This window comes from Mus caroli, unplaced genomic scaffold (assembly GCF_978045245.1).
Source record: "Mus caroli unplaced genomic scaffold, Mus_caroli_1 scaffold_6, whole genome shotgun sequence".
In the NCBI taxonomy this organism is placed as follows: domain Eukaryota; kingdom Metazoa; phylum Chordata; class Mammalia; order Rodentia; family Muridae; genus Mus; species Mus caroli.
Window position 1 is genome coordinate 143,140,157 of NW_028227261.1, and position 288,358 is coordinate 143,428,514.

Here is a 288,358-nt window from a genome sequence, read left to right on the forward strand (position 1 = left end):
GCCAGGGCTACACAGAGAAACTCTGTCGAAAGAAAGAAGGAAAGAAAGAAAGAAAGAAAGAGAGAGAGAGAGAGAGAGAGAGAGAGAGTCTTTCTCCCTTAAGTTGCTTTCATCAGAGTATTTTTATCACAGCAACAGGAAAAGAAACCAAGACAGAAATTGGTACCAAAGAGTGTAGCCACTCTTATGATGTACCTACAGGGTTCTCAGGCGTGAAACTGTCTCATTGCTAACTTATAGGATGGTTTAGAACTCTAAGTTGGGAAAGCCCTTAAATGTTGGCAACAGAACTTACAGAGCCATTCTGGGGGGTGGGAGAGGGCTTAGGAGACAGGAATGCAAAGATAAATTAGGGCATGAGAACCCAGCTCAAGTACTTCATAGGGAAACAAGGAACCTGGCATGAACTGGGCTAACGCTCATTCTTGTGATATTTGACCAAGAATATGGCTTCATGTTGCTGGTATCTAGAATGAAGTTTAATTTAAAGATAAGGGACCAATCTGTTTGGCAGAGGATATTTCAGGACAGGAGAGCATCAGGCTGATACTGTTGTCTGTAATGGTGGGAGATCGAGACCACTGAGGAGAAATTCCCTCTGTAACCAGACAAGAAAGGGGTCCTGAGAGGGAAACCTCACCTTTGGAGGCCCTATCTTATGAAGATCCAAATTAATTTAGAGGAAGAAAGTCTGGGCTGAAAGTGTTTGAAGGGCCAGCTGTTTGCTGGTGGAGGCGTGGCTGGTGGGGTCAGGCTTCAGCCACAGCTGGCCATTAAGCTCTGCAGTAGAATCCATATGGTACTGGCTTCAAAAGCGTGTGAGACATAAGACAAGTGCATCAGAGCTTTGCTCCTTGAATTTAGACAGAAATTAAGCTCACACAAGAGATAGGTGGGCTAGAGTCTCTACAAAGAGGTCTTGAGAGGCCACTGTTTGAGGCTGTGAAGATTAAGTCTAAGCTGCAGTAAAATTCCAGGATACTGGAGAGGCCAGGACCATAGCACATCTACCAAAGAGAGTCTCGGGCACCGAGGGGGGCAGCTAGCTAGGAGAGAATCTGTATGTGTCACAGATGTCAGAGCTGGAGGGGTGGCCCCAGCCAGCTGCATCACCAGACCTGAATGCTGGATACACAACTTGCTGTTTTCCCTTCTGGATTTTGGTTTTGCTTTGGTATAGCTGGCTTGCTGCATGTTGTTGTTGTTGTTGTTGTTGTTGTTGTTGTTGTTGTTGTTGTGCTTTGGATCTTTCATTTCAGAACAGGAATTTTTATTCCCTGCTGTTATGTTGGAAATGTGTAACTTGATTTTTAACTTTTTTAAAAAGCTCAGGTAAGAGACTTTTAAAGTGTTGGACTTGTTAAAGACTTTGGATACTTTAAATAAAGTTAAACAGAATGCTTTTCTGTACTATAATGTAGTCATAAGCCTACACAAAAGAGTGGAAGGTTACGACTTGCTCTATGTTTGAGTATCAACCTGATAAAGGGCAGAGTTGCCGTGGGTAGTATTAATTGTCAGCCTGACAGAAACTAGAGTCACCTGACAGATGGACCTCTAAGCATGCCTGTGAGAGGTAATCTTGAAAGTGTTAATTGATGTGGGAAGATCCATCTTTCCTGTGGGTGGGAGTCTTCCCTGGGCAGGGGACCCTGGACAGTATAAACTGTTGAGCCCCAGCCAACCTTTTCCTATTGTGTATACAGCCCAGATGCTTCAAGCTCCCACTGCCTTGCCATGTTGCTTTCTCTACCATGATGGCCTGTACCTTGAACTGTGAGATGAAATAAACTTTCTTCCTTAAATTGCTTTTTGTGAGAGCATTTTTTATAACATTAGGAAAAAAAGCTAAGCACTTACCAAAAAGGAAATCAGTCCATTGACATTTGGGCTGGAATTGCTACAGTCTTGGTCATTTTCTAAGGTCCACTTGGTCCTCGGGGTGGTGCCCTAAGGAGAAGCTGGAACTCTAGGAGGTGGAGCTTTGCGGAGGTCTTTAAGTCATTAAGAGCAAACCCTGGAAAGTAATAACAGAACTGACCCCTTCTTCCTCTCTCCCCGCATCCCTGAGGTGAGCACATTAACTCTACTTCACACAGGCTGAAAGCAACTGGGACAACTTGACTGTGAAGTAGGGCCTCCCGACCTGTGAACCAAAACATACCTTTTCTTCTTATAAGCCAACTATCTCCTACTATTTTCTTATAGTTACAGAAAACTCACTAGTAAGGGAGTCCAAGCTATGATAACAAGCCAAGGAAAATCAAGCAAGAAGCATGAGCTGATGTCCCTTTAGACTGAACTCTGGGTAGTCCATATTACAGTCTAACATCTTTGGAAGCCTCTTCAGAAGATGTGCTGCAGTAGCTGGAGGAGATAGAAGGCTGTAAGGGCCAACCTTGTCTTTAGAAAGCATGGCAATGATATGGATTTTTGAGATAAGCCAAGATGACTATGCTGGACATCTGGGGGGCTAAGTCAGCAACAGATGACTGACACCAAATGTAGGGTTATGGGTTCCGTGTCTCCTTGGCTTCTTGGGGAAGCAGGGCATGGGAGTTGACCACTCTTACCCCATGCCATTGCTGGGCAGTAATGAAGCCCCAGGACACTGCTCCAGGGGTGGGGAAGCACAGTGATAGTCAGAGCTGGCTCAGCGGTCCCTGGACCTGCAAGGAGGCCGGGCAGTCTGGTTCTTAGGCTCTTGGACACCCAGGCACCACTGGAAGCTGCAGAAGAGCTGAGAATGGAGTGGGGGCCCTATGGGCTGGATCTAACCCAGGGCTGAAGGGAAAAGGTGAGCTCTGGCTGGTTCCACAGGAGGAGTCCTTGGCTTGACACTGCAGGCTTGGCTTGAGCTTGATGGCAGCCATGGCTGGGAATGCAAAGAGGCCTTCTGCAGGAGATTAGATGGCAGCTCTGCAGGCAAAGGCCATCTCCATGGCTCCCCACAGCAGATCCTGATGCAAAGAGACACTCTGTAGTTTTAAGACATTTATTGTCATGGTGGAAAGTGGATGTGTAAAACCATACCCCACTTTTGAGGGTGGGCCTGAGATTAAACACCTTTTGCAAGGAGGAGTGCCTGGGAAGAAAAGCTTATTAGCTAAGCCCTCCAGGGCTCTAGGTACCTCATTAAAATGGAGATCTCTGTCTTGAGCCTACGTGACTGCAGGTCACACCCTCTACATGTGGAAGGGCTTGGGGCATTGCCCTTATGTAACTGATGGCCACAAATCTATGGGGGGTTGTGACTAGTGACAGGGGCTTAGTGTCCAGGAGCAGGCAAAGAGCCTACTGTCCCTTCAGGGTCTCTGGAGCTTTGAGCCTTAACTCAACTGAAGACCAAGTTAACTTTTACGGTCCCACAACCAAATGTCCTGGGAACACAAAGACAAATGGTGATGTCATCTGTTACATAACTAGTCCTGGCAAAGTCCCTTTTTTGTATGATCTTCATACAAATATGGCCTTGAGGTCAGAGGCAAGTACCTTTACTTTTTGTCTTTGTCAGCCAGCCTGTGTAGGCTTCTGGGTGTTTACCTGAAGCCTATGTGCCAGTTTGTGTGGTGTACCTATACCTGCATGTATGTGACTCATGTACTGGGATGTGCCACATTTATCTGTCAAGTGCCCTAGGTATGTTGTATCTCTCTTTGACTGTCTGTCTATGACTCCTCACTTCCCCTTCCATCTCCCAGGCTCCTGTGACTCTCCCCCTTTCTTGGCTTTAGCGTTCAGAGTATCCCAGAACACAACCTACCTTTAACACTTATGTAATAGGCAGAAATCTTTTAAACAAGCCTCCTCTACTTTCTTGGATTTGGGGAGTGTCCCTATAGAAATAAAAAACACAAATGGGGAGAGAGGGAAGGGTAGAATGGCAGAGAAAGACTGAAGTTTGTTTGCATCAAAGGAACAAAGAACTCTTGGACCAAAAAGATCATCCTTCCATATGGAAATAATAGAAGATATCCACAACAGACTGCAGTGTGAGGGATAGGATGCTCAAACAGGCGATGGCTACTGCATCCCGTGTACTGTGGGGTAGAGGTAGTACCCCAAGAGTACCTTTTAGTTTGATATATACACAGGCGTGTTGCAGTACAATGCTCCCCTCTATGTCCCACCCAGAAATGCCAATTAAACTAAGATCCTTTTGCAGCATTCTCATGATGTTGAAAGCATGACTTCTTTTTGACCGCTATCCTTTGCTCAGATTCATGGGTTCTTGTGTTTAAAGGCTTGGTCCCCAGCTGGTAACACTGTTCTGGAAGGTCATGGCATCTTCAGACATGGAGTCTAGGTGGTGGACATAGGCCACTAGGGCCAGGCCATAGAAATTATAGCCTGGTCTTGCTTACTGAGCCACTAAGATGAGAGCAAGCCATATTGCTTGATCCAGCAGCTCCAGCTACTATTCCTTTCTTGCCAGATCAGACCTATAGCCCTCTAGTTTGTGAACCAAGACAAGCCCTTCCTATCACAACAAAGCAAAAAATAAGTAACACACCTTGTTTGCATTCTGGTGAGCTTTAGGAAAGCTCTTTGTGCCTGGGGTGACTTCAAACCTGCTGTCTTCTGAGTCTATTAAGACAGTACACAAGGAAAAGAAAAACGTGTAAAGTCAAAGACAGACTCCAACCAGAAGTGTATGCAGTGAGTTATTTAGCTTCTCAGTCCCCTCCATTTGAAAAGAAGATGATTTCCAAACTACTATGGTATATATACAACGTAGTCTTGACCAAGAGGCACTGAGTCACCCAAACAAGCTCGTGGTAAGGATGATGGTGATGATGGTAACAGTGGTGGTGGCTTTATGCTTTTATGGAACTGGGTCTCACTGTGTAGCCAAACTCACCATGTTGGCTGTGTTGGTTTAAACATGAACAGCCCCCACTGGCTCACACATTTGAATGCTTGGCCATTAGAGAGTGCTGCTCCTTGACAGGAGTAGAAGGTGTGGCCTTGTTTCAGAAGGTGTGGCCTTTTTGGAGAAAGTGTATTACTGGGGGTGGGCTTTGAGGACCAAATTCTCAAGTCCTCTGTCCCAGTGTCTCTTCCTGCTACCTTCAAATTTGGGGATAGAACTCTCAGCTCCTCTAGCACCATGTCTGAGTGTGTGCTGCTATTCTTCCTGCCATGATGAAAACGGATTAAATCTTTGAAGTTGTAAGCCAGTCCCAATTAAATGTTTTTCTTTATAAGAGTTGTCATGGTCTTGGTGTCTTTTCACAGCAATAGAACATTATTAACTAAGACATCAACCAAGTTGTCCTTTAACTTGCAGTGATCCCCTGCCTCTGCCTTCTGAGTGCTAGAATTATAGGCATGTACTGCCAAACCCTGAAGGCTTTTTAAAAGACTTAATAATCTATTCTAGACCTAACTTCCATAAAGACATCACATTTCACATGTGTCATGTAAACCTTCTTGTACCTAGATGCAAAGCTTCTCAAAATCAAGTATTATATTTTTAATCACATAAAAGGCCATATGCCCATAAAAAGGAACATACTGACAAATGAAAGGGAATCTCTAAAACATCTTGCTAAGTGGAAGAACTCAGACTCAAATGCTGTTAATTATGTAATTATATTTATCTGCAAAGTCTAGAAAATAGAACTCTATAGATAATGTTTGCTTGCCATAATTTCTCATCTGAGGAGCAAGCATGAGATTTCCTCCTGGAGTGATAGGAATAAGATATGTAGGGGCTGGAGAGATGGTGCAACTGTTAAGAGCACTGGCTGCTCCTTCAAAAGACCCGGGTTTGATTCCTGGCACCTATGTGGCAGCTCACAACAATCTGTAATTTCTGTTCCAGAGAGTCCGATGCCCTCTTCTGGCACTCTCAGGCATTGCATGCATGTGGTATACAGCCATATGTGGAGAAAAAAATACCCACATACATAAAATAAACATTTTTTAGCCTTTAAATGTAAATGAGATTGTGGTGATAATACACAGCTGATATTCATAAGCACTGAATTGCATGATTAAAGATGGGGTGAACTATGGTATTTGGGTTGTGTCCAAATGAAACTTTTAAAAAATTCTATGTGTTTTTCATGGCCTCTAATAAATATAACAATCCTAGTGTAGGGATGGGAGAAATGTGCTGTAAAAGAATTTCAAGCAGTTAGTTCTTGCTCTTACCCAATCCCTCCCTCCTCAGGCCCTCTGATCCCATTCTATCAGCCACCCCTGGGAGTCCCTGGGAATTCAGACTCCGGGGCTCCACTGGGAACTGTGATTTGAATTTAAAGTTGGTGAACACATCCCCGTTTAAGAAACACTATTCTAGGTCACTCTATATGAGGTCTGTGCCCTCTCAAAGCCTTTGTCCTTGCCATGCCTTGACCTTCTGTGAATCCAACATTTGATAGGAATCTTTTGTCAGAGAACACTCTTGTTTTCCTGAAATCAGGTAATTGGAAAAAAAACCAAATAGCCTCTCCTCAAATTAAAAACCTATCTTATCTGTTATAAACAATACTAATTACTGTTGCCTGTCTGCTTCAGTGGAGTAACCAGATGTTTATGCACGGCTGCATCCAAGAAGGACGGCCCTCACCTCCATTTCTGGATGGACACTGGAGAAGCTGGTGCCCATTGCCTGTGCTGTGAGGCCTCCCCACAGTCTGTCGTGTTGGGAGGAATACTGATATTCCTCTCAATAATCACATTTAGCATAACTATCAGATGGTTGGCAGTGTGCGCTGGAAAACAACCTAGAGGTGAGCAAGGCTCTGTATTTTGATGCAACAAATGAATAATTCATCAGGAACCTGGCTTCTAAATGGCCTGGTTCTGGTGTGAAGGACTAGCAGAAATGTGTTTTAGAAACTGATTTGGGGAGAAAAGCTAAAGGCTGTCACATCCACCAAAAGATGCTGGCTCTGAACACCACCCTCAGATATATGTATAACAAGACTTTCCTTTGAAGTTTTTACTCTGAAATGTGGGAGACATCATTCCTCTTAAGTCAGAGATTTGACAGTCCCCAAGTAATAAATTGTTTGGAAAATAATATGTTCCTTTAGCGTGACCTTATCTTATTAGACAAGTATTTATTTGTTTTTGTTTATTAATAGAGTATCATTCTATAGTCATGTCTATAGTCCTATTATGTAGACCAAGCTGGCCTGGAATCTGTTGTGATCTTCCTACCTCTGCTTCTCGACTGTTGGAATTACAGGAGAGTACCACCATGCCAAATGTATGGAGAGGTGGAGGGTAGAACACAGAGCTGTATGCATGCAAGGCAAGCATAATACCAACTAAGCTATATCCCCAGCCACTAGGTAAGGCATTTTAAAAGTCCTCTCCTAGTTCATTATTCACAGTAGCCATCCAACATAAGTCTGCCATTCTTTGGTCCCATGAATACCTTTTTTTGATCTAGCTGCTTCTTTGTTTCATTTTCCCACTCATCAACAGTAGTTCCAAAAGAGGATTGGGAAAAGAGGAAAGGGCAGTAAAATTAGGTTGGTTATCTCTGCCCCTTTCCAGTCCAGAGACTTGATGGACAATGACAGGAAAATTTTGAACCAACCTTTAAAACAGAAGCTTTGACAGGGCATGGTGGCGCACACCTTTAATCCCAGCACTTGGGAGGCAGAGGCAGGCGAATTTCTGAGTTTGAGGCCAGCCTGGTCTACAGAGTGAGTTCCAGGACAGCCAGGGATACACAGAGAAACCCTGTCTCGAAAAACCAAAACAAAAAAAAACCCCAGAAGTTTTGGGGTTGGAGAGATGGCAAAGATGGCTCAGGGGACCCAAGTTCCATTCCCAGCACCCAGGTGGCTCACAACTACCTGTAACTACAGCTCCAAGGAACCTAAGACCCTCTTCTGACCTCCACTGGTATACATACACAAATGATATACATTCTCATCCTCTCTCTCTCTCTCTCTCTCTCTCTCTCTCACACACACACACACAGTGTTTTTAAAAGTCTGGAAATTAATACAAATGACATTCACTTTCTCTTTCCAAGCATGAAGGAGTTCTAAACTCTGAGGGAAAAGTGGGAAATGTTTTATGTGTGTTACTTTCTTGTGGAGGCATGGGAAGAAAGAAAGAATAGATTCCTGAGCTTTGGGACTCTCTAGCCAAAGATCTTGCATCTTTAGGGGTGGGGTCTGAGACAAGCTGGCCAGAGCTGACAGTCTCCCAACACCAGAGGAGGCAGTCCTACAATAGCCCAAAAGCAGCCCACTCTACCTTTGTTGCAGTGATAAAATACCAAAAGAAACTTGGAAAGGAAAGGGCTTATTTGATTTACACTTTTAGGTAGTGATCAATAATCCATCACCAAGGAAGGTTGGCACAGAAACTCAAGCAAGAGCTTGAGCATAGGAAATGGAGGAATGGTGCCTACTGGTTTGCTGTCCATGGCTCAAAACTGCTTTCTTATATGTCCCAGGAGCTCCTGCCTAGAAATGGCACCACCCAAAGAGCCATTCTGGGCTCTCCCACATCAATTATTAATCAGTAAAATGCCCCACAGACTTGCCTACAGACCAGCCTGATGGAAGCAGTTCTTTAATTGAGGCTCTCTGTTCCCAGGTGGCTCTAGTTTGTGTCAAGTTGACAATAACAGACCAAGGAAAGTCTTAAGGGTCTTATGATGTCTCTACACAACATAGAAAGATCATATGGCTCTTATGGCCTGGTTTTACTGCCAAAGCGATCAAGAAACACACTCCCGCACTCCGATGTGGGTGACTGCAAGTTCTTGTAGCATTCTCTGGTTACTGAATCCCAGTAGAGCCCTTTCGGGAACTCTGCTTAGTTACCATGTAAGCGTCAGTACAGTTAACCATGCCAGTCCTGTTAGGCTCGATCTCAGAGATCTCGACAAGTCTCAAAAGAGAAGAAAAACAACCATCTTTAAAAACAAAACCAAAAAATCCAAACTATAGCAACCGTGGGTGAAGAAAACTATCTCAGTGGTAGTGCACTTGCCTCTCATGCTCGAAGCCCTAGGTTCAACCCAAGCATTGAAAAAAAGATGGGGGCGAAGGCTAAGACCATGGCTCAGCAGATAAAGTGCTGTCCATGCAAACATGAAGAAGAGAGTTTGGATGCCCAGCACTCACATAAAAGCTAGCAGGTATGGCAGTCCACTGCTAACCCCGTTGTTTGGGACATAGAGACTCAATGCCAGGGGCAAGCTGGCTTAAGAAGACTAGCCAAATTGGCAAGCTCTGTTTGCATCAAGAGATCCTGCCTCAGTAAACAGAATAATTGAGGAAGACACTGGGCATCAATCTCTGTCCTCCACATGCACAGGCATGAACAAATACACACACACACACACACATGCATACCACACACGTATCCATGAAATGATTAAGTATACAGCATCAAAATATTATCTTCCTGTATGAAAGATGAGATAGCTCATGAGATGGCTCAGTGATTAAGAGCACTGGCTGCTCTTCCTGAGGTTCTGAGTTCAACTCTCAACACCCACATGTCAGCCCACAACCATCTATAACTATAGTCCCATGGGATCTTATGCCCTTTTGTGTTGTGCTGACATACAGGTAGACAAAAAGCCATATATGTAAAATAAATAAATAAATCTCTAAAAAAATATGAAAACAATTTATATTTTTCAAAAAATAAAAGAAAGATGATCTGGCAATCCATGGATACTGAACATTATAGCTCTATCAGCTGCAATGCATAAGTCTGAGGAAAGTCGGCAGCTCCATAATTTCCTCCCACACTGTCATTCCTCCAGGGTTAAGGGGTCTTGACGACAGTGTGTAGCAGCAGACACTGCAAAGACAGTGTTCTCTATTCTCCACACCGACTGGACCTGCGCATGTGTGCCTGCCCTACAAGTGTCATTCACCCTGTCCTTTAGCTCCTTCCCTGGGAAGTCAAAAGTTAGAGACTTGGCTCAGAGATAGAGGTCAGGCTGCAGCTGGTCAGGACCAGACACACATGGAACCAACTTCCTAAGCAGCATGGACCCGGGGTGCAGGGCTGCGAAAGCATAGGACAGAGAGCACTACTTGGCAATTGATGGAGCCACTTGGCAGGTTATGAGTCTCCTCTGAGCAAACAAGAAGAGAACTAAAGCATTTGAGGGAATTTGTGTTTGGGGAATGGGCAATAAAGTAAATATCAGTAAGACAGAGTAAGAAAAGCAACTTTCCTAGAGTGAATAGAAGCTGATGATAACCGGGGGCTGGGGGAGACAGGTCAACTTGCATTTGGCACCATAAAAAGGAGTTATCATGTTTCAAGGTTAAAGAAAAATCTCTTATGTTGATGTAGAGATTTGCTTTGGAAACTGAAGGGTAGTTTACTGCTGTGATAAGAGAAAAACAAAAGACCGGACCACCTAACAAAAACCCCAGTGCCAAACACAAGAAGCCCTCTTTTGAGATGTAGCCAGAATCATTGGCTTAAAGACTCCCATCTTATTGCTGTTGCCATTGGCTACACTACAGAGGTGGAAGGTAAGTTTCTATTGGTGAAGACATCATGTACTTCAGAAACAGACCCCAAGGGACCCTGAGCCCCTTGGAGTACCCCTGCAGTACGTAGTCTAGTAAAGGAGACAGAGATAAACCAGCCATGAACTATGGAAGAATACATTGAGGGTACTCAAAACAGTTGAAAATGCCTCCCAGAAGATGCCCCCATGTGCTAACCCTTAGAGCCTGTAAACACAGCCTTCTATGGCAAAGAGGAGGGAGGGAATAGGAGGGCAGTCTTTATAGATGTGAGTAAGGCTCTCAAGATGGAAGATTACCCTGGAGTGGAAGTGGATCTCAAATACAATTACATGTCCTTATAAAAGGCAGAGGGAACACTGGCACCGAGGGAAGGCAGGGTAATGTGACCACAGAGGCAAAGCACAGAATAAGGTAACCACATCCAGAGGCAATGGGGCAGGGAATCCTGGCAGCTGCTGAAATCTGGAAGAAGGATCCGAGTTCCTCAGTCATTTCTGGAGGGATTATGGTCCTTGATTCACACAGCCCAGAGCCGATTTCCAGTACCTCTCCTCTACAGCTGTGATAAAGTAGACCTCTAATCCAGAGTTTGCATGGTTTGCCAGCTAGGAGAAATGAGCAGACACTCTAGAACGCTCCTGGGAAAGTGTCTGCTCAGGAATCTTGGGTCAAGCTTAGGAACTGATCCTGGCTGATTTAAGCAGAAAGATCCCCTGGAATTGATACTGACTGGGGATGGGAGGGCTCCTGTGGTGGGCCAGTGGCCTGAGCCTGGATGGGGGAGTAAGCTTAGCCACGAGGAGGGTTCGAAAAACCTCAGCTGTTAATGTCAGGGGAAAGCCTGCTAAGAGGCTACTGCCCATGTCATGAGAAAGAATTGTCCCGTAGCCATCCCTCTTTCCTTCATGTCACTTGTGACCCGTGCAACTCCTGAAAGTATAATCTGGTCAGACAGAAAGCCTCTCCTCTCTGTCTTCCTCAGTTTAGAAAAAGGAGGGAAGTTCCAAAGGGACAGCGGGAATTCTTCCTAACTTTAGGAAGGTTCAACAACCAAAACCAATAACAATTGCAACAAAAATACATAGCAGGAGACAGCCAACCCTGGTATGATTGGCTTTTGGGGAAAGGGGCTGTGAAAGACAAGCCAGCCTGAGCATTCATAGAACTGAACTGTGGCATGTAGGTACACATGCACGTGCAGGTCATATTCACATGTTCTCTGAGCTGGCTGCCATCCCCCTCCTCCCATTTTCACATCTCATTATTGCAGTCTTGAGCAGGAAATGTAAACCAAATCCAGGGGCCCTTGCGAAGGGGAAAGAAAAATGCAGGCTTGACACAGGAACACCACATATGGCTATTCCACACCTGTGTCCTTGGAACTTAAGTCAGCATCCCCAGAACATCCCGGAACTAAGAGCAAACACTGCCATCGCTAAAACTAATTGTGTATTGGGTTGCCTAGCAACTCTGTGCTGTTTATGTGACTAACTCCTGCCCTGGACACATGTGAGTATACCTTTAGCTCTCTGGAGAATGTAACTGAGTCATGATTCTACTTTTATGAAATCAGGAAGAGTAAAAGCATTATTTACATATGGGCTTGTCTATGGACCCTGAAATGAAGCAGAGTCCTAGAAGCTGCAGGTAGGGTGACTCAGAAGACTAAAGGATGGAATGTTTCAGAACAGGCTGGAGATGAAGTTCACTGATGTCAGCCTTCCAGTGAGGTCTGCTGAGTCTCTCAGCCTGGTAACCGTGGGGGTCCGAGAGGAACCACAGTCAGTCACTTTCTGCCCTATGTCATTGTTCTTAAACTGAGTGTTGTTCCTGGGAACAACATAAAGCCAGTACCCTATGGGTAAGATTAAAAGAAAATTTACCAAACATTTAAAACAATGGACTCTGTCATCTTCTCCAGCATACTGTTCGTCAGTCTTGGTCTGTCTCTCCATTGCCTAGATGCCTTCTTGGTCCATCAGAAGACAACCAGGGAAAGATGTCAAATGATAGCCCTGTCCTTAAGCAGTTCTGTGACATACTTGCAAACTCAGAAACTAACAGTACTTTACAGGGCTGCTTGGTAAACCTTAATAAAATATACATCTGGCACACAAGCACAGTCCTCCAAGCTGTTTCCATGGCTCAGCAGGGAGAGGCCTTTGCTTTCAAGCTTTCTGACCTGAGTATTGTCCCAGGACCCACACTGTAGAAAGAGAAAGCTGATTCCCACAGGCTGTCCTCTGACTTCCACATGCATGCTGTGATACACACACACCTCATACACCACAAATGAATGTTAAAAAAAAAAAAAAACTTAGAAATATCTCTCACCCCTGTTGACCTTGTCTGAGATATTTCACCTGTTCATCTCTTTGTTCTTCAGCGCAAGTGTGTTCATAATGCTTATGTGATAGTGTTGGTTGTCAGTTTGTCAGGACAGAGTCCCATGGGTGGGAGAATCTTGAGAGAATCAGTTGAACAGAAAGACCAGCCCTCTATGGCTTCCCTCTATTCCCTAACTGGGAAAGACAAAACCCGGGATAGCATAGCAGCCTGCATAGGCTCATTGCTCTCTCCTCCTGACTGCAGACAAAATGTGGCCAACTGCTCCAAGCTTCTGACAAGTCCCCCACCACAAAGGACCCTCGCTGGGAACTGAGTTAAAATAAAGCTTTTGTCTCTGAAGTTACCTTGTGTGTATCACATCAGCATGAAAGGAAAGCAAGCAGTTGCTCTTAACCACCATCTTGCAGAATTCTCAAGAATATTAAAGAAGACAATACATTTATACCTGGTATGGGAGGCACATCAATAAACATTCAGTAACTGGGCAAACACTCTTCTGTTTCTACCCCTGGTTTGCTCTCATGCGGATTAAGCTAATATTTAGAAAGTGGATATTATATGATAATCTCTCAAAAGAAAGGCAAATTTCTCTGAGTTACTAAAGTTATGGTTTTTTAGGTTATTTTATTTTATTTTATTTTATTTTATTTTATGTGTGAATGTCTTCATGCATGTGGGGGTTCTGTCTGGTACCCAGAGAGGCCAGAAGAGGACATCAGTAGCTATTTAAACCTCTATATTTAAACTAGATGTCTATTTAAACCATTATATAATGAACTTGTTCAGAGTTTGAAGGGTGGCATTCTTGTATTCCAAAAAATCACAAATTTAAATATGAGGAGTATTAAAAATTCAGATTCAGTTAATAAAGTAGTAAAGCATATACCATAAATAAATTCTATATATATGGGGCATATGACAGAATATTTTAATGAGTTATACCTCATACATTTAAAAAGTAATTGACTTAGATTATGTTAAAATTTGTCCTTATTGGACAGTGATAATGCTTTAATCCCAGCACTTCGAAGGCAGAGGCAGGTGGATCTCGGTGAGTTCGAGGTCAGCCTGGTCTACAGAGTGAGTTCCAGGAGAGCCAAGACTACAGAGAAACCCTGTCAGGAAAAACAAACAAAAAAAATGCCCTCATTATTGAATTTTAACTTTTTACTTTGAATATAGAGCTATCCATATAAAGATCATCCTGCTGGCTAATGTTTTAGACCTGGTGCTTTTTCTTAAAGATTTATTTTTATTTCATGTGTCTATGAATGTCTGCATGTGAGTATGTGGGTATGTACACCACATACATGCTTGGTGCAGAGGAGGCCAGGAGAGGGTGCCATGCTGTGGGACTGACATAGATGGTTAATAGCTGCACTGTGCAGGTGATGGGGAACAAACGAGCATCCTCAGTGAGAACAGAGTCTCGGTCATGGTCACTGCTGCTGTATGAAACACCAGGACCAAAGCAACTTGGGGAAGGAAAGTGTTAGTTCAGCTTAAGCTTCCACATCATCATCAGAGGAAGTCAGGACAGGAGCTCCAGCAGAGCGGAAACCTGATGCAGACACCATGAAGTACTGCTTTACTACCTTGCTCCGTGGTTTGCTCAGCCTGCTTCCTTACAAAAGAACCCTGGACAATTGGTCCAGAAATGGCACCACCCATAATGTGCTGGGCCCTCCCGAGTAAATTACTAATTAATAAAATGCCCTGCAGGTTGATGTACATCCTGACATTATGGAGGCATTTTTTTAATTGGGGTTCTTTTCTCTCAGATGACTTTAGCTTCTGTCAAGTTGACATAAAACCAGCCAGTGGAACCAATCCCATGTCAACTTAACCCACAAACATGTTGGTATTCTTTTCTCTTTTTTTTCTATTTTTTTTTTGGGGGGGTAGGATGGGGATGTTTTGAAGTAGGGTTTCTTGGATGTCCTGAAACGATCTGTAGATCAGGCTGGCTTCAACGTCTGCCTGCCACTGCTTCCCAAATGCTGGAATTAAAGGCGTACACCCTTACTGCTAGGCTTAACACATGAACACATCCCTTCTCAATTAGAACCTTTCCTTTCTCATTTATCCTGAAGATGGTATATTAATATTCATTATATGAAACATAATAACTTTTAAAATCCCAGTCTATACAAATTCAAACATATTAAAACTCCAGTCTCAGTCAGAGAGAGCCCATTCCAGAGAGCTGTCACGCAGCTGTTGGTACCTGTTTTGAGGAAATACAGAAGGCAAGCTTACAGCCTCAGTGGTGAAAGGTTTTCATGTCAGAGCCTGAGTGAGAATTCTTGCAGTCATTGATACCCTCCCTTCTTCTCCAGATAGAAGAGACCAAAAAAGTGTAAGCCAAGATCTGTTCATCTGATTGATAAAGTTACTAATAAGCCAAAATATCTGTTGTTGTCAATGACAGTGTGACAGACCAGTTCTGTCTACAAGATACAAGATACCCTTTCTGATTGCCAAGGTTAAGGGCAAAGGGAACAGAATCCAGACAGCTATGGTCAACATGATTGATGTTACAAAGGCACTCAATTGGCTTCTAATGTATCCCACTAGGTATTTTGGTTGTAAGCTGGGAGCACAGACCTAGTTTGATGTTAAAATGACTGTTAACATTGTGGATGGGTCTCATGAGGTGAATAAGCAGCAAGACATGTTGGATGGATTTAAAAAGTCATTAAAAGACTCTTCTCTCCTGAGTGTGAGAGTTCTGAAGCCGATCTACATGTCTTTCCAAAGAAGCAAGCAATAGGTAATTCTTGTAAAGCCTGTGGGTACTGAGGCATGCTTATACACATCATAAACTCGGTACATTCAATCTCAGAAACCCACCTGAGAATAATGTCAGTGGTACAGGGAAGAAAGGAAAGGAAAGGATGAGAACACTGGCTCCACAGCCAGCAATGAGACACCACCACCTCCACCACCAAGTAAAATTAGTCAACAATAGAAGCTGTGGAGGAGGAGGAAGAGGAGGAGGAGGACAGTTGCATGGGAGGGGAGGGGGCGATACAACTGAGGTGCAGAGTGGATAAATCCAGTGACCATGCAAAATGTCTGACACTCAGCAAGGATTTGGCAAGAACTGTAGGAGGGCATGAAAACATCCTGTTGGATAAGAAGACAGCGTTATTGATCCATCTGATAAATTGTCAATGAAGCTGAAAAACTGGATGTAAAACCATGGGTCCTCTTGTTTTGACCAAAGTTCTCTTTAATGAGAAGATGTGAGAGCAAAGCAAGAAATACAGGCGCCATTTCCCAAGATTTTGTCATAACAACAAAAAAGGCTCAGGGGCACCTTCTTCATGGAAAGGAAAGGATGACGGAGATGCATCAAGTTTAGCTGATCTGTCATAGGTGCAGTGCATGGTGCCAAGCCTCGACATCTCAGCATGACTCCTTCAGACCTGGGCCTTCAACTGCTACTGAGGTTCTCACCAATGGCCTCTTCTGGCCTCTCACATGGCCAGTCTCAGATGTTCTCTATGACCCCTTCATGCCTTCATAACCGCACCACTTACACTGGGTGACCCTTAAACTGCCAAGTCTGGCTGCTAGCATGAGGTACAACCTTGGCCACCTCTGGAACACAGCTCTGTGTGCTGACTCAGGAAACACTTCCCAGAAGATGTCACCTTCTTTTTTTTTTATTTTTTTAATTGGGTATTTATTTCATTTACATTTCCAATGCTATCCCAAAAGTCCCCCACACGCTCCCCCACCCACCCACTCCCACTTCTTGGCCCTGTCGTTCCCCTGTACTGAGGCATATAAAGTTTGCACAACTAATGGGCCTCTCTTTCCACTGATGGCCAACTAGGCCATTTTCTGATTCATATGCAGCTAGAGACACGAGCTCCAGGGGGGTACTGGTTAGTTCATATTGTTGTTCCATCTATAGGGTTGCAGAGCCCTTTAGCTCCTTGGGTACTTTCTCTAGCTCCTCCATTGGGGGCCCTGTGGTCCATCCAATAGCTGACTGTGAGCATCCACTTCTGTGTTTGCTAGGCCCCGGCATAGTCTCACAAGAGACAGATATATCTGGGTCCTTTCAGCAAAATCTTGCTATGTATGCAATGGTGTCAGCGTTTGGAAGCTGATTATGGGGTGGATCCCCGGATATGGCAGTCTCTAGATGGTCCATCCTTTTGTCACAGCTCCAAACTTTGTCTCTGTAACTCCTTCCATGGGTGTTTTGTTCCCAATTCTAAGAAGGGGCAAAGTGTCCACACTTTGGTCTTCATTCTTCTTGAGTTTCATGCATTTAGCAAATTGTATCTTATATCTTGGGTATCCTAAGTTTCTGGGCTAATATCCACTTATCAGTGAGTACATATTGTGTGAGTTCCTTTGTGATTGGGTTACCTCACTCAGGATGATGCCCTCCAGGTCCATCCATTTACCTAGGAATTTCATAAATTCATTCCTTTTAATAGCTGAGTAGTACTCCATTGTGTAAATGTACCACATTTTCTCTATCCATTCCTCTGTTGAGGGGCATCTGGGTTCTTTCCAGCTTCTGGCTATTATAAATAAGGCTTCTATGAACATAGTGGAGCATGTGTCTTTCTTACTAGTTGGAACATCTTCTGGATATATGCCCAGGAGAGGTATTGCTGGATCTTCCGGTAGTACTATGTCCAATTTTCTGAGGAACTGCCAGACTGACTTCCAGAGTGGTTGTACAAGCTTGCAATCCAGATGTCACCTTCTTAATCACCTTCTTAATCATCTTCAGCTCAGCTAACCAGCACCAAGGGTCCCAGCAAAGCAAAGGTTTCATGTGAGTAGCTCTGATGTCTTGCTGGCTAATCATGACAGATTCTTCAGCCTCAATTACCCAAAACCACAGAACCTTAATTCAGAATAACAAATGGCACCAATAGAATCATTACACCTCCCCTGAAACATCAAAAGCTGGGTCTCAGCCTTCCTGTCTTCCAAGCTCCTACAGAACAGCTCGCCAAGCTTTGAACAGTCAATGGATTTTCTAGCCCAAAGTTTCAAAGTCCTTCCACACTCCTCCCCAAAACAACATGATCAGCAATACTCCACTATCCTGATACCAACTTGTCTTAGTTAGGGCTTCTATTGCTGTGATGAAACACCATGACCAAAGCAACTTGGGGAAGAAAAGGTTTATTCAGCTTATGCTTCCATAGCACAGTTCATCATCAAAGGACGTCAGGACAGGAACTCACACATGGCCAAACCTGGAGAGAGTGGCTGATGCAGACAGAGGCCATGGAGAGGTGCTGTTTACTGACTTGCTCCTTAAAGCTTCCTCAGTCTGCTTTGTTAGAGAACCCAGAACTTAGGATACCCAAGATATAAGATACAATTTGCTAAACGCATGAAACTCAAGAAGAATGAAGACCAAAGTGTGGACACTGTGCACCTTCTTAGAATTGGGAACAAAACACCCAGGGAAGGAGTTACAGAGACAAAGTTCGTAGCTGTGATGAAAGGATGGACCATTTAGAGACTGCCGTATCCAGGGATCCATCCCATAATCAGCTTCTAAATGCTGACACCATTGCATACACTAGCAAGATTTTGCTGAAAGGACCCAAATATAGCTGTCTCTTGTGAGACGATGCCGGGGCCTAGCAAACACAGGAGTGGATGTTCACAGTCAGCTATTGGATGTATCACAGGGCTCCCAATGGAGAAGCTAGAGAAAGTACCCAAGGAGCTAAAGGGATCTGCAACCCTATTGTTGGAACAACATGATGTACTAACCAGAACCCCGGAGCTCTTGTCTCTAGCTGCATATGTATCGAAAGATGGCCTAGTCGGCCATCAATGGAAAGAGAGGCCCATTGGACTTGCAAACTTTACATGCCCCAATATAGGGGAATGCCAGGGCCAAAAGAATGGGAATGGGTGGGTAGGGAAGTGGGGGGCGCTATGGGGGACTTTTGGGATAGCATTGGAAATGTAATTGAGGAAAATATGTAATAAAAATATTAAAAATAAAAAAATAAAATTAAAAAAAAAAAAGAGAACCCAGAACCACCAGCCCAAGAATAAAAACACCCACAAAGGACTGGGCCCTCCCCCCATAATTATTAATTAAAAATTATTAAATTTTTATTTTAAATTGTTTTTTTTTTATTATTATTTTTATTACATATTTTCCTCAATTACATTTCCAATACTATCCCAAAAGTCCCCCATAGCGCCCCCCACTTCCCTACCCACCCATTCCCATTCTTTTGGCCCTGGCATTCCCCTATATTGGGGCATATAAAGTTTGCAAGTCCAATGGGCCTCTCTTTCCATTGATGGCTGACTAGGCCATCTTTCGATACATATGCAGCTAGAGACAAGAGCTCCAGGGTTCTGGTTAGTACATCATGTTGTTCCAACAATAGGGTTGCAGATCCCTTTAGCTCCTTGGGTACTTTCTCTAGCTTCTCCATTGGGAGCCCTGTGATACATCCAATAGCTGACTGTGAACATCCACTCCTGTGTTTGCTAGGCCCCGGCATCGTCTCACAAGAGACAGCTATATTTGGGTCCTTTCAGCAAGATCTTACTAGTGTATGCAATGGTGTCAGCGTTTAGAAGCTGATTATGGGACGGATCCCTGGATACAGCAGTCTCTAAATGGTCCATCCTTTCATCACAGCTACGAACTTTGTCTCTGTAACTCCTTCCCTGGGTGTTTTGTTCCCAATTCTAAGAAGGTGCACAATGTCCACACTTTGGTCTTCATTCTTCTTGAGTTTCATGCGTTTATCAAATTGTATCTTATATCTTGGGTATCCTAAGTTTTGGGCTAATATCCACTTATCAATGAATACATATTGTGTGAGATCTTTTGTGATTGTGTTACTTCACTCAAGATGATGCCCTCCAGGTCCATCCATTTGGCTAGGAATTTCATAAATTCATTCTTTTTAATAGCTGAGTAGTACTCCATTGTGTAAATGTACCATAATTTCTGTATCCATTCCTCTGTTGAGGGACATCTGGGTTCTTTCCAGCTTCTGGCTATTATAAATAGGGCTGCTATGAACATAGTGGAGCATGTGTCCTTTTTACCGGTTGGGACATCTTCTGGATATATGCCCAGGAGAGGTATTGCTGGATCCTCCGGTAGTACTATGTCCAATTTTCTGAGGAACCGCCAGACTGATTTCCAGAGTGGTTGTACAAGCTTGCAATCCCACCAACAATGGAGGAGTGTTCCACTATCTCCACATCCTCGCCAGCATCTGCTGTCACCTGAATTTTTGATCTTAGCCATTCTGACTGGTGTGAGGTGGAATCTCAGGGTTGTTTTGATTTGCATTTCCCTGATGATTAAGGATGTTGAACATTTTTTCAGGTGCTTCTCTGCCATTCGGTATTCCTCAGGTGAGAATTCTTTGTTCAGTTCTGAGCCCCATTTTTTAATGGGGTTATTTGACTTTCTGGAGTCCACCTTCTTGAGTTCTTTATATATATTGGATATTAGTCCCTTATCTGATTTAGGATAGGTGAAGATCCTTTCCCAATCTGTTGGTGGTTTTTTTGTCTTATTGATGGTGTCTTTAGCCTTGCAGAAGCTTTGTAGTTTCATGAGGTCCCACTTGTCAATTCTCGATCTTACAGCACAAGCCATTACTGTTCGATTCAGGAATTTTTCCCCTGTGCCCATATCTTCAAGGCTTTTCCCCACTTTCTCCTCTATAAGTTTCAGTGTCTCTGGTTTTATGTGAAGTTCCTTGATCCACTTAGACTTGACCTTAGTACAAGGAGATAGGAATGGATCGATTCGCATTCTTCTACATGTTAACAACCAGTTGTGCCAGCACCATTTGTTGAAAATGCTGTCTTTCTTCCACTGGATGTTTTTAGCTCCCTTGTCGAAGATCAAGTGACCATAGGTGTGTGGATTCATTTCTGGGTCTTCAATTCTATTCCATTGGTCTATTTGTCTGTCACTATACCAGTACCATGCAGTTTTTATCACAATTGCTCTGTAGTAGAGCTTTAGGTCCGGCATGGTGATTCCACCAGAGGTTCTTTTCTCCTTGAGGAGAGTTTTTGCTATCCTAGGTTTTTTGTTATTCCAGATGAATTTGCAGATTGCACTTTCTAATTCGTTGAAGAATTGATTTGGAATTTTGATGGGGATTGCATTGAATCTGTAGATTGCTTTTGGCAAGATAGCCATTTTTACAATGTTGATCCTGCCAATCCATGAGCATGGGAGATCTTTCCATCTTCTGAGATCTTCTATAATTTCTTTCTTCAGAGACTTGAAGTTTTTATTATACAGATCTTTCACTTCCTTAGTTAGAGTCACGCCAAGATATTTTATATTATTTGTGACTATTGAGAAGGGTGTTGTTTCCCTAATTTCTTTCTCAGCCTGTTTATTCTTTGTGTAGAGAAAGGCCATTGATTTGTTTGAGTTAATTTTATATCCAGCTACTTCACCGAAGCTGTTTATCAGGCTTAGGAGTTCTCTGGTGGAATTTTTAGGGTCACTTAGATATACTATCATATCATCTGCAAAAAGTGATATTTTGACTTCATCTTTTCCAATTTGTATCCCTTTGATCTCCTTTTGTTGTCGAATTGCTCTGGCTAGGACTTCAAGTACAATGTTGAATAGGTATGGAGAAAGTGGACAGCCTTGTCTAGTCCCTGATTTTAGAGGGATTGCTTCAAGCTTCTCACCATTTACTTTGATGTTGGCTACTGGTTTGCTGTAGATTGCTTTTATCATGTTTAGGTATGGGCCTTGAATTCCTGATCTTTCCAAGACTTTTATCATGAATGGGTGTTGGATCTTGTCAAATGCTTTTTCCGCATCTAAGGAGATGACCATGTGGTTTTTGTCTTTGAGTTTGTTTATATACTGGATTACGTTGATGGATTTCCGTATATTGAACCATCCCTGCATCCCTGGGATGAAACCTACTTGGTCAGGATGGATGATTGTTTTGATGTGTTCTTGGATTCGGTTAGCAAGAACTTTATTGAGGATTTTTGCATCAATATTCATAAGGGATATTGGTCTGAAGTTTTCTATCTTTGTTGGGTCTTTTTGTGGTTTAGGTATCAGAGTAATTGTGGCTTCATAGAATGAGTTGGGTAGAGTACCTTCTGTTTCTATTTTGTGGAATAGTTTGTGAAGAACTGGGATTAGATCTTCTTTGAAGGTCTGATAGAACTCTGCACTAAACCCATCTGGTCCTGGGCTTTTTTTAGTTGGGAGACTATTAATGACTGCTTCTATTTCTTTGGGGGATATAGGGCTGTTTAGATCATTAACCTGATCTTGATTCAGCTTTGGTACCTGGTATCTGTCTAGGAACTTCTCCATTTCATCCAGGTTCTCCAGTTTTGTTGAGTATAGCCTTTGGTAGAAGGATCTGATGGTGTTTTGGATGTCTTCAGGATCTGTTGTTATGTCTCCTTTTTCATTTCTGATTTTGTTAATTAGGGTGCTTTCCCTGTGCCCTCTAGTGAGTCTGGCTAAGGGTTTATCTATCTTGTTGATTTTCTCAAAGAACCAGCTCCTTGATTGGTTGATTCTTTGAATAGATTTTCTTGTTTCCACTTGGTTGATTTCACCCCTGAGTTTGATTATTTCCTGCCGTCTACTCCTCTTGGGTGAATTTGCTTCCTTTTGTTCTAGTGCTTTTAGGTGTGTTGTCAAGCTGCTAATGTGTGCTCTCTCTAGTTTCCTTTTGGAGGCACTCAGAGCTATGAGTTTTCCTCTTAAAAATGCCTTCATTGCGTCCCATAAGTTTGGGTACGTTGTGGCTTCATTTTCATTGAACTCTAAAAAGTCCTTAATTTCTTTCTTTATTCCTTCCTTGACCAAGGTATCATTGAGAAGAGTGTTGTTCAGTTTCCACGTGAAGGTTGGCTTTCTATTATTTATTTTGTTATTGAAGATCAGCCTTAGTCCATGGTGATCTGATAGGATGCATGGGACAATTTCAATATTTTTATATCTGTTGAGGCCTGTTTTGTGACCAATTATGTGGTCAATTTTGGAGAAGGTACCATGAGGTGCTGAGAAGAAGGTATATCCTTTTGTTTTAGGATAGAATGTTCTGTAGATATCTGCCAGATCCATTTGATTCATAATTTCTGTTAGTTTCACTGTGTCCCTGTTTAGTTTCTGTTTCCATGATCTGTCCATTGGTGAAAGTGGTGTGTTGAAGTCTCCCACTATTATTGTATGAGGTGCAATGTGTGCTTTGAGCTTTACTAAAGTTTCTTTAATGAATGTGGCTGCCTTTGTATTTGGAGCATAGATATTCAGGATTGATAGTTCCTCTTGGAGGATTTTACCTTTGATGAGTATGAAGTGTCCCTCCCTGTCTTTTTTAATGACTTTGGGTTGGAAGTCAATCTTATCAGATATTAGAATGGCTACTCCAGCTTGTTTCTTCATGCCATTTGCTTGGAAAATTGTTTTCCAGCCTTTCATTCTGAGGTAGTGTCTATCCTTTTCTCTGAGATGAGTTTCCTGTAAGCAGCAAAATGTTGGGTCTTGTTTGTGTAGCCAGTTTGTTAGTCTATGTCTTTTTATCGGGGAGTTGAGTCCATTGATATTAAGAGATATTAAGGAAAAGTAATTGTTGTTTCCTGTTATTTTTGATGTTAAAGTTGGCATTTTGTTCTTGTGGCTGTCTGCTTTTAGGTTTGTTGAGGGATTACCTTCTTGTTGTTTCTAGGGCGTGGTTCCTGTCCTTGTATTGGTTTTTTTCTGTTATTATCCTTTGAAGGGCTGGATTCGTGGAGAGATAATGTGTGAATTTGGTTTTGTCGTGGAATACTTTGGTTTCTCCATCTATGTTAATTGAGAGTTTGGCTGGGTATAGTAGCCTGGGCTGGAATTTGTGTTCTTTTAGTGTCTGTATAACATCCGTCCAGGATCTTCTGGCTTTCATAGTCTCTGGTGAAAAGTCTGGTGTAATTCTGATAGGCTTGCCTTTATATGTTACTTGGCCTTTTTCTCTTACTGCTTTTAGTATTCTATCTTTATTTAGAGCATTTGTTGCTCTGATTATTATGTGTCGGGAGGTATTTCTTTTCTGGTCCAGTCTATTTGGAGTTCTGTAGGCTTCTTGTATGTTCATGGGCATCTCTTTCTTTAGATTTGGGAAGTTTTCTTCTATAATTTTGTTGAAGATGTTTGCTGGTCCTTTGAGTTGAAAATCTTCATTCTCATCCACTCCTATTATCCGTAGGTTTGGTCTTCTCATTATGTCCTGTATTTCTTGGATGTTTTGAGTTAGGATCTTTTTGCATTTTACATTTTCCTTGATTGTTGTGCCGATGTTCTCTATGGAATCTTCTGCACCTGAGATTCTCTCTTCCATCTCTTGTATTCTGTTGCTGATGCTCGTATCTATGGTTCCAGATTTCTTTCCTAGGGTTTCTATCTCCAGTGTTGCCTCATTTTGGGTTTTCTTTATTGTGTCTACTTCCCTTTTTAGGTCTAGTATGGTTTTGTTCATTTCCATCATCTGTTTGGATGTGTTTTCCTGTTTTTCTGTAAGGACTTCTACCTGTTTGATTATGTTATCATGTTTTTCTTTAAGGATTTGTAACTCTTTAGCAGTGTTCTCCTGCAATTCTTTAAGGGATTTTTGTGCTTCCTCTTTATTGTCTTCTGCCTTTTTATCAGTGTTCTCCTGCATTTCTTTAAGTGTGTTATTAAAGTCCTTCTTGAAGTCCTCTATCATCATCAGGAGATATGCTTTTAAATCCGTGTCTAGCTTTTCCGGTGTGTTGGGGTGCCCTGGACTGGGCGAAGTGGGGGTGCTGGGTTCTGATGATGGTGAGTGGTCTTGGTTCCTGTTAGTAAGATTATTACGTTTACCTTTCGCCATCTGGTAATCTCTGGGGTTAGTTGTTATCGTTGTCACTATTTAAAGATTGGAGCAGAAGCTGTGTTCCACTCACCAGCAGTCTCTAAATCCTGCGGCGGGGGTCGTGGGTAGCTGACGGTACCCCGGTGCTGGTCCAGCCGGAAGAGGCCTGTGGTCCTACTCAGGCCGTTTTTCTGCTTCCCTAACTAATGCAGTCTCTGGTCCCGCGTGCAATTGGATTGGAGCAGAAGCTGTGTTCCACTCTCCAGAAGTCTTAAGATCCTGTGGTGGGTGTTGTGGGTACCTGTGGTCCTACTCAGGCCGGTTTCTGCTTCCCTAACTAATGCAGTCTCAGGTCCCGCGCAATTGGATTGGAGCAGAAGCTGTGCTCCACTCACCAGAAGTCTTAAGATCCTGTGGCGGGTGTTGTGGGTAGCTGGCGAGTGTCAGCTGACCCTGCGCCCCAGCTGCCCAGGTGCTTTTCTGACCGGAAGAGGGTTGTGGCCCTATGTAGGCCGGATTTCTCTCTCCCCAACCAGAGCAGTCTCAGGTCCCGCGTGATTGGACTGGAGCAGAAGCTGTGTTCCACTCACCAGCAGTCCCAAAATCCTGCGGCGGGGGTCTTGGGTAGCTGGCGGGTGTCAGGCCACCCTGCGCTCCCGCTACCCTGGCGCTGATCCGGCCAGGTGAGGCCTGTAGCCCTACTCAGGCCGGTTACTGCTTCCCTAACTAATGCAGTCTCAGGTCCCGCGCAATTGGATTGGAGCAGAAGCTGTGTTCCACTCACCAGCAGTCCCAAAATCCTGCGGCGGGGGTCGTGGGTAGCTGGCGGGTGTCAGGCAACCCTGCGCTCCCGCTACCCTGGCGCTGATCCGGCCGGGTGAGGCCTGTGGCCCTACTCAGGCCGGTTTCTGCTTCCCTAACTAATGCAGTCTCAGCTATTTTAAATTGTTAAATTAAAATTTCTTAATTAATAAATTATTAATTTTTAAAAAACACCCTACAAGCTTGCCTACAGCCAGATCTTGTGGGAAGCACTTTCTCAATCAAGCCTCCCTCCTTTCTGATGACTAAGCTGACAAGCAGCAAGTGGCCTTTATTGATTTGCCATCTCTTCCCCCACCCCAAACCTTACTGTTATTGCCTTTATTAGAAGATAAAGGAATGAAAAATGAGAGTGGCAAAGAGTGAAATGTGGAGAAAATACAAAGATTCAAACTTTTAAAATCTCCAAAAAATAATCCTCCAGGATTCCTTCTAGCCTTTCTGTGACTAGAGCCACAGGCATGATGTCTATACATCACCCACTGCTGCTGAACACAGCAAAACAATCACACAAACACTTGCTCCACAATGAATGGACAGAAACCAGTTTGTCCACTATGGTGATGAAAAGTTCACCTGGGTCTGGCTGGGTACCTGAAGCATCTTTCTTTTCATGGTTGATCTTTACTGACCTTCTACTCCTGCTCATCCTGGGCCATCGTCCTGGAGACTGTAATGATTATCCTGTTGGACTCTACTTGCTCAAACTGTAGAGAGGTGTTAAAGCATGGCAGGTGGCCTCAGGGCTACCCCAGGCTTGTTAGTCAGTAAGACATCAATTCCAACGGCCTAAACCTAAACTATTAGTTACACAAGACCCTCTTCTGAGTAGAATATATATTGGTAAATAGCTTCAGGCTGGGAGTGTGCTTCAATGGTAGCACTTGCCTGGAATATTCAAACAGTAGGTGCAACCTCCAGCATTCCAAATGCTTTAAAGTTTCCCCTGCTTCTCTTGGAGCTTTTCATTCAGCACTTCTAGCCATGGTAAAGCAGTAGCTATGGATCACAAAGCCCCCTCTCCAGTGGTGAACGCTTTTCCCAACACTCAAACTAGGAGCTCATCACAGCTGGGTCTAGACACACACATCATCTCAGAAGCATGCCCTTCTGTTAGCTGAGTAACCTGTTCTAGTAAAACAAGCTACTAATGGGTCAGCCTCAGTCTTAACAGTTTGGGCAAGTCGTGACTAATTAAATAGCTTCTTAGACTTGTGACCCAAGGGGTCAGTGCCAAGATTTAAAAAAAAAAATCCTTTCCCATCACTTGGGAGGTAGAGGCAGGAGATTCGGGAATTCAAAGTCAACCTCAGCTACATAGTGAGTTTGAGGCTAGCCTGAGCTACATATGACTGACTCAAAAACAGTGAAGGCATGATGGTGCATGCCTTTAATCCCAGCACTCTGGAGGCAGAAGCAGTTGATTTCTGCCTCTGTGATTTCAAAGCCAGCCGGGTCTACATAGTGAGTTCGTGGTCAGCCAGGACTATGCAGTGAGACCCCATCTCAAAGCAACTCTCCATGCTCTCGAGATTGATATTGATCCAGAAAATACCAGAAGGCTGACTCACTCCCCAAGTGGCCATTCTTACCAGGAGGAATTCACCCTCCAAATGAGCCCATGGAGACTGTCTTAGTTAGGGTTTTACTGCTGTGCACAGACCCCATGACCAAGGCAATTCTTAAAAGGACAACATTTAACTGGGGTTGGCTTATAGGTTCAGAGGTTCAGTCCATTATCATCAAGGTGGGAGTGTGGCAGCATCCAGGCAGGCATGGTGCAGGAGGAGTTGAGAGTTCGAAGGTATCAAACCTATCCCATTTTATCTTGGAACAACTGGCCTCTATCAAAAAAAAAAAAAAAAAAAAAAGAAAAGAAAAGCCTGAGAACTTGGCCTGAAGCTGAACCCAATCTACACCCAAGTACCAGTACCAGGAAGAACCCTACCAGTTGTCCTTGGTCATAGTTACTCCCTAGCTACTTCCTAGCAACAGTTAATCGGGCCATTCATGATTATATATGGTCTTGCTTCAGAGCATCCACCTATCGGCTTACAATAGACATTCAGTTAGATGCTTGCCAGGCTAGACCGACCCCCCCTTTACTTCCATTTCCTATAAAATCTTGTCCCTTTGAGAGTTCTGGGCTGCTTCACCAAACTGTCTAGTAGAGCCAGCAGTAAGTAAGCCCAAACTCCAGTTTATAATAAAGAGACCCTAATGTGTTTACATCAAAAACAGCTCCTTGATGGTCTTCTAGGGTTTACGAATGCTTCCTGGCACAACAGTTCTACATCTTGTTCTGAAGGCAACAGAAGAAGACTGGCTTCCAGGCAGCTAGGGTGAGGGTGTTAAAGCCCACACCCACAGTGGCACACTGCTTCCAACAAGGCCACACCTACTCCAACAAGGCCACACCTCTAAATAGTGCCACTGCCTCCTGGCTCAAGAATATTCAAACTACCACAGAGATGAAAATACTGGGGACCCCTGGTCCATGGTTCAGATAATAAGAAGGCCTGGATGATCCTCCAGATGGTCTTCTACACCCTGATCACCCAGCTAGTGGAGGGCTATGGGAAGTGGGGGAACCACTCTGCTATCAGTCCCCTGAGGTACTCATGAGCAGCCCAGCAGCCTTCTCCAAACCTGCATCTTAGTAACAAGAAAACTAGACAGCCCTGCACCATCACTCATCCCCCTTGAGGGCCAGTCCCTGCCCTTAGGAGCCGGGCAGCAGAGAAAGAAGGTCAGAGGAAGGAAGTGCTAAGAGGGAGACATGAGGGGCTTAGGGGAGCTATCTCAGAGAGGAGCAGAGCTTTTCATAACAGGGAGACTTGAAGATTAATTTAAGGAGCACTGATTGGAACTGGCCCAACTAGAGACCCATCCCATGGTCAAGCACCAATCCCTAATACTATTGATGATACTCTGTTATGATTGCAGACAGGGGCATGTTGTCCTCTGAGAGGCTCCACCCAACAGCTGACTCAGATGCAGACACCCACAGCCAAACAGTGGATAGAGCTTGGGACTCTTTTGGAAGAGTAGGAAGAAGGATTTGGGGCCCTGAAGGGGATAAGAACTCCACAGGAAGACCAACAGAGTCAACTTAACTGGATTCTTGAGGTTCCCAGAGTCTGAACCACCAACCAAAGAACATATACAGGCTGGACCTAGGCCTCCCTGCTCATATGTAGCAGATGTACAGCTTGGTCTTCACACAGGTTCCAAACTACTGGAATGGGGTCTATCCCAAAAGCTGTTGCCTGTATGTGGATATGTTCTTCTAGCTGGGCTGCCTTGTCTGGCCTCAGTGGGAGAGGATGTGCCTAGACTCACAAAGACTTGAAGTGCCAGGGTAAGGGGATACCGGGGGCGGGGGGGAACCACCTGCTCAGAGGAGACAAGGAGGAGGAATAGGGAAGGATTGTAGGAGGGGATGACCATAAATAAATAAATAGATAAATAAATAAATTTTAAAAAGAAACCCTGATTGGAGGATGTAAATACAGGTAGGAAGGCATATAGCATTTCTAAGCAGCTGGCTCTTCAACTACTCTGGAGCCATGATGATTCTTCAAAGGCAGTGTGCTAAGGCCTCAGCCTTATCCTATGTCCTCACTGGATATGAGACTAAAACTTCAGGAAGTCAAACATGGTCTTGTCTGCCCGGTAGCTTGGGTCAAAGAGCATGTCGCTGGTGGCAGTGATTCCCCAATCCCATCAAATCAAAACAAGCATCTCATGTTGGAAAGAGAGAAGGCCTGTGGTGTCCTAGCAAATCATGGGAAACAAGCCTCACTCCCTCTGTTCCCAAGACTTGGTGCTGATACACCAGGCTACCTCCTCTCACAGCAGAACTCTCAGCAGCACCACAGCCTCACAACCTCTCATCCATGGTATGTGAAGAGACTCCTTTAATTAAATGCACAAGGCTGGGGTGTAGCTCTGTGATATGTGTTTGCCTTGCATGGGCAAACTGAATTCAATCTTCAGCACCAAAAGTAAGTAAAAATAAACAAACAAGTGTACTAGGCTTTCTCATCCAAAGATTGACTTTCACATTCAAATCCCATGACCAAGATCCCTCAACAACAGCCATGTGTTATTCTCAGTGAGGTGCTTCTATTAGCTAACCCAATGCTGCTTGGCTTGGCCCTAATTCAATAAAGGTTATTCAACTCTTGCGGTATAGTTGTCTCATATGAGGCTATGCCAGTGCCTGGCAAATACAGAAGTGGATGTTAAGTGGATCTATAAGATGGAACACAGGGCCCCCAATGGAGAAGCTAGAGAAAGCACCCAAGGAGCTGAAGGGATCTGTAACCCTATAGGTGGAACAACAATATGAACTAACCAGTACCCCCAGAGCTCGTTTCTCTAGCTGAATATGTAGCAGAAGATGGCCTAGTCGGCCATCACTGGGAAGAGAGGCCCCTTGGTGTTGCAAACTTTATATGCCTCAGTACAGGGGAATGCCAGGGCCAAGAAGTGGGAGTGGGTGGGTAGGGGAGCAGGGCGGGGGGAGAGTATAGGGAACTTTTGGGATAGCATTTGAAATTGAAATGTATATAAAGAAAGTATCTAATAAAAAAGAAAATATAATTCACAAACACAGAATTAAAATTTAAAAAGTTTAAAAAATAAAACATAAAAAAGGAGGGAGGCAACAAGATGGCTCAGTGGGTAAATATGCCTGCTACTGACAACCTGAGCTCAGTCTCCAGGACCCCTACAATGGAAGAACCAACTCCTGAAATTTGTCCTCTAGCATACATACATACATACATATATACATACATACATACATACATACATACATACATACATACATACATAAATGCAAAAAAAAAATAAGACTGCTTCTGCATTTGCTCTTGGGAACCCCGAAGCCATTATCTAAGAAACAAGGCTATGTGCGGGCACTGCATGCAAAAGGTGACCCAAAACGTATATGGAGAAAGGGAACCTGTCCCCTGGCTGACCTCAGTTCCATGTCATCTACTGACCACCAACTGACCATCAAGACCAGGAGAACCGCCCTGTGAGTTCAGCTGTTACTACAACCCTTCAGATTACTACAGTCAGAATTAACCATGATTGTAAACACAAATGTGAGAAAGCATTTTAGCTGGTACAACACTTAACCAAATAATAGTTGCCTCTCCACTGGAGCCTGTATCTTCCCTGGTAATAGGTTTTTGTCTAAGTACCCAGTACAGATGTAAATCTACCCCTGTGAATGGGCCTTAAGTCCCATCAGAAATTTGGTTCAACTCATTCATGCAGGTTCTAGAGCTGAGTGGAACTTTGGGCAAGACACCCTTGTTCGCTCAACATTTACCAATCCAGACTATTGCAGCCCTGTCCCAGTCAGCTTGGCGGGAGGCATCTCTGCCGTATCCAACCATAAAGCTCTCAAAAGCTGCAGAGTTGCACATGGTACTTGTCCCTCATGTGAACTAATGCCTTCTGCTTGCTCCTTGGGGTGCACACACATGTTTCCTTCCGCAGTGGCTTTTCTTTTTTTTTTAATTTTTAATATTTTTATTACATATTTTCCTCAATTACATTTCCAATGTTATCCCAAAAGTCCCCCATAGCGCCCCCCACTTCCCTACCCACCCATTCCCATTCTTTTGGCCCTGGCATTCCCCTATATTGGGGCATATAAAGTTTGCAAGTCCAATGGGCCTCTCTTTCCAGTGATGGCCGACTAGGCCATCTTTCGATACATATGCAGCTAGAGACAAGAGCTCCGGGGTTCTGGTTAGTACATCATGTTGTTCCAACAATAGGGTTGCAGATCCCTTTAGCTCCTTGGGTACTTTCTCTAGCTTCTCCATTGGGAGCCCTGTGATCCATCCAATAGCTGACTGTGAACATCCACTCCTGTGTTTGCTAGGCCCCGGCATCGTCTCACAAAAGACAGCTATATTTGGGTCCTTTCAGCAAAATCTTGCTAGTGTATGCAATGGTGTCAGCATTTAGAAGCTGCTTATGGGATGGATCCCTGGATACGGCAGTCTCTAAATGGTCCATCCTTTCATCACAGCTACGAACTTTGTCTCTGTAACTCCTTCCCTGGGTGTTTTGTTCCCAATTCTAAGAAGGGGCACAGTGTCCACACTTTGGTCTTCATTCTTCTTGAGTTTCATGCGTTTAGCAAATTGTATCTCATATCTTGGGTATCCTAAGTTTTGGGCTAATATCCACTTATCAGTGAATACATATTGTGTGAGTTCTTTTGTGATTGTGTTACTTCACTCAAGATGATGCCCTCCAGGTCCATCCATTTGGCTAGGAATTTCATAAATTCATTCTTTTTAATAGCTGAGTAGTACTCCATTGTGTAAATGTACCATAATTTCTGTATCCATTCCTCTGTTGAGGGGCATCTGGGTTCTTTCCAGCTTCTGGCTATTATAAATAGGGCTGCTATGAACATAGTGGAGCATGTGTCCTTTTTACCGGTTGGGACATCTTCTGGATATATGCCCAGGAGAGGTATTGCTGGATCCTCCGGTAGTACTATGTCCAATTTTCTGAGGAACCGCCAAACTGATTTCCAGAGTGGTTGTACAAGCTTGCAATCCCACCAACAATGGAGGAGTGTTCCTCTTTCTCCACATCCTCGCCAGCATCTGCTGTCACCTGAATTTTTGATCTTAGCCATTCTGACTGGTGTGAGGTGGAATCTCAGGGTTGTTTTGATTTGCATTTCCCTGATGATTAAGGATGTTGAACATTTTTTCAGGTGCTTCTCTGCCATTCGGTATTCCTCAGGTGAGAATTCTTTGTTCAGTTCTGAGCCCCATTTTTTAATGGGGTTATTTGACTTTCTGGAGTCCACCTTCTTGAGTTCTTTATATATATTGGATATTAGTCCCTTATCTGATTTAGGATAGGTGAAGATCCTTTCCCAATCTGTTGGTGGTTTTTTTGTCTTATTGATGGTGTCTTTAGCCTTGCAGAAGCTTTGTAGTTTCATGAGGTCCCACTTGTCAATTCTCGATCTTACAGCACAAGCCATTACTGTTCGATTCAGGAATTTTTCCCCTGTGCCCATATCTTCAAGGCTTTTCCCCACTTTCTCCTCTATAAGTTTCAGTGTCTCTGGTTTTATGTGAAGTTCCTTGATCCACTTAGACTTGACCTTAGTACAAGGAGATAGGAATGGATCGATTCGCATTCTTCTACATGTTAACAACCAGTTGTGCCAGCACCATTTGTTGAAAATGCTGTCTTTCTTCCACTGGATGTTTTTAGCTCCCTTGTCGAAGATCAAGTGACCATAGGTGTGTGGGTTCATTTCTGGGTCTTCAATTCTATTCCATTGGTCTATTTGTCTGTCACTATACCAGTACCATGCAGTTTTTATCACAATTGCTCTGTAGTAAAGCTTTAGGTCCGGCATGGTGATTCCACCAGAGGTTCTTTTATCCTTGAGAAGAGTTTTTGCTATCCTAGGTTTTTTGTTATTCCAGATGAATTTGCAGATTGCACTTTCTAATTCGTTGAAGAATTGAGTTGGAATTTTGATGGGGATTGCATTGAATCTGTAGATTGCTTTTGGCAAGATAGCCATTTTTACAATGTTGATCCTGCCAATCCATGAGCATGGGAGATCTTTCCATCTTCTGAGATCTTCTATAATTTCTTTCTTCAGAGACTTGAAGTTTTTATTATACAGATCTTTCACTTCCTTAGTTAGAGTCACGCCAAGATATTTTATATTATTTGTGACTATTGAGAAGGGTGTTGTTTCCCTAATTTCTTTCTCAGCCTGTTTATTCTTTGTGTAGAGAAAGGCCATTGATTTGTTTGAGTTAATTTTATATCCAGCTACTTCACCGAAGCTGTTTATCAGGCTTAGGAGTTCTCTGGTGGAATTTTTAGGGTCACTTAGATATACTATCATATCATCTGCAAAAAGTGATATTTTGACTTCATCTTTTCCAATTTGTATCCCTTTGATCTCCTTTTGTTGTCGAATTGCTCCGTAGTGGCTTTTCAAATCTGCAAACTGGTCAGAAGTTGGGATTGTGTCATCTGTATGATGAGCCCTTTCCCAAGAGAATGGGTGGAACAAGGCAACACCCTGAACCAGCATCCCAAAAGAAATAGTGAGGTAAATGTCTCTTAGCATTTGCTGCCATCAGTTTCTGAGCAGGTTTCAGTGATCACAGAAGTTCATAACTATGGAGATGCTAAACTAAGGTCACACACAAGCAAGATCTAACATAGCCTCTGCTTTCAACCATTCCCACCACAGATCAATGTTGGGCACAATAGCATGGGTAGGAGGTGTGAAGCGTGTTAGATCTCCCCAGCCCTCAATTGTAGGCATGAATTTTTCTCAACCTACTTTAATAAGGGTTCAACCTCCCTTCTAGCCCACTGCCCACCAGAGGTAATGGTAAAGAAAGGTTATTAGGATACAGGGGAAGTGGACCTGTTTAGAAATAGTTCTTTGGGGAAATTGCAATCTCTGTTGTTCTCAGTCCAGTCCACTAACAATCACCAAACATGAACCCGCAGCTGCTGTCTACTCCATTCAGCAGACATCACACATTTTAGAACATAAGCCATTGGGGTTCTGTTCAGAAAAATTTCTCCTGTGCCCATGTGTTTGAGGCTCTTCCCACTTTCTTTTCTATTAGTTTTAGTGTATCTGATTTTATGTGGAGGTCCTTGATCCATTTGGGCTTGAGCTTTGTACAAGGAGATAAGATTCGCATTCTTCTACATGCTATCTGCCAGTTGAACCAGCACCATTTGTTGAAAATGTTGTCTTTTTTTTTTTCCACTGGATGGTTTTAGCTCCTTTGTCAAAGATCAAGTGACCACAGGTATGTGGGTTTGTTTCTGGATCTTCAATTCTATTCCATTGATCTACCTGCCTGTCACTGTACCAATACCATGCAGTTTTTATCATGATTGTTCTATAGTATAGCTTGAGGTCAGGAATGGAGATTCTCCCAGATGTTCACTTATTGTTGAGAATAGTTTTTGCTATCCTGGGTTTTTTGTCATTCCACATGAATTTGCAAATTGCTCTTTCTAACTCTATAAAAAATTGAGTTGGAATTTTAATGGGAATTGCACTGAATCTGTAGATTACTTTTGGCAAGATGGTCATTTTTACTACATTAATCCTGCCAGTCCATGAGCATGGGAGATCTTTCCATCTGAGATCTCCAATTTCTTTCTTCAGAGACTTGAAGTTCTTGCCATACAGATCTTTCACTTATTTAGTTAGAGTCACACCAAGATATTTTATATTATTTGTGACTATTGTAAAGGGTGTTGCTTCCCTAATTTCTCTCTCAGCCTGTTTATCCTTTGAATAGAGGAAGGCCACTGATTTGTTTGAGTTAATTTTATATCCAGCCACTTTGCTGAAGTTGTTTATCAGCTTTAGGAGTTTTCTGGTGGAGTTTTTTTGGGTCAGTTATATATACTATCATATCATCTGCAAATAATGATATCTTGACTTCTTCCTTTCCAATTTGTAGCCCTTTGACCTCCTTTCGTTGTCTAATTGCTCTGGCTAGGACTTTGAGTACTATACTGAACAGGTAGGGAAAGAGTGGACAGCCTTGTGTACCCCCTTATTTTAGTGGCATTGCTTCAAGTTTCTCCCATTTAGTTTGATGTTGGCTACTGGTTTGCTGTATATTGCTTTTACTATGTTTAGGTATGGGCCTTGAATTCCTGATCTTTCTAAGACTTTTATCATGAAGGGGTGTTGGATTTTGTCAAATGCTTTCTCAGCATCTAATGAAATAAATGATCATATATTTTTCTCTGAGTTTGTTTATAGAGTGGTTTACATTGATGGATTTCTATATATTGAATCATCCCTGCATCCCTGGGATGAAGCCAAGTTTATCATGATGGATGATCATTTTGATGTGTTCTTGGATTTGGTTTGTGGAAAGTATATTGAATATTTTTGCATCGAAATTCATAAGAGAAATTGGTCTGAAGTTCTCTTTCTTTGTTGGGTCTTTGTGTGGTTTAGGTATCAGAGTAATTTTGTCTTCATAGAACGAATAGGGTAGTGTTCCTTCTGTTTCTATTTTGTGGAATAATTTGAAGAGTATTGGTATTAGGTCTTCTTTGAAGGTTTGATAGAACTCTGCACTAAACCCATCTGGTCCTGGGCTTTTTTTTTTTGTTTGGAACACTATTAATGGCTGTTTCTATTTCTTTAGGGGTTATGGAGCTATTTAGATTGTATATCTGATCCTAATTTAACTTGGGTACCTGGAATCTGTCTAGAAAATTGTCCATTTCATTCGGATTTTCCAGTTTTGTTGAGATTAGGTTTTTGTAGGAGTATCCATGATTTTGTGGATTTCCTCAGTTTCTGTTGTTATGTCTCCCTTTTCATTTCTGATTTTGTTGATTTGGAGACTGTCTCTGTGCCCTCTCTTTAGTTTGGCTAAGAGTTTATCTATCTTGCTGATTTTCTCAAAAAAACAGCTCCTGGTTTTGTTGATTCTTTGTATAGTTCTTTTTGTTTCTACTTGGTTGATTTCAGCCCTGAGTTTGATTACTTCCTGCCTTCTACTCCTCTTGGGTATATTTGCTTCTTTTTGTTCTAGAGCTTTCTGTTGTTCTGTCAAACTGCTAGTGTATGCTCCCTCCAGTTTCTTTTTGGAGGCACTCAGAACTATGAGTTTTCCTCTTAGCAGTGCTTCATTGTGTCCCATAAATTTGGGTATGTTGTGGTTTTATTTTCATTAAATTCTAAAAAAGTCTTTCATTTCTTTCTTTATTTCTTCCTTGACCAAGTTATCATTGAGTAGATTGTTGTTCAGCTTCCATGTGTATGTGAACTTTTCATTGATTTTGTTGGTATTTAAAACCAGACTTAATCCATGGTGATCTGATAGGGTGCATGGGATTATTTCAGTCTTCTTGTATCTGTTGAGGCCTGTTTTGTGACCAATTACAGGGTCAGTTTTGGAGAAGGTATCATGAGGTGCTGAGAAGAAGGTATATTCTTTTGTTTTAGGAAAAAAAATGTTCTATAGATATCTGTTAAATCCATTTGGTTCATAATTTCAGTTAGATTCACTGTGTCTCTGTTTAGTTTGTGTTTCCATGATCTGTCCATTGCTGAGAGTGGGGTGTTGAAGTCTCTCACTATTATTGTGTCAGGTTCAATGTGTGCTTTGAGCTTTAGCAAAATTTCTTTTATGAATGTGGGTGCTCTTGCATTTGGTGCATAGATGTTCAGAATTGAAAGTTCATTTTGGTAGATTTTACCTTTGATGTATGAAGTGTCCCTCCTTATCTTTTTTGATAATTTTAGATTGAAAGTTGATTTTATTTGATATTAGTATGGTTACTCCAGCTTGTTTTTTGGGACCAGTTGCTTGGAAAATTGTTTTCCAGCCTTTGCTTTGAGGTAGTGTCTGTCTTTGTCACTGAGGTGGGTTTTCTGTATGCAGCAAAATGGTGGTCTTGTTTATGTATCCAGTCCATTAGTCGGTGTCTTTTTATTGAGGAATTGAGTCCATTGATATTAAGAGATATTAAGGAAAAGTGATTGTTGCCTCCTTTTATTTTTGTTGTTCGAGGTGGAGTTATGTTTATGTGGCTGTCTTCTTTTTTGCTTATTAAAAGAAGATTCTTTTCTTGCTATTTCTAGGGAGTAGTTTCTCTCCTTGTGTTGGAGTTTTCCATTTATTTATACTTTGTAGGGCCGGATTTGTGGAGAGATATTGTGTAAATTTGGTTTTGTCATGGTTTCTCCATCTATGGTAATTGAGAGTTTGGCTGGGTATAGTAGTCTGGGCTGGCATTTGTGTTCTCTTAGGATCTGTATGACATCTGCTCAGGATCTTCTGGCTTTCATAGTCTCTGGTGAGAAGTCTGGTGTAATTCTGATAGGTCTGCCTTTATATGTTACTTGACCTTTTTCCCTTACTGCTTTTAATATTTTTTCTTTGTTTTGTGCATCTGGTGTTTTGATTATGATGTGACAGGAATAATTTCTTTTCTGGTCCAGTGTATTTGGAGTTCTGTAGGCTTCTTGTATGTTCATGGACATCTCTTTCTTTAGGCTAGGGAAGTTTTCTTCTATAATTTTGTTGAAGATATTTACTGGCCCTTTAAGTTGGGAATCTTCACTGTCTTCTATACCTATTATCCTTAGGTTTGGTCTTCTCATTGTGTCCTAGATTTCCTGGATGTTTTGAGTTAGGAGCTTTTTGCATTTTGCATTTTCTTTGACTGGTGTGTCAATGTTTTCTATTGTATCTTCTGCACCTGATATTCTCTCTTCTATCTCTTGTATTCTGTTGGTGATGCTAACATCTATAACTCCTGATCTCTTTCCTAGGTTTCCTATCTCCAGAGTTGTCTCCCTTTGTGGTTTCTTTATTGTTTTTATTTCCATTTGTAGATCCTGGATGGTTTTGTTCAATTTCTTCACCTGTTTGGTTGTGTTTTCCTGTAAATCTTTAAGAGATTTTTGTGTTTCCTCTTTAAGATCTTCTACCTGTTTTCCTGTGTTCTTCTGTATTTCTTTAAGGAAGTTATTTATGTCCTTCTTAAAGTCATCTATCAGCACCATGGGATGTGATTTTAAATCCAAATCTTGCTTTTCCAATGTGTTGGGGTATTCAGGACTTGCTGTTGTGGGACAACTGGGTTCTGATGATGCCATGTAGCCTTGGTTTCTGTTGGTAAGGTTCTTGTACTTAACTTTCACCATCTGGTTATCTCTGGTGTTAGCTGGTCTTTCTGTTTCTTGCTTGAGCTTGTCTCTCCTGTGGGTCTGTAAGCCTGCATCAGCACTTCCTGGAGATAAGTCTCCCCTGGCTGGCCTATGCACAGAGGGCTGCAGGACAGCCCCAGCTCCTGGGTACAGATGGAGGCAGGAAAGACCCTGTCCCAGCTGTCCCACCACTTCTGCGACCTGTGTGCTCCTGGCTGGTCCTGCCTTATACAGTCACTGGAGAGAAAATCTCAATCCACACTTCTTGAACAAGAATTATTTACATTTAGTGTGTGTAAGTACATGTGTACATGCATGTGTGTGTGCATGTGTCTGGGTTTGTGTATGTATATATGTATGTGTGTGTGTGTGTGTGTGTGTGTATGTATGTATGTGTTATATGTGTACCACAACTTTCATGGAAATGGCAGGAGACAACTTGCAGGAGTTGGTTCTCTTTCTTCACTATGTGAGTTCCAGGGATGGAACCCAAGTGATCCAGCTGGGTGGCAGGCACATCTGGTTACTGAGCCAGTTCACTGACCCAAGCAAAAGTTCTTGTCCTGACCTTAAAACAATTCTAATAAGGTTAATCTACAAATATATTCCAGAATCATTTTCTAACAGTGTAAACAAATTCTAACAAGGTTAATCTAGAAATCTATTCCAGAATCATTTTCTGACATGGTAAACAAGAAGAGCACACACTCTTCGGGGATTTGTGAAGCTCTGAATGATGGCTTCTTTTTTCCAGTGGTTGCTTTTTCACACTTGTAAAACTTGGTCCATCCCAGATGACTTATCTTAACTTTAGAAATCATCTGGTTCAGGAAACAGAGAAATGTCTGTTCCTACTCAGAATCATGTGGAAGGGACACCCTCTCAGCTTCCTGTGTTTTCACACTGGCTACTTGAAAGGCTATTTCATGTTTCATTCTGACTTCACATTTAATAAACATGATTAAAATTCAAAATAACAACCTTGTTTTCTTAAAATTACATAATTAATATTGAAGGAAAATATATACTACATAAAGTTATTGTCCAAGATAACTTGGTTGGGGTTAGAGTGGCATTTGTTTTCTGCTCTTCTATAAAGAATGACAAAGAAAAATCTTCAAAATAACCTTAATTAATGTTTCCTTTGGTGATGGCTCACTCCCCAGTTGACTTTCCAACAATCCCTTTCAGGAAGAGAAGACTCCTTAGGGTCTATTGATTTAATAAACAGGATTTTCAAACCCATACTGAATCACTTGATGAGTTTTAAGAGTAGACTTTCATTACCAGTCTATTTATACTGCCTTAGTCAATGTCATATTGTTTTGAAGAGACACTATCACCAAGGCAATTCTTATAAAAGAACACATTTACTTGGGACTTGCTTACAGTTTCAGAAGTTCAGTCCATTCTCATCATGGAGCATGCAGGCAGACATGGTGCTGGAGAAGTAGCTAAGAGTTCTAGATTGGGATCTGCAGGCAACAGGGAGAGAAAAAATACTGAGCCTGGCTTAGGCCTTGAATCTTTGGCCTTGAAACCTCAAAGCCCCACTTTCTCCAAAAAAGGTCACATCTACTCCAAGAAGACCACACCTCTTACTATGTCACTTCCTGGTGACCAAGCATTCAAATCTATGAGCCTATGAGGACATTTTTATTCAAAGCACCACATATCCTGTTGATAGATGTATGGGATTCATGGTATTGATACAACTGTCTGACTTTCTTTGCAATAATGTTAAATATCAAGGTCCTTATATCAGGGCCAATTCTAGTAGAATCAGAAACATAAACAGGAAAAAGAAATTGCATAAAGAAGCCATGGTACTGGTGAGTATCTGAAATTGCAGCACTTTGGGGTAGAGACAGGTTGTTGTCATTGGCTACGTAGTAAGTTCAAGTCAACCTTGTCTCAAAACAACAAAAAAAGAAGAAGAAAAAGAGGAGAACATTGAGGGGAAGGGAGAAATATAAAAAAGATATGAGGACTCCTATTTATAATAAATAGTAGATTAGGTAGTTCAACCAATATCCCACTGAGAACAAAGTAGAATGTTTAAGCACATACCATAGGAACAAATTATCCTATGCCTTAGTGCTTACTAATGGGAAATTATAATGTATATTCACACAAGGACAATCCCGAAAATGTTCACAGCAACTGTATTTACACAATCCCCAAATGGGAAACAATTCAAGTGCCAACCAGCAGGTGAATGGTCAGGTAAACTGTGCATGCATCTATTCCATGGAATACTACTACACAATGGAAAGGGGTGAACTGTCATCAACACAGATTAATTTGGAGATAACTTACTCTGAGTAAAAGGAGCTAGGTAAAAAGAAGCAAATAGTGTATAATTTTGTTTATAGAAATTCCTAGAAAATATGAACAAATCAGTTGTTACCTAAGGATGGGAATTAGGATGAAACATAGTAGAAAATCAAAAGCCACACACAGCAGAGAAATGTAAATCCATCAACATGGCTGGTCTGGCAAGAGGTCAGATCCAAAGACTTCCTAGGTCGGTGTGGTCTAGCTGAAGTGCAGACACACTTTTAGTACACACCTTTAATCCCAAACAATGTAGGTATGGTTAGTTTGTAAAAGGAAACAGTCATATTTAAAAGTGATTTAATTGGAGGGCAGGTCAGTTAGTGGAGTCAGGCAGCTCTCTGTCCAGTGAGTTCACTGCAGTGGAGTTCAGTCAGTCAGTTGGAAGTCAGCACAGGAGGCAGTGCAGTGGAGTCCAGTTCAGTTTCATTGAGTTTGTGTAGCAGCAGCACATATGGAGAATAAGGAGCCAGAAGACTATAACAAATTGCCAGAGTTAATTTAAGGCCAAGCAGAGCAATTCAGTGAGAAGCTGACAGAAGTCAGTTTGAATCAGTCATCTTGGAGAGAAGTTTGACACAGAACAGCTGAGCTGAACCAGCCAGCCAACGTTCAAAAAGTATTAGAGACTGAGAGTTTATTCAGCAATAAGCTACCAAGACAACATTTACATCAGGCGAATAAAAGTTACATTTACACCACAGGGATAAATTTGTGGAGTGATGAATATATTAATTCTATCAATTATTTATGGTTAAATATATGTGTCCAAACTCACTTTCTGATAATGTGTTAGACATTGAAGAAGACTATGGAGAATGACAGGAACACAGTGCCCCTTCTCCATTTGGGAAGCCTTTAAATGTTAATCTTAAGACAAAGGAGTGCTAGGGCCAACCATATGGCTCAGCAGGTAAAGGTGCTTGCCAATAAGTCTGAAGATCCAAGTTCAATGCCTGGCCCCTCATGATGGAAGAACAGAAGTGACTCCCACAAGCTGTCTTCTGACTTCCACACAGTCACTGTGGCACAAATGCACATGGACACACAAACATGTACATACATGTACATGCATGTTCAAAATAAATGCTTAGAAAAAAGAATACTAAAAATGAGTGGCCCGATATACCCAACTTAAAAGTTTTTAAAGAACAATATTACAACAAACCTAAAGAAACATAAAGAATGAAAACATAAAAATCACAGAAATCAATAAACCAGAAAATAACAATTAACCAACAAAACCAAATGTTGATTGGAAACATGGGGGGGGGGGGCTGGTGAAACAGACTCTGGGAATTATTAATATATAGAAGTGACTTGAAAGAAGACAATAAAGTAGAGAAGCATTCTGAAACCAAAAATTTTTTGTAATACAAAAAGTGAAACCCTTAGGGGAAAACTAAATTTAAATTTTCTGTGCATCCAGATGTAGCAGAGGTGCAGCTTGGTCCTTATGTGGGCCCTGAACAAACTGGAGGGGCCTTTGGGTCTCAAACAACTGGAGTGGGGGCTATCCCACAAGTTGTTGCCTGTCTATGGGTATGTTCCTCTAACTGAGCTGCCTTGTCTGGACTCAGTGGGAGAGGATGTGTCACAGGAAGGGGGGACTTGGGGGGGGGAGGGAATACCCAGGGGCGCCCCACCCACTCAGAAGAGAAGAGAAGGGGAGAGGGAGGGATGTGGGGATGTGAAATGAATAAGTAAAAATAATAACAATTTTTTTAAAAATTTAAATTTCTGTGTGTCACCCCACATACTACAACACTAACGTGTAGAAGAAAGACATATGCACTGGTGCATTAGAGCCATGGCAGACATGGGGGCAACCAGCTGCTTTCTGATTAGATAAGAGTCCTGCTCCCCAGGAAGGGTTTCATAGCTGGTACTGAAAACCTTGTCAAAATCCTATGACTGGGGAGGTCACTGTGAGGCCCTGGGAGGATCCTATAGTAATTGTTCTGCTTAAACAGTCAAACTGCCAAACCGCATTCTCAGTGTTGATGTTTAAACCCATAGATTTGTATTGTATTGCTTTCAGTGTTTGTCAGAGAAGCTCCTTTTAGCTGGGTGATGGTTAATGCATACCTATAATATGTCCAAGGGCCACAGTCACACACTCACACACACACACATACACACTCTTCAGCACAGTCACACACTCACAACACACACTCACACACACACACACTGAGTGTTCAGCTGTGGATGGATCACATATTAACATCTAGGTGCCAAGGCTCGGGGAACCTTGCAGAAGAGGAGGTAGAAAGAGTGTAAGGGCCAGAAGACGAGGAGCTCTGTGAAATGACAATTTGTGTCCAAGGCACGGCTGTGGCATGGAGCTGTGTTAGTTGTAGAAGACCTGCACGTGATCAAGCCAGTCAAACTTTCAGTACTGGGGGGAAGGGAGCATGCCAGAGAGATAGCCCAGCAGTTAAGAGCATTCTCTGCTCTCGCAGAGAATCTGACTTCAACTCCCAGCACCCACATCCTGGTTCACAACTACCTGTAGCTTTAGTTACTAAGGATCCAATTACCTCTTCTGGCCTCTGTGGGCACCAGACATGCTAGTGATGTCCAGGCATATATGCAAGCAAAATACCCACATACATAAAATACAATTTTTAATTAAAAATGAATAAAAATTCTAGCATGCATCAGAAAGGGACCTAGAGACTCCACCCCATCAGAGAAGTAATTGGTAGCTACAGGGAAAGAGAGTCCCTCTTCTTTGGGGACGTGGCCACTAGGAGGTGTTGATGCTGCAGTGGAAGACTGCACACCTATCTTGTATATGGGTAGCATGAGCTGAGTGCTGGGGGATATTAATTTTACAAAATTGAAAAAAAAAAGAGAGGACATGAAGATGGGAGGAAGATGAGGAGCACTAGAGATAGCTGAAGGGACGCAGTGGTGAATCGTAGAACAGGAAAACCTACTCCCACAAGGTGTCTTTTGACCTGCAGACACATGCCATGGCATGCATGTGAGCACACACACACACACACTCTTCAGCACAGTCACACACTCACACACACACATACACACACACTCTTCAGCACAGTCACACACTCACACACACACATACACACACACTCTTCAGCACAGTCACACACTCACAACACACACTCACACACACACTCTGCAGCAGTCACACAATCACACACACACATACACACACACTCTTCAGCACAGTCACACACTCACACACACTCACATACACACACACTCTTCAATATAGTCACACACTCACACACACACATACACACACTCTCTCTCACACACACACACACACACACACACGCGTATACATACACACTCTTCAGCACAGTCACACACTCAGACACACACTCACACATACACACACTCACACACACATACACACACACTCTTCAGCACAGTCACACACTCACACACGCACACTCTCTCACACACACACACTCTGCAGCAGTCACACACTCACACACACACGCACTCTTCAGCACAGTCACACACACACACACTCTCTTCAGCATGAATGGGGGCGATAAGTTCACTGCTCCATTCTTCAGGATGGTAATACTTTCTGAAGGAGGGAGAGGATACACTCCCACATTTGTTCTATCTTATTTCTGAATAAATAAAAGACGTGAAGCAAGTACTATATGATGCTCTGTTTTAGAACATGGTAGGTGTGCAGCCTAGAGAGGAGACTCTAGTGGTCTTTGATCTGGCCTTAGAAATCAATTGGCCTTACAACAGAGCAACAGGAGAACAGTGTAAAGGCATTAACATTTAACATGAGAAGCCCTCGTGAGGATGTGAAGACTCACCAGCACAGTCAAGAGATGAGCACAGTTGTGCCGTGTGGAACAAGTAATAAACACCACAAGGCAGAGGGCTGGGCGGTGGTTGTCATAAGTAGAAAGAGAGGTGAGTTAGTGAGGTCTGTTTGCACATGTTATGTGTCTTCACGTTCTGTCCTTGCTGACAAGAGTGATGTGTTCTGTCCCAGGCAAAGTGTCCCACACCTGTAATCCCAGCCCTTGTGAGGATGAAGTCAGCCTGCTGTACAGACCAAGTTCCAGGTGACCCAGGTCTACTACACCACCCTGTCCACTCCTCCTCCCACAGAGAACAACACTCTTCCTTCTGCCATCAGGAGGAAGTCTTTCACAAGAGAGTTTTAACAACACTTTTAAGATCCAGAACAAAGGTTAAAGTGACCTTGTCACACCTGTTTCTCATGTGCCTTTAACTCAGAATGGCCAGTGTGCCATTGTGACATATAGGGAAACAGACGGCAGTCTAATAATGTTGTTGATAAAAGAGGATGTGTGAACAAATGCATATAGCCAAGAACTGTAGGCAGGAGCAACAGAGGGTTGCTAGGCAACAGAGGGTTGCTAGTCGCCATCACTAATGGTGCATGCTTTACAGAGCCTTGATAGAAGAATGAGCAGGCCTGCTTTTGTCAGCTGCAATTTGAACACAATTTACTCCTATTTATAGATATTCCCCAGCTTAGGAGTCCTTAAAGTTCTCCACACAGGCACCAGTTGATGAGCTCTGCCTCTGTGGGGCTCCAATAAAGAGATCTTTATGGTCAGTGGCCATGGGGTGGCTGACAACCCGGCAGCTTGAGTCAGCGCCCTAGGAGGAGTGACGGCAGTGCTGCAGAAAGGAGAGCGTTGGATCCTTTGCTTAGGGATTGCTTCCAAGGGAGACCTGGAAAGCCTTTCTGATAGGTCGTGGGTCAGAGCCAATCAGATCTTCAGAACACTCAGCAACACTCAGGGGAGATAAATATAGTTTTGTGCCCTGCAGAGGACCCCACCCTTATCTGAATTTGAATTTCAAATTGTTTGGCAACAGTTAGCCAGGACTTGCGTGTGTTCCTAGGTTTCTATGGATATTATCTGTGTTACACAGGACACCCTAAATATCAACTAGAATTTCACTTTTTATTCACTGGAGGTAAAATATAACATCACTTAACTTGTACAGCAAATCTGAGAACACAAAATTACCTCATCAGCACTTAAAGCAGAGAGGTTTTGAGTTGTGAGTGGTATCTTTTGGGTATGTCCAGTTAACAGGCCTATTCACCAAAGGAAATAAATCGACAAATTAGACTCCATGAAAAGGTCTAAAATTTGTGTGTAGAAAGGCAATTTCACCAGAGTAAAAGGGCAATGCACAGAATGGAAGGAAACGTTTGGAAATCGTATAATCCGATGAGAGATGAGTATCAAGAACTATAGGGAACTAAAGCTCAACAGAAATGCGCATCAAGGAAGGCCATGCCAAGCTGTGGACATGGGTCCATTCCACAGCAAAAGGCGCAAGTCAAGACTAAGGTCAATGTAAGGAGATACCAACTGAAATGTATAGGACAGACATACGTGCAGGAAAAACACTGCATATCTGCAACACACTACGGCAAAATGTTTTTTGTGGTTTTTTTTTTTTTTTTTGGTTGGTTGGTTGGGATTTTTTTAGTTTTTCCCCCCAATGATATGTTTCTCCTTTTTTGTTGTTTTTATTTTTATTTTTATTTTTATTTTTTGTTTTCTTTGGGGGGATGCAAGGGCAGAAGGCAGATTTGAAGGAATAGGGGAAAACGAGTATAATTGGGGTGCATGATGTAAAATTCACAATTAATCAATAAAAAATAAACAAAAAGCTTTTTGCCAAACAGTTTAAAAGAATTAAAAAATTAAAAAAAAAAAAAAAAAGCCAGTTGCCTTTAAGCCCAGCACTTGGGAGGCAGAGACAGGTGGGATCTCCAGGTTCGAGGCCAGCCTGGTCTATAGAGTGAGTAGTGAGTTCAGGTTATAGGACAGCCAGGGCTACACAGAGAAACCCTGTCTTGAACACAACACACATACACACACACACAAGCTAAGGGATCAGACAATGTCTTCTGGCCTTCAGGGGCCTTACATACATTCACAAAACACTCATATACATAAAATCAATATATGAATAAAATTGGAATAATTTAAACACTCCTTAAGAACAGACAAATTAATAGTAATTTTTAAAAACGCCTTTTCCAGCCTTGATGTGATGGTGTATGCCTGATCTTCCTGCAGCTTGTTATGCCATGTTTGGTTGATGTCCGCTGGAAGGCCTGCTCTTTTCTGAGGGAAGAGGTGATATCTGGGGGAGTGGGGCAGCAGGGGGAGAGGCTGAGGATAGGGAAAGGAGGGGAAACTGCAGTTGGGATGTAAAATATGAGAGAATAAAAAAGAGAAGACTGTAGAGTTAATTGTTACTACTTGTCGCCATTGTCCAGCAGTGGGGAAGAATAGATTCTGTAAGTGTTGATATGACTGAGGGATCGTTTCTTAAAACATTGATTCCTAACTCGTTCCTCACATCAAAATTACAGACAACAGAACATCAAGAAATTAAAGTAAGCACCTTTTAATCTAGCTACTTCACAACACCAACAAATCTAGAATACCCCCAGCATTATAGGACAAATAGAGAATGGGTAGTAAGACTGAGAGATCTCTTATGATTTACTATTTGTTTAATTTTTCCATTTATCCATCTAATCTATGCAGTCCCTGCAGCATTATCCACTGTACAGGACTGTCCTGGGCCACCGACCATGTTTCTCTTGACAGCAGAGCCGTGTGTGGTTGACTTACACAGTGAGCTCTCCTCTGGAATCAGAACCTGACTCCATGTAGACAAACCTACAAGACTCATTCAGGAAGACAGAAAACAATAACTAGGTGAAGACTTCATTGCCTGAGCATATGAACCCTCCACATCTGGCTGCCCTCAACAATGCAGCCATGAGGCAGTTCCTGCTGCTGCCTGAGGGGGGCAGCAGCAGACACAGCCTCTGTTAGACGAGTCCCGGGCATGTCCTCAAGCATAAGTAATGTAAATAAAACATGCATTTCGTTTTTTACTACTTATGGAGTAAACATCGTCTGTTTTGTTTTCTGTGTTATCTGACAGCTGGAAATCCTTTAATAATTTTTAAGAAAGAAAAGTCTTACTAGAACCCTCCTGAAACTATCACAATCAAATAGCAAACCATTCATTATTATTATAAACGCTTGTTAAAAGTATGTTGATCTTACAAGAAAATCAGAAGTTGGTGATTAAGGTGTTACTGTTTCAATATTATTTATAAGGGTTGCTCATTTTTTTCATAATATTTTGTATTGATTATTTGGAAATTTCATATCATGAAATTTCTCTCTTCCAAGTCCAAGCACACTCTCTTCCCAGTCCTCCCAGGTCCACCTCCCACCTACCCTTGTGACCTCCCCATAACTCCCTGCAAGAAGAGGGGGAAACCAAGTCAATTTGTGTTGCCCATATATTCGCTGGAGCATGATCAAACTTCTAGTGGCCAGTTCCTTAATAAAACTGAGTCCTTCCCTGCCCTCACCCCCCAGAAGGCATCAGCTGTGGAGAGCTTCACTTCAGTATCCTTATCACAATTTTAGGAGTTCTCTTTGGTAGACTTCTCTCTAGGTTTTGACTATTTGGGGGGGGGGGGGGGGGTAAAGGTTGTCACAGAAGCCTTCTATGTCACTCTTTCTCAACTGTGAGTCTGCCATCATCAATACCATGGCAACCGTAGCTTTCTTGCCCTTCACAAACAGCAGGAGCCCGGATTGAAAGTATAGCAAAGTAAAAACAAAATTCTAGGCCTTTAGGCCCAGGCTTGGGAATGTGACCTCTGTGACTCATTGCTCCAAGGTATGCTAATCATAAAACAGATAGCGACATTCCTCCACCCACCTGCTTCCTGGGTTCAAAGAGTGTTCATTCAATGAAAGTCACCCTGACCATTGCCGGAACCCGCTATGCAAATGTGCTATTGTTAGGGGCTCTTAGAAACTGTCTTGAGAGATAACCTGCACAATTACCAGGTATTCCTTGTGACTCTTGTGACTTTGTACTTCCTTGGCACTCTTAACTGGTATCTTTGGTATTTTCCAACAACACCCTCCCCACTTCCTTGAGTTGTGGTTTCTCCCTTTAAATACCCCTTACCCAGCTACTGGGGCGCCACGGTCCTCTACCCCTGCATGGTGTATGACCGTGGGCCTGAGAACGCTCTTGAATAAAAGTCCTCTTGCAGCTTGCAGCAAGACCGTTTCTTGTGTGATATGGGGTGTCGCCTCTCCTGAGTCAGAACGTGGGGGAGTCCTCACGTTGTGGGTCTTTCAGGATCATGGACTCAGACATGGTTTCTGGATACAGCATGGACCACAAGACATCCGCATGGTCTCTGGCATTAGCACATGCTGGACTTCAGCATCTTCTCCAGTGGCAGTACAGACCATAGACATCAATACTGCCTTCCGCTGCAGTAGAAAGGCAGACCCAGACATGGTCATGGGTGGCAGCACAGACCAGGACATCACCATAGCCTCAGGTGGCAGCACAGGTCACTCACATAATATGGCTCCCAGTGGCAGCAGGGCTCACATACATTGTGATGGTTTGTATATGCTTGGCCCAGGGAGTGACACTATTAGGAGGTATGGGCTTGTCGGAGTAGTTGTAGCCTTGTTGGATGTGTGTAACCTTGTTGGAGTAGGTGTGTCACTGTGGGTATGAGCTTTAAGACCCTAGAGGTAGTCTGGAAGTCAGTCTTCTCCTGTCTGCCTTTGGATAGAGATGGTAGAACTCTCAGATCCTGCTGTGCCATGCCTGCCTGGATGCTGCCACACTCCCACTTTGATGATAATGGACTGAATCTCTGAACCTGTAAGCCAGCCCCAGTTAAATGTTGTTCTCATAAGAGTTGCCTTGGTCATGGTGTCTGTTCACAGCAGTAAAACTCTAACTAAGACAGAAGTTGGTACCAGGAGTGGGGTGTTTCTGTGATAGGCCTGACCATGCTTTACTCGGAAAAAAATGTGGATTTTGAAAAGCAGTGGGATACTTTAAGTGGGGCTTACTGGGCCATCTTAGTAGGATTATGGAAGAGTTTACTGCTGAGAGTTCTACAGTTGCATCCAAAGGCAGACAGGAGAAGACTGGTATACAAGAAGATACAAGGGTCTGAAAGCCCACAGTGACACACCTTCTCCAACAAGGCCACACCTCCTAATAGTGCCACTCCCTGAACCAAGCATATACAAACCATCACAGACATCATCAACATGGCTTCAGGTTGCAGCACAGACTATGGACATCCACATGGCCTTTGGTGGTAACACTAGCCATAGGCACCAACACAGACCCCTGGATGAAGCAGGAACAGGGACCCAGACAGACATCAGCATGGCCTCAGGAGGCAGCCCAGACCCAGTACATCTGTGTGGCATTCAATGGTACCTTGGGCCAGGGACATCAACATGGCTCCCAGCTGTTGTAAGATCACAGACAGCCACATGAACCTCGGGCTTCAACAAAGTGGCCTCCTGGGGCAGCACAGACCATAGAGGTCTTTCAAGCAGGTTCATTCCAAAAATTGATCTGTTCTTCATCTTGGACACCCTGCTGATGCTCAGAACCATGGCAACTGTGCAGCTGGGGAGCGTGTTGAAGGGGAGGGGGAGGGGCTAAGTCGGAGTGCAAGCTCCAGGCTGCTACACACCACCCTATCGTCCCTACTTGGCAACTACATGTTCCCCCACACACACACCATCCACCGCAGGCCTCTCTCTCCTATTACCACCATAACATCTCTAGTTCTGCACCCTCTCCACCATTCGCTCACTGCTCCATTGTTCTCTTTTCTATCTCTATATGGAATATTTGTTCATCATGGTGACACTGGAAACTGTGGATGTCGTAATACACACACACACATTATCCAAGACGGCTGTACATGCAAATATTCATTGCAATGAGTTTTTGGTTCAAGGTTTCTGGTTTCTGAAGCACCAGACATACTGGACCATTGCTGGCCCGTATTGGAGATCCTGCCAGAGTCATGGTGATCCTGCAGCTCTGGTTCTGCAGGACTGGCGGCTCGCAGATGGTGTAGATGTTGGGGTAGACTGACTCAAAGCACTGGATCTGGGCCCAGATGTGGCTCGGTAGAGCCCTACTCTCTGTTTAATTAAATAATTTACTGCTCATGGTCCTTCACCCACACAAGGAATATAAGACCCGGACAATATAAAATGTTAGAGAAAATCACACCATGGGGCTCATGGATAACTGAAATGGGTTATAGCTTTTATAGCTATCATAAGGGAAGCAGGAAGACTGTATGCGAAGGCTGATGAGACAACTGTGAGCTGTTGCTGCCCCCTGCAGGCCATCCACCATAAAACAGCATTGTATATACAAATAGTTCTGGCCAGGATATGCAGATAATTAAAGTTACAGATAATAAATTAACAAATATCTTATATAGTTAATTCATTAGTCTTAAACTTTTTCTTCGCATTTTTATTACATTTATTTTCACGGTGTTAGGAGGTATGCCACAGCCTGCGGAGGTCAGAGAACAATTTGTGGGATCTTCTCTCCTACTACGTGGGTCCCAGTGGTCAAACTCAGATCATGAGACCTAATAGTAAACGCACCTCCCTTACCCACTGAGACATCCCACTGACCCAACTTTTTTTTTCATAAACCCCAAAATCTTTGGGGATTTGCTTTGTTTTGAGATTTTGCTCTCAGTAAATATATGTGCTTCTGGCATAAATGGTAGAGGCTCAGAGCGCTTCATACTAATAATTGCTAAAGACAGCCCTTAAACTTTCATTTAACTTATGAATAAAATATAGAAATTCTGAAACCACATTGACTTATGATTGAATTCAGCTTCTTTCATGAAAAGTGATGCTCCTGGAAAGTATTTGAGCTCTCAATTTCTCCCCTGTAAAATGAAGAAAATAATAATAATAAAGATAATATTATCTAAGTTTTCAGATTGTCATGAACAAAATAAAATAAGGCATATAGATTCAGTAATATCATTCAGATACATAGTCAGGAATCCACAATTTATTATTTCTAATTATTATTATTATTAAAAGAAAGTATGCATTTTAAGTGACTTCCACACAATCTATGGGAAGGGTGACTAGAGCATCCAGACCTGCTGACTGCGAGCCAAGTGTCAGACTGTCACAAGGATGCTGACTTGCTCTTCATGCAATTAATATAAAGCTCGGGTTTCCTGGAGATAGCCACACAATTCCCGCAAGCGGCTATCCTAAATAGCTCACTGTCAAGTCCTTTATAAGCCCAGCTCATCACAGATTAAGGTTACTGGACACTCCTCCAGCATCTACTGACTTCATTGCACTGGAATGACAAAAGTGGTTCAGCTTTTGTTTTCTGTTTGATTTTTAATGTATTTTTAAAGATGTATTTAATTCTATGTGTTTTGCTGACATGTGCCTTTGCACCACACAGATGTGTGCCTAGTGCCTAAGGTCAGAAGAGGGTATAAGATCCCTGGAACTGGAGTTAGGTGTGGTTGGGAACTACTATGTGGTCCTGGGGATAGAAGCCTGTAAGATCTTAACTGCAGAGGTAGCTCTCCAGCCAGATTATACACTTTCAGACAGGGTCCTATACCATAGCAGAGGTTGGCCTTAAACTCATGACAATCTTCCTGCCTCTAACCACCTTGGGCTGGGACTGCAGGCATCAGCCACTGTACCTGTTTGACAAAGCTGATATTTTCATGACACTGCCTCATAGAAAGTAAGAACATTCCATTTCTCCCTCCACTCTGAAATCCCCTTTTTAGATGCTTTAGATAAATATCTTTAAAAATATCTATCGCTTCAGGCCATTTCATTATGGCTCTGGTAGAGCAGAACCAGATGCCTCATTCCCCAAGAGAAACCATCGCTTGTCAGTTGACAGGTCCAAGTCTTCTAACATTCCAGTAACGATGCTTCCTTCAAAGTTGAGATGCTGCAGATTTCCATCTAGTGTCATTGCTAAAAATTTGTGGGTTCAAGAGCTGGGGAAAGTCCTGAGGCACCAAAGGTCAGCCTTTCTTACAGAGAGAGGTGTCCCTGGAGCTGGGGAGATGGCTCAGCAAGTTAAGAGCACTGGCTGCTCTTCAGAGGACCTGGGCTTCATTCCCAGCAACCACATGGAGGCTCAAAATCATCTGTAACTCTAGTTCCAGGGATTCTGTCACCCTCTTCTGTTTTTTGCTTGTTTGGTTTTGGGTTGTTTTTGTTTGTTTGTTTGTTTGTTTTTTTGAGACAGGGTTTCTCTGTAGCCCTGGCTGTCTGGGAACTCATTTTGTAGACCAGGCTGGCCTCGAACTCAGAAATCCACCTGCCTCTGCCTCCCGAGTGCTGGGATTAAAGGCATGCACCACCACGCCCGGCCCCTGTCACCCTCTTCTGGCCTTCACAGGTTGCAGGCATGCACATGACATACATATGCAAATGCAGGGAAAATACACAACACACTCTAAATGTGTTTAAAACGTGTCCCCTGAAAAGTTCATCTCCTGGTTCTCTTTTGACCCTGATGGCTTTCATTGTGGCATTTCCATACATGCATGTCATTTGCTTTCTTTCACCCTCTTCTCCAGTGTCGTCCCCAGTCTTCCCTCCCTCCTAACTTGCTTCTCTGTCTCTGTGACAAAACACTTGACCAAAAGCATTCAGTGTACAGATTATGGCCCATCATCAAGGGAAACTGCAGGACTTTGGGGCAGAGGCCATGGAGGCCTGCTGTTCACTGGCTTGCTCTCATGGCTCACCTAGCCTACTTTCTCAGACAATGCAGGACCACTGTGGGCTGTGCCCTCCCACATCAGTCATAAACCAAGAAAGTGTCCCCTAAACACAGGCATGCAGGCTCGGTCCATGACAGAGACAAGTCCTCGAGAAAGGTCCCCTTTTCCCAGATGACTGCATCTTGTGTCAAGTTGATAAAAACTAACAGTACACCCCTCTTCCTACTGGTCCCCTTCCTTCCCTAAAACAGCCTGCCAACCTTCTGGTTTCATGGCACACAAATTCCATTTTCCTCTCTTTTCTACCTTCTGCTTTAGACCTCTTTTTTTCTTTCATGGTCTCCTTTCTAATTCATGGCTTATACATATACATGGACCCATCTATCGATATTTGTCTAAATTTAACAAAAATTTTGATAGACATTTTAAATGCAGATTGTGTATATGAAAGAAAATGTGGCATTTGCCTGTGTCTGACTTATTTTTGCTTAACATTTATCTCTAATCCCATTCATTTTCCTGTTAATGTCATTTTTTTTTCCGAGTCAGGGTTTCTCTGTATAGCCCTGGCTGTCCTGGAACTCACTTTGTAGACCAGGCTGGCCTCGAACTCAGAAATCTGCCTGCCTCTGCCTCACAAGTGCTGGGATTAAAGGCGTGCACCACCATGCCCGGCGATTTTCTTTTCTTTAAAGATTTCATATATATATATATATGTATATGTGTGTGTGTGTGTGTGTGTGCGCGCACACACACACACACACACACACACACACGCGAGGGAGAGATGTGCATGTGGGTGCAACTCCCGCAGAGGCCAGAAGGCAGCACTGGATTCCCTAGAGCCAAAGTCGCAGGCGACTGTGAGTCATCTGATGATGCTGGGACCTGAACTCAGATCTTCTACAAGAGCAATACCTGCTAACACTGGGCCATCTCTCCACCCTGATTGCATTATTCTTTATTGAGAAATGTTAGTATGATGTATATATACTTTTTCTCTGCCATTCATGAACTGAACTTGATTCCATCTTTTGGCTACTGTGAATATTGCAACAATAAACACATGTGTGCTTCTGGGCATGCCAATTTAGAGTCCTTCGGGTGTCTATCAAGAGCGATCTAACTGATCACCATAACTCTATTTTCATCCTTTTGAAGTCCCTACACCAATGTCCACAGTAGCTGCACTAGCTCACCCTCCCACCATCAATCGCTGAATGAGGTCTCCTCTCCCCTGTACTCACCAACATTCGTTGTTTCTTTTCTGTTTTAGACAGGGTTTCTCCACATAAGCTTGGCTGTCCTGGAACTATGTAGACCAGGATAGCATTGAACTCACAGAGCTGTGCCTGCCTCTGTTTCCCAAGCGCTAGGATTAAAAGAATGTGCCACCACAGCCAGCTGCCATTTGTTCTCCTGACTGTAGCCATCCTGACTAGGGTGAAATGGAATTTCATGGCAGCTTTAAGGTGCATTTCTCTGGTGTGGAAGATGCTGAACACCTTTCTGAGTATTTGTTGGCCATTTGTAGCTCTTAAGAACGTACTTTAATTCAATAGCCCACTACTTACTGATTAGATGGGTTGATCTGGTATTTAATTTTTGCAGTTCTCTCTACATTCTAGATGCTAATCCCCTGTGTGGGGCATGGTAAAGATTGAGCTGGGGAGAGCTCTTAGGCTTATTTCTAGGCCCTATGTTCTTTTCCACTCGTCAAGAATCCTGTTCATTACTATGGTTGTGTACCATAATTTGAGACATAACAAGGCTGTGTGATAAACACAAGGCTTCCCAGAATGGTTTCCTCAAAGTTTCTACCTTCCAGATGGCCAAGTGAATAAGTATTAGGGCAACCAGCCCCTTGTACTGCAGCTGTCAGTGTCTTCTTTGCCCATGATCGAAGTGTAAAATGTAAGAGAAGTCAAAGAATAAAGGTTAAAGTGACAGTGACTGCAATAGTTTTGCCTCCCAAAGTGCTGATACAAGCCCTAGCTGCTCTCATGACAGACGAGTCACAGTGACATAAATCATTGAGGTCCAAAAGTTGAAAACAAATACAATAGCAAAGACAAACAAAAACGCAACCTTTGCAGAACCCTGGCATAGGTTACTTTGTCAGTTTGCTTGTGCCTCACTCCACACTCAGTCACTCTCATTGTGACTCAGTGATTCTCCATCCCTTGATGCTCACTGACACTGCCGTCCTACTGAAGACAGCTCAACCCTAGCCCTCACCGAGCCTTTCTTAGCATCTACGCTGGGGAGGAATGGTTAATCTCACTCCCAGATAAGCTAACAGCAATTGATGAGAATTAAATGAAGGTTGGCACATCATTTGACTGGGCCCTTAGGGTGTAGGCTTGCCATTCATTTATGCACGCCTTTAATCCCAGCACTCGGGAGGCAGAGGCAGGTGGATTTCTGAGTTGGAGGCCAGCCTGATCTACAGAGTGAGTTCCAGGACAGCCAGGGCTATACAGAGAAACCCTGTCTCAAAAAACAAAAACAGAGCCATTCATTTACCATTGACTGGAATCCACTAGTGATTTGGGGAGCCTGTCCACACAAACTACGAGTGTGAGTTCCCAAAGACTCATGGAATCTGCACTTCTGACTTGGGCTTCGACCTGAGACATATTCTCGTGTTACTAGGCTTGGGAGTCTCTTCTGTAATTAGTGCAGAGAGAGGCAGTAGGCACATGGAGAGCTTGCATCAGGGGCACCAGACTTAAAAAAGAAAAATTATGACCCCCAAATATAATGATTAACTTACACCTAACACTCCAGGGTTTCTAGTTGTGTAACTTACTCCAATAAAGCTCTGAATCCAAAGACTTGTCCCCTCAGTATCTTTTTAATGATAAAAGCCGGATCCTAAATTGGTATTGATTTTGTGGGCAACAAAGAGGGAGTCTCACGGATGGAAATTTGAAACAGCTCAAGGGAAAGAATAGACTAACTGTGGAAGAGAGCCACAGGAAATTGGTCCTAGATGAAAAAAAAAAAATTCTATGTTACACAAGGAAAAAGGAAATAATATCCCTTTACACCAAATCATGTTGAATCCTTCCTTGAACACCAGAATTAAATCAGTAAATCCCTCTAGGGCATAAGCCATCCGGGATCAAACTGGAGAAACAGTACCATCTGCTGGTTATGTGTGATTTCTGCAAGCCTTAGGATTCCAAAGTGGGCAACACAAGACAACGTTGCTTGGGCAATGGGACTGTGGTGTGGAACACAAATGGACTCTATATGCTCCTTCCAGAGAGGATACAGAAGATGGCCTGGGTCCAAAGCTTCAATTACGGGGCATCAGAGACATTCATGTTTTAAACTTAGTGATTCAGTACTAATGAGAAATGATTAAGTATATTTACATTGTCATTTAAAACCAAGGTCACCAGTGTAGAAGTTGTATAAAAAACATATGTGTGTAATTAGAAATTAATCCTGAATTATAATTACTTCTTGTTGTGGATTTGATTTAATGCTAGCACATTATGGGTTTCCCAAATTACACAGGAATTCGCACATCTGCATGTAAGATGCTGCAGATCCCTGCCCCGGTTGGCGGTAATTGGTAAATGAAGAGGCTGGGCAGGAAGAAGCAGGACTTTGAGGTTCCCAAGTAAGGGACTCGAATGAAGTGAGAATCACCATTACCGAGGAAGGAACAGGTCCTGGCCTGAGAAGTAGGGGGACAGAGACTGCCAACATGTAAGAGTTGGGGATTGTGGCACAGGAGGGCTGCAGGCCTGGGTCCTTGGTGGCTGGGATGGAATATAGGTTTTAGTAAGTAATAATTCAGGATTAGAGGGGAGAGTGTGTTAACCACAGATAGGTTTGGAAGTGGCCAGCCATTGTGCTGTTTAAGGCATATTTAATATAAGGCTGTTAGTCCATTAGCATCATGGCAGGCTGCACAGCAGCACTCAGCAGGCAAGATGATAGAAAATATCCTGAACCACAGATGGGGGATGGGGTAGACAGAGACAGAGATTGTGGGGCCTGATATGGGCTTCTGAAACCTCAAAGCCCACCTTATATGACACATCACCAAAGCCACACCTCCTGACAGCTCATCAACTGGAAACCAAGCATGCAGATATAAGAAACTATGGAGGCCAATCTCATTCAAACCTCAGCACCATGGTTACCAATTACATGACAGATTGATAGCAATCATGGAAGCAAAAAGAACCTGCATTGTTTAGATGGCTTTGTTGTTGCTGTTTGGTTTTTGCTGTTGGTTTTGTTTCATTTTGGCCTTAGTTATATATAACTATATAAGTATATGTATGTGTTTATGTATATATATATGTGTGTGTGTGTGTATATATGTATGTATATATATATATATATATATATATATATATTTGGGGGGGCACGTTATTTTCAAGACAGGGTTTCTCTGTGTAGCCCTGGCTGTCCTGGGACTCACTCTGTAGACCAGGCTGGCCTCGAACTCAGAAATCCACCTGCCTCTGCCTCCCAAGTGCTGGGATTAAAGGCGTGAGCCATATATTTTTTAAAGATTTATTTATTTTATATATGTGAGTACACCATTGCTGTCTTCAGACACATCAGAAGAGGGCATCAGATCCCATTACATATGGTTGTGAGCCACTATGTGGTTGCTGGGAATTGAACTCAGGATCTCTGGAAAAGCAGCCACTGCTCTTATAACTGATGAGCCATCTCTCCAGCCCATTGCTGTTTGTTTGTAAAGAAGACACAGCTGCTGAAGGACTGAAAACCACAAACCAGGGGAAAGAGTCAGACCCCCAGAAACCACACTTGATACTTAAGGTTTGAATAAACATGGTCCCCAAAGGCCAAAGAGAATGGCACTACTAGGTTTGTAGCCTTGTTGGAGTAAGTGTGGCTTTGTTGGGGGTCACTAGGGTCACTAAGGGGTGGGCTCTGAGGTCTCGGAAGCTCTAACCTGGCCAGTGTGGCTGTCACTTCCTGCTGCTTTGGGATCCAGATGTTGAACTCTCAGCTCCTTCTCTAACACCTGTTTACCTATATGCTGTCATGCTTCCCGCCATGACAATAATGGACAAACACCTCTGAAACTATATATAAGCTAGCCACAATTAAATGTTCTCCTCTATAAGAGCTGCTGTGCTGTGGTCATGGAGTCTCTTCACAGCACTAGAAACTGTAAGACATCTCCTTCAAGGAACTGGCTGCAGCCCTAGACTGGCCTTGCCAAGTTATCCCTGGACAAAAACACAGAACTAAAGATCCCTTTGTGCTTTCATTGAGCCCTCTGGCTCCCCGTATCCCCAGTGTCACCAACTGGGGACCAAGTGTTCAAATGCCTGGGCCTACAGGGATCATTTCAGTTACACCACCACATTCTACCCCATGGTCCCCACAGGGTCATGGCTGTGGTATGTGTGTTGGGGATCAGCCGTGGTTCCTCGTCCACTATTTTGTCCTCAGGGTGGGTGTCCAGGCACCAATGCACACTGAGCTGGAAGGATGAAGGGGAGTCCAGAACATGTGGAGTCAGCAGGATCCAGGTCCAGCTGGGAATGAGTGCTGGGTGAGGGTGGGGGTCTCTCTGAGGATTTTAGTTTTACAGCTCTTTTAGACAATACTCAATGAAACAGCTCTCTTAGACAGCCTTCAGTGAAACAGTTTGCATGCACTTTACTCGGGGTGAACAAAGGCTATATACGTACCTTAAAAAGTGAGAAGGAGTTTTCAGGGTGAGTGTGGATCAGTGGCTGGCGTGTAAAGTACTGTGAATGCCTTATTTGTATGGAGAGGCATTCCAGGAGTCCCAGGTACTTGTTGGGCAGGTTCTTATCAAGAAAAAAGAAGCTAAACTTGTAGGTTTGCTAAGGACTATGTGACATTCCTCAGGTAGAAAGAAGACTGGGGGTGAGGCTCCCCAGATCAGGCAGAGAAAAGGAAGCCTTGCTAAGAAAAAGGAGTCCCCCATTTTGAACCAAGCTCAGAGGAGCTATCCAGACATGGTAGACTGCAATCTTAAATAGCGAGGTACATGCCACATCATAATATAAAATGCATGTAATCCAAAGTCAGAAGTCCCCATGTCTTTCAGTCTCAACACTGTTTAAAAGTCCAAAGTCTCGCCGGGTGTGGTGGCGCACGCCTTTAATCCCAGCACTCGGGAGGCAGAGGCAGGCGGATTTCTGAGTTCGAGGCCAGCCTGGTCTACAAAGTGAGTGCCAGGACAGCCAGGGCTACACAGAGAAACCCTGTCTCGAAAAACCAAAAAAAAACCAAAAACAAAAAAAAGTCCAAAGTCTCTTCTGTGACTCAAGGAAATCCCTCAGCTGTGTGTAGGCATGCGTGGGGAGTCAGTTCTTTCCTACCACCTACAAGTGGGTCCCAGGCTTGTGTAGCAAGTGCCTTGACCTCTGAAACATCTCGAAGTTCCCTCTGGGCCTTTTTTTTTTTTTTTAAATAGTGTAAGACATGGCTCTGTGCTCAGATATCAGTCTAGTACTTTAAAATGAAATCTGTGAGAAAGAACCCAACAGATCATTAAAGAAGAGAGGAAGTGCACTGCAGTCAAGCTCAAGGCAGCTGCTATGTGGCTTGGCTCACAGACGGTCCTGAGATAGAACCAGGCATGAACAAAATGAAGTCTCTGTCTTCAAGGAGCTCAACCTGGTGGGAAGAAGGGCAAAGCAAGTTGTCAGTTAAGAGAAAAATGTGTTACTGCCCCATAGCAGAGTCAAAGACTTGGAGAATAGAAAAAGAGAATGTTTTATAGATGTAACTCAGGGGTTAACAAAAATTATCTAGAAGTGAGTCTAACCCCCCCCCCCAGTCCTTGGCCTATTAAAGTCCCAAGTCTTTTGAGTCCCAGAGAGCTTAGCATCTCCACGCTCCACAGGCCCTGCGCTCCCACATCATGTAGGCTTTTACACATGGGTTTTCTCGTGAAGCTCAGCCTCTTCTTGGATACGAAAGACTGTATCCTTAGGGTAAGAGTTTAGATTGGGCAGAGATGGACAGAATTATAGCTTAAAAGATATTAGTAAACATTATGTACTGAACCATCCTCTTAGCTCCAAAAAAAAAAAAAAAAAAAAAAGTATTTTAAAAAGAAAACTCTTGGGCTGGCAAGATGGCTCAGCGGGTAAGAGCAGTGACTGCTCTTCCGAAGATCCAGCAAAAACATGGTGGTTCACAACCACCCATAATGAGATCTGACGCCCTCTTCTGGTGCATCTAAAGACAGCTACAGTGTACTTATGTATAATAATAAATAAATCTTTGGACCAGAGTGAGCAGGGACTGAGAGAGCGGGGTTTACCGGAGCGAGCAGAGGTCCTAAAATTCAATTCCCAACAACCACATGAAGGCTCACAACCATCTGTACAGTGTACTCACATACATAAGACAAATAAATTTTGGAAGGAAGGAAGGAAGGAAGGAAGGAAGGAAGGAAGGAAGGAAGGAAGGAAGGAAAAAAGGAAGGAAGGAGAGAAAAAAAGAAAGCTCTTACATCAGATAAACATTTTCAACAAAGTAGCAAAATCAGCATTCAGAGGCTAAGGAATTTAACTTAGTTGGTAGCCTATTTCCACAGCATGTACAAAGCCCGGGGTTCTATCCCTAGCACAGTATAAACTCGGTTAGTAATGTACTCCTGTAAGTCCAATACTTGGGAGATGGAGGAAAAAGGATTAGATATTCAAAGTCATCAGTTCAAACAACACAGCAAGTTTGAGGCCAGCCTGGACATGAGATACTGTCAAAAAAAAAAAAATCACATGGAAAAAACAGCATTAAGTTCTAGATTAATGAACTCATCAAGAAAGAAAGAATCTTTAATCCTCCGAGCACTTGGGAGGCAGAGGCAGGTGGATTTCTAAGTTGAAGACCAGCCTGGTCTACAAAGTGAGTTCCAGGACAGCCAGGGCTACACAGAGAAACCCTGTCTGGAAAATCCAAAAAAGAAAAAGGAAAAGGAAAAGGAAAAGGAAAAGGAAAAGGAAAAGGAAAAGGAAAAAGAAAAAAAGAAAAGAGAGAGAGAGAGAGAGAAAGGAAAGAAGGAAGGAAGGAAGGAAGGAAGGAAGGAAGGAAGGAAGGAAGGAAGGAAGGGAGGGAGGGAGGGAGGGAGGGAGGGAGGGAGGGAGGGAGGGAGAGAGAGAGAGAGAGAGAGAGAAAGAGAGAAAGAAAGAAAGAAAGAAAGAAAGAAAGAAAGAAAGAAAGAAAGAAAGAGAGAAAGAGAGAGAGAAAGAAAATCAAGGGGAGTGTAGTCCCTGAGTAGCCATCGCAGGAGCTGTCAAAGCCACAGTACCTCTTTCCCACTCCAGCCTGCAGCCACCATAAGGTACCACCTATAGGAGCTATCAAACGGCTATCCCTGTCAGAGCTGTGGCACCTGTCAAAGCAGCAGCCACCTCCTTTCCTCTCCTCAGGAGCTGCTCATGCTGGCAGAACCTCCTCTCTAGCCTTCTTCTGAAGTGGTTGGTCCCCCTCTCCCCAGATGCAATGGTGCAGTGACCAGAGCCCCTTGCAGCCTGGGAGGTCTTCCCATCTTAACCCATGGGTCTGATGAAGAGAAAAGGGGGTGAAAAAAGTCACCAATTCCCGAGCATGGAAACCCACCACTCCTCACTCCAGAAATCTCTACCCTGAAAAAGCTCTGTCCTGTATTCAATTTGTCTCTGTTCCCTCTGGGGAGCAGAGACAGCCAACCCTGGATTCATCCCCCCACACCCTGGGCCCTCCCAATAAATCTCTTTTATGAGATTTATTACCTGGTGTGACCTTCTCGTCAGAAGAAGCCAAGAAGCAGTGAAGAGAAGAGGACATGGAGCAGGCTGAGGCTCCTCAGCTCCTCTGTTCAGCTGGGGATCCCCTCCCCTAGGAGCTGCAACACCTCCGCTGAGGAGCCGAGTGGTTCCTGGGCTTCCAAGTCGCAGGACACCTTTCCATCGGAGCAGGAACACTTACAGGGGGACTGTCCCATTCGTAAGAGCTTAAAACAACAACAAAACTACCCAGCACTAATTTCTAGAATGGAACTTTAAGTCACTGAAAAACAATTGAGATCCTTACTGTAAGATGGAAAGACACCACTATGGGACTGTAGAATTACCAAAAGCAATCTGCAGACTGAATGCAATCTCATTAAAATCCCAATAGTGTGTTTCACAGAACTAGGAAAAAGAATCCTAAAGTATATCTAGAAGCACAAAAGGCCTCAAAAAACACAGGCTATCCTTACCACAATATAACAACCACAGTCACAACAACAATAAAATCACAGTCCTGGCACAAAACAAGTGAAGCAGACAGAAGCCCCTCAAGGCACATTGGTGGCAGGCCCCTTCCTGAGGTCCTCCAGCCACCAGGTTCCACCCACAGAACACAAACTGCCAGACCCTGCCCCCACCCCACATAGTAAAAATAAAAAGCACAAGCTTTGCACTTGAAAGGCCCCCGCCCCGCCCCGCCCCCAAGAAATCCTATATAAACTGTCTTCTGCCTAGTTCCCAAACATAGGCAGCCTCCCTCCTCAAACAATTGGGTTTTTCACTCCCAGTAAGTGTGAAGTTTGCCGCGTGCTGTGACTTTGCTGTATTCCTGGGCTCCCGGAGCCTTCTCCCAGGGCTGAGCTGCACCGCCTTTGCTGGGGAACCTGCAGGCAGCTGGAGCAGAACTTGTGTAGGGAAGCCTTCCCCTTCAGACTTGCTGCACTTACAGTCTCCATCTTTCTCACTCGGCACAAAACTATTCAAAATCACGGCTGCAACTGTGTAAACTGCTAGAGGAAAACACAGACCCTGCAAGACACAGGCACAGGCCGGGCCTTTCGTAACAGGAAACAATGTGAGTGCCCACAAGATGACAGGAAGCAGCAGCTCCCAAGTGTGTGCTTGCGTTCACCAGCTCAGCCGCCCACGCCCACTCACGCCCTGCTGCCCCTTCCTTAATCTCCCAGCTTTAAAAGCAACACAAGGATGAAGCCCTGAGTACAGCCCAGGAAGCCATCGCCAGAGTGAAGAGACAGCCAGCCTGCAGGATGAGATCTCTGCAACTCCATCAGGAGAGTCATATCCAGGACCCATAAAGAACCACAGAAATTAAACAGCGAAAAGGCCCCTAAATCATCCCATCAGTAAGCAGGCCAATAAATGACCCAGACAGCTCTCAAAAGAAGAAACAACCAATGAACACTCAGGGAAGTGCGCAGCAGCCTTAGTGATCAGGGAACTGCAAGTTAAGCTGCTGACACATGGACGCTGGCGGAGCGTGAGCTGATGCAGGGCGGCACACGGTGCATTTCAACACTTAAGGGTACACACAGGAAAGCAAACAACTCAGCTTTTGCTGTATTTAAATAAGCATAGTGTGAAACAGAGTTCACTATCATTTACATAATTTTGTTCATTTTCAAAATTACATTTTACTCCTGTATTAATCTTTAAGGGGAGCAAGGGAATGTAAGGACACAGCCCTTCATTAGACGGCAGGAGCTTGGTTGGTTATATTCTGGAAAAAGAACGACACATTTTCCCGTATTCTTTCGAGAAATGGATCTGGAAGATTTAAATGGTCTCCAGAAAAATGTTTCCACTGCTTCAGCTGTGACATGGACAGAGGTCTCGAGGAGTCAGACTTCTGAGGGCCGAGCTGACACTGCCGGGAGGCGACGGGGCCTTCTGACGCATCCTCTGCAATGAGTTAAACAGTGAGGCTCTTTGGGAAGCAGATACCCTGCTACATACAGAATCGTGTGCCACATCTGATCTCCACAGTTCAGACTAACCCATCAACCAGTCATCCTTTTTACAAATTGTGATAGGCTGCTGACTGGGTACTCAATAAGCCTTCAGGCCTCTGAATCCAACAGCTTTAAGGTCTAGTAAGAAAGATACACACCAGACAAATAATCTCTCAAAGAAACGTTTGCAAGTGCACAATCCATTAGGTAAGGCCTGTGGGACAGAGCTGGGATGGAGTCACTGTGGGACTGAGCCCTTGTCTTGTGTGCCTAAGGTCTCTGCTCCGATCTCCAGCACCAATAAATAGACAAGTTCTATGTTTATTTTTTTTCTGTGTTGCAAACACAAATATCTCGGTCAGAACTCCATCAATCAAATTTATTAGTCTCTGCAAGGAACACACCAACAGACTCTGAACTGGCTCCCTATGAAATGAGTCATCGAGTTAGGTAAGATTTCTTTAAAGATTTGTTGTTATTTTCTAATTATGTGGTTTATGTGTCTGAATGTGGGTGTGTGCAATGTGAATGCAGGTGCCCAAGGAGGCCAGAGCAATCACCAACTCTGCAGCTGGAATTACAAACACTTGTGAGCCTCTCTGTAACACTAATAAGTTATCTGACAAATATATACTTAACTGCATGAAAAAGGTGTATAAGTAAAAATATAACTAATTACACATGGTAGCGTGGTGGGTAAATAAATGATTATATATCCATACAATATAAGATAACATGGCAGAGTGGGTTAGGAACTCACTCCGGAGGCTCTGCATATTGATATTCCAAAAATCTTTGAGCAAATTTAACATTTTTACATAGCGTGCATACCTCCCACTACTCTCCCATTCCACTCACTTTGAAACGTGTGGCCTCTTTTATAATAACCATTGCTACCCACACACATGCAAACAGGCTGAATTTACTTAGTATTGCTTGTGTATATGCGTTTAGGACTGAATATTTTTAAATAAACCATGAGTAAAGAATAAATAATAATAGAAAATATGAAATGTTTAAAAATGAATAAGAATATCAAATTTATGAAATTCTACATAAAAGAAAATTTAAATGGTTAAAAAACATTTTAGAAAATAAGTTTGAAAATCATTAAGTCATTCTGGGAGGTGGTGGTGCAGGCCTTTAATCTCAGCAGAGGCAAGAGCATCTCTGAGTTCAAGTCCAGCCTGGGCTACAAAGGGAGTTTGAAGCTATCTCAGGGTACCTAACAAGAACTTGACTTAAAAAAAAAGGTTAGCCGGGCGTGGTGGCGCACGCCTTTAATCCCAGCACTCGGGAGGCAGAGGCAGGCGGATTTCTGAGTTCGAGGCCAGCCTGGTCTACAAAGTGAGTTCCAGGACAGCCAGGGCTATACAGAGAAACCCTGTCTCGAAAAACCAAAAAAAAAAAAAAAAAAAAAAAAAGGTTAAAAAAAAAAAAGAGGAAAAGTTTTACAAAATAAAGCATAGTAAGACCAAATGTCCATAAAGAGAAAAATGAACATATTTATCTGAAGTTTGAAATCTACTCCTAAGACAGTAAGGTCACTACCTATGAGATGAAGGCTTGCCTGTCTACATACATGTTCCAGACCAGCCAGAGCTACATAGTAAGACCCTGTCTCAAAAACTAAACAATAAAATAAAATCCACCCTAATAAATAAAAGTATATCAATATAACTGAAATATAATTATGATTATGCATAATCATATCTATTAATTCTAGTATGTGCAATAAAATTTTAGAATCTGTAAATTTATATAAACTAGATTATATGCTATAGAAAACATTAGCTATGGGTTGGGCTTGTACAGTATTCATTCATTTAGCATGTTCAGAGCTCTAGATTCAATCTCTAAAACCACAAAAATTGTATAATGTATGGGTATGTGTATATGATTTAATGTGTATATGTATGTACATGTACATCAATTTAATATGTTTATACATGTTTTGTTTTGAGAATTTAATATATAAGTACTGTACTTACATCATATACAATTTCAAACTCCTCCCTTTAAGAAGTTGAAAAAGAATAACTTAAGCATCACAAAGATGTATTTTATAATTTCTGTTAAGTGTCTGTGTGCCGGGTGAATACACGTGCACGTGAGGGGCAGTGCATTTGCACTTTATGTGCCATGTACACAGACTCATGCCCAGTCTATTACATGGTGCTAGGATCCAAAGTCCAGTCCTCATTCGTGCAGCAAGCACTGTCAACTGCAGAGTCATCCCTCCAGCCCCCAACATCATCTACTAAGTGACCTCCCATCCTGGACACGGCTTACTCACTTCCTGTTGTCCCCTAGCTCCCCGTGAATAGGGTCTAACTTTAAAGACAGATATTCTCAGGCTTGCCTAAACAACACTCGTGTCCAAGTACTGAGCAGCACAGTTGATTATTCTAAGCACCCTCAAAGGCTTGCCCCATTATGAATAAATCTTACATGCTTTAAACAACAATACATAATTCTGCTAAGTATAGGATTTTTATGAAATTCCAATAAAACTTTACATCTTTCTTACTCTGAAGTCATTCTATCAGGCTTTGAGAGATTTGCCTACATAGTTAATTTCTCTACAACAGATTTAGAAATAAGAAACTAAACTGAGCTAAGGTTCTATGGAATATTTTCTCTACTGTATACCTAGTGCTTGCCCTGCAACCCGAGGAACAAAGAGAACTAACACATGCAAATGGCAGACATTTTTACGTTACTCTTTGTACTGGCTATTTTTGTGTCAACTTGACACAGCTGGAGTTATCACAGAGAAAGGAGCTTCAGTTGAGGAAATGCCTCCATGAGATCCAACTGTAAGGCATTTTCTCAATTAGTGATCAAGGGGGAAAGGCCCCTTGTGGGTGGGACCATCTCTGGGCTGGTAGTCTTGGTTCTATAAGAGAGCAGGCTGAGCAAGCCAGGGGAAGCAAGCCAGTAAAGAACATCCCTCCATGGTCTCTGCATCAGCTCCTGCTTTCTGACCTGCTTGAGTTCCAGTCCTGACTTCCTTTGGTGATGAACAGCAGTATGGAAGTGTAATCCGAATAAACCCTTTTCTCCCCAACTTGCTTCTTGGTCATGGTGTTTGTGCAGGAATAGAAACCCTGACTAAGACACTCTTTGAATGTTTTCAGAGACAAGTTGAGTGTACTGTGGTAATAGGATCAGCAGACAACTCACCGGTGTGACCTTTATCCCCTGTGCACTCACAGTCAAGCAGGTCATGAGTGATACAATGTGAATTTTCATGTAGTGTGAACAAGTTCTTAAGCTCTTCCACTGAAAACTGGATATGTTCCGATGATCTGGTTAGGTCTACCACTGCCCCGGAAAGGCCTTGCTTACTGATCTGCCTTTGATAGATCTTTTCCTCTATTGTACCTGGGGAGAAAACACCCATTAGATTTTCTTCTGTGTCTATTATTTGTGTTGGGTAAAATATGTTTATTACTTATTCTCTGATAAAAGAATACATTCCAGATGTTGAAGCACAAACTAACAACCAAACAATTTTAAGGAGCTACATTTTTGTCAGGTGAAGGTTTTTTTACCTGTAGTCAGGAGTCTGTAAATATGTACAGGATGCTTCTGACCATCTCTCCATACTCTAGACATGGCCTAGACAAAAGAAGAATTATGAATACAATAGAAAACAATGGCCCTTGCCACATCAGCAATCTGCAGGAATATACTGTACCATTGGGAAGATGCTGAGAGGTAAGAGCAGCAGCCTGGCAGGCCAGTCTGAGGCCTAGAACCTACGCTGTAAGAGAGCCAGCTCCTACAGGAGGCCCTCTGACCTCCACAGACATGCCATGGCACACAGTGGCGTACACACACACACAATGTGCCCTCTTTACATCCTTGCCCTGGGTTCAGATAGGGAGACTAGCACTCATAGAGGCGTGTGAAGGAGCGCAGCAGTGCCACGCAACAGTGAGATGGGTGCACTCATAGAGGCATGTGAGGGAGCGCAGCAGTGCCACGCAACAGTGAGATGGGTGCACTCATAGAGGCATGTGAAGGAGCGCAGCAGTGCCACGCAACAGTGAGATGGGTGCACTCATAGAGGCATGTGAAGGAGCGCAGCAGTGCCATGCAACAGTGAGATGGGTATCTTGATAAAACATGAAGGCAAATTTAGACAGCCAAGATTCGAAGAAGCAAGCACAGCCTGGGCATGCAAGGTCCCAGCAGCCAATAGTTCACCCTTGAAAATCCCTTCCAGTGTCTGCAATCACTGTAGGCTCCCTCTAGTTTAAGGATTAAAGTGATACTGGGCAGCACAGGGTTGGTATTTATACCTTGCCCACCCTCCCAGAACAGCTGCCTCCAATGCCCTTAATCCGTGAAGCCTGTTACTACCTCCCCCTCTTACTGACAATGTGTGCGTGCAGCTTTCTCTTATCCCTACCTTACCAAAATGGAAAACCCCACCAGGCACAGAATAACGCCAGCACTCTTGGCCATCAATTTCTACCACACAAACTAATCCACTGATCTAAAGCTCACAGAGGAAAATCCCCCAACTTGTGAGATAAAAATTTTAAAGAGTGCCACTCCCAAAACCACCTAAGAATCATTAAAGGCCTGTCTGTCTGCTCTGCCCCAGGCAGCGGTGGATCCTGAGGTAGGGTTACTCCCTTTCCCAACCCTCTCTCCTACTGAAACGTAGGTCTTTGTGTCCGCCCGCCTGCACTCAGTGCAGTTGTGTGTCTACAATCATCCTTCATCTCCCCTCAGGCTGACCATCACACCCAGCTTCATGTGGTGTGACTCTGACCTCTGGAGGGAAGACAATCGATCGAAGGACTCATCAGGCTGTCATGGAGGCACTTATGTTACAGAACCAGCTGCCAGCAGAAGCTCTGGACATCAAACCTTGGGTGACGTCCTCTAGCTGGCACTGTCCCTCACTGGTGCTGAGAATCAACTACTGTTTATAAAGCTCTGAGGGGAGAGGGGGTGGAGTTCGTGCCTAGTCCCTCCTGATCCCTGCCTTATGCCTTTGCTGATTTTAGTGTCCGTGTAAAACACTGAGTGAGTACAGCTGCTTTCCTCCGTTCTCGGAGGCCTGGTAAGTCACAAACTCCATGGCTGTCTCAGGATCCCTTAATGAAATGCCAACTGAAGTAGAAATCTATCTGCTAAAACCTCAAAAAACTTAATAGTCTGAAAAACCCTGGTCTTCTCCACAGTTTCCTAACGAAATTAATGTTGTAGTCTTACTGCAACCTACACGAATCAATCATAGCTCCACAACTGTCATCCCCAGTGGTCCCGAACACCCTGCAAGTTAGCTGTACAGTGTGACCTGAAGCTTGGGTTTGAATTCTCACACTGGAAGGAGAACAAATCTCTCCACATGTAGAAAACATAGGCTACTAACATCCATACGGGAGATGCTGTGAAGATTAAACAGACGGTGAGTGGAAAGCACGCGGCAGAGCGCTGGGTACAAAACCAGAGCCCAACACAACTATTAACACATCATCACAGCTGTGTTTCTGGACGTTCATAATAAATAGTCCTACCTGGATATCAGTAGCTGGGTTCCAGTCGATATCATAGAGAATTAAGTGAGATCCTCCAATGAGATTAAGTCCCACACCACCAGCTTTTGAACTTAATAAAAAAATAAAATCAGTAGAGTATTTACTATTGAAACCATCAACAATTTGCTGCCTTTGAGAGACTGGTGTTTGGCCATCAAGCCTTGCACAAGCATATCCATGACGCTTACATACTTCTTCTAGAACATTCAAGGTTTGTCTGTAGTTGGATACCAAGATCACTCTGTCAACCAAAAACAAAACGTCACGTCATTACATTGTTTTAAAGCAGCAGCCTGGGTTGTTTTCTATGTGAAGGACAACAGTAACACTGATGTCACAGACAATGCAGCAGTGGCAGCACTGACCAACTAACCACAGGGACTCCTCCCTCCTCCTCTGAAGTCCTTATCTAAACTTCCAGTGTTACGATGCTAGAACAAAGACCTTTGCCTCCCTCATCTCTGATGTCACCCTAAAAAAGAGCACAATAAACAAAATACAAAAAAAAAAAAAAAATCAAACTCTATCAAATAAACAAGGGAATGTTTATATGCAAAAGTAAAAGGAGAAAAGTAAGGCAGGGGCTGGTTGCCTTAAAAGAGCAGCAGGAAAAGAAATCGACACAGAATGGGCTCCAGCAGCAATCAACACAGGGTGTTCACACCTCACAGCCTTTTCAGTGTTAATCGTGTGTGTGTGTGTGTGTGTGTGTGTGTGTGTGTACATACACGCATGTTGCGTACAGGTCCCCACAGGGGCCAGAAGAGGATGTCAGATTCCCCTGCAGGGAGAGTTGCAGGCAGCTACCCCGTACGGGTTCTGGAAACCCAACTCAGGTCCTCTGGAAAGCAGTATGTACTGCACCGCAGAGCAATCTCACCAGCCCAAACACCTTAAAATCTCCCTGAGGCTCCTCAGAAGCAAAGACTGTACAGTATCAGTACACAGAAGCCCAGGTCTCACCTCCATGTGACTAGGGGACTTGCAAAAATTGATTCTTTGGAGAAAGTAAAGCTAAGAACCTAAGTCCCTGGAGAGACTGTGGAGGTAGGGTGCAGTGACAGACAGAGCAGAATGGCTACACTCTCACTGGCTTACTTTTCAGTGGGACGAAGTTCATGGATCACTGCCAGGAGCTTGACTAACACCTGTAGTTTTCCTGAATCTTTCTCAGAGAACTGCAGAGGGTTGTAGCCAGCAGGGAACACAGACAGCAAGCCTTGGCATAGATTCCTTTCTTCATTTTCCTCACGACTTGAGCTAAATTCTTTACCCTGTTGAAATATGAGTTAATATTCGTTCACATTTACTGTTTTAATAAGTAAGGAGCAAAACTTACAGGGGATTTACTTCCAAGCCAACTGTGAAGGAAACAGTTTGTAAGTCACAATTACAACTTTCCAAGCAGTACCATGCTCCCTGCACAGTTAATGGGCCTTTCCAAAGCCCTGGCACATCCCTATCAATACCCTCACTCCCTGGCATCTCCATCAATACCCTCACTCCCTGGCATCCCTATCAATACCCTCACTCCCTGGCATCCCTATCAATACCCTCACTCCCTGGCACACCCTATCAATACCTTCACTCCCTGGCACTTCCTATCAATACCCTCACTCCCTGGCATCCCCATCAATACCTTCACTCCCTGGCATCCCTATCAATACCCTCACTCCCTGGAATCTCCATCAATACCCTCACTCCCTGGCATCCCCATCAATACCCTCACTCCCTGGCATCTCCATCAATACCCTCACTCCCTGGCATCCCCATCAATACCCTCATTCCCTGGCATCCCCATCAATACCTTCACTCCCTGGCATCCCCTATCAATACCTTCACTCCCTGGCATCCCTATCAATACCCTCACTCCCTGGCACACCCTATCAATACCTTCACTCCCTGGCACTTCCTATCAATACCCTCACTCCCTGGCATCCCCATCAATACCTTCACTCCCTGGCATCCCTATCAATACCCTCACTCCCTGGCATCTCCATCAATACCCTCACTCCCTGGCATCCCCATCAATACCCTCACTCCCTGGCATCTCCATCAATACCCTCACTCCCTGGCATCCCCATCAATACCCTCATTCCCTGGCATCCCCATCAATACCTTCACTCCCTGGCATCCCCTATCAATACCTTCACTCCCTGGCATCCCCATCAATACCCTCACTCCCTGGCATCCCTATCAATACCCTCACTCCCTGGCATCCCTATCAATACCCTCACTCCCTGGCATCCCTATCAATACCCTCACTCCCTGGCATCCCTATCAATACCTTCACTCCCTGGCATCCCTATCAATACCCTCACTCCCTGGCATCCCTATCAATACCCTCACTCCCTGGCATCCCCATCAATACCCTCACTCCCTGGCATCCCCATCAATACCTTCACTCCCTGGCACTTCCCTATCAATACCCTCACTCCCTGGCATCCCTATCAAAACCCTCACTCCCTGGCATCCCTATCAATACCCTCACTCCCTGGCATCCCTATCAATACCCTCACTCCCTGGCATCCCCATCAATACCCTCACTCCCTGGCATCCCTATCAATACCCTCACTCCCTGGCATCCCTATCAATACCTTCACTCCCTGGCATCCCTATCAATACCCTCACTCCCTGGCATCCCTATCAATACCCTCACTCCCTGGCATCCCCATCAATACCCTCACTCCCTGGCATCCCTATCAATACCCTCATTCCCTGGCATCCCTATCAATACCCTCACTCCCTGGCATCCCCATCAATACCCTCACTCCCTGGCATCCCCATCAATACCTTCACTCCCTGGCATCCCTATCAATACCCTCACTCCCTGGCATCCCCATCAATACCTTCACTCCCTGGCATCCCTATCAATACCCTCACTCCCTGGCATCCCCATCAATACCTTCACTCCCTGGCACTCCCTATCAATACCCTCACTCCCTGGCATCCCCATCAATACCCTCACTCCCTGGCATCCCTATCAATACCCTCACTCCCTGGCATCCCTATCAATACCCTCACTCCCTGGCATCCCCATCAATACCCTCACTCCCTGGCATCCCTATCAATACCCTCACTCCCTGGCATCCCTATCAATACCCTCACTCCCTGGCATCCCTATCAATACCCTCACTCCCTGGCATCCCCATCAATACCCTCACTCCCTGGCATCCCTATCAATACCCTCACTCCCTGTCACTCCCTATAAATACCCTCATTCCCTGGCATCCCCATCAATACCTTCACTCCCTGGCATCCCCATCAATACCCTCACTCCCTGGCATCCCTATCAATACCCTCACTCCCTGGCATCCCCATCAATACCCTCACTCCCTGGCATCCCTATCAATAACCTCACTCCCTGGCATCCCCATCAATACCCTCACTCCCTGGCATCCCTATCAATACCCTCACTCCCTGGCATCCCTATCAATACCCTCACTCCCTGGCATCCCTATCAATACCCTCACTCCCTGGCATCCCTATCAATACCCTCACTCCCTGGCATCCCCATCAATACCCTCACTCCCTGGCATCCCTATCAATACCCTCACTCCCTGTCACTCCCTATCAATACCCTCATTCCCTGGCATCCCTATCAATACCCTCACTCCCTGGCATCCCTATCAATACCCTCACTCCCTGGCACTCCCTATCAATACCCTCACTCCCTGGCATCCCTATCAATACCCTCACTCCCTGGCATCCCTATCAATACCCTCATTCCCTGGCATCCCTATCAATACCCTCACTCCCTGGCATCCCCATCAATACCCTCATTCCCTGGCATCCCCATCAATACCTTCACTCCCTGGCATCCCTATCAATACCCTCACTCCCTGGCACTCCCTATCAATACCCTCACTCCCTGGCATCCCTATCAATACCCTCACTCCCTGGCATCCCTATCAATACCCTCACTCCCTGGCATCCCCATCAATACCCTCATTCCCTGGCATCCCCATCAATACCTTCACTCCCTGGCATCCCTATCAATACCTTCACTCCCTGTCACTCCCTATCAATACCCTCACTCCCTGGCATCCCTATCAATACCCTCACTCCCTGGCATCCCTATCAATACCTTCACTCCCTGGCACTTCCTATCAATACCCTCACTCCCTGGCATCCCCATCAATACCTTCACTCCCTGGCATCCCTATCAATACCCTCACTCCCTGGCATCTCCATCAATACCCTCATTCCCTGGCATCCCTATCAATACCCTCACTCCCTGGCATCCCCATCAATACCCTCACTCCCTGGCATCCCCATCAATACCTTCACTCCCTGGCATCCCTATCAATACCCTCACTCCCTGGCATCCCCATCAATACCTTCACTCCCTGGCATCCCTATCAATACCCTCACTCCCTGGCATCCCCATCAATACCTTCACTCCCTGGCACTCCCTATCAATACCCTCACTCCCTGGCATCCCCATCAATACCCTCACTCCCTGGCATCCCTATCAATACCCTCACTCCCTGGCATCCCTATCAATACCCTCACTCCCTGGCATCCCCATCAATACCCTCACTCCCTGGCATCCCTATCAATACCCTCACTCCCTGGCATCCCTATCAATACCCTCACTCCCTGGCATCCCTATCAATACCCTCACTCCCTGGCATCCCCATCAATACCCTCACTCCCTGGCATCCCTATCAATACCCTCACTCCCTGTCACTCCCTATAAATACCCTCATTCCCTGGCATCCCCATCAATACCTTCACTCCCTGGCATCCCCATCAATACCCTCACTCCCTGGCATCCCTATCAATACCCTCACTCCCTGGCACTCCCTATCAATACCCTCACTCCCTGGCATCCCTATCAATACCCTCACTCCCTGGCATCCCCATCAATACCCTCACTCCCTGGCATCCCTATCAATAACCTCACTCCCTGGCATCCCCATCAATACCCTCACTCCCTGGCATCCCTATCAATACCCTCACTCCCTGGCATCCCTATCAATACCCTCACTCCCTGGCATCCCTATCAATACCCTCACTCCCTGGCATCCCTATCAATACCCTCACTCCCTGGCATCCCCATCAATACCCTCACTCCCTGGCATCCCTATCAATACCCTCACTCCCTGTCACTCCCTATCAATACCCTCATTCCCTGGCATCCCTATCAATACCCTCACTCCCTGGCATCCCTATCAATACCCTCACTCCCTGGCACTCCCTATCAATACCCTCACTCCCTGGCATCCCTATCAATACCCTCACTCCCTGGCATCCCTATCAATACCCTCATTCCCTGGCATCCCTATCAATACCCTCACTCCCTGGCATCCCCATCAATACCCTCATTCCCTGGCATCCCCATCAATACCTTCACTCCCTGGCATCCCTATCAATACCCTCACTCCCTGGCACTCCCTATCAATACCCTCACTCCCTGGCATCCCTATCAATACCCTCACTCCCTGGCATCCCTATCAATACCCTCACTCCCTGGCATCCCCATCAATACCCTCATTCCCTGGCATCCCCATCAATACCTTCACTCCCTGGCATCCCTATCAATACCTTCACTCCCTGTCACTCCCTATCAATACCCTCACTCCCTGGCATCCCTATCAATACCCTCACTCCCTGGCATCCCTATCAATACCCTCACTCCCTGGCACACCCTATCAATACCTTCACTCCCTGGCACTTCCTATCAATACCCTCACTCCCTGGCATCTCCATCAATACCCTCACTCCCTGGCATCTCCATCAATACCCTCACTCCCTGGCATCCCCATCAATACCCTCATTCCCTGTCATCCCCATCAATATGCTCACTCCCTGGCATCCCTATCAATACCCTCACTCCCTGGCATCCCTATCAATACCCTCACTCCCTGGCACTCCCTATCAATACCCTCACTCCCTGGCATCCCTATCAATACCCTCACTCCCTGGCATCCCTATCAATACCCTCACTCCCTGGCATCCCCATCAATACCCTCATTCCCTGGCATCCCCATCAATACCTTCACTCCCTGGCATCCCTATCAATACCTTCACTCCCTGTCACTCCCTATCAATACCCTCACTCCCTGGCATCCCTATCAATACCCTCACTCCCTGGCATCCCTATTAATACCCTCACTCCCTGGCACACCCTATCAATACCTTCACTCCCTGGCACTTCCTATCAATACCCTCACTCCCTGGCATCTCCATCAATACCCTCACTCCCTGGCATCCCCATCAATACCCTCATTCCCTGTCATCCCCATCAATACGCTCACTCCCTGGCATCCCTATCAATACCCTCACTCCCTGGCATCCCTATCAATACCCTCACTCCCTGGAATCCCTATCAATACCCTCACTCCCTGGCATCCCCATCAATACCTCACTCCCTGGCATCCCTATCAATACCCTCACTCCCTGGCATCCCTATCAATACCCTCACTCCCTGGCATCCCCATCAATACCCTCACTCCCTGGCATCCCTATCAATACCCTCACTCCCTGGCATCCCCATCAATACCCTCACTCCCTGGCATCCCTATCAATACCCTCACTCCCTGGCATCCCTATCAATACCCTCACTCCATGTCACTCCCTATCAATACCCTCACTCCCTGTCACTCCCTATCAATACCCTCTCTCCCTGGCATCCCCATCAATACCTTCACTCCCTGGCATCCCCATCAATACCTTCACTCCCTGGCACTTCCCTATCAATACCCTCACTCCCTGGCATCCCTATCAATACCTTCACTCCCTGGCACTCCCTATCAATACCCTCACTCCCTGGCATCTCCATCAATACCCTCACTCCCTGGCATCCCTATCATTATCCTCACTCCCTGGCACTTCCCTATCAATACCTTCACTCCCTGTCATCCCCATCAATACCCTCACTCCCTGTCACTCCCTATCAATAACCTCACTCCCTGTCACTCCCTATCAATAACCTCACTCCCTGGCATCCCCATCAATACCCTCACTCCCTGGCATCCCCATCAATACCCTCACTCCCTGGCATCCCTATCAATACCCACACTCCCTGTCACTCCCTATCAATACCCTCACTCCCTGGCATCCCTATCAATACCCTCACTCCCTGGCATCCCTATCAATACCCTCACTCCCTGGCATCCCCATCAATACCTTCACTCCCTGGCATCCCTATCAATACCCTCACTCCCTGGCATCCCCATCAATACCTTCACTCCCTGGCACTTCCCTATCAATACCCTCACTCCCTGGCATCCCTATCAAAACCCTCACTCCCTGGCATCCCTATCAATACCTTCACTCCCTGGCACTCCCTATCAATACCCTCACTCCCTGGCATCTCCATCAATACCCTCACTCCCTGGCATCCCTATCAATATCCTCACTCCCTGGCACTTCCCTATCAATACCTTCACTCCCTGTCATCCCCATCAATACCCTCACTCCCTGTCACTCCCTATCAATAACCTCACTCCCTGTCACTCCCTATCAATAACCTCACTCCCTGGCATCCCCATCAATACCCTCACTCCCTGGCATCCCCATCAATACCCTCACTCCCTGGCATCCCCATCAATACCTTCACTTCTGGCACTCCCTATCAATACCTTCACTCCCTGGCATCCCCATCAATACCCTCACTCCCTGGCATCCCTATCAATACCCTCACTCCCTGTCACTCCCTATCAATACCCTCACTCCCTGGCATCCCTATCAATACCCTCACTCCCTGGCATCCCCATCAATACCCTCACTCCCTGGCACTCCCTATCAATACCCTCACTCCCTGGCATCCCCATCAATACCCTCACTCCCTGGCATCCCCATCAATACCTTCACTCCTTGGCATCCCCATCAATACCCTCACTCCCTGGCATCCCCATCAATACCCTCACTCCCTGTCACTTCCCTATCAATACTCTCACTCCCTGGCATCCCCATCAATACCCTCACTCCGTGGCATCCCCATCAATACCCTCACTCCCTGGCACTTCCTATCAATACCCTCACTCCCTGGCATCCCCATCAATACCTTCACTCCTTGGCATCCCCATCAATACCCTCACTCCCTGGCATCCCCATCAATACCTTCACTCCCTGGCATCCCCATCAATACCCTCACTCCCTGGCATCCCCATCAATACCCTCACTCCCTGGCACTTCCTATCAATACCCTCACTCCCTGGCATCCCCATCAATACCTTCACTCCCTGGCATCCCCATCAATACCCTCACTCCCTGGCATCCCCATCAATACCCTCACTCCCTGGCATCCCCATCAATACCTTCACTCCTTGGCATCCCCATCAATACCCTCACTCCCTGGCATTCCCATCAATACCCTCACTCCCTGGCATCCCCATCAATACCCTCACTCCCTGGCATCCCCATCAATACCCTCACTCCCTGGCATCCCCATCAATACCTTCACTCCTTGGCATCCCCATCAATACCCTCACTCCCTGGCATCCCCATCAATACCCTCACTCCCTGGCATCCCTATCAATACCCTCACTCCCTGGCATCCCTATCAATACCTTCACTCCCTGGCATCCCTATCAATACCCTCACTCCCTGGCATCCCTATCAATACCCTCACTCCCTGGCATCCCCATCAATACCCTCACTCCCTGGCATCCCTATCAATACCCTCATTCCCTGGCATCCCTATCAATACCCTCACTCCCTGGCATCCCCATCAATACCCTCACTCCCTGGCATCCCCATCAATACCTTCACTCCCTGGCATCCCTATCAATACCCTCACTCCCTGGCATCCCCATCAATACCTTCACTCCCTGGCATCCCTATCAATACCCTCACTCCCTGGCATCCCCATCAATACCTTCACTCCCTGGCACTCCCTATCAATACCCTCACTCCCTGGCATCCCCATCAATACCCTCACTCCCTGGCATCCCTATCAATACCCTCACTCCCTGGCATCCCTATCAATACCCTCACTCCCTGGCATCCCCATCAATACGCTCACTCCCTGGCATCCCTATCAATACCCTCACTCCCTGGCATCCCTATCAATACCCTCACTCCCTGGCATCCCTATCAATACCCTCACTCCCTGGCATCCCCATCAATACCCTCACTCCCTGGCATCCCTATCAATACCCTCACTCCCTGTCACTCCCTATCAATACCCTCATTCCCTGGCATCCCCATCAATACCTTCACTCCCTGGCATCCCCATCAATACCCTCACTCCCTGGCATCCCTATCAATATCCTCACTCCCTGGCACTTCCCTATCAATACCTTCACTCCCTGTCATCCCCATCAATACCCTCACTCCCTGTCACTCCCTATCAATAACCTCACTCCCTGTCACTCCCTATCAATAACCTCACTCCCTGGCATCCCCATCAATACCCTCACTCCCTGGCATCCCCATCAATACCCTCACTCCCTGGCATCCCCATCAATACCTTCACTCCCTGGCACTCCCTATCAATACCTTCACTCCCTGGCATCCCCATCAATACCCTCACTCCCTGGCATCCCTATCAATACCCTCACTCCCTGTCACTCCCTATCAATACCCTCACTCCCTGGCATCCCTATCAATACCCTCACTCCCTGGCATCCCCATCAATACCCTCACTCCCTGGCACTCCCTATCAATACCCTCACTCCCTGGCATCCCCATCAATACCCTCACTCCCTGGCATCCCCATCAATACCTTCACTCCTTGGCATCCCCATCAATACCCTCACTCCCTGGCATCCCCATCAATACCCTCACTCCCTGTCACTTCCCTATCAATACTCTCACTCCCTGGCATCCCCATCAATACCCTCACTCCCTGGCATCCCCATCAATACCCTCACTCCCTGGCACTTCCTATCAATACCCTCACTCCCTGGCATCCCCATCAATACCTTCACTCCTTGGCATCCCCATCAATACCCTCACTCCCTGGCATCCCCATCAATACCTTCACTCCCTGGCATCCCCATCAATACCCTCACTCCCTGGCATCCCCATCAATACCCTCACTCCCTGGCACTTCCTATCAATACCCTCACTCCCTGGCATCCAGATCAATACCTTCACTCCCTGGCATCCCCATCAATACCCTCACTCCCTGGCATCCCCATCAATACCCTCACTCCCTGGCATCCCCATCAATACCTTCACTCCTTGGCATCCCCATCAATACCCTCACTCCCTGGCATTCCCATCAATACCCTCACTCCCTGGCATCCCCATCAATACCCTCACTCCCTGGCATCCCCATCAATACCCTCACTCCCTGGCATCCCCATCAATACCTTCACTCCTTGGCATCCCCATCAATACCCTCACTCCCTGGCATCCCCATCAATACCCTCACTCCCTGGCATCCCTATCAATACCCTCACTCCCTGGCATCCCTATCAATACCTTCACTCCCTGGCATCCCTTTCAATACCCTCACTCCCTGGCATCCCTATCAATACCCTCACTCCCTGGCATCCCCATCAATACCCTCACTCCCTGGCATCCCTATCAATACCCTCATTCCCTGGCATCCCTATCAATACCCTCACTCCCTGGCATCCCCATCAATACCCTCACTCCCTGGCATCCCCATCAATACCTTCACTCCCTGGCATCCCTATCAATACCCTCACTCCCTGGCATCCCCTTCAATACCTTCACTCCCTGGCATCCCTATCAATACCCTCACTCCCTGGCATCCCCATCAATACCTTCACTCCCTGGCACTCCCTATCAATACCCTCACTCCCTGGCATCCCCATCAATACCCTCACTCCCTGGCATCCCTATCAATACCCTCACTCCCTGGGATCCCTATCAATACCCTCACTCCCTGGCATCCCCATCAATACGCTCACTCCCTGGCATCCCTATCAATACCCTCACTCCCTGGCATCCCTATCAATACCCTCACTCCCTGGCATCCCTATCAATACCCTCACTCCCTGGCATCCCCATCAATACCCTCACTCCCTGGCATCCCTATCAATACCCTCACTCCTTGTCACTCCCTATCAATACCCTCATTCCCTGGCATCCCCATCAATACCTTCACTCCCTGGCATCCCCATCAATACCCTCACTCCCTGGCATCCCTATCAATACCCTCACTCCCTGGCACTCCCTATCAATACCCTCACTCCCTGGCATCCCTATCAATACCCTCACTCCCTGGCATCCCCATCAATACCCTCACTCCCTGGCATCCCTATCAATAACCTCACTCCCTGGCATCCCCATCAATACCCTCACTCCCTGGCATCCCTATCAATACCCTCACTCCCTGGCATCCCTATCAATACCCTCACTCCCTGGCATCCCTATCAATACCCTCACTCCCTGGCATCCCCATCAATACCCTCACTCCCTGGCATCCCTATCAATACCCTCACTCCCTGTCACTCCCTATCAATACCCTCATTCCCTGGCATCCCTATCAATACCCTCACTCCCTGGCATCCCTATCAATACCCTCACTCCCTGGCACTCCCTATCAATACCCTCACTCCCTGGCATCCCTATCAATACCCTCACTCCCTGGCATCCCTATCAATACCCTCATTCCCTGGCATCCCTATCAATACCCTCACTCCCTGGCATCCCCATCAATACCCTCATTCCCTGGCATCCCCATCAATACCTTCACTCCCTGGCATCCCTATCAATACCTTCACTCCCTGTCACTCCCTATCAATACCCTCACTCCCTGGCATCCCTATCAATACCCTCACTCCCTGGCATCCCTATCAATACCCTCACTCCCTGGCACACCCTATCAATACCTTCACTCCCTGGCACTTCCTATCAATACCCTCACTCCCTGGCATCTCCATCAATACCCTCACTCCCTGGCATCCCCATCAATACCCTCATTCCCTGTCATCCCCATCAATACGCTCACTCCCTGGCATCCCTATCAATACCCTCACTCCCTGGCATCCCTATCAATACCCTCACTCCCTGGAATCCCTATCAATACTCTCACTCCCTGGCATCCCCATCAATACCTCACTCCCTGGCATCCCTATCAATACCCTCACTCCCTGGCATCCCTATCAATACCCTCACTCCCTGGCATCCCCATCAATACCCTCACTCCCTGGCATCCCTATCAATACCCTCACTCCCTGGCATCCCCATCAATACCCTCACTCCCTGGCATCCCTATCAATACCCTCACTCCCTGGCATCCCTATCAATACCCTCACTCCATGTCACTCCCTATCAATACCCTCACTCCCTGTCACTCCCTATCAATACCCTCTCTCCCTGGCATCCCCATCAATACCTTCACTCCCTGGCATCCCCATCAATACCTTCACTCCCTGGCACTTCCCTATCAATACCCTCACTCCCTGGCATCCCTATCAATACCTTCACTCCCTGGCACTCCCTATCAATACCCTCACTCCCTGGCATCTCCATCAATACCCTCACTCCCTGGCATCCCTATCATTATCCTCACTCCCTGGCACTTCCCTATCAATACCTTCACTCCCTGTCATCCCCATCAATACCCTCACTCCCTGTCACTCCCTGTCTTAGTTAGGGTTTTACTGCTGTGAACAGACACCATGACCAAGGCAAGTCTTATAAAAAACAATATTTAATTGGGGCTGGCTTACAGATTCAGAGGTTCAGTCCATTATCATCAAGGTGGGAGCATGGCAGTATCCAGGCAGGCATGGTGCAGGAGGAGCTGAGAGTTCTATGTCTTCATCCAAAGGCTACTAGTGGAAGACTGACATCCAGGCAACTAGGGTGAGGGTCTTATACCCATACCCACAGTGACACACCCATTCCAACCAGGTCACACCTATTCCAACAAGGCCACACCTTCAGATGATGCCACTCCATGGTCCAAGGATATACAAACCATCACATTCCACTCCCTGGTCCCCATAGACTTGTTCAAAAACATGAGTCTATGGGGGCCATATTTAAACATAGCATAATGCAAAATGCATTTAGTCCAACTTTCAAAGTCCTCATAGTCTATAGCAGTCGCAACAATGTTAAAAGTCCAAAGTTCAAGGTCTCTTCTGAGATTCATTCAACTTAATTAACTGTAATCCTCAAAGCAAGGTAGGAAACCAGCTGGGCAAACGCCAAACTCTGCATCTCCATGGCTGATGTCAAAGCGGTATTTCTCCTGGGCTGGTTCTACTCCCTGTTAGCAGCTTTCCTCAGCATGTATCCCATGGCTCTGGCATCATTAACATCTTTGAATCTCCTAGAACACAAGATTTTTGCTCCATTTCACTTCCTTGTACTCCTTTAATACTTGAACCATATATTTCATATTTTTCCTTTCTAAGCTTGCTATTCTTGTTTAAACTTCTCTTCATAAGACTTAACCAGAGAACAAAGTCTCTGCTGGGCTTTTTTGAAACTTCTTTTGTCAATGCAATTAATCCAAGTCTCTTCACCTTAGCCTCAGGCAAACTTTTTAGACAAGGGCAAAAAGTAGCCACATTCTTCACCAAAATACCACAAAACCAGTCTTTACGCCACATTCTGAAATTCTCCTTTGAAATCTTTGGGGCCAGGTCAACACAGTTCAAATCACTCCCAGCAACTAAGTCTTCCATATTCCTACTAGGATGACCCATTAAGCCCCATTTAAAGCATGCCATTGCTTTCCAAATACAAAGTCCCCAAATCCAAGTTCTTTCAAATGAAAACATGGTCAGGCCTATCACAGCAATACCCCACTCCCAGTACCAACTTCTGTCTTAGTTAGGGTTTTACTGCTGTGAACAGACACCATGACCAAGGCAAGTCTTATAAAAAACAATATTTAATTGGGGCTGGCTTACAGATTCAGAGGTTCAGTCCATTATCATCAAGGTGGGAGCATGGCAGTATCCAGGCAGGCATGGTGCAGGAGGAGCTGAGAGTTCTATGTCTTCATCCAAAGGCTACTAGTGGAAGACTGACATCCAGGCAACTAGGGTGAGGGTCTTATACCCATACCCACAGTGACACACCCATTCCAACCAGGTCACACCTATTCCAACAAGGCCACACCTTCAGATGATGCCACTCCATGGTCCAAGGATATACAAACCATCACACTCCCTATCAATAACCTCACTCCCTGTCACTCCCTATCAATAACCTCACTCCCTGGCATCCCCATCAATACCCTCACTCCCTGGCATCCCCATCAATACCCTCACTCCCTGGCATCCCTATCAATACCCTCACTCCCTGTCACTCCCTATCAATACCCTCACTCCCTGGCATCCCTATCAATACCCTCACTCCCTGGCATCCCTATCAATACCCTCACTCCCTGGCATCCCCATCAATACCTTCACTCCCTGGCATCCCTATCAATACCCTCACTCCCTGGCATCCCCATCAATACCTTCACTCCCTGGCACTTCCCTATCAATACCCTCACTCCCTGGCATCCCTATCAAAACCCTCACTCCCTGGCATCCCTATCAATACCTTCACTCCCTGGCACTCCCTATCAATACCCTCACTCCCTGGCATCTCCATCAATACCCTCACTCCCTGGCATCCCTATCAATATCCTCACTCCCTGGCACTTCCCTATCAATACCTTCACTCCCTGTCATCCCCATCAATACCCTCACTCCCTGTCACTCCCTATCAATAACCTCACTCCCTGTCACTCCCTATCAATAACCTCACTCCCTGGCATCCCCATCAATACCCTCACTCCCTGGCATCCCCATCAATACCCTCACTCCCTGGCATCCCCATCAATACCTTCACTCCCTGGCACTCCCTATCAATACCTTCACTCCCTGGCATCCCCATCAATACCCTCACTCCCTGGCATCCCTATCAATACCCTCACTCCCTGTCACTCCCTATCAATACCCTCACTCCCTGGCATCCCTATCAATACCCTCACTCCCTGGCATCCCCATCAATACCCTCACTCCCTGGCACTCCCTATCAATACCCTCACTCCCTGGCATCCCCATCAATACCCTCACTCCCTGGCATCCCCATCAATACCTTCACTCCTTGGCATCCCCATCAATACCCTCACTCCCTGGCATCCCCATCAATACCCTCACTCCCTGTCACTTCCCTATCAATACTCTCACTCCCTGGCATCCCCATCAATACCCTCACTCCCTGGCATCCCCATCAATACCCTCACTCCCTGGCACTTCCTATCAATACCCTCACTCCCTGGCATCCCCATCAATACCTTCACTCCTTGGCATCCCCATCAATACCCTCACTCCCTGGCATCCCCATCAATACCCTCACTCCCTGGCATCCCCATCAATACCCTCACTCCCTGGCATCCCCATCAATACCCTCACTCCCTGGCACTTCCTATCAATACCCTCACTCCCTGGCATCCCCATCAATACCTTCACTCCCTGGCATCCCCATCAATACCCTCACTCCCTGGCATCCCCATCAATACCCTCACTCCCTGGCATCCCCATCAATACCTTCACTCCTTGGCATCCCCATCAATACCCTCAACTCCCTGGCATCCCCATCAATACCCTCACTCCCTGGCATCCCCATCAATACCCTCACTCCCTGGCATCCCCATCAATACCCTCACTCCCTGGCACTTCCTATCAATACCCTCACTCCCTGGCATCCCCATCAATACTCTCTCTCCTTTTCACTGTCTCCTCTCCTACTACTTTTTCTCTTGATTTGTAAGTGGCTCATTACATTTCCCAGATGACAAACCAAAACTAGACAAGTTTCCTGAGTCATAAGTCATATCAGTTTCTTCATAAGAAGTAATGATGTCATCAAAAGGCTAATACAGAAATCTTATAACATAGTTTGCTTATATAACTAGAATTTGTGGTGGAGAGATATGCTAGATATTGAACCCAGGGTCCCCATTTTAACTCCAATTACTTTAATTCCAAAATGATTATAGGTACCTCTGAAATTCTTTCTTTAAAATGCCTAGTTGACATTGAAATAGATGAATTTAGAGTGACCCTGATGACAACCCCTGTTCGGGTTAAATGGTCAGGACTGGCGAGTCTCTCTACTCTTCCAAGTTTACCAGAATTCTCTCCTTTTCTGGAACTTTGTTAATCTACACCACTGCCTGCCTGAAAGGCTTCTTCCTTTTCTGCTGTTATCTCAGTTCTATAAAGAACTGAGGGCCTGATGCAAAAATCATCGGCTTATTCAGAGTCCTTTCCTCTTTCAGAGTCTCACCCTAGAGACCAGGCTGGCCTGGAACTCTCTATGAAGTCTAAACTGGCCTTGAACTCAGAGATCACCTGTCTCTGCTTCTTGAGTGCTGAAATTAAAGGCATGAGTCAACACTACTGGACAGGTTTGTTTTGGGCTGGTTTTTATGCACACTATATTCACCTTTGACCTTATTTACCTGGGCAGCTAACGACATTTTAAACTCCCCTCATATTCCTTCTTTAGTGGTACTGGACAAACCTTTCTGGGTACATATTTAATTGTAATTTGGCTTTCAACAAGGAAAAAACAATACCTAGGTAAAGTCACTTGATTAAATATCTGTAGAACTTCATGCCCAAAGGGTTGAATTGTTACCACTGTATATAGAATCTGTTTCTTTAAAAGTTGCTTAATAAATTGTTATAATCCAGCTTTCTGTAGTTACACAAGCTCACTCCTATAATAAACTAAGTAAACAGGATCCACTCTAGGATAAACTTGGAGAACTTTGTTCCAACACTCTATTATAATTAATGATCTCATACATAAGTTAGCACCCACAGCTTTTGTTTGGGAAGGTTATTTGTGAACATATTTTGGTTTTACTGTCTAAATAATTGAATAAAAGTTTTCCATGATGAGCGAGGAAATATCATTAATGGTCACTGTGCAATTTCTTTAACTAGGCATGGAAGAATTACTAGGTTCTTCCCATCATTTCTTGTTAAACAACAGTGTCCTTGTTAGCTCTGCATTCCAGATAGGACAACCAATGCTTACAGACACAGCTTAAGTACAAACCTTGCCAAAAGTTAAAGCATTAGACCTGGGAACTGCGCACACCTACAATCCTAGCTGCTGGCAAGTCAGGCAAGTAGAGTCGGAACCCAGGGTCAGGCTCAGCTGCATATGGACATCACAGCCAACCTGAGCTGCAGGAGACGCTCTCAGAAGAACAACAGGTCCAATTTAAGGAGCTGATACCAGTTCTAATCTCAAAAATTCTTACCATGCTGCAGACTGCCTTATGATCATTAGATATGCAAACAGCTGACTCAACTATGTCATCATTCAAATTCACACCTATAGACAGAATATAATTTGGGAAATGTTCAAGAAAAAGGCTACACATAAATATCTCTGAATCCCTATTTTCTTTGTTGGTTTGTTTGTCGTCCCACCCCGCCACCCTCACCCCCCGCCTTTCTGAGTTTCTCAGTTTGGCCCAGGCTGTCTTGGAACTTATTCTATAGACCAGGCTGGCCTAAAATTCAGAGTCTTGCCTGCCTCTGCCTCTGCCTCTGCCTCTGCCTCTGCCTCTGCCTCTGCCTCTGCCTCTGCCTCTGCCTCTGCCTCTACCTCTGCCTCTGCCTCTGCCTCTACCTCCCGAGTGTTGAGATTAAAGGCGTGTACCACAAAACTAGGAACGGAAGCTAAGCACAGTGGAAGGTACTTCTTGTCCTGGTTATTCTGAAGTCTGAAGCAGGGGATTCGTTAAAGAACCCAGTAAGATAATACTATCCTACGAAAAACATCAAGACCCTCTCTTAACAAAAATAGATGACAGTAATAGTACTTATTCCAGATACTTGCATAAAGAATAAATAAAACCAGAAAAGCACTTTAGTTTTGGTATACAGAAAATACTTAATAACTATTAGCTAGTACTATTAATAATATATCAAAATGTGGTTTTGCCAGTTGGAGACTGTATAATGATTTTTATTTTTATTTTTATTTTTGTTTCTGTTCTGCAACAGAATCTTACTCTGTAGCCCAGGCCGACCTCAAGATCAAACCAATTCTCCCTCAGCCTCCCACAGGTTTGTATTACAGGTGTGAGCTCCACACCAGTTGTTAATTTTCTTTTTGTGGGTTTTCTGAATTTTCCAAATTTTCTGCAACAGTCATGTATTAACTTTATAAAAAGAAAAATAAATTATTTTAATGCTCAGTTCTATGTCTGTTAGCATCACAAAAACCAAATGAGTATATTAACATAAACTAGGAAGGGAGAGGCCATGGCAAAGGCTGGTGGTTCTACGACAGAACCACATGGGAGCCACACGGGAGCCACACAGGAGGGCAGCCTCACAAATCCCATGCCAGGGCCCAGCACTCAGGCTTCTGGGCTCCCAAGCCACACGGCCCTCAGCCACTCACCTTCACAGAGCTGAACAAGAGGCAAGGGTGGTTGCACAGCTTCTTTAGGGCCCCTATGCAGATGAGGTGAGCACTATTTTCCAATAGTCCTTGCAGACAGAACCTCACAGACTGAGAACGCAGCAGCTTTCGGTAAAGTTCAATCTGCAATGCTCCTGGTCGGCAAAAGACTACATTCTCTATCTTAGGCGGGAGATATTTATTGATGACTTCCTGAGTTCTTCTAAGGATAAAACGTCCAGTGAGGCGCGTGAGCTCAGTTGCTCTTCTCTCCCCTAACTTTCTCTCTTCCTATAGAGAAAGGAGCAGACTTAAATAATGGTTATGTACAAGAATACCTGTAATCATGATTACAATGAACACTAAACATTATGGAATTATAAAGCATCATTAATTATTTCTATCAGATTTTAGGGGGAGAAAGTGGTGGCTTCTGAGACAAAGTCTCAGATTTTAGACTGCTTGTCCCACATGCAAGAAGCCCAAGGTTTGATCTACTTAGCACCTAATAAAACTGTGTCGTTGGCACACATCTGTATTCCCTGCACTGAGGCTAGGGATGGATCAGTTCAAAGTCAGCCTGAGCTATAGGAGACTATTTCCAAAACAAACTTTTTTGGTGGGGGAGGATTGTTTGTTTGGTGTGGGATGTGGGGTGCATGAGATAGGATCTTACTATTATGCAGCTCTGGCTATTGTCGTAGTCTCTATGCAGACCAGGCTTGCAGGGTGCTGGCCTTGAGCCTGCAGTGTGTGGGTGTGTGTACGCATGTGTGTTAAATACCATCATACTTTGCAGCAATCTGCAAACCTCTAGGATGCTTTCCTTACACTTTTAATCATGTCCTCTTTAGAGATATATAGAATGGTATATCTTAGATTTAATAATATACAGTATACTGGGGCTGGAGAGATGGCTCAGCGGTTGAGAGCACTGACTGTTCTTCCGAAGGTCCTGAGTTCAAATCCCAGCAACCACATGGTGGCTCACAACCATCTGTAACGAGATCTGGCGCCCTCTTCTGGAGTGTCTAAAGACAGCTACAGTGTTCTTACATATAATAAATAAATCTTAAAAAAATAATAATAATATACAGTATATAAATGAATACCAAAATTGTATTCTTCCAGACATACTGCTCTTTAAAAAAATAATCATTAAAGTAGGTTATACCTCAGAAGAAGAAGGCTCTCTTGACATAATGATGGGTTCTTCATATATTTTCCTGTAAGACGACAGAGACCCTAATATTCCTGGATTAACAAAATCAACTAATGCAAAAAACTCTTGCAAATCATTCTGAACTGGGGTACCTACGGAGAGATAACAGTGATGAGAGGCTGAACTGAATTAGTCTTATAATCAATCACAAGTCTCTGTAGAAATTTGTCTCTTCTTTCTGAGAGCATAAATACAAGCAAATAACCTGCAACTAAATAGCAACAGCCAAACCAAAGCTTAAAATAGAGATCACGTAAAGTTCTGCTTCTGGTTTCAGCAAGGTGGCTGAGGGCAGGGCTCTGGGTCTGGCTGCACACGTTCTGAACCCACTCCTCCCCTGAGTAGCCCTGAACTAGGTATTTACACCAGTTCATCACCTGTGAGCCAGGGCTGTGACAGTAGCTCCTTTGTCCTGAGCTTCTACTCCTGACAACCACAAGGAAAGTGTTGTGTAAGCCACAGACCAAAAAAAAAGCTGGGCATGGTAGCTCACGCCTTTAATCTCAGCACTCGGGAGGCAGAGGCAGGTGGATTTCTGAGTTCGAGGCCAGCCTGGTCTACAGAGTCAGGGCTATACAGAGAAACCCTGTCTCAGAAAAAAGAAAAAAAAAAAAAAAGCCACAGACCATGGCTTTTTATTACAGCAACCCTGACAGACAACATACCTATTAGATATCTAAATCTCATCCTATTTCTAGTCAACACCAATTGAATATTTTCCATGACAATAAGCTAAAATAGAGCAGGAAACAAAATCAAACTTTCTTCTACCACGGATAACTGAGCATGATCACATATGTAACATTGCCCATGTTCATTTGCATACGTGAACTTTCATAGAAGGTGGACCATCACATTCGGAGCAAAAGGCCCTGTAATTATAAAAAACAAGAATTGGTCCAAAGATGTAGGTCATTTACAGAGCTTGCTTAGCAAGGTCCTCTGAATCAACTCAGCAAGGCACACATGAGCACAGAGACTAGAGCAGCGAGCACAGGGCTGACACGGTCCACACCACGTCCTCTGTGTATGGTCTAGCAATGAGCTAAGCATTTTTTATTTATTTATTTTTTTTTATTTTTTTTGGTTTTTCGGGGTTTCTCTGTGTAGACCTAGCTGTCCTGAAACTCACTCTGTAGACCAGGCTGGCCTCGAACTCAGAAATCCACCTGCCTCTGCCTCCCAAGTGCTGGGATTAAAGGCGTGGGCCACCACGCCGGCTTGAGCTTAACTTTTATGGGACTCCTGACTGAGAACGACTGGGTGTCTGACCCCCATGCCTGTTCTTAGGGCTGCCCTCCTCCTCTTGGATGATGGTCAACTCAGTATGATAGTTTTTGCTTCAGCCTTATTATAGTCTACTTTGCAATGTTTGGTTGCTATCTTGTAGAAGCCTACTCTTTTCTAATGAGAGACAGAAAGGGAGTGGATTGGGAAGAGATGGAGAGGGGAAAGGAACTTGGAGAAGTAGAGGGAGGAAAAATTATAATCCTATTATAAAAAATCTATTGTCAATTAAGAAAAGATTAAAATAAATCCTAGGTTTAGTCCCTAGAACCACAAAATGATAGATATGGATGGGTCGATTCAGACAATTCTAAAGACACTTAAAAAAACTATATACTTTTTTTTAATTTAAGACATTAGTTAGGGCTAGTTTTTATCAAAGTTACATCTCTAGGAGCACGTGATAAGAACAGGAAAGCAAGAATGGTCTCAAGACTGACAAAGCAAGGACACAGAGGAGAGTGGCAGTACCCTGTGAAGCTAGTTACCAACAGAATATTCCTTCTAAATGACATTCCAGAATCAACGTTCTATGGATGAAATCAAACTTAATGTGGACTGCCTGCCGCCTCGGCAGGAAGGCACTGCACACCCTCACTGAGGATGTGACTCGTCCTCCTGTCCCTGGGAAGGGCAGTTATCTGATGTCCACGTGAGGGAAGAGCTTTTTACTCCGTGACTGCAGCTCTTTTCAAAGCCTTTCTTCTATGCTCATCTCAGTTGCCCTCCTCTCTAGAGCTAATCCTTTCTGTTTTATAGCTGCAATACTGGCCTCACACTAAATGGGGAGGAGAAATATCATATATTAAAGCCAAACTCAGTCATTTTCCCATTGTTCCTCCAGCCTAATGGCTCTCAAGATCCAAGGTTGGTCGTGAAGTTGGAAGAATCCATTCAGTTCCTCAAATAGCCAAAGACATGGAAATTCTACTTCCCATTTCTCCAACTTCCTGTTTCCTTTAAACACAGAATTTTCTAGGTAGTAAACACCAGCTTCTCTACTATTCAAATTTTATGTTATTATTACATAAAAACATTGATTGGCTATCTGCTAAACATTGGGCATCAACGTATATATGATATTTGATGCCAATTCTTTTCATCTTTAATTGATTAAATTTAAAATAAATAAACAAACAAACAAGCAGGCCCAGAGAGATGGCTCAGCAGGGAAAAGGGCTATGGCCAAGCCTCACAACCTGAGCTCCATCCCTGGAACCCACACGGTGGAAAAACAGAACAGACCCTGTAAGTTGTCCTCTGACCTCCAAAGCATGTGCATACCCACACATGTACACACAAAACAGAAATAAATAATTTTTAAAAAATTTTTAAACCAAGGCTGGGTGTATAAGACAGAAATATCTACCACATGACTGAATTAGACTTACACAGATCAAGTCCTCTGGCCCTCATGACAAGTCCATAACATGATGCCATTACATCTCTGTTTCACAGACAAGGAAATGGAGGAACCAAGGAGTTAAACTACTTTCCCAAGTTCCGTGCTTCACCGGCAGACTGAGAAACCAAGCACACCCAGTCCCACCCTGTCAACCTCATGCTTTACTGCGATACCATTTCATTTATTCCTCAAAGGCAGAATCAGGGCTGCAGAAAAGTGCACAGGGATTGGAAGATTCCTAATCAATGAACACAGGAATTCATATGAATTCCCCAACATCACCACTTCTGTTTATGTCAAGCATCAGATTACAAACTGCAAAAGGTTCATTAAGCAAAAGTTCCATCCCGTCTTCCCCAGAGTGACTACGAACCAGTGAGAATTACTCTCTTCTCACAGGAGAGGCTAGAAAGGGCCGTCGTTGTCTTGATACTACTGTTCTTCAAACGGTGCCCCTCATCACAGATCAGAAGGCCAAATGGTATAGTCTTAATTTGATCTAGGGAACGAAGTAACATCTCATAACTGATGATAAGAACTGAATGAAATGTAGAATTGATAAACTCCTCGACTTTATGGTCCTAAAGAGAGAAATATAATATTTAATAAACCATAAACAGAAACTATATACTCAAATCGAAGCAACGGATTTTGCCCACCAGTAACCAACTATCAGATTCATTGACCCCTCCTGTCTTGGTCCTGTTGGGCTGCATTAAGAGGGCTTGAACAGCCATGGCTTCTCACTGGGATGGGAAGCCTAAGACCGACCATCAGTGAAGGTGGTCCCAGCCACAGACTCAGGCATGGCCATTTTGTTCTTTTCCTTCCTTCTGAGTTCTCCTGGGTTTCTCTCCCCTACAACTGCATTAGATCCCAGGAACAAGGGCCCCGACTGACAAATATCTTCAGTCAAAAGACAAACTTACACACCCACACCCAGGAACAGAACCTCCTCAGCATCATCAATGCCCCCAAGGAGCTGACCCTAACATAATGGTCTCAGGTAATGCCAACCAGACCACAGCCAAACCAGGAAGACCTAGACTGTTAGCATAAAAAGCCTTCCCCTTCTCCCTGGTTTCACAGGGAAGTATGGCTCTCATAATGGACAGGGGAAGATCTGATCTCTCTTCCTTTAGTACCAGCATACTGATGTCATCATAGGGCTCCATCCTTATGATTTTATCTAACCCTAACCACCTTCCAATGTCCTATCTCATAAGACACTGCAAGCTCCTGAGTGACTCCCAATGGTTGACTTCTGATATTTTTACTTGAAAATGGCACAGAGGGATAGATAAAGCCATTCTGTTTTCTCAGTATTCAGTAAAACAAATAAAATATTCAACATCCTATTATAAAATAGATTTTTGTAAGGTGACACAATGTTAGCAGCCAATCTCTGCTGAGCCCCCTCCTGGACACTGACTGTGAACAGCCTCACTATGGCATCTTAGCTGGGAAGTGCTGTCTACTGAGTCTACAACAAAGGGGTACCCGTATTGTCGCCAGCCACTCCACGCCTCCTGCCTATGAACCTCCTTGTTCACAAGAGTTATAAAGAGACTCCCTCTTCTGCCTCTTGGACTTGGATTCTCTTCAGAGACACTGCCATGCTGCCTTTCTGTGCTGGGACTGAACTCGCCTCAGAGTCATTCTGTTGCCTCTGTCTCCCTAAGTCATTAACAGCACTTCTAGTAAACTCCTTAGTCCCCAGTAATTCAACTCAGTGTCCTCTCCAATCACCTGCCCACATACAAAACCTAACTGAGTTTTCCAAGGTACAAGCTAATATAACTGTTTTAAGCACATTTAAGGTAAACTAGGCTAAACTATAATTTACAAAATATTACATGAGTTCATAACACATGTACGTACGTAGGTTCGTATGTATGTATTTATGTAACAGGCTAAAGTTATACAGTCTCATTATATAGCTGAGGTTGGCCTCAAATTCTGGATCCTCCTGCCTGTGTTTCCAACTCATTATAGTACATTGTCACACTACAAGAAAACGAACACTTGCACACTGAGAGCCAGCACCTTAACATATGACTCTGAAGAATCAAAGGTAATCAATCATCCTGTAACAACTCAAAATCAAAATGTAGGGCAAAGCTCCATTTCTATGCAAGGGGCTTGTGGGATCCCATACACTCAAAAAGCTAAGAACTATACTAAGTGAAAAGGCTTGATATTGCAAGAATGTTTAGGACTTAAATCTTTAAAAATCCCTTACCTGATCAACGGTGAATATCTTGATCCTTTCACTTCCCAGCCATTTTTGAAATTCTTTCCTCCAATTATTCACCAGGCTTCCAGGGGTAACAATGAGTGTCTTCTTTATTACTGGCTTGCCGCCATAGGGCCCCTGACACTGTAGGGTCCAGATGAGCGAGATACACTGCAACGTTTTCCCTAAGCCCATTTCATCAGCAAGAATAGCGCCACATTTGCCAACTGCTCTGTTAGAAGTAATTATAGTTTAGTGAATCACAATGGGAAAATATTTCATGCCCTGATATCATCAAGAACAGGAAACTGGTAATAATGACCCCACAGACTAGTTTAGAGTTTCATCTAGCTGATAATAACCTGGCAATTTTGAGTCTTTGACGATTATAAGCATTAAATATTGTGAACTAATGAATCTGAAGTTAAAGACCTGATATAAAACCTCTATTGCTGTCATCTAGATATAGTTGAATACTAGAAATGAATTACAATTTTGAATCTACATTGGGATAATTAAACTATAGCTATGTCTCTCATAACTAACATTTTGAACACTTATCAATTTTAGTAGATCAAAACAATTCAAATTACACTGAAACTTTAGTCAGCAAGACCTGAGCTAAAATTATTTAAAATAAACATATTATACAATCAAAATTTATCACTCTCTGACAGACAATGGAGTCCTCAATAAAAATAGCTTAGAAAATGTCTGATGTTCTACAATAATACAACTTAAAATGAAGTCATTAAGAATATTTTCAAAATCATACATTTTGTACTGCTTTATATTTTTAAGCTCTTTGATAGCTACATGATATTTAAAAGTTACAATGTCCAATGAAATTAAGGATATTAGCAAAACATAGATATAGTTTGTTAGCTTAACTGAATTTCTCTATTAGAAATCAGAACTGATAAGTAGAGTTTGGGGAGATGGTTTCAGCAGCAGCACAGATAAAAACCTAAGTTCAATCTCACAGCCCACATAAAAAGCCAGGCACGGTGGACTCGCAGGGCTCCGTGGCCAGCCAGTCTGCCACATGAGCACGTTTGCGTCACTAAGAGACCATAACTCCAAAACAACAACAAACAAAACACCAAGACAGAAACGACACAGGAACTTGACTCCCGGTGTCCATGTGCTAGGTACACGGTGCATGCATACACACAGGAACACACATGAGGGAGATGAACAACTCATCAGTCAGTAACATGACTTCAGATTGCTCACACCAAAAAATGGTGCTTTCCAAACACATACACTTTTGTAGCCATGTGTCTTTGTGAGTAAGAAGCATAAACTGGCACGGGTAAGTTTAGAACTAGATCTTTTGTTGAAGCCTATAAAACGTGAAAGTGAAGATCAGATGAGAGACTTGGTGAGGTCAAAATATTGTGTGCAAAGCCCTGGGCTCAAAACACAGCATGAAAAAGTGTGTGTGTGTGTGTGTGTGTGTGTGTGTGTGTGTGTGTGTGTGGTACCTCTTGGAAGTCAAATGGTTTAGAGAAAAGAAGCTCCAACTGAAAGCTGACCACCCCGACATTGTATCTAACAGCGCCTCTTACTATACAACTGGGAAAGTAAATCTCTCTATTCCTATTATTGTTCATAAAATAAAACTGGTATTTTTTCTACCTAACTTACAGCTTTTGGGAGGAACAAGTGAAATACTATTGATAAAAAGACAAATTAAATGTGTAGGACGGAGCTACTCATGGTCCTTGCTCCTGATTTACTTCTCACCAGAACATCTGGCACACGGCTTCCACCAGCGACCACTGTGGAACGCACACACTTAGTACCAACTGCCTTTCCTACCAACTGATATTTATGGTGCAGACCTGAAGTTCGTTCTATCAGATTCTTCTCAACAGCCTAATTGTGACCATTTATTTTCCTACCTCATTCCCATCACACACTCATAGAGGAAGATGATTCCGTCTTTCTGATGTGGTCGGAGGTGGTGTACAAGGTGAGGGTCTATCACGACATCCACTATAGGAGAGCAGTGCCTATTAAACATCCACTGGTGATTCTCGTCGGGGCGCGGCATAACAAGGGCGTCTTAAAGATAAGGCAATACCACTTTCAGAACAGCATTATCTCATTCCCAACAGGAGTGCTTGCCACTGTTTATGGTGAACTCTGTGTGTGTGTGTGTGTACATTAGAAATGAACACACACCTGTAATCTTAGCACTCTAGAGGCAGAAGAAGGAAAGGGAGTTCTAGGCCAAAAGAGGAGAAAAGGAAAGAGGAGAACAGGGTGGGGGTGCGAGAGGAAGGAAAAGGGGGAAGAAGTTATAAACTTTGGGTGCTCTGAAGTGCTCCATGCTGAAAGTCACTTCTGTCCATGAAGACATTCCAGTAAGCACAGCGTTCTACCGTCAGGACAGAGGACCACTCCCACTGGACAGAGAGCCGCTCCCACTGGACGGCACAGTTAGAATTCTGACAAGATGTACTTGCCAGTGTTCTGTGAAGGCTCCCCAAGCTCAATGGTAAAGGCTGCCTTTATCTTCAGGCCTGTACAAACTGATGGTGACCGCCACTTCTATTAGCATTAGTCAGAACTGAGAGTAACTGAAGGTTAACTATAGCATTCATGAATGTCAAATTCATGAGCTTTTGCAAAACAGCATGAATTAACCATCAAACAATAATCTAATTTTTTAGAAATAAGGTAATACAGCTTTAAGGATTCACTAAAATATCCTCCAAGGACAAAATCAAATGTAACAGAGAGATGACTGACAATTGATAAATCTGAGGATAATTACTCCATCAAAACTGTTTTTGGAGTATGTTTAAATGTTGACAATGTGGTTAAAACATAATTCAATCCAAAATATAAACAAGAAAGAAAAAAGGAAGAATAAAGAGATGAGAAGGGCCGGGCGTGGTGGCGCACGCCTTTAATCCCAGCATTCGGGAGGCAGAGGCAGGCAGATTTCTGAGTTCAAGGCCAGCCTGGTCTACAAAGTGAGTGTGAGGACAGCCGGGCTATACAGAGAAACCCTGTCTTGAAAAAAAAAAAAAAAAAAAGAGATGAGAAGAGAAGGTAAACTATTCTAGTACATTGAATAAACATCTATTTCATGGACACATGGTCATGGGATGCGACCTTAGTTCTGCTCATTGTTAGCAATGGTCCATTCAATCCATCCGTCAACCAGACTCCTCCTTAAACCTGCTCCTCTGTGCTTGGCCACACTGTCAGCACACAGTCAGCTATGTATGCCTTCCTCTACAGCCTGAGAACTCCCTCCCAATCTCAAAGGTTCAAATCGGAATGATGGCTGCATTGCACTGATGGCCCTGGATATGATAACAGAAACCAACAGGGAACCTGCTGTGACCAGGCATCGTCACGGGGCAAACACCACGACCAAGAGCAGCCTTGGGAGGAATGGCTTACTGAACTCACAGCTTATAAGTCCATCCTTAGGGAAGCCAGGGCAGGAACTCAGGGCACAAGTTTGGAGGCAGGAACAGATGCGGAGGCCATCAAGGAATGCTGCTTACTGGCTTGTTCACCGTGGCTTGCTCAGCCTGATTTCTCTCAACGTGCAAAAGCACCAGGCCAGGGGGTGCACAACCCACCTGGCTGGGCCCTCCCATATCAATCACCGATTTTTAAAAAACACACTACAAACTTGCCCACAGGCCAATCTTACAGAGGCATTTTTCTCAGTCGTGATTCCCTCTTCTCAGATAACTCTAGCTTATATCAAGTTAACATTAGAACTAGCTGGCACACTGCCTAATGCTTACAGAGAAACTCTGGTTTTGAGTCACCGAGAATGTAGCAACTCCAGACTACTCGTACTGTGGGGACCACAGGCAATTCCTACCACAGGAGTCCAGGCCCTCTTCTCCAATCAGTCAATGAAGAGTGAGAATCTTGTGGTCTCTCATAGGAAGGGACCACACTCCTCAAAAGAAGTGGTTGTAAGATGTATCATCACCCTTCAGTTACCCAAAAAGCTCTCAGGGAGGAGTCGAGACTGGACAGTGCAGACAGTAAGGGCAGGAAGACCTTACCCCCAAACTACAAAATTAGCAATGAGAGATAAGCCTATGGGCAAAACGGAGGGTTGGAATCTCCAGGCACAGACCAACTAGAACCATCTGGAAGCACTGGCAGAGGGCTCCATGACCGAGAGGACAACATGCAACAGAAAGTGTTCCTGAGGAAGCTGAAGGCCTATGCTACTGGAATGTATGTGTCCGTCCTCTGTGCGGCACTGCCACAGGGCTTCTAACTCTGCTCTAGCATCCCTCCCCCCTTGGAAGTCTACTAATTATTAATAAACTTTCTGCTGTAGGTATGTGCCTGATCAATGCTTTCTTCTGGGAATAAGAAACTGAAAATGCTTGTAGATACACACCAACTACCAAGATCAGCATATGTCACTGAAATTATGAATTAACATGTTATATAACTCCCAGCAGTATTTGACTTCATCATTATTCCTTATGTGAAAGGGTATATCTGAATATAATCTTCACCTGCAATTTTCACAATTTTTGAATTTTGTACAAGCACACGTGTAGGTAGGTGTGCTCACGCCAAGGAAGGATGTGAGGATCAACTCAGGTAATCAGATTGGGCAGCAGTGCCTTTGCCACCCATCCATTTTCCAGTCTCTTACCTGCAAGTTAAGTTTTACTTAGTTTTCACTTTTGAGACAAATCTCAATATATAGTGCAAACTGTCTTTCAGCTCACTATGTAACTCAAGCTGACCTCAACCATTTGGAAATTTTAAAACAAAAATACAAACATGTCAAAAGCCTTTTTTGAATTCACATGTCAAAACCCTTTAGACAGTAGCCAGGTAGTGGTAGCACACGCCTTTAATCCCAGGGCTCAGGAGGAAGAGACAGCTGGGTCTCTCTAAATTTAAGGCTAGCCTGGTCTATAGAGTGAATTCCAGGACAGTCGGGGCTGTTCCACAGAGAAACACTGTCTCAAAAACAAAACAAAAGAAAACAAAGATCTTTCAACAATGAAAAGAGAAAAATAGGTTATTTTAAACTCTTACTTGGTGTGCAGGGGTTATGGCGTGGTCTGCAGTCATTCTGTCTGTTTCCCTGTGCTTGCGTTGACTGACACACACTTTTGAAAGGGTTAGAAAAGCATTTCCTGGCAGCCTGAGAACTTGGAACAGTAGGACTTCCACTTCCGTGCTGAAAACACTTGCCACTGTTGAAGTCCTCAGAAGACACTGTCCCCAGGATTTCTATTTCTTTCCCACCAATTATCAATGTTTGGCCCTCTTCTACATTTTCAAGCTCCTTGAATTTGTATCCAATGCCTTTAAGAAAAAAAAACAAATTAATTGTACTGACATTCTAAGACAACTTACTAATAAAATAGTTACCTTCCCATGACTGTACAAAATAAGCATATAAATTACATATAAACTTCATCATTCCGAATTAAAAAAAAAAAAAACTTAAGAGCCAGAAAATAGTTCAAAATGCTATGTCAACAAGCCTGATGGCTCAAATTTAATTCTCAAAATTAAAAAGCCAAATGTTTTTTAATGCAATAGTGTCTATAATCTCAGCACTTTTACAAGAATTATTATTTATTTATATATAAACAATATATGCACCTATGTAGGTGCTGGAAAGTGAACTTGGGCTCAAGGGAAGAACAATATGTACTCTTAACTAAGAAATACTTGCTCACGCCCACTTTCCAGCATTCTTATGGTAAGATGAACATTTGGAACAGGAGAACTACTTGAAAGCTCTTGGGCAAGCTAGCCCAGTGTACACCAACTCCCAAAGGTTGTCCTCTTACCTCCCTCCCTCCCTCCATACACACACCATTGCACATGCATTCTCTCTCTCTCTCTCTCTCTCTCTCTCACACACACACACACACTCTATCTCTCTCGTTCTATCTCTCACACACATACTCTATCTCTCTTGTTCTATCTCTGACACACACTAGATAGATAGATAGATAGATAGATAGATAGATAGATAGATAGATAGATAGATGGATAAATAAGTTTGTAAAAGTATTTAAGAATTAACACAGCTGAGACACCCCCCCACCTTCCCACCTCACCCCTACTCCACTTCTGCCCCCCTCCCCAACACTGCTATGAGGCATGCTGGAGCAGAAGACACCCAGAGGCCCCGGGTGTCACTGAGATGGGCAAGACAGCGGTAGAGAGAAGGAGAGAAACAAAAACAAAATGATGTGTGCACAATGAAGAGGTGGGACTGGGGACACAAGGGTGGTGAGAAACAGCCTGATGTGAGAGCATACACAGGCACCTGAGGCCGTGGTGAGGTCCTGGCCCACGCTGCCACCGAGGGCCATGTCTGGGTCCATGTCCACTGCCCATGTTACCAAAGGTCATGCAGACATCTGTGGCCGGGGTGACGCCTGTGGCCAAGCTGATGTGGGGCTGAACAGAGCTGGCCCTGCCCCTGCCTGGCTGCAGGACTAGAAAAGCTGGCCCTGCCCATCAGACTCCAGCTAGCAGGAATTGACACTGAAACAGTTACCTAACCACTTCCTATTATCAATTACATTGCCTTCTCTTTACTAAGCTGTAAATTATATTTATCTCTGAATCTTTGCTCCTATAGAAGTTGGCATATACGCTGAAAATTAGACAAACTATAAACACTATCTTTAAGTGAGTGAATGAATATATACAACAGATTTTATAGTCTGACCAAACTCAAAAGTAAACAGTAGAGGACAAAACAAAAGCCCTCACGTGACACCTTCTGGACCCGCAGACTGCTCTGTATTAGGGCATGTTACTCTGAAACAATGGTACCCTCCAACCTAGCTGTGAGGATCTAGTCAGGCCCACCCCTATGTCCTTACTATGTACTTGAAATTTGTATTGAGTAGTACTGAAACTGGAGACCACTAAACGGCCAATAGTGACAGCTCTTAAGGATTTCAATCACGCAACACTGTGGGAGGGGACGGCCAAGACAGACTCCTCAGTCTTAGAAGAGTGCGAAGATAATTATGGCTGGTTGGCTCCTTTCAGGGAAAACTAAACCCTCCAACAGAATTTACCCTAATGAACCAGCACAGCCCATAAGAGTAACATTGTGTACCCTATAAAATTGAGACGCAAAATTCAATTAAATAACATCCCAATCTGTCCCTTTGTAAAGCCCAATTGTATTTCAATTGTACAAAAATATACTAATATTTTTGACCAAATAATAAATACAGGTAATATATATCACAATACCTCTTCCAATATCTTTTCCTTCCAAATCTTTCAATGTGAAGGACCTTCCTTTTACAATAAGAATAGCATCACCTTCCCACTTTTTGTGTTTTTTCTTTGAAGCTTTACACCAAACAACACTGAAATATTTAAGCAAGCTGCTAGCTTCCTCTTCTTGTGCCTTGGACTCTGTGATTTCTTTAGAGGCCGAATGAACTGAAATAAAAAGTAAATTTAAAACATTATTATTGAGGAAGATTTATTTATTATGTGCATGTAGTACAGTGTAGCTGTCTTCAGACGCACCAGTAGAGGGCGTCAGATGTCATTACAGATGGTCATAAGCCACCATGTGGTTGCTGGGACTTGAACTCAGGACCTTCATAAGAACAGTCAGTGCTCTTAACCACTTGAGTCATCTCTCCAGCCTCCGAGGATGACTAATTTCTAGGTATCAAGCTCATTCAAACAAAAGTAAACCAGCACAGCAATACCATGGCATGAGTTCCCCCAGGAATCCTAGAATGCTGGCGGTAGGGGCAAGAAGATCAGTTCAAGGTCAAACCTAGACTGCATGAGAGTCTGTCTATAATAATAATAACAGTAATGACTACATGCACAAGAAAATCAGGCTGCATTAAGAAAGAATATAAAAGTACCCTTGGGTCCGTGGGATGGCTCAGCCTGACAATCAGTTTGGTCCTAGGAACCCACATGGTAGGAGAGAATTAACTCTCCCACAAATTGTCATCTGATCTCCCATGACAAATGCCTCACACACACACACACACGAATGTAAAACAAAACTTTAAAGATTATTTGACATGTTCATTTTGGAAATAGTGTAACATAGCATTGTATTATTTGACATGTTCATTTTGGTAATTAAGAAACTGAGCCGGCTGAAATAGTGTAACATAGCACTGTAAAAAGTTTGGAGCCTTAGAAATTAAAGCTATTGTTCCAATGTTAGACATGAAGAGATATATAAAATTATGTCTTAATGACTGACTTAATTAACACGGCAAGCTGAGGAAAAGATAACCTTACAGAGTTTTTTGAGATTAAGAAAGTTGTATTTTTCCTTCGTTTATTTTTGACAAATTTATACATATTATATTGTAGAACTTAAATATTGTATCTTGACTGACATCTCCCCATCTCCCAACCCATCCTCTGGTGGCTGCCATGTTCTGCCTCTATCTCAACATTTATAGATATAAGTGAAGCCACACAGTAGTGGCCTATTACGCTTGCATAATATCCTCTGTATTCTCCTACGTGGCCACAAGCCACGAAAGGGTACACTACTGCTAGGACTTTGTTTTTCAAGAGAGAATTTCTCTGTATAGCCCTAGCTGTCCTAGAATTTACTTTGTAGACTTACTTGGTTTGCCTTGAACTCTCAGAGACCCTCCTGCATCTACCTCCTAAGTGCTAGGGTTAAAGGTGTGTACCACCACCACCACCTAGCATATCCATCATTTCTAACAAGTACAGTTTTGCTAACTCAAAGTTTGTGTAACTAAATTCTGTCATCATTGTATTAATCCAGCAATTTTTAGTTCAAAAAACTGATTAATTTTAAAATAAATTCGATCTTATGGTTTAGGCATTTTGCCTGCATGATAGCATATGATGTGTAGTGAGTTCCAGACCAGCCTGTACTATACAGTGAAGACACCTGAACATGAATTGATTATTTTTGTTGTTTTTTTATTATCAGACAGATAGTTTTAAGGTTTGTAAAAAGAAGAATGTTTTGGCCAATCTGTGAACTATTAAAAAAACAAACAAATCTTTTTGAGGAGACAGAAGCAATGGCTCATAGGTTAAGAACAGCTACTGCTAGGATACCAGCTTGATCCCCAGAACCCACACTGGGGGGCTCACAATTGTCAATAGCTCTAGTTCCAGGAGATCTGATACCCTCTTTTGGTCTCCAGCAGCACCAGGCACTCATGGTACACAGGGTGACATGTAGGCAAAACACCCATATACATAAACATCATTGTTTAAATGTGAGGTGTGGTTATTTTCACATAATTCCAACAGTAGCAGTCATTATGCATTGAGCAAAAACACAGTGCATCTTTAAAATTTGTTCTGCTTTCTGTTATATTACCCAGGGGAAAAACAGAACTCCCCTTTAAACATTTCAAGACTGTCCAAAGTTAGAAGGATACCTTATCAAATGATGGGGAATTTAGGCATAGCAGCAAGGGTCTGGGAGGGTGAGGGAGGAATGTCCCAGTTAGAGACCAGCTTGAGCTGTACACCAAGTCCTGAGCTAGCCCAGATTCACATAATTAGACACTGTCTCTAGAAAAAAAAATGCTGGAAAGAAATACAGATTAAATATTCTGCTGTAGTCTCAGAATCCAAAACACATTATTTTTTATGTCCAATGTTCTCATTCCTGAAAAAGTACAATTCAATTCTATAAATTCAGAAATTAAAATTAATTTTAAAACCAAAAGACTCTCAAATTCAGTAGTGTACCCTTTCTTTTGTAGAACAGCAGATGAGCAGGAGGTGCCCAGCCAAGCTATCTGAGATAGTGTGGGGCAATGGGCTATGCACAGACAGCCCGGTCTCTAGTCGAGCTTAGGTCTTGAACCCCGGTGGGACCGGGTGGGTGGTAATTTCCACCTACATGGGACAGAAGGCGTTCAATCATGTCTCCTAGACCCCTGGCTCCTGTCGAAGTTACTACCCCCTCAGCCCCAACAGGGGAAGTCTGTGGCTATCAGTCACGAAGACAATGTCCCAAGTGGCTAGACTCCACTCCCCACAGTTACCTGACTATAGCCAGGTATGTTCTTCCCCACAGTTACCTGGCAACAGCCAGATAGCACAACCCACTATAAGAGGGGCTGCTTTGGCTCCGCCTCTCTCTCTCTCTTTAAGCTTTCTTACTCTCTAGCCCCCCTTCTTTCTTTCCCTTCCCCTCTCTCTCTCCATGTGGCCATGGCAGGCCTCTCTACCTTCTTTCTCTCCTTTCTCCCTGCCTTTCTACAAAGCTCTAAAACCATAGACTGTCTCTGATCATCAAGGCCCACTGTGCTTGAAGGATGGAATGGGCTTTCTCCTAACGAGCTGCGTCTAACCTCCCACCAGAAGGCCATCCTGTGCTCCAGCCACAGACCTGACCAAGGACTCTCACGTGGGAACCATCCAGTGCCCTCTCTCCCCTGCCCTTTCCTCCCTTCATCTCCAGGGCCTAGTGCCGCCCTGAGGCCCCTATTCTGTTCTCAGCTCTTCCACCATATCCAGCATGGGATGCCAGAGGCTGATAACCTGGTACCTGGGACTGCCCCTTGTCCACCACCCCTGTGTGGGGTCAGTGGCTTAACACAGCCAGACGCCCACCTGGGGCAGCACAGAAGGCAGCCCGCCCAGAGCACTGGAACTCTGGTGGGAAGCTGATTCTCTCCCACTCCCCTCTTTCCCCAACACTCACAGCCCTGCAAGATAGCAAGCTCTGAGTTCAGAGAATGACTCTGCCTCAGGAAATAGAGTGCAAAGAAGAAACATACCCAGTGTCAACCCTGGAATTCCAGAGCTCACACATTTCACACACACAAGAAGGTGCAAATTTATACCACATACACATCCAAAAATACAAAGTTACTTTATAAACTAACTCAGATGTGTGTGTGTGTATATATGTATGTGTCTTTGCACACGCACACACACATGCATACACATACATATAATGCTTAAAATGCAACTTGCAGCATAGCAGGTAGACATAAAACTTTGACTACCACAATCAATCCTCCTTGTCCTTCTGTCACTGAACCCCATAAGTCAGTGAAGGGAAAAGATGAGGGACTCCAAAGATAGAATGAAGACCACTGGGAGGAACAGCAACAAGGAATATAACCCCTTACGGAAGGCCACCTGTATTACAGTAAATATTAATTTACTATTTCCCTGGCTAACCAACCCCCAAATTTCACTATAAGCTTTTGAAATCCATTCCATTTTAGTTCCTCCAAGACCCTGGAACATACTTCCTAAATCAATACAAAAAAAAAAAAAAGAAAAGAAAAGAAAAAGATAACAAGAGACTTAAGGGCTTTTCAGCAAGAATAAAAGAGTAAAACCAAATCTTGAGGAAGCCAGGGTACTTTCTAATCAACAGTGGGCATCTAATCTCTTTTTCTTTGAAACACTATATACTCTCTGTATGCTTGGCTGGCCTGGAACTTGATACACAGAACTCACAGTGATCCACCTGAATGCTGAATTTAAAGGTGTATGCAATCATACCCACCTTTGGCATTTTTTATTAGAATCAATGATTCATAAGAATAGGATGACATAAATATCTTTAAACCCAAACCCTTAACATTCTTTTCTGTTTTAACAATTCTAAATACCCAAGTTATTTTGAAGAAAGTACATAAAATTTAAAGTGTCTTATATAATCAATTCCAAAACTAAATATTCCTATAGGTCATTTTTTGATAATAAAAATTACCAAAACCTCTAGAACTTCAACATCTGCTTAGTGACTCTTCTACTGGTATGAACAAACACCAAACTTACACAAGGGAGTTCTTCATTGCAGGCCTGCTTATCGTATCAGAGTGTCTGTGACCACCACTGCAGAGTATGTAGCAATTGGGCGTGGTACTGGAACAGTAGCTGAGAACTTACACCCTGAGCCATCTACAGAAGGCAGAAAGAGACTAGGCCTGGCGCAGGCTTTGAACCCTCGAAGCCCACTCCTAGTGACAACTCCTCCAATCAGGTCATACATCTAAATCCTTCCTAAACAATGCACTAAGAACCACACATTCAAATCTATGAGCCTGCGGGGGCCATTCTCAGTTAACCCACCACATATGCATTAAGAGGTAACTAAAATAGAAATTTAACAATTTTTTTTTTCTGGTAGTGGTTGGGGAGACAAGTCTTGTGTTGTCCAGACTGGCCTCAAAAATCTACTCAATGATAACCTTGAATCCCTGATCCTCCCGCCTTTATTTTCCTGGGTGCTAGAAACACAGGAATACATAAGCATGTACTCTTTGTAGCGCTATAAACCAAACCTGGGTTTCATGCATGCTAGCTAAGCATTCTATAAACTAACCTACAAGCCTGGACTCAAGAAAGCTTTTATTACACTAGAAAAAAGTAAACAATAAGGGCTGGAGAGATGACTCGGTGGCTAAAAACATTGGCTGTTTTATCAGAGAACCAGGGTTTGATTTGAGCCCCAACATGACTATGCCTGTAATTCCAGTCCAGTCCCAGGGGAGCCGGTGTCCTCTTCTGGCTTCCACTGATACAAGCACACATGTGGTGCACAGACATACACACAGGCAAAACGCCTATACACACTTTAAGTAATTTTCTTTTTTTTTTTAAGATGTATTTATTTATTTATGTGAGTACACTGTAGCTCTCTTCAGACATACCAGAAGAGGACATCAGATCCCATTACAGATGGTTGTGAGCCACCATGTAGTTGCTGGGAATTGAACTCAGGACCTCTGGGACAGCAGTCAGTGCTCTTAACCACTGAGTCATCTCTCCAGCCCCCATAAATAATTTTCTTAAAGTATACAGTAACATATGACTTCAACTGAAAATTACCTATAACTTTCTTCACCAAATAAAAATAGTAAATACCAAATACGTAAAACAAACATATATTTCTTTCCACTCAAGATTTATACAATGACACCAGGACAACCAGAGCTATACAAAGAAACCCTGTCTCAAAGGAAAAACCATTTTTTACAATGGAATACTATCCCATAATAAAAATGTAATGAACTAGTAACAAGGGCAGACACGCAAAGGTGGAGTGCTAGAAACATGAAGGGAGTATCCTGGTCAGGGTTAGTACTGCTGTGACGAAACACCATGACCAAAACACAAGGTGGGGAGAAAAGGGTTTATTTGGCTGACACTTCCATACCACAGTCCATCACTGAAGGAAGTCAGGACAGGAACTCAAACAGGGCAGGAACCTGGAGGCAGGAGCTGATGCAGAGGCCATGGAGGGTTCTGCTTACTGGCTTGCTGTCCAATGGTTTGCCCAACCTGCTTGCTTTCTTACACCCGGGGGTGGGGGGGAGTTGGAGAAGGGGGTTAAGAAGGGTTTTGTGGTCAAATGACTAATTTTTTGCCTTATTCGGGAATTCTCATGAACCATGCTCTAAAATGATGGTTGCATAGGGGAAAGAATTAAAAGAATGTGGCAGAATTATGTTTTACAATTAAAACAATATTGACTCATAAAAACTTCAGTGAGTTTACTCTGATGAATAGAATTCTGGATTTAAAATTAAGAAAAATTAAGTTTATTATTCTACACAGCCCTTAACTGCTACCAAATTGTGTCACTTGATATAGGAAAACAGCAAAGTTAAACAATGCCAGAGAAAAATGTGATTATAATACTTTTATGTACAACAAAAGAATTTTTCAAAGGCAATTTCACATCTATTTTAATTTCCTCACTGATTATAGAACCAACCCATCCAAAAAAATGTACTTTAAACACTTTAAAACTGAATTATTTTCTAGAAATATTTCACAGGATTAATTTTTCACAGAAACTTATAAAATGGGTTTTGCTATGCAAAGTCAATACTCTATAAGTATGAATGGTAGCATGCTAAAATTATAACATTAATTATACTGCATATCTTAACTTGTAATAATTTCAAAACAGATATATTTACTCAAATCATATTACAAAATGTGCTACCTCAAATTAGAAGATTTGTTGCATTTCAAATGTAAGTTAGCACAGATTACAAAGATAAATTGCCATAAAGGCAGGGCCATGGTGGCCATGTCTTTAATCTTAGCACTCAGGACAGGAAGCAGAGGCAGGGGCAGGTGGATCTCGGTGAATTCAAAGCCAGCCTGGTCTACAGAGGGAGTTCCAGGACAGCCAGGGCTACACAGAGAACCCCCGTCTTGGGGGAAAAAAGAAGAGTAGGTCATAGCCTTGATGTCCTGACCCTGCAGTGCCAGTGCTCGGATTAGAGATGCACTACACCTACACACAGGCTCATGGAGTGTTGGCAATCTATCTATCCCAGTGCCTCCTGGGCACTAGGCAAGCATCCTCAGGCCTCAAGACATTTCACAGTACACATTTTTTCCTTATGCAAGTATAAAGTACAAAATGTTTTTGTGATTCAACTAAGGAAATTAAATAAACTAACCTAATGCCCTAAGAATCCACTTGATTTACTTTTTCTATTTCTATAACCATAACTTGTACCACTAAATTTAAAATAAATCGCATCTTTAATCATGTCATCTCTATAATTAAAAAGCCATCAATGGCTTCTCACTTTACATTCAATTCAATCTGACTCCTTAAAAATAGCATTTAATGTAATCCATAATTTGGTGACAACTGATATCCAGTTGACACCCTCTCAATTTCACTTCGCCCACATTACTCTTCAACAGTAACTGCTGAGACGCTGGCTGATTTAAGCACCACGCTCAATTCTTACCCTTCAGCGAGCATTACTATGAGCAGACTGCTGAACCTCAGCCCTAGTTTCTCATCAGGATTGACACGACTGTTTAACTCTACTGTATGTGTGCTACCGTGGACGGACTCTAAAGCCTCAGTTACACCAGGAGAGTCCTGGGTCCCAGCCATGGTCCTTCCTGAGCTTTTTACTCTTTATAAAGACCACCAGCTAACTGGCAGGGCCAGGGGCATGCCTAAACTCTGTTTTAAAAGCATTCGGAATGACTTACAAACATTTAATCCCCAGCACTCTGCAGGGGAATGATCTCTGTGAGACTGAGGGCAGTCTGATCTACATAGTGTGTCCCAGGTCACTGTCCTTGTTGAAGTTACTCAAAGCTTTCTACCTATCCTCCCTGGCTCAGCGTGTCTGTGCATGGACACCCTGATCCAGTTCAACCACTTTCTATGTTTTCACAAGTTTATTCTGACCCCAAGCTCACTTGATCCCCAGTACTTCTGAAACTCTAACTGCCCAATCCAAAAGAAAGCCTGAATTTTAAAGTCCTTCCTCATCAAAATCCCAGAAAAAATGGAAATCAACTATGTAAGACATATATTAAATATATAACATAAATTTAATATATAAGCTTTATAAAGATTTTATTTCCATGAATACTACAATATTTACAAAAAAATCATTTTTAAAAAAATCTACAAGTTATATACCTATGTGTACATGATCTTTGTTATTTCCTTCTAAGTAATTTTTATTTTGTTTTATTCTAAGTTTCCTATGAAGGAAGTATTTCCCAGAAACACATTTAAAATGAATTAAGATAATCTTACTTACATGGTGAAAATATGTAATATTTTAAATAAAAATACCTGATCTCTTTTGGCAGAACAAAAGAGAGGGGAGTGTGGGGTAGATACAATTCCCTGGGTTTCGTAACCCAACGATGTGTAAAAGTCATCTTTCTTTGTCACCAGGGGACGGCAGGCACCTCAAACAGGCCAAGCAATGTTCTACCCTTGAGCTACAACTCCAACCAAAAGGTGGTTTTAATTAAATAAATTCTCCTAGATCTTTATTTCTATAGAATAAAAAAGGGATAAAGACTACCACCACCCCCCCTGCTGCCCCAACCCTCTCCCCCAAACCTAAGCACTCATAACTCACTCCGCCATGAAAAGCAGACGCCTGGAATAAGTTATGGTGCCCTCCCTGGACCTCCGCTAAACTGTTCTAATACCTCCCAAATGTCAGTTCTACCACCACTCTTTCAAAGGGTAAGGGCAATGCCAATGTCATGCACACAAGTCTTTTGTTACTGTTAGTTTAACATAAACTTATAATCTCAGTATTCAGAAGCTGGGGCAGGAGAAACTTATATCACAGGCTAGCCTGGGCTACATAGTGAGATCTTGTCTCCAAAAAAGAAAAACTAGGAATAGGGATGGATATAGGCCAACAGTAAAAATATATGCTTACCACTCATTAGGCAGCTTCCAACACTCTCTCTTTTTCTCTTTTAACTCTAACTTTTAAAGTTGTAACTAAAACTGTTAAAAATTCAGTTCTTTAAAGTAATATGTATGCAATTCATACAATTTTGTGAATTTTGTTATTTGACATAGGATTTCACATAGCACAGGCTGACCTTGAAACTGGAAGGTAGCCAAGGCTGGCCTACATCTTCTCATCTGCCTCTACCTCCCAAGGGCTGAGGTTACAAGCTTATGCAACAGAAGCAATTCTATTTGCATTATTTTTTATAATCAAAATAAAAGATCTTACATGAGGCCAACAATTAAATGTCTTAGAAAACAATTGAGGGAAGGCAAGAAACTAGATTACCATGTCAGCCAATCAATAAATTATAGTATTTAAAGAGTTACTAAATACTTAGAAAACTATGTTCAAAAAGAAAATAGGTTCAAGGCCAGCCTGGTGTACAGAGCTACTTCCAAGACAGCCAGGGCTACACCGAGAAACCCTGTCTCAGAAAAACAAAACAGGAAGGTTAAGAAAAGAAGAAAATCGTGTCAAAAGCTTTTTTATAAGAGATATTAACATTTTTATAGGACATGTGCTGAGCTTCACGATGCTCCAAAATGAAAATAATTCTGACAAAATTAAGATTATCATGACCCCAGACTGGAACCGTCTCAGAGACTACTGTATTCAGGCAGATCACGCCGTAGGCGAGTCGCTTTCAGCTTCTCCACTTCAATCTTTGCTCTTAGCAGCTCCTCCTCAAGCCGCTGCCTTCTTCTCAACCCATCCCTCTTCTCCTGAACATACAATCCAAAATTCTTTTGATTTTCTAAAATTATCTGGTGTTCCTCTTTTAACATTTGCAGGACCTGAGGGTCACATCTTAGCAGAGACCTAAAGTGTTCTCCACTTTCCTGATGAAAAACATCATCTCTCCTTGGGATAGAAGATGGAGATGATGTCATTCTCATATCAACAGAAGAAAGTGATGGAGACACGGATCCTTCCACAACATGCATTAACTCGTGTTCTTCTCTTTGCTCTAAAGTATCACTGAGTTGAGGATTTGAGGAGTTGAGGGGAGGAGATGGCTTAATGTCCTCTTCTTGCTTCACCTCTACAGTGATAGCAACAGGATGGTGATCCACCATTACCTGCAGCGAACTGGTACCAGCTTGGGCAGTCTCATCCAAGTTTGCACTATAGCACATTAAAAAAAAAGCATTGTAAACAATAAATATATGTATAGCACAATCTCATATTTATATATTTAATATTTGATATCAATGTACATTTAACTATGATCTTTGGATAGAGGATAGTGGCACATACCTTTAACCCCAGCACTTGAGAGGTAGAGATAGGATAATCTCAAATTCCAGGACAGTCAGGGCTACATACCACCAACCAAACAGAACAACCAAACAACAATAAAAACATCTTTAATCCCAGCACTCAAGTGGATTTCTGAGTTCGAGGCCAGCCTGCCCTGGTCTGCATAGTGAATTCCAGGACAGACAGGGTCACACAGAGAAACCCCCATCTTAACCCCACCCTCCAAATAAAGTTGTGAGGTTTTTGGGGGTTTTTTGGGTTTTGGTCTTTTTTTTGTTTTTGTTTTGTTTTGTTTGCTTTGTAGAGCTGGTCAATGAACTTCAGTGATCCACTTGCCTCTGATTCCTCCCAGTGAAGGGGATACTGCCATTTTTAGCTTTTCATATGTGTTCTAAGGATCTGAATTCAGATCCTCGTGCTTGTGTGACTTTACAACCAAAGCCATCTCCCCAGACTTAAGTTAAAAAAAAAAAAAAACACTTTTCTGCGTGTGTGTGTGTGTGTGTGTTTGTGTGTGTGTGTGTTTGTGTGTGTGTTTGTGTGTGTTGTGTGTGTGTTTGTGTGTGTGTTTGTGTGTTGTGTGTGTGTGTTTGTGTGTGTGTGTCTGTGTGTGTGTTTGTGTGTGTGTGTTTGTGTGTGTGTTGTGTGTGTTTGTGTGTGTGTGTTGTGTGTGTGTGTTTGTGTGTGTGTGTTGTGTGTGTGTTTGTGTGTGTCTGTGTGTGTGTTTGTGTGTGTGTTTGTGTGTGTGTGTGTGCGTGTGTGTGTGCGTGTGTTTGTGTGTATGTGGTGTGTGTGTGTTTATGTGTGTGTGTGTTGTGTGTGTGTTTGTGTGTGTGTGTGTTGTGTGTGTGTTTGTGTGTGTGTTGTGTGTGTGTGTGTGTGTATGTGTGTGTGTGTGTGTGTAGGTCAGAACACAATAGGTAGAAGTTGGTTCTCTCCTTCTACCATGAAGATACGAGGATCAAAGGCAGGTCATCGGATTTGGCAGCAAAAACCTTTACCACCTCGCTAGCCCAGCAAAGCCATGTTAATGTTCTCATTAATTGTCCCTACCCTGTTGAGGTTCTCAGATGCTATAGTCATCTGATATATTCTCTTGCTTCTGTCCTAGGCCCATTTACCAACCATAAAAGCTGAGGACTCTGAGGAAGATGGTAAACAACTCTCTTCAGGACCAATCATAGAATTATTTCAGAACTGTGATGTTGCTACTGTTATGAAATGTAATATAAATATCAGATATGTGACCCCGAAAGGAGTCATGGCCTACAGGTTGAGAACCTCTCATCTAAAGTCTGGAATCAGAAAAGGTTAAAACTATAAATAAAAATTGTTTTAAATTATCTTCATAATTTTTACTGCAAATAGTATGTAGCATATAAATATAGGCATTATACTCCCATACAACTTAAAAATATGCTTATACCTCGATTATTCATTCCATCTTGGTGAAACATTCTAAGTAATAAAACATAAAATTAGAAAGAATATCTCAAAAAACATAAACTGAAGTAAAAATTGCTACAAACTAAAAATATAAATAAATTTAGAGGATCAAAAAGATTATAAAACATAAACTACTATCTAGTTTTTGAGACATAAAAATTTTTGAAAGGGGGCTGGAGAGATGGCTCAGTGGTTAAGAGCATCGACTGCTTTTCCAGAATTCCTGAATTCAATTCCCAGCAACCACATGATGGCTCACAACCATCTATAATGGGATCTAATGCCCTCTTCTGAAGTGTCTGAAGACAGCTACAGTGTACTCACATAAATAAAATAAATAAAATTTTTAAAAATCATTCTAAGTTGTAAAGTTAGAAAATATTAAAATAGATATTTTTAAAAATATATAACGTGAGGGAAATTTTCCTAGTAGAGTGTCTAATCAAGTTAATAGTAATATTTGTATAAAAATATAATCAAATAGATTTTAAAACTTCTGGGGATAATTAGGATTTGAGATTATCTCAGCTAAATTAATACATAGCTGAGATAAATACATAAATTTATTAAATGAATGAGCTAGCAAAAAATATCAATGTAGATACTAATATAAGTGGCATTTTTTTATATTCTTCCTTTTTAAAACCTAATAAACAGTGCTATTTCAACAACAGGTCTAGAAATATACAAATCAGCTAGCTCATTTCTACCAGAGAAATGTTGGTGTGTCAAAAACTTGTGTGTGTGTGTGTATGTGTGTGTGTGTCACAGAGAGAAGCAGAGAAGCAGAGAGATATGTGTTGATCAAAATTAAGCAGGTACCTACTTATGTGTTCTTCTGTATTCACTGTATATTTTAAATATGTCAACTAAAATCACAGTATCTATGTATCATTTCCAAATTATAAAAATCTAAATTTAATACCCAAAAGGTATAGTTTTATACCAGTAAAACAAAAGCCATTTTTCTTCAGGTTATTTTTGAAAAGGGCAAAATTCAAATCAAGTAGTCCAGTGTCAAACGCTTTTACTGTGGTGATTACCCATCCAATAGATTACCCAATAGAATCTCATTGCCATCACAGTGAAAATTTCTCGCAGTGGTCGAAAGAATTAACCCCCTGCACAGCCATGTCCTGAATTCCCAGATGCAGTGCTTTTTTTTTTTTTTTTTTAAATCTATGCTATCACGTAAAAATAAGCAGTATAGGGTAAAACACTAAAAAATATTTTTTAATGTTACCAAACAACAGACAGTTTCAGCTAAAATGTTTTCTCCCCTAACTTCAAAAAGTTCCACAGGTAATCAGCAATTTTGCCTATATAATGCCTCTCCTAGAGCAACAAAGCACACTGAATCTTTGTTTGAAAGGGCCTTCAACTAACAAAGAGTTTGCAGTTTGTGTAAAGTACCTAAGTGAGTCAGTAGAAAAGAAAGGAGCTGCCATTTTTATCCTATGTCAAGAATTAAATTTAAATTGATCACAGGTAACAGCTTTTAAAATTGTTAGGCAAACAATCACACCTAACCCAAACTGCTCTCAATCCCACTTCAGCTGCCCTCAGTAGATCTGAGTCTTACAACTTAGAGAGCGCAGTGTGAGGAAGTTACCCTTCCCTAGGACCCAGTATCAGAGTGAAAGCAGTTACACTTTACTCTGTTATGTAACTGGAGCCTCTAATTAGGTAGTTAGCTCCCTTCGTTAATGTTTCTATCTATCAACTTCAGATACACTAGAGAAACAAAGCAGTCTACACATACAACCAATCATGCTATCTATCAATGAGTTTAATTTTAAGTTTTGTTACTTTAGTGCATATTCAGGAAATATACACAGTAATAATTCATAAAAAACAAAGTTCCCATTTGCTCCCAAAACTACTAACTTCATATAAATTTTATGTAAAAAAATTTTTTAAAAATTTCAATGACATGTAAACTTTAAAAAGAATAATTTCTCACAGAAGCAAGTAATCTAATTTTAAGGCTTACAAGTTTATGAAATATAATCAAAGTATATAATAAATGTGTAGAAATGTCATAATAAAACCCATTATTTTATACACTCTATGCTATGAAGGCTTTAGAGTTCACTTAGTGATGTCACAAGCTTCATCCCATTAATTCTGCCTTAACCTTTACTTGTAGAAACGACAGGATGGGAGGGAAAGTAGCTGCAATCTATCCTAACAGAGAACTCCTCAGAGCTTTACTTTTTTTTTTTTTTTTTTTTAAAAGAAAGCAAAACAAAGACACTGTTCACGGCTCCCCTTGTGGGGACGCTCGCTATGCACATGTCTAGCACAGCTAAGCCAGAGCCCAAGAGATAGGAGGCGCCATAATTCCCACAACAAAATAAAATAAAGCTTACCTTTGTATGTGGTTCCTGTCTCTTATGAGGCAAAAGCTGGCAATCTGGGGAATCATCTCCATAACTTTCTTGGTTGGCTCGGAGACATTGCTTTTAAACTCTGACTGGGCCTCCCTTTGCTGCAATAGCTCCTGTTTGGCATATTCTTTGAGCCTTTTGTAAAGGCTGCGTAGGCCCTGAGCTGTGCGAGGAGGGCGGTCTACTCCAATCGCATTATAGTTAACTGCTATGACATCCCAACATCTATTCTTTTCCACTATTACTGAATTTTTATTAGTGTGCTCTTCGAGAATTTTCACATATGGCTTCACAAGGTTTAGCAAATCAAGCTTTTCAGATAAGGTAAAATTGGAAGATCTAGCCTTTCCTACCATTGTTCTCTTGGAATTAAGTAGGCCGTTTCTGAAACCACCATGCAGCCTTCAGCTCTGCTCAGCTCTTTTCACAAACAGAAAGATCAGGCTTAACTAGGCTAGCCTCATTTAGGCCCACGCCTACAGGGGAGGGCTTATTAAAATTCCTCCAGCTTAAGCTGACTTACGCAGGTTCAGGAAAGCCGCTTAAGCCAAGCCTGACCTACATAAAGCTAGCTTCTCGCAGAAGACAGGAAAGCACAAGCAAAACACACTTGTGTATACAGGGAGCAGCTCCAGATAGGATTTAATGCACAAAGGTCTGGAGATAAGCAGGAACCACAGCTTAAAATGAGCTAATTTAGTGAGAATATCACATTTCCACACATGTATGCTGGCAGAGGGGCTGAAACAGCACTGCAGAGTCACTTTAATAAAAACAAAAGAGGAACTGTTCTGTGTTATTTGTTTACAAATCTAGTAGACCGAAAAACACAAGACAGCAGGGGTGAACGTAGCGATTCCTGACAAAGCTCTAATCACTGTCTCTGAGCTGGGTGCTCTCCCTTACAGAATCTGCATACTGCTGGTCCTGCTGTCAATCAGAATTGCATAGCCTCTAGCTAGTTAGGTTACACCAGCTCAGACTGCAGGAAAGCTAAGCTTCATCTCCAGCGGATAGTATCCTCTGCATCATTTTGTTATTCAAGGACAAAGTTTTACTGAATACTAGACATAAAAACCAGATAAAAATATTCGTTATTACTCTACCTGTATCGTACCTAAATATACTATCCTGCTTTATCATGTGTAAAAATTAATGGTGAGAAATGGCATGATCATGTACAAACAAAATCGTGTTTCTATTAAAGCAATATGTTTTGTTTATCTTAATCACACCAGTTAATCTAGCTATGAGTTTTCCTGTTTAATGCTAGTCTGAACCACGAGATCATCATGAAAACAAAGCAGAGCCGGGCGTGGTGGCGCACGCCTTTGATCCCAGCACTCGGGAGGCAGAGGCAGGCGGATTTCTGAGTTCGAGGCCAGCCTGGTCTACAAAGTGAGTTCCAGGACAGCCAGAGCTATACAGAGAAACCCTGTCTCGAAAAAACCAAAAAAAAAAAAAAAAAAAGAAAACAAAGCAAGCTCATTTCCTCCTGGTGTGCTTGTCCAGATAGGGGATTACCTGGAACGTAGGAAAGACGGGAGGTGCAGCAAGAGCTTGACATGTTCCAGGCCCCAGCGTTAATCTCCAGCACCTCAAAACTAAAGAAATAGTAAATAAAACGCAACCTGAACATATCTGATTCAGTCAAAGACCGGCAAGACAGTTCACCTGGTGAAAGCATGCTGCCAAGGCCGACAACCTGCCTTTGATCCCTAGGGCTCACATGGTGGAAGGCAAAATCGACTCCCAAAGCCGCAGCCGCATGCAACTGAGCAAATACTGTTTAGGAGGTAAGAGCAACACTGTACAACAGTTAACCAACCTACACCAATGGTCCTGACCACAGCACAAGACCCCGCTAGACACAGCTGCTTGGTAGAAAGCAGGAGTGCACAGAAATGCTATACAGATGTCTTTATGATTGCTGGCCACATGCTGGACCCCTGATCTACAACTCAGCCCCTAAAGTTATTTACTTTGTTTTCATTTCTTTAACCAAGGAGCAAACTAAACTGACTGAATCCTCACTTTGTTGGAGCTCTTTGCTGTTGATTTGAGACAGTCTCCCTGTATAGCTCAAATTCTCAATGTAGCCCAGGCTAGCCTCCAGCTCATGATTACCCTGAGTGCTAGACAATAAACATCTACAAACAGGATCAATGAGACTAGCAAAATGCTGCAAGCTTTAAATGTATTATCTGTTCAAAAGGTAAGACGAACATGTGGAGAGCCTTTTAGAGCCTTTTAGGGACCGCTTGGCAGGAGTCTGACATTGGCCAAGGACAAGGAAATGGCTTCAGGCAGGAATCTGACACTAGGGCATAATAAGGAACTAAGTTTCGGCAAGAATCTAACTTTAGGCTGTAAAAGGGAAGTAGGATAAGGCAGGAATTTTAGTCTTCAGGTGGAACTAGGCTTCAGGCAGGATTTTGGGCTTGGACGAGGAAGTGGGCTCAAGTATTTTGGTCATTATGACAAGTCCTTTTTAACAACTGACATGGGAGTAATCACTTCGCTTGCTGCTTTGTTAGTAGTTCCTTATGGTGCTGCTTGCTGAAAATACTTGCATGTAATTAAAATGGTATAAAAAGTGGGTTAGAAAATAAAAATTTGCCTTCAGTCTCAGAATTGACTGGGGTCACACTACAATGTTGTCTGTCTTTTTTCTTTTTAATCCTCACTCCTGGGCTGGAGAACCTGTTGACTGAGCAGGCTTGGACACAAACAAACAAACAAAGGAATAAAAGCTGGGTGTAGTGTTTACAAGCCCAGGGATAGGGAGAGCACAAATTCAAGGCCCCACTGGGCTATATATAACAAGACCTTGTATCAAGAGACAACATGGGCTACTGAAACGACTCAGACAATAACGTACCTGTCATTCAAGCATGAAAACCAGAGTTCAGCTCCCCACCACCCATATATGCAAGCTTTTAATCCTGGCAGAGGCAGGCAGATCTCCGTGAGTTTGAGGCCAGTTGCAGGACAGTCAAGGGCTACATAAAGAAACTGTCTTTAAAAGCAAAACAAAACAAAAAACTGGATAGGCATGGCAACCTACCTCTAATCCCTAAATTCAGGAAGTAAAGACAGGGGATTCCCAGGGTAACTGGCTAGCTTAGATTAGCCCAATCTGAGAATTCCAGGTTTAGTCAGAGACCTTGTCTCAGTAAATAAAGCAGAGATCAATAATGGAAGAAGACAGAACACCAATTCTAACCTCTGTACACATGCAGCCACCCGCACAGGTTCCCTCAGTAAATATGAATGTACAGCATGTAATATACACACACAAAAAGAAAAGGAAAGCAGATTTCTAAATATTAACATAGTACACTTAAAAAAGAATGTGTTAGACAAAAATACATAGTCTGTAATTCCTATTGTGCTGATACTTGGGAGCCAACACAGATACTCCTAAAGTATAGTACTCTACCTCAAAGTTCTGTGAAATAAAGGGCAATCTCAGAACAGAATTCCTTCTCTCATCCCTAAGGACAAGGAGGCATTTCTCTACATATCTGCACCATACTTTCTATATCTCCCCTGTTTTCTCACTGTTAGGAACATAATTTTGTGCAGCTTGGAATAATGTAGTGTTTGCAAGACAGGAGCCAATGATAGGCAGCTCAGAAGTGAGCCAACCCCAAAGCAGGCGTTGATATGCTAATTAGCTAGGTAAGGGGTGGCAATGATAGGCTAATGAACCAGCCCTTAGCTGTGACCCCTGACTACAGGAAACTATGCCCAATCTAGCAGTGACCCTAGGAAGCACTACTGTGCTCCTGAGACATGGCATCTCAACCCTCTGTGCGGCTATCCATCTGCAAGGGGACTTGGAGACTGGCCACTGTGGAACTGACTTCAGGAAGCTGAGGCAGGAGGATTACAACAAGTCCAAGGTCAGTCTGTGCTACAAGTAAGATGGTGACAGAAAAACCAAGGGTTAAGGGTTAACTAGTGCCTGTTCTAAGTTACTGTATATTGTGTAAAAATAGTTTTTCAGGCTATGTACGCCTTCTGCAAGACTCCAGTTCACAAGCAGCTTCTCACTCAATCTTGAAAGTGGAAACACCTGCATTCCTGATATCTCTGGGGTCAAGCTCCACAAAAACAAATAATAAAAAGATCAAATGAGTGACAAGAAAAGACAGTATAAAACAGAGCTGTGTCAGGTTTGGTGGGCACATACTACAGCCCTAGCAGTGACATAGATGGATCAAAACTTCAAGGCCAGCTCAGGCTAACCAGTGAGATCCTGTCTCAAAATTTTAAAATGAAATACTGAAGCTGGAAGAAATGGTACACACCTGTAATTCAAGCACTTTGGGAAGCCGAGACAGGGAGATTACAAGTTGGAGACTTCATGAAAAAGTAAATAAATTAAAAAGCAAGGTTTAGGAGGTATGTCAGTCTTTGTGCTCACAGGTGAGTAAATAAATTAAATAATAAATTAAAGTAAATCAATTAAAAAGCAAGGTTTAGGAGGTATGTCAGTCTTTGTGCTCACAGATGAGTAAATAAATTAAATAATAAATAATAAATTAAAGTAAATCAATTAAAAAGCAAGGTTTAGGAGGTATGTCAGTCTTTGTGCTCACAGGTGAGTCAGCACTAGGGGATTAGACACAGAGCTGTCTTTGGTCCCCAGGAAGGCTGGGACCAAAGGTAGTTAATAGCCTGGTGACCTTTGTGCTGAAATCAGGACACCAGACTGCCCCAGTCCCTTATCTGGAGTTTGTTTGCCTCAGTCAATCTATAAGGCTATCTTCCCCCAGACCCCTATCTCCAGGCTGCTTGTTCAGTTAACACAGAACCTATTTTATAGAAGATGTCGTTGTGCTGTGCTAACATACACCTAAAATGAACTCTCGGGGTCCGCACGAACACTGGCTACCGAGACGGGTCGAACTGAACTGCTTCTGCCTTTTTATCTTCTGCAGATCGACACTCTGATTGCTGTCAGAGAGATCTTTGAATATTATAATTTCACTTTTCCCACACTGATCCTCACAAAAGCAGATTCAAAGCAAGTGAACAAGTCTAAACAGATTGCTAGGGAAGGAAAAGGTTTTTGAAAGGCCACGTGGATAACATGTCTTACAAAGTTTTATTAGCAAGGATTCAGAAAGTATGAGAAACACGGCAAAACTGCACTCCACTTAGAAAACTGCATGTCACAAATGTCCCTCAAATTAATCCAACTGATGGGAAAAGAATTTCTGCTCTAACATTAAGACACATGACACCTGGCACTGTAAATGGAGATGGACCCCAGTTCACTAGTCACACACACTCAGGGTCCTACTCACAAAGGGCCACACGGGAGCTCAGTAAGAACCAGTGGTGGGGTACAGGCCAGCCTCAGGATTAACAGGGCTGACTAGAGTGGCTTCTCTAACACTGAGGCTGGCGAGGAACTGAATCAACAGAATCCATGCGTGAAGCCTTCAGAAAGAAGGTGTTTCGGCTGGAAAACCACCCACCAGATAGGGTTGGGGACAGTGGGGGAGGCTGCACAAGGCCCTTCTGGTTTTACAGCTATTGAGGCAGCATGTACTACTGAGAGTTCAAAATAAATAACCCAGACTACGGACTCAGTAGTAGAACAAGTGTCTGAAATTCTGGCAGCCCTGGCAAACCCAGCTAAATAAAAAAAAATTAAATTTTAAATAGGACAAAACAGCTAAACAGACATTTTCCAAAACTAAAAATATGGAAGAAGTCATGAACATATGCTCAACATCATTAATCATTAGCAAAATGCAAATAAAAACCACTGATGTTAGACATGGTGGTGTAGCTTGTAATTCTAGTACTTGAGAGGCAGAGACAAGACCAGTTACATGGTGAGCTTGAGGCCAGCCTGAGCTGTATGAGACACTGTCTCAAGAGACCAATTAATCATGTATACTGAATTGATGCAAAGAACTAATCTACAATATCAGAACTAGTTACTAAAGCTACTGTAGGAGAGATGTGTTGTATAAGTAGATTTCAGCTGCTTTGTCATAAGAATTACCTGAGATGATCAATATGTGAATTTGCTTCACTACAGTAACCATCTTACTATAAGTATCCTATGACATCACACATGATACATGCAATTAGCTTTTTAAAAATGGTTTCTTTTACTTCATTTTGTTTACATGCACACATGGAGGTCAGAGGACAACTTTCAGGAGTCAATTCTCTCCTCCCACCACATGGGGTCAGGCGTCAAACAGCCTATCCAGCCCACTCAGTCATCTTACTGGCCCTAAAGCTTACTTTTTAAATATTTTTTAAACTGTGCCGTGAGGGGAGAGCCCACCTCAGTGGGGTTTTCCAAGCACTGGGGTGCAGAGGGAGGGTACCCACACATGTGAATTAGGAAGGACTGATTCATACAAATCGCCTGACTACTGCCTGTCTCCATGCAAGCCTCATCCATCTAAAAGGTGGTACTCCAGTCTCTTGAACAAGAGTTCTGGGTATTCCTAACTCGTAGCTTCAACCACACACAAACTTCAAAATGAGCTGGAAGGGTAAACAGGAGAGGCCAATATCTGAATTACCGCAGCCCTTTTCTCAACAAGACTGATCCCAGAACAAAGTTTAATATATTTATTGCATCCACACCAAAAATTTCAACAGTCTCTACACATAGATTGTTTTCAAAGCGTCCTTGTCCAGGGAACTAAAAGCTAGGGAGGATTATTTCCAATAGGGTCTTTACAACAGACGCATTCCATTTCCTCTCGCACTGGAAAATAACTATACACTTCCAAAATCATGAAAACTATTTAGTCACCAATCTAAATCTTCATAAAGAGGCCTTGAGCAAAAAAAATAACCTCCTTAGTTCTTAATTTTCTATGAGAAATAAATCATGAAGTAAGTTATACAACAGTTTACATGAGCTGGACCTGTACAATTTATCTGAGTGGATAGCACAGTGGGTGGAATCATAAGCGCCTGAGCCCGGCTCTCCAGAAGATGTAAAAACACAGCCCTGCAGCAGGGGGTGGAGAATCAGAGAAGAGTGGATCCCAGGGACTCACTGGCCAAAATGCTGACTACAAGTTCAGTGAAAAAAAGAAAAACTTTTCTCAAAAACTAAGGTGGAGAAGCTGGGGAAATGGCTCAGCAGTTAAGAGCACTGGCTGGTCTTCCAGAGGACCTGGGTTCAAGTCCTAGCACCCATATGATGGCTAACGGCTGAATGCAACCCCAGTTTCAGGGGATCTGACACCCTCTCTAGCCTCTGTGGACACTGCTCATAAGTGGTTCACAGACATATACGCAGACAAAACACACACACATACACACACACACACACACACAGGAATAAATGTAAAACAACAAAAGATAAAAATATGGCAGAGAGGCTGGATGTGGTGGTGATCACAATACTCAGAGGCAAAGACAGCAGATCTCTTCAAGTTCAAAACCAACCTTGTCTACTCAGGCCAGCCAAGACTACAAAATAAGACCCTGCCTCAGAAACACAACAAAATTTGAGAGGGCGCGGGGGGGAGGGTTAAAGGCAAGGCAACAAGACTAGGCACATAATCCTGGGCTAACAAGGAAAAGGGTTTACAAGTAACACTAGAGATAGTAATGAGATATCAAGATATCAAGACAGTTACAATATCTTGATCCATTCAAGTTGTATAACAAAATACCACAAACTGGATAGCTTATGAACAACAAAATTTTATTTCCTGCTATCCTGGAAACTAGAGATTCCAAAATCAAGGAATATTAAGTATCTAGAAAAGGCTGTATACATGGCTGGGTATCCTATGTCTTCAAATGGTGGAAGAGGCAAGGCCACTCTATAAAGCCTATTTTAAATTGTTTTTAGATTTACTTTATTTTTAATTTATGTGTATGAGTATCTGTCTACACCACGTGCATGCCCAGTGCCTGCAGAGAACATCAAATCCCCTGGAATCAGAGTTACAGATAGCTTTGCAACACCAGGTGAGTGCTAGGGATAGAACCCGGGTCCTCGGGAGGAGCAGTTGTGTTCACAGCCTCAGAGCCTTATGTGTAAACCCAGAACCTATTTATTATTAGAGCATAACCACATGCAGGAAGCTCTACAGTTTGTTTACAAACCACACCCTGAAGACTTGAGGGTGACGAGGGCAGGCATAAGTGCACCAGCCTATTCTCAACAAGTTCAGAAAAAGTACACATACATACAACGCACACAAGAAGCATATTTCATGAATATTTAGGGGCGTGGGGATCTTGCTATATGGCTCAGGTTGACCCAAAACTTTCTTCAGTCTCCCAAATGCTGGTATTCTAAGAGTGTATCACCATGTCTGACTCAAATAATTGGAAAATATAAATAGTAAAAATTTTAAATTTAAAAATACAACAAAAAACACATTCTTAACTATTAAACTATCAAATATCAAAAAAACCTACGTATATACTTACATACAGTTGGACATCATCAGGCTGTGGTGGCACACGCCTTTAATCCCAGAGGCAGGTAGGTCTGAGTTCAAGGCGAACCTGATCTACAGAGTGAGTTACAAAAGGCCAAGAATACACAGAGACCTTCTGTCTTGGGTAGTGAGTGGGGTGGATACAGTTGAACATCACAAAATGGTACATACATCGCCCAAGCGATGCTAACGAGAGCACAGACCTGTACTAACCTCTGCAAAGGTCAGCTGACCATTACCTACCAGAACAACGCGTGCACATTCCTTGTGACCAGCATCCTACTCCACATTCTCGTGTGTGGGTGGGAGGATTCATTCTCATGTATGGGTGGGTGGGTATGCGTACTCATGTTAGATCGCATATAACCTAAAACTTCATTAATAAAACACTGACATGTTCATACAGTGGAATCAACTTTTAAAAAGTGAATTAGCTAGACATGCTGGCATGCATGCAGCTGGGGCTGAGGTAGAAGGATCGTGACTTTCAGATCAGCCTAGGCTACACAGTGAAGACAAGGCTATCCTTTGTAAAGGCTGGGGAGCCAGTGATCGATGCTCGCCTGCCACTCTGGGTAGGGAGGGAGGGAGTTCTAAACACACTAACAAAAAGATTTCTGTTGTTGTTTTGTTTTCTTATGTACTTGTGTTTTGCCTGCACGTATGTCTGTGTGAAGGCTTCAGATCCCCTCGAACAGGAGGGGTTACAGACACGTGTGAGCTGTATGTGGGTGGTGGGAATAGAACCTGGGTCCTCTGGAAGAACAGCCAGTACTCTTAACCATTGAGCCATCTCTCCAGACAAAAAGATTTCTAAGATAACTTCTGTGAATACAAGTTCCTAGAAAAAAAGAAACGTCTTCAAATTGAACCTTCCACAAGGCAAATTTACTGACTAGAACTTCAATGACTACAGAGTCTAATTACAATTTATTTTAGGCTTTTTATTTTTTTATTTTTTGTTTTGTTCATTTTTGAGATCGGGCCTCTCTACAGAGACCTGGCTATCCTGGAACTCATTATGTAGGCCAGGATAGCCTCTAACTCACAAAGATCCACCTGCCTCTGCTCCTGAGAGCTGAGATTAAAGGAGTGCACCACTGTGCCCAGCCCCTTAGGCTATCTTTAACCCATCTGTGTAGGACCTAACATCTGGAGACTAACAGATAAAACTTTTTGCTATGCATTAACTTCATCATAGCCTAGTTTTCACTACCCAGAGGGTAAGCATCATCAGACAGCATCTGAGGCCCACAGCTGAGGGAGACCTCTCCACTCTGCTATGACTGCCTACTTAGTGGCTCCAATGTATTTCTAAAGTGCCTGGGCTTATGACTTCCTTTGTCCTGCTACTATAAAAACGTCATCAAACTGGTTCCTTTTTGGAACATGGAACTTGGAACACTAAATCTGTGTTCCCAGGTATGGTCACTCATATTTGGCTACAGAATAAACTATCTGTTATTCCCTTTGAGGTGAAAGTTATAATATTCATGCATCAACACTATTATAGTAAAAAGATATATAAAAAAATGCAGAGTGGTCAAAATGGCACAGCAGGCAAAGGTGCTTGCTACCAAGCCCCACAAATATCTTGAGTTTTATCCGCTGACCTGCACACACAAATATAAATAAATAAATATGTAAGTTAAACATTTTAAAATGCAGTGCAGCTAGTTAACTGCTATCTCCAGAAAATACAGACATAAAATTTTTAGTATCTGTGCTGACTAGTTTTGTCAGTGTGACAGGAGCTAGAGTGATGGGTCTCAACCTTCCTAATGCTGCAACCCTCTAGTACAGTTCCTCATGCAGTCTGACCTCCAACACAAATTATTTTCAATGCTACTCCATGATTGTAATGTTGCTACTATTATGAATCATAACATAAGTATCTGTTTTCCAATGGTCTCTGGTGACCTGCAACCCACAGGTTGAGAACTGCTGAGCTACGGTCATGAGAAACAACTGAGAAACTGCCAGTAAGATCCAGCCACAGGCAAGCCTATGAAGCTTTTCCTTGGTTAGTGACTATGTGGAAGGACCCAGCCCACTGTGGGTGGGGTTACACCTAGGCAAGATAAGAGTGCAGGCTGAGCAAGCCATAGAGAGCAAGCCACAAAATAAGCAGCACTCCTCCATGGCCGCTGCATCAGCTCCTGCCTCCAGGTTCCTGCCTTGAGGTCCTGCCCTGACCTCCCTCAGTAATAGAAGTTGACCTGAAAGTTGTAAGGTGAAATAAACGCTTTGCTCCTCTAGCTGCTTTTGGTTGGTGTTATATCACAGCACTAGAGAAGGAACTAAGATCACTGCAAGAGCCGCTACCTTTAGGGAAAAGACTAGACATCTAAGCATAAGGAAAGACTTAACTATACATGTTCCATGCACCATCTATTTTAAAAATCCACAAGTGTTTACTGTATTTTTCTCTTTAAGATCTTTTCATTATTATCATTTACATATGAGCACATGTGCCACAGTACATGCATAGAGGTCAAAGGATACCTCTGTGGAGTTGGCTGTCTCCTTCCACCTTTATGTGGGATTTGAGAAGTGATCTCAGAAGGCAGGCTTGCATGGCAAGCATCTTTACTGCCTAAGCCATCTCACCAGCCCTATTTTCTCTCTAGATGTCATATTCAGAATAGGCAAATCCTATCTGAGACAGAAAGCAGATAAAATATTGTGAAACTACACAGAAATGACTTTGTACACTTTGCACTATTTGTTAATGCCAGTCGTTTAATTTTGCATGTTAAAATGGTTATTGTTGTGTCTATAATAAAAAATTATTAATAAAATATCAAAAGCAATGAAAACCACATTACCTAAAGTGCCAACCACAATAGCATACAACACTAACAGACCAGGCCCAGGCTCCTCCATGCTCAGCAAGCCTTCTCTCCAACAGGGAATGTGACAGCTCAGCTCTGCCTACTCTTTTGAATGGAAATGTTCGTTTGCTAAGACTGTGCCACTGAAAGTCTGTCTATAGAAGAGAGCCATCCAAAAGATTTCGCAAATATGAATACATTTGTTAATATTATTCAAAAATAAAAATTCTAACATCTCTGAAAGGTCACAAACCTTGAGAGCACATCTAACAATTTCTAGGGACCCAATACTCATTTGAAAACCACATACTTAACTTCTCCACCAGAGAGACTTTATCACAAACTGTTCTGTTTAATCCTTCACTCTTAGGAAGGAAGGGCTGAGAGCGATTAGACAACAGACAGAAGTATTAATTCCCACTAATCTACTGGTACTTGTTATGATCAATGGTCTCACAGTCAACAGGAGGAGGGGCTGCACGGCTCCTGGGTAGGAGAGTAGGCGTCATCATCGTGAGAGGAAGGGGTGAGGGCCATATGCTTGCTCATGTCTCACAGCAAGCAAAGGAGGTTACTAGCATCAGCTGGCCCTCTCCTTTTCCATTTGTGTGGAGTGTAGGCCCCAGCCCACAGGACTGTGCTGCTCACACTCAGGCTGGATACTGCCTCTTTACTGGAAGCTTGAAACTCACTCACAGACACACTCAGACATATGTCTCCTAGGTAATTCTAAATCCAGTCAAGTTGCCAATGGAGATTAGCCACAGCAAGTAGAGGACAGTAGTTCATAGTACTTTATTATATATGAAGGCTGGGGGGGGGGGGGCGGGGGGAGTAGAGACAAGGAGCTAAAGTGCTAATTATCCTGACTTGATAAACACATACAGCATACATACACTGGAAGATCACACTGTACCTTATAAATATGTATAATTATGCAACGACAAAAAAAAATGCCAGGATTGGTTGATGGCTCAGTTGAAAACTTGCTTGACTCATACGCATCAAGCTGAGTTCAATCCATGTAGAAAAAAGCCAGGCACTGGAGGCCGGCGTGCTCCGATCGGTCGGAGCTAACTGCGGCCCGGCGTATGCCCCAGTCGAGCGAAGATGGTGGGCCGGAACGGCGCCATCGCCGCAGGCATGTGCGGTGCCCTCTTCATCGGGCACTGCATCTACTTCGACTGCAAAAGGCGGAATGACCCCAACTTCAAGAACAGGCTTCGAGAACGAAGAAAGAGACAGAAGCTCGCTAAGGAGAGAGCTGGGCTTTCCAAGTTACCTGATTTAAAAGATGCTGAAGCAGTTCAGAAATTCTTCCTTGAAGAGATCCGGCTTGGTGAAGGGTTACTAGCACAAGGTGACTGCGAGAAGCGTGTGGACCACCTGACAAATGCCACTGCTGTGTGTGGACAGCCTCCGCAGCTGCTGCCAGTGTTACAGCAGACTCTTCCACCATCAGTGTTCCAGATGCTCCTGACCAAGCTTCCGACCACTAGTCAGAGAACTGTAAGTGCTCAGAGCTTGCCTGACGATGATGTGGAATGAGCCAGATACCAACAAGATAAAATCTCAGTAAAATATTTTAACAGTTAGCTTGGAAGCAGGTCAGCTCTGGGGGAATAAGGGCAAATTATGCTGTCATGAACTGTCCCACACTGACATCTGCCAAAGCGAATATGAACTTTGGTAGACCCATTGTCTGTTCTATTTATTTTTCCAGTTAAAAGTATTTTGATAGAGCTTTCCATTTTATAAATACACTGAGTTAACCAAAATATCGTGGATTTCCATTTGTTCTTAAGACATGCAATTCAAATGTAAATACAGTATTTACAATTCAAATGTAAATACTACTTAGGTAGAAACTCGTGGTGATTTTAAGATTGGAAAAGAATCTGAGGAAGAGTTGAATAACGCACATTCTAAAGACTAGAACATTTTATTGTATGTTGTAAAATTGGGTAAAAATTTGTGTTTGTGAAAACTGAGCATTAAAACCTTACAGAGACCGTTTCTTGTTTACTTTAAAAAAAAGGAAAAGAAAGAGAGAAAAAAGCCAGGCATGGTGGGATATGTTTGCAATCATAATGCTAGAGAGGTGCAGACACACAATCTTGGGGCTTGCTGGACAACTAAACTAGCTCTTCTGGCACTCAACAGATCAGTGAGACCTCTGTCTTTAAAACAAAAGTGAGGGGAAAGTAAAGGAAGTGTGAGAGAGTGAGAGAGAAAAGAAAGTTTAAATAAGTTACTTTTTTAATGTTTAAAGAGATGAGCCGGGCGTGGTGGCACAAGCCTTTAATCACAGCACTCCGGAGGCAGAGGCAGAGGCAGGTGGATTTCTGAGTTCGAAGCCAGCCTGGTCTACAAAGTGAGTTCCAGGACAGCCAGGGCTACACAGAGAAACCCTGTCTCGAAAAACCAAAAAAAAAAAAAAAAAAAAAAATTTAAATCCTCTCCTAAATTCCTCAATTCTTTTCTTTATTTAAGTTTTATTGCATTATTGATTAGAAAAGATACATAACACACACCTTTAATCCCAGCACTTGGGAGGCAGAGGCAGGCAAATTTCTAAGTTTGAGGCCAGCCTGGTCTACAGAATGAGTTCCAGGACAGCCAGGGCTGTACAGAGAAACCTTGTCTCGAAAAAACAAAAAAAAGAAAAAAAAAAGTACATAATTTCAATTTATCTAAATTTGTTAACATTTAAAAACATATTTTGAGTAAATAGACTTACATCACATTCTTCTTTCCCTTTTGTACCCCAACTCCTCCCAGAAAGCCCCCCCACTTCAAAATCTGCAATACCTTTTATTTTTATCATATTCTTTAAAATCTATAAAATATTATAACAATAAAAATGAGTATTACAAAAGTTGTTTGATATAAAACAACAATCAATTGAACAGTCTCATGTAGATGTTTATCTACAGCAATACTGAAAATACATACATTTTTCTCAAAATAAATTTCAAATATCTCCAAATATAAACTGTATGATATTTTAAAATAACATACCACTATTAGTTTTTTTAATGAACATAAATGGATAGTCTTTTTGTTTGTCTGTTTTTAGTAGAGCTTAAAATCTTGGCTCTTACTGTGGTACCAAAAAAAAAAAAAATCAGAACAGTTTTTGGATATTGGGGTTCACTGTTATAAGGCTGTACTTGAATATCCCTCACATCACCAAAGAATTTTACCTCCATAGTAGATAAACTAAGAGTTGACAGTTCTGCTGCGCCAAGGAATTAATTGTAGGCACAATTTTTGCATATAGATTTCCTGCTATGATCAAAGCTATTTGACTTGAGTGATTGTAGTCCTTCTCAGCCCACAGGGAACAGGTTACATTCATTTAAGAAATGATGTGTATATTAAGATAATCTATCCATGAAGTCATTCATCAACTGTTTCAATGAACAATGTTTCTGCTTGGAGGGCAGCACAGACGTTAGGTGAGGGTAAGATTCTGGTTCATTGGCTGTGATGATTTTGAAAAGCATTCATCTCAGAATAAGAATAACTTAAAAAGTCCTTTTCTTCAAAATTAATACAATAATTATAAATATCAAGCAAAGCCATCAGTCTCACTCTTTGCTGTTCGCTTATAAGCCACCTCTCAAACTAATTGTCTCCATTTCTTTTGGGTGTATAAATAATTTTGAAATATGTAAGCTGTTCTGAAAACCATAGTATAGTGTAAAAACATCAAATAACTGCCGGGCGTGGTGGCGCACGCCTTTAATCCCAGCACTCGGGAGGCAGAGGCAGGCGGATTTCTGAGTTCGAGGCCAGCCTGGTCTACAGAGGGAGTTCCAGGACAGCCAGGGCTAAACAGAGAAACCCTGTCTCGAAAAACCAAAAAAATAAAAAAAAAAAAAAACATCAAATAAACAATGCTACTAATAGAGAGGCTGAGATAGAAGAAGCATTATTTCAAAGCCATTATGTGGCACAGAGCAAGACCCTTGTGCTCTCTATGCCCTTGTTTGTCATGTACAAACAAGCAGAAAGTGTATATGGATTGTACAATATTGGACCTATTTCCCTCACTACCAAATTAGAGACCTCGGGATGACAGTCGACAAATTTCTAATTCCTCATATTTATGAATTTCAATCTATTAGGATATGTTAGCAATATTAATTTACATATTAAGAGATATTAAGGAGAAGTGATTGTTACTTCCTGTTAATTCTCTTGTTAGAGATAGAATTATGTTTGTATGGGTTTGTTGAAAGATTACTCTCTTGCTTCTTATAGGGTATAGTTTCACTCCTTGTGTTGGTGTTTTATATCTATTATCCTTTGTAGGGCTGGATTTGAGGAAAGATATTGTGTAAATTTGGTTTTGTCATAGAATGTCTTGTTTTCTCCATCTATGATGACTGAGAGTTTTGCTGGGTATGGTAACCTGGGCTGGCATTTGTGTTCTCTTAGGGTCTGTATGACATCTGTCCAGGATATTCTAGCTTTCATAGTCTCTGGTGAGAAGTCTGGTGTAATTCTGATAGGCCTGCCTTTATACGTTACTTGACCTTTTTCCCTTACTGCTTTTAATATTCTTTCCTTGTTTAGTGCATTTGGTGTTTTGATTATTATATGACAAAAGGAATTTCTTTTCTGGTTCAGTCTATTTGGAGTTCTGTAGGTTTCTTGTATGTTCATGGGCATCTCTTTCTTTAGGTTAGGGAAGTTTTCTTCTATAATTTTGTTGAAGATATTTACTGGCCCTTTAAGTTGGGAATCTTCACTCTCTTCTATACCTATTATCCTTAGGTTTGGATTTCTCATTGTGTCCTGGATTTCCTGGATATTTTGGGTTAGGAGCTTTTTGCTTTTTGCAATTTTTTTTCCCTGTTGTGTCAATGTTTTCTATGGTATCTTCTTCACCTGAGATTCTCTCTTCTATCTCTTGTATTCTGTTGGTGATGTTTGCATCTATGACTCCTGATCTCTTTCCTAAGTTTTCTAACTCCAGGGTTGTCTCCCTTTGTGATTTCTTTATTGTTTCTATTTCCATTTTCAGATCTTTAATGGTTTTGTTCCTTTCCTTCGCCTGTTTGGAAAAGTGATTTTAGATCTGAATCTTGCTTTTCCGGTATGGTGGTGTATCCACGACTTGCTATCGTGGGAGAATTGGGTTCTGATGATGCCAAGTGACCTTAGTTTCTGTTGCTTATGTTCTTATGCTTGCCTCCCACTATCTGGTTATCTCTAGTGCTACCTGCCCTAGCTATGTCTGGCTGGAGCTTGTCCTTCCTGTGATCCTGGTTATATTAGAACTCCTCCAAATCAAGCTGTCTCTGTGATCCTGTGATCCTGAGATCCTGGGTGTGTCTGAGCTCCTGGGAGTCAAGCTGCCTTTGGGACCTTGAGATCCTGTTGTGACCAAACTCCTGGGATCCTGGGATCCTCTGATCCTGGGAGTGTTAGAGCGCCTGGGAGTGGAGCTGCCTCTGGGTGTTCTTGGGGCTGGCTTTGGAGTTTGCGCCCAAGGTCTGATCACGGAGCCAGCCCAGACAGACCAGAAGGAACCCATGCCACTGGTCTGGTGGAGTTCCTGCGTGCCTGGGTCCTACTGGTCCCAGTTACTCCCTGTGTAGGGGACAGATGTGTGTCCTCCTCACCACTGATCCTCTGATCTCCTCAATTCTTCTATATTAATTTTCCTCTTGTTTTATTCACTTGTTTATTCCTTATTTATTTATTTATTTATTTATTTATTTATTTATTTTGGTCTATGTGTGAAGCTTGGAACTGAACTCAGGACCCTGCATATGATAGGCCAATGTTCTGCTGGTGAGGTATGTTCTCAATTCTTATAACTATCTCTTTACAAAAGGAAAACAAAAAAAAAAAAAAAAGTTCTAGTCCTCTGCCAGGCCTCACACAAAATGCCCTTACTTCTGTTCACATCTATCTTTCCTCCATTTACCTAGTCATATTAACATATCCCTTCCAATACGCCTCTTGCTAAAGCTGACACTCTCTCAACAGCACCAAAACATCACAACCAAATGGCCTTGTCTTGCCTACTTGGTTTCTCTAAGTACTTAGAAGCCAAAGACTTGGTCTGAATGTCAACTACAAAAAACAACATGTCTCCAAAACCCCTTCATGAAAGTTAGCATCCACCTTTGTACTAGTCAGGGTTCTCTAGAGGAACAGAACTAAAGAATGAATGTGTGTGTGTGTGTGTGTCTGTCTGTCTGTGTTTAATATTTATTAGAATGTCTGTCTGTCTGTGTTTAATATTTATTAGAATGACTTACAGGCCACAGTCAAACCAATCCAACAATGTCTGCCTTTGAACATAAAGCCCAAGAATCCAGTAGTCACTCAGTTCACAAGACTGGATGTCTCAGGTGGTCTTCTACACTGGAATCCTGAAGAAATACTCTAATGCCAGTGAAGGAATGGACTTTCTAGCAAGGCAAAGGCAAGCAAGAAGAGAACAAAAGCTTCCTTCTTCCATAGCCTTTTATACAGGCTTCCAGAAGTCTACAATATCCTCCTGCCTCAAGCTCTGGATCAAGATCAAGGCATGTCTTCCAATTTCCTACTTCAAATTAGGCAAAGATCCCTCACAGGTATACAGCTGGTCTTTGCTACTTTGTGGGTTCTTTTTCCCCTATCACTAAATAGGAAAGAAAGAAGGATAGAGGGCAGAAAGACAGGGATCCCAGATTTTAATTTTCTGTTTGTTTCTTCTCTGACTATTAACAAACTGCAACCAACTTCCCTGAACAACCAACAACCACTGACAATGACTCTTGGGGCTTTAGCATTTACAGACCCTTTGAAATTTTTCCAGAAATTCAAACATCTCACAACCACAGAAACTATCTGCAGCTAGCAAAACCATGCATCTGCTAGAGCACGAGGCAAATCATAGTCAGCTGCTCTGGACAGTCTGAAGCAGCCCCACATCCCCACACCTCGGATTAAAACAAAAACATAGTCTTATTATTTCTCTGACTCTAAAGAAAACAGAAGTCCTGAATTCTCACTACACAGGTAGCCCTCCATTTTGGGGAGGGAGGGGTTGTTCCAGATGTAGTCAAGCTGACAACCAAGAATAGCCATCACAATCATAAACTAAACTGAATCCATCTAAACATGATCACATCTGCAAAGACCCGCATTGTGGTCTCCCTTCCCCCACCTGCTTGAACCTGCTTGCTCAAGGGTGGAGCTTCCTGCTCATTCGTCCTGCCACGCCTACTGCTGGACCCTGCCTTTGCTGCTTGGAGGCACACACGTGTTCGTCCTGCTACTGGACCCCGAGATTGTTTGGCGGGAAATCGGGTTCCCTCCCCCTTCCTTTATAACTGAGTGTCTGAAAATAGTAAAATTGAGCTTTGATCAGAATGTTGTCTTAGCTTCATTCCCTTCTCTTGCCGCCTAGCCCCTCTTCTCTTCCAGGTTTCCAAAATGCCTTTCCAGGCTAGAACCCAGGCTGTGATCTGCTGGCTGGACACAACACCGCATTTGAAAAGAAAGTCACATTCACGGACATCAGTACTCAGAATCTGCCTTTGTAGGAAACATACTCAACTCACATTTCCCCTCTTCCAGGATTTGGTTTCCACAGGCCCAGGCCAAAATGACTCAACTATTCATAAATAAAGGGGCGGTGCTGGAAAGTTTTATTTCAACTTGACACAAGCTAAAGTCATCTGAGAGGAGGGAGCCTCAGTTGAGAAAATGCCTCCATACGATGGGGCTATAGACAAGCCTGTAGGACATTTTCTTAGTTAGCAATCAATGAGGGCCCAGTTCATTGTGGATAGGGCTACCCCAGAGCTGGTAGTCCTAATGTCCTAGTTCTGAGCAAGCCATGGGGAACACACTGGTAATCGGCACTTCTCCATGGCCTCTGCATCAGCTCCTGCTTCTAGGTTCCGGCCCTGTCCTGACTTCCCGCAATCATGAACAGTGATGTGGAAGTGTAAGCCAAATAAACCCTTTCCTACCCAACTTGCTTTGGTCATGACATCTCATCACAGCAATGATAACATTAACTAGGACATGGGCTATCCAAAAATGGGCTCTTCTATCACACTCTCCATAGAGAAAACATTCTGTGAACCTCTGGGAGTCATTAGAGGTAAACTTAAACCTTCATCCTCAAAGAACATCATCTGCAAATACAGAGTGCTATAAAGAGACAAGTACCCAGTGAAACAGAATGCAGTCAAGAGTAATTAACAAACCATCTTATAGAACTCAGTGGTAGAGAATTTGCCTAATGTTCATAAGACCATAGGTTCAACTCCTAACACACATGAATAGGAGGAAAGAAAACTGTAAATGAGGCATAATATAATCAACTTCTGAATTTAGAATGCTGACTGAACTATTTCAACTTCTTTACATATGGGAAAAATTTCAAAACAAGAAGGTAATGTGGGGATATGGGGACATATTTTAACTGAAATATACAGGCTTACATCTCCCCAGAATGAATTAGACCTAGAATTAAAAGGGTGTCAAAAGGTACGACCTGTGCATGCCACATTCTCTCTCATTCCCACGCCTTTCTACCGACATGCTTCTGCAGCAATCGACCAGAGGACAAACATTTCTTGGTGTGAGTGGCCCTGTCTCTGAGAAAGAGGCAGGAGAGAATCCGAAGGTAGGAACAGGCCTCCCAGTCCAGTGAACCCACTAAATCAGCAAAGGGATTAAGGGTTCAGTGAATTAATTCACTCTTCAATTTAACTCTTAACTACTCCTCAAATTTAGTATTAAGATGATGACAAATAAAGCACAAATCAGTAACAGATTATATTACATTCCATAGTAAAAACATCATTCTCAGATGAAGAAATCAGCTACCATAATAGAAAAGAAAGAAAGAAAGAAGAGAAGAGAAGAGAAGAGAAGAGAAGAGAAGAGAAGAGAAGAGAAGAGAAGAGAAGAGAAGAGAAGCACACAGCACTGATTATCTGCCCTAGGCCTGACAGTGAAAGGGAAAGCCCAGAACAAGAAAAAAGGGAGTCTGGGAGCAGGGACAGAAGGACAGAGACTCCATCAGACAGGCAGCAGCCACACTGACAAGCAGTAGGATGGATAACCAGGAAAATACACAGTTGCTTTTTCTACCTTCAAAACTGAATTCACAAAAAGGCTAAGTAATTATATACTTAGTATTCAGTAGCCCTAGAGTTGAGGCCAGCTCCCAGAACCTATCCAGTCAAAGGAACATAAAAAAAAAAAAAAAAAAGCCTTTATCAAAGCCAAATAAATTCTACAAAGGAACCATAATTATTTTAACTCGGTTCAACAATGGAGAGATGGAACACAAGTAAAATGCTAGATTTTCTTGAATTAATAATTCAAATCTGATTTGACCTTAACATTGAGTACAATAAAGTTGTGACTTGCATATTTCAAGTTTTTCTCTTCTAGTTTAGCAGTATCAACAAGTTTATTCACAGAATTTTAAATACAACTAATTGGTGCTTAAAGATTGTACCTGATCAACAATTTTCCTATAGTCTAAAACATAGTCCTACTACAAAACCCAAGATTCAACTGCATGGTTTTAAGGTTTGTTCAGATTGCTTATTTTGTCAGTGCTGTAGCTCAAACCCAGGACTTTGCCATGCAAGGCAAACACTCTAACCACTGAGCTACAGCCTTTTAGTTAAACGGTTAAATTCAACTTCTAAACATAAAATCAGACAACAGATAACCTGAAGCAAAATATCCAGTGGTATTATATCAACAATTATCAAATAACATTCATTCTTGAATAATCATTTCTAGAGCACTGTGAAGTAACTTAAGTACAAACATAATACAATAAGTGTCTTACCTGGAGGAAGTGGATCTACTCTCGTCCCATCACCCACTTCCCTAGGGATTCCCTCAGTGGGGCCAGGATTTGAACTGCATACACCTGGATCATTTTGTGACTGTTCAGCACACTAAAAGAGAAAAAGAATTGCATACATACATATATGATACATGAATTAAATTTAAGTTCCCACATTTTTATATAATAGGCTCTAAACTTAAATCGAGCCAGTTTCAACATATCTGTATTAATAGGTACTTTCCCAGGACCTAGGTTCTAAACTGAAAGGCAGCCTAGAACACATAACAAGGCCACGGACAACCTGAGCTACACAGCAACTCAAACTCAGCTGAGTTATGCAACATGCTGCCTGGAAAATTCAAGAGCTCATTGGTAGAACACTTGCCTACCAAGCATAGGTCTTGAATTTAAACCTCAGTGCCACTAAACAAAAGCTGGAATAAACCAAACACTCCTTAACTAATGAATGAGATGTGTACGACACAGTAAATGAATACAAGGGAATTTTTTTCCTTTCTTTTTTTTTTTTTTTTTTTTTTTTTTTTTGGTTTTTTGAAACAGGGTTTTTCTGTGTAGCCTTGGCTGTCCTGGAACTCACTCTGTAGACCAGGTTGGCCTCGAACTCAGAAATCCGCCTGCTGTAAACCAGGCATAGTGGCGTATGCCTTTAATCCCAGCACTCGGGAGGCAGAGGCAGGCGGATTTCTGAGTTCGAGGCCAGCCTGGTCTACAAAGTGAGTTCCAGGACAGCCAGGGCTATACAGAGAAACCCTGTCTCGAAAAAAAACAAAACAAACAACAAAACAAACAAACAAATAAACAAAAAGAAATCTGCCTGCCTCTGCCTCCCGAGTGCTGGGATTAAAGGCGTGCGCCACCACCCCCAGCTTGGTCTTTTTTTTTTTTTTTTTACAATTATATATAAGGTTTTGGGTTTTTTTGTTTTTGGGGGTTTTTTTTATTTAAGATTTATTTTATATATGTCATTTATTTTATGTATGAACATTGTCACTGTCTTCAGACACACGAGAAGAGGGCATCGGATCCCATGATAGATGGTTGTTAGCTACTATGTGGTTGCTGGGACTTGACTTCAGGACCTCTAGAAGAGCAGTCAGTGCTCTTAACCACTGAGCCATCTCAGCAGGCCACAAGGGAATATTAAGTGCTCTCTCAAATATACTGTCTAGTGCCCAGAATCTATAAGATGCCGCTGTCTTATTCTATGTGGCAAATGGGGTTCAGAGGCTGCCGTCAGGGACTTTCAGACACATTCTCAGGAGATACAAACAGATCCAATCTAACCAAATGGGGTTCCAAACCCAGAAACCAGAGAAGCGGCGGCGGTTCCCAGTGCTGGCTGGAAGACAGAAAAGGAAATCATAATGACCTGCAAAGGCTGGATATCCAGCTGCTGCAGCCTGGAAGGACTACTCAACAGGCTGAGGTAGAAAGTCAAGAAATCAGGTAAATAAATGGACTCTTCCCTAAAAGCCTCCACAAATCCTCGTAGGCCCTACCTTGACCTTAGCCCAGCCAAGTACTGCCCGTGGCGACATAAGTGAGAAGCGTCTTCCTAAGCTCAGGCATATGAACCCGTGGTCCCCAGTCAGTGGAGCTGCTGGACAGAGTGCGTCAGTACAGACAGACCTTGAGAGTTCATAGGTTCACCCTACTTCCAGCTCACACTCTGCTTTGTCTCTCAGCTTCCTATCCTTCCACCATGCCAGCTTCCTGCTGCCATTTTGCCCCACCATGAGACACTCTTATCCTCTGGAATCGCAAACCCAAGTAAGTTCTTCCCCCTACTGACTGACTCTGGTCACGGTATTCTACGGTGACAACAGAAGAGTCACCAACACAGGTACTTTGACCTTGACCCCGAATGGCTGACTAATATGCCGATGTGTGTAGATACCACAACTGCTCATCAATAGTCTACCTACTGATGGAGTCTTGGTTGTTTCTACCTTTTAGCTTTCAAAATTAGACAGTACATTTTTGCTGTTAAGTCCATAAATCCATGGTACTATGTTAAAGGAGCAAGAGAAAACTAGTATTTCAGCAGTAAGAACAAATAATTACTGATGCCTGCTTTAACATGGATAAACCTGGAAAACATGCTAAAGGAAAAGGCTATGCAAGTTACAAAAGGACATATTTCACATGAATCCATTTATATGAAATGTCAATAACAGGCAAGTCTAAGACAAAATATATTAGCTGTGTCAAGTAAACAAATGGAAGTAGTAGTTAACATATAAGGATTTTTTGTTTTGTTTTGTTTTATTTTGTTTGTAGTCATGAAAATGTCTACAATTGACTGTGGTGGTAGCTACACATTCTGTAAATTTATTACCTCAACAGTGAGCCAGGCAGTGGTGCCGCACACCTTTGATCCCAGCACTCACAAGGCAGAGGCAGGTAGATCTCTGAGTTCAAAGCCAGCTTAGTCTACGGCATGAATGAGTTACAAAACCCTGTTTCAAAAATAAGAAAGAAGAGGTGAGAGTAGTAAGGAAAGGGAGAAAGATGGGGAGAAAGAAATGCAAAAAACACTCATATTCAGAAAAAATCAAGAGTTCAAGACTCAGGTAGGCAGTGGTAGTGCATGCCATTAATCCTAGAACTTGTGACACAGAAGCAGGAGCCCAGCTTAGTGTACAAAACAAGTTCCAGGATAGCCAGGAACATAGATAAACTCTATCTTTAAAAGTCAAAAGAAATTAAAAAAAAAATCTATTAAAGCCAAGGAACATATTTAAAGTTCTGTGCTGCTGTGTAGCTAGTTGGAGGGCTTGCCCAGCATGAAGGAAGGGCACAATTTGAGCCCTAGAACCATATGTAGAACAGGCGTGGTGGCGCACACACCTGTAATCCAGAAGTTCAAGGCCATCCTTGGCTACACAGCAAGTCCAAGGCCAATGCGAACTAGAAGAAACTGTTTAAAAAGGAAAGGGAGCCAACAAGATGGCTCTGTGGCTAACACTTACCATCAAGGCTTACAACCTGAGTTAGGTCCCCAACCCACATAAGGCAAGAAGAGAACCAATGATCTTTGACCTGCACAGGAGCACTGTAGCACAAGGCACTCACACCCATGCATACCATAAACAAAACAATATAGTAAGAACGGATTAAAAGAATCAAATCCAGTGTATAGTGCAACGTAGATGAGCTCTGAAAATACAGAACTCCAAATGGCAAAGAGCACAGAATTCCACCTCTTGCAGTCCATGACGGAGTGAACCTCGTGGGCAGCAGCAGTCCCTGCCCAAGGGCGAGTGCTATGCTAAAGGGCAGAGTTTTCGCTAGAGTTACTGTTTAGCCGGTACAAAGTTTCTGTTTGAGCTGCTGAGAAAGCTTTGGGAACAATGAGGATGCTTGCACAATGGCTGAAAGTTATCAATGCCACTCAGTTCCACATTTAAAAATCCCTAAAATCTCAAAAGCCAGGTATCTTGTAACCTCAGTTCCCAAGAAGCAGAGAAGGGAGGTTCAAAGCAACTTGAAAGACAACCAGGGATACACGAGTTCCAGGCCAATCTGGGCTGCAGAGAACTTGACTTTAAAAAAAAAAAAACCAAAAAAAATTACATTTTATGTTATATGTTTTACCCCAATATTTTTTTAAAAAATGACTTAGGTTGGAGAGATGACTCAGCAATTACAAGCACTAGCTTCTCTTCCAGAGGACCCAGGTTCAACTCCCAGAACCACATGGCAGCTCAGTATTGTCTATAACTCTAGTCTCAGAAGACCAGATGCCCTCTTCTGCCCTCCATGGGCACCAAGCATGCACGTGGCACAGATATACATGCAGAAATAATCTATATACTTTGTATGTTTTATATACCACCTTTCCACTTAAGAACCTTCTCTTTATACCTAAGGCAAAAATAATTCTTTTAGGACTAGAGAGATTGCTAGGCAGTTGAGAACATGAACTGCTCTTGCAGAGGACCTAGTTCAATGCCCAAAACCCCCATGGTTGTTAACCAGACCTTCTGAGGGTCTGGTTCCAGGGAAGCCAATGCTCTCTTTTGCCTTCCGTGGAGGCACTCCATGCACATGGTGCACAGACATACATGCACACATAAAATAAAACTATACAAACAATCTTCTTTTCTTACAAGAGACCCTTTTAGTCATCTTTTGTTTTTGAGACAAAGTGTGAAAACTTTCAAAGCCCCACACTCCCAGTCCTCCTGCCTCAGGACTACTGAAATTACAGGGATACACAAGCACCCTGGCCCAACATTTACTCTTTATAATTTAAACACCTAGAAGCTGAGTTTGTAGCTCCATCAAAAGTCACTAACCTACCATGTACAAGGACCTGGGCTCACCCCCCCACACACACCCCCAGCAAAGAAAACAATGATGATGTAAAAGTCTGGAATAATTATGTAAATTATATGTGTATTTTTCCTCTTTAAACCACTTTCTCCCAAGCCTCAATTAATTGAATCAATAACTTGAAAGAACACTGACTAGATTTTTTTTTAAAGATTTATTTATTATATGTAAGTACACTGTAGCTGTCTTCAGACACTCCAGAAAAGGGCACCAGATCTCATTACAGATGGTTGTGAGCCACCATGTGGTTGCCAGGAATTGAACTCAGGACCTTCGGAAGAGCAGTCAGTGCTCTTAACCACTGAGCCATCTCTCCAACCCCATGACTAGATTTTTTATTGCATTTATTTATTATGTATTCTGCAGGTGTCTGTGTATGTGCACACATGTGAAGTCAGAGGACAACTTATGGGAGTCTGTTCTCTCCTGCCGCCCCATGAGTCCTGGAGATTGTGGTCAGTTTGCCAGGCTTGGTGGCAAGTGCCTCTACCCAGTGAGCCACCCTACCAGCTCACACATGACTTTCTATAAGAGATTGCGTGTGGAACTGTGAAAGGTAGCATGGTCCCCATTGAGCTAAGGCTAAAAGTCCCAGAGACAATGAAGGGACAGTAGGGGCTTTGCCTGCTCCCAGGCACCCGGCCCCAGTCACTAGCTGCAGGCCTGATAGATTTGTGGCCATCAGTCACATGAGGACAATGCCCTAAGCCCTTCCACATGTAGAGGGCGTGTAAGGTTCAAGACAGATCTCCATTTTAATGAGGTATCTTAGCCAATAAGCTCTCCTTCCCAGACATTCATCTCTGCAAAAGGTGTTTAACCTCAGGCCCAGCCTGAGAAGTGGGGTATGGTTTACTCATCCACTTTCCACCATGACAAGAAATGCCTTAACACAATCAACTGTCTCTTTTCATCAGGTTCCACCATGGGGAGCCATGGAGATGGCCTCTGCTTACAGAGCTGTGGTCTAATCTTGAGTAGACAGCCTCTCTACACTTCCAGCCACAACTGCCACCAAGCTCAAGCCAAACCCAAGATTGCCACCAGCAAGCCAAGCCTGCAGGGGGACCCCCACTCCATTCTCAGCTCTTCCACAGCTTTCAGTAGTCCCTGGATGTCCAAGAGCCTGAGAACTCCATGGGCCCGGCCTTGTTGCAGGCCCAGGAACCCATGAGCCAGTTCCAGCTGTCCTACACCTCAAACTGTGGCTTTCCCACCCCTGGAGCGGTGTCCCGGGGCTTCCCTATGACCCAACACTCACCAGGCCCAACCAGGCCCAGCAAGAGCACGGGGCATAAGCAAGGTCAAAATTCCCATGTCCCACCTCCCGTAACCCTACAACTGTACTTCCTTGAAAAGGTTTTTATTTGCTACTAACAAAAGGCCACACTGTTATTTTAAGAATTCTGGAAGATTTTGTGTGGGGAGCACTTTGACTAATTATTTGTGATTAATCATGAATGAGTCTGCCAACATCTGTCTTCGTTCTTTATTGAGGTGCATTATAACCTGACAAGTTCCTCTGCTTACACATGCGTCCTTGAGAGAATGTCCTAGCCTAAAGAAAACAGTCTTGTCAATCACAGATACTGTGTACCATTAACTTGACACACGAGGATTTGTGGTCACTGTTTATCTTCCTGGAAGTGGTCATGCTTTGTGTTGCTTGCCTTTAAAAGACACTGAGAAGATACACTTGCTCGCTGGCTGAGACAGGAGGATTGACATAAGTTCAAAACTAGTTTAGAGCCGGGCGTAGTGGCGCACGCCTTTAATCCCAGCACTCGGGAGGCAGAGGCAGGCGGATTTCTGAGTTCGAGGCCAGCCTGGTCTACAGAGTGAGTTCCAGGACAGCCAGAGCTACACAGAGAAACCCTGTCTCGAAAAACCAAAAAAAAAAAAAAAACTAGTTTAGGCTTCATAATGAGTTCAGGCCAGTCTGTTCTGTATAGGGAGACTGTCAAAAGCAATCAAACAACAAAAGAAACCAACAACAACTAAAAGCCTCTCAACAAAAAGTAAAACCTTGTTGCCTACTAGAATTTTCAATACCCCTGGCAAAATTGCCGGCAGATCAACGTGGTAACCACGGCTGGGGGAGTGAGGATGATTGGGAAAGATAGAAAGGTATGAGAGACCATACCTAGTTTTAGGAGAGAAAGGGAGAGAGGGAGGGAGGGGGGTAGATCATATCATGACCCCCTTCTTTGATTTACCTGAAACAATTTTGTATCTGGACTCATCTTTGTGATCTCCTTACTCACATCTGCATTACTTCTTCCTGGAGGTATGAATCTTGTTTTTTTAAAGGACTTTCCCTGCACCTGACTTGGTGCTGCAGATCTTCTCATCCTCAGCAATACTAACCTGAAAAACACCAGAACAGAAACCATCCATCAACATGAATAGAACACATTTCTGTAACTCCACTCCCAGACGATCTGACACCCTTTTCTGAAGGCACCAAAGTAGACACACACACGTGGAGATACACAATCATACATACAAAATGAAAATAATCTTATAAATAGAGAAATAAGCCTTAGTTGAAGTAGGGGAGACTTCATTAAATAAAGTGGTATGTGCAAACATGAGGCCCTAAGCTGGGAATACTCAATACCCATGTAACAGTCACTGCAGACACAGCATGAATCAGGAACTCCAGACAGTCAGAGAGAGGTGCATCTCAGGGCTGGCTAGCCAGCTGCTCTAGCCAAACTCCAAGGTTAGTGAGAGACCATCTCAAAAGATAAGATGGGCTGGGCAGTGGTGGTGCACGCCTTTAATCCCAGCACTCGGGAGGCAGAGGCAGGTGGATTTCTGAGTTCTAGGCCAGCCTGGTCTACAGAGTGAGTTCCAGGACAGCCAGGGGCTACACAGAGAAACCCTGTCTCAATAAATAAATAAATAAATAAATAAATAAATAAATAAATAAAACACGATAACACAATCATGTCTGCTTTCTTCACCATTATTGTAACGGTATGAATAAGAATGGTCCTCATAGGCTCATGTATTTGAATAGAGTGATGGAAGTGCTTGGGAAGGATTAGTAGGTGTGGCCTTATTGGAGGAGCTGTTCCATTGAGGCTGGGCTGAGATTTCAAAAGCCAGCCCCATTCCTCTGTCTTTCTGTCTGTGGATGAAAATCCAGAAGTCCTCAGATCCTGCTCCCCTGGGGACACGCCAGCCTGCCTACCACCATGCCCCCCCTGCATGGTGGTCATAAGCTCTAACCCTCTGGAACTGTACTGCCCAGACTGAATGTTCTTTGTATTTAAGTTGCCTTGGTAACTATGATGATTCCTGGTTGTAGACCTAACTATATCTAGAATTAACTAAAAGCCAAGTGGCTGGTCCAACTGTGAGGAATTTTTTTCTTAATTAAATCATGGGAAGTAGGAAGCCCACATTTAATCTTGAGATTCTGAAGTAGAAATACAGACCTTTAATCCAGATCTTTTGAGAACCACACCTTCTACCGGCAGCTTATACAAAGGACATGGAAGAAGGAAGCTTGCTTTCTTTGCCTGCTCACCACTCTCTTTCTCCCTGGCTAGTTCATCCCTTCACTCACAAGCCTACTCCTTCAAGATTTCAGCACATACTGAAGACCTGCTGAGACATCCATCTTACGAATGTGTGTGTGTGTGTGTATACATGTGTGTCATATATGTAGTCAGTACTTCACTGCAACCATTGCCAAGCATATAGTTACCAAAATCATTTGATTAATTCAGAAATATAATTTTAAGAAAGTATCAAAAATATGCTTAAATGATTATGTATGTCCATAAACAAATGCTAGATCACAACCCATGCTCACAACCGAATACAGTCTTCACAAACTCCTAAGCTTCTGGGTCTTTACTGCAGCTCCTCCATCCAGACATGCTCTCTTTTCCTTGGGGCTTTGAACACTCCTTCCTCTGTATGACGTTGAAAGGCTTTTCTACCTTATCCTTAGAGCATTCTGTATCTCCCAACTACCAGCTTAGGCCCCTCAAATATGTGCACTGTTAGTTCTAGGCCAGCCTGGTCTACAAAGCTAGTTCCAGGATAGCCAGGGCTACAAAGAGAAACCCTGTCTCAAAACACACACACACACACACACACACACACACACACACACACACACGGGGCTTCAAACTCTGAAAATCTAAGAGCCAATTATTAGTACCACAAATAGAATATTCCTTCTCACTTAGTCTAATATAGCAAGTCATAGTCACACTTACAAGGACACCAAAAATATTACGTAATATTATTATTTGGGGCCTGTAAACTGGACTGGCAGTTAAAGGCATTTGTCACCCAAGTCTGATTACCTGTTTAATCTCCAGGACTAAGGTGTGGCAAAAAGGAAGACCCAATCTCCACAAGTTGTTCTCTGACCTCTGCTGGCACATCATAGTACACACACACACCCTCACACACAAAATAAACAAAACAAGCAAATGTAAAATCGTTAACTTTAAAATTGTTTTCTTTAGGCCTATATACATAAGGTTTATATAAATAAAACAAATGAATTGTTGGGCTGGCAAGATGGCTGGCTCAGTGGGTAAAGACAAGCCTGATGACCAAGAAGCCTGAATTCAATCTCTGGAATCCATATATGTGGTGGAAGAAGAGAACCAACTCCCACAAGCTGTCCTCTAATTTTATACATGCACCATGGCACAGACAAACACACACGCACATAGACAAACACACACACACACACAACATATAAGTAAAATTTTAAGAAATATAAATGAATTTCATGATAAGACCAGCAAAATATGTGCTATAACATTAACACTGATTATCTCCGCGTGTTAGACTAAAATGCGATTTTTATTCTGAGTTCTTTTCAAACTTCAAATTTCCCACAAAGACGATGTTATCTTTATAACAAACTACACTGGTTAAATATATCATATTTTGTTAAATCTAAAATGCCATAAATTTTCAAATATGACATTACTTTACATCCACCATTGCATTGAAAGCTAGTCTCAATTTCATTAATGTTAAAATGAAATACATTAACTATTTGATGTAAATTTTTACTCATTTAAAAGATTTGGGTGGAGGTCAAATTTCTTCAAATACAAACCATCACTACAAGCACAATCTTAAAGCAAATTATGAAACTGGTGCTTTGTTGATCTAATTTGTTGATGCATTTAAAAGTAAACTACAGGGGCTGGAGAGATGGCTCAGCGGGTAAGAGCATTGACTGATCTTCCAGAGGTCCTGAGTTCAATTCCCAGCAACCACATGGTGGCTCACAACCATCTGTAATGGGATCTGATGCCCTCTTCTGGTGTGTCTGAAGACAGCAACAGTGTACATAAAATAAATAATTTTTTTTAAAAAGGTGAACTACAGAAATTAGTTTATTTCCCCAAACATATTAGCATCTTTACTAGTTTGTTTTGTTTTCTAGGACAAGGGCTCTCTATAGATCCTAGACTGGCTCTGAACTTGAGATCTTCCATCTCTTACCAGGCTCTAGCTGGTTTGTAATCTAGTTTTGCTGAGACCTTTTTTACAGGCCCTAGATATAAAGCCACTTGGCAGCTCTATAGAAATGCTGCGATTTCTGAGGCTTGTAACACGCTACAGCTGAGATTAGGTCTCCCAAGGAAAACGGCCAGACCAGGTTGATACCTGGAGCACATCATGTTTGCCTTAATAACTGTGCACCAATGACCTTCCCAGCAGGTGATTCTGCAGTTAGCTTAAATCCTTGTCTCCTCTTGTGTCTTATTCACTCTTAATCACACTCAAGCATACGACTATGCAACTGTGAGATTAATTTAAGAATTCAGAACAAAGCATGACACACAGTACTCAAATATTTTCTGTAATATTATTACTTATAATTACTGTTGCCTGTTTAATCCACAAAATCCTATGAAATCAGAAACAACAAAGGTCCCAGGAGAGGAAAGACAAGAGGGATTATAGGATCATAGCTAGAATCTCTGCCTTCCTCTGGACTACACGGGGAAGAGGGTGTGGCAACTTCTAGGATGCAAGAAAATAAATAAAACTCCAACAGCTAGCAACAGGCCTTGCTATTTCTGCTTTTTGGCTTCCAGCTACGTTGGGTAATAAGATTTCCATTTCATACTGTAAATTCCCCTTAGACTTTGGGTCTCCAATCTACCTACCTACAAAATCCTCCATAATTAATGTAAATGGTGTGTTTTTGTTTCTTGAAACCAGGAGCGGAGAGAAGGGCGAGAGAGAACTAGTGGGTGGGTAATTCGCCTAGGGAAGGTGCTAGATGGTTCCACAGCCTCTTGGCTGACACCTGATGTTCTCAGGCCTCAGGCGGCCTCGGGGACCGTGGCCTCCGCGATCGCTCGGCCCGCAGGACCCGCCCCCCTGCCCCCTGCCCAGCCAGCGAGGGCGCTCCCGCCGCCTCGCCCCGCTCCCCGGGACCCGCGCCATCCTGCACCAGGCCCCGCACGCGCCTCCCCGGGCCTCCGCTGCAGAGACCTACCCCGCAGGCTGACCGAAACCGTGAGCGCCCCGCAGCAGGTACCAACTCCTGCCGCCGACCAGCTCGAGCTTCCCGCCTTCCTACAGCCAACCAAGGGCCGGGCGCCGAGCATGCGCACCACGGCGCGCAGTGCTGGCCCCGCCCCCGACTCTGATTGGACAACCGTCGCAGGTACCTTTGCACTTCCTTTTACGTGCGTCTAGGTTTGGTTCCGGTTGACTGCTAGATCTAAAACGAACTGATTTGGTTCCAGTCTTCAGGTTCTAGCTGAGGCGATAAGCCTCACAACTTAAATCAATAAATTAGGATTCGGATCATAGAAGTGTGTGCACCACTGAGGTACACGAAATCCTATTACTCAAGTGACACTGAGCTACAGTAGTTGCAGCCCCTGTTTTACAAGCCCTTTTAAGGTCTAGGAGTATAAAAACACATGCGTGATTATTGGACTCCCGTGAAAAGGAGAAGAGCTCCTTTAGACTTTAAAAAAAAAAAAGACACTATCTTAAAGTATTGTAGACAAGGTCTTGATAGACAAGGTCTTGCTGATCTTTCTGCCCTAAGAATTCTGGAGTTAGATCCTTTGAAAAGACCGAGTGGTTAAAGGTCATTCACTAGATTTTATACACGTTTGACAATTAAAAAGCATCCTGTTCTGGTGTCTCTGGACACTGCACACATGAAGTACACCAACTTAAGTGCCTGCAAAACTTAAAACTTAAAAGACATAAAACTTATGTAGACCCTTCCTCTGAAAACAGTTTTTTAGAAACCTTTGACCAGTCTAACTTCAGAAGCCACCAGTGTTGTATCTGACCGTTGTAAGATATTTAGTAATTTTTCTCTTGAGACGCCCACACTCAAACACACTTAACTTCTGTACCTAAAAGATGCAGTTTCTATTAAAGCCTTGCTTAAATCTACATTAACATCTCTTAATAAACTCAAATTTGGCTTCCCACTGACTTCTGAAATTATTTTCTTTGGCAAAGTTAAGAAGCACAGCCTCACCTGAGCAGAGGTCTCTGATAAGACCCCCTCCGGCCGCTGCAGGTGGAAAGCTGTTGTCTGCTGCTACTATGGTGCTTCTCTTTCCACAGCGTGAAGTCAGGTATGCTGGCACACACTTATAATCCCAACACTCAGGAGGTTAAGGCAGAAGGATCACCATAAGAGAGCAGCCTGGGCTACATAGCAAGACTCTGTCTCAAAAAGCAAACAGGCAGACAGATAAATGAGTAAATACTCTTGTTAAATGACATACAGACACAAAAGTTCTACGCATTAATGGGCACTATGAGATGCTTTTACTTGTGTGTGTACTATATAATCAAGGTAAACGTGCCTACCTCTTTAAATTCTTATTTTTTTTTTAGGGTGAAAACTTTGAAAACCCTTCCTTCTGGCTTTTTGAGATATACTGTACAACTCTCTCTGCAGTCACCATGCTATGCAACCTCGTGCTAAAATTCGTCTAGCTTTCTGAGTGTGAACTAAAGTTTCTTCTTCATAGTTACCATTTCACTTCATCTGAAAAGCTACAGGAACAAAGATTAAATATGGACATTTTTCTATGGCTTATTTTTATCTCATGTGCACTGCTGCTTTGCCTGCATGCATGCCTGTGTGAGGGTGTCAGAAGCCCTGGAACTGGAGTCACTGACAGATGTGAGGCACCACGTGGGTGCTGGCAATTAAACCCAGGTTCTCTGCAAGAGCAGCCAGTGCTCTTAACTGCTGAGCCATCTCTCTAGCCCCTTTATGAACATTTAAATATAGGCGTTTTGTTTTTTTAAGTTCAGTCAGTAACAGTTTTAAGTACAAAGCAAACAATGTAATAAGGTTCTCTATCCCCTTTCCACTACACACACACACACACACACACACACACACACACACCTAGACAAAGTATCACTGTGCAGCCCAGGCTGACCTAGAACTCCCTTTGTAGACCAGGCTGGCCTTGAACTCACAGAGATCCACCTGCCTCTGCCTCCCTGAGTACTGGGATTAAAGGCATGCATTACCACACTTTGGTTTTTAAAGGCAGTGTGGCCCAGGACTGGTTTGTCAAAGGAGCAGACACATAACAGCCATTCAGGAATGATGTTTATTAGAGAAAGGGCCTTGCCATGAGGGGCTTCCAGTGGAGGAGACGACAAAGACCACAGTACAATGTACCAGAAACAACATGAAGGAAAACAGAAGCTTCCCCTAAAGCCTAGAGAACTTCATTGAAATGGATAACTCAGAATAAAAGTAAGGGAGAGCTATCCTGGACAGAATAATGTAGTAAGGGAGGTCCCCAGGAAGAAAGCTTTCAGAGAAAATCCCCCAAAGAAGAGGAGATCTGACCTTTATAATTAGTGCAGAGGGGATGTGGGGAGGCTGGTGTGAAGTTTCACACCACCCGATTTAGTTTGGGACTGCCTACATGGGTAAGAACATAAACTGGCCGGGCAGTGGGGGTGCACGCCTTTAATCCCAGCACTTGGGAGGCAGAGGCAGGCAGATTTCTGAGATCGAGGCCAGCCTGGTCTACAAAGTGAGTTCCAGGACAGCCAGGGCTACACAGAGAAACCCTGTCTCAAAAAACAAAACAACAACAACAAAAAGAACATAAACTGGCCGGGCGTTGGTGGCGCACGCCTTTAATCCCAGCACTCAGGAGGCAGAGGCAGGCGGATTTCTGAGTTCGAGGCCAGCCTGGTCTACAAAGTGAGTTCCAGGACAGCCAGGACTATACAGAGAAACCCTGTCTCGAAAAACCAAAAAAAAAAAAAAAAAAAAAAGAACATAAACTGGAGGCTGCAAAATCTTAGTACAAACTGCTTAACTCTGTGCTAGGAAGAGAGCTGGAGGTGGGATGTAGGGCATCTGATCTCTTCAGGCTGTCTCTGGCCTCCTGCAGTGACCAGCTTCATAAAAGGGAACTAAGATTGATTTAACAAAGCCAATACTCAGCAGTTGTATTAAGTTGCCCAAGCAGACCTTGAATTTACAATCCTCCTGCCTCAGCCCCCATGCCTGACTCTAGTCACTTCAAGCTACATCACACAGTGCCACTGACTATTGTGCTATCAAAATCAAAACTAACCCTTCTTCCTGTTGCTCCGCATTTCTTTGTTTTTTTGCTGTTGGTTTTTTTTTTTTTTTTTTTTTGGTTTGTTTTGTTTTGGTTTGGTTTTGGTTTTTTGAGACAGGGTTTCTCTGTATAGCCCTGGCTGTCCTGGAACTCACTTTGTAGACCTGGCTGGCCTCAGAAACTCAGAAATCCGCCTGCCTCTGAGTGCGCCACCATGCCCGGCTTGGCTCAGCTCAACATTTCTACTGGCCGGAATTTGGACATGTGCTTTCAGTCTCTTCGCACTGCCCTATCTGTCTCTTAGCCACTACATTCAACTCTGAGCTGCCCAGCTTTCCATTAATATACCTGTAGTGTGTCTCTTCTAACTCATACTTCCTCCCCACCACATACATTCTTAGTTGTCTTATATTTCAGAATGTATATTGGCTTGTTTGGTTTGGTTTTTTTCCAAGACAGTGTTTCTCTGTGTAGCCTTCACTGTTCTAGAACTCACAGATATTTACCTGCCTCTACCTTGCCTCCCAAGCACTGGGATTAAAGGCGTGTGACACCACTGACTGGTCAGAATATGTTTTTAAAAGGCTTCACGGACAATTTAGTTTGTTTATATCTCACAGTCAGTTAATGAATCACAAAATCAGGATTAGCACATAGCTCTTCTCAACTACTAGTTTTCTTAATTTCCACCAAAATAAGCTTCAGGAAAAAAAGTTACGAATAGCTTTTAATAGCTTTTACATCTTCTAATAGCTTTTACATGCTTCTGGAGTTATTCAGAAGACAGATTTAGGCACAGTAAGCAGCAACTGCAGCATTCCAGAGCGTTTAGCCATCTAACATCATCCCTAGAGAAAGTAGTTTCGAGCAGCTGCAGACTTAAAGGGAGCTATTAGGTTGCTTTAGTTCAAAGCAGTCCCAAAGTATTTCCAGTCTCTCTTAGCAAGAGCCATCACTGAAAATGAACAGTTTGCCAACTTGAGTTCTTTATCAAAATTTACTACCTTGAGAACATGTTTTAAAAGTTGGTTTTTCATTTTGGTTTGGTTGTTGGTTGGTTAGTTGGTTGGTTGGTTTGTTGGTTGGTTAGTTGGTTGGTTCTGGTATGTGTGTGTATGGTGTTTGCATGATATGGTTGTAATCCCAGCACTTGGAAGGCAGAAGGATTCCAAGTTAGAAGCTTGGCCAGGCTACAAGACAAGACCCTGTCAGAGGGGTAACAAAACAAAGAAAGCAATGCAAAACAAAATACCTGCATTTCACCATTTTATCTTGTTTAAAAATGAAAACTGTGTTAAAAGTTTATTTTAAAACCCCCAAAATGTAACGACACGCTAACAATAAATAACCAAGTTGTCAAAAAATTACATTTCACGGATTTGGAAGATGGCTAAGTTGAAAGTGCCACATAATCATTTGGAGCCCTAGCACCCATATAACAAGTCGGGCACAGTAACCCACACTCGGGATCTAAGTGCCAGGGAGGTGGAGACTCAGATCAGTGAGCTGCAGGTTCAGTAAGAGACCCTATGGCAAAACTTAAGGACAGGGCCAGAGAGACAGCTCAGCAGGTAAAGGTGCCTACAACTAGACTTGAATCCCTGAGATCTACATTGTAGATGTTTGTTCTCTGACATAATCACACACACACACACACAGACACACACCATGCATCATAAGCACATACAAAATACATGTAATTTTTTTTTAATGAGAAGGGCTGGAAATATGGCTGAGTGGTTAAGAGTATTTGTTGCTCTAAATTTTAGAGGACCTACGTTTGGTTCCCAGGACCAACATTGAGTAGCTCACACCTGCCTGTACCTCCAACTCCAGAAGGACCCCTTACCTCTGACCTTGGGCACCTGCACTCAAATGCAATACCCATACATACATATATTTTAAGATGTTAAGAAAATGGTTACAACTGTAAGTCTTATTTACCATGAAAACTTCGTAATTCTAAGAAGCAAATCAGAAGTTGCTTCAGACCCCCTACCTATCAATGTGAAGTTCGAGTTGTTTAGCTGCCAGCACCCTACAGAGCCAATGGCACCCAACTCGTCGTTTCCTCCCTGGTGCCGAGACTGTCTACTGGCCCCGTCCTGGCTCTCACCTGCTGGCCTTCCATTTGCTGCTCTTCTGATACTTAAGCATGTGCCATTCTCTAGACTATGGGCTTTTATGTCTCCTGTAACATCTCTGCATTACTTCCTTTAAAAAAAAAAAAGATTTTTTTAATTTATTTATTCCATGTATGTGAATACACTGTCGTTGTCTTCAGCCACACCAGAAGAGGTCACGGGATCCCCATTACAGATGGTTGTGAGCCACCATGTGGTTGCTGGGAATTGAACTCAGGACCTCTGGAAGAGCAGTCAGTGTCTTAACCACTGAGCCATCTCTCCAGCCCTCCTATTTTTTTTTTTTTTTTTTAAATACAGGGTCCTACTATGTCACCCTGACTAGCCTGGAACTCACTGCTGCCTGCCTCTGCTTCCCAAGTGCTGAGATTAAAAACATATACCACCACACCTAGTCCTCGATTTATGAAATTAAAAAGTACACATATTTTCTATCTTCACCTCCATATATCATTCCAAAAAAAGGTGCTACTTAGCCTGACATTAAAGAAGTATGACATCAGTCAGGCATGGTGGCACACGTCTTTAATCCCAGCACTTGGGAGGCAGAGGCAGGCGGATTTCTGAGTTCAAGGCCAGCCTGGTCTACAAAGTGAGTTCCAGGACAGCCAGGGCTACACAAAGAAACCCTATCTATAAATAAATAAATAAATAAATAAATAAATAAAGTGTGACATTAAGATTCTCTCCCATCTTATCTATATTTAGCTATTTTGAAATTACTTTTAACCACCTACAATTAAAATTATATTGTAATGTACTGGTTGGATTACTTAAGAATTCTGGATCATTTCATATTCATACACTTTATTATTTCTCTGTTTTAAAGTTTTATTTCATGTGGGTGGGTATATTGTCATTGTCTTCAGACACAGCAGAAGATGGCATTGGATTCCATTACAGATGCTTGTGAGCCACCATGTGGTTGCTGAGAATTGAACTCAGGACCTCTGGAAGAACAGTCATTGTTCTTAACCACTGAGCCATCTCTCCAGTCCTCTTTTTAAGGACACTGCTTATGGGATCATTGTCTTCAATATATTGTATATTTCCTGAAGACAGAAAATACCTGGCTTTGGGGTGGTAAGATGACTCAGTGGGTAAAGAGCTTGCCAAACCTAAGTCTGATCCCAGAACTCGCATAAAGGAAGAGATAAAGTGCCAACTCTACCAAGTTGTCCTTTGACCTACATAGACATGCCACGGCATACTCCCCCATCCCCATATATCACACAGACAGACGTACACTAATAATAAAGCACTTAAAAAAAGCCAGTACTTTGCTTTAACATTAAGGCCTGAACTAAGGCACTAAGACACGTGGAGACATGCTCAGGAGACATGTTCTACCTCTTGATCGCACCCTGTAGGTTTTCCCAAGGTTTTGTACTAACTGAAAAAAACTAACCTAACTGAAGTTTTACTGTCTGTAAAGCCCATCAATATTTTATTCTTTTGTATTTTTATGAAATGAATACAAATGATCCTATCCTCTATTTGTGCTACAGATGAAATACACTTTGTCCCCAAAGATATTCTGCAGTTCTAATTTCTAACTATCAAACACCACCATTGAAATGTCTAGTGCAAATAGACATTCACGGCACCAAAGTACACACACAACCACTCATTTTTGAAGAAATACAGTTATACACAGATCTAAATGTACTTGTAACCCTAACCCTTTAACTTACTCATTTTAAAATGACAAATCACAATATTAGGTGTTTGGAATTGTATTTCTATGGTGAATTGATTCTGTTTAAGTTCTAAGTAGCCTGCTAGTGTTTATCTTCTTTCTTCACTTTTGTAGTCCAGGATCTCACCCAGGGAACTGTGCCAACCATGATAGACTAGTATTACCATTGCAGTGTAATGAATTAAAGTTATCCCTTATCCAGCTTGTCCAGAGACCCACCTCCCATGACTCTAAATTCTATCAAATGGACAACACTAGTCATCATAGTACAGATGCAAACTGATACGAACTGAAAGCTTCTTAAAAGCAAGGCTCAAATAAATAAGAAGTCAAGACCCAGCCGGGCGTGGTGGCGCACGCCTTTAATCCCAGCACTCGGGAGGCAGAGGCAGGTGGATTCCTGAGTTCGAGGCCAGCCTGGTCTACAAAGGGAGTTCCAGGACAGCCAAGGCTACACAGAGAAACCCTGTCTCGAACCACCCCCCTCCCAAAAGAAGTCAAGACCCCTTACAGATGTATCACTCTACAGCCCAGCAAAAGAGGTAATGTCCTGGTGCTACAGGGGTGGGGGGAAAGCTAAGGTACTTGATTCAGATGGTGTAGAAATATGATTCAAAACCCAGGCTGGCAAACTCCTTACACTGTCTCTCCTCAACTACAGAAAGAGCATGTGAAAAGTCTACAAGGAGTGCCTCACCAGAACCTGGTTTTACCGAATGCCTGACCAATGGAACTGTGAGATTTTTTTCTTACATAAGCCATCCAGTCTATTTTGCTATGTTACAGCAGCCTGAGCAGACTAAGAGCTTGGGTTGTTCCAGACTAGTAGGAAGATTTTCATCACCTTGTACTTAAACATCAGAATCCTTCCATCTGAACTTTCCATGCACGTGTATGTGCGCACATGCGCATGCTCACTCACACACATGCATGTACACACACACACACACACACACACACACACACACACACACACGCACGCACACGCACGCACACACACGCACAGAGACATATGCACATACACACACTCAGAAACATTGCTAGTAGTTAATCACACATGCTAGGCAAGTACTTCTATCAATCAGCTAAACCCTCAATTCTAAGGCTGAACTTTTCAAGGCCTTTTTTCCTAATAAACATATATTAAATGCACTCAAGTGATTCCCCAAAATAGAGGCTGTTAGGATGGAATGAGACTCATACACTTATTTTTGTTTAAGAGAACTCTATATTTTATGCCATTTATATAGGCTCAATGAATTAAGACATACCTTAGGGGAAATATGGCTCCTTGGTCAAAGTTATAAGTTTTATTTCTGAATATAAAGTAGATGCTTCTGATTCCCAAAATAACCGTATTACGATAAGCCAACTTTTCGGCTTTAAGTAACTCTATAATAAAATAGCATCCGTAGGTCCAAGCTTGCAGCAAAGCCTGTACTTCTAACATAAAGAAGTGTTTCGCTCCTTCTGGTACAGCAATGATTACTAAACTGTGTGGTGGGCACCTTAGTAAATAAGCATGAGTGCTTTAAACTTCTGAGGAAACAGCGACATCTGCTGGGCACCACACAAACTACGAATTGAGGTAGTTCCCATTTTCAGCACTGGGTAACTCTGGGTGACTTTCCAGGACAGCACACATTTGTAACGACCATTCAGCAGTTTGATAAACAGTACTGCTCAGGAAACCCGGACAGGGAAGGCTGCTGTTTCCAAGGGTGAGTGAGGCCTTGAGCGGTGTCCAGTTACTAGTGGTGATGATGGTGGAAAGTCTTCAGTTGCTTGGACCCTAACTGTTTAATAAACAAAAGTATCAAGTTTGTTTTTGGCCTAGGGACACTGTGAAAAAATTCCCGAGACACACTAAAGGGTGTCACAGGCTGAGAAAGTTTGGAAATATCTATAGTATAAGCAAGAGAAATACAAAAAAAAATTATTTAGTTTTTATCTTTCTACCTAGAAACTTTCTAAATAAATACCATATAAAATGGGAAAAATATATACAAACATACATACAAAGTTTGGATTTTTATTGAAATCTCGTTAAGTATCAAACAAAATCTGCTTTCTTCAGATAAAAATATTCTCTCAGATGTATCCAGATATAACTGCTAAGTCTAAATTGGTCCTTCAAGGTCTGTTTGTTTTTGTCCTCATGAAATGTCCATTTACTTGGGGTGTTGCCATCTATCGAGTAAAGGACCGTACATGACGACCTCTACCACTGCCTCCACTAACAAACTTTCCTCTCGAGCCTCCACTGCCGCTATTTGTACTAGCCCAGGATGGTCCCAGGCCCCCGCGGCCTCTAGAAGCTCGATCCCGGGGACTAGGGCGGTAACCTAGAAAAGAAAAAACAAGACCACTTTTAGTTCAAACATCTTCTCCTTGCCTGTTATATAGTGCTTATACTTTTAAACAGGTGAGCTGTGACTTATGAGAATTATATCCCAAATAAAACTTATTTTAGAGCTGCAGAGATAGCTCTGTGATAAGAGCATGGGCTGCTTTTTCAGAGGACTGTATGTGTCGGGTAACTCCAGTTCCAGGAAATCTTGTGTCTTCTTCTGCCCTAAACACACACACACACGAACTCACTCTCTCTCACACTCTCTCTCTCTCTCTGCACATTTTTTTAAAAACGGAACATATTTTCAGAACGCCCATTTTTTAAAAAAGGAGCATATTTTCAGAACGCCCATTTAAAACCAAAGCTGTCTGACAAGAATCCTAAACTTGAGATAGTAATGTAGAAAAAAAGATTCTATGCTTATACAGTACTGTATAGAACAGTAGCCACTATATGATGCTACTTTTGCTATCAAAACACTTTGCAATTCAAAAGACACCATAGCAACTGGTTTGTTTTTATAAATATGGCCCATTATCACGAGACATTTCAGATTACACTGGCAGTTAAGTTCCAGTCCCTGGTATAAGCCTAACTTCAAAATAAGTCTACATGCTAAAGTAAGTCTCTCCCAGAACAAAAGGCAATGACCTTCACAATCTGAAAAGAAGGACGCGTACCTGTAGAACTAAGCGGCCGTAATGGTGGAAGAGGACCCCTGTTAAAGTTGCTCTGCCCCCCTCGGCTTTCATTATAATTTCCTCGAGGAGTGTTCTGAGCACTCCAACTGGAGCCTCTGGTTCCTTCCCGACGACTGTAGTTTCCTAAACACAAAGAACACAATCAACTGATTTCACACTTGAGTTGCTTCCCTTGTTTGGGGGATTTCTGAATAAGGGTCTTGCCGTGTAAGAGCCAGACCAGCCTCAAACCTGCGGTCTGTCTGCCTTCCAACTCCTGAGAGTGGAGGCTACAGGCTACTCACATCACCCCCACTAGCCAACTCGATCAATGTGTCTGACAGGCTCTTGTTAATCTTCAAGGGTGATGATACAGCAGAAGCCGACCACCTCTACCTTGAGCAGCATCACACAGTGGTTAAGTGCAGGGTGACTACAGCACCAGACTGCCATGGTTCTGTAAAAGTGGGTTCTCAAGAACTCCACAACAAAGTCCTAAGCACAGATCCTGACGCCCTTCTGTGTACATGATTGTATTAATGGCAAACTAAGTCCCGTTCATTCACCTTCCTAACTCAGCAGGTATGAAAAGACGTCAGCAGTTTACCAGTGAAGAACCATTTCTGGCTGGGTTGGGATGGGACATGCCTGTCACCCCAGCACTCATGACATAAAGAAGACAAGATTTCCTTGACTACATAGTGAATTTAAGCCTGCCTCAGTACATACAACACATAAGGAGTACATAAGACCCTGTTTCAAATGAAATATAGTGTGTGTGAAATAGAGTACAAAGGTAAGGGAAGAAGACAGTGGGGGGAGGGGGAGGGACTGATTATCTCTGAAACCAGTGTAGAGACATATGCCTACAATTCCAGTATTTTCTGAAGCAGGAGGATCACAAATTTGGGATGAATCTTGCTATACAGCAACACTTCATATAAAAACAAAGTAAAACAATAACAACAAAGGAGCACTATCTGTAAGTATATTCAGTGTCTTCAAACAATTTAAAATAAATTAAATACAACATTTAAAAGAAAATAGGGGATGGAGAGATTACTCAGTAGTTAAAGCACTTACTGTTCAATCATGAAGACCAGATTCAAATACCAGCACCCGTATTAGGCAGCTCATGAATGCCCTTAACTGCAGCTCATGAATGCCCTTAACTGCAGTTCTAAGGGATCCAATGCCTGCCTCGTCTATAGACTCTGTAAGCACACACATACATGTATGCACATGTGTATAGACACATACACAAATAAAACTGGATTTTAAGAAGAAGAAAAAGATATAAACCATATACACCTGTGCATGCCCAGCACTTTGCAAGGTCAGCACCAGCAAGAGGAAGGCAGCAGTTATTGAACTACATAGCAACAACCCGTCTCTGAAAGAGAATGCAGAGAGCAATGGGGACAGCACAGAGGGGAAAGAGCAAGCTACAAAAGCATGAGGAACTGCCGTAACACACACACACACACACACACACACAGAGGAATGTTGGGCAAGCATAGGTGGCCTACTTGTGATGCCAGCACGTGAGAGGCAGTGACAGGGTATGCATGCACCCCTGTCCCATGCCGGCTAGCTAGTCTAGCTGAATCAACATGCCTGGGGTAAAGCGAAAGGTTCAGTATGAGTATCTAAGGTGGAGAGCATTTGAAGAAAACAAGTATCAACCGACCTCTAGCACCCATATATACCTTTGCCTTCATCTGCACACATATACCCATACATACCACTAATGAGTGGAAACCATGAAAGATAAAAAAAAAAAATAGGTAAGAGAAGCAAGAGGCCAACTATAGAGAGCAACAAGACTGTGCTGAGAGGTGTAATTGTGAAAATAACACATGTTGCTCAGGAGGGATATATAAAATTGTCACTGTGAGAGCTAGAGAGATGGCTCAAGCTGCCCTCCAGAGGACAGGGTTTAATTCCCAGCACCTACATGTAGTTCACACCTGTCTTAACTCCAGCTTCAAGGATCCAATGCCCTCTTCTGACCTCACTGGGCAATAGGCACACATGTAGTGTATAGACCACAAACAAGCAAAATACCCACACAAATAAAATACATTAAAATTTTCTTCAAGTTGGTATGGTAGTGCACATCTTTAACCCTAGGACTCGGGAGGCATAGGCAGCTGGAACCTGAACTACATAGTGAGATTCAGACCAGTCAAGGGTACATTGTGAGACACTGCCTCAAAAACAAGTTTTCTCCCTCTATGTAAAAAGGAAAATAGTTAAGAAAGGGCCTGAAGAGATGGCTCAGCAGTTAAGAGCACTGACTGCTCTTCTAGAGGTCCTAAGTTCAAATCCCAACAATCACATGGTGGCTCACAACCATCTGATCAATGCCTTCTTCTGGTGCATCTGAAGACAGCTACAGTGTACTCATATACATAAAATAATTAATCTTTTTTAAAAAAAAAAGGAAAAAGGAAAAAGGCAGGAAGGAAGGAGCCCTCATAACTAAAAGTACAACACATCAAAAGGAGCCACAGAGGCAGCTTAACTGGAGGGAGAGAGAAGTCCCTGAGCCCATTCTATCTGGGCCACGTGTTTACTACTCCATCACTCCGGCCCATTAGAAAACATACAGAGGCACTTACCTTTCGAAGCAGGTGGTGTGAAAAACCTGTTCTGACTATGAAAAGCACCCCGTCCTCCTCGGTTGCCTGAAAATCCACCACGAGAGGAGATCTTCTGTGAGACTTTGAGCGGCCGTTTTGGCGGGGGTATTCCATCTTGAGGGACCACTTCTTTACTTTCAGCTGCAACAAAGTCATCCACATGCATAGATGGTGGCCTGCTCGTGTTCTGCTTTCTCTGACGGAAAATATCATGGGGCCGTATGCCCTGTCCAAATCCTCCCCGGCCCCGGCCTCTAGGTGGTGGCACAACATGAGCTCGTTTGGCAGGTTCAATGTATTCAGATTTTCCACTGTTAAGACAAAAGCACTCTATGAGAAAATTGTTCTCTTTCAGATTTCCAATGAAAATGTCATAGTTCACCTTTACAATACTAAAAATGGAATGGCACTCCGCGACAGGAACTGTCCCAGTAATATTACTTTCTGTGATAATATAACAAACTAGCTAAAAATCGTGTGCTTGTTTATTGATAAGACTAACAATATTTTTGTTGTTGTTTTGAGACAGGGTTTGTCTATGTAGTCCTGGCTGTCCTGGAACTCAGAGATCTACCTGCCCCTGCCTCCTGAGTGCTGGGATTAAAGGCATGAACCAACAAAAAGGCATGAACCAGCAAGACTAACAATATTTTTAAACAAACCAGTCTGTTTCTTGATCAATGAAAGACCAACACAAGGACTTACAAGTGCCCTGGGTTCAAACCCCAGCAACAACAGCAAAAAAAGACCAATAGCATACACCAGTCACTTCCTGAAATTATTCATTTTAAACATTATTATTCTTATGCCATTCAAGATGACACAAACTTTTAATCTCAGAATTTGGGAGGCAGAGGCAGGCAGATCTCTGTGAGCTTGAGGTTAGCCTGGTCTAAACAGTCCAAGATAGTCAGAGCTACATAATAGAGGCTCTTGTCTCAAAAGGGAGAGGGGTTTACAATTAGGTGTTTATTGTAAACTACGATCATCAGTAGAAGGAATTTTACCTGGAAGTTATGAATGTCTCGTGCTTATGCTTCCCGAGTTTAAATCCCTTAGTAGTCTTGGTTCTTCCTGGAGATGATGGTTCTGACAGAAACGAGCGCTCCAGTTCTGAATGCAAATCAAAGTCACTGCAGCACTTTTCTGAAAGCTCAATTAAGTCAACCTTTACCTGCAGTCATAAAAATAAGAGAGAACATAGTAAAGTTTGTGTAACTTTCACTACAGAAACTGCCATTACCTACAAATTCCTTTTCACTTTCATGGTAATTTGATTCTAAATCTACCTCTAACTTTTCAGGAAGTCACATCATTGGTATTAACAAATACAGAAAGCCCTGGGAATTCAACTAACGATTTCGTGGCATTCCTCCTCAGGAAAGCTGCAGGTCTGCAAATCTAGGGAACAGCTATGTGACAGGAAACTCAGGATTACACTATATAAATAAAAAACAGAATACCCAAAGAACATTAACAATAACGTGGAGACAATGCAATGGCCACCTTGTGTGATCGGCCACACTCATTAGAAAAGCGTTATGTGCTGCAGACTCCCAAAAGCTTGACGCATTTCATGACATTCTAACCTATGTATAATGTCAGAGAAACGAGAAAGCTACTTACAAGGTCTAAAATTTCTCTAAACCATGGTCACAGTTATCACTGTGAGAGAGTCCTGTTTAAGCTTACTTTAAAAAGAGAGCTTAGCTGAGCAGTATTGGTTCACACCTTTAATCTGAGCACTCAGGAGGCAGAGCCAGACAGATCTCTGAGTTCAAGGCTACCCTAGTCTATATAGCAAGTTCCAGGATAGCCAGAGATACACAGAGAAACTGTCTTGAAGATTCTCCATACCCCCGCAAAAGGAAAGCTCAGGTTTTGTCATGTTTTATTTTTATTTTTGTCAAGCTCTTTGTCTGTAGCTCAGTGTGGCCTAGGAAGGACTAGTGGCCCAGACTGGCTTCAAATTTGTAGCAATTCTGTCACTTTAGTGCTAGAATTTCAAGTGTGAGCACCACTCTCAGCTGAAAATGAACAACCTCTCACAAATTATACTGTCAACTACATGTGAGGTTGCTTCTTTCTTTCTTCCTTCCTTCCTTTCTTTCTTTCTTCGGTTTTTCGAGACAGGGTTTCTCTGTATAGCCCTGGTTGTCCTGGAACTCACTTTGTAGACCAGGCTGGCCTCGAACTCAGAAATCTGCCTGCCTCTACCTCCCGAGTGCTGGGATTAAAGGCGTGCGCAACCACTCCCGGCTGGTTTATTTATTTTTACTCTATCTGTATGAAAGTTTTGCCTGTGAGTATGTACGTGCCTGATACCCAGAGAGGTCACATGCGGGCATCAGATTCCCGAGAACTGAAGGTACCAGTAGTTGTGAGCTGCTATGTAAGTGCTAGGAACTAAAGGTAAATCCTCTACAAGAGCATCAAGTACTCGGCTGTTGAGCCATCTCTCCAACTCCCATGTGGGAGTATTTAAAATAACAGTAGGTAAGACCCAATCATAATAAAATTCTGTGCTTATTTTTAAGAGAGAGGTTCTTATCACATATAGCCCTGGCAAGCTTGGAACTCACTATGTAGATTAGACTGGCCTTGAGCTCACAGATATTCTCCCGCCTTGGCCTTCCTAGGACTGAGATTAGAGGTATAGGCCACCATGCCTAACCAAAATTCAGTGTTTCAGTCACACTGCCTAAATTTTAATTTTCCAAGAGTTACACAAAGCTACTCGCTACTGTACCAAAGAAAGAAAAGCATAGAGTACAGAGTTTACTGGACAGCACAGTTCTAATGAATCACTAAAAAGTTTATAGTAAAAATCAATTCTTTAATTCAAGGTTAGTTATACTGTGTGTGTGTTTGTGTTTGTGTGTGTGTGTGTTTTCCTTAAAGGAAAAGCAGCTCTCAATACACAAAACACATCTTAAATACAAAGGAGCCCATGCTTTCAGTTTCCGTTTCATGATAAACACTAGTACCCTTTGGACAGGGAATATACCCAATAGATTTCTTTGATAAAGGAAATAGGTAATACACGGGTACAGTACGATGTGGCTAGCATCACCTGCAGCACCACAGCTCTGAGAAGAACACAACAGCCTGCATTTACACTAATGAACCTTTGCAGCACTATGCTTACGAACATCAACTACTGCCCCAGGGCAGAGGCCACGCCATTCCTCCCCTGGAATACAGTGCAGACCAACAGTCTGATCAGAAATGTTTTCTGTGCTCCAGAGGGCATGCGTAACAATGTAATGTTTCCCTCATCATAATCTCAAAATACAAACTACTAACTAGATCAACGAAATGAAATGAATAGTATCAAAGTGATGAGTTCTAGATTTCAATAAAGTGGGAGACTGTCATAGAGATAACATGAATTTGTCCTCAAATGGACCTTAAGTGTACAGTACATAAACTGTTAGAATGTTATCAACATACAAAGAAGCCAACAGAAATATCAACTTTTTCTAAAGATAAGTAATAAAATCTTTTATACCAAATCCAAGTCTGTATCGATCTCTTCAGCCTGAAATGGAGTAAACCACATAGATTTCAACTGATCGTCCATGACATCAGCCAACACATATGCAGTCCTAGAATATGGAAAAAGTATCTGGTCAAAAGCAGAATCTCAAAATAAAGTATCTTATCTAAGTAAAATAATTAAAATTATTATCCTCCAGAGTATTAACAGGATTAGCCCTTAATCATTCAAAAAGCTATTCAAGAATCAGGTATCCTTAAAAGCCAAAGATTCAGAAAACAAACCTGAATTTGGTGGGGCTGGGGAGAGACCAATGAAATGACTCCTAATGATCTGCTGCACCTGCAGCTCGGGGCCTGGTCTAGTCTTCAGAGAGGCTGCCTCTGGCAGCTGATGGGAGCAAATACGGAGACCCAGAGCCAAACATTAAGTGGAAAGAATGCCCAGAGTGGAGGTTTCCAGTGGGTCTGTCCCCTTGAAGCTCATGGAACCCCAGGGAAAAGAGGAAAGAGAAATTGTGGGGGCCAGAGAAAGAGAGGAAACTGGAAGAGTGCAGTCTGCAGAGCCCCTCCAAAAACAACTAAGCAGGGCTCGTGGGGGCTCACAGGGACTGAAGCAGCAATCACAGAAGAGCCTCCATGGGTCTGCCCTACATCCTGTGCATCCATGTTATGGTTGCTGGCTTGTTGTTTGGGGTGTGGGGGGCTCCTGACAGTAGGAGTGTGGGTGTCCTGACTCTTTTGACTGCTTTTGGGACCCTTTTCCTTTTCCTCCTACTGGATTGCCTCCCTCAGCCTGATGTAAGGGCTTGTGCCTGGCCTTACTGTATATTGCTGTGGCATATCTGGCTAATGTCCCTGGGAGGCCTGTTCTTTTTTTGGCCAAGGAGGGGATGCTGTGAATCTCAGAAGAGGGGAAGTTGTAAAGGAACTGGGAGGAGTGCCTTGAGAAAGGAAGCAGGAGAAGCTGCCGTGAGAATGTATTGTGTAAGGAAAAAAACATCCAACTCTAATAGGCTTGTGGCTCTCCGTAAATCAAACAGAGCCTGGATTTATTTCCAAAAATGCAGGTTGATAGCACTGTACCAATTTGAATAGAAACTGCTAATATATAAATTTTCTAAATACAGAAACTAATTGTGTCATGTTAGATGGTCAATAAGGCTACAATACTCTAAAGGTCAAGAGAGAGATACCCTCAGTTCAGTATCACAGCTCACACCCACCATTCTAGTAGTCAGAAGGCTTAGGCAGGAGAATCACAAATTCTAAGCCAGCCTAATCTATATGAAATCCTATTTTCAAAGGAACAACCACAAAAAAGAAGTTATATGTTCTCAAAGCTTGGGTCAGTCAACCTTGGTCTGCCAGCCTGTTTTTATTTAGGCTATATGCCAGGCATAGATGTACATTTTTAAAGTTTTTCTTAAAAAGCAAAAAGAAACAAACAAAACTATAAAATATGAAAGAGGCTGTAGATAATGTGCAGACTTTGGGATTTTTACTATTTCTTTAAAAACAAACACTTGGCTGACCCAATCTAGACTCTAGCAGCCATTCTTTAAATGTACTCTATTTAAACTCAAATCCTGGTCATTTTACCTGTTGTTAAATAAATTCTGGAGAGACTCTGGAGCTGACAGTACAGGCTCTACATCTTGGTCACTGAGAGGCAAAGGCTCACCAGATGACTCCAGCATCTGCTTCAGTCCAATTACATTATCCAGCAAAGACTCCAGACTGTCATCATCTTTAGAATGTTCCTAGACACAGCACAAGCAATGAGAGGGTGCCAACAAAGAAAACCATAGCACTTAAGCCTTATCTACTGACGGGAGCCAAAGAGGTGGAAGTATACACTACAACTCTGGAACAGCATCCAGTCACCAACTTAACAGTGAACATATTAAGTAAGACATCAAAGCCGCTTGTCATTTTATCTCTAAACGGTGGCAGCAGAGGCATCCTGCACTCAAAAGTAAACAGTTCACACACAACTCCTCCCTCTGTTTACTCCTGAGACTCATGCCATGACGGAGAAGTGCACTCCACATCATTGATCCAAAGAGTTCCCCAGCTGAGGGTCCCTCATTCAAGCGGTCACCACAGAAAGGTGGGGTCAGCCACCCTGAGAAGGAGCACTGATTCATTACTATGTTTTCTAGGTTTCTTTTTACCAAAACAAGCTTCTCTAGTTCAAGGAACAGACTCTCTGGACTCTCTTCTTTGCTCTGTAGGAGCTGTTTTAACTCTGCAGCGTTAAGACTCATCGTCCGGGGTGGGTGAGCGCCCTCTACCTCCATGAGACCACTATCGTCTCCACAACAGCCCTGTAAATGTCACACACAAGGTAAGTTTGAGAACAGAGAAATCTACAACGATGCTTCTAAATTTATTCATCTATTTCAACCATTTGCTATGATGTCCCCTCAACACTATAATTTTTACAACCCAACAGATGCTAGTTTTAAAAAGGACACAGTTAACCGGGCGTGGTGGCGCACACCTTTAATCCCAGCACTTGGGAGGCAGAGGCAGGCAGATTTCTGAGTTCAAGGCCAGCTTGGTCTACAGAGTGAGTTCCAGGGCAGCCAGGAGTACACAGAGAAGCCCTGTCTCGAAAAACCAATAAATAAACAAATAAACAAACAAATAAATAAACAGGTAAACACATATATTTAAATTACTGACATATATTTCTCAATAGCAAACACTTGCATTGCTAGAACAGATAGCTGACATGTTGGAGAGGCAAGAAGATGCCTACAAGAACAAAGAACTGAAGCAACCTGAATTACATCTCTGAAGACAAAAGAGGCACTAAGAACAGCAACTATCACATGCAAGACCTGCCACACAAAAACACAAGTATTTTCTACTTTAAAATCATATGTATTATAAACACACAAAAAGATGCATGTTAGACAGTTCTGTACATGCAAGGAGTAGTGACAAGCCCAGCATCCCTTGTTTTAAATGACTCAAAAGGAACTATGTTCTACCAGGAATAAAATCTCAAAATAAAAGTGTCACTACCTATCCTGATGCAGGATTTAATGCCTTTGTGTTGAATTTTCCTAAATTTAGGTACACCGTGTGTGTGCAGGAACCCGTGAGGACCAGAGGGTGTCAGATCCCCTAAGACTGGAGTCACAAGCAGTTCTTGCTGCCTGTGTGGGTGCTGGGAACCAGGGCCTCTGCAATGGTAGTGTACACTCTCAACCACTGATCTCTCCAGCCCTGATGATTTAGTATTTTTAACTGCCACAAACATTTACAATTTTGTTTGCAATTCATAACATTTGTCCTGAAAATGCTCAAATGTCAAAAACAAACTGAACATTCTTCTTTTTAAAAAAATAATATAAGTTCCCATGTAGCCCAAATTGGCCTCAAACTCGCTGTTGGCCTCGACCTGGTCCTCCTGCCTCCATTTCCCAATTGCATGGATAACAAGCATGTGCTACCTAACTGGGCTATTGAATGAAAGACTTCTCTTCACAGTGAGCCTGATGGGGGCACTTGCTCTTTTCAGAGAACACCAGGCTAAGGAAGTAAGGGCACTGGCTTTAACCAGAAACCCACAAGCCCCTGGGTCTATAGTTGTACGGCTGTATGCTGAATGGTGGATTATCTAATCCATGTGTTCTTAGAGAAAAAGATAAATTCAAACAGTGTGCTGAAGGAGTCAAGGCTCTACTCAGACTATCCTCTAAAGGTGCACTTTATAAACTGAAAGATTCTATACATCTCTAAGAACCCAACCCGACCAAACAGTTTGCTTATTTTGTTGGTGTACTTGCAGTGGGGATCAAACCCAGGTTCTATACCTACTACTAGGCAAGTGCTCCACCACTGAGCTACAGTCTCAGACCCTAGGAAGTTTGTAAACAAAACACAATACTTACATTGTAACCCATTTGCTTCTAATTAAAAGTAGTCTTAGAAAATGGAGGATCAATAGCTGAGCAGAGGTAATGCATACCTTTAATCCCAGCACATGGGAGGCAGAAGCAGGTATCTAGCCTGATACATACATACATACATACATACATACATATCCATCCATCCATCCATCCATCCCGGAGTCTTCCTGCTACTGGTACTGTTGGGTAAACTGAGCAATGTGCTGAGGAAACATGTGCTGTGGGGGTAGAACAGTTCCAGGACAGCTAGGGCTACACAGAGAAACTCTGTCTCAGGGGCCAGGGGGTTGGAGAGGTGGGTAGAGGGTCAAATTTACAATATGGTGACAAGTAATAACAATTCTTAAGGGTTTTACAAACTAAACTCCTGTGTGGTTTCAGGAAAATAGACATTTTATTAAATTTGTGTGTGAATCCCTCATAAATTTTATCTGTCAAACATTATCTATTAAGTTATATAACACCAGTCAAGTGTAATGGCGACTTTTATAATCCAAGCAACTAGGGGAAGAGACAAGAAGACAGCAAGTTCAAGGACAGTCTAGACAGTTCAATGACATCACACTACAAAAGGAAAGAAGGACTGGGGATGTAGTTCAGTGGTAGAACACTTGCCTAGGGTGTGCTAGGTCCTATCTGAGTTCAGTCCCCAGCAACATACACACAAAAATTAAAAAGAAGAACACAAAAAGAATGACTCACCACAAACAGCCTCAGAGATTGTGACACACCACCAAAGTCATTTAAGTACTAAATTAAGCATTCCAAAAGGACACCAGTAAGGGCCACACCAAACCTAACACCAATCCCAGGAACTCACACCGTACAAAGAGAGAATGGAAGCCCAGAAGTTGTCCCCTAACTTCCACAGGGCATTTTTAATTTTTTAGAAAAGATTTATTTGCTTAGTTTATGTAAATACACTGTCACTGTGTTCAGACACCAGGAGAGGGCATCAGATGCCATTACAGACGGTTGTGAGCCACCATGTGGTTGCTGGGAACTGAACTCAGGACCTCTGGAAGATCAGTCAGTGCTCTTAACCACTGAGCCATCTCTCCAGCCCCAGCAGCATTTAATTTAAGAGTTTCAAAAGAGGAGGAAAGACCCAGAATATCTGAGGAGATAAGGTTGCATGCCTCCCAAACTTATGAACTATACTGATCTACACTTCCAAGGAATGACCAAACTCCAAGTATGAAAATCATGATGAGATCCACAAACAGATACCATTTAGGGCCAATCTAACCACCCACATGGCTATTGAATGACTAAAAGGTGGATAGTTCTCATGTGTAGATTTGTTGGACACAGAGTGACTCTTGTGCAAGACAAGGGAGACTTCACCAAGCTCATAGAATGGTGCTCATTTTAAAACATACAAATTATTCTTTTCTGACATCATCTGCTGTTGGGACCATGGGTGAATCAGATTAACTACAACTTTAGGAAACAAAATTGTAAAGATCAACAAAACTGACAAACATTTAACCAGACTTAGGAAAAGAAAACAGAGAAAGAAAGAACACAGAAAGCAGCAGAGGCGGGGCACTAGCCTAGCATGAGGCCCCAGGTTCAATATCAAGCACCACACCAAGGAACGACTCAATTTACAAAAATCAGGGGGAAAGACAAGACAGTTTACCAGAAACTTTGGAGTTTATAAGAAAATACTTAGGGGGCTGGTGAGATGGCTCAGTGGGTGAGAGCACCCGACTGCTCTTCCGAAGGTCCGGAGTTCAAATCCCAGCAACCACATGGTAGATCACAACCATCCGTAACAAGATCTGACGCCCTCTTCTGGAGTGTCTGGAGACAGCTACAGTGTACTTACATATAATAATAAATAAATAAATCTTAAAAAAAAAATACTGTAGCCGGGCGTGGTGGCGCACGCCTTTAATCCCAGCACTCAGGAGGCAGAGGCAGGCGGACTTCTGAGTTCAAGGCCAGCCTGGTCTACAAAGTGAGTTCCAGGACAGCCAAGGCTACACAGAGAAACCCTGCCTCGAAAAACCAAGAAAAAAAAAAAAAAACTTATACAATTATATGCCATCAGATACTGAAGATGAACACAGAGAAATGTATTTCCAAAAGAATGAAAAAAGAAACTCAGTCTTAGAATAATCTGAATGGACTTAATTAAATTAGTATTCTTAAAGAGAAAAGGGGCTCCTGTCAGCAGATCATTCTCTAAAATTGGAGCAACACAGAGAAGATAAGCGAGGCCCAGTACAGGGATGACATCAATTGGTGAATCATGCCATTCCTCACAAGAGAACAAAACAAAGAAAAGCCCAGACCCCAAATGGCTTCATTAGTGTTAAACAATTAGTAATCTACACCAAGCAGTGGCGGCACACACCTGTAATCTCAGCACTCAGGAAGCAGAGCCAGGCACATCTCTTTGAGGTTGTGTCCAGCCTTGTCTACTAATTGAGTTCCAGGACAGCCAGGCCAACAGAGAAACCCTGTCTTAAACATAAGCACACATACACACAACACACACACACACCGTTCACAAACTTCTAAAACCTAACAAATGAAATCTCTTCAGCTTATCAATGAAGTCAAAAAACATTACCAGAAAGGACAATTATAGACCAAGATCCCTTATGAACACATACATAAGAAATCCTTACTAAATAAAACAAATTGGATCCATAAAAGGAATCCATACATAAAAGGAATCGAACTGGACTAATCCCAGGAAAACAATGTGGGTTCAATAATCAAAACCTAATCCACTTATAGTAATACAAAGAAAACCCATGTGATTATCACAATAGAATCACATAAAGCATTTAACAAAATTCAACAACCTTTCACAACACAGACACATAATATGTAACCCTGGCTAGCCTGGAACTCACTATGTAAACAGACTAGGCTAGCCCTGAACTCATGTCATTCCTCCTTTCTGTGTGAGTGCTAGGATCAGAAGCATGGACCACCAAGAAGAGGAAAACTTTGACAACAAAACTGGAGGACAATATCAGACAGGATAGGTTACCAAAAAAAAAAAAAAAAAAAAAAATCTTACAAATCACATACAGTTTCTCACAGAAGCTGTTATTCTGTAACCCTGCAGTAAAAAGATCCTTTACAAGCTTCTCTAGACTACTGTAAACTATCAGCTGGATTTGTTTTGTTTTAAATGATTTATTTTTATTTTATGTGCAGTGGTGTTTTGCCTCCATGTATGCCTGTGTGATGGTATCAGATCCCTGGAGCTGAAGTTACAGACAATGGGGACCTGACATGTGGGTGCTAGGAACTGAACCTGGGTCTTCTGGAAGAGCAGCCAATGCTCTTAACCACTGAGTCAGCTCTCCAGCCACCATAAGATGAATTTCTTAAACAGTATATACTGTTGAAAAGTATATACTGGCACACACACGGCACAATCTTTTTTATGAAAGGCTGGATTATTCTGCAATAAAAATATGCAAGAACTCAGTTTCTAATAATGTGTATAATAAAGTTTGGGGACAGAGACAACACTGTCAAACTTATTTAACCTCAAGTCTTTACTCTCTCCCTCTTTTTTTGAGTTTGGTTGGTTGGTCGGTTTTTCAAGACATGGTTTCTCTGGGTAGCTCTGGCTGTACTGGAACTCTCTCTATAGACCAGGCTAGCCTCAGACTATAAGATCCACCTACCTCTGCCTTCCAAGTGCTGGGTTTAAAGGAGTACACCACCACACAGGGTCCCCAAGTATTTCTTAAGAATGGCTTATTAATGGCTTGTGGAGTATGGACCACTACAGAAGGGTCTTAATCATATTTGAACAAGCATGAACAAAAAACAGCTATTCTGTCTTTTGGACGGCATTCCACTTTACAGGGAGATAAAAAAAAGGTATCGCTCTAAGTTCCAAGATACGTTTTTAATTGAAGTAATCCATAACGCTTTAAAGAAATCAAATAAAAATGATAAATGCACACTAACCATAGCATCAGCATTGAGGATCTGTCTCATGAAGTCCAGAGACGCCGATGCAAGCTCGCCAGTGTCCTTACTGAATGTGCTGACCACTCGCTTCAGCAAACTATGCAGAGCACTACTGTTCTTCCTTAAAGAGCTGAAATCAAAGGCAACAGCAGACACATTAAGAACTGTAATGAAAATACGCCAGGCATAGTGTTGCACACCTGTACTCCCAGTTCTCAGAGGGCAGAAATGAGGAAAGCTCTCAGCCACTGCTTCTCAGCTTTCTAATACAGTTCTTTATCCTATGGTGACCTCCAACCATTAAATTATTTCGTTGCTACTTTATAACTGTAATTTTGCTACTGATAAAAATTGTAATGTAGAATAACTGATATGTGACATCTGTGAAAGTGCTGCTCAACACTCAGCAGAGTGGAGACCTACAGGTTGAGAACTACCATGCTAGGCCAACCAGGGCTTCAAAATGAGGTACTGTCTCAAAAGGATCTAAGACAAAACAAAACAACAACAACAAAAAAGAGATAATACATCAAAATGTTGAGTATATAAGAGTAGTATGAGAAACAACTAAGTTCAGAAAATTTATTTTACCATTTAAAAAAACATAAAGATATATTTAGGTGTCTCTGTTCACAAATTTAGCCTTTAAAAAATCACTTCATTTTAATCTTCAATTACATTATTTTTTTCCTTTTTCTTTTTTGGGGGGGTGGGAGAGGGGCACGTACTCACTATGCAGGGCAGGCTAATCTCAAATTCACAATCCTCCTGCCTCAGTTTTCCAGTTGCTATGATTATAGATATGTATCTCCATGCCTGGCATTTACTAAAAAACTTCCTTCAGAAAATAAATTTTCAAAACCTATCACAAGCAACTTACTAGTTTCCTATCTAAATTTCTTTTCATGATGTGAAGGTTTCCCTAACAAAGAAGGGTAAGCACTAGCTCAGAGACTAACCTGGGAAAGCTAACTTAAGAATTACAAAGAATAACAAAGAAAAACAAAGGCCTAAACAGAGGTGCAACTGCTTAGGAACCAGACGGCAGGCTCTGTGGGCTATTCACAACGCATGTGTTAACTACTGCAGACAGGCATGGTGGGGAGTGGTGCTGGACATGCACAGATGATCTTCCAGCAACACCTTATCTGCAGTAACTACAGAAAACCAGACTCAGCCAACCCCAATACAAAAAGACTTTTGCATAACAAACCCCCTTGGTGTGTATCGAAAATCCTGATCATAATTAGTCTATACACTTACATGGTTTTTAGTTTCAACAAAATTTCAAGGGAAAACCATTTCAATATTCAGCTGTCTTTTAAGCTACAACCTAACCAGACAAATGGAATAAGTATGATGTTAATACTAAACAAGCAGTGTTATCCCATTTACCAAACAGGTCAGTCTGTGAGATGCCATTGGATAAGACATGCATGCACATAAAGCAACATAAAGGGAAGAAAGGCCAGCCTCCTGCTCTTGAGAATTTTTTATCACAGTCAGAAAGTCATGACAAATAGGAACAAAATCAGACCTAAAGAAAAAGGTAATAATAAAAAAATAAGAGGCTCAAAACTACCAGCCCAATTTCTAGAGACTTCAAAGAAAGAAAAAAAAAAAGCTGAAGTAAATGATTTAGGTTTGTAATTGATCTAAGAAAGCCTGGAGTCTGTACTGAGCATTTGGTTCACGGCTATAATCTTAGCATTCCAGAGGCTGAGGATCACATGTTCCAGGCTACCCCAGGCTATAGAACAAGGCCCTTTCTCAACAAACAACCCAAAACAACAATAACCAAAAAATCTACAACTAATATATCTATTAAAAAAAAAAAAAAAAAGCCCTGGCAAACCCAGGACATGGTGGCATGTCTCTCATGTCTCTCATCTGACTACTCTGGAGACTGAGCTTGCAGGGCTGAAGCCCACGCGTCTGAGGCCAACCTGAGCAACACAGGAAGGCGCCATGTCAATAAGACAGACAAAACAACCCTGATGAACCTAAGTAGTCACTGGGACTCTAACGCAATGGTGATGGAGCAAATAGGAGATACACTTTGGAAAACACCTTGGCAGCTTTAGATTCCTTAAACAGTCACCTATCGCATGGCCGGGTAATCCCACTCTGAGATACCTAGACAAAAGAAATAAGTTTTCTTTTCTTTTCTTTTCTTTTTTGGTTTTTCGAGACAGGGTTTCTCTGTATAGCCCTGGCTGTCCTGGAACTCACTTTGTAGACCAGGCTGGTCTTCAACTCAGAAATCCACCTGCCTCTGCCTCCCAAGTGCTGGGATTAAAGGTGTGCGCCACCATGCCCAGCCCGAAATAAATTTTCAAGTGCACCCAGAAATCCTTATGCAGACTTATAACAGTGCCACTCATAAGTCTCAGAAAGTAGAACTCAGACAGAAGAGACTGTAAAATCCACTACTATCTGCCAATGAGACTCAGCCACAAACAAAATTTTCCCTGTGAAAGAGGCCATACTTCGAACCTTCCATATTAGTACGGATTAACTAAATGAGGGGTGGGGCATAGTATATTAAATTCTCCAAAGCCTACCTTTTCAGGTGAAACAATCCATAATCATGCTCTGCAAGAAACATCATTGTGCGAACACATGTCAGCAGACAGTTGTAACTGCTTTCAGAGTTGGCTAGAGTCGCCAGTAGACAGTCGCAGATTGCAGTCATCAGCTCTTTACTTGGTAGGGAGTTAGAGAGCTGTTCAAGCTCAGAGCCAGGACCTTCAGAAGGGCTTGGCAAAATGAGTGCAATGTCCTGGGGGGCAGGGAGAAACATTTCCAAATGAGTATCACCATCCACTGTTTCTGACACACACCAATTAATACTTAGTAACAATCTCATTAAAATGTTGTTGGGGGCTCAGCAGTTACAAGCACTGGCATTCACATGGTGGGTCACAACCACACGAAGCTCAAGTCCCAGCAGATCTGATGCCCTCTTCGGACCTGTACAGGCATGCATTTTTAATTTTCCTAAAAGACATTCTAATAGATATATTAGTTGTAGATTTTTTGGTTATTGTTGTTTTGGGTTGTTTGTTGAGAAAGGGCCTTGTTCTATAGCCTGGGTTAGCCTAGAAAATGCATTCAGACAAAAGAATCATACAAGTAAATAAAAATTTTTAAATTATTGTTATGATTCCATCCCCAAAATAGATTCAAACAGATAAAGAACATATACTCTTTTATAATAAATTACTGTAAGAATGTATATCTAAGGAATTAGACACAGTCCTTTACTTCACACTATTTTTTACCTTTAAAGAATCTTTTAAAATTTATTTTCCATTTACATAAAAGAAGAGTTTAGCATTGCCTTTGACAAGGACGGAAGAGTCACCCTAGCCTAACAACATCCATACATATAAGATATCATCAGCCACTTTTGGTGACTCGGACTCAGAAAGACACATGCCACCACTGTTCTCTCTCGTGTGGATTTGGCTTCTCATTTTCACGTCATCAAAATAGGTGTGAATGTGGTATAGATCATGAAACTAAAAGGGGGCTGTGTAAGGGGAAAGGGGTTTCAGGAAGAGGACGAGGGAGTATACTATTAATACTACATGAGATGTGAAGATAGAACAAAGACTCACGCAGGCAAAGGGTATGAATCCAGACAGGAGTGTGGCAGGAGAGGAGCAGAGGAGGGCTGAGTAAAACATAGTATATGTGAACATGTTGTCATCTGCTGGGACAGTCAGTTTCCTTCAGGGATGTAGCCCCTGAAGTGTGAGATGGCCCTACACTCATGTATATGCTGGGAGCACTAAATGGACTCAGTAGGTTGGGGGTGGGGAGAGGAACACACAAGATTACAAGATAATAATGGCGAGTTAGGACTGGGGTGAACTGGTGGGTGGAATTGATCAAAACACATTGTATGTGTTTATGAAATTCACTGATATATTTGTACTTTACAGTAAAAGAAAAAGAATGACCTTTATAATGAACTGACCAGGACAGACTTTCAATTTTAAAATGGTTTTTTTTTGTTTTTTTTTGTTTTTTTTTGTAAAATACTTTAAATCAGTCAGTCTACTATTAACTGATTCACACTCCTTTTTAGATTATAGAGGCTTCTAGAAATAAATTTTTTTGGCTAAAATCTTAAATTTATCAACATCAGAATTTAAAACTTCATTAAAAGGCATGGACAGAGCAAACAAACTTTAGGTACAATCTCCAGTTAAATGTCTCCCTCTAATTTTTAACTTTTAAAACTCAAGTTTTCAGGCTGGAGAGATGGCTCAGCGGTTAAGAGCACTGACTGCTCTTCCAGAGGTCCTGAGTTCAAATCCCAGCAACCACATGGTGGCTCACAACCATCTGCAATAAGATCTGATGCCCTCTTCTGGTGTGTCTGAAGACCGCTACAGTGTACTCATATATAATAAATAAATCTTAAAAAAAAAAAAAAAAAAACCCTCAAGTTTTCTAGTGTTAAGCAAGTGGAGCTAACTACACATACAGCAGCGTTCAGTACTCATTTACAGAAGTCACCTGGGCTTTCAGGGGCATGTAGACACAGATTTGCATCAGAAGGGAGTGAAAAGGGCAGCAAGGGGTCAACAGTCCTGGGACTCAGAGAGTTACTTAATGTGCACCAATCACAGAAGCCTTAAACTTTCAACCAGGGCCACAGTTATCATCTACCACTTCTGAAAACAAGCCACATGCAAAAGTGCCCCTGAGTCTTCAATGTAACCAAACTGCACTTTCATCAGCCAACACAGGCTCTGAGTGAAAATATTCTCTCTGGGAAAAAAAATCACATCTGATGACTAGCTGGCATGAGCCTTCTGACTAGTTAAAAATGTGTTACTACATGGAAATGTTCTTTAAAGATTCCAAACAATGGAAAGAGAACCCCTGTCTCATGACCGTATAAACAAGTCAACAGCATGGAAAGCAGCTGCAAGCATCACTTGGAATACACTACACTGCAGTGAATCCTGCTGCTTCAAGCCGTCCTCACAAAGTTGGCCTTGAGGCACACACTGCAATCCTAGGACTTGGGAGAATTAATATCAGGAATTAAAGGTCAGCCATGGCTACCTAGCAAGTTTGAGGCTAGTCGGGGATACAAAAGACTAACCATACAAAGAAGTCATCCTTACAAGAGACCAACATATTAACTCGACCAAAGTCAAAGTTATAAAACTAAATGATGTACTTAGGAAAAAAGTAACACAGTAAATATTAATCACCCATAAAAAGTACTGAAACTTTTGCATAAAAGCTATTACCCAGGTTGGCAATAATACTACACAAGGAAAATCTCCTCAGAGACCCAAAGGTTAAGCCAAATAAAACTACCATGCACGAACTTAATTTGCTTGTCTTCTACTTACCAAACTCCCTAAATAACCCAAAAGTAATACACCATGAGCAAGCTGCATTGTTTACTCTCACAATTACTAGACAGGAGTTACACCAACACAAACGATGACAATAAAAGCAATGAATACCTGGTCACAGAGAGACTGCAAAATGGATGTGACATACTCCACGCACTGCTGGCGAGTAACACTGTCCCCAGGAGAGCGCACCAAAGCTAAGAGATCCTGGAAGATCTCTGCATATCTTTCATCGCCTTTAATAGTTCCATTAATTAGATGCAAAATAGCTAATTTACAAGCTTTGTGTGAAGCCAGCGCATCGAGAAGAGCGAGCAACCTGGTGGTTTGGCTAGTATACTGTTTTTCTTTATCTTCTGAAGTGCTGAAATAAAATCAACATGTTCAGTAAACAAGGTTCTTGACTCTAAACACAATTTCATGTTTTCTATATATCGATTCACACAAATTTTGTATAAAACATATGCCTCATTCCTTTGATATAATGATTTTTTCCAGAAGCTTATAGTCACTGTAAAATTTTATAATTTCAGGATTTCAATAATATACTTCAAGTCAGAATAGTTGTTTATACTTCACCTTTTAAAAACTGCAAAACTGGGGCAAGAAGGCGACTCAGGAGATAAAGGCACTCAGACAGAACAACCCTAGTGACCTGAGTTCAAGCCCAGAATCCACACAGAAGGAAAGAAAAAAGCAACTATATATATAAAGTCCTGACCATACATGCACACAAGCAAGCACTATGCCATCATGAAATAAAAACCCCAATCAAGACCTTCAACATGACTCACATATGAAATGAGAAGATAAAGCATTCTAAAAAATAATTTTCATATATTATAGTGTGTGTGTGTGTGTGAAATAAAAACCCCAATCAAGACCTTCAACATGACTCACATATGAAATGAGAAGATAAAGCATTCTAAAAAAATAATTTTCATATATTATAGTGTGTGTGTGTGTGTGTGTGTGTGTGTGTGTGTGTGTGTGTGTATTTATACATCCACATGTTATCTGGGCTTACTAAACCCTAGTTTCCAAACTATGTAAAAGAGGTTATCTGTGTCAAGAGTAACTTGAGGAAAACTTCTTAAGGTGGAATGAAAATACCTTTGCAAGTCTTCTACAATCAAATCCAACACAGTTCTCATGATCAGAAGAGCAGTTGGAGAGGCAAGGTCACACAATTGAACACAAATACGCCGTAACATATGTTGAATGGGCTGGCAGGTTGTGCCAGAGAAAGAACGAACTATTTCTTGGAGCAACTTTGCTTGAACATGAAGGTGCATGCTCCACAATTTTCGGGTGTTGAGTGCCACTGATATATCATGTGGCTCAATAACCTGTTAAAAAAGTATAATGTGTGTGTACATAGATTTTTTAATATTTATTATAGTCGCAAAACTGTTCAGGAAAAACTGTCATAAAAAGCACACCTTTACTGCATGCTTAAAACAGAATTCACTATTACACTATTACAAGTAAACAATTGTTTGAATCCAACAGGTCTAAAAAAAGTATTGTTCTCAGGTTGGCAGTCAGTTGAGCAGAGTCCATTGATGAAGCAATCTAATTTGCAAATTCTAAAAACATGATAAGGGGAGGAAAAAAGATTTGCAGTAACAGGAAAACGTAAGTACAAGTATACATAACAACATGATAAAACTCACTTCACAAAAGGCATTTAAAACATTACCCCACACTTCCAACTCGCTTCAGGTTCATCTCACCCTCAACTCAGTTACTCTGTCTTTGGGGAGGAGGACGAAGGCTTGCTTAGGTTTGACCAGCATCCCTGGCATTACTAAGGAGCTACTGCAGTCATTACAAGATGCATGTGATATGAAGTGGTACCTGCGTGGTCTGCATGGGCAAGGGAAGAGGCAGCAGCTCTGAAAGGAGTATGAGTCCTGAGAAGAAGCCTTCTGGAACCTTCAAGATGGAAGAGAGAACTTCCTTTAACATTAAAGACCAAGTATTATTGGCCAGAGTCTCTTCAGAGATTGTGAGCTTCTCATTAACTCCTTGTGTAAAAGTCAATAAGATATCTATGATATCGTTCTGAATTTTCTGCTCATCACTATCCAAACGACCTGAGAGAGGGATAGAGCACAGGAGCATGTGTAAAGTAACAAGTGCTGAAGGAACACGCATGTCCTTAAACTCAAAGGAGCCGCCTCGCAGGAGCTCTGTCAGCATAGTTTTAAGAAGAGTGAGCGTGCAGCGAGCCACTGAAATGGTAGTAACTCTGTGCAGGGTAGTCCCCATGTTCACATGGAGCCGCCAAGGTTGCGTCAAAATACTGTTCAATTTTTGCAGAACCCGAATAAAGGTGTCCATTCCTTCAGCAGAAAAAAGCTGAATAACAGCAAGGTTCCATTTCAGGTCTTTCTGCTGACCTTTATATGGGATAAGGAAGGAATAAGAAAAAACGAATTACTTACATGCTATCAATCAATCAATCAAGAATATTTTCAATATTTAATGAATTTAATCAGGCTTAAGTACGGAAGTTTTCAAAGTATATTAATTATATTACCTTCTACGGGAGGTGGTGGACATGCCACATTACAGAGAACACGTAAGGCAGTGGTAAGGCCAACTCCTTCTGCAGTCATCAAGTTATCAATATTCTTTAAAAAATAAAATAAAAGCAAACAAGCTTAAGTTAGTGAAGACTCTGAGCTTCTCGTGGTAGAGTGTGCATGTGAATGCACAAGGCTCTAGCTTTAATCCTCAGCACAAAGGCTTGGGCTGCACACTGTTCACTCTTTAGCATGTTTTAAGCATGACAAAGCTGGGTGTGCTACTGTAGACCAGCAAAGACAGCACTTAGGAGGCTGAAGCAAGAAGCACAGTGGTGAGTTTAAGGCCAGCCATGGGTTACACAATGAATTCCAAGACAGCCAGGGTTAGACCTATACCATGTCCAGTCTCAAAGAACACACAAACAAAAGAGACAACAAATAAGAAAAACCACACTACTAAAGAAACTTAGGTAAATTAGTTCACCTTAGGTACATTTCACTTTTTCTTGTAAAATTCTTTTTTAAGTTTTTAATGATTTATTAATTTTATCTTATATGCACTGGTGTTTTGTCTGCATGTATGTGTGCATAAGAATGTCGCACCCGCTCTGGAACTAGAGTTACAGTGAGCTGCCATGTAGGGACAGGGAATGGAACCTGAATCCTCAAAAGAGCAACCAGTGTTTTTAATGCTAACCCATCTCTCCAGCAAGTGAGTTCTAGGACAGCCAGGGCTACACAGAGAAACCCTGTCTTGAAAAAAAAAACAAAACAAAAAACAAAAAACAAAATAAAAAATCAAACATAGCATATTTGTGTATTTAAAGTACTAAAACAAAGCAGTAAATAAAAGCCTATGATTCTTTGTATTAAGAATTTAAAATAACTCTTTTCTATAGACCCATTTTATATTATTTCTCTCAAAAATGAAGCAATGGTTAAACTGACAAGTGAGCTCTTGGGTTCTGGGGTCTTTGTTTTGTTTTTGTTTTGAGCAGAGGTCTCACTAAGATACCCAGATTAGCCTCTAACTTTAATTCCACCTCCTATGCCTCATAAAGGGCTAGAATTACAGATTTGCACCACTGTGCCAGACTATATTTAAAAGGCCCCATGGTTACTAAAGTTCTTTCAAGGCTTAGAGGAAACCTTCAAACATTCATAGACTAAATAGCATTTATTTTTTAAAATGCAGACACCAAAAAGACAGAGTACAAGAAATGAAACTGTTTTTGTATTTAAAATCTGATTATGCCTTTAGTCCCAGCACTCGGGAGGCAGAGGCAGGCAGATTTCTGAGTTCGAGGCCAGCCTGGTCTACAAAGTGAGTTCCAGGACAGCCAGGGCTATGCAGAGAAACCCTGTCTCAAAAAACAAAAAATCTGATTATGTTTCCAAATACCAAATAGTTTTGTTTACATTTCATAGCTTTCACAGACTAACATTATTAATAAATTTATAACTTGAAATTTTTTGATGATTTAAAATATTCCAACTTCTAAGTCTCAGGATATAAGCTTTAAAAGCAAGCAAACCAACAAAGCAAGCCTGCTCTCCCTCACGGCTTCTGTTCTGCATTATCCTTTTGCCTTAACTTTTTTCTTACAGTTCTACAAATCACTGAGACAAGAAGAAATCGTCAAGTTTCAATATTGGTTCAACTGTATTTAGTGTATCTTAGGATAGGATTTACTGATAGGATAAAATTTATGGGGTAATGACTTGAAAGGACATGGTAGTACGTGACTGGTCTTAGCACTCAGGAGGTAAAGACCAGCCTAAGTTTTCCAACTGAATCCTACCTCAAACCAAAAATCCAAATAGAAATAAATACAAGGTTTATGAGGAAATCAAAACTTCGTTTTTGTTGTTTGGTTTTTTGAGATAGGATCCCATGTAACCCAGACTGGCCTCAAACTCACCATCCAGCTGACAATATAACCCTGTACCAGTGATTCCTACAGACCACCATACCCCGGCTCGTGTGTTGCAGGAACGAAAGTCAGGGCTTTGTGCATTCTGGGCAAGCACTCTGCCAACAGAGCTTCCTCCCTGGCCATGGCAGGGTTCTGGTTTTGAGGCAATGTTTTCTGATGCAGTCTCTGCTTGCTTCTCACTTGCAACCCTTCGCCTCAGGCAACAGTGCTGAGATTACAAGCATTCACCACCATCATCAGTTTAAAATGTTTAGTTATAGACAATAATTCAAGGCCTTTTCTTCTCTTTACCCTCTTTCTGTTTTGAGACAGGATCTCATGTAGCACAGGCTGCCTTTAATCTCAGCATTCACGAGGCAGAGGCAGACCAATCTTGGTGAGTTCCAGACTAGCCTGGTCTACATAGTGAGTTCCAGGCTAGCTTGGTCTACATAGTGAGTTACAAGCCAGCCTGGTCTACATAGTGAGTTACAGGCCAGCAAGGGCAGTGAGACCTTTCTATAAAAGAAAAAGGAAAAGCAAGCAAGCAAACAAACAAACAAAAATATTCTTAAGAGACACAGAATGAAAAAGACAAGGGAATCACTAAGACAAAAAGAGCTAAAGCAGATAGTACTAAACAATACTTTCTTTTGACTTCAAAAGAGGAAAGAATTGGTCAAAATATATAAATTACTTTAATAATATATTACAGCGGCAAAACCAAGGTGACTTCCTCTCTCAAATATGAAAAAAACACAGTGGTCATCTGCTAAACATAGGAGTAGCAGAGAATTCAGTCTACACTGATGTAGACGTGTTCATTATGTGCCTTCAGCCCCACTGGATGAAGTAAGAAAAAAAGGGGAGAAAGAGCAACCTGCAAGATTAATGATGAATAATTTTTTTCATTATCAAATACATATGAATTTTTGAATACTACTTTTACAAATTATATATTTTTACAGATTTCAACTTTTAATTTCAACTACAGTTGTCACTATCTAAAATTAACAACAAAGAACACTGGTCCACACTAGAATTATCTGGAATTGGCTACATCCATTTTCACCTAAATATTCTGAGTTACACTATTTCATTAACTAAAATTAGAATACTAGTAGCATTTAATTTCAAAGGTGTTTGTAGGACCTAGGAGATAGCTTTCCAAAAGTACTTTCCAAAATGCTTGAAGACTTGAGTGCCATCCCTGGACTCCACATGGCAGAAGAGACATCCAAACATAGAGTAGCAGGTTATTTAAACAGAGTATCGCATGCATGTGTGTTCATGTACATGACTACCTTCATCCATGCATCAAATACTATAGTCACACAGATCAATCAAGGTCGTGGTTTCTCCACTATCAAGAGGATAACTTCAGTATCATCTCCATGTGCCATCACTTTCACAACAATCGAAGCCCTTCTAACTTTTACTTACCTGTTTCACATATTCAATTAGATTTGGGATGCAGTTAATTTCAAATCTGAGGTTTTTCAGAGGTTCAAGCCATTTGCCAAGTTCTTAAAAACAAAAAGAATAATCTATATTTTTAAATGGAAGTATTTATTACAAAACTTTTCCCCCAAAAGAAAATATCACATCTACAATCATTTCAATCATCTAGATTTTACAAAAAGATAATCTCTGACAACTAACTCTTTTTGTTTTGTAAAGATAGGCCTCATGCTATATCCCCAAGTCGGCCTCAAGCTCGATCTTCCTGTCTCAACCCCATAACTGGTAGGAACACAGGGGTGTTCTTGACATGTACTTCAAAATGAAAATCGGGCCTACTGTGCTGATTTAAAAATACTCATGACTATTACTTATCTTATTTTCTTTAAATGTTTAAAGCTTATCCAATCTGCCTAATTAAAATAAATTTATTGCAAGTCAATGAAAACATTAAAACAATTCACAAATATGATTATAAACTAATATAATACAGCATTTATTTACCTATCTTTACTGCTGGCTGCAACCCCTGACCAAAAAAAAAAAATTTTTATGTACATATATATATTTCTAGTAGAATCAAACTATGCAGAGACATTTTATTGAGTAGCCTTTCTTCCTTTAACAAGAAAATGTATGGGGCTGGAGAGATGGCTCAGTGGTTAAGAGCACTGACTGCTCTTCTGGAGGTTCTGAGTTCAAGTCCCAGCAACCACATGGTGACTCACAACTATCTGTAATGAGATCGGACGCCCTCTTTTGGTGTGTCTAAAGACAGCTACAGTGTACTTACTTACATAAAATAAATAAAATAAATCTTAAAAAAAAAAGAGAAATTTTACTTTTGTTTTTGTGTATGAGATTCTGGGTTATATAAAACCTGGTCGCCATGCGCGCTCGTCATTGAGCTGAATCACTAATCTGATTCCGTCAATTTCCTAACTGTCATCTTAAGATTAACTATTTTTACAAGTAGTACAATGTGCTAACCAGCAGTCTTTTAAGTTAACTCAGAATAGTGCAAATATCTAAGTGTAGCAAAACACTCAAAAGCAAAAACAACCCAAAAACTACTTGTAGGTTCTCCTGACCATATTCACTGCCTATCTACCCTGATTAGCTAGACTGCTATTTTTCAGGACTTTTCAAGAAAAGGAAGGCACTTTCAAACCTTTTCATTTATATTCTAAAACACTTTATGAAACCTTAAGTTTTATAAACTCTTTTCCTAAAAGGCAACTCAAGAAAATGAAAATGCTTTGGAGAGATGGCTCAGTGGGCAAGGTGCATGAGGCTCTCAGTTCAGCTCCCTATCACTCACACAAAAGCTAGGCATGCTGTAAACACACGTCACACACCTCTAACAGCAGCACTGGTGGAGCAGACAGATATATCTCAGAGGCTTGCTAGCTAGCCAATCTAGCTAAAAATGGCAAACTGCAGGTTCAGTGAGAGCCCTTGTCTCAAAAAAATAAAGTGGGCAGCAGTCAAGAAAAGCATCTGATATCTTCTATCTTCAAGACCTATGTATGCAAACCACCCACACATAAACATACACACAAATATACTGAAGCAACAGTCATAAGAATTCAGCCTTTTCTCCTCATGTATCACAAATGTTAAAAAATAACTCCAGATACCATACCTTGCAATTTAGCATTATTTTCATCTGCTTTGCAAAGCTTCAAGAGAGATGCTGCGTGCTGTTCTAACATCTGGACATCACTGGAAGACTGAACCACCACCAAAATAAGTATGCATGCATAATTATAAGCTACTGACTTCTTAGACTTGGAATCGCTGAAATAAAATAAGGTTTTTAAATGTGGAGTATGAAAGTAATTTTTCAGGAATAATTTTAAACATTTTTCGTATGTTGTTTTAAAGAAATTGAGGAAATTGAGGAAATGTACAAACCAACATTAGCAACATCACCTAACTTCTTGAAAATAGAATGAGATTTTACACTTCACTTTCTTTTTTTTTTCTTTCTTTCTTTTTGTTTGTTTGTTTGTTTTTCGAGACAGGGTTTCTCTGTATAGTCCTAGCTGTCCTGGAACTCAATCTGTAGACCAGGCTGGCCTCAAACTCAAAAATCCGCCTGCCTCTGCCTTTAATCCCAGCACTAATCAGTGCTGGGATTAAAGGCGTGTGCCACCACGCCCAGCTTACATTTCACTTTGGATTCACCTGAAGAGAGTATCAGTAACAGTCATCCCTCAGTAGCTGTGGAATACTGGTTCCAGGACCCCTACAGATACCCAAGTCCATGAGGTCATCAGTACCTTAAATGGCATGTGCACATCTTCCCATCTACTTTCAGTCAACTCCACACGACTTGGGATACTTAATATGATCTAAATACTGTGTGAGTAGATGTTGCATTGTTTACACAATAAAGACAAGAAAAAGAGCTAAGTGCTCAGTGCACACAGTCTTACTATGTATCAAAGGATTTAAGGATGACTTCAAATTCACAATCCTCCTGCCTCAGCCTTCCAAGGACTGGGATTACAGGCATGCACTACCATGCCAGGCTCAGATGTATTTCTCCCATGTCTAGTTTTTTCCCTTGAGATAAGGTCTTTTTGATAAAGTATTTTTGATAAGGAGAGACTACTGATATAAAAACAAATTCATATATATTACAGTGGGAAGTAAAATGAACAAGAACAAACGAACAAGGAAATGTTCACAACCATATCTCATTAACCATGACATTAGGACATATGTCTCTCTGACCTCCTCCTTTAAGACCTCATCTACAATCGGATGAGATCATCTGCCGCCCTCACTTGTCTTTCACCACAAAATCACTAAGACACTACAGCTAGGCAGAAGCCACTGTAGGTCACCTTTCATGACAAGGAGTCACCCCATTGTGAAGGCAACTGGTTCCCTGTGTGTTACTATTCTGCATGATCATAAGGCCATGCAACCCTGAACGTGCCCGTCTTGTCTGCTTTCCCATGACATAAGCAAGGAAGCGAGCAGGTCTCTCTTCTCTCATGCTAAAATCCTCTGCCCTACTGGGCAGCTCTTCAATATCATTATCTCCCCCAACTCCCCCCACTCAGCCAAAGCACCCAAAATCAGAGCACCGTGAAGCTGGAAGAGCAGACAGTAAGACAGTGTGGGCAGTACCCTTAGAGTATATACTTCTGGGCTTTAACATTTCCTTCTCCACAAGACAGAGGGATTCTGTACTTATAACCTTTCTCAATACCAGGAGAAACTGAAAGAAGCTGGAGAAAGTGCACTGCGCTGCTCACCAGACACAACACAGAGACTCCTGTTATTCTAGCTCTTACCTAGCAAGTTATGACAAAACATATATAGATATATGTGAGTATATAGATAGGTAGGTAGATCTTAAGATACACATTCATACATACATTCATACATTACATGCGCCTGTGCCAAAGACACTTCTTTGGTAAAGAAACTAGCCTATGAGTGACCTAGATTCCTGATGTAACTGAGATTTTTAAAAGTAAATAGAAACTTACCCTAGGGCTTCTTTGGAATAGTACTCCATTAGAGTAATGAGACTTTGAAGGTTTTTGTCAAGGCTGAAAACATGGCCAACAGCTGATCTTCCCACAGGGTTAAAAGTAATCAAGTAAAGATTGTGGAGGGTGCCCAGGAGATCCGAATGGTCTGTTTCTTCACTGGCTGCACACCGCTGGAAATGGCTGAACAGCTCTGTGATGCACTGCAGAGTCTGAGTTGAGTCCTGCAGCCACAAGGCAAAGGCATCATCAACCCCATCAGACTGAAGGCCTTCCTCTTCGTCTTGATCATAAAGGTGGCACAGAGCTCGGATCAACAAGTTTGTCGCTTCATATTCTGACATAAAAAAGAGAAGGCCCTTTTGTGACTGTGCAAGAAACTTTAAAACATCCTTCGTGGCTTGCAGTACACCCTGATGGGCACTTGTTATTGGAATCGACAGAAGCAAGGTGACCAACTCCAGGAAGTGATGGCTGTGAAGATACCTGTGGAAGCCAAGTGACAGGTGTCAGGTAGGGGTAAAGCACTCGTCCCTTCCCCAAAACCACAAGGCTGTAGAAGGAAGCACCTGGACAGCTGTGATTACAGAAGCACAGCTTTTGCAGAAATGAAATAATTATTACAATGTGAGCACCAACTCTTTTCTGTGGTGTCATGTGAAAGCTCTAGATATTCAGCAGTCCCTCAAGAAATGACTGGAGACAGGTTTTCTTGTTTTTACTTAATCATGACTAATTCTGTTTCTCATTTCTGAGCCAACTACCAAATCCTTTTTCTCTACGGTGTCACTCTACTTATAGAGTACCAGTCTGTGTGAATTAGTGTATCCGGGGAATGTAAGGACTTAGATTTATTGTATGGTATAAGTTAGTATCACCAGAGAAAAATTACAAATTATAAATTACAGTATGTAAGTAGTTACTACTAAACACTGAATGTATTCATTTATTTATTTGTTTATTTATTTATTTATTTTTGTCCCCTCAATACCAAATCTAAGAACTCCTCTTTTGTATGTTGAGTCAGCGTCTCAGGTTGGCCTAAAACTCAATGTGTAGCCCAGGTTAACTTCTAATTCATGGCCATCCTTCTGCCTCAGTCCAACCTGATGGGGCTACTGGAGTTAGTCACAAGGCTCTGACTTCACAAACACTTCTCTTTTAAATAGGGGGGGGGGGGGAGGGAGATAGGGAGAGGGAGGGAGGAGGGAGGGAGGGAGAGAGAGAGAGAGAGATCAGAGAACTCTCTCCTTCCATTGTGTGGGTTCTGGGGATCAAACTGAGGGTGCCAGGTTGGTGTCAAATGCCTTTATTTATTGAGCCACCTACCGGGCCTAGAACTATATATCTTAGTATACAAAATAGTTTTAAAAGATTTATTTTCATTAATTATGTGCATGTATATACATGTAGGTGTCAGTACATGAGGTGACCTGAAGTAGCCAGAGCCATTAGATCCCCTGTGAGATGGAGTTACTGGCCTCTGTGAGCCACTTGATAAATGTGGGTGCTGGGAACCAAACTGGTTCACTGCAGGGGTGGTATGTGCTATTACACTCTGTGTCAGTTCTCCTGCCCCTAGTATACATAATTTTAGTAAGAGAGCAGTTAAAAAGTACCCACTACTATAAAATAGACCTAAAGACAACTTTTCCTATTATTTTGGGTTTTTTTGTTTGTTTGTTTTGTTTTTTGGTTTTTGGTTTTTCGAGACAGGGTTTCTCTGTGTAGCCCTGGCTGATCTGGAACTCACTTTGTAGACCAGACTGGCCTCGAACTCAGAAATCCACCTGCCTCTGCCTCCCGAGTGCTGGGATTAAAGGCATGAACCACCATCACCCGGCTTATTTTGTTTTTTAAAAACAGGGTAAAGGGGCTGGAGTGCTGGAGAGATTGGTCAGCGGTTAAGAGCACTGACTGCTCTTCTGAAGGTCCTGAGTTCAAATCCCAGCAACCACATGGTGGCTCATAACCATCCATAACAAGATCTGGCACCCTCTTCTGGTGTGTCTGAAGATAGCTACAGTGTACTCACATATGATAAATAAATAAATCTTTAAAAACAACAACAACAGGGTAAGGCACTGTAAACCCAGGCTGGCCTGATACTGCATAGACAAGGTTAGTCTCAAACGGAGCAATTCTCCTTTCTCTACTTCACAAATGCTGGGGTTATAATATGCCACCACGCCTCACTAAGCTCTTCTAAAAAATCAGTTTTTTAGAAATGATATCTAAAGAGTTTCAAGAAAAAAAATTTTTCCCAAAAATTCTGAGATGGGAAGGACTTTAACAAAGTTTACCTTAATGCATATTTGTTAACTTTGGGTTAAAAGAGTATTTTACTTTCTTAAATTTCAAAGTCTCATTTTCATGTGTGTAGTCACTAAACGCTTTCTGTAAATTGTTAAAATATTACTAAAAGGTAGATGAAAGGTCAGAATTTATATTTATCAAAAACTAAAATTGACTTTAAATGTTTAAAATTAATTTTTACCTTATATCATGAGTATTTTGCTTGCATGTGTGTGTGTACAGTGCCCACATAGGCCAGAAGAGGGCACTGGACCCTCTGGAACTGGAGTAGCTGATGGTTGTAAGCCACTATTGAGTGCTGAAAACCAAACCCAGGCCCTCTAGAAGAGGACAAGTACTATTAAGTAATGAGCTATCACTCCAGGCCCTAAAATGAGTTATTTAATCATTTCACTGCTCAAACTGGGGCTTCTAGAATATTCTTATCATAATATCCATGAAATTATTCTTGAGTATCATGGTATTCACGATAAACACCCTCAGTAACAGCTTTCTATGAACTCAGCAGTAACTCAAGATGACACAATTACCCTCAGTACGTCCTTAACTTCCTTACAGACTCTGCAGAGTAGTTAACACAGCACGTTCCACATGGCTATCTCTACAAAGACACACTTACAAGGTGGGCTCTTGGCCAATACCTGTGAACAAGATTTCAGAGTCCTCAATTCCCAAAAGTTAAGGATGGCTCACCATGTCCAAGTTATTTATGCAACCAAAACAATTTATGTAAATATCTGTTTTCTTTCTGGAAATAGAGAATTCTGGAATGCTACAATAGTGACTTGTTTCCTGAGTGCCAACTAGTTCAACACATACTTTCCACTTTGCAAAGATCTATACCAAAACACATCTTTTTTTCTTTTGAAGCTAAAGTGTCAAGTTTAAGTTAACTGCTAAAGAGCAGTTAACACTTCGCACTTGTCCCCAGAGGAGTCAAACAAGTTCCACACCAATCACTGAGGCGCTGCAGACGGTGACCAGGTTTCACCAGACTCTGGCTAAGGTCCTTATGCCTCTGGGCCCTTGCTCTGCATGCAGAGTCCTATAAATCCTGCTAGAAAATACTGGGGCTGACTTTGTGAACCCTCAAATATATTGTTAGAATCTTTCTATTACTTCAAAGTAATCCTTCCAAAATGCAATGCATCTTTTTCTAAGATTCTCTAACTCCTAATTTACAAATTCCTATCAATAAAACCACAGTTCCAATTCGTGCCGTGACTAGAAAGCTCTAAATGCTCTTAGTTCTTCCCATAGTCTCTCTTCTATCAAGTCTCAATGTTAGAGATTGCCCCTCATAGACTCTCCAGAGTAGCACAGTACCTGTCTTCCCTTCTTGGTACATACCACTATAAAAAGCCAAATATTTAACAAACAGCTAACTAGAATCTTCAAACTTGCTTATTTACTAATTGCAGTGACTTTTCTTTCATAATAACCTTGCAGCATAAAATTTTAGAACACTACTTTAAGTATATCTGCTACTCCAAAATAGTCAGTATCTTTCTTTTTTTTTTTTTTTTAAATCTATGAAATCAAGAAATGGATTTTACCTTTTTTTTTTTTAAAGATTTATTTATTTATTTATTATATATAAGTACACTGTAGCTGTCTTCAGACACTCCAGAAGAGGGCGCCAGATCTCGTTGTGGATGGTTGTGAGCCACCATGTGGCTGCTGGGATTTGAACTCTGGACCTTCGGAAGAACAGTCGGGTGCTCTTACCCACTGAGCCATCTCACCAGCCCAGTCAGTATCTTTCTAACTCCCATAATATAGCTCCAAGTCCCTAGCATAGCATCCAAGCCCTTAATTTCCTCTGCTATATCTATCTCCTCAGCAGCAGATGGAGTGGGGTGCGATAGCATTTAATGAGCAACTGTCTGAAAGTAGTACTTTCTTACACTAAGTACCTTCTGCCACCATCAGGACATGACTTTATCCCTACTTTATTAAAAATGAAATCACCAATAACAAGTGTCTCAATTCCTTTGGTATATTATTACAAAAGTAACGACATTTGCGTACTCACATGGTTTCTACTCTCCTGCCAAAATCAAAGTCTCCATATTTAAACTGAACTATTTTTTTAAGACTGGGCCTCACAAACTAGCCCTGGCTGACCTAGAGCTTGTTATGTAGACCAGGCTACCCTTTAGGTCCCAGAGATCAATTGCCTGTGCCTCCCAAGTGTTGAGCTTAAAGGCACACACTGCCTGCCATACTTGGCACACTTCTCAAAGCCTCTTCTCCTAGCAAACCCTGCTCCAGCAATTGAGCTCTTCCTCCACTTCTCCCTCCTTATTAGTTTTAAAATCTGCCATTCTTCCAGTCTATAAATGTGCTTTCCCATTCCAGAAAAATGAAATAAAAGGTTCCATTTTGTCCACAACATGTCTGTCTAGATGTTACCTTACTTCCTCATTTTATATTTTAAAAGGTTCTCACATAGCCCATGCTGGTCTCAAACGCACTATACAGCCAAGGATGACATAATACTTGTGATGTTCCTGCCTCCTCCTCCTCCTCCTCCTCCTCCTCCTGAGTGCTGGAATTACATGCTAAGCATAGAATCCAGGGCTTCTGTGAGCTAGACAAACACCTACCAACTGAGCTGTATCCCCAGGCCCTGCACCCTCAGGTGGGCTGGAAGAGCAGCCCACACTGCTGTCACATCCTCCACCCCTGCTCATCCATACTTCATCACCTACTATTACAGGCTAAAAAAAAAAAAAAAAGCATGTCAACCTCGCATGCTTCCTGATCCTACTTCTTCGCTGAATACTAACAATGACAAAATCCTACTATCACGTAACCAAGACTGATGACAGAAGCAAGTGATGACACCAAAGACACACTGTCAGGGCAACAGAATTGTATCATAACTTATGACGGACAGGAGTGGTCAGGAACCAAGGTTTTACAGAGAGCCTCTCCTTCCCGTGCCAGCCTTTTCTCCCATCTCCCAGGAGGTCGGCTGCTTTACCTTTGTTTTACTTACAGACAACTTAAACAAGCATTGTTATTGTTCACTAGCACCTATATTCCTAACTCTGCTTTATATGCCAACACATGCAGGCTCACTCAAACAGTAATGTATCTCTAAGTTTGCTGCTGAATACCTATTTTGAAATATCAACTATCCTTACATAATTATGTACTGCATATGAACAGAGAAAATCAAAGTCACAACATGAAATCCCCTGCAATGATTTGTGGTCAAAGCAAGTGTATCTTACCTAAAGAGAGCAGGGTATGGGTCATCCCTCTCTGGAGGCCCAGTAATCCGCGCTATTGTTGGAAAAGACTTAACAGGAGGCTGGATCATTGTATGAGGTGCAGTTTCCATTAAATGAAAAACCTCCTCTAAGAGATTAGTAAGCCTCTCTATTTCACCTTCACTTATATTTGAGGATTCCAAGAGATCCATGTCCATAGAAGCTTCTACTTCATTCTCATAATCTGGATTTGCTCTCTCCAGCACAGCATCTGTGTCATGATCAGGCTCACTGTGGTTAGGAACAGATGAAGTCTTCTCTGCTATATGGTCACCAAGTCTTTTAATCTCTGACAAGATTTCATAGAAATGGCATTTTTGAAGAATAGCTGAGCCAGCAGTGACAACCCTCACAGTCTGATCCAGAAGTATGAGTTCCAGAAGTTTTTGATAGCCACTTTTCTCATTTTGGGTGCTTCTTAAAAAAGCCTCCATTCCTTCTGTCATGCTAATGACACTGTCCAAAGCTTTAAAAGCATTTAACTTAAGGGAAGATGAGACATGATCAGCAAATAGGAGATCAAACAATACATTGATCACTCCTGCTTGTAGCAATTCTGTGACTCCTGGAGCCCCACATTCTGCTAATGAGGTCACTAGCTTGGTCCCAGCTTTGAGCTGTCGGACATTTAAGGCTATGGGCTGTCGAAAGGCTACTTGTAAATTTAAAGCTTGCATTGTCCAGTCTACCAACTGGCCAAGTGAGTCTTGTTTTGTGTTTTTCAATTGCAAATAGCTTAATCCTTTTATAATTAGACTTGGAATTTCTTCTAGAGCCGTCACCCACTTTGCACCCCTGTCTTCGTGATACAGATCTAGCAGTTCAGTTAATTTCACCGAAGCTTCTATTGCCCCTGAATTTTCTTTATCTGGACCCTGATCCTTCATTCTACTGATTTCAATTTCAAAAGTAGTTTTGTATGGACAGCTGAAGTACAAGAGTGGCGCCAGCTCCCGGTCATACGGGTCATACGTCATAGGTGGGACAGACGCCAGGTCTTCTGGAGTATATTCAACATCAAAGTTTGGATACTTGAATGTTTCACGTTCCAAGTCAGCAATTCCATCTTCATCACTAGAGATCTGCTCATAGCCATCGTCCCCTGAAAATAAGTTTAAATAGTATTTGAGCCCTATATCACTCTTATGACTGTATAATGCTGACTGACCAACACCCTGGTTTCATGGCAAACCATGCATCTGAACTTTGACTGATTTCCTCAAAAAAAAAAAAAAAAAAAAATTCAACTTTTGCTCCCCCCATAACAAGAATTGACAATACTTACACTCTGTAATAGGATAATTATGGATAAGCTTACTAATTAATTACTGTTATAATTAATTCTGTGATGACACCTTTTCCTGACAGAAATAGAATTAGAAATTCAAAACAACAACAAAAAAATTCTCTTAGAAAGGAAAAAATAAAGCTTAACCTTCTGAACCATTTAACTTTTTAAATTATTTTTGATTTTGTGGGTGTCTATGTATGAATATGCGCACCGCACATGAGTGTGCAGGGAGGCCAGAAGTATCAGATGCCCATGGGCTAACGGTACAGGCAATTCTGAGCTGTCCTCTGGGGATTCTGGGAACTGAACTTAGGTCCTTTCAAGAAGCAGTTCATACTCTTAACCACTGAGCCATCTCACTAGCCACTCCAGAGATTTTTTAAAATAAACTTTTTTATTTATTGGGGTTGGGGGACATGTGTCACAGCACATGTATGCAGCTCAAAGGACAACTAGCATGAACAGTCAGCTCCTTCTGCATATAGGTCCTGGGGACAGAAATCAGGTCATCAGGTTTGGCAGCAAAAGCCCTTACCTAATGAACTATCTATTGCAAGCTCAAGATTTAATTCTATTTATTTATTTCTATTTATTTATTAATTCACAGAGATTTGTCTGCCTCTGCCTTCTGATGCTATGATTAAAGGTGTGTACCACCACGCCCAGCTCAAGCTTATGTTTAAGAATTTAAAAAAAAAAAAAGAAAAAGCATGGTAAAGCTAAATCAGAGCATTACAAGCCAGGCATGGTGCCCAGTGCCTGTAATCCCAACACTCAAAGGACAGGAGACTGCACTGAGCGCCAGGCCAGCCTGAACATCAACAGTGTCTTGGGGCTAGAGATATGGCTCAAAGGTTAGCAATACTTGCTGCTTTTCCACAGTGCCCAAGTCTCATTTCCAGTACCTACATGGTGGCTCACAACCATCCTGTTCTAAGGGTCTGACACCTTATGACCTTTGTGGACACTGTACACATTTGGTACTCAGACATGCATGCAGGCAACAAAATACCTCTACACACAAAATAAAATAAAAGACTACCTCAAAAAAAGGGAGTGAGGGAGGCTGAGGAGAAGGCTCAGTTGGTAAAGAGTCTAGCACTCAAGCACAAACTCTGGGTTCTGATATCCCCGCACCCATGGAGAAAACCAGAGTAGAGGATGGGGAGATGGTTCAATGGAAGGCGTGTAAGAATGAACACCGGAGTCTGGGTATCCAGAACCCATGCACTTGAGGGTAATGGGAGCAGAGACAGATGGATCTTAGAGGTAGATAGCCGGACAGCTTAGCCAAAACAGTGAGCTCCAGGTTCACTCAGAGACCATGTTTTAAAATATAAGGTAAGAAAGTGATATAGGGGCACTGTAGAGATGGCTCAGTGGTTAAGAGCACTGGCTGTTCTTCCAGAGGTCAAGTTCAACTCCCAGCAACCACATGGTGGCTCACAACCATCTATAATGGGATCCCATGCCTTCCTCTAGTGTGTCTGAAGTCAGCTACAGTGTACTCATATACATAAGATAATAAATAATTCTAAAAAAAAAAAAAAGTGATATAGGAAGACAGCTAAATGAGTTAACTTCTGACTCAATGACACACAGACAAACCGACCGACAGGAGGGGTGGGGGGTCAACTGGTTAAAGTGCTTCCATCCACATCTCAGAATCTGAGCTCAGAGTGAACTCCAGAGCTCACATGAAGTGGACCTCAGTGCTCCTTCATCAACATAGGATATGAACATAACAACATCCCTAAAGTGTGCCAGCTGGTTGGACTGCAGTATACAGCTTTAAACAAGAGCCCCTTTCTCAAGATAAAAGACAAGGACTGACACCTGAGCTTGACACGCACACATGTGCCTATTCTTTTTTTTTTTTTTTTTTTTTTGGTTTTTCCAGACAGGGTTTCTCTGTGTAGCCCTGGCTGTCCTAGAACTCACTCTGTAGACCAGGCTGGCCTCTAACAAAGAGATCTGCCTGCCTCTGCCTCCTGAATGCTGGGATTAAAGGGGTGCGCCACCACACCCGGCACATGTGCCTATTCTTAAACACACAACATATATACACATACATGCAAACACAAAAAGGAAAGAGAATACTGTAATTACAAGATGAAGTAGTTTCACAAAAACAAACAAACAAACCTGTATGGGGCTGAACTGATGCTCAAGGATCATTTCTAGACAAAATAGCTCAGTTTCCAGCACCCATATCAGGGGCTCACAGCCAGCTGTACTGTGCCAGCTGGATCCCCCTCATGCCCAGGGATCCAATGCCCTCTTCTGGCCTCTTTGAGAAGCTACACTCACATGAACTTATCCATACACAGAATTAAAAATAAACTATTGAGCTGAGCATGGTGTCAAACCCCTTTAACTCCAATACTTAGGATGCAGAGGCAAGTTTATCTCCTTTACTGGAGACCAGCCTGATAGCCTGGTCTACAGAGTGTGTTCTAAGACAGCCAAGGCTACACACAGAAACCCTGTCTTAAAAAAAAAAAAAGGCTGGGCATGTTGGCGCATGCCTTTAATCCCAGCACTTGGGAGGCAGAGGCAGGCGGATTTCTGAGTTCAAGGCCAGCCTGGTCTACAAAGTGAATTCCAGGACAGCCAGGGCTATACAGAGAAACCCTGTCTCGAAAAAAAAAAAAAAAAAAAAAAAAAAAAAAAAAAAAAAGCCTCTTTTGTTAATCACAATATAAGAACAGCTTTTTTTCCCTCTGTATCAAAACAGAACTAAAACCAAAGACATTGATAAGTCTTATTTCCTAACGATATGATTGCCTATTTATAAAAAAGTAAAAATGTATAACGATACCCCAAAGAGAAAGGACAGCAACCCACCCACAAAACCTTTGACCCAAAATGTGTCTTGCCTACAAGATGTGCAGAGATATAAAGACTGAGCAGAGAATGAGGGAATGGCCAACCAATGACTGCCCTAAATTGAGATCCATCTCACGGGCAAGAACCAATCACTGACACTATTAATGATATGTTATATTGCAGATAGGAACCTAGCATAACTGTCCTCTGAAAGGCTCCATCCAGGAGCCAATAGAAAGAGATCCAGAGACTTGTACCTAAACATTAGATGGAGCTCAGGAAAAGGGAGTTGGGAGAAGGGACTTGAGGACAGGGACTCCACAGGAAGACCAACAGAATCAACTAGCCCTTGGGGGCTCCCAGAGACTGAATTACCAACCTTAGAGCAAGCCCGGGCTGGACCTAGGTCCCTGCCTGCACACATGTGGCAGAGGAGCGGCTTCATGCAGGTCTCCTAACAACTAAAGCAGGGGCTGCCACGGAGCCTGTAGCCTGCCTGCCTGTGGATCTCGAACCCCTAAATGGACCACCTTGTCTAACCTCAGAGGGAGGGGATGCACCTAGTTCTGCAGCAACTTGATGTGCAGGGGGCGGGGGTGATAGTGAGGAGTGACATCCAGAGGGGAGCTTCCCGCTTCTCTCTTGAGAACAAGAATATTCTCACCTGGAATAGGGGGAAGACTTGCATGAGGGCTGCTGGGTGGAGAAGGAAGGTGTACTGGCTAGTTTTGTGTCAACTTGACACAGCTGGAATTATCACAGAGAAAGGAGCTTCAGTTGAGGAAATGCCCCCATGAGATCCAACTGTAAGGCATTTTCTCAATTAGTGATCAAGGGGGAAAGGCCCCTTGTGGGTGGGACCATCTCTGGGCTGGTAGTCTTGGGTTCTATAAGAGAGCAGGCTGAGCAAGCCAGTAAAGAACATCCCTCCATGGTCTCTGCATCAGCTCCTGCTCCCTGACCTGCTTGAGTTCCAGTCCTGACTTCCTTTGGTGATGAACAGCAGTGTGGAAGTGTAATCCGAATAAACCCTTTCCTCCCCAACTTGCTTCTTGGTCATGATGTTTGTGCAAGAATAGAAACCCCGACTAAGACAGAAGGTGATAATGGGTTGTGAAGTAAATTAATTAATTTTAAATTTTTAAAAAGGCAGCCCCCCAAAATGTTCCTAGAAAATCGCTCCAGCCCTCTCTTGCTCACCCTTAGTAACACACTCATGAAAAGCTGACTCTCTAACAGCCCAGACACACTGTAAGTCAAGTCAACCTGTTCAGTCTTGCCTTCTCTGCCAAGTTGCCAAGTTGTTACTAGATGAAATGTAACTAACTATCAGCAAGTCATATACACAAAAATCTAAGCATGATTACTTGAAAATCTGGGAATGGAGGAAGCTAAAAAACATAGCACTTAGAATTTAATTATGTGTTTATCTTATAAACATACTCAGGGTGAAGGCTGTGTTAGAATTACAGGGGCATCTTGTGAGCTCACAAATGTTTGTAATGATCTAGCTCATAAATACCCTTGTAATTCCAAAACCACCCTCACTTATTTTTTTAAAGCTAAGGTAAACTGCCACTTTGTATAAATGTTTAGCATTGCATGTCATTTCTTGCAAATTAAGAATTTTTTAAAAGATATTTGAGTTAACTGGTCAATTAATTTTTTTCTTGGTCAATTAACAAAAATTGATCGTTTTTTTATTTTAAAGGAAAACTTAAACCTAATCAAAAAAAAAAAAAATCACACCACTCAGTCATACTTAAACTGAGCTACCCAGACAATTTTCTGAAAATACCACAGCATTTTGTTAGTCTTTCTGTGTCATTTATCTTTATAAAGTTGGCCAAACTTATGATACATCAATGCCTACTCTAAAAGTAGCCTATTTTTAGATCCTGCTTCCCTGACAAATGCTGATGGTACCAAGAAATAACTCCTGCATATGCCAAATAAAACCTCTCCTAAGGGAAATGACCGAGTCAGGCACTTGGGGTTAATAAGTTAAAAAGAGGAGGTAACACTATCTCATAAAGAAGTTAGGTGATGGAGAATAAAGACAGAAGACAGAGACCTCATCATGTATTGAGGCCAAACTACACGACCCTAGAGCTCCAGCCCACTTACTGCTATACTATGACCTTCTGCATGTTCAAAGCAGCATGCACTTAGTATCTACTTAAATTCAGAAAGCCCTAGCTAAAGTTACACACCTTCACCTTCTTCATCCTCTTCACCTTCTTCCTCTTCATCTTCTTCCTCATCATCAGGGATACTATCTACTGTATGGCAGTCATCCTCATCTTCATCCTCTTCTTCCTCTACATCCACATCATCTTCATCATCTTCTCCCTCTTCTTGCTGTTCCTCTTCTACCTCTCCTTCATCGGAATACTGACCTTCCTGCGGGACAGAATTCCTATCAGGAGAAATGGGCTCAAAGTAATCTTCTCTATGGGGAACATCCTCTTCTTTGTCACCAGACACTGAAAAAAAAAAAAAAAAAAAGAGAGATTTAGAACAAATTGTTGAATGGCTTAAATATCATAAGGCAGAAGGGCTAGAGCTCCAGCGACATAATCCATGCTGGATGATTTAGCTCACAAAGGCTCTTCTTAAAAATGCTAGGCTATTAACTTGAGACTGTTATGGTAGCATAGTAAATCGGAGGCCAGCCTAGACTACATGAAACTCTGACTCAAAATAAAAATAAGTCCCACTCCTAATATTCATTATGTAACTTCATGGACTGACAACTAATCAATTAAACTACTTTATAGTGTTTTATACTCTGTAGTAGACGTAAAACTCTTCTCAGTTTTTAAATTATTAAGCTGACTTTTTTAACTGCTATATAATATTACATCAATAGTCTATTTTCAAAGCACTGTTGTATCACTTCAAACTAAGTAACACTATTTAGTAAGTGGTTCTGCCGACTGGAAAACCACAAAGAACCCCTGCCAGGCTGAGAAAGCCGGGGAAGAGGAGGCAGCCAGCAAGCTTCGGTCACCTGAGGCTTTTCTCTAATTAAGAAGCACCACTGGAGCTGGGCGTGGGATGTTCCCTTTAATCCCAGCTCAGGAGGCTGAGGCAAGTGGATCTTTGAGTTTAAAGCCAATTTGGTCTGCAAAGTTCCAGGACATCTAGGGCCACACAAAGAAACCCTGTCTCCAAAAACTATGTAAGAGAAGCACCAGGGATCACCAGTGTGGGGGAGGAGCCCCTAGCACAGATTTTACACCTGGCAAAGACATGGGGTCGTCCTCATCGTCATCAGGTGGAGGAGGTCCAGGAGGAGTTCTTGGTCCCCGTGGCTGGGGTCTTGGAGGACTTCCATTAAACTGATCTTCTTTCTCACCATCAGCTATAGATGGGAAACAACATGTTCAAATTATTAAAGTATACTGAAATGAACTCATGAAAAAATGTTTTTTATCATCTGAACTTCTCTTCAGACCAAATGATAATACAAGCTTTTCCTGCCTAGAGACTTAAGTAAAAAATTGCTGACTAATCTAGAAATCTACAATTTTTAACTGCCCACACATGAAAATATGATAGAGTCTAAGACAATACCCTGGAAACATAAAGACTTAATTCAGACAGGAAAGTAAAGTCAAAAGTTCTAGTTCATTTTAACTGCCAAAAATTAGAAATTACTCAAATGTCTTTCAATGGATAAAAAGTTAAACTGTGGTATGGACTTGGATAGAAAGTGACAATGCACAGGCTCTTGGGTTTGAACCCCAGCATCTCAAAAAAAGCCAGCAAGCACAACAAACACACGAGTATACATATCACACACACACTCATACTCAGACATAAAAATACACACCACACACACTCATATTCATACACATAGAAATACACACCACACACATACAAATAACAAATACAGCATACATAACACACATATACAAATACACCACACACACACACAGAGCTCTGATAAGGTTAAAGGAACACATGTAAGACATACTCTTTTTTCACAAAGAACTCAGTCTGTTTTTTTTTTTTTTTAATGTTTTTTTCAGTACAGAAAAATAAAGAGTTTTTAAAAAGAGTAACGTAGAAGAGTAACTGGGCTTAGCACATAAGATGAAAAAAGAGAAAAAATATAATAAAAAATAGGCATTATGAAGCTTGCCTACAATCATAGAACATAAGGCAGAGGATAGTAAATTAGAGGACAGAGTGGACCACTGATTGAGGCCATACACATACACCTACTAGCATTAAATTACTTTAAATGGGGCCAATAACAAAGAGAGGAAAGGACAGATGGAAGAAACAAGGAAAGGAAGGCAGGCAGGCAGGCAGGCAGACAGAAAGCCAGCCCGAGAGCTTTGGGACTGTTTAAAATGCCCTCCAGAACCAGGTGTGGTGACACACTTTAGTCTCAGCCCTCAAGTGGGCAGATCTCTGCAAGTTCTAAACCAGTTAGCGTTACTAAGACCTTGCCTGAAAAAGCGGGCAAGCAAGCTAACTACCTCTTCAGGAAAATTGAGGAATTAAAAAGAAAAAAAAAAAAAAAAAAAAAAAAAAAAAACCTCTTACTGACAAGGAGACTGGCAAATATGTCAAATCTGATACAAAGCTAGAGGAAAAAGTAGAAAAGCTCTTTGAATCAGCTCTTCTTGCTATCCATAACAGAACATAGTAGTTTCACTGGGAAAAGCAAATTCAACTTCTCACCATGCTTTAGATTCCTTTTCAAAGTCGGCTGTGGCTGGGGAGGTGGTGGAGGTGGAGGTGGAGGTGGTGGAGAGTCTCTGTCATGGCTTATCACTCTATCTACCGATCCATATATTGCCAGGGTCAGACAGTTGTACCAGCCTCTTAGTACCAGACCATCAGTATTTACCTGATTTTCAGGGATAGTAAAAGATCTCAAATTAATGTTTTAACATGCCAAAAGCCACGTGATATTAAACTCGTTTATAGTTTTCAAGCACTGCTGAAGGAACTGGAGGTTTGGCTCCATAGTTTAGAGTATTTGTAGCTTTTCTAAAAGACGTGAGTTGAGTTCCCACCACCCACGTTAGGGGTCTCACAACTACTAGTAACTCTAGATTCCGAGACTTCTGAGGCCTCCTCTGGTCTCCACAGGCACTGCATTGAAGCTTTAGGTGCACATATGCATGCACTGGTAAACACATATACACATAGCTATTTTTTAATTTAAATAAAAATAGAGTCTGAAGAGATGGCTCATCAGTTAAGAACACTAGCACTGGCTGATCTTAGAGAGGACCCAGATTCTATTCTCAGCACACATATCATCTCATAACCGTCTATAACTCCAGTTCCAGGGAATGCGATGCCCTCTTCTGGCCTTCAATGACACCGCATTTGCCTAGAATACAGACACACATGACGACAAAACATCCAGATGCAAAAATTGTTGTTGTTGTTGTTGTTTTTCAAGACAGTGTACCCCTAGCTGTCCTGGAACCAGCTCTGTAGACAAGGCTGTCCTTGAACTCACAGAGATCCACCTGCCTCTGCCGCACCACCACTGCCTGGCTAAAAATAAATATTTTAATTAAAATAAGCTGACAATGCAAAAGGCCAATATTGGTAAAATTGGCACAGATTTTATATGGTCCTCCAGTCCCTGGACCTAAACCCATGCTAAGACTAAGTCTTCCCACGTCTACAGTTGATGTCAACTTTGTTCAAAGTACATGGACAAGCTCTCAAGCCAAAGAAGAAAACTAAGAATGAACTAGATAAGAGTCGTGAAAGGAAACAGCCCAAAGTTTGCCCTGTCTCCAGAATGATAAAGCTCCATAAACTGTTTAGCACTTCTCACATCGAAATCAGGAATATATATATGCTCACAAAGAGCTAGCCATAAAATAAGTAACTCTCACAAGCAAACTTTCAGCTACAAGTGATATTCAGGTTACTATCTAGCCCACTGACACCCGCCTCGCCCCTTGCAGTACTCAATAAACTTGTCTTTCTTTTCTTTTTGTTGTTGTTATTTTTGGATTTGGTTTGGTTTGGTCTGGTTTTCAAGACAGTATTTCTCTGTGTGCCCCTGGCTGTTCTGGAAGTCACTCTGTAGAACACACTGGTCTCAAACTCAGAGATTTACTTACCTACATCTCTGCCTCCCAAGTGCTGGGATTTTTTTTTTTTTTTTACTTGTTTGGTTTGGTTTTTAAAAATAGAGTTTCTCTATGTTTCAGCCCTGTCTGTCCTAGAACTCAACTTGTAGACCAGGTTGACCTCAAACTTACTGGGATTAAAGATAAATGACACCGCTACCTGGTAAACTTGTCTTTCTTCCCAAAAGATCAAAGATTACCAACACCATTAGTCCTCATTATCTCCTTATAAACTAAATAGATACAACAGCTTATGTTTTTATAACTTAATCATTACTCCACACATTGCTGTGAAGGGTCACAACAGGCACCATCCCTTAACAAAAAGTGAGAGTCTGAGCAACAGCTTGCACTCAAGCTAGGCATGGTAGTATGTGCCTGCGATCCCAGTGCTCAGACAGAGGCTGAGTGCAGGCAACAGGCAGGAATTATGAAAGAGGATGGGACGCTCATTGTTTTTTACTTCTAATTTTCTCATGGATATTTTTGGGGTTAGTGGTGGATTAACACACAAAACATATTTGATATCGAAAGTATAAAATTTAGACATGAGTTGGTGTCTTTAATACCAGCACTCAGGAGGTAGGGACAAGTGGATCTCTATGATCATGGTCAGCCTGGTCCACTTTGGGAGTTCCAGGACAGCTAGGGCTACAGAAAGAAGCCATTTAAATCAATCAATCAATCAATCAATAGGAAGGAAGTATAAAATGTAATGTGAATCCCCACAGCTTCTGTTCTGAGTGCCTATGCTAACTATATAGTTTACTGAGATATATAGACTTTGGGTTTGTTTAACTTTGGTGTGTGGTATTTTTATTCATTTTCATTTTTTTTTTAATAAAAGTTGTTTTTTTGTTTTTTTTAATTAAAAGAAATCTTCCCTAGAAACCAAAGCCCTTGACTTCTTGGGCTAAGATGAAGTAGTACGGGTCACTGAAGCCCCTTCTGGAAGCACTATGGGATGAAAGCAATCAGTAATCTCTGTAATGGACTCTGCAGGGAAACTGGAGAAAAGCTCAAAGTTCAGGATTAATTTTGAAGTCTGAGCAGACATTGAAGTCTGAGCAGACATCCCACTGCAAAGCCGGGTATGTTGTACATTGAGACTAGAGAAGGTTCAGGAAATGAAAGGCCAGCCTTGGCTACTTAGTAATCCTGGGCTCATCCTGGGCTACTTGAGACTCTGTCTTAAAAAAATAAAAATTGGGCTGAAGAAATGGCTCAGTGTTAGCAGCATTTGCTATTCTTCCGTAAGACCCAAAATTGGATCCCACTGTCCACAGACTGATGCGTGACCAGCTCCAGGGAGTCCAGTACTCTCTTCAGACCTACATGGCTATCTACACTTTCATGGATGGCATACATGCACACAGATAAACACACACAACAAAGACACACACAGACACACATATAATAATAATAATAACAATTTTTAATTTTAAAGAGATTTTATTTTACTTTAGTGTATGTACTTATGCACGCACACATGAGTACCGTGGTCTTGCAGATCAGAGGCAATGGATGGATCCCTGTGCAGCCGGAGTTATGGTGGGCTGTGAGCACCCTGACATGGGTGCTGGGAACCAAACTCAGGTCCTCTACAAGACCAGTATACACTCTTAACCACTCACTCATCTTTCCAACCCCCCAAATAAAAGTAAATCCTTAAAAAAAAAACCAAAATGTGTGTGTGTATGTGTGTGTGTGTACACACATATACACAAGCAAAAGGAACCCTATTGGAAGGAACATAAATTTACATAAATGCATAAACAGGATGCAAAGGGTTAAATACATATAACCCAGAGTTAATTCTCAAGCTAAGTGGACCCACATTACTTCTGTATTTCAGATCTTCCATTATATGACTGTAACTAAAATGGCATTTGGTACATAAAGAAATAAAGCAATTGCTGATGTGGAAGAATATGAAAGTGTGTCTTTAGAAAATTTTAATAAAGACTGGAGAGACAGCTCAGCAGTTAGAAACACTAACTGCTTTTCCAGAGGTTCATGAGTTCAATTCCCAGCAACCACATGGTACCTGACAACCATCTGTAATAGGATCCGATGCCCTCTTCTGGTGTGTCTGAAGACAGCTACGTGATCTCACATAACTAAAAAATAATAATAAAATTAATAAAGGGTCTAGAGAGATGGTTTAGAAGAGCAAGTACTATTCTTGTAGAGGACCTGAGTTCAATTCCCAGTACCCACATGAGACAGCTCTTAACTGCCTGTGAGTTTAGCTCCAGGAAGATCTGAGGACACACATATACACATACCCACAAGCAGGTACTTAACTTACAACAACAACAACAACAAAACTTTAACAGGTCATAGAAATATCTAGTAATAAGTTACTGGCCTGAATGCTATAAACTAATCTACTCAAATAAAAGAGAAGCCCTAAATGTCTTTATGTATGTGCACTATATGTGTGCTTTATGTCAGCGGAGGTCAGAGGAGGGCATCAGATCTTTGGAACCAGAGTTACAGATGATTGTGAGCCACCATGTGGGTGCTGAGAACCAAACACAGGTCTTCTGTGAGAGCAAGTGCTCTTAACCACTGAGACATCTCGACAGCTCCAGTACTTTACTGTTTTAAAACCATACTTTATTTCATACTCACCATAAAACAGTTCAAGAGAATAATGGGATTTTAAAGTGCCTTATAATTGCAAGACACATCTGTATGAGAGATAACATCCTAGAACACTGGGCCCAGCTCTGTGTCACTAGCTTACTTAGATCAACAGCTGTACAGAAGCAAGAACAGCACAAACGAGGGGAAACGGTCACGTTGATAATTACCTTCGAGTTTGGTCTAAAGATGATAGACGTATTCTCATCATATTCCAGGCTGTGAAAAGGGGTAAGAATAAACACAAAGGTTCAAATAATAAGTATTACAAATTATGAAGTTCTGGCTGGTGAGACAGCTGACTGCATAAAGCACTTACTACCTAAGTCTGCTGACCTGAGTTCAATCTCTGAAACCTACATAAAGGCAGAAGGGAAAACCAACTCCACAAAGTTGTGCTCTGACCCATACACCCTCACCATGAACTGTACATGTGAAAGTAATAAATAAAGCCTCACTTCCCAAGGCGGCACTGTGGAAAGTGCTGGGGTCTCAGAGTGCTGCAGGGTACTTGCAGGGGCCTAGTGGTGTACCTTAGGCGTTTCCAGACACAGCCTCGGTCTACAGCAGATGTACTACAGTGTCCTGTGTTTATTAAAAAACTGTTTAAAAGTACACAAAATGTACAGTTACTAAAACAGCTAATAATTTATTTCTCTCCCTCTAAGAAAGGAAGGGGCTTCTGTTGTTCCTACATAAGCTCGAACTCTATTAAACCATTCCCTGCATTCTATAAACTGCTACAATGGTATTAGTAATAATCTTACAGCCTTTCCCCCCAAAGTCTGTTTTTACCAGTTCAGTATACTGCATTATTCTAGGTATTTTCATTATACGAAATCTACCATGTCAGGTACTTTATTTAAGAGGTCATCTGCTGCTGTACAGCTTTTTAGTAACTTAAAATTAATAAGGAAAACAGTTTTCACCAGTGTTTAGTTTTATTTCAAGGTGCTCAAGTTGCAATAAAGTGATTAAAAAAACAAAAATAAATACTTTTTCACGTTTTTCTTTTTTTTTTTAATTAGGTACTTTCTTCATTCACATCTCCAGTGCTATCCCAAAAGTCCCCCACACCTTCTCCCCCCCCCCAACTCCCACTTCCCGGCCCTGGCATTCCCCTGTACTGGGGCATATAAAGTCTGCACGACCAATGGGCCTCTCTTTCCACTGATGGCCAACTAGGCCATCCTCTGATACATATGCAACTAGAGACACGAGCTCCGGGGTGCACTGGTTAGTTCATAATGTTGTTCCACCTATAGGGTTGCAGACCCCTTTACCTCCTTGGATACTTTCTCTAGCTCCTCCATTGGGGGCCCTGTGATCCATCCAATAGATGACTGTGAGCATCCACTTCTGTGTTTGCCAGACACTGGCATAGTCTCACAAGAGACAGCTATATCAGGGTTCACGTTTTTCTATTGTAAATACTTGAATATAAATTTTTACAAGCCACAAAAGACTATGATGTAATTGGTTTGGGATATGCACACATATTAGTTGAGATTTTAAAAGCACCTCCAAAACAATCTAATGAACAGTCAGAGAGAGAACCACAGACAGCATTATACTATACCAACTGTATACTATGTGTAATGAAATGTACACTTTGGGGCTGAGGATGTCATTATGTGATAGAGTACTTGCCTGGCATCCAAAAGTCCTAAATTCAATCCCTAGCACTCTCCCTCAAAAAGTACACTGGGACCAAAACTTAAGAAAGTACTCACACCAGGTGTGGTTGTGCACGCCTTTAATCCCAGCACTTGGGAGGCAGAGGCAGAGGCAGGTGAATTTCTGAGTTTGAGGCCAGTCTGGTCTACTGAGTGAGTTCCAGGACAGCCAGGGCTACTACACAGAGAAACCCTGTCTCAAAAAACAGAAAAACCAAAAAAAGAAGAGAAGAGAAGAGAAGAGAAGAGAAGAGAAGAGAAGAGAAGAGAAGAGAAGAGAACTCACTCCACAGTTGGTGCACACTGCTCAGTGTGGAGCATGTGCTTAATTGTCTACAGACTGGGGTTTTAAAAATGTTAAATTTTCAATGTAATTTCCTAGGAAATTAAGAGGATCAGAAAAGAATGATTAACATCTAATTCCTGGCAGGAGTGTATTTTTTGCATCTTTAATTTTTCTCATATTATAGTGAGTTCTTATTAAACTCATTCAATGGTTATTTTGCCTAATATTTTTTTTTTGGTTTTTCGAGACAGGGTTTCTCTGTGTAGCCGTGGCTGTCCTGGAACTCACTCTGTAGATCAGGCTGGCCTCAAACTCAGAAATTCACCTGCCTCTGCCTCCCAAGTGCTGGGATTAAAGGCGTGAGCCACCACACCCGGCCTAATATAATTTTTAAGAATCAAAAAGCTGCCTTTTCCAGATCAGGTTAGTAATAAATCATATAATAATGTCTTATTTATGATACATGCACATACACGTAAAAAGCAAAAAGATGGCTATTATTTCACACTTAAGCTTTCTATTTTGTTATTAAGACTCTCATGAGTTTAGCATTTTCATAATTCCCACAGAGAAAATTGTGTCTACCACCCGACACTTCCTACTATCTATACAACAGGGGTCTGTTTGCTTCCTGACTCGGTAAGGTTCCTGATAAAGTGACTTTGTATGTACATACCTTCCCAACCTATCAAAAACTGGAGCACTTGGTTTGCTTACATTATTGAAGAATAAGTCGAGTTGAAATGTGTGAGGAGATGTTTCCCTGTAAAACAAACAAGAACACAACATCAGCTGTTTTAACAATTAGTCCTACAGTAAGACAACTGCTTGCAGCAGTAAGCACTACTGCAAAGATTTAAATGTAAAACATCAAGTGACGTGAATATTTTAACAGAATCCTATCTAATTCTCAAATCATTTAAGGATTATTTAAAGTGAACTTTTAATCAAAAGAAGGCACACTATAAAACTAACAGGGATCACAAAATGGCTCACATGATAAAGGTTCCCACCACCAAGCCCAATAACCTCAATTTAATCCCCAGGACCCATACAGAAGCAGAAGAGCCATCTCCTGAATGCTTCTCTACAATGTCCACACACACTGACACAAACATCTCAAAAAACATAAAATAAAATAAAATAAATACACTACTAACAAAATCCAAAGCCAGAGAAGCTAGTGTGTGCCTGTGTCCCCAGCACTTAGAAAGGTGAGAAGACGAGCTGGGAAGTCTGCTACAAGTTCAAGACCAGCCTAGGTTATAAAGTGAAAACCAAGTCAGAACAGAAAGAACAAAAGAGGGGCTGGAGACATGACTTAAAAGCAAATACTGCTCCTGCAGAGGACCCAAGTTTGGTTCCCAGAAACCACCCTGGGCATCTCACAACTGCAGGTAACTCAAGCTCCAGGAGATCCAACTCCCTCTTCTGGCTTCCATGGGTACCTTTACCCATATGCGGGTGTGCACACAAGCACACATGCACACACACATACACACACACACACACACACACACACACACACACACACAGTGGTAGGGTGTGTGTGTGTGGGGGGAGACTAAAAATAAAAATTAGGAGCAGAGGTGGTGCACGCCTTTAATCCCAACACCCTGGAGACAGAAGCAGGCAGATCTCTGGTCTACAGAGATAGCTCCAGTATAGTCAGGACTGCTACACAGAGAAACCCAGTCTGAAAATCAAGCAGTCAATCAATCAATCAGCCAATCAAAATAAATCTTTTTAAAAATACATCAGGCTGGGTTGTATCAATCCCAGCACCCAGGAGGCCCAGCCAGACAGCCTGGTCTACATCCAGGGCTAGTTCTAGGAGAGCCAAGACACAAACACCCTGTCTTGAAAACCAAACCAAAAACATTTTTAAAAGTTGGACCCTTTCAGGACAGAAATACAGGAATTCTGGCTTTACCTATGTATTTCTAAGTCTTATTGTGAGGGAAAAAATTATAAAGTACTTTTGAGTTTAAGATTCCAGGCTTCCACCAGGGGGTGGTGCTGTACACCAGACTTGGATCTCTGAGTTTGAGGACAGCCTGGTCCACAGAACAAGTTCCAGGAGACACAGGGCTACACAGAGAAACTCTGTCTCAAAACAGCAAAACAAAAACAAAAACGAATAGACATCAAGCCTCGCGGCATCAAGATGGTTCATCAGGCAAGACAGCTGCCAAGGCAGATGCTTGACCTCAACTCCTGGGGACCCACATGGTGGCAGAAGAGAACTGATTCATTCCTACAAGGTGTCCTGACCTCCACCCATGACTCCATGACACATGAAGGGCCACACATACACACATAAACTTAAATATGTAATAAAAATCGGTAAAAAGATTCCCTGCAGGTTTCTTCTTATGTTTGTTTTACTCCATTAATCCTTAATTTGATTGTTCTACATGTTAAGCATGTGTAAACATTTTTTATCTCATTACAGCATAAGGAGCCATTCACCCCCAGCTAAAGACAGGGAGTTATTCTCTGCAAGGGGCAGAGATATGCTTTTCCTGCTGTGGTGGCCAAGCTTCAAGATGTCTCCAGTGACCCATGCTTCCTGTTTCTCAGAACCTGTACAGTCCCCTCCTACACTGTTCTAGACTCTGTAACTAAGAGAATAGAGTAAAACTCTCAGTGTGTCACTTCCAATAATAAGTTACAGGACACACTACCTGAGGCTTCTTCCTGGGAATGCTCACTTGTGCACCGCTCACCCTGGAAGAGGCTGTTACAACTTGAGCAGGATGGACCTCAACAGAGAACATCTGCTACTAAAGAACGGTAACTTCTCACAAGCAGCTATGTAGTGAGCTCCAGGCAAACTCTCCACCCCATTCCCACCAGAGATAAGAATTGCAACCTGTATCTTGACTACAAAAATAAAGGAAATAAAGCAGCTTAGTACAAGCTAGAGGTTAATGCAGCTGCCTTCTTCAGTCTGTTTTCCAGTTCATTGTTGTTCTTAGGACAGTCTCTTAGGAACCTGGAGTTTGTCGATTCCTCTAGACTGACTAGCCACAGCCTCGGGAATCCCATCTCTGCTTTCTCAGTGCTGGGATTATAGGTTCTGCTATCACCATTCTTTTAACAGGGGTGCTAAGATTGAACTTAGGTCCTCATACTTGTGCAGACAGAAATGAACTAATTGAGCCATACTAGTCTGTAGACTGCTGTCTGTAAACAGGTAAGGGCAGGTGAAAGATAAGACGAGAGCCTGTGATTGATTGGGCAGTGGAAAAAGAAGGTGGGCTGAGAGTTTTAGACATGGGACAGAGGGGGAGGGGGAGGGGGAGGGGGAGGGAGAGGGGGAGGAAAAGAAGGAGATAGAGGTGAAGAGACAAGATGGAACCTATAGGAGAGGAAGACGAACCGGATCCATGTGGCTTGAAAGAGTCACAGGTAGCTATGGATGTCATAAAAGAGCAATAGAGTAATGTAGGACACATCTGTCCAACCAAGTTGGGCAGTATGTATAAATATCAATTGAGTTTTGAGTTTTTTGAGTGGGCATTTGGGAGATTAAGAATTTACGATTATAAATCAGACTGATAACTTACACGCCTCTGGAATTTTTTTATACGGGGCTCAGGGTTTAAAGCAAGTCACAGCAGACTAGTGGCAGGGGACGGATGACTGAGAATCTCAAGTTCACTGGCAAGCTAACCGTGGGAAGTTGGGCAGACCACCACATGGGGAAAGCCATGGGGGCTGCAGCCAGACAGTAGCCAGCGATTGCATGGATTGTTTTTTAATAATTACACGCTCCACTAGTCCCTTTGGGGTGGAGGGTGTTATGGGATCCCACATATCCTGTAGCCCCATCTGGCCTTCAACTTGCTAAGTAGCCGAAGAGTACTTTGAAGGCCTCATTCTCCCAAGTGCCAGGAATGCATGCATGTCGTCTCCCTGCACAGTTTAAATTTTAGTTTAGTTTTTGTGGTTGCTGTTTTCCAGCCATCATTTTACACTGCCCTGGCTGGTCTTAAGCTTCCAATCCTCCAGGTTCTGCCTCCACAGAGCTGAATTATAGGCATGCCACACTTACTTCATGCCATGCTTGGGGATCAAATGCAGGGTTCTGTGCATGCTAAGCAAGCACTCTACCAACTAAACTAATTTCACCTCTCCTAAATTCCTTAAATGTGGAAAAAAAATGTATGAGAGCTACTGAGAACAATAATTAATCTAGTTGTTTTGTTTTACATTGTAACTTCTGAATGATAGCTCTGAAGACTTTCACACCTACTTCTATAAAACCAAAAATCTTCACAGTTAGGAAAGGACTTCCTCCCTGAATCTGTCCCATAATAGTTACCAGGAAGCAGCAGGTCGAACTATTTTATATAATAGAAATGGAGTTCCAAATAGTATCAATAGAATGAAATATCAATATGCAAAACCAGTGCCTATGATATAAGCTAAAAGGTCTTTTAAAAATTCATTTATCATATATATTCACATTTCCACAGTCAAACTTCAGCTTCTAGCTCCAACACACAGGGGCTGCGGGGAGAGGAGAGGAGAGGCAGGGAGGAGCATATTTAAGTTAAAAACAAACCACAAAGAGTTGACTCACCCATATGCTCTGTTGTCAGGTAAGCCACTGTGGGCTCGCACTCCCGGGGGTATCACTCGGACTTCGTTGATATAAACCACACATGGAAAACGAACCACATCTATATGAGAACTTTGCTATAAAAAGGATGAAACATACTGTAAGTAAAACATTTCTTTCAGTTCAAAACACGCTTTCTTTTTTCAGCTTAAAATGAAGCCAACCATCTTAAAATCCAGGGATGAGATGTAACAGTGTTGTAAAAGCACATGCCTCACAAGTGTTGGGGTGGGGGGGTGCGCGTGAGTGTGCAGTACAAGCCTTTAATGCTGGCACTTGGGAGACAAAAGTAAGTAGATCTCTGTGAGTTCAAGGCCAGCCTGGTCTACAGAGTGAGTTACAGGACATCCAGGACTACACACAGGGAACCCCTGTCTCAAAAAAACAAAACAAAAAACTAAAAGAAAACAACAACAACAACAAAGCACATGCCTCACACGTTCAAGACCCTGGGTGGAACCCTCATCACTAAAGCCAGTCTAGATCACTAAACATATCGTTAACTGTTGTATTAACTACGATGCTGTATAAATGACTTTTTTAAAAACTAGGGGATGATGGAACTGGAGAGAAGTCAGCAGTCGAGAATGCCCGGGGCTTTTCCAAAAGGACCAGAGTTCAGCTCCTAGCATCTATTCCAGAAAACCCAATACATCCTCTTCTAAACTCCAAAGGCATCGCATCTATGTGGCCTACAGAGAGATACACACATACATATAAATAATAAGTATTTTTAAATAGCTGATGATTTATCATGATAATAATGTCCCTAATTAAGTCTCTCAGTTGATATTACATAAAACTTCCTGCAGTACATTTACCTCTTCACTCATGTTTTGCTTAGACCAAACTTTTTCTATTCATGGCTCTAGACACTCAAGAAACTTTAATGGATGCTTCAAATATACGGATACATAAAACAGACATCTACTGATAAATGACTAGAAATGAAGTACGCAAGTCTGGCCACGCCTTTCAATGGAAGGTTCAGACTGTGACATGCCTTCCTCCTTTCTTCCAATATTCTACTGCTCTTCTTTCTTTCTTTTCTTTTTTTTTTTTTTTTTTTTGAGGCAGGAATGATATATTGTTTTATTTTTTTGTTTGTTTGTTACTTGTATTTATTTGTGAGAGTGACAGATAACTTAAAATCATTAGAAATTAATTTATGATCAAATGTTGCAACATTTTTTCAGTCAACTAATTAACATTTAGTGGGTAATGCTTTTAACTAAGCATATGTTACCAATGATGCTTATTACCTGACAAACATAATCTGCTTTTTTTTTTCAATTTTTTTAATTAGGTATTTTCCTCATTTACATTTCCAATGCTATCCCAAAAGTCCCCCATACCCTCCCCACCAGCCCCCTACCCACCTATTCCCACTTTTTGGCCCTGGTGTTCCCCTGTACTGGGGCATATAAAGTTTGCATGTCCAATGGGCCTCTCTTTCCAGTGATGGCCGACTAAGCCATCTTTTGATACATATGCAGCTAGAGACACGAGCTCTGGGGTACTGGTTAGTTCATAATGTTGTTCCACCTATATCTGCTGCTTTTCTAAAACATAAATGTCATGATGAGCTACCATGAACAGTATAGGCAATGCTCTAAGGATGGCAGAGGAACAATATAGACAGAACCTGTGCCCAACACTAAAACTGCTATATTATTCCTAAGAGATTTTCAATTCTTTTCGAGATTATTTAAAGATAAAATTCCATCCCATGTAAGGCCACAAAAACAAACAAACAAATAAAAAAGCAACCCTTTTTGTTGTTGTTTAGTTTTGGGGGGTGTTGTTGTTGTTGTTGGGTTTTTTTTAAGATTTTTTTTTAAGATTTATTATTATTTTATGTCTGTGAGTACACTGTAGCTGTCTTCAGACACCAGAAGAGGGCATTGGATTCCATTACAGATGGCTGTGAGCCACCATGTGGTTGCTGGGAACTGAACTCAGGACCTCTGGAAGAGCAGTCAGTGCTCTGAACTGCTGAGCCAGCTCTCCAGCCCCCATTTAGTTATTTTGCACACTTAAGTTACTGCAAAGATGTAAAAAAAAAAAAAAAAGAATACAACTTTAAGTCAGGGTAACTCTGAACTTTTGACCTTCCTGCCTCCACCTCCTAAGTGCTAAAATATAGACATGTGTCACCAGGTCGTTTTATGTGGTAAGAGAGATAGAACCCAGGGTTTAACGCATGCTAGGCAAGCATTTTACCAAATGCCCTAAAATGTACTACTTATAAACAGGAAATCTTCAGTATTAGCTGTTACCACTTCTATTAACCATATGTTACATATTTCCATAAATTCAAGGGTAGCCTAGTCTGTATAATGTGTTCAAGACCAACCAGGGCTCTGTAGTGAGATCTGGTCTGAGAAAGAGGGGTTTGGGGGACCCGTGAATGAGGGAAAAGAGCTTTCTAGGTAAAGGGGAAGGGAATGCATCAGAGGAATAGACAACCTCAGGTTTAAAAAAACTTGGTGCATGGCCGGGCGTGGTGGTGCACGCCTTTAATCCCAGCACTCGGGAGGCAGAGGCAGGCGGATTTCTGAGTTCGAGGCCAGCCTGGTCTACAAAGTGAGTGCCAGGACAGCCAGGGCTACACAGAGAAACCCTGTCTCGAAAAACCAAAAAAAAAAAAAAAAAAAAAAAACTTGGTGCATAGTTCACAAGGACTAGCGGGCAGATGGAGGTGGGGGAGAGAAAGCAGGGCTGGGGCTAATCAGAGCACAACCAAGGGGATTATAAAGACCTTTCACCCACAGCCAGAGGACAAGTCCTAGTCTGTATCTCCACCTAGGATCCTTTAAAGACCCTAGGGACATCTCCATTTAAAGGTCTTTAGATACTTCAAAGCTGGTAAGAGCAACCCTGAACTCTGTCCTTCATCCACAATGCTATCTATCTCTAACCACAATAGCATGCAAGCCACATGTGGCTCCTCTCCCTCTCACCTCACCTTCCATTTACTAAATGCTGAACCGTCCTCGGGCTGCGTGTGGCATTACCTGCGTTTCTGCTGTCCCTTCAGCTCCACCCCATGCCCTGTTGAAAAGGTAATGTAGTCTGTCTAGAGTAGAGCCATGTATCATGCTGCTGCTTCCTTCAGCCAGCCAATGCCTGGGCCTTACAAACCACAGTGCTGTACAATGTACAACTTACAGTGTACAGTGATGTCCCTGACACACCGAGCTGCTTTTCAGCTTCATGGCCTCTGTAGTGCTGTTCTCTTATCACTGTCCTCACACCCCTCTGCCCCAACTCTACTTGGACGACAACTCTCTCTCTCAAAAGCTAAGTCCAGGTAAGTCCTCCTTGATGAGCCCAAGGTCCCTTATCAAACTCATCTGTCAGTCTCTCTCTTTTCCCATCCCAATAAGCGTATGTTACAAGACTTGACTGTAAATTCAGTACCTGGCATATTCATGTAATGAAAAACCTTTCAATACGTGCCTAAAGATAACTTGTTTTGAAGTTGAGAAAGATGAAACTCTGGGCTGAGAAGGTAGAGCAATTGAAAGAAATACTTTTCTAATCTGCATGAAGGTCCTAGGTTCAACCCCACATAAGCCAGCAAGAAAGATCGGGAGTTTAAAACTTACCCGCTGGCCTGACCTACACAAGACTTTGTCTCAGAAAAAAAAAAAAACTAAGACAGGCTGAGACTGAGAACTCTGGGAAGGTTTATGATCATAAACTAATGTGAATATGAATACACTGGTTAGACTTCAAGCCCACATTTGTCCATAGGAAGTCTCTGTCAGAATCCTTCAAGCTGTCTGCTTGCATTTCTCATACTATCTGTAACTGCCTTCTCTCTCCCTCAGCTCACTCATCTCCTGCTGCCAGTTAAGCTGCCCTTTATACATAAATGGTGCAGATTGCTCCCTAACTAAACTCTAAAGCACCGGTTCTCGACCGCTGTGGGTCAACACTCCTTTCCAAAGGGTTACCTAGACAACTGGAAAACACAGAGATTTACATTATGGTTCATAACAGTAGCAAGATTACAGCTATGAAGTAGCAATGAGATAGTGTGCGGCAGTTCGGGGTCCTCACAACTTGAGGAACTGTATTGAAGGTCAGAGGGTTAGCAGCGTGGAGAACAACTCTTACAGCCCTCTAGATCACCCATTCCCCTCACAGTGTATTTGAACCTAGCAAATACGCTCAAACAATACAAAAGAAATAAAAAATGCATAACCTATCCCCTTTGGGTTTCTATAAAAAGTCAGAATCATAAATCCCAAGAGTTTAGTACACAGATAATAAATACAATTATCATTTAAAGCCACAGGATGTCCATCTGACAGGGATGAGAGACTGGCTTTTTACTGAATACCCTCTGCACCTTTTAAATTTGTACCTCATGCATGTGTTATATAGTCAAACCACAAAGGAATTTTTCTTTAAATGACTCTCACCTTTATGCAGGTTTACTGTAACACACTGTTAGATAAAAAAGAAACTACAAACCAGTACTAGGACATTAATATAAAAGGACATACATGCAAACATAACTATATGTACTGGAGATTTGGGAAATATTAATATTAAGAAAGCTGCTATTCAACTAGAAAATACAGAGTACATACTAACTATAATAATTGGTGGGGTCAGATGAAAGAAATTAACTCACATCAAAATACATTAGCTTTCCACTCAGTTTCCAAATAGTCTGTATAAATCTTACTTTAAACAATTTTTCTAAAATATATTATATTCATGCTAGAGTTTTATCTTGCTTTTATTTGTATTTATTTGTCTGTTTGAAATTGTGTGTAATGTAGACCAAGCTGGTCACAACTTGTCTTTACAGCCAAAATTATTTTCAAAACTCCCGACCCTAATGCCTCCACCTCCTGAGTGCTAGGCTCACAGGCACAGGCCACCATGCTCAGCTGACCTTGTAGTTTGATTTGTAATACTGTTTTATTCTTTTATTGGAACATCATTTTCTAGTGATCAATCTTGTTAGTCTGAAATCAGTAAACCAGACTTAAAAACACGTAACTGTTTATGTGACGATGGACTGCTGCAAGATCAAGGAGACAGAAAGAAAAGAGAGTTAATGCAGACCAGAGCTATGAGAGGTTATGCTTTTGCTCTATCTTCAAATTTTTGGGTTTTTTTCTTTTCCTTTTCCTTTGTGTGTGTGTGTGTGTGTGTGTGTGTGTGTGGTGTGTGCACCCAGATGCCATGCACACGGATGTGAAGAACAACTCTGTGGAGGCAGTTCTCTCCTTCCCCCTTTCCAGGCTTCCAGAACTGAACCCGTAGCTTGGCTGCCAACTGCTCTTATCCACTGAGTCATTTGCTCACTCCATCTTCTAAGTTTTCTAGAATGAAATTTACATGTGCAGTGCCAAGGGAGGCCAAAGGAAGGCACTTAATTCCTTGGAGCTAAAGTCACAAGCCGTTGGAGGCTGCCTGCTGTCAGTGCTGAGAACCAAACTTAGGTCCCTCTGCAAGAGCAACACGTGTTCTTAATCACTGAGCCATGTCCGGAGCCCTAAGGACTGACTGACTGACTGATTAGCTGGTTGACTGATTATGTGTAACTACATGTATCTGTGTGTGGTTGACTGATTATGTGTAACTACATGTATCTGTGTGTGGTTGACTGATTATGTGTAACTACATGTATCTGTGTGTGGTTGACTGATTATGTGTAACTACATGTATCTGTGTGTGGTTGACTGACTATGTGTAACTACATGTATCTGTGTGTGGTTGACTGATTATGTGTAACTACATGTATCTGTGTGTGGTTGGTTGATTATGTGTAACTACATGTATCTGTGTGTGGTTGACTGATTATGTGTAACTACATGTATCTGTGTGTGTTGAGGGGAGGAGGTGCAGGTGATTCCCGGCACCCAGGACTGACCCTGGGTCCTGGGCAAGAACAGTACACACTTTTTCCCCTAAGGTTTACTTTAGTTTTAATCATGTCCTTTTGCACACACATGGCCATGGGGTAGGATCCGATGGAGCTGGAATTACAGTTGTGCACCTCCTGATACGGGAACTAGAAACAAAATCAGGTCCTCTGTAAGAGTAACAGGTGTGCTTAACCACTGAACCATCTCTCCAGCCCCATTTTTAAAGGAATTGCAATACAAAGGGTTTTTTTTTTCCTTTAAATATTTATCTTATGTATCTGTATATTGCCTGTGTATATGTTTGTACATCACATTCGTGGCACTGCACACATGCTGGTGCCTGAAGAGGTCAGAAGGGGGGCATTTCAGCCCCCGAAACTGGAGTTACACAGCTGTGTAATCCCGGAACCTCTGCAAAAATAGCAAATTTTTGAGCCTTCTAACCTGCTGAGCCTTCTCTCCAGCCCATTCAAACTACCATTAGTAATTCATCCCGAACTTCTCTCACGCCTTTTAGGGATCCTCTGCGAAAGCTGAATCAAAGCTTAACTTCCCTATAGATTACAAATGTCTTTAGAAGCAACTCAACTTTCTTGTTTCATGTTTACGAACTGCCTCTCCTCCACGACGTGCCTTGCATGCATTTCTTCCTCCTTGGTCTCACTGCAAAACGGATGGCATCACTTTAGAGCCAGGAAAAAAAATGTATGTTGTTGTATTTTCTTCCTGGTTTTGTTTGGTTTGATTTTTCTTTATTTATTCCACAGTGCCTGAATGCAAGTCAGAGGAAATCCTCTAGAGGCAGTTCTCGCCTTTGATCAGGTGGGTCCCAGAAACCACACTGAAGTTCTCAGGATTGGCATCAGGTGCTTTGCTCATGCAGCCATCTCACACACCTTGTTTTTGTCTGTCTCCTATGCGGCCCAGGGAGCCATGAGCTTGTAATTCTTCTCTAGATGTCCGGAATGCTGGCATGGCTCAGAATGTCATTTTACCTTAAGGTAGCCATGTCAATTCAAAGAAACCACCTGACCTTTTACCATTGCTTATCTATAAAATGTAAACAACTTTCAAAACTAATAGATCAGAGAAAATTCCTTCAAATAACCAAAGCACTGTCCCTAGCTCAGGAAATGCTCCAAGCATCAATTCCATCTGCTAACTAGCGTTCACTGCACCTCACTCACCCTTTCTGACTTTGCTACCCATTTTCACTGAATTTTTTATTCTATGACTGACCAATTAATCTAATCTATCTAACTTACTAATCATATAATCCCCCTGCTCAATAACTAAAGAATTCCAACAAAGAGTCTGTACTATTCTTGAACATTTAAGGCGCTCCATGACATGGCCTGTCAGGCATCAATTCATACAACTGCTCTGGGCATAACAGAAGACTGGCAACAGCAGCCCTCCTTTCCCACAATCAAAGAACAGTTCCCATTTTACCAAGATCAACTTAATATGTCACTTGCATTAATGAAATCTCCCTTGATATTCACAAAGGAATAACCTCTCACCAAAATTCTGTACCTTTATGTTCACAAAGAGAGCTAAATAAGTATCAACTAGAGTGTCCTACATCAGACACTGAATAACAATTTTGTTTGGCTGGGAATGGTGGCACCCACCTTTAATCTGGTTCCAGGGAGGCTGAGGCAGGTGGATCTCTGAGTTCTAAACCAGCCCTTGTCCACACTGCAAGTTAGCCCCAGTCCAAAAAAAAAAAAAGAATTTTGTTTGGTTTTAGTGCCTTTTGTTTTGTAAACTAAGTTGGGCTTTTTGGCTTTTTTTGTTTAGTTTTGCTAGACAGGGTTTCTCTGTATAGTCCTGGTTGTCCTAGAACTCACAGAGATCCACCTGCCTCTGCCTCCCAAGTGCTGAGATCAAGGTGTGCTTTGTAATTCAGTTAACTCCATTCATACTCTACACTCCAGTGATTAGGCATTTTGTAGATGAGACCGTAAACTTCACAGGATTCCCAGTGTACCTCTTTACACAACATATTCTAACTCGAACCAAACATTCCTGTACATCTTACAAACCCCTACTCTTCCAAGATAAAGTCAAATGGGATTTTTTTCCTAAACCTTCAACCACTCCCGGAGAGTATTTTTTAACCTGCTCTGTTTTCCTGGGATCCTTAATGTTTGTCTAAGAACAAAGGATAGAAAAGCCTAAAAGAATGACAAATTGCTTGTTAGACTAGTATGCTTCTTCCAAAAAAAATTTTTTTAAGACAGAATCTTACTATGTAGCCCTGACTGTCCTGGAACTTGCTATGAGAATTCACTGGCCTCAAACTCACAAAGATCTGCCTACCTGGGCTTCCCAAGTACTAGGATAAAAAACATTAATGCCATGCCTGGTTCTTTCTTTAAATTTTATTGTTCTCTACTTCCATAAAGATGTTTGTTCTGGTTAACAACTACAGCAGCCATTTTGCGTTTTCTCAAGTCTGGCTGGAATTACATAGCCCAGCAGTCACTCCAAAGACCAACTCTTTTTTTTTTTTTTTTTTTTTTTTTTTTGGTTTTTTCGAGACAGGGTTTCTCTGTGTAGCCCTGGCTGTCCTGGCACTCACTCTGTAGACCAGGCTGGCCTCGAACTCAGAAATCCGCCTGCCTCTGCCTCCCGAGTGCTGGGATTAAAGGCGTGCGCCACCACGCCCGGCTCCAAAGACCAACTCTTAACTTGTACACACCTACATTCATTTATTCAAGAAAATGCAGCCCTACTCATTTCATTATTTCATAAGCGAACATTTTAAAGCTCTTTTCATTCAGATGCTTATGTTTTCCTAGGTATTGTCCTAACCCCAGGACATACAACCGAGAAAGAATAGGAGACACTCTACCCTACTTTCATGTTGTCATATTAAGAGTACAGTAGGGTTGGAGAGATAGCTCAGCGGTTAAGAGCACTGACTGCTCTTCCAGGGGTCCTGAGTTCAATTCCCAGCAACCACATGATGGCTCACAAGGGATCTGATGCCCTCTTCTGGTGTGTCTTAAGACAGCGACAGCGTACCCACATACATAAATCAAATAAATAAATCTTTTAAAAAAATACAGTCTTCATAAAAACAAGACAATCCCCCAAAGAATAGCTCTCGAAATGATTAGGTTTCCGGTGAAACAAACAAATATGAGGCTTGTTCATTTACTCTCTCTTCCTCGCAGCCGAATTTCTCTGTGGACTTCGTTAAAGTTCATTTTTGCGAATCTTCGTTAATTCGCTACATTCAGTACATTCAATTTAAGAATTCCAAGGCCTTTCAGGGACGCTAAAGTAATTCTGTACACAAAACTACGCAACACCCCACCTTCGTCCCCTGAAAACAACAGACTTGTTTTCTAATGACAGTCTTTAGTCCTTCAATACTGCATGATTCGCAAGTATCCTCCACGCAAAGGAGATTCTCGTAGATATGCCATGTCCTAATAGGTGAATTCCTTCCCAAACTATTGAAGTGCTATGACAAATTGAGCTATGAGACCGCCGTTAGAAGAGAGATAGAAGAGGACTTAGGATCCTGGATAGTCCGTATCCTGAGGAACCCGACACTACTGTCAAAAACCAGATGCCCAAGCTCACGCCTGCATCCCACCCGAAGTACACCAGAGACCCAGGACCCTCCGCAGGACTCAACGCTGACAGGACAAACTGCCAGCAGCGCGACTGACTCGACTGAAGCCGCGGGCCCCAAATCAAAGCCGAGAAAGGCAGGGCCGCCGCCCAGGGCCACCGGGCTCGCACCGGGCTGGGGGAGGGGGTGTGGACCAGAGGACCCCGCAGCGCGCGCGCGACTGAGGGAGGACACCGCCCGCACGACCCCCGACTCCGCAGCAGGGGTACCGGAACTGAGGGGCCGTGTCGAGATCGGGTCGCGAGGCCTTACCTCAGCGCTCGGATGTTTAAAAGTATCTAAAAATAGCAGCTCCATAGACGAGTCCACCGCCATGTCTGCCGCGGGCGGGGGACCGGGAGATGACTTCCGGGGCAGCTCTCCAACCTCCCAGGCCGAGGCTCGGGCTAGGGGGAAAACTGCAGCACTTCCGGTAAACAGGACGCTGTCGTCGCAAGCCTCCACCAATCCCATCGCAGCTTGCTGACTTAAGCCGTAAGCCCCGCCTCCTCCAGCGCGGCGGAGGGCGCCTTCTGCGAGCCCAAAGGGGCAGAAAAAAAAAAAAAGAGGGGCGGGGACTACGGTGTTTGCAGTGGTCCAAATCCCGTGGTTCTCCAGAGCAGCGGAGCCACGACGCCTGCGAGGGGCGATGAGCTCTAGAAGATAGGAGGAAAGTGTGCCAAATCTAGACACCACACGGCACCGTATGCCTCCCACGAGGCATACTCTCCAAACAAAACCATGCAATGAGGGAATCTGAAAAGACACTGTTTTCAAAGAGAAGAAAAGAGCACACACTTGCTCTCCAGCTTTCTGGAGGTGCAAACTAAACTGGAGAAAAAGGATTCAAGGCCAGCCTTGGCTGTATTAGGAGTTGAAGCCCAGCTTGAGCTACATGAGACCCTGTCTCAAAAAATGAGGGAAAGAGAGAAAGAGGGAGGGAGAGAACTTCTCTCAGCAAACGAAAGGAATATTTTCTCGTTTATGAACATGTTAAATATGATGAATAATCCCACGAGCTGATTATGAGGATTAATTCTAATAAGGTTCAAAAAGGTATATAAATGAAACGTCATGAATATAAGAGAGAGCAAAAAGTCTATTTCTGGCTGACAAGCAGTCTGCCAATTCCAGCATTTAAAGGACAAAGGAAGAGTTTGAGCTTCAGACCAGCCTAGACTACTACTCCGTGAGACCCTGCCTCAAAATAAAAAGTGTGTTTGTTTTAATTTTGTGAATAGTTTCTCTGTCAAGTGCTGGACACTTGAAACTATACATAGTCCTAGGGAGTGTTAAGGAGTTTTTCTCTATTCTGGTCCTCTCAGGAACCGCCCATCAAGACACAAAGTTGTAGCAAAACAAAAGCAGATAAGCAAAAGTAGGAACAGGCCATCAGGGAGAGAGTGGGGTGGATTAGCTCAGTGCCTAGGCTATCTCCCTCTCAGGGTTTATATAACTGTCTCTTTGTCGTGCTCTGCTGAGGAGGCTTAAAATGTCTCCATTCTCCTGTATGTTTGCCAGAATTGCTTTCAACTAGACAGTGTCTATTCATTTGTTAGGTTTGTTCAAGGTCTTGTATTTGATCTCATGACCTTCCCTTAGGACATTTTCTTCTTTTTAAAAATGAGGTTTCACACTGAAAGCTGAGGCCAGGATTTTACAATAGACTGGCAGGCTATCTAAACAAGGAACAGGACTCAAGCTGTCTGTGGGATCCCCTTTTACCGACGTTTTTCATGGCTATCTTCTGCCTAACAAGAGTATGTGGGGAGGGAACAGCAAGTAAACGTGCATATTCTTCTCCCTCAGCTAGGAAAAACAAAAACCAAAAGCAAAGAAATACCAAAAAATCTAAAAGTCCACTCATACTCTTGTTTTTCTCCAGTGCTGGGAATCAAACCTAGGACCTTGAGGTTAGGCAAATACTCTAAAAGGACCTATATCCCTAACCCACAATTTTTTTAAGCCAATTAAGTAGTCAAGCTGAAAATTGTACATCTCCTATTTCCACCTCCCAAAGTTGGGATTCCAGGGATGTGCCCTTTTTAAGAGCAGTTTTACAGTAAATTTCACAGACAGTATAGAGAGATCCCATATTTTTCTTTCCCCACTCCAAGTCCCCTTCTATTAATAACTTGAAGTAAGATTGTGCATATATTACAATTGATCAGCCAATACTGATATATTATAATTACTGAGTATTGTACAGTTTTGACAAATACATTGTTATGGATTCAAGGATACAATCTCTTATGAAATAATTTGTAAGCTTTTCAACTCTCTTTTCTTCCTAAGAGATAGGGGTGTGTGTGTGTGTGCGCGTGCACTTGTGTGTGGAAATTTTTGTGTGAATATAAGTTTTCATCTCATTAAGCTCAATATTTAGAGCAACCATGGGACCATATGATAAAAGGACCATCTTTATAAGAAACTACCAAACTGTCTTCTAAATATTTATCTCATTTCACACTTACCCAGCATTAAGAGTTACTGTTAAACATTTTATGTTGTCAGTGTTTTAGATTTGTCTATTCTAATATGTGCATAGTATTAGCCCACTGTCTAATCTTGTAATTGTCTAATGACATATTTATTACTTTGGAAGGGTATTTATGTCTTTGCCACCCATACATATTTGGCAAGGACTTACTTTTTTAAAATTTGTATTACAGTTATTTGATTGACATAGAAGAACAGGTACTCTTATTCACAGAAAATCTTCCAAGATTCCAAGTGGATACAATCCTACATATGTGATATGTTTTTCCATATATGTGCAAATGTAATGTCTTTTCCATCATAACTATGCCCTCCCACCACCACTTCCCTTTTTCCCTCTTGCTCCAGTCCCGCTCACTCCAGGCCTGCTTGCTTTGGCCCTGTTCACTCCAGCCCGTAGGTTTTTAAAATTTGTTTCTTATTACAGATGGTTGTGAGCCAACATGTGGTTGCTGGGATTTGAACTCAAATCTTGAGTGCTCTTAACCGCTGAGCCATCTCATCAGCCCAACTATGTTCTTATAATACACTGCAACTCTTGCCATTGAAATAGCCATGCAAAACTACCACAAAACTTTTTTCTTTTGATGGCTAGAAGATTTGACCTTAACCATGTCTTAGCTACTGTTCTATTGCTGTGAAGAACCACAAGCAAGGAATCTCTAATAAGAAGAAATCATTTGGGGGTGGCTTGCTTACAGTTTCAGAAGGTTAGTCCATCATCATTGTGGCAGGAGGCAGAGCACGGTGTTAGAGCTGAGAGAGCTTTATATCCTGATCCACAGGCAGCAGGTAGAAAGTGAAACCCTGGCCTGGGAGGGGCTTTTGAAACCTCAAAGCTCAACCTCAGTGACACACCTCATCCAGCAAGGCCACACCTCTGAATCCTTCCCAAACAGTTCCACTAACTGAGGCCCAAGTATACAACTATAGGAACCTATGGGGCGGGGCGGGGGGGAGACGCTCTCATTCAAACCACCATCGCACAGATTTTAGCAACCTCAGCAAAGTTTTTCTTTCCTAACAGCATTTTCCTTTCCAGTTAAAGGAAGCAACTTATGACTTAACTTTAAAATGTTCAGTCTGTTGGGCATTACTACTGGCCACAATTAATCTTCTTGATCAACTTGACTAGATTTAGAATCACTATGGAAATACAGGTTTAACAGGGAGAGAAGGCCCATCCTGAATGTGGGAGTCCCAGACTGAATAAAGAGAAGTCAAGCTGAGCACAGGAATTCATCTCTCTGCCTTCTGGTTACAGACATAATGTGGTTGCTGCCACGCCCTTTCTTTCTTGTGGTCTATACTCCCTTAAACTCTGAGCCAAACTAAGTCTTCACTTGAGTTAGATCAGTAAGGAAGGGAACTTGCTGCCAAGCCTGCTGACCCAATTCATTCCCTGAGGTGCCTGGGAGAAGGAGAAAATCAACTCTAAAATTCTCCTGCCTCCAAACACATGCCACATAATCTGTGATATTCATGTACACACACGCACACACGCACACACAAATACACATGCACACGCACACACACATGCACACATACACGCGCACATGCACACACGCACACGTATACGCACACACACATGCACACGTGCATATGCACAAACACATGCATACACACACAGGCGCACACACACGCATGCACACGCACGCACACACATGCACAAGCGCGCGCACACACATGCACACGCACACACATGCACACACACATGCACACTCGCACACACATACATATGCACGCACACATGCACGCGCACACACGCACACACACTCACATGCACACACACATGCATACTCACACACATGCACACATGCACATACACACACGCACACACATGCACACGCACACACACGTGCATGCACACACATGCACACTCACACAGGCACATGCGCGTGCACACGCACACACATATGCACACGCATGCACACGTGCATAAACACACACGCACACTCACATGCACGCACACACAGGCACATGCGCATGCACACACACACGCATGCACACACATGCACACACACACACATGCACACACACGCACACACATGCGCACGCACACTCACATGCATATGCACGCACACATGCACGCACACACACTCACATGCACACACACATACATACACACATGCACACACGCACATACACACACACACATACACACACGCACACACATGCACACACACGCACACACATGCGCACGCACACTCACATGCACGCACACACAGGCACATGCATACGCAACACACATGCACACACATGCACACACACACATGCATACGCAACACACATGCACACACACACGCACACACACGCACACACACGCACACACACATTCACACACATGCACACGCGCGCACACACATGCACACACACGCACACACACGCACACACATGCACACACATGCACACGTGCACACACGCGCGCGCACGCACACGTGCACACGCACATGCACACACACATGCGCACACACACACATGCACGCACATGCACATGCACGCACATGCACACACACATGCACACGCACAAACACATATGCACACACACACGCACACACATGCACACACATACAAATGCACACGCACACACACATGCATATGCACACACACAGGCGCACACACGTACACGCACATGCACACGCATATACACATGCACATGCACACACACATGCATACACACATGCACACACACTAAATATATACATACTTACATGCATAAAGACATAAATACATAAGTAAATAAATATCACATCAACAAGAAAAGTTACTAAAATGATACTCTTGTGCTTTGGAATGGTTCTTGGTTTTTGTCAATAAGATATGAAATATTATGCTTTCAAAAGGCAAGCATAATATATCACTTTCTAGAAAGTTGTCTTGACAGAAATAGAGGAAGTACATTGAATACCAGAGGATATACTTCTTGGTTCCTCCTGTGAAATAGGCACACTCCTGTCAGTCTCCTCAATGCAGGCTTGTGTCAAACTTCCCTCCCAACTTCTACTAAAACAGCAATTCAAGGAGGTCTGAGTGAACCTTTTCCAGAAATTATAATGAAGATTCAGATCTTACTATTGGGACCTTCCAAGTTATAGCACTTAAAAAAAAAAAAATCACTCTTCCCTGGGCTGGCAAGATGACTCGGCAAGTAAGAGCACTGACTGCTCTTCCAAGTTGAGTTCAAATCCCAGTTACCACATGGTGACTCAGGACCACCTGTAATGAGATCTGATGCCCTCTTCTGGTATGTCTGGAGACAGCTACAGTGTACTTATGTATAATAATAAATAAATCTTTGGGCCGGAACAAGCAGAGACTGGGAGAACAGAATTGACTGGAGCGAGTGGGGCTGACCAAAGCAAGTGGGGTTGACCAGAGACAGCAGAGGTCCTAAATTCAATTCCCAACAACCATATGAAGGTTCACAACCATCTGTACAGCTACACTGCACTCACATACATAAAATAAATAAATAAATCTTTTTTAAAAAATCACTCTTCCCCAAATGGTCCTCATGTTGGCTCATTACAACACATCTGAGCAGCTCTTTCCTAGCAAGTAGGAGAGTCACAGAGCATATATAACCTAAAACCATGCCGTGGTTTAAAACCCCAGCAACGGGCCAGAGACATGGTCAACTAATCTGGCAGCTCTTAGCCTTGTATTCTCTAGATAAAAAATGTGTTGCTTCACTGGGCGGTGGTGACACATGCCTTTAATCCCAGAACTTGGGAGGCAGAGGCAAGTGGATTTCTGAGTTCGAGGCCAGTCTGGTCTACAGACTGAGTTCCAGGACAGCCAGGGCTACACAAAGAGATCCTGCTCAAAAACAACAACAACAACAAAAATGTGTTGCTTCAAGCTTCTTGAGCTGTTATTCAAGTGACACTCAAGGACAAGTCTCTTAGCTGATGGGCCGTCCTGGCAGTATCCCTTGTCTAGAAAGGTAACAAAGTGGTCTCCCAGGCTTCTTAGAGCTTTGCACTGAAAGGCAGGATTTGTTTCTTCTTCTTCTTCTTCTTCTTCTTCTTCTTCTTCTTCTTCTTCTTCTTCTTCTTCTTCTTCTTCTTCTTCTTCTTCTTCTTCTTCTTTTTTCTCATTTTGTTTTTGAAACAGTTTCTTAGCTGGCCCCAAATTTGTCCTGTAGCCAATGATGACTGTGAACTACTGACCCTCCTACAAGCACATCGGAGTGGTGGGGTTAGAGGTGTAGCCACACATCCAAATTACAAGGCACTGGAGAACCAACTCAGGGCAAACGTTCAACTAACCAAACTATATCCCTAGCCAAACGGCAGAGTTTGAAAGTATAGGATTACACATTCAATCAGCTTCATAAGAAAATCATGTTTGGTAGAAAAGCAATGCTCTGATTAATCTAAGTTACCAAGGAGAAGATAAAGGAACTGGTAGCCAGCAGAGCTAGGACCTCAGGTAGTGTCCTCTTCTGAGCACAGAGGTGGCTGGAGCTGGTATTGCATCACTGCAGCTAACATCGGCAGTTGATAACTGTTCTTCTCCTTTGCAAGAGTAAGAGAGAGAGAATGCAGACTTGGGAAGGGTGTGAAGGTTGAAAACATGAGCCTGAAAAACACAAGCAGTCCAAGGGGAGGAGTTAGATGATCTTGCTCAGGGGAGAATCAAATGACTGGAAATCATAAGGCGTCACCCAGGAAGTGAAAGGCAATTCCAGACAAGGAGACTATACAGAGAAACCCTGTTTTGGAAAACCAAAAAAACAAAACAACAACAACAAACAAACAAAAAAGATTTGATGTCCTCAGTCAGGTAGTGGTGGCACAAGTCTTCTTCAATCACAACATTTGAGAAGCAGAGGCAGGAGGATCTCTGAGTTTGTGGCAAGCATGGTCTATGGAAAATTCTAGGACAGCCAAGACAGTTGACATCCTTTTATAACTATTTTAGCAATAGAGGATAATCATTTTATAGTTTCTTGAGTGTTTGTCTGACAAAGATTGCCATACAAATATGTATGTGTCTTGTTTATAACTTTAAATAGTTTCCTCTGTGAAAGGCTGGCTGAGGAGCACAGTCTTGGCACCCATTACCCTCTGAAGTCACAGTAGTATTCACCCTTTCCGCCCCTTCATGAGGGAGGACATCCCACTCTTTGTGCAGAGCTTGCACAGACTCTCGCCACTCTTATGTGTAATATGTCAATGCCTTTGAAAGCTGCTTCTTATTTGTAAACTGGGCGTCTTAGTCAGGGTCTCACTGCTGTGAACAGACACCATGACCAAGGCACGTCTTATAAAGGACAATACTTAATGGGGCTGGCTTACAGGTTCAGAGGTTCAGTCAGCATCCAGCCAGGCATGGTGCAGGAGGAGCTGAGAGTTCTGCATCTTCATCTGAAAGCAAAGTTTCACTGTGAGTCTGATCTGAGCTATAGAGTAAAACCCAGGGTTGTTTCCCACTCAGTTCCCACGGAAAAAGCAGAAGAAATACGGACACAGGTGAAGCTGCCTCTGAATGTCCAGGGTATGGACTGAGTGTTACCAGACTCCCAGCAGGACACTGGTTAATAGTCTTGGCTGCTACACTGCCTTCTTGTGATCATCTCTCCCTGCCTTTCCCTGCCTCCCCCTGCACACACACACACACACACACACTCCTCTTTATCCTCTCCATTTTGGTGCCTTCCTTGAATTTGGGTTATACATTCACATAAGACTCCAATTTCACATTAAACTGTGGTTTGAGAGACTTAAAAGTATTTCAAAAGCAAACCCTTAAACAACTTATGTGCCTTTCGCAGCGAGTCGGCTTGTTCTTTGCTCTGCTTAACCCACAGGCCGTCTGGCTTTGGTTTTTTTTTTTTTTTTTTTTTTATTGCCACGATTATTGAAACAGTCCTTTAAATTAAAACCTATATTCTTGGGCTAGGGAGCTAGCCCAGCAGGGGAGTATGATAACTTGAGTTCAATTCCAGAAACTGCATTAGGAAGCCAGGTGTGGAGGCTGGGAAGATGGTTCCCTGGTTAAAAACCCTTGCTGCCCTTCCAGGGGCCTCAATTCTGTCCCCTGCACCCAGGTCAGGCGTGACAGCGAACTGCAGCTCTGGTTCCAAGGTATTTGGCACTCTCTTCTGGAGTCTGCAGGCACCTACACATGTGGCATACATACACACAGACATGCACACACATACACATAATTTAAAATAATGTTTGGGGGTATAGTATGTGGCTCTGTGGTAGTATATTTGCATGCATGGGGTCCTGAGTTCAACCCCTTACTACTGCAAAAATAAATATGTAAACAATGTTGTAAAAAAGTCATATTTTTTAAAAATAATAATTTTTAAAGTCAAGTGTAGTACTATGTGTACATAATCCCAGAAGTGGGGAGTCTCACATAGGCAATGGCTCTCTGGAGCTTTCTGGGCTACCCAGCCTAGACCATGTGGTGAACTCCAGACAAGTCAGACATGCTGTCTCAAAAACCTAAGTGGGCATCTCCCAAGGAATGTCATTCAGTGTCATCCCCTGGCCTCCACATACACGTGAGCATCCACACAATCACCCATGCTCTCGCATGCACCAACCCACACACACCCATACACACTGCAAATCTATATGCTTATCCACATCACTTTGGCTCCCAGTTAGGGTTAGTATTGCTGTGACGAAACACCATGACCAAAGAAACTTGGGAAGGAAAGGATTTATTCAGCTTACACTTCTGCCATCCTATTCATCATTGAAGAAATCAGAACAGGATCTCAGGCAGGGCAGAAACCTGGAGGCAGGAGCTGATGCAGAGGCCATGGAGGGTGCTGTTTGCTGGCTTGCTCCACTTGACTTGCTCAGCCTGCATGCTTATAAAACCCAAGACCACGAGCCTAGGCGTAGCCCCATGCACACTGGTCTGAGCCCTCCCCCATCAATCCCTAATTAAGAAAATGTCCTATGTGTGATCTTATAGAGGTGTTTTCTCAGTTAAGGCTCCCTCCTCTCTGATGACTCTAGCTTATGTAAAGTTATCATAAAGCTAGCCAGGACAGCAGGGCATAGGAAGAATCTGTAACGTAAGAAACTGTGATCACAGGCTGGAGAGATGGCTCAGTGGTTAAGAGCACTGACTGCTCTTCCAGAGGTCCTGAGTTCAATTCCCAGCGACCACATGGTGGCTCACAACCATCTGAAATGGGATCCAATGCTCACTTCTGATGTGTATGAAGCTAGCAACAGTGAACTCATATGCATTAAATAAATAAATAAATCTAAGAAAGAAAGAAAGAAAGTAACCATGATCACAGCAAGTGGACTGTCCCGGTCTCTGTTTAGTGCTCTACCGGCTCGTATTATTTTCTGTACATTTGTGAAGTCATCCAGAGCTCCACTATGCCCTGCTTCTTCACTCACTGGAACTGTGGACATATAGCCAAAGGTGGAGATTTCACAGGAATATACAAGAAGAAAGATGAATATAGCTCAATTAATAAATCATATTTGAGCTCATTCCTTATGTTGGGAATTATATCAGGCTGGGATATGAAGGTGAACAGGACATTCCATGGTCTCATTAACTCAGTCATTCAAATGTTTGCTTTTGCTGTTTTGGTTTGGTTTGGTTGTTTGATTTGGTTTTTCAAGACAGGGTTTCTCTGTGTAGCCTTAGCTGTCCTGGAACTCACTCGGTAGACCAGGCTGGCCTCGAATTCACAGAGATCCACCTGCATCTGCTTCCAGAATGCTGGGATGCTTTTGCTTTTTAACTAGTCATCTTTCTCCACTCTTGACCGTCTTTAAGACCACTGAGCAGCAGCATAACAGAATCTAATGTGGGTTTGGTGGCTCACACCTCTCAATCCAGCACTCGAGAGATTAAGCAAGGAGGAGTGGCCTTGAACCTGAGTCCAGCCTGGGCCAAATAGTACCAGACCATGCAGGTCTACATAACAAGATTCTGTCTCTAAAAACAAAGGAACAAAAACAATCTAAATTTAACTTTGCTTCGTAAAAATGTAATGGCAAGGGGAGAAGACCACCAGACCAAATTCAGTATAATTAGCCAAATTGATTAAAACCACCAGCAAAGCTGCTGTCTCTAACCCAAATGAGAGAAGTGTCATCCAGAAGAGGGTGAGGAACCACAATTACTTCCTTTCTGAAGCATTTACAGCTACGCGAGGCAAATGGCTACTAAAATGGGTGCCTAGCACAAAGAGGGGTTTCCTTAGGTATCAGATTCTCCACTGGCTCGAGATCATATCCCCCAAACACTGATTTGTGTTGAGGTACAAGTTTATACTCAACAGAGTTGATTCTTCTACTGTATGTTAGCAACCAATTGAAAATGCAAGGGCTGACCACAGCCTCAAGGAGCAGTGAGAGAATAGGTTCAGCTAAGGCAGGCAAAAGGGTGGTAAGCCATGAGAAGCAGGAGAAAAGAGACTGCTGTCAATTAGAGGCCTCAGGACTCTCCTCTAGTCTTGCATCTAAGGGTTTTTGAGGGTATTTAATGTGGCTCATATTATTGATGAGTTGTTGGTGTAAAAACAGCATTTTTTTTTAAATCTAGGGCACCACAAAGGCATGCTTCCTTTAGAATAACAAACCTAGTCCCTGACACTTTTGCAAAGCCATTTCTACTAAGGAATTTATTTGTTTAGCAAGCTATCCTGTGAAATCCTTGAGGTGCTGTGTATCCTGGTCTATTCTGGCTCTCAGAGGTCTGAAATTCTGATTCTGAAGGGCTACTGCTAAGGTCTCCAAGAGGCAGGTCACAGCCCCTATGAAGAGAAGAAGAAAGTTGAAACTTCCCTCTTTCTCTAGGTGAGGATTTTATGTGGTAAGAAATGCTTCTTCTCTTCTTCTCAAATGTAAACACGAAAAGGGGGAGGGAGAGGGGGAGCGAGAGGGAGGGAGAGAGAGTGTGTGTGTATGCATGGGGAGAGGACCATAGACCAGTGCACAGAAACTTTTCCCATCCAATTCCAGATGTTCCGCAGTTACACATTTGGCAAGAAGCCAAATATGCAGGCTCACCATGTCCCCCAGTGGGGCCAGGAACTGTACTTTATTTAGATCTATTTGTATGAGTTAAGGAACTCCAACATAGACTGTAAGAGAGATTGGGGAAGGCAAGAGTTGAAGAAAGTACCTTTCCCTTGTAGGTCTCTCAGGTTGAGTCTAGACTCTTGTGACCTACAATCTGTGTCTTTTGGTGAGACAGAGAAGGGGAAATAGAGATGTTGCCTCCTATCTCCACCTAAAACGGGGGTTTGGGATCCAGGCAGAGCCAATAACCCTGCCCTAGATAAGCCATGGTATATTCAGCTAGTCTTAAGGACTCAGTTTCAGGAATATCATTTGAAGTTGGGGCTATGTGAAGGCAGGGTTACAGGAGGGCATTGGGATAGGTCACCTTGAGTCAGAGGGCCGCTGGGCACCTGGCATAGAGATGGTGGCTGTCCACCTCAGTTAAAACTGAGGTTTGACTCAACATTACAGATTGAGTTGGTAGAAGACAAGAGGAAAAGAGGGTACTTTTGGTTTGGGGTGGGGTATCCAGCTTCTTCCAGGGCCTGTAGGCTGAGTCCTGCAGGGTGGTATCCTTCTCTGTGTAGTGAATTCTACACTGGACTTGTCTCCAAATCCTCTAAATTTAAGCAAGAGTCCTCAGGTCTGTCCTATAAAGTAGGTTCTTAACTCCTTCCAGTTGCAGTCCCAGGTTTGAATCTTGGGTGACTATCCTGAGAAGGCTCTTTCCTGATGAACAGAGATGGACGACGGGTCGTTATGTTTGCCATGGACAAATTCAGTCTTGCAGCCTGGGAAGACGCAATGATAATTCCTCTTTCATTTATGATGTCAATGGGGCATGTATAAAATTGTAAATACCACAGGGCTGTTTCCCAGTTCTTGGTCTCACATCCTAGGTGGTTTGGATAACTTTTCTACTTGGTCATGATGTCACTGTTATCAAAGAAATCACACAGGTCAAATCAACACAGGTTTGGAGATAGCATTTCAGAAAACACCTATTATTTTTTTCTGTCAGAGGTTCAAGACAATTCCCAATCCCAGATCTCAATATTTCTACTTGGCCACATTGTGGAGTTATGGGTTAAAATTCCCAACATCAGCGTCAGCTTGAGTATAAAGTACAGATAGATGAACTGCACTTTTAGTCAGCTCTAGAGATCTTGTATGACCCTCCACAGTTCACCTTTCCCTTGGCTGGTCATGCCTGCCTTTAGATTGGAATGGTGGATTCAAGCAGTAGTACCTGATACCTTGACAGGGTGATGTTGTCAGGATTACAGAGTATAGCTTCTTCCAAGGTCCAGGGTTTTGCTGGGTAGTCATGGAACCCACACAAAGTCCCTGGGTAGAACTTGTGTGCTGGTTCAGTAAAAGGTAGTGCCTGTGGTGGGGGTGATAGATGACTCTGTATCTCCAGGGTCATTTCAATGGGTTGTGGCCTTCCCTTTACAGGAATAAGCAGAGGCAGCCATTATTTCAAACTACGTTAGCTTGTCATGGTAGGGTAGCACCCGATCCTAAAAATGATAGGGAACAGCTCAGTTCACCAGTTTCTGTCTGTAATTTCCAATGTATTTCTAGAGTTTTAGCCACTTGCTGAGGCACTTTAGCCCTGGAGGCTGGGCCACTGTGAGACAGTAAAGAGCAGGGAAGGCTGAATGGGAGAATGAGCTCCACCAGTAATTTGACCTGGTGGGAAAAGCTTTTACCACCCTGAAAGACTAGGAGATATAAGAACTGGCCAAACCTTGTCGGAGTAACTTCAGTAAAATCCAATTCCCAATGTTTGCCAGGACTAAGTTCTCTTTCCAGATACCCAGAGTTGTTGGTTTTCCTCCTCTTGGGTTAATCTGGGTACAGCAGCAACCCTTTCATCAAGGTTGTACTGGCTGGTTTTGTGTGTCAATTTTACAAAAGTGGAGTTATCACAGAGAAAGGAGCTTCAGTTGAGGAAATGCTGTAAGGCATTTTCTCAATTAGTGATCAAGGCAGGAAGGTCCGTTGTGGGTGGTGACATTCCTGGGCTGGTGGTCTTGAGTTCTATAAGAAAGCAAGCTGAGCAAGCCTGGGAAAGCAAGCCAGTAAATAACATCCCTCCATGGCCTCTGCATCAGCTCCTGCTTCCTGACCTGCTTGAGTTCCTGTCCTGGCTTCCTTTGATGATGAACAGCAATGTAGACCTGTAAGCTGAATAAACCCTTTCCTCTCCAACTTGCTTCTTGGTCATGATGTTTGTGCAGGGATAGAAACCCTGACTAAGACAGAGGCAGTGTAGAAAGTATCATCTTTGATTAATTCTTTCATTCTGATGAAATGTGTGTACTCTGATGAATTCCAAGAGAAGAGATAGCCCCTAGGCTCTGGTAGGATGGGGTGTCCATCTGGAGAACCCACCAGCCCTCTCATTTTGGTGGGCCCTTGATATCTGGCCCAACTTTCATCTTCTCTAGCTGCCAGAGGTCTGGTTCAGGAAGGAGAGTGAGCATTGAGGAAGGGCTTAATGTTTTCAGTGGCCCCTCTGCTCTATGGCTGTTTTTCAAAACTTACTCTTAATAAGGGTACTTAAATGGAGGCCTGGCTTGTGAAATTTCAGAGGAAAGATTAAAGACTCTTATCAAGGCTGTTGCTATTTTGATTGTGAAGATTCTGTGGTTCTGCTTAGCTGGGGCTGAAGAATCAGCTGTGATTAACAAGATATGAGAACTACTAAAGCAAAAACCTTGCATTACTGGCACTATTGATGCTGGTAGCTAAGAAATTAGTGGTGATTAAGAAGAGACCAGCATCATTGAAGTGCAATTTTCTGGGAAGTGCTTTCTGAGAACACAGAGGCTGTGTTCCAGAGATAGCCAAGGCTGTACCTCGTACTGTGGCTGGACTTGGTAATGTGTAAGAGTCACCCAGGTGGTACTGGTTTTGAAGGCATGAAGGGGTCATGGAGAGCAGCTGAGGCCTGGCACTGTGAGAGCCATAGAAGGTCATTTACAGGGAAGGCTTTAATCTCCCTTCTAGCCTACCACCCAACAGGTAGTGAAAATGAAAAGCTGACAGGGCAAAGGAGGATATGGACCTGTTTAGAAATAGTTCTTTGTGGTGAATCCAATCTGTGTTGTCAGGATATTAGCAGTTCAGTTCATTTGAATCAGCAGCAGTAGCTCAAACCACTCACAAACACCATTAATGAATCAGCAAGCAGTTCAATCCAGAAAAAAAATCTTAAGGCTCTCCCAATCACCTGAGTCCTTGGAAGCAACAAAAATCTGCCAGAACATCACCAGAAGTTCTTTGGTGCATTTCTTTCTACAAAGTCACAACAAACAATGATCAGCAAAGAGTGGCAAGGTGAACCAATATCACGCAGTGTCATTACTGTCTGTTGGGTTACACTTATCCCCTTTCCGAACATCACGTGTTCTCTCAACTATCTGCTCTAACAAAACATCACATGCCCTTTTTACAGGCAGCTTCCAGAAAAACACCATGTGTCTGTTCTCAGCAAAACATCCTCCCACTTGTCTGATTCAGCAAAAACATGCTCTCATACGACAGTTTCCAGAAATACATCACATGACACAATTGAGTCTCCAAAGAAACCAGAAACTTCTACTTCATACAGTTCTTCTTACTGCTGTGGCATCAGTAAGTCTCTCACCCAAGCCTTCTGCTAAGTCTCTTTTCTGGTGTCCTGGACAATGGTTAGGAGCAAGTTTCTCCAGCAGCCAAGTAGCTGCTAGAAGAGCAGGGGTCTTCTCTTTGTTTTTGATTTCCTTTCCCAAGAAGGACAACAGGCCCTGCTCTAGGTACAAAGCACCATGGATGTGTGCAGTGGCAAAGGCCACTGGCTCTCAGTCTAGATGTTGACTGTGCAGCTATTTCTTTGTTTTGTTTTGTTTTGTTTTTCGAGACAGGATTTCTCTGTATAGCCCTGGCTGTCCTGGAACTCACTTTGTAGACCAGGCTGGCCTTGAACTCAAAAATCTGCCTGCCTCTGCCTCCCAAGTGCTGGGATTAAAGGCGTGGACCACCACGCCCAGTTTGTGCAGCTATTTCTTTACCTTAGAGCCTGGGTCAAGACTGTCAGCTTTGTATTTTGGGTTGATGTCTCTTGAGGCAGAGATTGCGCCCAGATTACTTCAGTGAGTATCGCCACAGCTGTTCCTGCATGCATGATCCTTTCCTGAACATAACTGCTTTCATTGGTGAATAGAGCCGAATCTGCCTTCCTGAGAGGCTGGAGTCAGAGGTCCAGTTATCCATACTGCAAGTGATCAATAACTGGGGCACAGTCATGGGCTGGCTGTTCTTCAGGGTTAGGCAGGGGAGATGCTGGATTTAATACTACAGACAGAACCTGATCCTGTTCACATTTACCAGGAGAGCCTGATGGTGGGTGAGGCATGTGTTCGACATCCATCCAGTGCTCAGAGGCTCCCCGAAAGAGCATCTCAGTGGGGTGGGGAGTGTTGATAACCAGCTCCTGTCCCACAGTTGATTTATCAGTTTCCTTTAGCAAGAGTTCTGTGCCAGCAATGCATTGCAGGCTGGCTATCCTGCTTCAACAGTGTCTCAGCATTCAGAAAAACAGGCCTCAGGCCTTTTCCAGTGTCCCAAAGCTTGAGTCAGTATGCATTCCATTACCCTGCATCATTCATCCACAAACAAGTGGAAAGGTTTGACATCAGGCAGCCCTGGTGCTAAGGCTGACGTCTTTTAGAATTCCTCCTTTGCTTCCCCTCTCAGCAATGGGATCCCATTTCCTCCCAGGCTCTGGTAGATTGGCTTTGCTATTTCTGCAAAGTTCAATATCCATAGTCTCTAGTATTCAACTCTACCCAAGAATTCTTTTTATCCTGTGGTTCTTGGATATTTAACATAGCTTGAATCCTGCGTCAGGACAGGGTCCTACTGTCACCCTCTAAACAACACCTCAGATAAATTACGTTTTGGAAAAATGATTGGGCCTTTTTAGCAGACATATGGTAGCTGAAGCATTTCAAATAGTTCTACTGTTGCTTGTTGGCACTCCTTCAAGTGCATGCGACAATGAGAGGATCATCCACATACTGCAAGAAGAGAGTGACATTCCTTGATACTGGAGCACGACCAACTAAGAGCTTCATCAGAGTAGGTGAGTTCTTAAATCCCTGTGGCAGTCTCATTCAAGTCAATTGGCCAACCCTAACTCAGAATCAGTCCATTCAAAAGCAAGACTCACAGGTGCCAGGGGCAGAAAGGAAAATGCATCCTTTAGGTCTAAGACATTGTATGCAGTTTGTTTTTTTGTTTTTTTGTTTTTTTCCTGGATACATAGACTGAGAAAAGTAAAAAGGTGTGTCACAATCAAGTGGATCATGTCCACTCTCTTATTTACTTCTAAGTCCTGAACAGGATGACAACCTTTGGTGCCTGGCTTAATGACAGAGAGTAGTAGAGTGTTCCAAGGTGTCAGGGAACCATAATTCCTGCATCTTCTAAGGTAACTAATGTGCTTCCAAATGCTTGCCTTAGCTTCTCTTGAGATTGGAAACTTCTTAATCATTACAGTCAAGGCTGAGCCTGAGAGTTTAACAACAGCTGGCAGTCAGTGTGAGGCCAGTCCAGGGGAACTGGTCTCTGCCCACACTCCAGGGAACTTTAGCATTAATTCTGTCAAGAGGCAGTCACCCCTTCCCAGTTTCTCATTCTCTCTTCTGTCATTCTACGTTCTTCTGATAAGGGTAAATCACCAGGACAGCTGGGTGTGAACCCTTATCCAACATAAAAAGAAAAGAATGAGCCATAGTAGTACTTTATCCAAGGTTCCCTTCTAGTGGGGAGTTGAGGTGGAAACTTCTGGGTTCTTTGGAAAGTTAGTTATGTCAAATGATGTTTTGTTGGGGCACACGGGTGAAATGATTTCTTGCTAAAGCAAACACGTGAAAGTCTGTTTTCCTGAAGCAGGCACAGGTGAAAGAATGTTTGATGAAAGACTATAAAAATGACCCCACAGTAGGAGACAAGCACAGTGCTTTGGTTTGGTTTGTTTCACCTCGCTGTTCTTTGCTAAAGACACACAGGGATTGGTTTGCCTTGCATAGCTTTGTTGAGCGCAACTCATGGTAACACAGCCATTAAGAGAAACTCACCCAAGAACTGCTAGTGAGGTTCCTGCGGCAGCCTGCCACTTCAGCGGCCTTGACTCAGGCCAGTTGGTGAGCCTGATGGGTTTCTTCAGGATTGAACTACAGCTGCCTAGTGTCTACTTGATGAAAGGACTAGTCTGCAGCTGCAGAATCATATTTGGTGTTTGTTATGGGACTGAACTGCTGATCAAACTTGAGATCAAACTTGCCTGCAAAGAATTATTTCTGAACAGGTCGACTTCCCCGATAGCCTAATAACTTTTCTCTCCCACTACCTCTGCTGGCTGGTGGGCTAGAGGAGAGGGTGATTCCTTATTAAAAGTAGGTTTCAAAAAATGTATGTCTATAGGGAGTGGTCCAAACATAGGTTTCAATTCCTATGGCCTCTTAGATGGTGGTTGTTTCCTTAGTGAGAGGTCCCAGGGGTTGGATCAGCACTGAATGAACTGAACCCACAAACACCAGGAACTAGAGAGTTTTGCTCCATACTTTTCCTGTGACCATGGGCCCTCGGGGATTCATTGGTGTGAAGACCTGGCCCAGTCAACCTGATCCTGTAGGACTGAGAATCTGTCTTCCTTTTCCCTATCTGCATTGTGGGCACCCATTCTACCAATGTCCTTTTTCTCCTCAGAGGCTGATTGGTTGCCAAGAGTACTTTGGGTTTTTATTGGGCCTTTCTCTGAACACAACCACCATTATTCTGGCCAGCCTCTTGTCTTTCTTCTCACCTGGATCTCTGTTTTTAAAAGTCTTCTGAGCTATTTCTTTCTTTCTTTCTTTTGTTTTGTTTTCAAGACAGGGTTTCTCTGTGTAGCCCAGGCTGTCCTAGAACTCACTCTGTAGACCAGGCTGACCTCGAACTCAGAAATCTGCCTGCCTCTGCCTCCCAAGTGCTGGGCCACCACTATGGCCTATCTGTCCCCTTGAATCCTTATAATTTCTGTAACATCCTGTACACACGTGGCACCAACTGGGTGACAAAAGCGATATTAACAGCCTGCTGGGTTTCATCCAGCTGGTTTACCAGGCAGGGAAACCTCCCAGAGGTGCCCCAGGAACCCAACAGGAGATTTCTGATTTCCCTGAATTACCTCGGCTACCTTTGAGAGATTAGTTGGCTTTTTAGTTGGTGCTCTCATTCTGGTCAAGAGGCCCCAAAGCTAGGTGTCTAGTGCCCCCTTACCTTGACCAGTGTTAGGATCCCAGATCAGTATAGTTGAGGGCAATATTTGCTCAGCTTGTTCCTCTGTCTTCGCCACAGTTTCCCCAGTACCTATAACAGGCTTCCTGGCTTTAGTCATGATTCAATCCTCTCCTAAGTAAAATTAATTTATTTATTTTAGGTGTACAAGTGTTTTGCCCAAAAGAACCAGTGTTGGCACATGACACACGCCAAGACCAAGTTCTCAGCACAAAGGAGATGTATGTGCTCCAGAGGGACAAACAGAAAAGAATAAGAGATGAAGACAAGAGACAGAGGACAAAGGAGAAGGGGAAGGGTGTAAGGAAGGAAAAGGTATGTTTACCCTGGAGGGACAAAGGACAGAGAGAGGCAGACATGGCCTAAAGGCAAATGGGAGTTTGTAAAGATAAAAGGAGAAACCCCACGCTAGTGTGAGGTGTTTAATGTTGATTGGACAGGTTAGTTAGGGAAGCCAAAAGGGGGGCTTTTGATTGCTGGACTTCAATACTGTGATGTATACCTAGCTGGACCTAGGTAGTCAGCCTCAGGAGGGAGAAGTGGACAAGTACGGGAGCAGAGCTTGGTGGCCAGCTTTAGGAATGTGATCTAATCGTTTTCAGCAAGGAGGAGAAAGATATGGGGAAGGCAAGGCCTGCTAGGGCCATGTTTGCCATACTCAAGCCCACCAGAGCCCACCACTGCCTAGAAGCATCTCTGTGTACAATGTGCATGCGTGGTGCCTATGGAGGCCAGAAGAGAATCATGGGTGCCCTGGAGCTGCAGACATTTGTGAGCCATCATGATGCTGCTAGAAATCAAACCTGAGACCCCTGCAGAGGCAGCCAATGCTTGTCACCTCTGAGCTGATTCTCTAAGCGGCCATTTTTATTTCATCTTAGTTTTTAAAGCACAGGGTCTTGCCATGCAGCCCAAGCTTCCCTGGAACTCTCAGCCTTCTTGCCTCAGTGTCCTGAATGCTGGAGTTGCATGTGTGTGCCACTATGCCTTGTTATAGAAACAATATGGTAGGTCATTTTCAGAAATAATAAGTCAACAATATAGTTTGTGCAACATATTTATAATTATAAATGCAAGCAGCCTCTTATACTGTATAATTTTTAAAGAAAGCAAATTTGGGCCTTAAGCTATCTCTGCATATAAATGGGCCTATAAAGGCCAGTCAGTGGTGGCGCACACCTTTAATCCCAGCATTTGGGAGGCAGAGGCAGGCAGATTTCTGAGTTTAAGGCCAGCCTGGTCTACAGAGTGAGTTCCAGGACAGCCAGGGCTACACACAAGAGATAATGATAATAATAATTAATAATAATAATATATTTACAAAAACATTCTTTAAAAGACAAAATTTTAGAGTGTTTGGAGTATGTCTCACTGATGAGTTCAAATCTGCCTATGGAGAGTTCCTCTGCCCTGCTGTTGCTGCTGGCAGCAGCCGCCACTACCACCAGGGCTGCCTGCTGCTCTCTGAAACCAGCTTCTTCTCCCTTCATCACACACTGCAGAAATAGACGGGCAACTCTCCAGAGCAGCTCCCCCTCCCCATCCGTCCAGGCCAGATTGGGACCACTGCAACCTCTAGCCTAGTAGACTAGGTGTCTACCAGGTTCTCAGGCTCTCCAGTGTGCAGGCAGCTATTGAAAGGCGACTGGCTACCCATGTTGCGCTGTAAGTCAATCGAAGAAATTTCTATCAGTTCATACTCATGCCATCAGCTCAGTTCACTAAAGAAGCCTGACCGATGGAGCACATGGGTGTGACCGCCACCCTGCGTTTACCTTTATGCTTTGCTAGATTGTCATCTTGGCAGGAGTGGAGTTGGTTGAGGAAAAGATGCTGGGGAAATGCTGGACACCGAGTCTCCTTCATGCTAAGCGTATGCTTTGGGAGTGATTTTACTTTCTTTTCTAGAGTCAGTACAATGACACAGTTGGTCCTTAGTTAACACATGTAAAATCAATAATGAACTTGAGAGGCGCACAGATGAGCAGGGTAGCGCTCGCCTGAGAAACCAAGCAGTGGGAGGAACAACTGACTTGTGGAACTCTGACTTCCATATGTATACTGTGGAGCATGCACCTATAAACCCACACCTCCACCCACCAAAACAAATTAATACACAAATAAATGCAATAAGAAAAGGCGTTCGTTCTCTCTCAGTCTCAAGCCATCAGTTTAAGATGTGAGGCTCTCCCCTCACTCCAGTTGCCATGCCTGCCTGCTGCCGAACTTCCACACCTTGATGGAGATGAACCCTAATCTTCTGTAACCATGAGCCCGAATAAGACTTTCATTCTATAAGCTGCTTCGGTCATGGTGTCTTGTCACAGTACTAGAAAAGCAACAAACACAAAGTCTTCGGTTCTGTCGAAGGGTTTCAGATGGGAGGAGGGGCTGTTCTCCAGGAGCAGGAATAGGGGAGAGCTTTACTCTGACTGCAGATAGTGTTAGACCCGAGAAAAACCAATTCCATAACTGTCTGAATAAGCCAGACAGCTGCCTTTCCCAAAGTCAGGATTTCAGAGGGCTCTGGCTTTTGAGGTCTCTTTTATAGGGAAGGGCTAGGGTTGCTACAACACCAGCTGTCGAGATAACTGAATGTTAGCACCTCGACAGAAGGGTGGGGATCTCAGGGTACAAGGCTGCCTGTGAGGTAGATAAATGCAAGAACACATCATATAGAAGGGGAGTCATAGCCGGGCGTGGTGGCGCTCGCCTTTAATCCCAGCACTTGGGAAGTAGAGACAGGCGGATTTCTGAGTTCAAGGCCAGCCTGGTCTACAAAGTGAGTTCCAGGACAGCCAGGGCTACACAGAGAAACCCTGTCTCGAAAAACCAAAAAAAAAAGGGGGGGGGGGGTGGGGATTCATCTGGGAAGACACATTTTTGCAAGAGCAATCGTATATCATAGATTCTAGAATTTAGCAAGGAAAAGGGATGGGCGTACATCATGGGGTCTCAAGTTCAGCCTAGGTTGTAAAACATAGTTTGCAGGATACATTAAGCTTAGGAATCAGAAACGTATCCTTGTAGCTCTTTACCAACAATGTGGCTCCTCTTTTGGTTTCATAATAGAATGTTATTTATATATACTTAGGGCTGTACATCCCATATTTTAAACATATGTATATCTGTCCTGCCATGCTTACACATGAACGTGTGAATAGTATTTACCTTAAAGGTCTCAAGGACAGGTTTCCACAGTTGTTTCTGCTCCAAAAACATCATGCCTTGCTTATCTCTCCTTCTACCAGGAAGTGCCTGACATCAACTTAACAGACAAGGACAGAGGTGATGGGTGGTGGTCTAATAGAAAAGGACAAAAACATTTTTCTTGTTTTCTTTCTTTTTCTTTCTGTCTTCATTATTTCAATTGGTTCTCTTTTTTTACTTAACTTTTTATTGATTCTTTGTGATTTTCACGTCATGCACCTGGTCCCACTCATCTCCCATCCCTTCGTACCCACCCTCCACCCTCACATCCTCCCCACAAAGGAAAAAATTCTCATTGTTGAAGTGGTAGCGTGTCACAGTGAGTCCAACAGTACACCCTTTTGCCCACACTTCTTTACTTTTAAATGTTCATCGCAGTGAGTCATTGGCCTGGTTCCATGCCTCTGGCTTCAGCTACACCATCAATACAGGATCCTCACCAGGACTTCCCTAGGATATCCTGTTGTCACCCTGTGTCATGGAGATCCCAAAGCTTTGAAGCTGAAGAACTGGCTCCTGCACATGCCCCAGCAGTTTACAGATGGGATAAATGTTGGGGTGGGCCAACTCAAAGCCCTGGATCTGGGCCTGGGTAGAAGCTGAGCTAGTCAGCCCACCAGCCCTCCCTCACCCATACCACGAGGGTGAGCTCTCCAGCACTGCCCTGGCTAGCCCACCCAATGCTGAGCTGACAAGGGGCAGAGCCAGCTTTCCCACTCTCACCTGACCAGGGCTAGCTCTACTCTAATGACCAGGGGAGGTGCAGGGTCAGCTCTCCTGAGTGCTGCAGCAGGTGAGGGGCAGGACCAGCTCTCCCACTTGCAGTAGGTGACAAAGGGCAAGAAAAAGGGCATCACTCCCTCTCTCACACCGCTACACAGCAGACAAGTGACAGGGACAGCTCTCCCACACTCACATCCTTAAGACTATTCTCATGAAAAAGCTTCCTAGGGCAAGGCTGAAAATTGACTATTAAATGCAAATGCCAGATAGTCAAGTGGGGAAAAGAGAACATTCTCTATGTTGAGTATGCCAGGAAGCTATTTGGGTTGGTCAAAGAGCAATGGAAAACTTGTGATCTCTTCTGGAATAGGCTTAAAATCCTGTTGAAATACCAATTGAGGTAGAAATATTTTCCCTCTTATTAAAAATAGATTTTTTTCTCACATAATATCTCTTGATTATGATTTCCCCTCCCTCTGCTCCTCTCAGTTCCTCCCCACTTCCTCTTTCAGAAAACAAACAAGCTTCTAAGGGAATATAAAATAATACATATGAAACAAAAACTAACACATTGGAACTGCACAAAACAGATGAAAAGAGCCCATGAGACGGCATAAGAATCAGAGACCCACTCATTCACACATTCAGGAATCCCATAAAAACACTAAGCTGGAGCCCCTGGTATATATGCAGAGGACCTGGTGCAGACAGGTCCCTGTACTTGCTGTTTCAGACTCTGTGAATTCACACATGCTTTGCTTATGTCGATTTAGAGAGCTTTGTTTTTTTAGTGTCCTTCATCCTCCCTGGCTCTTACACTCTGTTGGCCTCCAAGTCTGAGCCCTGAGGAAAGGAATTTGATTGAAACATCCCTTTTAAGGCTGAGTGTTTCAAGGTCTCTCACTCTCTGCATAAAGTCTGGCTATGGATCTCAGCATCCCCACTCTCCCCACGCCCCACCTCCCCCCCACACACACACTCCCCATCTGCTGCAAGAAGAATCTTCTCTGATGATGGGTGAGCAAGGCACTGATCTTTGAATGCAATATTAGGTCTCTGGCTAATACTGGCAAACTGGCTAACTAAAGTGCCTATTAACATATCAAAGCTGACACAGGTTCCACCTGCATCCCCCAGTCCTTAGCTGCTACTGGGTCCTCCTGGCTAGCATACCCTGCCCCCAACCTAAATTCTTCAGTCCAGGAGCTGAGCTGCCCTTCCTATGTAAGTCAGCCATTTAAGTTATATAAGACCTTTTAGCCACTTGGTCTCCTGATCTCCTGGGTCTCCCTTCTCCCCTCTTCCCCGCCACACATGTGCCAGCTTAGGGTCCTGTTCACTCTAGACTCTCCCAAATGTCTCTGCTATGCTCTCCCCCATATCTACAATACATTTTTCCTCCATCATTCCTAGGCACAGTTATATCCTCCCTTTTTTTTTCTTTTTTTTTTTTTTTTTTTTTTTGGTTTTTCGAGACAGGGTTTCTCTGTGTAGCCCTGGCTGTCCTGGAACTCACTCTGTAGACCAGGCTGGCCTCGAACTCAGAAATCCACCTGCCTCTGCCTCCCAAGTGCTGGGATCAAAGGTGTGCGCCACCACCGCCCGGCTTATATCCTCCCTTTTTAATTCCTTTTTTTTTTCATTTATATAGCAGAATGTCATTATTATTGCTATGTTTTTTGTTTGTTATTGGTTTTGTTTATTCGTATTTGCTTTACCTTAGGTCCCTGGGCTATCTATCTAATCTCAGGTTCTTGGTCACTCAAGCAATATCAGATATGGGATTCATCTTATAGAGTTGGCCTTAAGTCAAGTCAGATAATGGTCGGTTACTCCCCTAAGCTTTGTACCACCATTGTACTAACATATCTTGCAGGCAGGGCACCGTTGTTGAGGCAAGGTCTCATGTCTGGCTTGACATTTACATTTCTCTTTTGGTAATGCGCAAAGTATATTCCTGTAGCAAAGATGCTAGAACCTAGGGGTAAAGGCTCTATGTAGGTACCAGCTAAATTTCTCTGTTCAATGAGTTAGAGAATGCTTTTGGTAGGATTATTTCAGGTACGTGCTGTCCTCAGCAAAGAAGGGCAGGGTGGAGGCTTGTTGTCAGTTTCTGAAGAGCAACCTATAGACTTAGCAGCAGTATGGGTTGTTTGGGGATCCCCATTTCTATAGGGTGCTCTTGCCCAACAACTCAATTAGATATAATCCAAAACTGGGACTAGAAGCTTTATTTGGTGACAAGAGATGTCCAGTAGGGGCTCTTTCTCCCCCATTATTTGTCAATTTTATTTAGATCACCTTCATATATGTATATATGTTAGGAAGTTTCCACTGTGTTAGGTTTCCATACTATCCCTTATTTTTAGTTGTTTTCTCATATTCCCTCCTCTTTATTATGCCTCCCAACTTGATTTCCCTATTCCAGCTCATTCCACACCCATCCATAAGTATCTATTCTATTTCCCTTACCTAGGGATATCTGTCTCTCTCAATTCCTTACACTCTACCTAACTTGTGTGGTTCTACGAATTGTATCTTGGTTATCATTTACTTAACAACTAATATCCAAATATAAGCAAATTAAATACAGTATTTTGTGCATATATACAAAAACAAAATTAAACCAAAAAATGAAATCTTAGTCGGGCGTGGTGGCGCACACCTTTGATCCCAGCACTTGGGAGGCAGAGGCAGGCAGATTTCTGAGTTCGAGGCCAGCCTGGTCTACAAAGTGAGTTCCAGGACAGCCAGGGCTACACAGAGAAACCCTGTCTCGAAAGAGAAAAATAAAATGAAATCTTATGTAGGGAAACTAATTACGGTTGCAGTCTACCATGTCCAGATAGCTCCTCTGAGCTCAGAACAAAATGGGTTCCCCTTCTCGAACCTTGTATGGGGAGCCTGATCCCCCATACCCTGTACCCAAGGAAGGTCACATAGCCTTGGCAAATCTTCAAATTCAACTTCCTCTTTCCTTATAAGAACTCTCCCAAGTACCTGGGATTCATGGAATGCTGTCTTGATACAAATGAGTCATTCACGGTATTTTAAATACCAGCCAATGATTTCATTCACCCTAAAAAATACTTCCCACTCTCCAAAGTTCATATATAGCCCTTGGTCACCTGAATAAAGCAAATGAGTGCAGCCCCACCCCAAATAAAGGTATGCAGTCCAGTGTGCAGTGGTGTCTGGATACCCTGAGAGGAAGAAAACAGAGGCCATGAAACCATAGCTGGTCCCAACATACATACGGCAATCTCAAAGTAGTTTTGATTTGCTTTTCCTTCATGGCTAGGGATTTTAAACATTTCTGTAAGTGTTTTTCAGCCATTTGAGTTTCCTCTTTTGAGAATTCTCTATTTAAATCTTTATCTCATTTTTATTTTTTTTTTCGTTTTCTTGTTGACCAGTTTTTGCATTCTTTATACACGCTGGCTATTGTTCCTTCATAGGATGTGGAGTTGGTAAAAGTCTTTTCCCATCCTGAAGGCTGTCTCTGTCTGAATGACGGTGTCCTTTGCCATGCATGAGCTCCTCAGTTTCATGAGGTGCAGTTTATTAATTGGTTTTGTTAATCTGTGATAACGGTTCTGTCCAGTCTTTTCCTATGCCAATGAGTTCAAGGCTACTCCCCACGTTCTCTGTATCAAGTTCAGTGTTTTTATGTTGAAGTCTTTGATCTATTTGGATTTGGATTTTTTGCATCATAGTTAGCATGGACCCATTTGGATTCTTCTGCTTGCAGCTGTCATGTTTGACCAACACTATGTTTTTTAGATGCTGTCTTTTTTCCACTGTGTACCTGGCTTCTTTAAAAAAGATCAGGTGTCCACAAGTGTTGTTTCCATGGTTTCTTTCTCAGTCTGTTTCTCATTTATATATAGGAGGGTTACTGATTTTTGGAAATTAATTTTGTACCCAGGTATTCTTTATTTATTTTCATTTTATTTTTTGGTTTTATTTTTGGGTTTTTTTTTCTTGTTTTGTTTTTGTTTTTGTTTTTCAAGACAGTATTTCTCTGTATAGCCCTGGCTGTCCTGGAACTCACTCTGTAGACCAGGCTGGCCTCGAACTCAGAAATCCACCTGCTTCTGCCTCCCAAGTGCTGGGATTAAAGGCATATGCCACCACCACGCAGCTATTTTTTTATTTTAATTTTTTACCTTTTAAAGATTTAAGTGTTTATCACCTGTAGGAGTTCCCCAGTGGAATTTTTAGGGTCACTTATGTATATCATCTGCAAATAAAGATATTTTGACTTCTCCCTTTTTAATTTGTATTCTCTTGATCCCCTTCAGTTGTCTTATTGCTCTAGCTAAGGCTTCAAGTACTGTATTGGGTAGGTATGAACAGAGTGAACAGCCTCATCTTGTTTTTTATTTTAATAGAATTACTTCGACTTTCTCTCCATTTAAGTTCCTGTTGCCTACAAACTTGCTGTAAATTTTCTTTATTATTCTTTTTTTTTAAAGATTTATTTATTTATTATATGTAAGTACACTGTAGCTATCTTCAGACACACCAGAAGAGGGTGTCAGATCTCATTTCCGGTGGTTGTGAGCCACCATGTGGTTGCTGGGATTTGAACTCTGGACCTTCGGAAGAACAGTTGGGTGCTCTTACCCACTGAGCCATCTCACCAGCCCTTCTTTATTATTCTTATTATGCTTTATTATGCTTAGGTTTGTCCCTACTCTCTCCAGAACTTTTATCATGAGTTTGTCAAAGGCCTTTTCCGCATCTAATGAAATGATTGTGATGATGTGGTTTTTGTCTTTCAGTTTGTTTATAGAGTGAATTACATCGACAGAGTTTTGTATGTTGAATCATCCCTGCAAGTATTTTGTTGGCAATTTTTGTATCATAAGAGATCAAGGGCATATAAATTGGAAAGGAGAAGGAAAAGTATCCTTATTTGCAGATGACATGATTATGGTGTTCTTGGATTCTTTTTGCAAGTATTTTACTGAGAACGTTTATATCTATGTTCATAGGGCAATGGGTCCATAACTCTTTCCACCTGAGTCTTTACAGTTTGGGTATCAGGGCAACTGTGGCGTCATTCTTCTGTTTCTATTTTATGAGATATCTGTAAGGAGTACTGTCATGACCTCTTCTTTGAAAGTCTGGTAGATTTCTGTACTAATCTGGTCCTGGGCTGGTTTTGGTCGGGGATGTGCTGCATAGTTTTATGCTAATTTTACATAAGCTTAAGTCATCTGAGAGGAGGGAATCTCAATTTAAAAAAAGTTTCCATAAGATGGTGCTGTAGGCAAGCCTATATATTTTCCTTTTTTTTCCCTTAAATTTTATTATTTAAATGCATTTTATACATCAAATATATTAATAATATTGAGTATTTTGAGAATCAAATAATACATAAAAAATTTGTTCAACTTTTATACTCGTATCCTTTCATACCCTAAAAATATCATTAATAAACATTTACTATTATCCATAACTGAGAATCCTATATCTAATGTTGAATACTATGTTTCAAAACATACAAAATATTCTTTGGGAATTAAGCATAGTAAAAGAGCACAAAATAGTAAAAATGAATCATTAAGAAATATATTCAAAAGCCTTTATATGATACCACCTGACATACTGAGAGAGTATTTAAAATGCACTTTATATCTGTGTACATTGTCTAACTATAAGTTTACTTAAAAATGATTATCAGTGTTTCTAGGAGAGAAATTATTTTATCCATAAGTGTATTTTTAAAATTCAAAATAGCAAAACCTCTTTGAAGTTAAACATTAAGAAAATGCTAATTTCAAGCACAGTGAGAAAAATTATCAATAATGTTTCCATGCTATTTGTAGAACATGATTTTAATATTTTCAACTGTTAATATTCAACAAACAGAATCATTATTTTAAGATATATTTCATTGTTAAGCCTCCCTTTTCATTTCTGATTTTATTAATTTGGATATTGTCTCTGTGTTCTCTGGTTAGTCTGGCTAAGGGATTATCTATCTTGTTGATTTTCTCAAAGAACCAGCTCCTGGTTTTGTTGATTCTTTGTTTAGTTCTTTTTTATTCTATTTGGTTGATTTCAGCCCCAAGTTTGATTATCTCCGGTGGTCTACTCCTCTTGGATGTGTTTACTTCTTTCTGTTCTAGAGCTTTCATGTGTACTATTAAGCTACTAGTGTAAGCTCTCTCCGGTTTCTTTTCGGGGGCACTCAGAGTTATGAGTTTTCCTCTTACCACTGCTCTCATTGTGTCCCATACATTTTTGTATGATGTGTCTTCATTTTCGTTAAATTCTAAAAGGCCTTTAATTTTTTTCTTTATTTCTTTTTTTTTTTTTTTTTTTTTTTTTTTTTGGTTTTTCTCTGTGTAGCCTTGGCTGTCCTGGAACTCACTTTGTAGACCAGGCTGGCCTCGAACTCAGAAATCCGCCTGCCCCTGCCTCCCGAGTGCTGGGATCAAAGGCGTGCGCCACCACGCCCAGCTTCTTTATTTCTTTCTTAACCAAGTTATCATTGAGTAGAGCATTGTTCAGCTTCCATGTATATGTGTGATTTCCGTTCTTTTTGTTGGTATTTAAGACCAGCCTTAGTCTGTGGTGATCTGATATCGTGCATGGGGTTATTTCAATCTTCTTGTATCTGTTGAGGCATGTTTTGTGACCAATTATTATATGGTCAATTTTGGAGACAGCACCATGAGGTGCTGAGAAAAAGGTATATTCTTTTGATTAGGATGAAATGTTCTATAAATATCTGTTAGATCCATTTGGTTCATAACTCCTGTTAGTTTCACTGTGTCTCTATTTAGTTTCTCTTTCCATGATCTGTCCATTGCTGAGAGTTCAGTGTTGATATCTCCCACTATTATTGTATGGGGTGCACTGTGTGCTTTGAGCTTTAGTAAAGTTTCTTTTATGAATGTGGATACCCTTGCATTTGGAGCATAGATGTTTAGAATTAAGAGTTCATCTTGGTAGATTTTTCCTTTGACCAGTATGAAGTATCCTTCCTTATCTGTTTTGATAACTTTTGGTTGAGAGTTGATTTTATACAATATTGAAATGGCTACTCCAGCTTGTTTCTTGAGACCTTTTGCTTGGAAAATTGTTTTCCAACCTTTTACTCTGAGGTGGTGTCTGCCTTTGTCACTGAGGTGTGTTTCCTGTATGCAGCAAAATGATGGGTCATGTTTAAGTATCCAGTCTGTCAGTCTATGTCTTTTTTTTTTTTAAGATTTATTTATTTTATGTATGTATGTGAGTACACTGTAGCTGTCTTCAGACACACCAGAAGACGGCATTGGACCACATTACAGATGGTTGTGAGCTGAAAGATCCTGACAGAATGTAAAAGGTCACAGAAGCCCTGAAATTGGCAAGATAGATGTCACTGTTAGCAGAACTAGCTTCACTGATTTAGAAAAATAGAGGTGCACAATGCTCTGGCCACTCCTTGAACCTGTGTGTCTGCCATGTTTTGACCATTCCTTGAACCCATGTGTGTGCCCACTGATGACGCTCATTGCCAGGTGTTTGTGATATTGGTTGCTGGGAAAGAGTCGGAAAATCTCCCCAGCAACCACAGCCGGGCCAATCCTGAGTTGCTACACCTGCACCAGACTCTTTCCTTGTACCCCTCCCATACCCATTTCTTGAGAATAGACATTGTTTAGATCTGGAAATCCCCTACTCCTCCCCTTCTCCTTTCCCCCCTGAGGGCCTATAAAAACTGGGACCTCTTTCCCCTCGAGGTTGACTCCTCTGCCCCTGCGTGGGATATGAGTCATCCCCAGAGCTCTGGCTTTCCCCTATAAAGCCTCATGTGGTTTGCATCAAGCTTGGTCTATTGTGAGTTCTTGGGTGTCTGCCATTGTCCTGAGGCCTGAGTGAGGGGCTCCTCTCGGAGTCTTTTAGAGCCACAAAGTGGTTGCTGGGCACTGAACTCGGGACCTCTGGAAGAGCAGTCAGCACTCTTACCTGCTCAGCCATCTCTCCAGCCCAGTCTATGTCTTTTTATTGGAGAACTGAGTCCATTGATGTTAAGAGATATTAAGGAAAAGTGATTATTACTTCCTGTTATTTTTGTTGTTAGAGGTGGAATTATGTCTATGTGGCTATCTTCTTTTGGGCTTGTTGAAAGATTACTTTCTTGGTTTTTTTCTAGGGTGTAATTTCCCTCCTTGTGTTGGTGTTTTCCATCTATTATCCTTTGTACGGCTGGATCTATGGAAAGATGTTGTGTAGGGCCAGGCCCATTGTGGGTGGTGTCACCCTGAACTGATAGTCCTGGGATGTATAAAAAAGCAAGCTGTTTAAGCCATGGGGACCAAGCCAGTAAGCAGCACCTCTTCATGATTTCCTTCAGTGAAGGACTATGGACAAGGAGTATAAGCCAAAAAAAAAATCCTTTCCTGTTCAACTTGATTTTGGTCATGAGAGGTAGCCTCCCTCATCCTTGAAGCAGGCTGATCCAGACTTTGACCTTGCTGCCACTAAGAAGGAGATTTCCTAGGGTAGAGCCTTCTGACCTTGATGGCTCTATTTGCTCTTCTCCAAGACTCTGCTTCCTGCTGAAAGGTCCTTGAGACATTCCAGAGACACACCCTGTAGATCGCTTATGGCCTGGCTCCAGGCACCAAGAATGGGCTGGCGGGGGATGGGCCTACCCTCTTTAAAAGCACGGACTCTCAGTAAACTTCAGAGGCTTTGAACAGAAAGGTTTGTCTTGGCCTCATTCTTTTCTTGCTGTCTGATCTCTTTCAGCCCCAGCCCACCTTTCAGGGGAACCCAGTTCACATGGCCGCAGGTGGCTACAGGTGGCACCCAGAACATGGGGCCTGAACATGACAGAACAGACTGAGGGAACAAGAAGATCGTATCAAGCACAGTGAGCAACAGGTATTCATGTTAGTGCTGGCTTTAAACTTCATCTTTTTTGTATTGTTGCTGTAGGTGCGACAGGATACAGGCTAAGTTGGGACAGTGTTGACTCCAACACTGATTCCACTTAGGGGTGGTCAGCAGAAAATGGGATCAGAAATTTCTAAACAGGCATTTGTCCGAAGCCTCCAAGGGCTGCTTCAGGCGAGAGGAGTAGGGTTTGAAAAACGTTTGTTAGAAGATTTCTCAGATCAGATAGATTCTTGCTGCCCATGGTTCAGAAAAGAAAAAAACTTTAAATAAGAGAACCTGGGAGAGAATTGGAGAAGCTCTGAGAAACACCCAGGCAGATAATTTCACCCTCTGCTTCTGGGCACTCATAAAAGATGCTATAAAAGAGACCTCACAGGCATCAGATAGTACCCAGGCAGAGGTTGAAGAATCTCAGGAAGAATACCTGCCAGAGAGGACTTTCTCAGAAGAGGGCCCTCTCAACCCTAAATTAGAAAGATACAGAGATTCTGATGACGAGCTAACATTAGACAAGGAAGATCATTCCGAAAAAGGAGCCGCCAAATATTTTGGTGAGGATTGGCCTCCTTGTGAATCTCCTGCTCCACCTATGGCCTCCACTATAGGAGATGCTACTCATATGGATATGCAACTAAGTAAATTAGAGTTGCAGAAATTGACTAATGAGCTTCAGGAGCTTTTTTTAAAAAAGGTGTCAAATACAGGGAAGAACAGCTATTCTGAAATGTACCAATCTCTGCTGGAAAGATCTGTGAATCAGGCTCGTGGGAAAGGGCAAGATACTTCTGACGTGTTAGCCTTTCCTATAGTTGAAATAATTGATCAGCAAGATAATAGGGTCAGACAATAGAGACTTTGGAATTCAAGGTGATAAAGGAGTTAAAATCAGCTGTTGTACAATATGGCCCTACAGCTCCTTTCACACAAGCATTATTGGATACTGTCATGGAGTCACATTTAACCCCACAAGGTTGAAAAACTCTATGTAAGGCTACTCTGTCAGGAGGAGATTTCTTACTTTGGAATTCCGAGTGGCAAAAGCCAGTAAGAGAACTGCCGCTTTGAATGCTCAGACAGGTAATCCAGACTGGGATGTTAACATGCTTTTAGGAGAAGGTCAATATGAAGACAATGCTAATCAGATTGGGTTTCCTGTTGGAGTGTACATGCAGGTTGCTATGGCTGCTCCCTGCACTTGGAATCAATTACCAACTAAAGGGGATCTTGGTTGAAGTTTAGCCAGCATTCGGCAGGGTCCTAATGAGCTTTACCAGGACTTTGTAGATAGGCTATTGAAAGCAGCCAGTAGAATTCTTGGAGATTCTCAAATGGGAATTCCTTTCATTACGCAATTGGCTTATGAGAATGCTAATGCAGCGTGTCGCACCGCTATTTGGCCACACAAAGGACAGACAGACTTAGTGGGAAATATTCGGCTTTGTGCAGAGATTGGGCCATCATATAATCAGGGTTTGGCCTTGGCCACTGCTTTGCAAGGAACCACTGTGTAAGCAATGCTTGCAGAGAAACGAGGGAATAACGCATGTTTTAAGTGTGGAAGTTTGGGTCATTTTAAAAATGATTGTCCTAAGAGTAGAGGTGCCAAGAGTGGGCAAGCAGGCCGTGCTCCAGGAGTTTGTCCTCGATACAGGAAGGGCAACCTTTGGGCTAGGGAATGTAAATCCAAGACAGATATTCAAGGCCTTCCATTGCTGGGAAACGAGAGGAGGGGCCAGCTTCAGGCTATTGTAAAAGGTCTGCAGATTTATCCAGGTGTTATAGATAATGATTATGAGGGAGAGATTAAAATCATGGCTGCTTCCCCTCATGGTATTATAACTGTACCTGCTAATCAAAGAATTGCTCAACTTACCTTAGTTCCTTTACATCTGCTACCGTCCAGATTTGTTAAGAATAAGAGAGGACAAAGTGGCTTTGGTTCCTCTGATGTGTATTGGGTTCAATCTATTACTAATCAGAGACCTAACCTTAAATTGATAATTGAAGGAAAAAGCTTTGAAGGATTAATAGATACTGGAGCTGATGTAACAATTATTAGAGGACAAGATTGGCCTTCAACTTGGCCTTTGTCTGATACACTTACTCACCTTCAAGGAATTGGTTATGCCAATAACCCTAAACAAAGCTCTAAATTGCTAACCTGGAGAGATGAGGAGGGCAATTCAGGACAAATTCAGCCATATGTTATGTCAAATTGGCCTGTTACCCTATTGGGAAGAAATCTCTTGTCACAGATGGGCATTATAATGTTCAGTCCTAATGATGCAGTGACTAAGCAGATGCTAAGACAAGGATTTTTGCCCGGTCAGGGGCTAGGAAAGGAAGGACAAGGTATTAAGACTTTTGAAAGTCCTAAACCTCACTCTAACACAAGAGGCTTAGGGTATTTTCAGTAATGGCCACTATCTTGCCTGCATCCCATGCTGATAAAATTCAATGGCTTAATGATATTCCGGTGTGGGTTGATCAGTGGTCTTTACCTAAAGAGAAAATAGAAGCTGCCTCCTCGCTAGTGCAGGAGCAATTAGAGGCAGGACATTTAGTAGAATCTCAGTCTTCTTGGAATACTCCAATATTTGTTATCAAGAAAAAATCGGGTAAATGGAGATTGTTACAAGATTAAAGAAAGGTTAATGAAACCATGATACCTATGGGAGCTTTACAACCTGTGCTTCTGTCTCCGGTAGTCATTCCTAAAGGATATTATAAAATTGTGGTAGATTTGAAAGATTGTTTCTTTACTATTCCTTTACATCCTGAGGATTGTGAAAGATTTGCTTTCAGTATTCCTGCTATTAATTTTAAAGAACCTATGAAGAGATATCAATGGACAGTTCTCCCACAGGGCATGGCTAATAGTCCTACCTTATGTCAAAAGTTTGTGGCACCAGCCATTCAGCCTGTGAGACAACAATGGCCTATGATCTACATCATTCATTATACAGATGATGTCTTAATGGTGGGAAAAGACCCCCAGGACTTGCTTTTGTGTTATAGAGACTTACAAAATGCCTTAGCTGATAAAGGACTACAGATAGCTCCTGAGAAGATACAAACTCAGGATCTTTATAATTATTTGGGTTTTAGATTTATAGATCAAGCTGTTTTCCCCCAGAAGATAGTTATTCGCAGGGCCAGCTTAAAAACTTTAAATGATTTTCAAAAATTGTTAGGTGATATTAATTGGCTTCGCCCCTATTTAAAGCTTACTACAGGAGAATTGAAACCTTTATTTGATATTCTTAAAGGGAGTTCTGAGCCTACCTCCCCTAGATCTTTAACCTTATAAGGATTGCTGGCCTTACAACAAGTGGCAAGAGCTATTGAAGAACAACTTGTTACTTATATAGACTACTCCTTGCCTTTACATCTGTTAATTTTTAATACGATTCACATGCCTACAGGATTGTTGTGGCAAAAGGCTCCTCTAATGTGGATACATTTGAGGATATCTCCTAGATGTAATATCCTTCCATATTATGAAGCAGTAGCTCAGATGATCATACTTGGAAGAAAGCAGGCACTAACTTATTTTGGGAAAGAGCCAGATATCATTGTTCAGCCTTATAGTGTAGATCAAGATACTTGGCTGAAGCACAGTACAGATTGGTTGCTTGCTCAAATAGGATTTATAGGAACTATAGATAATCATTATCCTCAAGATAGGCTGATAAAGTTTTTAAATGTACATGAGGTGATATTTCTAATATGACCTCTTTACAGCCTTTGTGTAATGCTCTTTTGATTTTTACTGATGGCTCCTCTAAAGGGCGAGCTGGATATCTTATGAATAATCAACAAGTAGTCATAGAGACTCCTGGACTCTCAGCTCAGTTAGAGCTGACAGCGGTATTGAATGTTTTTCAGTCTGTAAATGATGCTTTTAATATTGTTACTGATAGTTTATATGTTGGACAATCAATTCCCTTATTGGAGACTTGTGGTACGTGTAACTTTAATAAGCCAGCAGGATCTCTGTTTTCACAATTGCAAAACATCATTCTTGCTTGAAAACATCCGTTTTATATTGGTCATATACGAGTTCATTCTGGTCTTCCTGGACCTTTAGCTGCAGGCAAAGATTGCATTGACAGAGCTCTAGTAGGAGAGGCCTTAATTTCAGATCCTGTTGCATTGGCTAGACGTGATCATGATAAATTTCATTTCTAGCCATACCTTAAGGCTCTGACACAAGATCACTAAAGAGCAGACAAGAATGATTGTAAAAACAATGTTCTAAATATATTACATTATCTCCAGTTCCACATTTAGAAGTTAATCCATGAGGTCTTATGCCCAGTCATATTTGGCAAATGGATATAACTCATTATGCAGAATTTGGAAAATTAAAATATATACATGTTTGTATTGACACGTGTTCAGGATTTCTTTTTGCTTCTCTACATACAGGAGAGGCCTCTAGAAATGTAATTGATCATTGTTTACAAGCCTTTAATGCTATGGGATTGCCTAAAGTTATTAAGACAGATAATGGGCCATCCTATACTGGCAACAATTTTATTTCATTTTGTAAGGAATTTGGTATCAGACATAAAACTGGAATCCCTTATAACCCCATGGGACAAGGAATTGTTAAACGTGCTCATCACACTCTGAAAAATTGGCTTTTAAAAACAAACCAGGGGCAGTTATACCCCCTAAGTTCACCAAAAGCACATCTTACTTTTGTCTTATTTGTTTAAAATTTTTTGCAAACTGACGTTAAAGGCCAGTCTGCAGCAGATCGCCATTGGCATCCAGTTACTTCCAATTCTTATGCCATGGTTAAATGGCGGGACCCATTAACTAATACGTGGAATGGTCCAGACCCTGTTTTAATTTGGGGAAGAGGTTCTGTCTGTGTTTTTTGACAAAAAGAAGATGGAGCGCGATGGTTACCTGAAAGATTGGTTCATCAAGTGGACACAGATCTTGAATCTTCTAGTAAGTATGATTCCAATCTTGATGATGGCTAAAAATCTTTTTTAGCCAGAAGAGTTAATTTGGAGCACAGCCTCCATTTCCAGAGAATTTACAGTCTTTCTGTTGATTCTCAAAGTCACCTCTCCTACACTGGGAGGTCAGAGTCTAAGCTTAATCGTTGTTAATTTGCAACTAAATAGAGTACCTGGACATCCCCAAAGAAGTTTTTATCCTGTTGTTTTTCAGCTGTCTCGACCTTGTTTTTCAAGCAGGTCAGTCAACACCTTACAGCCTGTTTTCAGAAAGCGTACAGCTCACCTCCAGCAAAAGCAGGTGGCAGAAATTCACCGATATGAAGAAGCATTTTTAGTATATATTGTGGCTTTGGTCTGATTTGGGAACAAGGTGTGCTATGAGGACCGGTCAGTTAATGACGGGCAACCAGATTTCAGAACTATATCAATCTAAGACAGAGGTATATGCCAAGAGGCCGTGGTTTATTAATAATACACCACAGAGTCATGTTTGTGCAAAATAAACACAAACAAGCTGCATATATTCTCCTCGACGGATAAGAATAGTTCAGGAAAATCTGAGTCCCCAAGCCAGGCACAGCCGCCAGCCACCATAACTCCCAGGCAGGACTATGGAGCATAAATAAATTTTATGCCTCAGTCCAGCTAATTTTTATTATATATTTAGGGAGGAATTGTAGCCTCCCTCATCCTTGAAGCAGGCTGATCCAGACTTTGACCTTGCTGCCACTAAGAAGGAGATGACCTAGGGTAGAGCCTTCTGACCTTGATGGCTCTATTTGCTCTTCTCCAAGACTCTGCTTCCTGCTGAAAGGTCCTTGAGACATTCCGGGGACACACCCTGTAGATCACTTACGGCCAGGCTCCAGGCACCAAGAATGGGCTGGCAGGGGATGGGCCTACCCTCTTTAAAAGCATGGACTCTCAGTAAACTTCAGTCTTGCGCGCGTCCGACTCGACCAGCAAGAACGACGCTGCAACAGGATCCTTCTGCACACGTTTATTGGGAGAGCTTGATTGCAGAGGCGAAAAGACCCTCAGCCCAGCCCTGGTGCTGCTTTATATAGGCCTAGGAGAGGCGTGTCTCACACCCGGATTGTGTTGTGTTTGGTTGATGCTTACTACCTCATTTGCATTCCTACATCTGATTGGTTACTTTCTCTCTTATCTGATTGGTTACTTTTTCTCTCTTCTGATTGGTCAATTTTGGTCAATTCTCAAAACCTCATCTTGGCAAAAAACTTTTCTGCCTATGTATGCGTGGTGGCCAGCAGAAGCCTGTGCCACTCTGCAACGGCACATGTGGCTTCCCACACTTCAGAGGCTTTGAACAGAAAGGTTTGTCTTGGCCTCATTCTTTTCTTGCTGTCTGATCTCTTTCAGCCCCAGCCCACTTTTCAGGGGAACCCAGTTCACGTGACCACAGGTGGCTACAATGGGATTTTATCATGGCAATAGTAACCCAAACTAAGATGGGAGACTTTTAATTGCTGCTTCTACCCTACTCTGGATTTATGGGTCTGTTTAAATTGCTTATTTGAGATTGATACGAAGTTGGTAGGTGGTATGCATTGAAACAATCATCCATTTTCTTTTATATTTTCCAATTTGGTGGAGTTCAGGTGTTTAAATTCTGACTGTATGAGTCTTTGAATTTCCTTGGTGTTTGTAGTTATGTCTCCCTTTTCATTTCTTTTTTAAAATTTATTTATTATTATATCTAAGTACACTGTAGGTGTCTTTAGACACACCAGAAGAGGGCATCAGATTTCATTACGGATGGTTATGAGCCACCATGTGGCTGCTGGGATTTGAATTCAGGACCTTCAGAAGAGCAGTCAGTGCTCTTAACTGCTGAGCCATCTCTCTAGCTCTCTCTTTTCATTTCTAATTTTCTTAACTTGAATATTCTGTCTCTGCCTTTTAGCTAATTTGAATAATGATTTGACAATCTTAATGATTTTCTCAAAGAAACAACTCTTAATTTCTTTTTATTGCTTATTGTCATTTCTATTTTATAGATTTCAGTCCCAAGTTTAATTATTTTATTGCCATTTACTCCTTTTAGGTGTTATTTCTTCTTTTTGTTCTATAGTTTTTAGGTATGCTGTTAAAATGCTAGTATAAGCTGGGCAGTGGTGGTGCCCGCCTTTAATCCCAGCACTTGGGAGGCAGAGGCAGGTGGATTTCTGACTTCAAGGCCAGCCTGGTCTACAGAGTGAGTTCCAGAACAGCCAGGGCTACACAGAGAAATTCTGCCTTGAAAAACAAAAGCAAACAAACAAAAATGCTAGTATAAGATTTCTGAAATTTTTTGTAGGCACGTAGCGGAATTAAGTTTGCCATCTTCAAAGTGTCCCATAAGCTTGGGTATGTTGTGTTTCCATTTTCATTCATTTCTAGAAAGTCTTTGATTTCTTTCTTTTTTTTTTTTTTCTTGCCAAATTTTTCATTTAGTAGTGAACCCTGAAATTGTAGTATTTATTTTAAAATCCCATTTCCAGTTGTGGTGTGGCTCAGCCTTAAGCCCATACCTTTCATCCTCCTCTCTCTAGCTGGCATACAGACACATCCTTAGCACACCTCTTTAATTCCAAACAATGAAAGTAAAATTAGTTTGTACAAGGAAGTAACCAAGTTTGAAATTGATGTCTAATTGAGCAGCAGACAAAGTAACAAATCAGAAAAAGATTTGACAGAATAAGATCTGCTTACCTCTCATGAGAAGATAGAGGAAAGGGGAGCTACTTAAGAGAACAGAGAGAGAAAAAAAAAGGTAAGAGGAAGGAGGTGGTTTTGCTGGGACAGTTGTTCAGAGAAAGGTTGCAAAGAGAGAATAAGCCAGAGAATGAAAAGGAGCCAGAAGATTAGAACAGATTGCCAGAGTAAGTTTGAGGACAAGCAGAGCAATTCAGGAGAGGCCAAAAGAGAGAAACCAGATTGAATCAGTCATCTTGAGGAGGAGTTTAAGCCAGAACAGCTGAGTTGAACCATCCAGGCAGAGATCAGAAAGAACTAGGAAGGGGTGAGCAGCAAGTCTCAGAGGCTGAAAACATTCTAGGCTTAGATTAGATTGTATGGAGGCTAGAAGCGTCCAGGACTAGGCCTAGGTTAGCAGACTGAGTTACTAAGGCTTGGGGACAACAATTACTACAGGAGACTAAGTCACATTTACAGTGGGTCTCCATGAGTTTGTTAGCTCCTTGTTGTTTCTGTCATTGATATCCAACTTTAGTCTGTGATGGTCAGATATGATGTGGTGTATTATTTCATTTTTTTCTATCTATTGAGACTTGTTTATTTATTTATTGTTTGTTTGTTTGTTTGTTTTCAAGACAGAGTTTCTCTGTGAAGCCCTGGGTGACAGAGTTTCAGTTTCCTCTGCCTTCCAAGTGTTGGGATTAAAGGTATACACTACCACTGCCCAGGGACTTCCTATGTGTTCCAGTATATGGTCACTGTTGGAGAAAGTTCTATGGGTTGTTGAGAAGGTATATTCCTTTGTGTTTGGGTGATGTGTTCTATAAATAACTATTAGGTCCGTTTGCTTTATAACTTCAGCTAGCTTCAGCATTTCTGTTAGTTTTTGTCTGAATGACATGTCTGTTGGAAAGAGTGGGGTACTGAAGTCTCCCACTATCAGTGTGTAAGGGTCGTATGTGATTTAAGCTGTAGTAGTGTTTCTTTGATGAGCTCCAATGCTCTTGTGTTTGGTGCATAGATGTCCAGAACTGCAGGGTCCTCAGGGTAGACTTTTCCCTTTGAGTGTGTAGTGTCCTTCTCTATCTTCTGATTAGTTTTTATTTGAAGTTTATTTTGTCAGATATTAAAATGGCTACACCAGCATGCTTATTAGGTCCATTTACTTGAAATGTCTTTTTAATCATTTTCACTCTGAGGTAATATGTATTCTTAATGTTAAACTTTGCTTTTTGGATGCAGTAAAAGGCTGGATCCTACTTTGCTTTTTTTGGTGTGGGGGGGGTCTGTTTATTTTGTTTTATTGAGGTAACTGAGACCATTAGTGGTGTTTATTTGTTGAGTTTTTTGTTGTTGTTGTTTGTTTGATGTGGGTTTTTTTTTTTTGGTTTTGGGGTTTTGGGGGTTTTTTTGGTTTTTTTGGTTTTTGCTTTTTGTTTTTTGTTTTTGGGGTTGTTTGTTTGTTTGTTTGTTGCTGTTGTTTTTTTGTTTTTTTGTTTTGTTTTGTTTTGTTTGTTTTTTCGAGACAGGGTTTCTCTCTATAGCCCTGGCTGTCCTGGAACTCACTTTGTAGACCAGGCTGGCCTCGAACTCAGAAATCTGCCTGCCTCTGCCTCCCGCGTTCTGGGATTAAAGGCGTGTGCCACCATGCCCAGTTGATGTGGGGTTTTTTATCTGGTTGGTTGGTTGGTTGGTTGGCTTGGGTTTTCTGAGATAGGGTTTTGCTGACAGACCTGACTATCCTGGAACTCTGTACACTAGGCTGGCCTCAAACTCAAAGAGATTTGCCTGCCTCTGCTGCCAGAGTACTGTGAGTGAAGCATAGACCACCACTGCTGGGCCTGTGGTATTTGCTAATTCCTGCTGTTTTGTTGTTGTACTAGTGGGGTGTGTGTGTGTGTGTGTGTGTGTGTGTGTGTGTTTCCCTTCATTTTTATTTGCTGGTCTCTTATTTACTCCTAATGTCTTCTTTGATGTGACTTAACCTCTTTAGGTTAGAGTTTTACTTCTAGCTATATAGGTATGATATTGCTTAAATTTGGTTTTATCAAGGAATATCTTATTTTCTATATCTACTGTGACTGAAAGTTTTGCTGGGTATAGTAGTCTGGGCTGGCATTTGTGGTCTCGTAGAGTCTCTAGATATCTGTTCAGGACCTTTGGGCTTTTAAAGTCTCCATTGAAAAGTCAAGTGTAATTCTAATAGGTCTGCTTTTACATGTTTCTTGATCTTTTTCCTTGCAGCTTTTAATATCCTTTCTTTATTCTGTATGTTTAGTGTCTTGATTGTTATGTGCTGAGGGGAATTTCTTTTCTGGTCCAGTCTATTTAACATTCTGCATGCTTCACGTACCTTTATAGGCATCTCCTTCTTTAGGTTAGGAAACACTTTTCTTCTTTGTGTGTCTGTGCAGGTTCCAAGTGTGGACCTAGTAATCTCAGATCCCCCAGAACTAGTGTTGTAGACAATTATGAGCCATCATGCTCGTGCTGGGAATGGAACAGTAAGTTCCTTCAATCACTGAGCCATCTCCCTAGCTGCAGGAAAGGTCATTTTCTTAGCACGATCTATCTGTTGGGAGTTGCTCCAGAAGAAATAGCTTCCAGCCTTCCTCTTGGCTATCCTGTTTATTGAATACTAATCCCAGATTTCGAAGCCCCCATCCCGCGTGGCCTGCATCCTGTTCTCAGACTCCCAGGCTCCAGAATGGTGAGAAATAAATTTTTATGGCTTATAACCTATCGAATTTATGGTACTTTGATACAAAAGGTCAAACAGGCTATTATGAAAATCAATAAATTCAATTAAAAATTAAAAGCCCCAAGGAAGAAAGCAAACAGAGTCCCGAGGGAGAATCCGCGGGGTGGTGAAGGACCTACATAACACAGTTACACTTAATAAGCGACTTGTGGGGTCAGAAGCCAGTCTTGCATAGATAGACTGAGGCGAGGGGTTGGCAGAGGAGCCACGTGCAGGAAAGCTCAGAGGACCTGCACGGACCAAGCATGAGCGTGTATCACCCCTGCCCGCACAGGGTCACAGAAAGAATGTTGTGGCACAGGTCATCTCCCTGAGGGCTGGTCACAGGCTCTAGGAAGAAAGAAAGCACACTCACTTCCCCACAGGACTTGCCACACAAGACTGTATTCACTCACCTATGGCCGCTTCCTCCTTGTCTCAGATTGGCCAGTGCCCAAGCTACGCCCCTTCACCAGTTACAGCCAACAATAATGAAGCCCTTGCTCGGATTCCTGCCTCCTCACCATCTCACTGCTGCGACTTGGCACTTGAGTTTAGTCAGGGCTTTCTGAATAACTGCTTTTCTATAGGATGAGAAATCAGGTTTCAGAGTTAGGTGACCAGTATCTAACATTCCGGACCGCTAGTATGAACGTTGATACTGTCAACTTGACAGGATCTAGGAATCAAACGCTGGGTATGTCTTTGGGGGGAATGTGGGGTTTCTAAATTCAGTCCACCGAGCTGGAAAGATTTACTCTACATGAGGGAAGAAGTATCAGTCCACGGGCTGATGTCCTGGGGTGAGTTGGGGTGGGGAGAAAGAAAGAGAGTTGAACATTAGCTCTCCTCTGGGCATCCTAGCAGCAAACACCATGTGTACACGTGCCCGCCTGGGAGCCTTCCCACCCATGGTAGACTGTGAGCCTACATAAACCCTTCCTTCCTTAAGTTGCTTTGTTACCTAGTGAGAACATTAATGTTATTTATATTTATATTATTTTAAAATTATTATACTACTTAGGTATTATTGGGCACATGCCTGTAATTTTCAACAATGGGAGTCTGAGGCAGGAGGATTGTGAGTTTGATGCTAGCCTGGGCTATTTAGGGAGCCTCTGTCTCAAACAAGCAAACTCCTACACTCATGAAGTTTACAACTTAAAAATCACAAGACTAAACAGATATTCCTTAACAAAATACAAATAAGCACAGTGTTTTACTTATTGCTCAAGAAATTGAAAATACGGATGTCAGCGATAATTTTCTATTTCCCAGTTCACTGGCTGATGTTGGCATGTTCCTGTGGGTCTCACTGTTAATTAACTATGTTTCATGCACTCAAACCTTGTCTTCTACTTGCGCCCTTATGGGATTCAAACCAAAATGCTAACATTGTCCTAAAGTTTAGGACAGAATGCTTGATCAGAAAGAAAGAGAAAAAGAAAGAGAAAAGGAGAAAGAGAAGGAGAGGGAGAGGGAGAGGGAGAGGGAGAGGGAGAGGGAGAGGGAGAGGGAGAGGGAGAGGGAGAGGGAGAGAGAGAGAGAGAGAGAGATCTAAACTGAAGCTTTCTGACAGATAAAGACCTTCCTCAAAGGAGAATGACAGAAGGATGGTAAGGGTTTGAGCCACTAAAGCAGCAGTCACTGGCTGGATCTGGCCTGGCCACGAGAGGGAAGCAAACTCTAAGACTGTTATCAGCAGGGTGAGGCAGCTACTTTAGGTAGGTAGGTGACTTTGAAGCCTAAATATGTATCTAAACTCTTTGTCTCTGTCTGTCTGTCTGTCTGTCTGTCTGTCTGTCTGTCTGTGTCTGTATCTGCATCACTCTCTGTCCCCCCTCTCTCTGTCCCGCCCTCCTCCCTTCCCAGGAAGTTCTATATGCCTCCTCCACACAAGAATTACAAGTATGTGCTACCATGCCTGTGGTTTCTTTCTTTTTCCTTCCTTCTTTCTTTCTTTTTCCTTCCTTCCTTCCTTCTTCCCTCCCTCCCTTCTTTCTTTTGTTCTTTCTTTCTTGTTATTTTCTGAGTTAAGGTTTCTCTGTGTAGTTCTGGCTGTCCAGGAACTCACTCACTATACCAAGCTGGCCTTGAAGTTAGAGATTTGCCTGCCTCTGCCTCTAGAGTTCTGGGATTAAGGCCCTGTGCTACGGCTACTGTCTCCTGGTGCCACCATGCCTTTTTAATGTGGTTGCTGGGGACAAAACAAGCACGACAAGCACTTTGCTGAAATGTGCTCCCAGCCTGGCAGCCCAGTTTTACTTGTCTTGGATAGTGTCATGCCCACAGGCTTTCCCAGTCTATTCTCTCAGGTGTTCGTCAGTATGACAAAACGGGTGTGAAACAGAGCCTTTAGGACCCCAGTAGATGCTGCAATGAAAACCCCAAGTGAACTAAGCTTTTCACACAGATATATGATCCTCTTTTACAATCTGAATAGAACATTCACCAAGATGCTGAAAAGCTAACACTGTTTCTGCCTTGTTGCAAGCAACATTAAAACCACAAAGGACAAAGTCCAACAGATTTGGAGCGCTGTCTACCCATTTCACAGATGCAGAACTGGGAGGATAATTTCACAGGAGGGAGATCTAGCAACTAGTGCAGACACCTGACAACTGAAGGGCGACAGGAGCTGCCCCAGCGTTTATAATAATAACTATGTAACAACAGAGGAGCCAGAGGTTATTTTATTATGCGCAGTCAAGTCCATGGGAATGTGACTCCTCTCACACTGACTCTGCAGGCTTCTAAAAGGAATGGGCCCAGAGTTATTCAGCTCTCAGGAGCATCATTGAAGTGATTCCTTGGTTTTATTTACTTTTATTTGGAGTGCTCGTCATTGAGCCTGGGGCTTTTTTTTTTAATATTTACTAAATGCACATTCCATCTTCAAGCTAAACCTATAGCTCCTCTCCTTAAAACAAAACATAAAAACAAAGCCCCAAGTCTACTGGGTATTCCAGGCCAGCCTAGAACTTATTATGTAACCTATACTGACCTTGAATTTATGAGCCTCTGCCTCTTCCTTCCAAGTCCTAGGTTTACAGACACATGCTCAATATCCAGTCTGCTTTTATTTTTAATTGTGTCTTCTGGATTTCTTATGGGATTCATAGCCTTTCTGGGCCCAGAGAACCAAATCTTTCATAGCATAAAAATAGGAGTTTATTGGTTAGCTCCATTTTAAGTAATTTAATTTAATATGGTTACCTTCTAAGAAAGACTGTCCAAAAGCTCTCTCATCCTTCCATTCTGCTGACCCATGCTCACCAGGACCAAACTGCTCATCTTCATTGATTTCATTACAGGTTTTCTTTCTTAGTTTAATAATATGCTTTATTTACCAATACCCTGTTTTTCCTAAGGCACTGCTTTCAGCTTCATTAATTCACTCACTCATTCATTCATTAAACATTACTAAAGGCTTGCAAGTCTACCTGCTACTGTCTTAATTTGATAGAAACATAGACATTAGAGAAGGCTGTTCCATTGATAGCATATAGGAATATCATTATCATTCTTAGAACTAAAAACCTATTATAAAATTCCAGTCACACCTTAAACATACATCTAAAGCGAACACCACAATATCTCCTACATATGATGGCATTTAGTATGTACACCAAAATTATAATTCATGGTTGTACTGGCTAGTGTACAACTGGGGGAGGGCCCAGTCCATTGTGGGTGGTGTCATCCCTGGGTTTGTGGTCCTGGATTCTATAATAAAGCAAGCTTAGCAAAAACATGCGGAGCAAGGCCAGAAAGCAGCATCCTCCATGGCCTCTGCATTAGCTCCTGCCTCCAGGATCCTGCCCTGCCTGAGTTCCTGTCCTGACTTCCTTTCATGATTGACTATGATCTGAAAGGATAAGACAAATAAATCCTTTTCTCCCCACCTTGCTTTTTGTTCATGTTGTTTCATCACAGCAATAGAAACCCTAACTAAGACAATAATTATGTGCATCTTATTTTACATTTGTATAATTAGGACAATTATATGTTTATCAATGTTTCCCTATTTTCCCCTTCTCCTATTTTACAGTCAATGCATTGGGGAGGAATCATAAGAAAAGAAAGGGGGGGACTGGAGAAATGGCTCAGCGGTTAAAAGCATTGACTGCTCTTCCGAAGGTCATGAGTTCAAATCCCAGCAACCACATGGTGGCTCACAACCATCTGTAATGATATCTGATGCCCTCTTCTGGTGTGTCTCTAAACAGCAACAGTGTACTCACATAATAAATAAAGAAATCTTTTTTAAAAAGAAAAGAAAAGGAAAAGAAAAAAAAGGGGGAGTCAAGCATGTCAGCATGAGACAGAAATTCCACAATTGAGAAACTGAGGCAGGAGGATAAAAAGTTCAAGTTAGCGCAAGCTACATAGGGAGACCCTGCCTCAAAATAAATAATAAGCCGAGTATGGTGGTACAGTGGATGGATAATACAAAAGAATTGTTGCAAGTTTAAGATCAGCCTGGTAATGTGTACCAAGCCATATTGGGCTTCATAACAAGACCCCATCTCAATAAAAAAAAAAAAAAAAAAAGAATATTAGACCAAAGAAAAGAGTGAGACAAGGGATTTGGTGTTTTTAATATATATAATTTGCTCATTACATGTGTTGATTGATCAAGCACACAGGCGAGAACGCTAGCACTGCAGCTTGCACATGGAGGTCAGAGGACAGCTTTCAGGAGTCAGCTGCTGCTTCTCAGCACACGGATGCTGGGGATACAGCTTAGGTCCTCAGGCTCAGCCACTAGGCTTTACCTGCTCAGTCATCTTAATGGCCCAGAAGGTGGTGGGTTTTATTTCTTCTTATTAAGTAGTTAAATGTAACTAGTGATCTGAGGTGACTTAGAACCGATTAGTGTTAAATTCTCAAGTCTCAAATACTCACTCAGTTAATGTATATTTTCACAACTATTTCTTCCAATATTTATGGAGTTCTATATACTGAATGTACATTAAACTCCTTTCTTTAAGTTTGTTTATGTGTGTTCCTCCGACTCCATGAGTGTCTTCTGACTTCCAGAGGTGCTCCTTCCTCTGAACAACTGATGCTTATCTTTCCTAGATTAATATGCTAATTATTACATGTTAATGTATTAATGATTATATGTTAATTACATATAAATTGTATTATAAATTATATATTAATGTAATTGATATATTAACACATGTGTACATATATATGTAGTTATATATAAATGCATACACACATATCCATATATATCCCAGTGGTAGTAACACACACATCTTTAATTCCAGCATTTAAGATCTCTGAGACAGGTGGATCTCTGTGAGTTCAAGAACATCCTGATGTACAGAGCAGGTTCCAGGACAGCCAAAGCTATACAGAGAAACTCTGTCTCAAAAAAACAACAAAAAGACCCAAACAAAACAACAACAAACACCTGTCTCAAAAAATCAAAAATAAAAACAAAAAATTGTGTGCATGTGTGTCTATGCGGGTATATACTTATGAATTCAGGTATTGGAGGAGACGAGAGGCATGGGGTCCCCCTTGGAGTTGGAGTTAGAGGTTATTTTGAGCCGTCTGATATGGGTGCTGGGAAGAAAACGCCAGTCCTCTGCAATATCAGTCTGCATGTATTCTTAACAGCTAAACCATCTCCTCAGCCCTAGGGCTTACATCCCATATTGTCTATATCAGTAGACTGAGACCTCTTTGAACAACTTCTTTTATGCAACTCTTTGATGCAGATTCTTTATTCATGCATTCTCTACAATAGTCTGAAAACATTAGGTGGCAAAATAAAACCCAAAACATTTTGCCTTAGATGTTCTATGAAATCCTAAACTGGATCACTGAACCTAAAACAGAAAAAGAGGAGGAGTTTCAGGTTCCAGTTAGGAGCACACAAATGAACATTTCTATACATGGTGAAAGGAAAAGCATAGGTTCAGGACCCCAGGACCAAGTTCTCAGGACAAAGGAGATGTGTTCGCCCCAGAGAGACAGAGGACAGAGATAAGGGACAAAGACAGGAAACAGAGGAAGAAGGAACACAGGAAAGCAAAGAAATAGGTCAGGGAGAAGGGGAGGGGTATGTGTCCCAGGGTGGAGGACAAAGGTCTGCCTCTGAATAGGGAGGAGACAGACATGGCCCACAGACAAATGGCAGGTTATGAAACCCCAAGGGAGGATGAGGTATGTAATTTTAGTTGGGTATTTTAATTAGGTGAATGAGAGGGTGCTTTTGATTGCTGGACTTCAATACTTTGATAGCTGGACCTTTATGTCAGCCTCAGAAGGAAGAAGTGGCCAAATAAGGGAATAGACCTTGGTGGCTAGAAGTTTGTGGCAAGGCAGATGGAATTGGGGAGAATGGCAAGGCCTACCAGAGCCATGCTTCTCACACTTGAGTTGGCCAGAGTCCCTGCCCGTGACTGCTGGAAGTTACAGCCAGGTCCTCACACTTGTTGAGCCATTTCCCCAGTCCCTGAATTTCTGCCTTTTTTTTTTTTTTAATTTATTTAATGTATGAGTGCTCTTCTGCATATACACCTGCAAGCCAGAAGAGGGCATCAGATCCCCTTCTAGATGGTTACACCTGCAGGCCAGAAGAGGGCATCAGATCCTCTTATAGATGGTTGTGAGCCACCATGTGGTTGCTGGGAATTGAACTCAGGACCTCTGGAAAAACAGCTAGTGCTCTTAACCACTGAGCCATCTCTCCAGCCCTGAATTTCTTACTCTAGATAAATGTGTCATAGTGCTGTAAAGTGGTACTATTAGGAGACACTGGGCAAAGGGACACGGGCATCCCCCTAAGCACATCCAGCCTTATGGCATTACAACTGCGCCATTTACAAAGTGTATACAACTAAGTCACTGAAACAGACATTCTCCTGATGTAAATTTAAGTTGGGTTGTGTTCATAGCTGTCGTGGGGCACATGTAATCCAGGGCTACAGGTTGGTCACACCTACACGATACTTTCCAGGGCAACTCTTTTTTTTTTTTTTTTTGGTCTTGTTCCTCCCCTGGCCTCCCTACCTCTAGTGTGTGGGGGTGTGTGACAAAGGTGACTGAACATTTGACCCTCCTGCCACCACCTGAGCGTTGGTATTACAGGCATGTATCACCATAGCATTTGTACTGAGCTGGGGTTCATGCATGTTAGGCTGGCTTCCGTACCAGCTGGCTACATCACTAAATCAAAGTTTCCAAAATAAAAAAAAATGTAAGCCAGGTGCAGTGCTATATACCTGTGGCTACAGTTAATCAGGAGACTGAGGCAGGAGGATTATTTAAACCCAGCTGTTACAGACAAGCCTAGGCCATAGAGAAATCTCACTACTTCAACATCTAAAAATAAAATGAAATGGGCGGGGAAGTGGCTCAATCTTAATCAATCAGTCAATCCACCCACAAATAAAAGGCTTTGAATGTAACAATGTTTCACTACGGTTCAAGATCCCAGCAGAGAGGAAGGAACGGTGCCAGGGAGGCTGGTGTTATGCAACAGTTTCCTCTGAGGTTGAAACAGTCCATCCTGCCAGAAAGCTCCTTAACCAGAAAGGGAAACAACTCAAAATTGCTTTAGGAAGTCCCTGAAACTGACCAGATGCCCTAGGCCCCTCCTGCCTAAGCAAACAATAAAGGCTGAGCATGCCTCTCAGCCTAGCCGAGCGGGACTGGTGATGCAGATGTCTTTGAGTCATTTCTGCTCCTGTAAGTGGCCATTCACCCAGACCCCTGTAAGTAACCTGAATAAAGCTCATTGGCTCACCATGTCCGACTTTGGTGGTATTGGTACTTTGTTCTGTCATGGACACCCTATTTGGGATGAGCAGACACGAGTGTCCCCCCGCGCCCCTCCTGGAAAGTTTGTCATGTAATGACCAGGGGAAAATGAAACGGTTCTGAGTAAGAACCCTTGCTGCTCCTGCAAAGAATCCAGCTAGCTACCATCTGTAACTCCACTTCTGTTCTCCAGGGCTCTGTATACACCTGGTATGCACACATGCATGCAGGTGAAACACATATCATAAAAACAAAAAATTTAAAAACCTGTTAAAAGGGAAAAAGAAGCTGTATGGTGGTGGCACAAGCCTTTAATCTTAGAACTGGGGAGGCAGAGGCCAGCAATCTCTGAGTTTGAAGCCATCTAACAGCTAGGGCTACACAGAGAAACCCTGTCTCAAAAAAGGAAAAGGGAGGGGGGAGAAGGAAGAAGGAAAAGAAAAGATGAGGAGGAAAAGGAGAAGAAGAAAGAAGAAGGAGGAGGAGGAGAAGAAAGAAGGAGAAGAAGAATACAAATCCAAAGTTTTGGTGTTGATGTTTTCAAAAGGTAACTGTTCAAACTATTTTTATTGATTCAAACATCAATCTTTCAGCTGTTCAGCTTCATGCCATTCATCAGTGCCAGGCTCTTCAGCCACCTCTGGGAACTCAAACTTAACCACACCACCCCAGGGACTTTGTACCCTCCATCTTGATCTTGGCATACAGCCCATGGCCACGGACCTGTTGAATCTGTCCTTTAGCATTTTCCACGTAAAATCACATGGGAGATTTCTCACAAATACCTGGCTACTACAAGTGCATGGCCTACATCTCCACCAAAGGAACTGAAGGGGTTCTAGCAGGCTTTTGCATGGCAAACGCGGCTCACCTAATTAACCTGTCTAATCAAAATTAAATACCTCATCCTAACACAGAGTCTCCCCATTTCCCTTTATAAACTGCCATTCGCCTATGGGCCGTGTCTGTCTCCTTTGTCCCTTCCTCCTCTCCTGTTCCTTTTCCCTTCTCTCTTGTCCTCTGTCTCCTGTCTTTATCTCTTATTCCTTTCCCTTTATCCCTGCAGGGGAAATAAGCCTCCTTCGTGCTAAGAATTGATCTTGGGTGTTTCGCGCTGACACTGGGATTCTCAGGAGCGTATGAGAGGCTTCCTCCAAAGTCTCGATGACTGTCAACATCAGTCCGTTCACTCAGTGCCAGCACCCAATGCCAGACCCATAGCAGGGGCTACACACACCAGGCTGTTGGTGCCCATTAGCTCCAGGCCCATGAAATCAAGACTGTAGTTCCACGTGCTCAAGGTCCATGTATGTAACCATGAGCTTTCCACCTGTGCCCCAGTTCCTGAAACATCAACTCTCAGACTTAATTATATATGAATAAATGCCTACATAACCTTGGGCTTGTACCCCAACTAGCTTGTAACTTAATTAATCCATATGCCATACCAAGGCACTATTCTACGAGTGCCACATGGCTGACGACCTCTCCTCAGCTTCAAGTATCTGTCTCCTGAGAGTTCAGGGCAAATCTCTTCCCACACCCGACTCTATCCCAGAGTTCCTCTTTCCCTACTTGCAACTCCCACCTCTGTTTCCTGCCTCAGCTCATTGGCCAATCAGCTTCTTATTGACAGGTGATGCTTCCATACAATACTCAAGAAGTTCTCTCTACATTTCCACCTTAGTCCAATAAAAGATACTTTCTCTTTAAATATAAACTAATACAGTAATAACAATTATGAAAGCTATCAGGTAATATTTATATTCATAATGTTCGGTCCATACATATTTGGCAACCTTGGAGCAAGTATTCTACTACCTATCATATCTTGGTGAGTTTAGAGTTCTGTACCTAAGTCAATTTCTATCATAACTTGCATTGCCAACCCAAAGCATCTTCTTAGACTTAAAAACATTTTCTAAAATTCTAAACAACTTAAGCTTAATTGTGAAGTTATAACTATCTAATCTTCAATCCCATCAGAGACCTGAGAATAAATATCTCAGTTTGCAGGAAGTGCAGACAAGCAGCTCCCAAAACTATAGGAATGACAGAGAAAGCTGTCAACTTGAACAGCGCTGCCCCCCCCCGGCACCCCCGCAGGTTTCTCTGTGTTGTTGGAGCATCATCTTTTGCCTTCTAGCCCAGAATATCTGACAACTATTCTGTGAAGCAAGAATTATAAAGAATTTCCATACTTTCTCTCTGTAAAGCAAAATATGATCCTAAATCTGTATCAATATACAAAGTCCATACCAAGGCAAAAATACTTGTCTTGTTGATGTTCTTTGGTCTAATAGTAGATTCATTCTATCCTTTATCCTATCATTGCTCTAGCTCCCCTCTTTCTTTTCATCCCTTCTCCCCCTTTTCTCCTTAACACCAGATAAGAGAGAAGGAATAAAAGAAAGAAAAAGCAAGTAGAAAAGAAACCCCTGGATCTAACTTTCCTTATTTTGTTTCCTGCCTGTCCAAGACCATAACAACTTGTAATTGCACCCCTTAAATAATGACAAACATCCATCATCCATTGAATGACCAAAAAGCACCCGCCCCACCTCTTGGGAATGGGGGCACATCACCTTCTTAAAATCACTTCCTGCTGTCTAGGGACATTGTTTTCTTTTGTTTGCTTGCTTGTTTGTTTGGTTTTTGGTTTTTGTTTGTTTGTTTTTTGTTTTTTGAGACAAGGTTTCTCTGTGTAGCCCTGGCTATCCTGGAACTCACTCTGTAGACCAGGCTGGCCTTGAACTCAGAAATCTGCCTGCCTCTACCTCCCAACTGCTGGGATTAAAGGCGAGCGCCACCATGCCCGGTGGGACGTCGTTTTCTTTTGCATGCCCATAAAAATTAAGATAGTGGCCAGTCTTAAGAAAGCTAGCTGTATCCAGTCTCTGTGTGTTGAGAAAGTTTAGGCTTAAACGAAGTCCTGACTGGAATAGTCTGAGGGTCTGAATCAATTGGGGTCATCTGGGGTCAGCAGCTTTCTTTGAAGCTGTCCTGCAAGCAAGGTTTTTGACAAAACAGCTATTAAGGCAGTCTGAGGTTGCATCAAGAAGGAGGCCAGACAAACAGGTCTCGGCATCTCAGCAATCTTCTCAGCATCGTCTAGGATGAAGCTTGTCAGAACCTCTCTAACTTCACTGGTGTCTGTAAACATATAAACTTTCACTAGTAATATACATTTCTGCATAAATACATGTATGGAATGTGCACAATTCAGGTAAAAATGATTCTTTGCTCTATGTTCAAGCAGGTAACGCATCTGCCTGTCTTTAGAAGTTAGTTTGGGCTGCATAACCAAACTGTAATATAATTTCTATGCCATTTGAGAGGATAGCATGTCAAGTCCTGAGGATTCTGTAGCTGACAAGATTTATTGGCTATGCTTAGCTGAAGTCCTGGCTGGAAACATTTTCATATCTCAGGCTGTCTCAGAGATGATCCCTTGTAAAGGGATCAGCAGTACAAGTTATCTCTTTTGTTGGTCTATGTGATTTCTTTTTTCCTGGCTGTAGTGAGGATCTTTAGAAAGTCTCCTCTGGTCAAATCTGATTTTTATTAATTTGGAAGGAATCCACGGTTTTTCTTCTCCTGTTGAAACAAAGACAAATCTTTCACCAAAAGTAACATATTTCTTTCCTTCCATCCTGAGGCTAGGACATCCTTAATATTGACAGGCTGATCTAGTTTAGCAGTTTTTTTTTTTTCAATAATCCAATCCCTCATTGACATTTTAAAAAATTAAACTCAATAAAGCATTATTGGACCTATCTCTGGGAGATCTCATATCCCCTTCTGTTCTATGAGCATTCCCTTTAAAGTCCTGTCAGGTCTCTCCATGACTGCTTGAACTGAGAATTCTATGGGTTACATATATCTGTAACATGTGCTATGCCATAATGTCTAAAGAGTTGTTATATTCTATTATATGTGTGTGTATGTATATATATATATATATATATATGTATGTATATATATGTATATACACATATATATATATATGTATACACACACACACACACATATATATATATATATATATATATATATATATATATATGTATATACACATACACACACACATATATATGCATCATTAGCTTCAGTCTGCAAAGGCATTTCCAGGATAACCAACATCTCTGACAAATGTGTAACCTCAACCAGCCTTGTCAAAATTTAAGACAAAAGCCCTTTGGGTTTCTATATATTTTTGAATAGTATGGTGTATCAACATATTTACATATCTTTTTTTTTTTTTGGTTTTTTTTTTTTTTTGGTTTTTTTTTTTTTTTTTCGAGACAGGGTTTCTCTGTGTAGCCTTGGCTGTCCTGGAACTCACTCTGTAGACCAGGCTGGCCTTGAACTCAGAAATCCGCCTGCCTCTGCCTCCCAAGTGCTGGGATTAAAGGCGTGCGCCACCACGCCCGGCCATATTTACATATCTTAACTCTCCAAACTCTACAAAATGAAACATAATCTATTGTATGACATCACTCAAAGGTATCATTAAATATAATTTGTACTCTTAATTCAATATATGGTATCTGTATGAGTTGCCATCCTGATTCCTCAAGCCTTTGTGGGTTTTCCCATCTGGGACTATCTTTTTAGCTTGTTAGTGTAGATTACAGATTGGACTTTTCTGAAGGCTCTTTATTTTGATTTAAAGAATCCTTTAACCTCCAATCATGCATCTGTCTTTCAGTCATCTCCTCTGTTTGTTTTATTCTGATCTCTCTTCAGAAGGACATATAAGAAAATTATAATCGCCAGGCAGTAGTGGCGCACGCCTTTAATCCCAGCGCTTGGGAGGCAGAGGCAGGTGGATTTCTGAGTTCAAGGCCAACCTGGTCTACAGAGTGAGTTCCAGGACAGCCAGGGCTACACAGAGAAACTCTGTCTCAAAAAAAAAAAAAAAAAAAAAAAAAGGAAAAAAAAGGAAAGAAAAAGAAAAAAGAAAATTATAATTATTATTGAAAAATTATTATTTGTATGCTGATAAATAAAACAAAATCAGGGCTGGAGAGATGGACTACTCTTCCAGAGGTCCTGAGTTCAATTCCCAGCAACTACATGGTGGCTCACAACCATCTGTCATAGGATCAGATGCCCTCTTCTAGTGAGTCTGAAGACAGCTACAAGGTACTCATACATTAAACAAACAAATAAATCTTTTAAAAATGAAACAAAATCATAGAAATCTAGATGCCCTTTGTCATGGCATTTTTCTTCATTTTTAACACAGAAAAAAAATTTAAATCTCTCTCCTTAAGGACTTAACTTTCGTTGGGCAGTGGTGGCGCACGCCTTTGATCCAGCACTCGGGAGGCAGAGGCAGGCGGACTTCTGAGTTCGAAGAAAGCCTGGTCTACATAGTGAGTTCCAGGACAGCTAGGGCTACACAGAGAAACCCTATCTCAAAAAACCAAAAAAAAAAAAAAAAAAAAAAGGACTTAACTTTCTTATTTTCAAACTAAATATTTCTTCCCATGATATCCTGTTGTTTTTTGCTTGTTTGTTTGTTTGTTTGTTTGCTTTGGTTTTTCGAGACAGGGTTTCTCTGTGTAGCCCTGGCTGTCCTGGAACTCACTGTTTGTTTTTCTTTTCTTGCCAGTTTAGAAGTTTGGGGCTTTTCTGTCCCCTCTCAGCTCTGGGAAAAGGTTCCCTTTGCCCTTCTGTGTGCCTGCAGTCTCCTCAGGCCAGCAGGCGTCTATGGCAGCTAACTCTGCCCCCTCAGCTCCATCAAGAAGGCTGCTTTTGCAGGGTTTGGGGCTGGATCCTCATACACATGCATGCATACTGACTGGGAGCTAGCTTATCTGTCCTGGAGCTAGGAAGTTTTGCACCTGCGAGGCTCTGGTTCTCACTCTCAGACCTACGCTTTCTCTCTAGTGACCGGCTGTAGTGTCCCACCCTGCAAAGAAATTGTGTCCAGCTCTGGGAAGTGCTCATTCCCCCACTTTTCAGCCTCTTTCAAGGCTTTCTTGCCAGCTTTCTCAAGCCCTGTGCTTAGATAACGTGCCCCATGTTGGATGTCATTTATAACCATGGGCTTTTCCATTCGAGTCCCAGTTCCCAAAATAACAATTCTGAGACTTAATTATATCTGAATAAATGCCTGCACCATCCCCGTGGGCGTGTTCCCTGACTCGCTTGTAACTTAATTAATCCGTTTATTCTATTCTATGAGTGCCGTATGGTTGCTTACCTCTCCTCAGTTTCCTGCGTCTGTCTTCTATGAGTTTGGGGTGAATCTCTCCCGGCCCTTAACTCTATCCCAGAGTTCTCTCCCTACCAGAACTCCCACCTCCTATTTCCTGCCTAAGCTCATGGGCCAATTAGCTTTTTATTGACAGGTGGTGCTTCCATACAGTACACAAGAGATTATTATATGCTCTAGACCTGTCACATACGATCTATCACAAGGCATATGCACTCCAGGCAGGCCCCCATGCCTGTGGGCACCAGGCGACCCATGTTCAGGCCCACAGGCTCAATGCCAGGGCCCATTAGCTCAATGGTTTGGCCCACACTGTCAGTAGGTGTGGCCCTGCACTCCAGGCCAAAGCCTGTGCGGGTGGTACATACCTTGGAGGCAGAAGCAGGCAGATCTCAAGGCCAGCCTGGCCTATATAATGAGTTCTAGGACTACATAGAGACTATAGGGTAACAGGCAAGCAGAAAATCACCTGGCCTGTTCTCTAGCTGAGACTTGGAAATCCCCACTCTGTTAACCGCCAAACGATGTTACAGTGCTAACTACCGAACAGTATTTCTGGCTGTTCTTTTGCACCAGCTCACTGCACATACTCCAAAGACATTTTCCTCTGTCTATCCCACTGCTCTTTCTATACTCTGTTCTTGTCCCCAATCTCTTGTGTGAGGTTTGTTGTGTGGTGTGACTTGTGGTATTCATTGGCTTCTAACTGCCAAGATGCCCTTCTAGAGATATAGTTATCAAAAAATAAAAACAAAAACAGAAGAAAGAAAAGAGAGGAAAGAAATTAAAATTCAATTTTAAAACTTATGTGGTAGCTGGGCGTGGTGGCGCACGCCTTTAATCCCAGCACTCGGGAGGCAGAGGCAGGTGGATTTCTGAGTCCGAGGCCAGCCTGATCTACAAAGTGAGTTCCAGGACAGCCAGGGCTACACAGAGAAACCCAGTCTTGAAAAACCAAAAAAAAAAAAAAAAAAAACAACAACAAACTTATGTGGAAAAGAAAGTGATCTATACAGATAGATACATGCTTATGTATAATATAGAAATCAGTTGATGGGTTATGGCTCATTTTTGAGCATCTTTATTCTTTAAACTTTCTACAATAAAGAAAAGCACTATGTTGGCAGTAAAATCAGTTGGTTTTTTTTTTTAATTTAATGTTTTCCAGTATAATTCTAGGCAATTCCTGCAATAAGCATTTGTAAATGCATTTTTAAAAAAAGGATAGAATAGTTTATTCAGGGCATGGGGAGGGGAGTTAAGAGGATAGTAGAGGCAGAGAAAGGCAGAGAGAGAGAGTAGAGAAGTAGAGTCTAGCTGTGAGCATGTGGAGAGAGGTGGGGAGGGAATGGGGAAGGGGCGAGGGGACAGCAGGAACAAGAAGGGAAGAGCAAGAGAGGAACAAGAGCATAAATGCATTTTTAAAAGTGGCAATTTTCGTTATTCCCGGCTAGCTCCCAAATAAATAGGACAGAGGATATACTATTTATTTGATAAGCTTATGGCTGAATAAGTAGGCAGTTAATAATCTATTCTAAGCCTCTGAGCTAATCTGACTACCTCCCAGCCAAACTCCCTGAGACACTTGGATTTTAGTATAGGTTTGGCTTTCTGGGCTTTTCTCCCTCTCCCCATCTCCTGGCTGGCAGAAGTCCCGCCTTATTCTCCCTTCTGCTCAGCTGATCACCTTTTTTTAATTGACAAGTCAGAGAATAAATGGGAAGCAATGTTTACACAAATTTGAACTAGGGGACACCTAGAATAAGCATTGCAATGCCATGACTGGATTTCAACAAGATATGGAGGCAGAGAAATCAGAATTTAAATAATACAAAAATAATCTTCATACAGCACACAAAAACAATAAGCCTAACCTGCAGTTGCAAGCCTTTTCCAATATTCTCTTATCAAAGAGCACTTTCAAGGACCAGCTGCATTTAGGAATAGTGTGGGTTATTTCTGCTCTAGGCAACAGTTTGGAAACCACACTGTTTCTCTCAAGTAGGAGCAGATACAGAAACAGTTCAGATCGGCCCAGAATGGATCTCATCTTGAGAATCACCCTAAGTGAATTAAGTCTGGGCTGGCCACACACCCTCTTGGTATGCCAGTTAAAACACATACAAATTTGATTTTGTTTTGCTTTTTTAAATTCTAGACAGGGTTTCTCTATGTAACAGCCCTGACTTTCCTGGAACTGTCTTTGTAGACCAGGCTGTCCCTCAAACTTGCTCACAGAGATCTGCCTGCCTTTGCCTCCTGAGTGCTGGACTTAAAGGTGTGTGCCACTGTGCCCAGCTAATATATAACTTAAAATTACCATTTCCACCATCTGTGATTTTTCTATTCAACAAACACTACATAAAGTTACTACAATTGATATCTGACAGATTTTTTTTTATAATGGAACCAGAAACTACCCAATAAACAACTGCCTATTTCTCCTCCCTGGAAGCTACTTCTCTGCTTTCTGCCAGTGAATTTGATGGCTCCCAGTACTTCTGAGTGGTGAGGTCATACAGCATTCAGGACTATGAATTAGTATACTTCCAGTTGTCATTGTTTGGGGTGTTTGTTTGTTTTTGAGACTGAATCTCTATATAGTCCTGGCTGGCTCTTGTTATATAGACCAGGCTAGCCTCAAACTTTCAGCAATCTTCTAGCTGCCTCTGAAATACTGGTACTAGAACTGTACACCACCAACCCAGCTTTTTGTTTAAAAGCACATATATGTATGTATGTATGTATGTGCATGTGTGGTATGGGTGTGTACAAGCTGTGGCATATGTGGAGGTAGGAGGACAACTTGAAGAGATGGTTCTCTTCTTTCACCATGTAGGTCCCAGGAATCAAATCTGATCAGGTTTGGCCACTGGCATCTTTATCTTTGAGCCTTTTGGTATCCTAGTTGATTTCTTTGTTTGTTATTGGTTTTTTGTTTGTTTGTTCGTTCTTTTTTTTTTGAGACAGGATTTCTCTGTATAGCCCTGGCTGTCCTGGAACTCACTCTGTAGACCAGGCTGGCCTCAAACTCAGAAATCCACCTGCCTCTGCCTCGCAAGTGCTGGGATTTAAAGGAGTGCAGCACCACTGCTAGACTGATGCCCTAGTTTTGTTTTCTGATACAAGGTCTCACTATATATCTCAGGATCAGTCACATTCAGACTTGTTTGTCAACACAGGCTGACTGGACTTACAATCCTGCCTCCTCAACTGGGACAAAAGACACGTGCCACCACGCCCATTTTAGCATAATGTTTTTAAGGGTTTTTTTTTTTTTTTTTTTTTTTCGTGTGTGTTGTAGCCTGTCAGGACTGATTCATTTTCAAGTTGAATAGTGTTTTGGTCTCACATTTAATTCATCCAGTTGTCTGTATATAAACACATACTGAGTGTTTATGGGCTCAGTACTGGGCTGAGTAAATGGTCAGTGGGTAAAAGTGACTTATTGTTCTAGCCTACAGACCTGCGTTTGACTCCCTACATCCTACTTACAAAGCCAGATATGGTGCAATGCATCTCTAATCCCATTACTCCTAAGGTGAAGCTTGAGGGCCAGCAAGTCTGAACTGTCTAGCTCAGCAGCCAGAGCAAGAGAGAAAGCCTACCTCAAAACAACGTGGGAAGGAAGAACTGACTTCTGAGATGTTCTCTAACCCTCACAGGTCCACGGTGGCACATGTGTGTGATACACACACACACACACACACACACACACTCAGAGTCTTTTTAAATGTAGGTTGTTTATATCTGTTTATATCATTTAGCTATTGTGAATATTTTCTATATCCTGTGTATCCTTAGCAATTACACTTCTTTGGTAATATCATTGCTATCTCCACCGGGGCAGTTGAAATGCAAAATTTGCTCCATTTAATCCCTATACCAAGTCACCTCCCAAACAGTTTGCCTAGAACAGGCACAGAACTCTGCCTTGGGAGAACATGGCAAGAGTGTGCAGACAGAGATACCAGAGAGATGCCACAGAGCCCAACAGAAACTGAGCCAAGACTGGCTGAGGTAGGGGTGGGGGGTGATTAAAGAGTTAAAGAATGGGGATTATATCTCAAATATCCAAAGGAGATTTTTGCCCAAACAGATGTGTCAACAACTGTCACTCATCTGAACAAAACCTGCCACCAGAAAAGCCAGTTTGGCAGCTTAGAAGGAGGAGAGGAGAGAAGTCAAAGCTTTCGACTTGAACATTGCAAACTCATCTGGTCAGGACCTGCTCACAGTTTGAACTTTCTTGTTTCTGTTTTTGTTTGTTCTGTTCCTCTGCTAGTCTCTACTCTGCTGCAAGTAGTTTCTGAAATTAATCTGAGCATTACAGATGCATCAGTCATTCAGGGAGCCACAGTTAAAGTCTTTCATCAGCCTCTGGAGATGCTTGTCTGGGAAGCAGGGAATGGCCTAATGTGCCTGTCTCATGGGTTAACTCACCCACAAAGCATTTCACAGATCGCTAGCATGCTTTCATCTTTTAAAGAGAAAATAACTTTCCATTTCTTTTTCTTTTCTTCCTGCATTTCTGTTAGAAATGTGTATGTAGTCAGGCGTTGGTGGCGCATGCCTTTAATCCCAGAACTTTGGCGGCAGAGGCAGGCAGATTTCTGAGTTCGAGGCCAGCCTGGTCTACAGAGTGAGGTCCAGGACAGCCAGGGCTACACAGAGAAACCCTGTCTCAAAAAACAACAACAACAACAACAACAAAAAAAAAGTAAAAAGAAATGTGTGTGTCTTTGTGTCTCTGTGTCTGTCTGTGTGTGTGTGTCTCTTTGTGTCTCTGTGTCTGTCTGTGTGTGTGTGTGTGTGTGTGTGTGTGTGTGTGTGTGAAACCTTGGATAACAGTGCACAGTGACACAGTGCTGCGCCCACCGTTGCAAGGAAAAACGCAACATGGTCAGATTCTTCTCAACAGCTTTATTGCAGGAACGCCTTGATGCTACGGGAACCCTGGGAACCCAGGGAGGACTCCTTATATACACCCCAGCACTGGGGAGGGCTATGTGACCTCCTGGGATTGGTCAGTCTGCAGGCACCTTAATTTGCATGCACCTGCTTGGGAGGGGTTGGCGCCAGATTCGGCCTAGCGCCTGCGCAGTGGTATTATTTACAGCCACGGTGTACCGGAAACTGGCATCATCTTTTAGGCATTGGCTGCCTACAACACAGGGTGTCTCATGAACCTAAATCTCATTAAGAAGACTGGGCTAGTTGGCCGTTGGTCCCTGGAAAGCTCTGGTGTCTGACCATGAGCCTGGCACAAGGGTCACACACACAGGCCACCACCTTTTTACATGTGGGTCCTAGAGATCAAACTCAGGTCTTCAGGCTTATGTAATTAGCACTTTTCCAATTGACCTATATCTCTCCAAGACCCCAGAACACCTATATCCAAATAGTACTTTTTTTTTTAGACAGATTCTTTCTTTCTTTCTTTCCTTCTTTCTTTCCTTCTTTCTTTCCTTCTTTCTTCCTTTCTTTCTTTTTCTTTCTTATATGTAAGTACACTGTAGCTGTCTTCAGACTCTCCAAAAGACGGCATCAGATTTCGTTATGGATGGTTGTGAGCCACCATGTGGTTGCTGGGATTTGAGCTCAGGACCTTTGGAAGAGCAGGCGGCGCTCTTAATCGCTGAGCCATCTCACCAGCCCCCATTAGACAGGTTCTTAATGTGTAAACTCTGACTGGCCTAGAACTTGCTTTGCCACCATGCCCAGCCTCAAACATTAGATATCCATATTCTTCTCCTCCCTGCTCCCTTTTTCATCTTGAAAGTGACTTGCTATGTATGCCAGGCTGGCCTCCAGTGCATAGCAATCCTCCTGCCTCAGCCTCATTTGTGCTAGGATTACCTGTATCATCTTACCTAGGATGTATCTAAGTGGTAGGTTATTTATCTGGCATATGCAAACCATGAGTTTTACACACACACACACACACACACACAATTAACTTCTTTGAGTCTGAAGTATTGGCCCACTCCTGTAATCTCAGCAACCTGGAACTTAAGCTTAAGGCCAACCTATACTACATAGTGAATTCCAGGATAGCTTGAACTACATAGTAGTAAGACCCTATATCAAATAAACAAACCAAAACCAAACATCTAAGTGTAAAATAAAAATTTAGCATAGTTTTATTTTATTTACTTTAAATAAAGCCTAAAAATAAAATATTAGAAATCTTACATTTGTAGTTGCCAAAATTAAGTTGTATTTCCAATGATGCCCCATCTTTGTGGTCTAAAAGAGACTCTATTGTGCTGGGTATGGGGCCTTTAACGAGCTTAACAAATACATGGCCACTGAACTATATCCTCATCTCCCTTAAAGAGGTTTGGAGAAGAAAAAGGAGAAGAAAGGAGTAAGAATAATGGCCCTGGGGTGGGATCCCTACCTCACACCATCAAAACCAAGGCTTATGTGGGCTAATGAGGGCTAAGCATCTAGTATCCTTCCTTAGATGTGTTGTCAAATCTGTATCTGGGGTGAGCAGTTGTCTGCTCATCTCTCCCCAGGAATAGAGTCACACACAAGAGGAAAGTCATTGGCTCAGAAAGGACACACACACACACACAGCCCTAAGATGAGAGAGACCACAAGCATCAACTCAGGAAGGGGGAGGACCGATTCCAGAGATATTAAAAGCTAATCACAGGCTTGGTACCCACTGGCTGTGGGAACCCTGGAGACAGTAGCATGGTCTAAGGTCAGCAGCAAATCACTAGGTGACTCCTGATGACTAAGATGAGACAGGCAAGCAAGGATCAGGGCTGGGAAAGATAATGTGGCACCTTTTGGGGAGTATGTCTGCAGGACCAGTCCAGAGCTCAGGAGCTGTCTATGTAGGAGTCACTGTATACCATAATTACAGGTCTGGCAGGAGCTGAAACTGCATGGGAGACTACAGAATGGGGCTGAATAAGTGTAGTAAATCTCACCTTCAGGTCTCTGTGCCTCTCACCTCACACCAGCTGAACTGGTTTTGTCTATGGTTTTGACTATAGAGGACTATCCATGTTTAAAAGCAAATCAAATTGTGTACTTAAAAAGATATGGAATCGGGCAGCGGAGGCACACACCTTTAATCCCAGCACTCAGGAGGCAGAGGCAGACAGATGTCTGTGAGTTCAAAGCCAGCCAGGTCTACAGAGCAAGTTCCAGGACAGCCAGGGCCACACAGAGAAACTGTTATCCAAACTCTCCTCCCCACAAAAGAAGATATGGTTTGGGAAGCTGAAAGATGGTGCAGTAGTTAGGAGTACATGTTGCTCTCCAGAGGACCAAGTTCAGGTCCTAACACCTACATGGTGGCTCACAACTGTCTATATGTCCAGTTCCTTGAGATATGATGCCATCTTCTGACTTTTTTTTTTTTTTGAGACAGGGTTTCTCTGTATAGCCCTGGAACTCGCTCTGTAGACCATACTGGTCTTGAACTCAGAAATCCGCCTGCCTCTGCCTCCCAAGTGATGGGATAAAAGGCGTGCGCCACCACTGCCTGGCTTCTTCTGACTTTCAAGGGCACCAGGAATTCATGGAACACACATACATACATGTAGGCAAGCATTCATATGCAAAAAATTTAAGATGCGACACAGTTTGAGTATCTATGGAAATTAAAACATGGGGTAGTGAAAAGAATGTTCTGGAATGGCTAACATGGTGATGTTCAGTAGAGCAATTTATAAAATCGCAGGTTTTTCGTGTGTCCTTTCCACTAGAAACAGCCAGACTGGCATTCCCCCTCTTGGGGGTTTGCCAATGAGTTGAGAGTTATCAATCTGAAAGCCCTTTTAACAAGCAGTGTCGTTGGATTCTGATGAATCTCAGATGGCTACTGCACCTCTATGCATGCTCTTGAACAGTGAGGCCTGGTGAAAGTCCTGGCCCATTTGGACCTCAGGATTAGAGCTTCCAATTCTTGGAAACATGGAGATTTAAAAAAAAAAATTATTTCTTCCTTGACAATTTCATGCATGTATATAATAGATTCTGGTCACACACAAACCCATTTTCTTATCTTCTTCCACCATCCCCCAAGTCCCCATCCCACTATCTTATCTTTATCTTTTTCTTTTGAGACCCATTGGGTTTAAGCAGAGCCTCTCCAGTGGGCATGGGTGTGGAGCTATCCACTAAGGCATGAGTCACTTATCAGTGACTACATCACTGAAGACAATTACTTTCTCCCTAGCAGCCTTGGATTGGCAGCAGCTCCCCTGGGTGAGGCTGAGAACCGTGAGCCTTCCCCTGTCTGGAAACTGGATGTTTACAGAGTCAGCCTTATGCAGGACCCATGCATTCAACCACAGTTACTACAAGTTCTTGAGTGACATGGCCATATCATGCCCATAAAAAAGCACATTACAAACCTTCCCCACACCCTTAACTTTACATTGTATTTCACCTTCTCTTCTAAAAGTCTTCCATGGAGGCCACAATTAAGACTGAGCATTCAAGAGTTAACGTTCTCAGCACAATGACCAACCATGTGCCCCAGCATTTCCTGCTATTCAATGCGGAGAGGAGCATCTTTGCTGAAAGCTGAGGACAGTCTATGTCTGGACAACCTGTCCACTCAGTAAAACCACAAATTAGGTTCACACCTGGGACCCTTAATCTCCTCAGTCCAGGTCCGAAGAATGGGGCATGAAGAGAAGGCCTTAAGAATCAATCAAAAAATCAATTGGCTACACCCATCATAGTCATTCCAGAACATACCTTTTGCCTGGCAAGTTGGAATTGTAACATACAAGATCCAAAGTTGAGCAAGCTCATTGAAGACTTTTCTCCTCCAGCAGCCTCCAGAGCAGCTCCTGTGAAGGCTAGTCAGGTAGGGAGAAGCTTGCCCCTCAGTTCCAATATGATTTCTCTGTTCTCTACAACCAGGGTGTGTGAAGTCTTCAGCAAACCAGTCCTTTGGGCAACCAAGGGCGTTGGCTATAACCTATACATATATAGTCTCGGTGGGGAGCTAAGGGGGAGTCTCTGGAGTTGTTTTGGCTATCAACTCTTAAGGAGGTGCACTTGGACACTTGGAGTTTTGTTTAATAACCTATAGCTTCTGGAATCATCACCCACACGGTGTATCTGTTCAAACTCTTCTAACATTAGGAGCATTATTCTCATTTTTATTTTATTCTAAGGGTCTCACTATATAGACTTCTGACCTAGAACCCACTAGGTAGACCAAGCTGACCTCAAACTCACAGAGATCTGCCCGCCTTTGCCTCCCATGTGTTAGAATTAGAGGGGTGTGAGCCCCATATTTGGTTTTATTTTTTATTTTTATGTACTTACTTGAGGGAGGAGTACACAGGCCACCATGAATGTGTGGAGATTTTTTTTTTTTTTTTTGTCTTTTAGAGACAGGGTTTCTCTGTATAGCCCTGGCTGTCCTGGAACTCACTTTGTAGACCAGGCTGGCCTTGAACTCAGAAATTGGCCTGCCTCTGCCTCCCAAGTCCTGGGATTAAAGGCGAGCACCACCACCACCCAGCCAAATGTGTTGAGATTAAAGGAGAACTTCTAATCCATTCTCTTCTTCCACCTTATGAGTCCTAGGTTCAAACTCAGGTTGTCAGGCTCCACAGCAAATATCCTTACCAGCTGAGCCATCTCACCAGCCCAAAAACATAGGTTTTGATGTTTCACCTCAATAGAACTGCTTCATGGAAGGAAATCCAAGTTGAAAAAACTTGGCAGACAGTTTATCTATCACTCACAAACTGTGAATTCATGATGGCATGATCTATGTGACTGAATTACAAGGTAGTGATGCACCTATAGAATAAGAAATTAACAGCTGGTGGTGGCGCACGCCTTTAGTCCCAGCACTTGGGAGGCAGAGGCAGGCAGATTTCTGAGTTCAAGGCCAGCCTGGTCTACAGAGTGAGTTCCAGGACAGCCAGGGCTACACAGAGAAAACCTGTCTTGAAAATAGTGAGAGAGAGAGAGAGAGAGATTAACAAAGTGGTTGGAGAGACAGCTCCATGGATAAAGCACCTGACAGCAACTGTGGGGGATGGAGGCCTGGATTCAGATTCCCAGAAGCCGTAAGAGCTGGGCAGAGCCAGGCGTGGTGGTGCACGCCTTTAATCCCAGCGCTCGGGAGGCAGAGGCAGGAGGGTTTCTGAGTTTGAGACCAGCCTGGTCTACAGAGTGAGTTCCAGGACAGCCAGGGCTATACAGAGAAACCCTGTCTCGAAAACAACAACAAAAAACCAAAAACCAAAACCAAAACAAAACAAAAAAAGAGCTGGGCAGACAGGCAGCCACCCGTAAACTGAGCATTCAGGAAGCAGAGACGGGGATCCCCAGAACAAACTGGTTAGCTTCGTCAGCTAGAATTAGCAAGCTCTGGGTTCAACGAGAAACCTGGCCTTATTAAGTAAAATAGGGAACGATCAAGGAAGATATCAGCCTTGGGCCTTGCATGTGCACACATGTGTGTACCCCCTTCCACCCTTGATACACACAAGAAAGAAAAAGAAGTCTCTGAAAGAGCCAAGGTTGAAAATGCAATCCAAACAAGGCAAGAATTTGCAAAGAGATTTGGAATTTCCCCTTCCAGAACTGACTGACAGCAAATTAACAATGCTACTTGACCTGTTTGTTTGTTTGTTTGTTTGTTATTTGGTTTTTTTAAGAAGGGTTTCTCTGCATAGCCCTGGTTATCCTGGAAGTCATGCTAAAGACCTAAAACCAGAGATCCTACCTGTCTCTGCCTCCTGAATGCTGGCATTAAAGGCATGTGCCACCACTGCCTAGCTAATTTTAACTTTTGTTATTGTGTTGTTTTGCTTTTGACACAGTCTCATGTAGATGAGGTTAGCCTCACTGTGTCACTCAGGCTGGCCTGGGCTCCTTTGCCAGCCTCCTTTGTAGTGTGTTTACAGGAGTGCACCACCAAGCCACACACAAACTAATGGTCTACAGTAATACAGTAAGATGAGAAACCTCCTTAGAAGAGCTCACTAATGCTGCTGAAGACATTTGTTACACCCTTCGAGCCTGAAGCCAGCTCTTGGGCTCAATTTACTGTCCGTCATCTGGTTTGAGTTTTCTTGTCATTTTGGTTTTCCTTTCTACCACTAAACACACTTCTTAAAGTACATGAAGACATTAGGATTTTTAGTTGACAATCTTGGCTTCTGGAAAGTGTCCACATGTGAGACGAGTTTTCACTATAATACTAGCCAGCCATAGTGTAAGGAAATAAAGAGGAAGGTCATTTTCTATACCTGTATGTGATGGATTGCTCCAAATCCACACCGTTAAAGACATTAGATTTTAAAACTATACATACAAGCATGGAGCTTTTCTATGCTGGCACTCACTCTGAATGACAACACAGAGACCTTTACATGTATTAAAAGCGTTAGGCACTATATCTGGGCAGATACTCAGCTATTCTAACCTGACAGTGCTGACCAACCTACTTCCCAGACACGTGGCCCATTACCTGGAATCTTTGTCTCACCCTGGCTACCTCCTTCTTCATCCACAACTGATGGCCACTCCTT

The 288,358-nt window shown here is 42.6% G+C and overlaps 3 protein-coding genes, 1 long non-coding RNA gene, 1 other non-coding gene and 3 pseudogenes across 7 annotated transcripts; 4 read left to right on the forward strand and 4 right to left on the reverse strand.

Moving 5' to 3' along the window:
• Positions 1 to 10,509: 10,509 nt before the first annotated feature.
• On the forward strand, positions 10,510 to 16,200 carry LOC110292387 (eukaryotic translation initiation factor 5 pseudogene; annotated as a pseudogene).
• A 43,602-nt stretch (positions 16,201 to 59,802) lies between these two features.
• On the reverse strand, positions 59,803 to 61,706 carry LOC147004427 (uncharacterized). The gene is made up of 3 exons (XR_015047263.1): positions 61,672 to 61,706; positions 61,613 to 61,631; positions 59,803 to 59,886 (listed from the first exon to the last, which is right to left on the reverse strand). It is a non-coding gene; the product is annotated as an uncharacterized LOC147004427 (long non-coding RNA).
• Positions 61,707 to 63,604: 1,898 nt separating this feature from the next.
• Positions 63,605 to 147,384, reverse strand: Rad54b (RAD54 homolog B). Of its 2 annotated transcripts, XM_021159883.2 has the most exons (15): positions 147,329 to 147,384; positions 143,046 to 143,196; positions 136,468 to 136,579; positions 101,236 to 101,430; positions 99,037 to 99,309; positions 95,892 to 96,054; positions 93,991 to 94,216; positions 92,122 to 92,329; positions 89,009 to 89,148; positions 87,835 to 88,125; positions 70,621 to 70,796; positions 69,502 to 69,763; positions 67,519 to 67,585; positions 67,148 to 67,348; positions 63,605 to 63,911 (listed from the first exon to the last, which is right to left on the reverse strand). In XM_021159883.2, exons 2-15 carry the CDS (start codon positions 143,178 to 143,180, stop codon positions 63,700 to 63,702), a joined length of 2,661 nt encoding a protein of 886 aa, XP_021015542.1. In that variant the 5' UTR covers positions 143,181 to 143,196; positions 147,329 to 147,384; the 3' UTR covers positions 63,605 to 63,699. The 2 variants fall into 2 exon arrangements, with proteins under 2 accessions (XP_021015542.1, XP_021015543.1); XM_021159884.3 differs by lacking the exons at positions 63,605 to 63,911; positions 67,148 to 67,348; positions 67,519 to 67,585; ... (7 more) ...; positions 99,037 to 99,309; positions 101,236 to 101,430 and adding an exon at positions 111,254 to 111,377.
• On the reverse strand, positions 106,954 to 115,786 carry Fsbp (fibrinogen silencer binding protein). Its single transcript, XM_021159885.3, has 2 exons — positions 115,331 to 115,786; positions 106,954 to 111,377 (listed from the first exon to the last, which is right to left on the reverse strand). Exons 1-2 carry the CDS (start codon positions 115,702 to 115,704, stop codon positions 110,849 to 110,851), a joined length of 903 nt encoding a protein of 300 aa, XP_021015544.1. The 5' UTR covers positions 115,705 to 115,786; the 3' UTR covers positions 106,954 to 110,848.
• LOC110292542 (mitochondrial import receptor subunit TOM20 homolog pseudogene) lies at positions 127,493 to 128,934 on the forward strand (annotated as a pseudogene).
• An 8,888-nt stretch (positions 147,385 to 156,272) lies between the features above and the next one.
• On the reverse strand, positions 156,273 to 221,141 carry Virma (vir like m6A methyltransferase associated). Of its 2 annotated transcripts, XM_021159733.3 has the most exons (24): positions 220,998 to 221,141; positions 211,161 to 211,276; positions 207,246 to 207,332; positions 204,778 to 204,826; positions 200,538 to 200,706; positions 199,084 to 199,206; positions 198,053 to 198,325; positions 191,681 to 192,821; positions 186,120 to 186,608; positions 184,256 to 184,410; positions 182,593 to 182,675; positions 179,245 to 179,338; positions 178,560 to 179,104; positions 177,813 to 178,048; positions 176,811 to 177,063; positions 173,877 to 174,094; positions 171,310 to 171,442; positions 165,610 to 165,762; positions 165,035 to 165,195; positions 163,446 to 163,542; positions 160,942 to 161,108; positions 159,914 to 160,245; positions 157,290 to 157,433; positions 156,273 to 156,601 (listed from the first exon to the last, which is right to left on the reverse strand). In XM_021159733.3, exons 1-24 carry the CDS (start codon positions 221,058 to 221,060, stop codon positions 156,447 to 156,449), a joined length of 5,436 nt encoding a protein of 1,811 aa, XP_021015392.1. In that variant the 5' UTR covers positions 221,061 to 221,141; the 3' UTR covers positions 156,273 to 156,446. The 2 variants fall into 2 exon arrangements, with proteins under 2 accessions (XP_021015392.1, XP_085695624.1); XM_085839498.1 differs by lacking the exon at positions 165,610 to 165,762.
• LOC147004428 (U6 spliceosomal RNA) lies at positions 169,530 to 169,631 on the forward strand. The gene has a single exon (XR_015047471.1). It is a non-coding gene; the product is annotated as a U6 spliceosomal RNA (small nuclear RNA).
• On the forward strand, positions 174,626 to 174,727 carry LOC115031044 (U6atac minor spliceosomal RNA; annotated as a pseudogene).
• Positions 221,142 to 288,358: the final 67,217 nt, after the last annotated feature.

Coding starts and splice junctions, on each gene's coding strand:
- Fsbp (XM_021159885.3), bottom strand. CDS start 115,704: ATGGTAGGAAAGGCTAGATCTTCCAATTTTACCTTATCTGAAAAGCTT. Junction 111,378..115,330: donor GACAGGAACCACATACAAAG/GTAAGCTTTATT, acceptor AATGTGCTATAG/TGCAAACTTGGATGAGACTG.
- Rad54b (XM_021159883.2), bottom strand. CDS start 143,180: ATGAGAAGATCTGCAGCACCAAGTCAGGTGCAGGGAAAGTCCTTTAAA. Junction 92,330..93,990: donor AGATATTCACCGTTGATCAG/GTAAGGGATTTT, acceptor TTCTCTCTTTAG/GACCATAAAGTCGAGGAGTT. Junction 67,349..67,518: donor TTACAGACTCCTGACTACAG/GTAAAAAAACCT, acceptor TTTTCTCCCCAG/GTACAATAGAGGAAAAGATC.
- Virma (XM_021159733.3), bottom strand. CDS start 221,060: ATGGCGGTGGACTCGTCTATGGAGCTGCTATTTTTAGATACTTTTAAA. Junction 204,827..207,245: donor GTTTTTGATAGGTTGGGAAG/GTATGTACATAC, acceptor CCCTTTTCACAG/CCTGGAATATGATGAGAATA. Junction 163,543..165,034: donor CAGAATTTATTTAACAACAG/GTAAAATGACCA, acceptor TCCATATTCTAG/GACTGCATATGTGTTGGCTG.